This window comes from Lissotriton vulgaris, chromosome 8 (assembly GCF_964263255.1).
Source record: "Lissotriton vulgaris chromosome 8, aLisVul1.2, whole genome shotgun sequence".
Classification (NCBI taxonomy): Eukaryota; Metazoa; Chordata; class Amphibia; order Caudata; family Salamandridae; genus Lissotriton; species Lissotriton vulgaris.
The window spans coordinates 611,939,970-612,228,327 of record NC_141696.1 but is presented as its reverse complement, the minus strand read 5'-3'; the positions used below and the strand labels follow the sequence as shown (position 1 = coordinate 612,228,327).

General features: G+C 47.0%; 2 protein-coding genes across 4 annotated transcripts; one reads left to right on the top strand and one right to left on the bottom strand.

Annotated features, from left to right (window-relative positions):
• Positions 1–116,334: 116,334 nt before the first annotated feature.
• On the bottom strand, positions 116,335–241,100 carry LOC147697797 (putative protein ARB2BP). Of its 2 annotated transcripts, none has more exons than XM_086934473.1 (2): positions 240,869–240,980; positions 116,335–119,936 (listed from the first exon to the last, which is right to left on the bottom strand). In XM_086934473.1, the coding sequence occupies exon 2, from the start codon at positions 119,926–119,928 to the stop codon at positions 118,849–118,851; it is 1,080 nt and encodes a 359-aa protein (XP_086790599.1). In that variant the 5' UTR covers positions 119,929–119,936; positions 240,869–240,980; the 3' UTR covers positions 116,335–118,848. The 2 variants fall into 2 exon arrangements, with proteins under 2 accessions (XP_086790599.1, XP_086790600.1); XM_086934474.1 differs by lacking the exon at positions 240,869–240,980 and adding an exon at positions 241,018–241,100 and having other exon boundaries at positions 118,462–119,936.
• A 194-nt stretch (positions 241,101–241,294) lies between these two features.
• On the top strand, positions 241,295–283,648 carry TRMT10C (tRNA methyltransferase 10C, mitochondrial RNase P subunit). Of its 2 annotated transcripts, none has more exons than XM_086934471.1 (2): positions 241,295–241,424; positions 282,279–283,648. In XM_086934471.1, the coding sequence occupies exon 2, from the start codon at positions 282,309–282,311 to the stop codon at positions 283,611–283,613; it is 1,305 nt and encodes a 434-aa protein (XP_086790597.1). In that variant the 5' UTR covers positions 241,295–241,424; positions 282,279–282,308; the 3' UTR covers positions 283,614–283,648. The 2 variants fall into 2 exon arrangements, with proteins under 2 accessions (XP_086790597.1, XP_086790598.1); XM_086934472.1 differs by lacking the exon at positions 241,295–241,424 and adding an exon at positions 242,065–242,150.
• The last annotated feature ends 4,710 nt before the right edge of the window (positions 283,649–288,358 follow it).

Sequence of the window (288,358 nt, the reverse complement as noted above, 5' to 3'; positions counted from 1 at the left end):
AATATAAATCTCTCAGGAAGACGAAGAAGCACACATTCGCATTGTCCATGATTTGATTAAAGTGGGGATTGTGGAGGAGGTCCCTTACAATGTTTGTAGCAGTCCTGTTCTGCCCATTTTGAAAAAGGATACTGATACTAGGATTTACAGATTCATTATTGATTTGCGAGAAGTTAACAAGATTGTAGTACCACAATACCCAGTGGTTTCTGACATAACGACACTACTTACTTAGGTTCCCCCGACAGCGACTACATTTAGCGTGATTGATTTGAAGAATGCTTTCTTCTCGATCTCTATTCATCCTGATAGCAGATATTTGTTTGGTTTCACTTTAAATAATCGGTCATACAGATTTTGTAGAATTTCTCAAGGGTACACTGAGAGTCCTAGTATCTATGTCCAAGCACTGAAACGACAGCTTGATTCTTTCGTTTTGCCTAAAGGAGTGGCTCTCTTACAATACCTCGATGACATCTTGTTGGCAGCTGATATGCCTGAACTGTGTGAAGAGTGTAGTTTTTCTTTACTTTCTTTTCTTGATAAACACCATCATAAAGTGTCACGAAAGAAATTGCAATATTGTAGACCGAAGGTAACCTACTTAGGTCACCTTCTGTCCAAGGAGGGCCGTACACTGACACCAGATCGTATTCAAGCAATTTTAGACACACCAGTACCTTCCACTCAGAAAGATGTCCGTGCGTTCATTGGTCTGACCTCTTTTTGTAGGCAATGGATATTAGGGTTTTCATACATTGTTAAACCTCTGCTAGCACTTTTGACGAAAGACACTCCAGTGCCCCTCCCATGGACAGATGAATGTGAGAATGCTTTTCGACAGTTACGTCAAGCTCTTTGTTCTGCAGCAGTGTTAGGCACTCCAGATTACACAAAGCCTTTTACACTCTATGTACACGAAAAATATGGATGTGCATTGTCAGTTCTAGTACAGACACAGGGTGACAAGCAGCGTCCCGGTGCATATTTTTCAGCCGTCCTAGATCCTGTTGCTCGTGCATTGCCTGGGTGTTTTCGTTCAGTTGTAGCAACAGCTGTGTCAATACGTCAGAGTGAAGGGATAGTTTTGTCACACAAACTGTTGGTGCTAGTACCCCATACAGTAGATGCCCTTTTGAATCAGACCAAGACACAACACTTAACTAGTGCCCGTTTGACAGGATATGAATTGACACTGTTAGCACCTCATATTACCTTGAAGAGATGCGCTACATTGAACCCAGCCACTTTGTTGCTATATCCTGCGACTCAGTCTCAGTCAACGGAGCCTTACGATTGTGTATTCCTTACTGAGGAACAGACAAAGGGTCGTATCGATTTGCAAGATACCCCCCTTTCAGATGTAGATGGGGAACTGTGGGTTGATGGGTCCTGTTTGAAGTTACCAGATGGCACGACCTCAGCTGCATATGCAATCACAACACTTGAGACAGTAGTGGAAACAGCTCGCATACCACAGAAGTCGGCTCAAGCAGCTGAACTAATAGCTTTGACACGAGCGTGTGAACTTAGCACTGACTTGTGTGTATACATCTACACGGATAGCCGCTATGCTTTTGGAGTGGTTCATGATTTTGGCCTACTCTGGAAGGAAAGAGGCTTTCTTACATCCCACGGGATGCAGATAATGCATGGAGAATTAGTGCATAATCTCTTGACTGCACTTACATACCCAAAGCAAGTTGCTATTATGAAGTGTAGCGTACACAAGAAAATCATTGGCAAAATAGGACAAGGCAATGCCTTTGCAGACCGCGTAGCCCCTGAGACTGCGATGCAACGAAGCACTATATCCATGTACGTAGTGAAATCACAAGCTTAATAATAATAATAATACACATGTGTAAAGCGCCCACTCACCCGTAAGGGTCTCTAGGCGCTGGGGGCCGTCGGGAAGATTAAGCAAGCTATTGCCCAGAGTCACATGGTGCTGGACTAATCTGCCGACGGCACCATGTGACTCTGGGCAATAGCTTGGGCCATACAGCGAGGGTGGGCTCGGGCTGCCCCACCTCTAGTAGTTCAGAGGGGCCCCAGTGGAGAACTAGGTGGGGCACCTGATAGCTTATGCAGAGCTCATGCCAGTGATATTTTGGCTCTATGTGCCTTCAGCACTGAGGCACAGTGTAGAACAAGAGCACAGGATGATAGCATCCGGATCCTGTCCTGGAATCTGGATGGACTCAAGAATAAACTACCCTGCCCAGACTGGGGACGTTTTGTGGATAACCATGATATCTGCATATTCCAAGAGACATGGGCCAGGGAAGAATATCAGAGAGTAGGCTTTGCTTCTTTTAATATTCTGGCTACCACGATGGGGAGGGGGAGACCGTCAGGCGGTCTAACCATCTGGGTGGGTACACACCTTGGCGTTAAAGCAGAGCAGATTTCATCTTCCACTAATAATGTCCAATGTGTTCTGCCTACACTCTCCTCAAAGGTACAAATAGCCCTAATTAATGTCTACTCCAGACCTGTGAATAACAGACAGGAATCGGGTGCTATAGATCAGCTAGGACGTTTCATACCAACTTTGGACCCAGCAATTTTGTTGATCATAGGAGGCGATTTTAATTGCCAATTCAAGCCTCTTATTGATCCATCCCGAGGTGTGCCCACTGAGGATGACCAGCATTGGTCAATACCCAACCCACAGATTACACCGATTAAAGCCTGGACATCACTGGTCATGCAACTCTACTCGCTTACTTTGGCCCTCTCATTGAGGGCTTGAAATCGGAGGACCAAATGTGATCGGCCGGGCCAGTTCACTTTTAATAGAGAGGGGCAGGCTTCTTTGCTTGACTATATCTTGGTCAAGACTAGAACCTGGGATAGGGTCCTTGACTTTTACGTCCACCAGAGGCAGGATAGCGACCACAATTCCCTGATAATGACTCTGATAATAGGGAGTATGGGCATGTCCAACCGCCCCACCAGTGCCCATTAGAGATCTCAATGCACTAACGCTATCTAATAATAGGCGGAGAGTCAGATGGAGTCATATCCAGCAATCCCTGCCTGAATTAGCCAACATATACTAGCTAGCACTACCATTGCTAACCGAAATGTGGGAGGTAGGACGAGGTGAGTCTCAAGTAGGGTCACAGGACAGGCCACTAAAAATCCATGAGCAGCTAACGTAAAAATTGTTTGATGCATTCTATTCGGTGACAAAACCAAGGGAAAATAATTGCCCTAAATGGCCATGGTTTAGCGCAAGCTGTCACAAAGCCAAACAGGATATTTTAAACGCAGTTAAGGCAAAGGATAGGTCAGTAATCAAACAGCTTAGGGCAAAGTACAAGGGGATTACTCAAACAGCAAAGAAAAACTGGGAAGTGGAGAAGTGGGAAGCCCTTAGGATTGCCCTGAATGATAAGGACCTGAAATCATTTTGGGTAATAGTAAGTTCCGGGGATAGGGAAGGGCGACTTGCCCAGAACCCAACATAGCGCCCGCAGTTTGTAAAACACACTTTGGGGCCTGTATGATGAGCAGAATGCAGTGGGCGTTTGTACAGACTCTCCAAGACCTTCCCAGGAGTTTCAACTGGAAGAGTCGTGGAAGATTACCCTGGTCGAAGTGGAGCATGCCATTATTAAATTGCAGCCCAATAAAGCGCCAGGCCTAGATAAATTACCCGGGGATCTCTTCTGGACTGAACCAAAAATTTGGATCCCCTACCTGTGTGCTCTGTGTAACGCCATCTTGACGGGTATGGATCCCCCGGACACCTGGTGTGGGGCTGAGATAGTCCCCATACATAAAAAAGGTTGTATCAAACTATCAGTTGCTGCCTAGCAGTGAGAGGTAGCCGGACTAATTGTGTGTGGTAAGGAGAAGTATTTATTTTATATGTCTCCACCCAGCAAATCCAATAGCTGTGGTGGTTGGGCCCATGGGGAAGAGTAGCGCTCGGCAAATGAAGCTGGGATACACCACTGACACCCACCCTATCCACCTTTGCCTCACACTCGCACTGCCACCTCTCATCTCTCCCTTGCACACCCGACCATCGTCTCTCACTCGCAGTCCCACTGCCTCCTCTCATCTCTCCCTTGCACTTCCCCCCACCCTCACATCTCTTCCCCACTGCCTGTGATGCTATTAGGAACGGCATTCAACCAGTTCATCATTGACTCCATTGTGTGTAACTGACTCAATTTTCTGTGCCCTCACACAGTTGCAGGGTGGGGAGGGGATATTTTCGCTCTTAGCCATGCAGAGTAAGCTGGAACATGTTGAATATGAAAGGATAATGGTGTTATCAGGCAAGAAGCATGGGGCCAATTACATTTGGCATCCCAGAGTAAAGACCCCAAACTCTTTTGGAAAACTGTCAACGTAGAGTACTTTGATGACACAAAAAATGGTAACATCGATGCTACAATCATGCCTGAAATGTGGGTAAAACACTTTGAGGTCTCTACAGTAATAGCACTGAGACACAATGTGGTGCACATTTTCAATACTTGGCTTTCCCCCTTAGAACCCCCAACTCTAGACTAGGTAAATAGGGCACTGTAAAGGACAAGGCCCCTGGGCGGATGGTATACCTGCAGATTTATTTTGAGCAAATATCCCCTTGTGACAACCGTTACTAACAAACATATTAAGATGCTACGCACCCCAGGGTCCTCCGGAGACATGGAGATCAGTCATAATAGTCCCTATTTTTAACAAGCATTGGCATGGCCAATAGGTCTCGCCTTTGGGTCCTTATAAGTATTTAGCCAGAGTTATTGCCTTTGGCAATGTTTTTAAGCTATGTTGGCCGATGTTGGAACGGTAAAGTTCCCTGCATAGATTACCATCGCCTTCCCGTACCTTGAGTGTAAGGTGTACAGAAGCACCAGTGTGGCAAGCATGTCCCACAGTAATAAATTGCCTAAAGGAAATTGTGCAGCGTGATGTGTACTTGTTGATGCAACAGCAAATGTTGTGTAATTAAAATGATCCTTCCTAACACCCAAGATAAATAATTTTAATTTGCTGCTGGAAGCGAAAGGAAGATACATCTGTTGTCAAGTGTCTTTCCCAGCTACATCATGCGTTTACTGTAAAGACAGACGATTGGACAGCAACCCAGCTCTGACCTTCAGGCCGCTGTGGAGGAATACAAGGTTAAACTTAACACCAACTCACAGAATTTGTGTTATTTGTGTTGCACAGCAGAGCCAAGGCAGAACTAAGGCAGAGTCCAGCTCCCTCTGAAGCGGCCAGTTACGCTTTACGCTCACAGGTTTTGAAAGTAACATGTCCCCGTCGCATTCTGGTACATGTAGTCATCAAATGAGTAGTAGCACCGTTAACACAGTGATTGTGGATAATACAAGCCCAGCAGGAGGCCAGCTCTGTGAATCGATAGGCAATTAGGACATTACAGGTTTTAGGTTGTGTTCTAAGCTGTGTGAGCAGGCTGGAGGGGCCCTGCCAGGACAAAGCTGCAGGGGCATTTGAGGAAGGGACCCTTGGGCAAGAAGCACTCTAGGGGGAGGGGCTTCCCTTGCATGACTTTTAGATCACAAGCTGATTCTATGGCGTGACCAGGTGTCACGGATTTGTCAGGACAGTCCTGGATTTTTGCCAGGACTCTCCTGTCAAATCCAGTGGGTAAACTTGATTCATGTGCCGGTTGTCAGAGAGGTGTGACTGAACTCAGACTGAGACAAGTTTTCATATGTCCCAGTGCGAAATCAGTTAGTAGTCCCTATGGCAAGCAGTTTATTTAACACAAACAACGCTGTGTATAAATGTATAATCGAATTACCCTTATTATGTCATGGTTTCATCGTTGCATGCGTTGTATACGTTGGCGAGTGCTGCCATATGTTTCATTCCCATACATTTTACAACCGCAAAGTGGGAGATTTCGAAAACGAAAATCGGTGAATGTATTTTTTTCCATTCACGTATTTTGACGTAGATGGAGCTTAAGTGTGAGGAAGCCATGGGCGTCCGGGGGGCGCTTGCCACCCCCCCTGGAGCGACCCTCCTTGCCCCCCCCCTGCGGACGCCCATGAAAACTGTGACTTCAAGACGGGGTTCTCACTCTCTTTCCATCCTCTCCTTTCTTTTTTTTGCTTCCCTGTGAAAAGGATCCAAAAAAGAAAGACGCTTTTGCTGGAACTGTAGTATTTTTTTGACATTTTAACTTCAAAGTGCAGCATTGGGAATAAAAGGCTAAAAATATGAAAAATACATAAATAACTAAATAAAGTAAGACAGAGTGGTAGCAAACTGGCCAAACTGATTTTATTCACACTGAAACACATTAGCGCCACTTTTACTGAGTTTTCCAGTAAAGCGCTATTTTTGTTTTCTTGTCTTTGTTTTCCCTGGACTTGGAACTAGTCAGCAATCCTGGAGGTACCAAAATGTGTGGATTGGAACACAAAATGTGTGCTGTGGCTCTGCGTTCAGGGATGTGGTCTTTTTACCATACTGCTTACGTTTTGTAAGGATATAAGGAATGGCCATTGAGATAGGTCCATTCAGGGCCCTGTAGTCGTGTCCTTAACTTTTCAGGCAAAAGCACTCACTGATTTCTGAATAGTGAGTGTAAAAGCATTAAGGTAACCATGTTGTTCCTGTTTACATTTCCCATGGTTTGCTAAATTCTGCATTCCCTATAAGTGTTTGCTTCTTCCAGGATGTTGGTACTTTTTTTTTTGTAGTGCGCATATTGATCTTGTCTAGTGCGTAATTTAAATTGCGCATCCAGGTGTTTATAGCGGGCAACAATTGGGTTGTAGTTGAAAACAGTGAGTTTTTCTCAGTGGGGCAGTACTGTGTTCAGTTGGGGAGAGGTTGTGGCACTATGGTCAGAGCTGCTGAATTTGGAACTGGGAACCATGTTCAGTCTTAATAACCAGCCCACCAGACCACTCTCCTGAGAGAGCACATCACATGCTAGACCTTAGAAGGCTTCGCAACACCTTAGAAGTCCTGGTGTCTTCGCACCAGCAGGTGGACCCTAGCATGACAAGTATAGGTTACCTTCAAGGCTTGTCCACCACAATCCATACTGAAGTTCACCTCCAGTCTTGCGGGCAGGCCTATGAAGCAGCACACCCTAGAACAACAGTCACTGAGGTCACAGGACACTTGAGAAGGGCCAGCTCTAGGGCTGTGCAACCAGTGTGACCGCACCGGGTGTTGACTTTAGGTGAAGGCATCATGTTTGCAAGTATATTATGGTTTTAAAAACGCTTGCTGCCTCCTTCCTGGCTTTCAGCAATTTTCGGCAACAATAAAAATGTCATGATGACTCTGGTGATTAATGTTCTACCTAGAGAGCGATCAGAATTTTGTCTAGTGGAAGTTTTGACTCATGGAAAGGTAGCTCAGATGGTTAATGTACCGGCTGCAAAGAACATGCGCCATGCAGATCACAAAGTGCACATAATGTAAATAGGTCAGTGGGCTACTGCTTTTGTCAGAGATCCTTTTGTTACTTGCAGTTTATAAATTAAAATCCTAACTTAGACCAGTGAGCCATTAACTGTCATCTAAGAGCTGCATACAAACTGCAAGGTATAAATTCGAGCGTTATGTCCCCCACCCCCGTCCCCCAGTCTTTGATTATCCTAATGTTCCAAAAAGTGTTCTTTTTGACAGAAATCAATTCTGATTATTAAGGAGAACCCCCAACCATGGTATTACGTTTTAAATTCCGGGTATTGTGTTTCTCTAGACCAATCACTATAAAACTATACAGGCTACTAGTATGGTTTTGTAGTCCTTAGTCTTATGTAACATTTTCTATACAGTGATTTACACACATATTGATTGTCTTTGTGTAATGTGTGTGATGTAAAGTGCTCTGACACCCTACAATTGTATGAGTGGCGCTGTAAATCAAATTAAATGCATCTGAGAGAGAGTGGTTATGGAGACTTGGGGGGCACAGTTAAAGGGTGGTAGTGAGGGAATCCATGGCAGAGGTGGTCATTGGGGGGCACTAACAAACAATGCACAGGAAACCACCAGTGCTATGGCTGGGCCTGCCCTTGAGGCCAGTCTGCCTCACCCAAAGGTGCCTTGTTTCAGCAGCAGTAGCTGCAATTCACCAGGGATTGGCAATGCAGGATTTTCACACACCAAACTAAGTTCGCAAACTTCACAGTCTCCCTGCATCATTCACAGCCACTTTTAACATGTGCTGCCTGCTGTGGGGCTACTGGAATTAATTATGAAGCAAAGGATGACAACATTATGCCGTAGTGTTGACTAAATTATGCATTAAAAAAAGGCTGCAGCGTAATGCAGTATATTTTCAGATATTTTATTATTTTGATGTGTGTACACATGCTAACAGTCTCTGGAAAGATTTTGCCTTATTAGTACCAGTGTAACATACAAATGCAGCAGTGAGAAAGGTGACCAGTCAACCTTTACAATAGGCCATCCACTCCGCAGCAACACAAGTCACATTTTATATTAACTTTTGATATGTTTGAGCTACAAACAATTTATTAATTTAAATGGTCAGATCATGCAGCAGATTTTGCATTATGAGGCAAATATGGCAGAGCAATAATTTTAGAGAAAACATTTGCAAACTAGGATATTTTGCCATTCATGTTTGAACTGCTGTTGTTGAAAAAGGGTGAAGTGCTGATGACAGAAACTCCATGGCTCGGAGACAAAGTGTTTGTGTTTCCACATTTTATCATATTTGGTACATTCTGTGATTAGAAGCATATCCCACTTTGTGAATATATTTTAATGTCAATAACTCATTATAACCTTAAATAATCATGTGTATCCATTGGTTGATTAAACTGGGCAGTGAAATGCCAAACAAATACCAAATATTGGAATGTCTGGGCATTCTAGCCAGACCTCTGGCTGCACCCACAGATCCAATCCTTGGGTTAATCCCGCCCTCTGGTTCTCCGCCCACTGTTCCCCTACTTTATTTCCCCCACTTCGACCACTGTGTAAGACTCAGCATCCCTGGACCTGTGATGTGGCGCAGCTGCGGGCGCCGCATATGCCACACATTTACGGTGCTGGGCTTCCGCATAAGGGAGCTGGCCATTATTGTATCCCTAAATGTGCGCACGATGTCAGTTTTACATTGACTACACGTAGAGGGACTCTAAGTTTCTTTTCAAAAATATAGGTAACATTTGGACCTATACATTTTATTTTGTATAAATTAATTGAATGTGTGTAAAATATAGCAATGCCCGGGGAATTCTAGTAAAGGGAGCAGCCACTGTCAAATCACTAGCGTGTGTGATTGCTGCATTATTTATTACTAACTTTGACGTTGTGCTTTAATTTTGGATAAAAGTTATCATGAATTCTAGCACCAAGAAGGCAATATTGGTAAATATGTGTGCTACAAATAATCCCTAACATACACTGTGCATACAGTATATTTAATCTGGTGCTTTAATCATAGGCTGTTTTAAAGTATTCTGATAAAAATCGAATCGTGCTGAAGACAGCCTTGATTGGTGTTGGATCGAGGACCCAGTAGTCTACACACCTAGCAGACAGAGATAAAGCACCTTGTCAGAAAGTTTAGCGTTTTCCCTACAGGTGGTGTTTGTTGGCCCATGGCAGGGTCGGTCACATGTCCTGGATTCCTGGCATTTAATTAAGTCCATCCTAGTTTGCGCCCCAGTGTTTCGTGTGCCCCAGCTTGCACACATCATGTCTGAGGATGGTGAGGAGTTAACATTTTGCCCCCTCCTGGAAAAATTTCTGCGGACGCCCATGGAGGAAGCTAAAATAAAGCAATTATTTTACTTTAAAAACTCCGATCTCCAAATAGGTAACAAGTTAATAGTTTTCATATAGGGCCATCTGTACAGCATTCCGACCTACCTTACATTTAGTAATACATTTCTGTAATGATAGCGCTGACCGGACTAAAGCCCTTCTCCCGGCGGTTAAACTGTCAACTTGCAGAGATGATGATTTTCTCTGACAGTGAAGAAAGGTAGGTTTGCATAGCGCCCACCCTCAGAACTTTGACTTTGAACTTAATGAAGTTGCATTCTCCCATGCCATAATTGAACGTGGAAGCAGTGCGCATCCACCACAGTGGACACTTTACATTCCTATAATCATGGGCTTTATCTTCCATTTTTAAAAAAACCTGAAAAGTTTTTTCACTTGAACTTTATGTTCTGCAAAAAAAGTTGCTGGCTCCACAAAATGTCTATGAACAACCAAGCTTAAGATCTCAACCACTGGCCTGAAACCCGACACTTGCAAGGCAAGCGCATGATTGCATCTGTGCTACTAAGAAACATCTGGCCAGGATCCCAGATTTTAGACGTGCACAGTGTGATGTCGGGAATGAGGCGGCCAGCGTGGGGCAGAGAGGCAGCAGTTTGGGGGCTAAAAACAGCAAACTCAAATGGGCCATGATGATGCTAGCCATGTCCTTTTCATGACTCATACGCATTATGTCTCCTGGGTTATCAGCGTCGAGTCTGTGATCTGCTTGCACAGCGAGGCAAAAATTAACAAGCATTTTCAATGCAATGGTTTCGCCTTTGGAAAAGTTTGAGCTATTGGCATTGTTAATGACAACATTTTTATTTATGTGTTGGTTTTGAAAACAGATAAATAAATGGCATTGTCACTTACATTGTTATTAGCTTAATCTCTGGAGTCTCTAGAACTCCATAGCACTCCCTAGCACTGTGCACTTCCTAGCTTCCCTAGTCCCTCCGCACCTCTTAGCATTGTGCACTCCCTAGCTTCCCTAGTCCCTCCGCACCTCTTAGCATTGTGCACTCCCTAGCTTCCCTAGTCCCTCCGCGCCTCTTAGCATTGTGCACTCCCTAGCACTCTCTAGTCATTTCCTAGCACTCCTTAGTCACTCCCTAGTCACTCTGCACTCCCTAGTCACTCTGCACTCCCTAGTCACACATGCACACTTAGAGCCACACCCCCCCAAAGCCACACACTCCTCCCAGAGCTACACACACCTCCCCCCAGAGCCACACACACACCACCCCAGAGCCACACACACACCACCCCAGAGCCACACACCACCCCAGAGCCACACACACATACACACTTTGAGCTACACATATATAGCCAGAGCCACACACATACACACTGATTACAAACATACCCAGAGCCACACACAGAGCTACACATACATACCCAGAGTCACACACATATAGAGTTATACATACACCCAGAGTTACACACACATATACACACACATACAGAGCCACACACACATACACACCTAGAGCCACATACACACACCCAGAGCCACACAAAGACATACACACACAGAGCCACACGCACACACACACATCCTGAGCCACACACACTCAGATCCACACACACAGAGCTCCACACACACACACCTAGATACACACATACACCTAGAGCTACACGCCGCTTGCAAGCTGTCTAGGCTCGACCTAAAAATCAGAGTGGAGAAAATAAGAGTGGCAAAGTGTTTTGTTTCTAATAGATAGATTACTGTTGTGTGGCAAAGTTCGTAAACAAACTGGGGAATTTTCATCTGGCATTTGTATACACTAGGGTACTGCAATCTACAAGTCAATATGCTAAGCGTAATTACTGGCAAATGTAAAACATTGGCTTTATCAGTCATGTGACAGTACCAAAACTTATCCTAGTAGAAACCACCTTTCACAGAATGCAGAGTTAAAATGATTCATTTTGTACAAAACTGGTAGCGACAGAAGTACGATGTTGAGATTCAGCACCGTGTTGGTTGCAGCTACTGGGCACATGCATTAGTCGTAAAGCTAACATTAATTTAGAGGCTTTATACCTGCCAACAATTATGCCGACATCGCCGCAAAACAATGTCACTGAAGCCAAGCATGCATGCTTAGATAGCTGCAGTACCTTTTTTAGTACAGTAAATTGATCAAACATCCTGGCCATTTACAATTAAGAGTGGAAGTACGGATAGATAGATTTTTTTTTTTTTTAAAACAACGAGATAGAAACAATTACTTTCATATGTAATTATTGGATTTACGATATTAAGAGGCATGGGAAACATGCACAGATGGGCAAATGTTCTATATCTGTGATTTAAAAAACTCTTTCTTCAGCAACACCAAATCCCTGCATTTTTTAATATTAATTAAGAAGCCTCCTTTTCAAAAAAATGTGTGCCCCAAGGCCAAGGGATTCCTGAAACCCGTCCTTCACATCTGACTTGGGCATTTCAGACGAATAGGCCTCCAAGCCCCCCGAGGTCTGGCTCCTTTTACAAGATGTGCAGAAAACAGGGGCTAATGGGGCTTTGCTGAATGCACGGCTCTGCATGTCTCCTCCTGGGAGGCGGCCGAGCAGATGTGATATGGTAGGGAAGCAGCATTACTGATGGCGTGCAGCCCAAGGAAACTGCCAACCCCGTACACAGAAAGGACACGCCCCTGCAATGTGTTTGCCACCTACATCTACCACCAAAATAGAGGCCAGTTTAATATATCATTACCACAAAAAATGCATATGCAAATAATGTCTGCTGGATTCCAAGAGTCTTTGAAACATTCACTGGCACGCTGAAATATGAGTCAACTCACCTAGCTTTTAATGGAAAGGGTACAAGGCTGACTAAAATGTGTAACTGACCATGGTCAGGTGCATGACGGGAATATGACTATATGTATCCACTTGTAATAAGTGGGCACCAGACTTAAGCAGTGGCTACAATGATGTTGACTGTGCACGTCAGAAAAACATCCAAGGGTCGCAGTGCACACAAAGCGCCTTGCAGATGCCTGCAGTGTGTAACGCACGCGTTTCTCAAGTAACTCAATGCACAGGAGCTCGTGGAACACACAAGCCAAAGATTGTTGTAGAGACCGGATATGATGCCCTGAGCTCCTCATAGATGCTCTCTGTAATTACATTTACTTTGATAGAGTTTGCACAGCGCTGTGCATGGCAGATATAGCTGTTAATCAATAGGATTCGTTGTTGAGACTCGTGAAGGATGAAAGGCTGATTTAACCCGGGTTAAATGTGAAGACTTGACCTGGTGATTAAACACGGACCTCAACACTGATTAGTTCATTTTAATAAGTTATATTACAGAAGAGCTACAAGTTATCTTGCCAAATGCAAAATTATTTTTCAAAGGCGAGTTCAAAATTAATAAACCTACTGGTCAGTAATGCCAAAAAAAATGGAAAATGCATGTGAAGGGCAAGCTATAAATCAATGCACAACTGCTACAACATAATCCATATTTTACAGGTGTGCTCGTCTTTATGCAGACATACATAGCCATGGCCCTTTTAAAAGCGCATATGATATCCTCCCAGTGATGCTCGGCGTAAAAACACTACTCACAGTCGCTTCCACCCCCATGTTTTGGCAGCAGTCGCTTTTCCGTGATCTTCACGATGAGTACTTGAAAGTAACCACTCCACGCACAAAAAATACTCACTCGGCGCGAGAGAAGAGTGGTCGTGGTCAAATGAGGACAAATTTATGCTAATCTTTGATAAACATTCACAAACAAACATTTATTTCGCTTTCGACACGTTGGCCCCGTTTGAAAGCATGGAGGCGAAGCCAGGATGATGTGTGTGTGTGGGGGGGGAAAAAGGGGGGGGGGCTAACATAAAGATGCAAAGGACAGCTTAGAGGCTGCCACAGAGCATAAATATTCAGAGAGAAGATTATAGGATTTGTGTAAGGCGCTCTTAGATTTCACCAAAGTCCACGTAGAATACTGAAGAACAAAAGTGGTGGACGTGGAGCAGATGTCCGACAATGCTTCGAGTCCCCCCCCTTCCCGCTCTCACTCACTCCGCTGTACTTAGATGCTTTCAAGAGAGGGGGGGGGCCTCTCTTTGAAAGCACCCGCACTCACCGGCTGTCTTCTGGCGGGCGGGGCTAACCTCCTCACACGGGAGCCTTGCTCCCTGCAGCACTCCTCCGGCGGTCGCTTTGGGGCCGCGGGCGGGGTTCCTCTCCTCCTGGCCTCTCCTAGATGCAGCAGGGCTCCCTCGCATCACGGGAGCCCTGCAAACCGGCCGCCAGGCTTCTTCTTTCTTCCCCCCGGGCTGCGGGGGCGGGCACTTCCGGCCAACCACTTCCGGGTCGCTGCGGGCAGCGCAGCGGCCCTTCTCCTTAGGCAGGCAGGCGGGGGCTGATTTTATCGGGCAAATGCCGGGTGGGCGCCGGCTCTTTAAAGATAACTATCAATCGAGGTGGGCACTCGATCGGCCCACAAGTCCGCCACAAAATGGTCCAGATGCCGGGTGGGCGAGGGGGGGCGTGGTCGAATGACGAAAATAAACCCAGGGGGCGGGAAAGGGAAGAGGAGAGACGCAGAAGTGCCGGCAATGCCGGAACAGACTCGGGGGCGTTCCCGGCGTCGCGTGACGTCGCCAAAGCCAAAGAATCTCGGGAACGCCCCCGTGTCTCCTCCGGCCATGACGGACGCCTCTCTGTTCCAATGGCTAGCCTCCATTTATGGAGCTAGCCAATGAAACAGAGGGAGGGACTAAGAGTACACACTAAGAAACATAAGATTTCTCTGGAGGCGGAGCCTAACGGCTCCGTTCCCCAGCGAAACCTAAAAAGGACAGATATGTTGCAAGATACTCACGAGGCAGGAACACCAAGGCTGAGATGAACTATATGTAACCAACTGTAATGCAAACCAGGAATAAACACACCTGCGGATCATTAGCAGAAAATATTTAAGCGGGTAGAGAAGCAGCCAGTCGCACAAACGAGCACCATGACAGCGCGCGTGAGGCCGCCAGAGATTGATTGTATTACATTATTACAGATGTCACTGCAGCGAGGTGATTCACACATATTTTACATGAAAGTGCTGTAAAGTGATCGCGCTTCAGTCACCGCGGTCTCTGATGGGTTTATAATAGCGGAAGCATTTCAGCCCACAATAAAAGTCAATGGAGAACGCCGGGGATGATAGGTGCCCCGCAAAGTGTGCCAAAGCGCGCAGAAGTTGCAGAGACCAATTAAGCAATATTCTCCGGCAGCAAAGGTTAATCAGAGACATCCTGGCTCACAGTCCCTGGGAATTCGGAATTATGAGAATAAGCATTGGCCGGGTAGCTGTAAAAGTAACGTGGCGCTGCATTAAAAGAAACAAGCATTGGCCGCTTAAAAAAATAAACGCGAGTTATGCGCGCGATGAAAAAAAGTGTTGTGCAGGTCGCGCGCGTGCTTGTGTGCATAAAGGTAAGCTGGTCGCCGCTTTGGAAGCACTTCCAAAAGAGGCTTACTATATGTCTCGGCCGAGACCAGCGCATGCGCTGAATCAGGCCGAGACCTAAAAAGTGAGATAGGTCGGATCCTAAATGTTGTCGACCGATCTCTCTAATTGATAGTACTTGTAAGATTATGGGATGAGTAATATTGGAGACTTGGATTACAGATAATGGGAAGTTCTCCGCTGTCCAATATGGATTTAGGAAAGGCCTGGACACTCTAGAACAGTGCCTTAATCTGCACCTGGTCATTGGCAAATACACTATGGCTAGGTCAGGGTCCTTATACCTTGGGTTTATGGACCTAACGTCTGCCTTTGACTAGGTGCAGAGAGGGAAATTGTGGCAGAAAATGTTGCTCATGGGCATCGATCCATCCATTGTCCATTTTTTAGCCGCAATGCACCAGGAGTCACAGGCAGCGTACTGTATGGTGCTGTTGGCAAGCTTACCCCACCCATAAAGATGGATTGTGGGGTGTGACAAGGACGTGTTATCACCCCTTCCTATTCTGTTTATACATAAATGATTTAGAAAATCACATCAGAACTGGAACTGTAGATGCACCCACAATAGGCCGCAGGGCTTTACCAGCCCTGCTATATGCGGACGACTGTGTCCTCATGTCGAGAACTGGGGTGGGGACTACAAAGGCTTTTAACCAGTTTTAACGATTTTATGAGCGATCTCGGGTTAAAAACAAATGTTGCAAAATCACACATCATGGTAGCAGGAAAATCTCCATCTAAAATGAAACCTTCTATATCAAGAATGAAACATTGTCAGGTGTCAACCTTTTCATATTTAGGTATTCTTTTTAATGGAAAAAATTCTTGGTCCCACCTATTCAATGCTAGGATTGTGGGCTTTAATAAAAACATGGAGGCCATTTTTAGGTTTCCAAAAAAACTAGGCTTACGCCCCATAAAAGCAATTATTGAAATTTACAAAGCACGAACTTGAGCAGTCACTTTATATGGCGCCAGAGTCTGGGGCTGTACTAACACATTGGGCCTCCAGAGCGTTGAGAACACAATGCTAAAACGTGTGTTGACACTACCTTAAAGTACCCCCGCCACCATGTGTCCTAACGAATTAGGCGTAACACCATTATCCTTTCGTATTCAAAAAGTGCCTTCGATGCTTTGGAGAAGAATCTGGGTAAAAGAGGCACCCTCCTCACAGCCACACGACACCCAGCAGTGAAGGACAACCCTGTCCTCAAGAACACAAAGACAGCTCTTCTGAGCGTCGACAAACTACTGACAACAAGCATCAGGGGAGGCCAATTTGAATCCCTCTGGCACAACCCCATTTCAAGATACAGGGATAAGGTTCTAGACATGCATGAATGGTACAGACATGGTATATCCACGGCCCAAGACCTTCAGAGACAGGGCGCGAACACAACTTTCGACACACTCAAGGAAACGCACAACCTGCAAAACATAGAACTCTACAACTTCCTGAAAATCAAAGTAGCAATTAGGAAGGCAAACCTTAACAGCCGGACACCATCGCTCATACAACTTGCAGCCAGTCTCAACACATTAGGACACCAAGTAGCTCACCTATACAAAGCCCTCCACCCCAAAAACACCAAGCTCAATGATAAGGTCACAAACTTCTGGGGGACGTTAGCAGGGAAGGAACTAAGCGAGGCCGAGAAAGCAGAATTATGGAGATCGACCACTAGAAAAAAGATAACTGCATCGCTAAATCAGACCAAATACTGGTTAGTGCATAAGGCATACTGGACACCGGCCCGCCTGTCCACCCTGGGGATCCGAGAGAGTGACACATGCTGGAATTGTGACAAAGGAAGGGGAGATTTAGAACATCTTCTGCTCAGCTGTCCTCAGATCAAGGAATTCTGGGATCGAATTGGGAAGCTTATCAATGAAATCACTGGGGTAGCCATACACATAGATTTCCCGAGTCTAGTCCTGGGCTTTGCATCCCCGTCCATCACAACAACAGAAGACCGTGACCTCATTGACCTACTGCTGACGGCTGCAGTCAAAATAATCCTAAGCAACTGGAAAGACACCACGAAAGCTACACCACAGGCGTGGCTCAACTGGGTCACATTCCTAAGAGGGGCAGATAACATTACAGCGAAACACTCACCGGAAACACACAGGCAGTCAAACATATGGGGGCCCCTAGACCTTTACCTATCTTCACATAAACCCCCCTAGGCGCAGAATCTAGACACCCAGCAAGGGACACACTATGGGGACCCACACTCTAACAAAAAGAAACCAGCAAGAAAGAATCCTCTCCTATCTCTTCTCCGACCTCTATCCCTCTCTATCCTCTCTATCGTCCGGGGCGTGGACGAGTATACCCACCAGGCAGCGCAAAAGGGGAGACAGAAGACAACGCCAAGCAAGACTCGGAAAACAAACTTTTTTGAACTATTCGAACTATCCGACCTTTCGTACCATTGCAAAGACCGAACTATGGCGGCCAACACTCTATACCCCCCCCCCCCCCCCGTGGCACCTTTTTCATTCCTTTTTTTCTGTTCTCTCTCTCCTCTCTCTTTCCTCCACTCATGTATGCTCCATGTAAATATATATTTTTTACACAATAAAAAACTACAGAAAAAAAAGAGGAACCAGCACTGAATCGTGATATAATTTTAGATTGTTTGAAACTGGACCACGCAAAAAAAATTCCTGGCTCTCTTATTTGCAAGATCAGTTTTAGAAACTGGGATCGCAGAATTGTTTTATTAGTCCTGGAAAGATATCTGCAATTTCTAAAACTAAGCTTAAAAGCGATTTCCTTTTATTTTTGAAGCACGTAAGAGATAGCCAAGAGATGGCCAAAAAAAGGGTTGTTGAGCATTCATTGTTAATTAACTCTACACTAATTGAACCCTATCTCTCTTTTTATTTTAATCAAGCTAAAATGTTTTATCTGATTAGGTTTAGGATAGGTATTGCTCATTTGATGGTTTCGTACCCTCGTGATGTTTACTGTGATGCCAAATTAGACCTGTGTCCATGTAACTCAATTTTTTGCACAAAGCACTTTGTTTTTTTGTAAACTGTATCTAAATCCGAGACGGACCTTTTTAAAACCATTACTAAGATTTTTAAACATTATAAAGTGTCATCCTGCATTATGCCATCTACTTATTTTAAACAATGAATTCACTTGTCTTATGGTTTATAAGCATATCTCCTCTGCAGTCACACTACATAACATTGTTGGAAAATGAATTCCTGGGTAATAATTAGGTTGGTTGAAATGTTATCATGTATACCATTGTTAAATAATGTTTTATCTGATTTTATGGCTGTCATTAAGCTGAATAAAGATCTTTTGACTGACTGACTGAGGATGTGATAATACAGGGAGAAAGACAAGAACAAGTGCAGATTCAACTGGACAGGATTGTGGAACATTGGCAGAGCAAGGGGTATGAGATAAATTCTGTAAAGGTACAAGGACCCTCTCAAAGCGTAAGGTTTTTGGATATCCAATAGCATCAGGGACACAGAGAGGTGGTGCCACAAGTGAAACAAACAATTTAGGAATCTGTTGTGCTGCAAAATAGGAATGAAGTCCAAAGGTTCATTGGATTTTTTGTTTTTGGAGACAGCATTTCCCTCACTTAGGTCAAATTTTGGACCCTTTGTGCAAAGTCACTTGAAAGAAACATTAGTTTGAGTGGGTAGAGCACATAATGCATTTGAATCAGCAAAGGAGGCTATACAGCATGCTTTGGATTTGTGGCCAGTACGAGAAGGGGATATTTTGCTGAATGTAACAGTTCTTGTGCAGTATGCTAATTGGAGTTTGTGGTAGAAGCAAGTAAAGAAGCGGGTGCCCCTAGGAGTTTGGGCAAAGAAGTTACCAGATCCTGAAGAGCAGTACACTGCCTTTGACGAACAGTTGCTTGCATGTTATAGGACCCTGGTGGATACTGAGCAGTTGGCCCTAGGGCACAATGTGATTTTGAGACCTGAGATTCCTACAATGCAATTGGTAATGAGTTCACCCAAGACTCACAGAATAGGGCATGACCAAAAAGCCAGCATAATCAAGTGGAAATGGTACATACAGGACAGGGCCTGAGTACGTTTCAGCTGCACTGCAGTGTTGCACGAGCAGGTGGCGTAGCCCCAGGGGAAGATACAGAGGTGTTGCATGATGTACCCAAGATACACGAGTCCTCTGTGAAGTGGGGTGAGCAGTTTGTAGAATTGTCTTCAGAAGACAAGAGGCATGTGTGGGTTACTAATGGCCCAGCCTGGTATGTGGTGGCTAAGAGGCATTGAAAAACAGTGTCATACCATACAATCCTGTGACCAAGAAATTGTTGACTACTACTGAAGAGGGAAAGAGTAGCCAGTTCATGGAACTAAATGCTGTGTACCAAGCCTTGAAACACGAAGTGCCAGAAAAGTGTCATATATGCACTGATTCATGGTCCCCAGCCAATGGGTTAGCCCCTTGGCTTTCCACATGGCATGCCCATAACTGGATGATACATTCAAAAGAAGTGTGGGTTAAGGAGTTGTGGCAAGAGATCTGGGAAATGTTACCGTAGAGCACAGTTACTGTATACCAAGTAGATGCAAACTGTCCCCCGGACTCATTGGACCGCTGGTTTAATTCCCTAACAGATAAAAAGGCTAAAATCCTGGAGACTGAGGTGGAAAGACGGGATTCTGATTTGGAGGGAATGGCTAAATGGGCACACCAAAAATGTGGACACTTGGGAAGGAAAGCCACTAATAGGTGGGCAGAGAATAGAGGGATGAATATTCCCTTAGACCAATTCAAAATCATTATCATCCAAAGTCTCATTCATCTGCATTCACAGCACAGATCAGTCCGATAGGTGGTAAGGGGCCAGGGAGAAGAGGAAAATTACCAGCACAGATATGGCATATTGATTACATTGGCCCATATCAAATAGTTGAGGATGTCAATATGTGTGCAAGGCGGTGAACACATACTCTGGATATTTTATAGCATTTCCATGTAAATGTGCTACTCAGTTAAACACATTGAAAACGTTAGGCTTGTTGATTCTGTTCTTTAGAATTCCACTGCAGATCCAAAGTGATAACGCATCTCAGTTTAAAGGCAAATTGGTGCAGGATTATTGTGTACAACACACTATTGAGTGGGTATTTTACATTCTGTAAAACCCACTGGCTGCTGGTTTGGTAAAACGCATGAATGGACTATTGAAGAATCAATTGAGAAAGTTATCTGACGGGTCGTTGAAACATTGGAGAGACCATTTGATTGAAGCTTTGTAGATATTGAACAGCAGACCATTGGCAAATGTAGAGACCTCTTGATGCGGGTGCTAACCCCAGCTTTGCAGATTCAGCCTCATGTGGCCACTAATACTATTCTGTACAGGGAGATAACTCCCAGAGCATTGGCTCCCGACTGGGTGACACCAAAGGCTGCAAGTCGTGATTTGCATGCTTTGAAACTGTACACACTCAAACCAAGTTATATAGCCCTTATTGAGACAGGAGTGGTAATATAGAGTACCCCATAGCACTTTGGGTTGATCAGTCCTCCATCTGGGTTGACTCCCAAAGGCATTCAAGTACTGGGAAGGGTGATTGATGCAGACTATCAAGGTGAGATTAATTATTTTACTGAAAAGTAGAGACACTGATTTGATAATAAAAACTGGAGACAGAATTGCTCAAATAGTGATTATTCCAGTGTATGGAGGGATATTCAAGAAGAAGGCTGCCCCAGCCCTTCTCACCGTGCATGGGGAAGGAGGGTTTGGGTCCACCGACAAGAACTCAGGGGCCAAGGTGAGGGTAGAATCTCCAAATAGCACCCTGTATATGCAGAAATCATTGCAACAGGGAAAGACAATGTTCTGTTAATCATGAAATCAGGGCAAGAGGAATGAGAACATGTGCCTGCTGACAAATGCTATTTGTGAGAATGAATACTATTGGTTTGTTCTCTGTCCTTCTAGATCACAGCATGGCCTGTTTGTGCTCTGCTTGCGCTCGCTGGACTGTGTTTGGTTGTGTTTGATTGGGACTGGGAGCCCCTAGCCCGAAGTGACTAGCTGACAGCACAGACTGACATCTTTGCTGAATCGAACTGACAATGTGTGGGCGTACCTCACGCCCTCGCCACCGTACCACGCATCCGCAGAGCCACCGCCGGAGGAAGATCCTTCTCCTACCTGGCAGCCAAGACTTGGAACTCCCTCCCCACCCACCTTCGGCGAACCCAAGACCATCTCTCCTTCAGGAAGCAGCTCAAGACCTGGCTGTTCAAGCAGTAACTTACCCCTCTCCCCCAGCGCCTTGAGACCCTCCCGGGTGAGTAGCGCGCTTTACAAATGCCATGATTGATTGATTTATTGAAGCTGACATTTATCAACAGGTCATACTTTTGCATGCCAAACATAAAGAGCACCATGGATATTATTTCCACAACGCTAGTAGCTATACCTACCCCGGTCATTGTACTGCTGCAGTCATTTAATGCAACAAATGCAGACGGGCAGTGGAAGAAAATGATGAGAACTTGCATGTTACTTTATGAGTTCTGCCAGTTTTGTCCAGAAGCTACTGGTGATAGTTGGGATAATGTAACTCAAGTGATTATATACAATGTCACTGTAGGTGCTTCTGTTAGAACTTAACATTTTATCCAGCTAACGTTGGTAAATGTGCTCAAATGCAACTTGAAGAAATTGAGTCAAAGATTACTTGGGAACAACAAACCCTATGTAGAAGTCGAAATGAGAGTTTATGTGAAAATGTACACAATAGCATGTCAAGTAGGAATGTAATAACTGCTGCCAGTTGTATTAAGCATATTAAATTACCCTTAGGGTGGTTATTTTCTTCCGGTAAAGTTACATATATATACATCCCAGGGAATATAACAGGTGAAACGTGTGCTTTTACGCAGTTAGGACTTATAATGTTTCCACTAAATCCAGCATTGCATGTACGGACTATGAGGTAAACTGTTTAGCTCAATGAACATTGTGACTCTGAAGTTAATTTATTATCTAAGTCAGAATATATCAGGTTAGCTGCTTCAATAGTAAGATTTCCAGGCTTAACCATTTATAATTCTAGGATTGTTCATGAATGAGCATGGTTGATGGTCAAGAACCTCAATCACACTTCAGTTGCTTTAGCAGAATTATTATTAGATGTACAAGTGACAAGAAAAACTATCTTACAGAATAGAGCAGCGATCGATTATCTACTCTCAAAACATGATCATGGATATTTATATTCCGATGGAATGTGTTGCTTTAATGTTTTAGATCATTCTAAACCAATTCATTCTCACTGTGAAGCTTTAAACAAATTGATTAAAGATTTAAAACAAGACGTCGATAAAGCAGGTGGGATTAGTTGCTTGGGTGGCTGCCAGATTCTGGTAAACTTCGCTCTATTTTAGTGAGATAATAATGGCAATGTGCATTCTGATATCATTATGTTGCTGCATCCAGTGTGTACCTAATCTTCTATCTATGCTTTGACCTAAAACAATTCATTTCAGACCAATATGTTATGAGAGTCAATGGTCAAAGGGTGAAGTGTGGTGCTATTACGAGCGGTACATTGACCATAGACTCATGATCGACCCCATTATGTGTAACTGACTCCATTTTCTTTGCTTTCACGCAGTTGCAGGGTGGGGAGTGGATGTTTTAGCTCTTTACTTGTTTTTGCTCTTCATCCTGCAGAGTAAGCTGGAACATGTTAGGTGGGATGCGTGCTTGGTAAAGTTCATAGGGTAGAGATTGTTGTTGCCAGAGAAATGTGCGGAATGTACAGCTCTGTCTCGGAGTAAAAATACATAGGCCTGGCTAGCTTCTGTCTTGACCCTAACACAGACTGGTACGGTCAGCCTGGTTTTCGTAACAGAAGAGAGGGGGAGGAGTTTCTAGAAACTTCTCCTCAGGTTGAGTAAAAGGTATTAAAGGTGGGAAATTTGGCACTAAATCAGAAGCTCGTCCATGGGGAGGACGCATTGTCACAGGACATCTTCAGTATTTCCCAATAGGAACTGCTGGCTGACTGTCAAGGGCCGCCCGGTCGAGCTGGCCAGAATGATGAATGAATCTCACTGAATTAGGTGTTTCCTTTATTTACTTATGTACATATTTCATGAGTTTCTTTGCTCCATGTACATATTTCATATGTGTCATTGCTTTGTGCATATGCTATCCATATTTAACTCCTTTTGGTTGATATTTGGGAAACTGCATCAACCAATACATTTTGCCTTCCTTTTAAAAGCACTGAATTAATCAATGCACTTGTTTCCTTTTTAAATGCACCTGAATCTGTTTCCTTGCTTTATCTTGAGAGTGCCGAGTCCCTTTTCTATGTGTGTCATCTAAAGGTGCAGCAGTACATTTGCCTCATCTTGAGTGTGCTGAGTTTAATTCTTTCCTATTGTTTTCAAATCAGAAGCAATACACTGCCCCTCTCATTTCTCCCTCACACTCCTACTGCCCCCTCTCACCCCTCCCTCACACTCAGTCTCCTCTCTACACTGCTTGTTCACACATGCTGCCTTTCTGTACCTCCTCGAGTGTGGGCTTGTCCACCTCTCGCCCCCTCTCTGGGTACCCCACCCACTCATCTCGCTGCTGCTCTCACTTATACCCGGAAACTAAAAGATGTGTACAGCCCATCTCTTTCCTTGTTCTCTCTGTTGGCTCACACACTTCACTTGGTCTGGTGCCCAACCTCAGTGCCACGCCGTCAGCTGGTTGGTGGGCATTGCTTCTTTCAACACCAGCCTTATTTTAAGGTTAATAAGGTTTCTTTGGGAAGAGCAACCAGTCCCCTTCTCTCTCTAGTACTCTCTCTCAAGCCCTCTCTGTCGCTCTCTGACGCACTCTTCCCGCCTCTCTCATGTGGTTGAAGTCCGGTCTTCGAGCACAGTTTCTTTCTCATGCCTTTTCAAGGTTTCCATCCCTCAAACCTGTGCTCTCCTCCTCTTCTTGGGGCGTCTCCAGCGTACATAGGCGCTCCCTCTTTATGTGTCTGTCACCTGCTCTCCTCTTCCTTCACACACACTTTCTGCTCCTCTGTCTGGAGTTCATTCAACACTTTGTGCACAAACTACCTATCCCTTTCTGTCTTCTTGTCCTTCTATTCTGTGCAAATCTCACCCCTATCTATCCACCATGCCACATAATTCCATTACACAAATCCACTCCACATTTCCACCACACACTTCTACAACTAACAACTCCAATCCAACCCACATAATTCCACTCCACACACATCGACTCCAAACCAAAACACATGAGTAAAAGACATTGTCATTTACAACACCAATAACTCTTACTCTTGCAAATGTTCATACATGCCAACATTTTAGGATAGGGACATGGGAGATTTAAAATAAAAAAATCGGGAGAATGAAAATTCCCCATTGACGTCTATTGTAGAAATTGCAATTTCAGGCGGTAGACAGCTAAATCAGTAGTCTCCTGCCTGAATCGGGTCTATTGGCATGTATGAATGCGAGACCTATTGACATTGGCAAGGCTTGTTGTGTATTGACGACATGCAGTTATGTTCTAAAGCGATGGTTGTTGCAGATTTACATGCCAAATATTTTCAGGGCTTTGCCTGTGCATGGCCTCACCCACCTCTATTTAAAATCAAAGCCTTATTTATTTAGTATGTCACTCACTGCCTCTTACTGCAGTTCAACAGAGGCATAACACAGATGGAATACTGGCTCTACGTGCTGATATATCATTTGACAATGTAAATTGTAAATTGATACTTGTATAGCGCACTACTCACCCGCAAGAGTCTCAAGGCGCTTGTACGAATACCGCTGTGGAACCCATCCTGGCTTTTCCTGTGAGGCGTCCATTCCTGGGCACCCCCAAGGTGGAGGCCAGGCATCCTTAATGTTGTGGGGGCCGTTGTGGAGATTAAGCAAGCTATTGCCCAGAGTTGCAGAGTGGGACTCCATGATTGGAATAGGCACCGAGGCGAGAATTATCAGGTCCGTGGAATTTTGAGCCCAAGACCCACCGAGGCGGGGAATTGAACCCTGGTCCTGGGCTAGACCTCTGCATCAGGTTCTGCCGCTCTAACCATTGAGTCACACCTTTGAATAATGAAATCATTGTTTAACACAGTTCTTTATAGCGTTATCTAAACTACTGTACTTGTCATGGCAGAGCAGCTGTTAACTCAAAAGAATGAATCTATAAACAAAAATAAGATTTCTAACTTTCAAACAACAGTCCTGATTCTTTCAGGCAAATACTGCCTCACAGGAGAGTGTTTCACTTAATAAATCTCATATGACACCCTGCTCATCCATCCATGCATTTAAATATGATTTCAGACATACACACATAAACCCAGGTACACATACAAAAACATGTATACGTAGTCCCAGCACAAAGACGCATACAAAGTTGGAGATTTCAGACCATAAAATTTACCTGGTGTAATCTTCTTCAATAAGTGCTTGAAATTCATGCTCGTAGTCTGCAGGGCTCACGATTCTCGAGTGTCCCTTCTCCCACCTCTGGCAAGCAGAACACCACAGCCAGGTCTACAAGATTCTTACTTATCAGAAGCTGGAAGAGTTGGAGGTGGACCCTTTTCCTCTATTCCGACTTCCATTAGTGCTGAAGAGCGCGTGATTAACAAGTCCTTCATCTGACATGCTGCATTCAATGAGGTCAGTGCAGCATGGCAAAAATGTATTGTGACTGTGTGAGGCTGGGCTGAAAAATTCCTCGACTGACAGGCTGCATTCCGTGAGGCCAGTGCAGCATGGAAGAAATTTCTTGTGACTGTGAGGCGAGGCTGTAAAACCCCCCAGCGTGACATATTCGCAATAAAAGTCGTGGTGCCGTCTTATGGAGTCAATTTATCACAGCAGCTTTTACATGCAAAGAAATGATCCATGAGATAATTTGTTTTCAACTAAAAGCTGAAAAAGGAAAAGCAATTGGTGGCATAGCTGCCAAGGTTTTAGATTGCTACGTGTGACATTTTCCTATTTTTCTGTGTAATTATGAGTGACATTTCAAGGACTATGAGTGACACTCTCTAACTAGCAAACTCAAGCAAGGAAGATGAGGGAAATATATAAGTATCAGAAATGACTCCTATTTGAGGAATGGGATGGCTTTAGAATAATGTGTTCAAATACAAGTAGTTAAGCTAAACGGGCAGAGACCAGGCTGAAATGAAATGAAAAAAAGATTTGTAAAGCGCATGGCTACCCGGGGGCGTCCCAGCGCTGGAGTGTGCTAACCGGAACGATGAGGTTAGGGGAACAGCCAGGTTTTCAAGAGTCTTCGGACGGAAAGGAGGTTAGCTTCGCTACGGATGGCAAGTGGCAGGGAGTTCCAGAGCTTGGGGGGGATGTAAGAAAAGAGGCGACCCCCTGTGCGTACCTTCTTGATTCTGGGTGTGAAGGCTAAGTGTAAAAGGTCGGACCGGAGGTTTCTGTTGGATTTGTATGGTCTTATCATGTCTTTCAGAATAGGGGGGGGGGCCTTGCCATGAAGGATCTGGTGGGAGGTGCACAGAGATTTGAAATGGATTCTCTCCTGTATTGGTAGCCAGTGGAGCGATCTTAAGGCAGGTTTCGCTGAGCACCGATGTTTTGTGCCTGTCAGCAGCCTGGCTGCTGAGTTCTGAACGACCTGGAGTTTAGCAATGACGGTTTTGGGGGCACCCAGATATAAGGCATTGCCATAGTCCAGTCTGGATAGAATGAGACCCTGGATGAGAAGTTTCCTGGAGTCCGGGGAAAGGAGGGGAAGGATTTTGTGGGTTGTACGAAGGAGACCAAAACAGATACCCGCAGTTTTCCTAGCTTGGGTTTTAAACGTGAGGTCGTGGTCGCGCCATATTCCCAGACTTTTTATGTCGTCTTTAGGAATTTGTGCTGGTCCCATGCAAAATGGCCACATAGTCTCGGGTGAGAAGTATGATTGGTTGCCTTGTACCAAGATCTTCGTTTTTTCCACTGTTCAGTTTGAGGTGGGAGTTGGTCATCCAGACAGTGATGTCTTTAAGACAGGAGCATAGGTTTTCGGGGGAACGATCCAGATGATTTAGAGATACTGTAAGTAATTGTTTATTTGTTGAATATTTAAAATTATTAACCCCTTCGATGCTCATGACGAGCTCAGCTCGTCATGCAGTACACTGGTCGTGTGCTTATGACGAGCTGAGCTCGTCATGAACAATGGGAAATAAGGATCTGCAGCACAGAGGGAGAATTGCTGCAGCAGTCAAGGTGTTAAAGAAAAGAAAAAGTACATATCAAGCACAAAGTCTGATTGAACATATATGAATACAATGCCAAAAAATAATTTTGTCGACAATTGTTTAACCATTTTCCAGTTAGGGAATAAAATGCATGATGCTAGCAGCAAATATTATCCAATTTTTTTTTTTTTTTTTTTTTTTTAAACCTTTATTAACAAGTGCACAATACACAGCGTCTGCCTACAACCCCGCAGGGCCGGCCGCTATGACAAAAACTGGCTGAGCATAAAGTGCAATACGAGGCAGTACGTTGCTGAAGCAATCTTTCACATCAACATTATCGGCAAGAGCGTAATATCATACAAATAGGATAAGAAAGGTTTAATTTTATGTTTTTGTCGAAATGAACACAAACAAACAAACACATGGTATCATAGTGGCAAGGGTTGCTGGAGGTGGGAGGGGGGGAATGGATGTAGGAGAAAAAACGAGGGTGAGGGGGGGGTGGCGCGCATAAGAGAGCAAAGCATGTGGTAAGTAGAGGAGAGGAACGTAAATCACGGAGAGGAGGGGAGAGGGACTTCGTAGTCAAGTGGAGGAGAACAGATGTCCCCACGGTAAGTATTCCAGGGAGCCCAAACTCTGGACCACTTCCCTGGGCGCCCCCGGGCTTCATATACCGTCTTCTCTCGAAACATGGACCAGTCCATGTTCTCTTTCCAGGCACTGAGCACTGGCGGTCTCGGGGAGCCCCAGAGCTGTGCGATATCCCTCTTCGCAATCATATTGCCTAGGGTGACCCAAAGTGTCTGGGCAGCAGTGCAGTCAGTCGGTTCCCACACATTCAACAGACAACGACGCGCCTCAGGAAGCAATGGGACCCCCGTGACACGACTCATAACATCATGCACCCTCGACCAATACGCTACAATCACTGGACATTCCCACAAAACATGAAGAAAAGTACCATCCATCCCACACCCACGCTTACAGCGTCCGTCAGCAACCAGACCCATTCGCACCAGACGCGTTCCAGTAAGATACACGCGATGGAGGATTTTCAATTGGACAAAGCGAAGTCGTGCCGGAATAGCCACCTCCTTAGGGGAGGACACAGCGGACTGCCAGTCCTCGTCGTCCAATTCAAGTCCGTCAGCAGTCCAGGCAGCCCGGAGCTTCTCGAGCTGGTCAGCTCTGTTATGAATGAGCTTCTTATAAATTAAGGAGATGGTACTGTCTGGGACATGGCCATCTAGAACTCGATCCTCCAGAGGGGAGGACTGCGGAACGTCCGTACCGGAGGGGAAGACCGAGGACAAGGCATGTCTCACCTGCATAATCCGGAAGTGCTCCCTATCATCGAGCCGGTATTCCAGCTTTAGTGATTCAAAGGACTTAACCGCGCCACGTGTCCAAAGGTCTCCCACAGTACTAATCCCGATCATGTCCCATTTCTCAAACCCTTTCGTCTTCCACAGGTTGCCCAGTCGCTCCGAGTCATACAGTGGCGTCATACGTGTCAGTCTACCACCCCAGCCCGTGGCCACCGTAGCATCTCGCCATGCCCGCACTGCACATTTCGTTGGACCCGTAAGGAGTCGAAAGGGTGCCTTAGAGTATAGCGCCCTATTAAAGTTGCCGCCGGGCAACAACAGTTTATCTAAAGCAAAGGCAGGGGCTGGCTCCGGAGAGTATGTCGCATGGTTGATGGCGCTCAGGTGCGAGGCCCAGTAGTACCGTCTAATATCCGGCAGCGCAATACCTCCGTCATACCAGGAGAGCGTGAGCTTAGATAAGGCAATGCGGGCACGGCCATCCCAGATAAGTTGCCGCTGTAAACTTTCGACTTCATGGAAATAGCGGGCAGGAACGGGGTCAAAGAAATTTTGCAGGGCATAGAGGAAGCGGGGAAGCGACATCATCTTAAAGAGCGCCGCCCGGCCCAATGGAGATAAGGGCAGATCGCGCCATCGCCGAACATCCTGCTTCAGTCTGCGGAGCGGAGCATACAAGTTCCGCTCATAGCGGACCGAGGCGATCATGGATACATGGACCCCCAGATACTTAAAACCGTCAGTCGCTACCAGAATGGGAAATCTACGGGGGAGAGGCGGTAGAGTACCAGCTATAACGTAGACACAGGACTTGGTCCAGTTAATGACCAGTCCCGAGTTCTTACCGAAGGACGTGAGGACGTCGAAGAGGACATTGAGTGACTTCTGAGGGGAAGTAAGATAAAGGAGGATGTCATCCGCATACAAGGAGACACGATCCTCGAGGTCAGGGGACCATCGGATCCCTTTGATCGAGGGTTCCCACCGGAGCCACGCGGCAAGAGGTTCGAGTGCCAAAGCGAACAAAAGCGGAGAAAGGGGACATCCTTGTCGTGTGCCGCGGCCCAAAGGAAAGGGGTCCGAGCACCTCCCATTCACCGCAACCTGAGCTAGCGGCTGTTCATAAAGAAGCTTGACCCATGCGATGAAGTTGGGGCCAAAGCCAAATTTGGCGAGGGCTGCCCATAGGTAGGGCCATTCAATGGTGTCAAATGCCATCGTGGCGTCAAGGGAGGCGATCACTGCTGGCTCGGCGAGAATAGAAGCTCTCGCGAGGACACTGTGGAGCCTACGCAAATTAAGAGCAGTATTCCTGTGAGGGATGAAACCGGATTGATCCGGATGGATCAAATCACAAATGACCGCAAGCATCCGATTGGCCAGCACCTTAGCAAGGATTTTGGGTTCCGCATTAAGGAGGGAGATGGGGCGGTACGAGGCACAACGGTCACGAGGTTTGCCATCCTTATAAATGACCACTATGGTAGCAAGGCGCTGCTCAAGGGGGAGGCATCCAGCCTCAACCGCCTCGAGAAACATGTGACGCAGGTGGGCGGCCATCTTGTCGGGACAAAGTTTGTAGAGTTCAATGGGGAGCCCGTTAGGGCCCATTGCCTTACCCGAGCGAAGGGAACGGATTGCGAGGGCAATCTCGTCGACAGTAAAGGGGGCTTCCAGAGCAAGGTAGTCCGCCTCAGACACAGTAGGCAGAGCAATGTCACGCAGGAGGAACCTGGAGTCGGCCTCATCTCGATCACTAACAGGCGTATAAACCATACGAAAGTGGTCAACAAAGCACTCAACAACCTCACCCGGATCCGAGACAGTCACACCAGAATCACGAACAATGGAGGGAACAACACGACTCGCACGCTCAGTCTTGTCCAGCCACGCAAGAAGCTTGCTAGCCTTGTCACCCACATCATACAGTCGACCAAGTTGATTTGATCGCATCAATTTAGCAGCATCCGTGACACAGGCCTTATAATCTGCTTGTTTCAATTCCAATTCATGCAACAGTGCAGGCGTGTCATTCCCACCCAACTCACTTTCAAGCGCAGTGATGTCAGTTTCAAGAGCCACAACAGCCTCCCTCTTGACCCTACGCTCAGTGGCAATGAGTGACAGGGCGGAACCCCGAATAACCGTCTTGAAGGCCTCCCAGAGAACAGTGGGGGAAGTGACAGAGCCCAGATTCTCAGAAAAATAGCAATCTATTGCCTTAATCAGGTCTGAACGGAGCCGGGGGTTTTTAAGATGCCAGGGAGGGAGCGGGGGAACTCTGTTACCATGCGAACCACCCACAGAAATCGTGATCAGCAGGGGGGAGTGGTCCGAGATACCCCGGGGGAGATGTCGAATCTCACGAACAGTGGACAAAGTGGAGGCTAACATAAGAAAGTAATCAATACGGGAGAGGCTGCCGTGCGCGCCAGAGTGAAAAGTGTATTGTTGGAGCGCGGGATGTAGTGAGCGCCAGACATCTACTAAGCCAAAGGTGTCAGCCATTTCACTGAGCCACATCTGGGACTGTGGCAATACTCTAGGGGGTAGTCGGTCGCAGTCGCCGGACATGACAGAATTGAAGTCCCCGCCCAAGACCAACAAGCCGTCTGGCAGCCCAATAAGAGTCCTGCCTAAATCAGCATAAGTGGTAGCCTGCAGTCCCGGGGGGATATAGACAACAACAAACACGACCTGTTTACCCTCCCACCTCCCCGAAACAGCAGCATACCGCCCACGCCCATCAAGGATAACATCATCAATAGCTAGAGCAAGGGAAGACTTTACCATAATACCCACACCCCGGGAACCCGAGGTGAAACCCGCATGTGCAACCAGTCGATAACCCCGGCGGTCTAGGGCCTTGCAAGCATTACCAATCAAGTGGGTCTCCTGAAGGAACACAACATCAGGGGCGTGGCGCCTCAAAAATTGCAGTACAATGCCCCGCTTAATCCTGTCACCCAAACCATTTACGTTCCAAGAAAGAATCCGCATTTCACCCCCCCCCATTACGGCAAAAACATTCCACACCCACCCCCCAGCAGAACCCACTATAAACAATCATTGCAAGATATGAAATACCATGAAACAACGAACAGAACAAATTGAACGAAACACAAACCAGTCCCCAAACACCGACCCCAGAACCCAAACCCGTTACAACACCCCCCTCCCTGCACCCCTGCTGACTAAAAAGCCACCCCCAACTGCAGTGTGCCTGTCGCCCCATACTTCTACACAAAGAACCCCCCGAGGAGGAAGGGAGAAATCACCCGTTACCACACCGCCACGGGCAGAGTCATTAGGGAATAAGTCAATATGTACAGTACGTTGCATAGTCTCAATCGGAACCTCCAGGGCATCTGTTACTCCTGGGTCGCTGCACCACCTTCCGCACCACCAGGGCCTCCGCTCCCAAAGTCATCTGCCGGCAACGAGTCCAACCAGTCGGCTGCACGTTCAGGTTGATCAAAGAAATAGGCACGTTCCCGATATTCAATCCGGAGCCGGGCCGGAAACAGCATGGCATATTTCAGTCCCCGGTCCCTTAGGCGACGCTTCACTCCGAGGAAACCTGATCTTTGCCGCTGCACTTGAGGAGTGAAATCGGGATATATGGAGACAGAGTTATTGTCATACTTCAGGGGACCATGTTTACGGGCGGCCTGGAGGATAGCATCCCTGTCCCGGTAATGAAAAAGCTTGGCGATGATAGGCCTCGGCGGGTTCCCCGGCTTCACTTGACCTCCGGGGAAACGATAGGCGCGCTCCACGGCAAAGAACTTACTCAGTCCTGCCGGAGCCAGTTGGGCGACTATTAGTTCCTCGACCAGAAGATCGGTCGCTACCGAACCATCGCCTTCCGGAACTCCGACAAGGCGTATGTTGTTCCGCCTGGCCCTGTTATCATAGTCCTCCATCCGCTTGAGCAGTAAGTCGTGCGATGCGCGCAGATTGCCAATTTCGGATTGCGCCTCAGCCATGTCGTTCACCAGGCTCGACGTTTTAAGATCCAGTGCCTTCACCCGCTCATTTGTTTTGGCCAGGTCGGCTCGAATCAGAGTTACATCCACCGCCACCGTGTCTATTTTGATCACTACGGCTTCAAATTGTTGGCCCATGTCGGCCTTGAGTCCAGTGATGGCAGCCATTAGGTCTTGAAGCGACACTTCCGACGTAGACGATGTGTCCGTTTGAAGTCCTTCAGCACCCATGCATACGGCCCCGGGGGAGCCTCTCGGCTGGGTATAGCGTTCGATCATGTTCGTCTGGATCGATCCCCCCCGGGTCGCAGCCTTCCGGCGTCTTTCGGCCTCCACTTTCGTCGCCATCTCGCATTCAGAGTTGACCGGTTAGCCAGAGGAGGTGACGAGCAGGTAGAAAAGTCTCGAAACTCCGATGCGCCAGTGAGACAGAGGTGTAGCGGCCTCCTTGCCAGTCCAACGGAGGATCATGCAGATCAAGAGGCCAGCAGGCGAGGCAGAGTAGGAGGAGACAGGAACAAAGGAAAAGAAACCGAAAGTGAAAGCAATACACCTCCGGCGGGCCAGATGCCAGGCAGCCGTTGTTGTTCAATTACAGGTCGGCAACAGTGGGCAGCCAAGTCCCCGGTCGCGCCCGCGGGCAGGCCAGAAAGTTCCAAGTTGCAGAAAAATGGTCCCCAAGGTCCGATTTCGACCGGAAAAGGATCAGTAGCATCAGCGATGATAGCGCTGCAAAAGCCCGTCAAAATGACCAGGATAGGTAAAGGATAGATAAAGGAGGACGGCGCGGGTCTCGGGAGCTCTCTGCTCACGCGACCATCTTGGATGCCCGCGTAGCTCCTCCTCCTATTATCCAATTTTTGATAGCAGTCTACAAGGTCTAGATAAAGTGCAATGAGTTCACATAGCAAAAACGAAGGTGCAATGTGCTAGCAGCAAATATTCAATAAAAGTTAGCAGCAGAGTAAAAGAACAATTTTGCAGATTGTCTATAACTATTATCATCAAAAATGCAATAGTATTTCAAGATCACACTAAAGTGACTTATGCTACCAGCAGAAAAATGAAAAGTGCATTAGGTTTTTCACCAGCAAAGCTAAAGTGCCTTAAGCTAGCAGCAAAAAGTTATCATTATATAATACATAGCACCTTTCGGGGATAAAGTGCACATACTCGGGTCTTTAAAATCATAAAATAAGTGGATATGATGAGCCAAACATAGCTATAAAAGTTGCCTAACAACATACAAATATTACACAATTTCAAAATGAATTAAAAGTACCATAAAATAGCCCATCAACTCCCTAAAAACAGTAAAATCATTATTTTGCAGCCGTAACAGACTTAACATTTACTTTGGGTGTCAACCTTACATAGTTTCTTTTCCACTCTAAAAATGAATTGAACACATTGATGTATAATATAAACATTGACACCACTTAAGCAAAATATTAATGCCGATCTACAAGTTCTTACTCCTATTCCTTTAAAAATAGATTTTAAAATTGTCTTCCGTTCCAGCAACATTTTTGTGCATAGTGTTACCATGTGCAGCAAAGTTTCCTCATACTGTCCGCAAAGCCTACAAGTATTTGATGACCATTTGAACTCCCACTTAGGGGTTCCATCTTTAGTTGGATATATGCCAAACCTTAATAGCATAAATTTCTTTTTAATCGAGGGTTTTAGATGAAAAAGTAAATAAGGTTGGACAAACATTTTCTCAAAAGATTTTGCAATAGACCAGAAGTGTTTTTTTTTCTCAGCTCTTCTTTATCCATTATTTCTGACAACAGAGCAACGGTTGAATTAATAGATTTTTTATAAACCGCTTTGCCCCTCACTTCATCTACCAGGTTAGGGCATTCGAAATTTAAAAGACACTCAGATAAATAATCCTGCCAGCTTCTCGAATATTGGCCTTTGGAGATCTCGCACCAGCACACATTTGCTAGCGTGCCCTCATCGGCTCGAGATAGTACTGTCACGGTTTCCTAGGAGGAGGCTCTCTGAATAAGGTAGGCTATGCCGAGGACTTCTTTTAAGTGTTCATTTATTCAAGCTACACAAGCATTCAACAGATGTCCTTTGGGTCCAAATACAAACTAATCAAGTTTTCCACTGATATCCTCTGAGTTCAATCACACAGTACAACCAACAGAAAAGTGGGGGGGGTTGGTAGTCCGTTTTCACAGTCTCTTCGGTTTCCCAACGTCTTTACCCGGGCTCCGGATACTTCTCCAGGGGTCGGGCTCAGGAAGAAAAGAAAAGGAAAATAACCAAATTACTGGAAGGGTTCTGGGCCATATTTTTGGACGAAAAGGGCAGGGGGTGCGAGGAGATCACTGGGGAACCGTCACCCATCACAGACCATGCATCTTAGATCACACCGAGAGTGAATTGGGAGTGCAACAGAAACGAACAGGCCCCGTGATCACCCTCAACCACCCCTACCCCGTCCCACCCCGTGAGTCAAACAATCCCCTTAAACGGCCGCGTACCTTGTCCAGCCACACTTCTAAAGAAGTGCGGCGGGACGGCTCGCAGTAACGGTGGCCTCCTGGCGTGACGGTCTCTTCGGTCGGTTCCTCTTCCAAACACGGGCTCGTCTTCTGGAGTTCCGGTGCAGCAACGCCGTCCGTCTTCCTCGCTTCTGGGCTTCTCTCACCTCCGGCCTTCGCGGTCTCGTCTCCGGGTTGCTCTTCCTTAGCCGCCTCCGCCTCCTCGGATTGGTCCACCAGGAATGACGTCAGAGTGGAAGGTGGGTCCGCCGGGGAAATCCAGGCGGTATTAAAGGGGCCGTCTGTGTCCTGCGGACGGGGTGGAAAGGAACAGTTATTAAAGTCCACACCCCGTCCGTCAGTGTCACCGACCCCGTGACAAGTACCAATAATGTTTTTTTAAATGTAGCTTGGCGAACCAAGAGTTGATTCCTTAAACCATATTCCAGTCTTAAATTGGCACGAGGAATCTGTCTAGGAATCCTACAAACTGATTTATATGCCCTTACCACTATGCCCTCAAGCAATTTCGAATCCCTTCCCCTGAAAATTAATGACCCATAGTCCAGGGAGGGGATACGCTTTGCTCTCATGGCTTTGAGCAAGTGATCTTAATTGGGACATAATAACTTATCTCTCAGTTTTCGAAAAGCAAAGGCAAGTGAGGTACCTTTAGCCTCTAAGTTATTAAAATGCTGTCTAAATGTCAATCCATCATCAAATGTGATTCCCAAATATTTATATGATTTTACACCGTCTATAGTCAAACCATTAATATTCAAATCCTTTACCCCTAATTAGCCTTTCCCTATTGACATTATTTTTTTTTGTATTGATTGTTAAACCATTTTGAGTAACATCTATATTAAATGAATTTATTAGTCTTTTTAATCCTGTAATAGTTTGGCTAAGTAAAATGGTATCGTCTGCGTACTGTATGTATTTGATTTCTTTGCCCATCACAGCAGGGGAGTGCGAGATTACATCATTAAAATGGGCTGGGAGAGCGGACATAAATAAATTAAAAGGGCAAGGAGCAAGCACACAGCCTTGTTTTAAGCCGACATTTGTTTCAAGGCGACGGGTGGTGTGTCTTCCGTCGCCAATTTTGATCTGAACCCAAGTATTGGAGTACAATAACGTAATCATTTTTAAAAGTGTTTCTGATATACCCCAATTAATTAATTTAATCCAAAGAATATTTCTGGGGACAGAATCGAAAGCGGCTTTTAAGTCAATAAAACAGATGTACAATTTTTGTTTCCTACATTTTGCTCTTTTGCCTAGTAATGTAAATAAAATCAAATTAGTGAGAGTTGATTCACCCTTCCTAAAACCTGTTTGAAAAATTGGAATCAATTCTTCTCTTTGCGCCCAACACTCCAACTCCTCTAGCAGACAACTTGCAAATATTTTAGCCTCTACGTCTGTGAGGGTTATTAAGCGATAATTTGCAGGGTTGTCCTGGGGGCCACTTTTGTAAATCGGCTGTATAATGCTTCCCTGCCATGATTCCGGGATACAACCAGATTTAAGAATGACTTTAAAAAGGAGCGTTAACAACTCTGGCCATTTCGTAATTTTAGCTTTAAAAGTAGAATTGGGGATTCCATTAGGGCCAGGTGCTCCATTAGATCTGATCTTGAGTAAAGCTTTTTTAACTTTGTCCACCGACCGTGGCTCAATATCGTGGGAGCATAGTGAGTCACTGATACTAAGGGGAACACACCCTTCTACTGGCTCCAATATGCAGTGATGGTCAAGACGTTCAGCATCATCGATCGCTTGGCTTTGGGGAGCTGTTTTCACTTTATTAACATTTTTTATCCAACTCAATTCATCTATATTGGCACTATTGCTTCTAAAATTACCATTTTCTAAATTATTAATAATGCTCCAGAACAGTTGCAAGTTCTTAGATTTGCATGCGAAATTTAGTTTGGCCCAAGTTTCTTCATAATACAATTGTTTAGCCCTCCAGATTTCATTCTTATAACCCCTCTTTAAGTCTCTGATTTTAAGTGACATTAAAAAGTAGGAAGTCCCTTTTGCTTTTCTATAGAATGATCTTATTGTTTTATTAAGTGTTTGTTTCAAATACAATAAGCGATGAGAAACCAACCAGGGATCTTTGAGTTCAAAATAACACCCCCAGAGGATTCCCTGTTAGAACATTTGTCCAATAGGGAATCACATAGGGAGGGCCAAAGAGCAACCATCGAATTCCCTTCGGAGTAGGAAGCCTGGGCTTCAAGAATTAAATGTGAAAGAAATTCAATAATACCCTTCTCAGTTTTGTCGCTTCATATTAGCCTTTTGAGATTAAAAGCAGCAGGGGCAATTCTTAATATTCTGGTTTCTGGGAAATACTCATAGGGAAAACTAAAGGCAATAACTTGGGGATTGTGGTCACTCTCAATCCTTGGGACAACCTCATAACTTTGAACTAAATCGGAGAGTTTATCTGACAATATAGTGTGGGGACACATTTTCCTTGATACAGAGGCATACCTGACAACCTGCTGAGGACTTCGAGGGCAGAACCGGCCACACAGCTCGCCGCACCCGCTCCGCGGGTGCCGCTTCGCACAGGAGTGCGTTATCCTGTAACTACCGGCACCTGATCACCTAAGGCGGAGGTAAGGGCGAGAGGCTAGGCGTCCCTGCGAGACCACGGACATACCATCCGGTCCGCTCTCCCCGCCGGCCCGCCCCCCGCCCGCCTGTGGCAGTAAAAGGCGTCTCCTCTCACCACCAGTTGGGACACATTTTCCTTGACACAGAGGCATACCTGACAACCCGCTGAGGACTTCGAGGGCAGAACCGGCCACACAGCTCGCCGCACCCGCTCCGCGGGTGCCGCTTCGCACAGGAGTGCGTTATCCTGTAACTACCGGCACCTGATCACCTAAGGTGGAGGTAAGGGCAAGAGGCTAGGCGGGGCTGCGAGTGTGCAGGGACTCCAACAACCAGGAGTCCCTGCGAGACCACGGACATACCATCCGGTCCGCTCTCCCCGCCGGCCCGCCCCCCGCCCGCCTGTGGCAGTAAAAGGCGTCTCCTCTCACCACCAGTTGGGACACATTTTCCTTGATACAGAGGCATACCTGACAACCCGCTGAGGACTTCGAGGGCAGAACCGGCCACACAGCTCGCCGCACCCGCTCCGCGGGTGCCGCTTCGCACAGGAGTGCGTTATCCTGTAACTACCGGCACCTGATCACCTAAGGCGGAGGTAAGGGCGAGAGGCTAGGCGGAGCTGCGAGTGTGCAGGGACTCCAACAACCAGGAGTCCCTGCGAGACCACAGACATACCATCCGGTCCGCTCTCCCCGCCGGCCCGCCCCCCGCCCATCACGCCCACTATATCATAGCACTACACTCCCGCAGCGCGGGACGCAGCACGGGGCGAAGAGCGGGCTAAGAGCGGGCCGTTTGAGGCCGTTCGAGGACAGAGAGGACTGGACTGGCCCACCCTCTTTCGCTCGATATTCCCCAAATCCACTTTAACAACCGTGAGGCAAAGATCTATCTTCATCCCCGCGCACCAAGCGCAATGAATACAAGGGTAACCCGTAGTAAGACCTCTAAAGGTGGGTCACAAATTAGTGGCCCCATGGATGACTTCATTACCCGCACCAACATAGCCATTGACGAAGAGATATCTAAACTCCAAGCCCGGGTCTCGTTAGAATTAGATGCTGCCAGAAGAGTGTCCCAAGTTATTGCACTTTCCAAAAAATCCTCTTTAGGCCACATAGCTACTTCAGTTACCCCTGAACGACCTGTCCGCCCTCATTGTATAGTCTCTCAGGTCGATGTTCACCACTCCCCGATCCCTGCTACTTTCCAACCGACCCTAGAAAACAAAGACGAGGGAACCCCACCCACACCACTCAGTGTGTACAACTCTGTCCCTATTGTATCCCCTCAGACGAATTTGTTTAACATCAATACTAGTGGCAAGCAACCCAAGAGAAAACGCCATTCTCGCTCTGCCTATTTTCGCAAAAAAGCAAAAATTGCTGTTCCCAAAGACCTGTCAACGACTAATGCCACAACAACCAATGCTGGCGCAGAGCGTACTCTTAGCACACAACCACCTAGTGAGGGACAGAGAAAGGGTTCATCTGTTCCCCCTACTAATACCCCAGTGGATGAGGACCCAGAGGTAGATGGGCTAGGCAAAAACAACCAAGAATTTATAGAGGTGGTTTGGGAGACACTTAAAAAACTTCTATCACCCGTAGACCTCAGACTATCAAGGATAGAAAATAATCTGCTTGAAATGGAGAAGAGCATCATTGCTCTGGCCACTCTTGGGTTGAAAAGTCTTGAAAATCAGGGTATTATAGTAGCTGATCCAATGCCACAAGCTCCCGCATCCCAAACTAACCAAACCCCCCCCTCAGTATCACCCACTACAAAGCCTGTCCCTAAACCTAGGACTGTCACGGTGGAGAAAGCTCGCGCCAAACCAAAGGCCCCCCCGCGGGGCGCCACGCAACACCCAGGACACTCCAAATCTGAAATGCCCCATAGACCCATTTCCAGCGAAACCCAGGGCCCCCCAGCTAAAGATAACTTTAGAGGGGGTTATATTGACCTCCCCCCAGAGGCCAATGACTACGTGGTTGTGCTGACGGGTGTTCCTACGATCGGTAATGGCCAATTTGAGAATCATTGGTCGCTGAAAAACAAAATAATGCATTGGTTAAACGTAAACAGACCAATCCCTAATGGCAGAAGAAGTCGCGTACTGATGGTTCGTAGAACTCCTTGGGTAGGTCCAACGAAGAAATCCAGTCCCGGGGATTGTATAGTGGTGACCTTCGAGGACCCACACACGGCGCACCACATTTGCTCTTGGCCCGGTAATGATGACTCTGCAGTTATACCTCGACCACTGTCCTTCTTCTACCCTCCCCGACCAAGACGCAACCAGGTGGATAATTGGACATTGGTCCAACACCATCCATGGTTGAATAATTCCCGGAGTCATAAGGAAACCCTCCTACACTGGAATGGCCTCTCTACCTACAACAGATTTGGTAGCTTAGAGGAGGTGGATTGACTCCCTGCGCAACCGGCCAAACAACCCCGAAGGGATATAATGACATTGCAGGGGCATCGTCACAACGTATGTCCTGCTTTTGAACTTGCAACAAGCCGAGTAGGACGATTAACCAGCCCATTGCCTGATGGGGAGTCATCTATATCCAATGCAACAGAAAATTCTGGCAAGGAAGATTGGACACACTTACCCTGTATGACCCCTCCTTTACCTACCTCTACCGAATTATCAGGGTCTACCTGTTCTGGCCCCCATGCGACCTCTAATCACCAGCAAACTGAGCTACCTGCGAGGTCTTCTAACCCTGTGGCCACGACAGACTCTCCCTTGCTTACTGTCTCTCCCAAGGTTCCTCCGACCGGTGATCTTGTCCTAAAAATCCTATGTTGGAATACGGCTGGGCTTGGTCGTAACTTTGACATCCCCGAATGGAATGATTTTCTGGAACCTTATCACATTTGTCTTTTCCAGGAAACCTGGTGTCTGGAACGAAGACACAGAGTGGGGTTTTCTACCTTCTTCATCCCCGCCGTCCAGCAGCAAGGATCTAAAGGCCGCCCTTCTGGCGGCCTTATCATATGGGTCAGTATTGTACTAGGCTTCAGTGTAAAAGAAAGGACTACCCAGTCACCAGATCTTCAGTGGTTAACAATAAACCACAAAGGGGGAAGAAACATGGAAGTATTCAACATTTACCTAAGGGGTGCTAAAGGCGGTGTATCTCATCTACCCTCCACAGGCTTAAGCCGCAATCTAGCTGCCTGCAGTGCTGACTCCTAGGTACTTCTTCCAGGCGACTTTAATTGCTGTTTCGAGCCATTGGCTAGAGAAGACATTTTGGACACCTTTGAGGAGGACACCCGGAGAGGTATCCCGATTCTGAACCTTGACCCGATCCCTAAATGGTCACAAAACGCAATAGAGATCAATGCTCTTTGTATGGAGCACAATTTGAGATCAACAAACGGCCGATCCAAATCCGACTGTACGGGTGCTCACACATACAACAGACCAGGTCATTCCTCTAGAATCGACTTTATAATGCTCAACTACAACCTCTGGTCATACCACCAAGACATGGAGGTTATAGTATCGGGTGACAGTGATCATAACCCCCTTTCGCTAACCATTACCCCTCCTTGGCAGGTTGGAAGTCATAGTACATCTGATCACAAGTGGAAATCTTCCCATGAATTAGCCCCCACAAACTGTAGTAGGCGCCTGAAGTGGGCCAAAGTCTCAGCAGACGAAATAAGGATGGCCCAAGCCGGGACTATTTTGGCAGAAGTGGAGCCTCGGATGGACACCTCAAGTCCCACTGGTAAAATGGTTCTACCCCTATTCACCGAGACTATAGTGGCACTGAGTGACTTGTTTATTGTCCCCCAACCGACTCGCAGGGGTCCTTCGAAAAATCTCCTCAAACAAACAGATAAGTGGTACACTGCCAAATGTCGTGTAGCTAAGAGGGATCTTGTTGCCACATTAAAGTCTAAAGACACAGCTAACATTAGGGCCGCGAGAAAATTATATAAAAAAACCATATCTGAAGCCAAGCAGGACTATGATTCTAATTTTTGGGGAGACCTAGTAGAGGCAAGCAATAGGAAGGATGCTAAGAGGTTTTGGGACCTACTAAGAGCTAGGGAAAAGCCCATTGACCAGCAGTTAACTTGCAATATCCCTGGGGATGTATGGTTTGCCCACTTTTTGAAATTGTACTCCGCTCCTCCAGGTGCGTCTCAGCTAGCTTGCCCATCTTTGGGTTCACTGCCTAATCCTATAATTGACCTCCCATGTTATGATTGTCTATTCACCAGCCTGGAAGTAGAGAGAGCAATTCGATGTATAGTTCCAAATAAAGCGGCAGGTCCCGATGGTATTCCAGGAGACCTAATCAAGAATTACCCTCCTTTTTGGAGTAGGCTAATTGCCTCTCTTTTGAACGAGGTATTGTTGGGTGGGGTTTTTCCTGATTCATGGAGGGGCGCTGAAGTCGTACCTATTTTTAAAAAAGGCTCTAGGGACGACCCAGCGAATTATCGACCCATTAGTTTATTGGATTCATCCCAAAAGGTAGCAGGAAAGGTGGTACTGGGCAGGATTATTCAGTGGGCCGATGAAAATCTGATTCTGTCAGATCTCCAAGCAGGCTTCAGAACAGGAACAGGCACAATCGAGCAGACGTTCCGCCTTCTAATGATCTATTGGAAAGTGGTGGTGCTGGGAGGGGGCAGTTTGTACTTAGTCTTTATTGACTTGCGGACGGCCTTCGACCTGGTACCACGAACACTACTATGGAACGTCCTCGATGGGCTAGGCCTCCCCCCTTATTTGTTGTCCTTGCTTGTAAAATTCCATGACAGCAATTTTGCCCAGATTAGATGGGGTGCACAAGGAGAGAAAACACCTCGTATCCCCGTGGACAGGGGCGTCCGCCAAGGGTGTGTGCTTGCCCCCACTCTGTTTTCCCTCTATATTAACGGAGTGGTGGAGCACCTTCTTCAGCAGTCATCAGATGCACCCACCCTGGCTGGAAGGAAAATTCCAACGCTCCTGTTCGCGGACGATACCCTCCTAATTTCGAAATCACCCATGGGCATCCAATCATTGCTCTCCAGCTTCAAGGCATTCTGCGATGCAAGGGGCTTGGCTATAAACATAGGCAAAACTAAGTTCTTAGTCCTTAACCCGCCCAAAAAATCTGTTTTTCCACCGGTCCTAGATTCTGTTCCACTTGATCGAGTCAAAGAATTTGACTACCTGGGTATACGTATCAGTGATACCATGAGTTGGAAGGCACATCACCAAAAGGTGTTTCTGACTCACAAGAGGGTGGCAGGTGCACTGCTCAAGGAACAGCGCGCTTCATCCCTAAAACCAATCGGGGCTCCCTTAGATATTTATAGGGCAAGGGTTGTGAGCGCGGCACTATACGGTGCCGAACTGTGGGGCACTCATAGAGTTGATACTCTGACTCATCTTGAGAACAACTTCCACAAAGACCTTATGGGTTTGCCCCACAGTACACCAACAATTCCATTGCTTCTAGATGCAGGTACCCGGCCAATATGCGATCAAGCAAAATTACGCCCGCTCCTCTTATGGTCCAGAATCTGGAATGTGCAAGAACTTAGCAGTTATGCAGAAGCCTTAAGTGACATTATGTCCCTACCGGGCTCCCACAAGATCATTTGGCTCAGGGAGGTCAAAAAGCTGCTTTACAAATTAGGATTAGGAGAGGCTTGGGTTAACAAATCTGCACCTTCAAAACAACTGTTAAAGAAGGCCTATTGGTCATGGGCAGACAACGAGAGGGTTTGTAGCACAAATCATTGCAAATCCGTAGCCCTGTTTTTGCTAATCAAAGAGACCCCGTATAGGGAACCCTATTTAGACATTATCCAGAGCTCATGGGACAGATCATTGTACATTAAGTTTAGGGTGGGGGTGCTTCCATTGTGCGAGTTTACTTCTACCTGGAAACCGCCCGCCCAAACCGTACCTTACTGCCCCTTCTGTGATTAAGGGTAGAGTCTGTGTCCCACCTGTTGTTCGAGTGTAGTGTCTACGCAGCCCCTAGACGGAGGTGGTTGAGGCCCCTCTGCAGGAGTTTGGGAACTCGTTCTCATCTTGAAGCCCTACGTATATTACGTACAGATGCTAGACCCTTCTTTGCCTCCTGTATGGCTAAATTTTTAGGCTGGGCCTGGCGTTTAAGAACTGCAAAAAAGCTACTAATTCAGTGAATGAGTCCCCCTGCTCAATATGCTGCATTGTTTATAAAATGTTTTATCTTGATGATTGTTGATAAAATTGTTTTTAAGATGTAACAAGTGCTTTTATGATATGTTTTTATCGAATAAAGCTATTACTTACTTACTTAATATAGTGTAGTCAATTATAGAAAGACTGTCAGTTTTATTACATGTTAGAATATGCTCTCTATCATGCAAAATCGTTAGGTTATATTTAATAATCTCACAATTAGACCATTGGGCCAAAAGATCTGATTGAATTTCACGCTTTTTTTTACAGTACAAGATGAGTATGAAAATCCCCAGAAATGATCATCTGTGAGTCCATATGATCATAATATAGCAATTTCACCATTTCCCATAACTGGATAAGTTGTAACGATCTAACCTTTTTTTTCGAACTTAAATAAACATTTTACAAAATTAGCGATTGTCTAGCAATTAATTTGACGCACTGCATCCATTTGACCTGAAGGTCAATCTCATAGTGTTCAACATCAAGACTTAAAGAAACATATATAGAGAGACCACCACTTGGTCGACCAAAAGCGGCCTCCCTAGATGCCGCATTCAAATATTCATGCTAAGCGATCAGTGGTATGCTACACATATTCCATGTTTCTTGCAAAAGTAACATATCAAAAGATTTTAAAAAGCCTACAACATTTACATCCTCTATAAGTGAATTAAAACCATTTGTATTCCAAGAGCAAATTTGAAAAGAAGTTGGTGCATTAACTAGAGTACCCCAGCATCAATCTATCATTACTGTATTTTTTCTTGATAGTGTAAATGGGAGCCAGCTCCAATTTTCAACCGCCTCGGGTACCCTCTTTAACACGTGATACTGGCTGACAACTTTTAATTTTAATGCCACATAACCTGTTTAAGTCTGATGATGGGCCTGAGGCACCTTTCAACACTCTAAGTTGATCAACCTCAGTTAATTTTGGAGTATCCTTCTTCACTATTGGGCTGCATGACAATTTAATCTGTATTAATGGGGTCGGGTATTGCAGACTTTGGAGTCTCCATACCTTAATCCCCCAACTTTCAAAGTTGTTAACATTAGCTAATATTTTTCTAACAATGTCATCATTTAGCCAAGTCGTGATGGTAGTCTCCCTATTACCACCATCGACCTTAAACTCCACAGAATCCAGATCTTCAGATACTACATCCTTTAGATCTGGGGTTGCTTTTAGTAGTTTCAAAATGTTACCCCTATTCAAAATATCATGGGTTCCTAGAGTCGAATTTTGGGGACAAAAAGCCACTTTTCTCTTTTCAACCAACACATCGGGGGGGTTCTATATCACACCTGATTCAGAGATACGATCAGCTGGGTATCTTCTGCGTAGGTGACTAATTTGATCCCATAGGGGGTGACTATTTTCTCCAGGGGGGACATGTAAACATTAAAACGTGTAGGGCTCAGGGAGGAGCCCTGGGGAACGCAACAGTGCAGCGGAGTAGGTTGGGATTTGCTGTTGCCCTCGAGGACTTGAAAAGTTCTGTCCTGAAGGAAGGATTTTAGCCAGGACAGGGCCATGCCGGCGACTCCCAATTCCCTGAGCCGGTGAACCAAGGTGTTGTGGTTCACTGTGTCAAAGGCTGGGCTCAGATACAGGAGGATCACGGCTACGGATCCTCCTGAGTCTAGGATCTGTTGCCTCTTCCACGACTGCTATCAGCGCAGTTTCGGTGCTCTGGCAGGGGCAGAAGCCCGTCTGCGAGACGTGAAGTAAGTCACTGGGTTTGATAAAGGTGGAGAGCTAGCGGTTGACAATTTTTTCCGAGCCACGTTACTGATCCCCGGCAGTAGGGAAATGGGACGGTAGTTGCTTAGAACAGTTGGATCCAGGTGGGATTTTTTTTGTGCCTTTACTATGGCCATCTTCCAATTAAGGGAGCTGGATCAAGTGGGGAGCCGCTTGTGATAGATTGAAGAATGGGAAGAAGAGTGTCCTCCGATAATGGGGTGAATAATTCTAGGCTGGGGCCTTTGCGGTGAGGTGCAGAGGGGGAGGGTTCTGGAGGAGGATAGGAGTTGCTGGGTGGATATTATGCATTTTGTCGAAAAATTCTGCCAGTTCATTACAGCGATGACTGGAGGGGTCGAGGGGCCAGAGGAGGTGGGGAGGGAGGGGAGGGGGTTAGGGGGTCAGGGATTTTCAGAAGTGTTGTTACGATGCGAAAGGTTTCCCTAGAAGAGCTGGTGGAGAATCTGATTTTTTCTTCAAAGAAGGCAACCTGGGTGGTTTTGAGGTCCATTTTATTGGCTAAAATAGATTGTTGGTACTCTATTTTCTATGAGGCGGCATATTCTTTTCTCCAGGCTCTTTCTGAGATTTTACATTGTTTTTTTAGGAGACAAAGTTCATGGGTGAACCAGGGGTATTCGGTCTTTCTAACTTGTTTTTGAGCAGCTTTTCTGGGGAGGACTATGTCCAGCGAGTCCTCAATCCATGCAGAGAACTTCATATCAGCCACTGAGGGATCGGGTCGTGTGAACGAGGGTGCTGGAAGTAGGTCTGGGGAGGGGGGTGTCGGGGATGTGCCAGCTGAATGGAACTATCAAATGATCTGAACAGGGTATGGGTACCGGCTCTGACACGGTTAGTTCAGAGAGAGCCAAAAAGATAGGATCAAGGAGGTGTCCTTTCGTTTGAGTGGGTAGGGAGTTTATGAGATGAAGCTGGTATGCTGCGAGATTGAGTGCTAGTTCATTCGTCACTTTGTCTCCATGGTTATCAAAGTGGAGATTGAGGTCTCCCAAGATTGTGAAGTTGGGTAGGGAGCTGGCCAGAGAGAGGGCGGTTTCCATGAGTTTTGTACAGAATTGCCCTAGTGCTCCCGGGGGGCGGTATATAAGGAGCCCCGAGAGTGACCTCAGGGGAGAGAATTGGATAGTGTAAAGAGCATTTTCACAGTCTGAGGTGGGGCTAACAAGGATACGGCAGGTAAAGTGATTTTTATATATGATTGCTATTCCCCCCCTTGCCATAGGGTCTATCGAGGCGTTAAATCAGGTAGCCCGAGGGCAAGGCCTGAACAACGTCTGAGTCGACATCTGGGGAGAGCCAGGTTTCTGTTAGGAACAGAACTTCAAGGTAGGAGTCCTGTAGGAGCATGGAGATCTCCACAGCATGTTTAGGCAGGGACCTGCAGTTCAGCAGGGCCATGCGATTTGATTGCGTATTGGGTGACCCGAATCTGAGTGGAGAAATCTGAAGGGGCAGTGATGGCAGTGACTGTTGTTTCCCATTGGAAATTGACTGAGCGCATTGGGAATGAGGAGCCTGTCTGAATTGAAAAAGAGTTTCCCTAGAGTAGTGTAGGGGCGACAGGATAATAGGAGCAGAGGTTCCTGGCCCTGGGCCCGTTCTGGCGCAGACGGGCTTCCCTTTGGCGCACCCACTGCGTGCTCGTTTCATGCTGGTTTATGTATTACTCTGCCTGCCGCCTAGCCGAGGCGTCTGACGGGCCGTGTGTGCGCCCACCACTTAAGCAGCGTCAGCTGTGGTGGACCGGGATCGGAGCACACAAGCCTGGAGCAAGGTTTAGATGCAGGAGGCAAAGTAAGTTTCAAAGTACAATAGTTCCCAGATGCAGGGGGCAAAGTAAGTTTTAAAAGTACAATAGATCCCAGGAATAGTTAAAAGAAACACACACACACGTTCGCACTGGCAGCACTCACAAGACTGGTGACCAAAAACTCCATAAAATAATAACACAAGCAGTAGACCTTTTCCATCTATGTATCAAGGATCTACAAAAACATCCCTGTATCCATCAGGACTGCCTCAACACTGCTCCCATTTAGGAAAGAGTTGTAGATGCACCTTTTAAAGAACACAACAGAACAATGCACACGTCTCCTCCCAAATCCCAGGTACCTCTCCAATTACTCGCTGATTGTATTCCTGCTTTATTTCGACCATGTACGGCGTTCCTTTACCTAGGTTTGTGCTATTAAAACAGCACATACTTATGCAGACTAATCTCCCTTCACAGACATTGCACTTCAGAGTACACTACATGCACGGGTGCAAGAATGCAAACGTGTTGGGGTGTGGCCTGAGGCGTCAAGATGGCGGTCGCACTCCAAGAGTGCTCCAGACACCCCTCTATCATCCGCCTCCACCCACGCATTACCTGCTGTTTTTGCAGCCTTCCTTCGACCAGTGGTGACTCTGCGACCCTCTGGCCCCACTCCTCTGCTGCTTGAGGCCCCTGCGGGCGTGCTCTGGCCTTCCTCATCCCCGGGCCCGGCCCAGCTAAGATGGTGGCGCCCTAGTGGGGCATCTGACAGTCCGATACCCAATGATCCTTCTGGGCTCCCCGGGCCGCCTCACAGCTAGGAGTGCATTCGCCTGCATTCTCGTCGCGGCTTTTGATCTGACCGCACGTCTCGCAGGGTTGGCAGCGCTGAAGTGGTGAGATGATGGCGACGTGGGGCCCGCCTCCCGCGGGGTGCCGGGAGTGACCCAGCTGCTTGTTGACTCAGTCTGGCCGCCTGAGTCCACCAGCCGCTCAGTGGGGTGTCTGTGGCGCCTGGGGGGTGGCGCCTTGGAGACATACTCGGCTGCCATTGTCGGACAGCAGTGCACTACTGCTAGGCATCACCCCACCTCCCTCCCCCCCCGGGAGTCCCGGGTCCCTCCGACCCTGATTGCTGGGCCAGGTTCAGCGTTCCAGACTGCGCCACTTGATGAACCGCAGCCCGGCCTGGTGAGATCCGCCTGAGGCCCTGTGGAGCAGCGCCCTTCCGGGGGGCCCTGCCGCGATCTCCGGCTTCCCTCTGCCTTGCCCTCGAGCCCTACTGTAGCTGTGGACCGCTGTGGCACTGCAGCTCAGCCCAGGTCCTGTCCTGCTTGGCCAGGCCGGCTGCCGCTCCCAGGCGGCGGCGAGTGGGAGCAGGGCATCAGGACCGCCGGGACCTGGACTGCTCCCGCCCGCCCCCTGGGAGTGATTGGGCCTGCTGAGAACGTGAGCCGCCATCCCCTGGTGGGGCCTACACAGGCACAGCCCTGAGGGGCCTGCCCCCTGATTACTGCTGCTGTACAGCGGAGGCGGCCTCCGGACCGGCTGGGGCTGGTGTATCCAGGGATAGATGCCTGCTTTGGCCTAGCCTTTTCCTCTTTCAACACCCTGTGCCTGGTTGTGGCAGATGAGACTCGGCGACCTGGGGGCGTGTTGATCCCGCTACCAGATCGGGTGGCGGTGAGTGGGGCTTTGGCTGCTTTGGGAGAGAGACTGGACCTCTGGAGGTGGCGTGATTGTGGGGGTGATCCCCCTTGCCTCCCTGGTACTCGTGAGTGGGGCTGGGGTTCGACCACCACGTCCGGTGGTGGGGTGACCTGATGCTGCCACCCCTTCCTTCACCGTCCCCCTGAGCTCTTCCCCCCCCCCCCTGCTAATGCTGGGCCTGCTCCTCCAAGTCCCTGCTGGCCACTGACCTGTCCCCTGAGCTGCCGGGTGCCTGTGTGGAGCCTCCCTTGGCTCGATTGCCTGACTGCCCATGGCCAGATCCTACACGTCGCTACGGCCTGAGCGGGAGTGACGGGCGAGCTATCACTGCCAGGACGTTTGGGCCCGAAGACGTGCACGATTCCCTTGTTGCCCCCCCCACCCCCCGTGACAACCCTGGCAGCGCGAAGGCTAATTTCGGTGACTCCAGCCCCCCTTCCTTCTTGGTTGCAACAAGCTTGCTCCCTTCCGCGCCTGCTCCCCGCTGGGGGTGCTTCCCTGGATTCAGTGGGAGAATCAGTGGAGGCCCATCCGCTCAGGTCGGTCTGTGTCAGAGGCGGAGCACAGCACGGACCTTGGCTCCTCCCTGTCCCCCTCATTTGCTTCAAATGACTCTCTAGGGAGTGAGGTCACCCCAGCCGGACTTGAGGGCGCACTTGAGGACTGCTGCGGGGGCTGGCAATTGGCCTGGACGGGTCGCCGCCGCCAGGGCGCTCCACCCGGTTCTGGGAGTGGCCTGAGGCGCCAACTGGATCTGGCTTCTCCTGAGGGCCTCTGGGGTGGAGTTGGGCGACCGGACCTGAGCACTGACGGCCTGGGTGTCTGAAACTCCTCCTTCTCCAAACCGTTGCTCACCCCCTGCTGGTGCCGGACAGAATTATACTCCTGGTGGCGATGAGCAGAAATCGCACCCTGCAGAATCCTGCCCCCCCAACCCAAACCATGGATCAATTCACCACAACGGACCGGGACCCTGGTAATGGTACACCTAATGCACCTGGCGCCGCCGGAGGGGATCTCTCCACCATCCTTCAGGCGATCAGCACATCGCAGCCTCTGTAGAAAACAAAATTGGCGAGGTGAGGGTAGATGTGGCTCTCATTCGCCAGGACCTCCGCAATGCTGCGGTACGCATCACAGAGGCGGAATCCCGCATCTCCTCAGCAGAAGACATCGGCCAACGTAAGGCCCAAGTGGCCCACCTTCAGACCCGGATCTCGGAGCTCCATCGAAGGGCAGAAGACGCTGAAAACAGGTCGAGGAGAAACAACTTATGCCTCATAGGCTTTCCCAAAGGGGGTGGAGCAAGGACACGCTGACACATTAGTGGAAACTTGGGTGCGCTCCCGGATGCCCAAGGAGGCCCTATCGCCCTTGTTTGCTGTTAAACAAGTTCACCGCTCCTTGGCTCCCAAACCTCCGCTTGGGGCCCCTGCCCGACCCATAATCCTGAGGGTCCTTAACTTCTGGGACCGAGATGCCATCCTCGGGGCGGCCAGGGCACGGGGCCCACTGCAGTTTCAAAACAATCAGATCATGGTCTTCCCGGATTACACCAGGGAAGTGCAGGCCCAGCGCCGCACCTACGACGAGGTCAAACAGAAACTTCACCGCATGGGTCTCAGCTACAGTCTTCTCTTCCCGGCTTGGCTTAAGGTTATCATTCAGGTCAAGACTTTCTTCTTTGACAACCCACAGGTGGCATGGACCTGGCTCAGAGAGGAACGGCCACCCTTGAACCGGCCGGCTCCTTCCCCCAACCGGCGGGCCCCCCTGCAGCCGGCCCTCCCCAAGCCCCAGAGGCGCCGGACTGGATCCGGCAAGAAGAATGACCGTCGTGGGAGGCATCCCAGTCATCGGGCTTGGCAACCTAATGCCCGCCCTCCCATTCTTCAACTCAGAGGTCCGCCTCTCCCAGCCTGACTACCTCTTTGAGTGACTTGAGCGGTATTCCAGGGCCCTCTGACATCCTACGCCACGCCAAATCTGACTCTGACCTGTCTAGGAGTCCTGCGCTCTGTGGATCCGAAGAAGCCGAGGATACTTGAGCTGTGCCACACAGAAGGAACTCTTTACCACAGTCCCTGGAAGCTCCTACAATCAGACTGTTCTTGAAATTCCCACGAAGGGGGCAATCTGACTCTATTGCAGCCACTGGACATGTGAATTACTCCCTACTTCACTCTGGGGTTTTTATTTGCAGTCCTTGTTGCATATTTGTCCTAACTGTAATTGCAGCTGTTAACAAATCTTTTATCCGACTACATGGAGGGGGGTCCATCTCTGCCGTACTCATGTCCTGCTAACCTTTTTAGATTAGCGTTTAACCTCATTGTGGGGTTGCTGTTTTGAATTGAATTGAATTGTTTTTCTCTTTCAGGGCTACAGATGCTTCCTTTTCAGAAGTGTAGGGTTGGGGGGCGAGGGTGGAGGGGAAGACCATTGTCTCTCGACAGTTTGTTGTTTTTCGGCGCCTACGGGCCGCTGTTTTTTGTTTTTGTTGGTAGCTTTACACGCATGTCTTCCTTTGAAGATGACACGAGGTTCACCAGAGTGCACTCCTTCTGCCCAGTGGCCCTGGCCACGGAGCGCTGTTTCCCTTGAGACCCGGGCCTCCTCGCTCTTTCACTCCCTTTCCCACTCGTTACCCCACCTCGATGTCGTCCACTTTACTTAGGGCCCTCTATATCCTCGCCTGAAATGTCAACGGCCTCCTAGACCGTATAAAACGCACCGCCTTTCTGCACAGCGCCTAGCGACACGCACCAGACATCCTGTTCCAGTAGGAAACACACCTTCTGGGCTCACAATGTAACTGTTGCCCAGTATGGGTTTGGCACTGTCTGTCACTCTGATTTTACAAGAGGTTCCCAGGGGGGTTGCCATACTACTTCGTAGAGGGCTCCCCTTCACCCCGACACAGGCCAAAATAGACACACAAGGCCGCTACGTGGCCCTGACTGGTATGATTGAGGGACACTCCACATACATTCCACCCGCCACCATGGCTTCTGCCCTCCGTCGCCTCACTCTTGTACTCACCTCCTTTCCACAGGGCCTGACCGTTTTTGGGGGTGATTTCAAGCCGCCCTGCAGCCCTCGCGCAACACGACAGGTGTTCCATCGGCCTCCTGCCTTGCCTGTGAAAAACGCCTATCTGACTGGTCCTCTGCCTTGGGTCTCTGCGATGCCTGGAGGGTGTGGAACCCCTGCAAGTAACAATACACCCACACTTCAGCAGCCCACCACACCCTCTCTCATATCGATCTGTTCCCGTGGCCTGCCGTAGACTGTCACTTGATGTCCGGGGCCACCGTCTTACCCAGGGGCATCTCAGACCATTCCCCCCATCTCCCTCCATCTAGGGAACTCCCTTAGCGGTGCTCGTACGAGATGGCGGATGAACGCCTGGTTCCTACAAGAAAAGGGGGTGGTGATGAACAGAGTGTCTGAATTAAGCAGACCACTCTTACCCAGTCCAAAGATCAGGGCTTGATCCATCACCGTTATTTATCTCACTGCACCATCCCAGCTCAGAACCTGGCTAAATGCAAATCAGTCTGTCCCTGGCCCAGTGCATCATGGGAACAGGGCAGACTAAACTACCAAGCCAATTCTTCACCAGAAAGGAGACAAGCTACCGGGGACCGGTTTCTGGCATTTCAGCCTTCTTCGGCCCGGCTTGCTTCAATCCTGATGGTGCAGTGAGAAAGGGACTCATGTCTGAGTATACCCTGCCACACCTATAGTGGCCAAAAACGATTCAGAAAAGGGGGTGGTGATGAACAGAGTGTCTGAATTAAGCAGACCACTCTTACCCAGTCCAAAGATCAGGGCTTGATCCATCACCGTTATTTATCTCACTGCACCATCCCAGCTCAGAACCTGGCTATATGCAAATCAGTCTGTCCCTGGCAGAGTGCATCATGGGAACAGGGCAGACTAAACTACCAAGCCAATTCTTCACCAGAAAGGAGACAAGCTACTGGGGACCGGTTTCTGGCATTTCAGCCTTGTTTCCTTCCCAGTGTAAGAATTGGCTTGGTAGTTTGGTTTGCCCTGTTCCCATCATGCACTGGGACAGGAACAGACTAATTTGCATATAGCCAGGTTCTGAGCTGGGATGGTGCAGTGAGCTAAAAAACGGTGTTGGATCTAGCCCTGATCTGTTGACTGGGTGAGAGTATTCTGCTTAATTCAGAAACTCTGTCCATCACCACCCCTTGTTGTTAAATATTTTGTCCACCCTAAGCGTGGAAGGGTATACTCAGATGTGAGTCCCTTGCTCATTGCACCATCAGGATTCAAGCAAACCGGGCGGACGACGGCTGAAATGCCAGAAACCGGTCCCCGGGAGCTTGTTTCCTTCCCAGTGTAAGAATTGGCTTGGTAGTTTGGTTTGCCCTGTTCCCATCATGCACTGGGACAGGAACAGACTAATTTGCATATAGCCAGGTTCTAAGCTGGGATGGTGCAGTGAGCTAAAAAACGGTGTTGGATCTAGCCCTGATCTGTTGACTGGGTGAGAGTATTCTGCTTAATTCAGAAACTCTGTCCATCACCACCCCTTGTTGTTAAATATTTTGTCCACCCTAAGCGTGGAATGGTATACTCAGATGTGAGTCCCTTGCTCATTGCACCATCAGGATTCAAGCAAACCGGGCGGACGACGGCTGAAATGCCAGAAACCGGTCCCCGGGAGCTTGTTTCCTTCCCAGTGTAAGAATTGGCTTGGTAGTTTGGTTTGCCCTGTTCCCATCATGCACTGGGACAGGAACAGACTAATTTGCATATAGCCAGGTTCTGAGTTGGGATGGTGCAGTGAGCTAAAAAACGGTGTTGGATCTAGCCCTGATCTATTGACTGGGTGAGAGTATTCTTCTTAATTCAGAAACTCTGTCCATCACCACCCCTTGTTGTTAAATATTTTGTCCACCCTAAGCGTGGAAGGGTATACTCAGATGTGAGTCCCTTGCTCATTGCACCATCAGGATTCAAGCAAACCGGGCCGACGATGGCTGAAATTTCAGAAACCGGTCCCCGGGAGCTTGTTTCCTTTCCAGTGTAAGAATTGGCTTGGTAGTTTGGTTTGCCCTGTTCCCATCATGCAATGGGACAGGAACAGACTAATTTGCATATAGCCAGGTTCTGAGCTGGGATGGTGCAGTGAGCTAAAAAACGGTGTTGGATCTAGCCCTGATCTGTTGACTGGGTGAGAGTATTCTGCTTAATTCAGAAACTCTGTCCATCACCACCCCTTGTTGTTAAATATTTTGTCCACCCTAAGCGTGGAAGGGTATACTCAGATGTGAGTCCCTTGCTCATTGCACCATCAGGATTCAAGCAAACCGGGCCGACGACGGCTGAAATGCCAGAAACCGGTCCCCGGGAGCTTGTTTCCTTCCCAGTGTAAGAATTGGCTTGGTAGTTTGGTTTTCCCTGTTCCCATCATGCACTGGGACAGGAACAGACTAATTTGCATATAACCAGGTTCTGAGCTGGGATGGTGCAGTGAGCTAAAAAACGGTGTTGGATCTAGCCCTGATCTGTTGACTGGGTGAGAGTATTCTTCTTAATTCAGAAACTCTGTCCATCACCACCCCTTGTTGTTAAATATTTTGTCCACCCTAAGCGTGGAAGGGTATACTCAGATGTGAGTCCCTTGCTCATTGCACCATCAGGATTCAAGCAAACCGGGCCGACGACGGCTGAAATTTCAGAAACCGGTCCCCGGGAGCTTGTTTCCTTTCCAGTGTAAGAATTGGCTTGGTAGTTTGGTTTGCCCTGTTCCCATCATGCACTGGGACAGGAACAGACTAATTTGCATATAGCCAGGTTCTGAGCTGGGATGGTGCAGTTAGCTAAAAAACGGTGTTGGATCTAGCTCTGATCTGTTGACTGGGTGAGAGTATTCTGCTTAATTCAGAAACTCTGTCCATCACCACCCCTTGTTGTTAAATATTTTGTCCACCCTAAGCGTGGAAGGGTATACTCAGATGTGAGTCCCTTGCTCATTGCACCATCAGGATTCAAGCAAACCGGGCCGACGATGGCTGAAATTTCAGAAACCGGTCCCCGGGAGCTTGTTTCCTTTCCAGTGTAAGAATTGGCTTGGTAGTTTGGTTTGCCCTGTTCCCATCATGCAATGGGACAGGAACAGACTAATTTGCATATAGCCAGGTTCTGAGCTGGGATGGTGCAGTGAGCTAAAAAACGGTGTTGGATCTAGCCCTGATCTGTTGACTGGGTGAGAGTATTCTGCTTAATTCAGAAACTCTGTCCATCACCACCCCTTGTTGTTAAATATTTTGTCCACCCTAAGCGTGGAAGGGTATACTCAGATGTGAGTCCCTTGCTCATTGCACCATCAGGATTCAAGCAAACCGGGCCGACGACGGCTGAAATGCCAGAAACCGGTCCCCGGGAGCTTGTTTCCTTCCCAGTGTAAGAATTGGCTTGGTAGTTTGGTTTTCCCTGTTCCCATCATGCACTGGGACAGGAACAGACTAATTTGCATATAACCAGGTTCTGAGCTGGGATGGTGCAGTGAGCTAAAAAACGGTGTTGGATCTAGCCCTGATCTGTTGACTGGGTGAGAGTATTCTTCTTAATTCAGAAACTCTGTCCATCACCACCCCTTGTTGTTAAATATTTTGTCCACCCTAAGCGTGGAAGGGTATACTCAGATGTGAGTCCCTTGCTCATTGCACCATCAGGATTCAAGCAAACCGGGCCGACGACGGCTGAAATTTCAGAAACCGGTCCCCGGGAGCTTGTTTCCTTTCCAGTGTAAGAATTGGCTTGGTAGTTTGGTTTGCCCTGTTCCCATCATGCACTGGGACAGGAACAGACTAATTTGCATATAGCCAGGTTCTGAGCTGGGATGGTGCAGTTAGCTAAAAAACGGTGTTGGATCTAGCTCTGATCTGTTGACTGGGTGAGAGTATTCTGCTTAATTCAGAAACTCTGTCCATCACCACCCCTTGTTGTTAAATGGTTCCTACAAGATGCAGACTTTGTGGAATCCCTCGGGCAGGAATTGCAGAGTTACTTCTCAACTAATATGGGATCGGTCTCCTCGCCAGGAACTCTGTGGGAGGCCGGCAAGACTGTGATGCGAGGGGTGGCTAGAGGATTGGTTCAATCGAAACGCAAGGAACAGTCCACCCAACTTGTGCAGCTGGACGCCTAATCAACGCAGCTGGAAGGTGCCCAGGCCACCACTGATAACGACTCCGCTCGCCAGCTCGCACTGATTCAAGAGGAGATCTGCCAGATCTTGCTAAAGTCCGCTTAAATGCTTTTGCGCTCTTCTGTGGTGCGCGTGTACGGTTGGGGCGATAAAAATGGCAACCTACTCCACAACTTAGTGTCCTATCCCAGAGCCAATCACATAATTCCCGAGATTCTGGACGAAAATGGGACTCACCACTCCACTTCCCAAGCCATTGCCCAAACGTTTGAGGGCTATTATGCGGCCCTTTATACGGCCCAGCCCCCTCGGACCTCTCTGGCAGCGTTATTGGCTGAGACTGGGACTCAGCTGCCCTGCCTTTCCCATACGGATTTGGAGTCCCTTGATCTTCCCTTTACACCGGAGGAGATACATGGGGCAATTTCACTGTTGTACTCCGGCAAAACGCCCGGGCCCGATAGTTACCCCCAGGAGTATTACGCGACCTACTGGGACACATTGGTCACACACTTAACGGACTTGTTTAAGCATGTAGTGGACTGATGTGGCCACTATTGTAATCATCCCAAAGACACAACCTCCCTCCCTTGCATGTGCTGATTATCGGCCCATCAACCTTATCAATACGAAGGTCAAAATTTTCGCCACTGTACTGGCCCAATGACTCCGCCCCCATTTGCAAGAGCTGGTTCACCCAGATCAATGCGGTTTCATGCATGCCAGAGGTACCCGGCATTGCATACGCAGCCTCCATCTTTCCCTCACACATCGCCACCACCTCACCCCATATCTGGCCTTGCTATTCATAGATTTTAAAAAGGCATTTGATACGGTAGACTGGAGCTACCTTGAGGATATGTTGGAGAGCATGGGTTTCGGCCCCCCGTTCTGACACCTTATCGGGGTCCTCTACTCGGCTCCCAAGGCAAGGGTCCTCATTAATGGTGTGTTGTCGGGAACATTTCCTATCCAGAGGGGCACTCGCCAGGGCTGCCCACTCACCGCTTCTATTTGCATTAGCAATGGAGGCCCTTGCCTCCCTCATCCGCCAAGACCCCCTCATCCGCGGTTGGGCCTGGGATCCGACCCAGATCGACAAGATTGCCCTGCACGCTGACGTCCTCCTTTACCTGGCAGATCCAGAGAGCTCCAGCCCACGATGCTTGGATGTCCTCTCTGCCTTCGAGCAAGTTTCCGGCCTCAGACTCAAAAAGGCGAAATCCACATTGGTTGCCCTGCACCCGTCCTGGGCATGCTTCATCTGGCAGACAACCATTCCCTTGCGCAGGCAGTCATTTGAGTACTTGGGGGTGTGGGTCGCCCTTCTCCGGGAACTTGAGTGGGCCCTGAACCTCACACCCCTGGTCACTAGGGCCAAGGCGGAACTCAAGAAATGGCAATCTCTCCCTCTCAACCGCCTTGGCAGGAGTGCCTTTTTTAAAATGATGGTCCTTCCCCGTTTACTATAAATCTTACAAAACATTACCATCTATCTCCCGGGTGGTTGGTTTTGGGAACTGGACCGGGTCCTCACCCGTTTTTTGTGGGGAAGAGGGAGGCTGTGAATGTCTCTAGCATATTGCTGCATACCCTCCAACGATGGGGTGGGGGCATGGGGGTGGCCAATCTTCACCTCTAATACCTCATCACAAGAATAATTGTGATCCACGACTGGTTCACAGGCGGCTGGTCCGACCCGCCGTACCGGGTGGAAGTCAGGTCAATGGACTTTGCTCAGATCCAGGCCTACCTGTATGGGAGCCCTGTGTCACAGGCTCTTCCCCCCACCACTAGAGCTGTGCTTATGGCCTGGCGGGCTTACACCACATGAAGTGGGAACGGAAACTCACCAGACAGATGCCTCTGTGGTGTGGGGCTTGGCTGGAGGAGGTCTCAGGATCTCGCTATTAGGAGACGTCTGGGTGGGGGACCATGTCAGATCTTTTGCAGACTTATAACACTGTTATTCCCCCCCACTCCTCCCAGTTTTACAAATACTTACAGCTAAGACACGCCCTCCAGGCCCACATTCCATCCCCCACCTCCCTCCCGAAATGTAGCCCCCAGGAGGCCCAAGTGATGATAGGGAACCTGGGCAGAGGGGGGGTGTTGCGGATTTATCGCTCTCTGGTGAACAATGGCCCTGGACCTGCTTCATACCTGCTGGGAGGGGTGACTGGGTCCCCTGGAGGACGCGGATTGGAGGGATGCCCTTATGGCCCCAAGACCTTAACGACCTCCTCCAAGTTGCGTCTAATCCAACTCTATTATCTCCACACTGTGTACCTTACCCCAAAACGCTTGTATAGCACCCACATGCAGCTCTACCCATCCTGTACGCGCTGCAGCCACGCCCCGGACGATTTTTATCACATGGTATAGCAATGTCCCATCCTTGCGCCGTTCTGGGCGGGAGTGGAACGTGAGCTTACACAAACCCTAGGATGGGAGGTAACCCACAACCCGTTGCGCCTGCTCCTGGGGGTGTTTGACTGCCTTGATGGATCCCGGGCCGATAAGTGCTTCCTGGGAACGGCAATATCGGTGGCAAAGCGCGGTATCGCTGCACTCTGGGCCCAAGCCAAGCCACCTAATATGCGGAAATAGAGGCAGAGAGTGGATTGGTGTGGAACCCAGGAAGAGCCCCTCTTCGAGGACTGGAGATGCCCAAACTTTTTGGTAAAATATGGGGCAAATGGTTTAACTTACTGCCCGTTTGAGGGGTTCGGGTGAGTCAGGAACGTGAATATTTGCAAACATGTGCTGTACTCAATCCACCAGTGCCTTACGAGTCTCTGTCGCTTTTTATCGCCTGTACTGTATTTAAATAATGTGCCTGACACGCTACCAATGTATTGTTGTTCTTCAAAAACTCCAATAAACTTGATTATAAAAAAAAAATGCCAACGTGTTGATTAGTCATATACGGAGACTACTAGAATGTTATAGGCAGAGAAGAGATGTTAAATAGAATAGTCAGATAAAACGTTATCTTTTTATCTAAAAGTACCGCTGCATATCTGGATAACAATGTTGAAGTTATTTTATTATAGTACTATATCTAACTATTGAAGCATTGGCAATGCAGGTTCAAAGAAATGAAGAAAGTTAAAGTGCTCCTGTACCTTAAGGAATTTCAGCTTCCATACTGTCGAGGATTGGACCGACTACAGATATAGCCCTGCTTGTGGAATTTGTGGTGGTTTCTCTTTGTTATCTCTATTTCTATTATTGTTGTGCCTGAAATAGGCTCTACCAGTGCCCAGAAGCTCTAGATGCCCGTGCTCAGACTTAGCTCCAATAGTGTCTTGAAGCCCTCTGATGTAAATGTCCAGAAATATCCCGCTGCTCTGTTGACAAAGCACGGCTGGGATGGTGAATTATTTGAGGCTTCAGCTGCAGTGCTCTGGCGCCTTCAGCAGATTGATAGCGCCTCTATGATAGGAGATGGGCTGATGTGCCAGAAACAGAGGCTTTAGTAAAGTGTAAGGGGTGGGGGGAGGGAAGAAGGAGGGAATCACAGTTTTATTAATCTATTTATGTGCAAACATTATCCAAAGGTGCCAGAGCGCTGTATAGTACACATATGACATTAAATGGATGGTTACAGACAGTTACATAAGCGCTACAACTGCAATCCCCGCAATCAGATGACTCTCCATTTGCAATTTCACTGGCTATGAGTGTTGCACTGCTTAACACAGAAGTATATACCAACCACACACAAATTGGCCAGACCAGCATCAGACAGTTGCCCACCCACCACTTCTCCACTTAATAAACCATTACTTCAGCTCAACCAGGCTCGTGGCCTCTTCACCAAATGAAGCACTAAAGCCAGGGTCCTCCTTACAGAGACATTGATGAATGTTAGGTAGGTGTGAGCTGTGTAGGTTTCCATCAAGTCTGCTGAAAGAGGGACAGTGCCCTGCTTCAGAGTGCCTGGATGGACCTACAGGTAGCAGTGTAGCAGGGCTCTACAAAAAGAGGAATGGCACAGCTGAAAGCTATCCCTTAGCAACTATTAGAGGGTGCCAGAGAGGGCATGGACTACTCTGCACAAGTGACAGTGCCTGATGAAAAGGAGATAGTGTCTTTCAGTGCCAAGAGATGAGTGAGACTGTAATTCAACAGATCAGGTCTAGATAAAGCAGCAATCTGCTACTTAAAAGGTTGTCAGTGTGACACTTACTGTACTGCGGCGAGCACTGCAGCGCCGTCAAGCTACGGGCCAGCCTGTCTAAATTACTTACCCCTACAGCAGTGGCTGCGGTCCAGGCCTCGAGTCGAGGACTGGTGCCGGCGTGGTATTTGGATCATGGCCTCAGTGCTGCCGGGCTCGCTGCAGTGCCTGTTGCAGCACCATTACTTTGGTGGAAGACGGATCCCAGGTGAAGACGTTGTCACATTAACGCAGTCATTCAGGGCACACACAAGTTCAAGTCAACAACGTGCGAAAACTGTCTGTGCAGCCGCGCCGCAGGTGAATTAGCAACATTGTAACCTCACCTGCCTAAGCCCAGAGTGAGCTGAGCCGCCCCCAAGGCAGCCTGCAAGCAGCGTGGACCACACGCTGCCAGCTTTCTGTCATGGTGTTAATTTAGCAGCACTCCCGCTTGTTGACAACCCAGGAGGCTTTATAAATGTGACTTCACATTTCAGTGTGGTGAAGTGGACCACCACACTAAAATGTGTTAGCGAAAAGGGCGAGGAACTTACCGGTGGCACTCAGCAAGCCGTGAGGGCAACGGCCGGACACTGCAGCTTCCTTTTCCGAGCCGTGAGGGCAATGGCCAACAACAACTACACTACCCAGCAGCCCCGGGGACCACTGGCGCACTCGTGACGCTTCCGCCTGCACCCGGAGGTGCTAGAAAACAGCGACACGCCTCCTGCAACGCGGGACGTGCCGGGAGAAGCCCGGGACAAGGGCAGGGCCATCTGCGGCTGTCAAAAGCCGAAGGTGGCTGGGCTGGGCACCCCCATTTGGCTCTCTGCATAGGGGCTGAAGGGCTACGAAAGAGGAAGGTAATGTGTGAATTCTACAAACTCTCGTTTATAAGCGCATTGTTCCCAGAGTCTTAACTCACTTACCACCCTGCAAGAAGTCAACTGATCTCACTGTAAAAAAAGCGGAAAGGGGTAGTCGGAAACTTGGATGATTTCATCATAAGGGCCGAATCATTACTTTTACATGAGATACAGGCAACGGAGAGAAGATTGTCCCTGGATCCTGTCTCGCACCAATTGCGCTTGTCACTTGGGGGTACAGTTGAACCAATTCCATCTGACATTCTAAGATTGTCCCCTGTGCCATTAAGCCCAGGCATAGTAAATACACACACACACCACCCTTATCCCCCTCTGTTACCCAGAATCTAAGTGCTCCTGCTAGCAATACCCAAGGGAACTCTAGTAAGACTGTCAGAGGTCGGACTTTAGCTACCTCAACAATTAGGGGAAAGAAAAATGCAGTGAAATTAACTCAGTCTAAACCCAAGCAGAAAGCAAGAAATACTAATACAGGAGCCTCATGTGGTAGCGGTGCAACAGTTGAAGTCCTGATGACAAACTCAATTGCCACACAGACTGATGACACCCCGAAAAATGGACGCAATGCAGTAGACATGGGCATTGCAATTCTGGACACTTTGATGGAAGGATTTGAGTCAAGACTGGATGATTTAATGGAAATTTTTGTAAAAAACTTGATATATTATGGGCGAAAATGCCTAAAACCAATTCAGTCGCAGTTCAAGTTCAAGTTCAGAAATTTGTATAGCGCACTACTCACCCATAGGGTCTCAAGGCGCTTGTGGGAGGGGGTGCATTATTTATCAAATAGCCAGGTTTTAAGTTCCTTTCTGAAGGAAATGTGGTTCTGTGTGAGGCGGAGGTGAGTGGGGAGAGAGTTCCAGGTCTTGGCCGCCAGGTAGGAGAAGGTTCCTCCTCCCATGGTGGATCTGTGGATGCGCGGAACTGCGGCAAGCGCTTGGTTGGAGGATCTTAGTTGGTGGGTGGGTGTGTAGAAGGACAGTCGTGTGTTGAGGCATTCGGGTCCTAGTTTGTAGAGGGCCTTGTGAGCGTGGGTGAGGAGACGGAACGTTATTCTCTTGTTGACGGGAAGCCAGTGGAGGTCTTTCAGGTGGCCGGTAATGTGAGCTTGGCGAGGGATGTCCAATATGAGTCTGGCCGATGCATTTTGGATGCGTTGGAGTTTTTTCTGTAATTTGGCTGTGGTTCCAGCGTAGAAGGTGTTTCCATAGTCCAGTCGGCTAGTGACCAATGCGTGGGTGACCGTCTTTCTTGTTTCGGTGGGGATCCAACGGAAGATTTTTTTGAGCATACGGAGTACGTTGAAGCAAGAGGATGAGACGGCGTTAACTTGTCTGGTCATCGAGAGGGAGGAGCCTAGGATGAAGCCCAGGTTGCGTGTGTGGTCTTAAGTTGTACCATGTGCATCCTGTGGGAACAAGGGGGTATCCTCCATAACAATTGACGACCCCATTGATAGAAGCAGTAGGACAACAGGATTGGATGGTATAGGCAATCAGAAGGTGGGTATAAACCAAGATAGGTTGTCTAAGCAGGGTCCAGTGTTAGCTACTCGCACTAATGATACGAAGGTAGGCGTTAGTAACTTTGGTAAAAATCTCAATCCAGACGTTTTACATCTCCCACCAGCCTCTGCCCATTATGTGCTCGTCCTAGCTGGTGTTCCCACGCTTGGCGTGGGCCAGAGAGAGACTTGGTCCAATCTTCGAAATAAATCAGTAGACTGGCTCCACAAACATAAGAATTTTGATCCGTGCATGATGGAGGAAATAACCATGGTCAGGAGAGTGGGGTGGGTCGGACCATCAAATATGTGAATAGATACCACGCACTGTCTAGTTTGGACATACAGGACTGACCATTAGTCATGGCACATAACACGCAAGCCCCTGATAGGCCAATCCTAAATTTACCGTCTAGATCTAATGGCACCCTAGAGAGGAAAACTACATCTAGAAGCGGCAATGGAACAACCTTGAGTATCATAAGCTGGAATGTGGCAGGTTTACGTTCCAGACTTGATAATCAAGATTGGCTAAACATGAATAGGGATCATGACATTGTCATGTTCGAGGAAACCGGGGCCACAGAAGAGTTATACATCGAGGGGTTCCATTGTTTTAGCGTGACAGCCCAAATACCTAGGATGGGGAGACCATCAGGGGGGATTGTTCATCGGGATTAATGTGGCTGCCGGGGGACATTTTAAGGCAATCTCATCTTGTAGCCCAGAGTTCCAGGTAGTGATCTACAAAAGAGGGATCCATTTTCATCTGGTAAATCTTTATAATAATGACTTTCATTCAGTTCCAAACAAGAGTTTTATTAAACTCTTTGATTTTATTTCAAACCTGGATACCCAGTCTAATAATGGGGACCCCTTAGGTATTCTTCTGGGGGGTGACTTTAATGCCAAAATTCCCGGCACATACTCTGAAAGAGGGCTGGTCTATTATGGTCAATCCACACGCAGAGGCGGAGAACTTGGCCGGTTCATAATATCCTATAATCTGGCCAATGTTATGGACCTGGTAGCAGGGTCGACCTTGATTAACCATCCAACTTACAGGGGTAGGGGCTGTAGCTTCATAATAGATTTTATTTTCATATGTCCTCTGATAGAAAAACAGTTAGTATCAGCCGAAGTTATTCCTTCCAACTTCGGAGACCACAATCCTATTAAAATGTCAAGGAACACCGCCCCTAGGACGATTTTCCAGACAGAATGTGGGGCCACAAATCTAATGTTGTCAACTGACAATTTAAGATTACACTGGAAGGGGGTTGATAGTTCAGAAATATTTAGGAAATTGGCAAAGGACAAAATGCACCTTATTGACTCCTGTCTTTCATTGCAATCTTCATCTGTAATGATAATTTAGGATTTCGGTAAATTGTGTCAAACGATTAAAACCCTTTTTTTCCAGACCCACTTCTCAAATGGAAAGCACCCCAAGGTGGTTTAATCATGAATGCACACAAGCAAATAGGAATTTATGCAGGGCATTCTCAGCTACTCCGAGGTGTACAATAGAAGTTAAACTGTCCAGAAAGAAGATTGGAGACAGGGAGAGGGATCTCCTGAGCGAACGCTGGGAAAAACTTTCTGAGGCTGCCAATCAAAAAAAGGGTAATATCTTTTGGGCAGCAGTAAGGGACCTTTGATCCATGGGCCAGACATCCACCCGATTAGCTGTAATATATCTAGTGATGCATGGGTTGAACATTTTTCAGAAATGTATGCCACACCGTTACCAAGTGAGGCAACCCTTGCTCCAAGTAGCCCTGTACCTATAGAAATAAGTATTTTAGAAGTTGTAGAAGCCATGAATCAGAGCTTATTTTATTTTATTTTATTTTTTTATTTTTTTTACGCCAGGAAGTGAGACTGACCCGACTGACCCGGTCCCCTGGCTGCCGACGGATACCACCGAGTACCCCGGCAACTGCTGCCCGATTGTGGGCGGTCGCTTAACATCCGGCCTCTACCCTCTGAGGCAACTTGGCATTTAGAGGCTAAATCATTTACGGCTTTCATTGAAATTGTCCTGATGATATGCCCCGTGATTTACTAGGGGTCCGAAACGCCGTCGACCTTTTAAGCACCAAAACTGAAACGTGATTACTATGTGTTTTAAGGTGCTTAGTTGTGATACTCTGTACAATTGTATTTATGTCGGAGATACTTGCTTTGCCTTTTAAAGCCCTTCTTTTCTTTCCACATCCACCCTTTGTACCCGTTCTGTAAGTGCTGGGCACAGGCTTGTGTTCCACACTGGCTGACTTGTGGAAGGTACTCAGTGTGATTTAACTACTTGAAACTTGAGTAAAAACTCTGAAAGACCACTGTCCGGCTGGACATGTCTTTCTAAATATAGCTTGACTCTGTCTATATTTTATTTGTTCTCAAATCTCCTGTTTGCATGGGACCAATGTTGTTTAAAAAAAAAAAGAAAAAAAAAATCAATCAGAGCTTAGGCAATAAAGCGCCGGGGCCAGATGGGTTCCCTATTGATTTAATCAAGTGGAATCCGGATTTCTGGGCCCCTTTGCTTTTGAACGTTTTTAATAGTCTAACTGCGGCAAAATTACCCGACACTCGGGCCAGGAGTATAATAGTCCTGATTTTTAAGAAGGGAGATAGATCCCTCCCATGTAATTACAGACCTATTTCCCTAATAGACAATACCCTCAAAATTTTAGGAAGAGTCTTGTACAATAAAATGTTGGCATGGACGGAAGCGAATGCCATCTTAGATCCATGCCAGTTGGGCTTTAGGGGTAAGGTTTGAACAATCGAACAATGTCTCAACCTAAATCTAATTGTTGGGAAATATACCATTGCACGGAGGTCTCCCATTTATATGGGTTTTATGGATCTGTCCACAGCTTTTAACCTGGTGAATAGGGCAGAGCTGTGGACAATCCTTTTGGCAGGAGGGTTTAGCCATTAGTAATTTTATTGGGCGTATTTACATAAAGACCTCCAGGCTCAAGTAAGGCTTGGCATGGGAGGTGAGGTTTCGGGGACTATTGATGTAGTCAGGGGGGTCAGACAAGGTTGTGTCTTGGCCCCCCTACTTTTTAGCATATATATCAACGGGCTGAACAGCTCTTTGAAAACGGCCACTCAAGACGTCCCATACATAAATGAGAAGCCCATCCCGGTGCTCCTTTACGCAGATGATGCAGTCCTTATAGGCCGCACCCACCCCAAACTCTTTGCGTCTCCCGGTCCAAAATTTTCATAATTATATGAAAGAGTTGGATTTGCGGGTAAATTTTAAGAAATCTTTTTTAATGTGCAGTGGGCCAGGAAAGCGTGAGATAGACACTATCACGATAGATAGTCAAAAATTGACCTCTGTAAGATCTTTTGTTTATTTAGGGTTGGCCTTTGCTGCGAACGGCTCCTGGAGTGAGCATTTAGCTCACGCCTGGAGCAAGTTCTCATAGGCCACCAATTCGATCCTGAGCATGCCCCGTCCTAAGACTACTGGGGCTCTCCTAGCAGTTCAGAAAATGTATAAACTTCAGTGCACACCGGTGGCTACATATGGTGCCGAGATTTGGGGAACAGTTGAACCTTTAGGTATTCAACAGGAAGAAAATGGGTTTTGTAGGAAACTGCTGAGCACCCCAATCTCAACCCCTTAATATATATGTCATAAGGAGCTCAATATTAATTTTATAACTGATTTTATTCGTGCGCGACCTGCACTTTTTTGGATATCAGTGTGGAAGAACAAAGTGGCATCCCTGACACAGCAGATTATTATTGATTGTTTACATTGTGACAAAGGATTGGAAATTCCATGGCTAAGAGGCGTGCTTCAAAGTCTGCGCAGTGTTAAAAGAGAGAATATCTTCCTAGACCTCATATCAGCAGAATCCGCTCCAAAAAAGGAACTGCGGGATGCCTTATATTCCCATTATAACAGCCAGCGGGATGTTGTGGAGTCAGGGAAAATAATTGTGCGCAAATATATGGTTATCGAACAGCATTGTCATCTGCTTCATATGTATCTGACTTTAGCCATGAGCCGTTGGGAAAGGAGCCTACTGTTCAGATTAAGAGCAGGCACAATCAGATTTGCACTTTGTTTTCCATTGGGCTATAGCCCAAATCTTAACCAAAATGTGTGCCCCTGTGATGAGAGGAGTGAGCAATCTATTATGCACTTTATATTCTTCTGTAAATATTATTTTAAATACTCTAAGCAGTTTCTTCACGCGTATTTTAAAAAGAGAAGACCAATTATCCTGGATGTAGCATATCAGTGTATACTAGCTTTAGATGATGTTGAACTGATTATCCGTACTAGCACTTTTCTTAAAATTGCGATCAGAGCACGTAGGTCTATGATGGATCCCTGACCACATGTGACACAACTTGAGAATTGTTTTAACCATTTTATGTAAAAATTACGGCTTGTTTCTTGCACTATGCACTTTGGATATATGAATATGAATTGTTATACTTGTACGAACTGTTTGTGATGTATTTATGGTTTTGTGCTTTTATGGGTACTATTGTATCTGAATAAAGTTGAACTGAACTGAACTGTTAGTTGAACGCCTAAACTTGGCAGGACTGTAGTGGCTGAGTGAGATGGAGGGTTGACGACCTGGCGCTCTCTATGGAGAAGCCACCCCTGGTACCAGGTTCTCGAGACACCCACTGTTGTTTATTCCTGCTTGCAAAACATGTGATTCTTCTTGTCAAACATTTGGTAGGTGCTTTATGAAGACAGTACCTATTGTAATTAGTCTCCAATTGCTTGTTTTGTTGAGTTTGTTTATGGGCACAATTTTCAGAATTAATATCAATATCAATCTGTTATTTTTGATCCACTCAAGGGTTCTTCTCTTTTCCAACCAAATTGACAAAACACTGATCAGCAGTCTTGGTTCTTTTTTATATACATTGTACAGCTTGTTAAAGCAAACATTGTCACGACTGACCGCTTTAAGTTGTATTCTTAGTTTTTTTTGCCCTGAGCTGCACCCTCAGGGCAGCATTTTCTGCAAATCAAAATACTTCTTTTGAATCCATCCCTAAAAATACTTGGGGAGGTTATACCTATTCCCAAAATATTCCAGGACAGACATTTTGGTATAGGAGGATGAGGATGAGAAGGAAAGTAGAGACACAGGGGAAATCACCACATGAGAAAGAGACAGGAGCACACTGACCAGGAAACTGGATGGAGTGGCCAGCATCACCTAAGTAATGGGGTCCACCAGGGGCTTGTCATCTGATACGGATGCTAAAGAAGGGTATTTAAACGGGGGTCAAATCACCCCTAGAACCACTTCCAAGGAAAGGACCTCACACTGCTTCAAAAGTTTGTAGTTTATCATTCAGCTTAAATGGGGTTCTATTGTGGCGGGCTACTTGGTGGAGTTCGAATAGCCATTTGGATTGTGAGGGTATGACAGGATGTCATGAGTGACGAAGTGAACAGTTTGACCATGGCAAGCGAGATAGCCAATCATAGATGTGCATGTCATGTCAAGTCATGTCAGGGAGATAGGAAATATCATGGAGGAGAGCAAGGTCGCGGGAGGGAGTGATCAACCATGGCCCCCTAGTCGAAGTTAGCAACTCACTTTTACCCAGTAGGCAGTCAGAGCTCAGCAGGACCATAGGATGTGGAATAGGTCACAGTGATCCGCACAACACCTCCAACAGAGGTCATGGGGTAAAAGCTTAGTCCTTTTGAGTTTCTAAGGGGACCAATAACAATGATGCAGAATCTTAAATTACAAGAATTTCAACCTGGACTCCCAAAGGACTTTGTCATGGTCAAAAAGCAGCGATGCCCTGGTGTCTGGAGTGTAGGTTTTCCATAGGTGCAGGTGTCACAGGAGCCTAGTAGGTGTGAAAGTCTGGAGACAATGGAGAACCTTAATGAGAACCTTGCAAAGGCCACATACTTCACCCTTAGACTGGGTTCGTGTTTGCATATATTGGAGAAGAGGTGACCAGTGCAAGTCCACTGGGAATGCACCACAGATAGAGCGAAAGCAGTGGCTTAATTGGTATAACACCAGTGATCAGTAGTGAGGAGCCTAAATTCGGTCTTAGGGACAAGACTGGCTTAAGCCTCCCTTTAGCAAGTATGTGGTTGAGCTGTTGTAGGCAACACTCATTCCAGGACGTTCAATAGAACAACTGCTCACAGATATGGAGAGCTGCTTTATGCCATAATGGGGCCTTATGAAGCAGAAAGGGGGAAATGCCCACAAGCTTAAGGGCATAATTCCATACTGCTGCTATCGCAGGCTGAATTGAGTTGAAGGTATTGTTGGATTGGTAGTGAAGAGGCACGAGGATTTAAGAAGGTGATGCTCTAGAGGGACCCAGAGTGAAGCTGTATGTCTAGGATGTATAGGTGCGCTATCTGAGATAAGAGAAAGGTGCGGCTATAAGAGGTTAGGTGGGGGAGCCACAGGTCACCCGCCGCTGTGTCAACCCACAGTCGAAATGCATGAATCCTTGGTTTGCACCCACTCTAAATGTAGGATATGATGCCTGCTATACTTGCAAGAAGCTGTCTGAGTATCAGGAGGGGTAATATACAGAAAACATAGTGGATAGTCTTCTTCACCATTTCAACTTTCCCCCACAGTGACAAGTTGTGGTGCGACTGCTTTCAGGAAATCCTGCTTCGAGCGTTCATTTAAACAGAGGTAATTATCCTCTTCATGTTATAGCAATGTATGCAAGCATTAATGGTAGTTCCGGTCATGGGAAGAGCTTCACATTTCCTCCAAATTACTTTATATCTCAAGAGGGTAGAAAAAATGTCTATAATGGACATTACAGCAGCAAAAATAGGACCGGGGTGTGAGTGTGATAGAAGGAGCAAAATATCATCTACATAGAGCAGGGACTTAATCACTCCTATTTCAGGGGGAGGGCCCTTCAGCGTTGCATGCTCTGTGAAGAGCTCCAGCTAAATATTCGGTTGCATGGAGAAAGAGCAGTGGGGACAAGGAGCATCCCTGATGAGTACTGTGGTCTAATCAGGAGGGGGTCAGAAAGATACCTCTGCAGATTGGAGAGGGGTTTATATAATAGGCAAGCCCTACCAATGAAATTATCATCCATTCACATATGGGACATTACCTGGAATAGGTACAGCCACTCCACCAGCCATAAGCTTTTTCCACATCCAGGGAAACGCTAGCATCTCCAACAGGTCTCTACGCCTTTCGTTTATTGTTTCATCTGTCATTTCAGTTTCATAATAAATGTGTACTTATTTCTGGATTCATGTTTTTTTCTCGCTGATCTTTTTTTGCAACCTCATTGCTGCTTTTGTTAGAAATTGGGGAACTATTAGGACATTGATACTTCTTTTGTTTTCATGTACCTTTTCAAATTTCATCAGCAGCTATATTTCTTGTGACTAATGAATGAATGAATGAATGAATGAATGAATGAATGAATTTATTTGTTTGGTTACTAAAACCATTACATAAAACCAAAATACAAAGGTAAAAACATTACAAAAGTTAAAATCAAGGAAATTGCAAAGGTCCATAGGTGCAGAGCAAGCAGGGCAAGGCTTCATAGGCCGACCGAAGACTCTGGAGAGCGGCCTGTGGAAGCCATCAACCTAGCCCGAGCTTGAAAGATGAACTTTCCAAAGGCCGCCATGTGCTTTACCGTGGCAAGGGTATACAGATGAGTAATCCCTTCCTCTGCGGTGCGTAACCCCGATTGTCTTAATACTGGCCTGAGGGAAAGACTACGGGCCAGGCGTAGGGCCGGGCAGCAGAACAGAAGGTGGGCCAAGGACTCACGTTTATACTTGCAAAGCCTGCAAACCTGGACTTCAAAGCTGGCCTGACCGCAGGAATATAGTTCTTTAAGGGGCAGTGGGTGTAGTCTGTAAGCCAAAATCTTATGGAGGGCTGCACGGCCCACCGCCTGCGTGAGATGATGTTTGGGAGTATGCTGGGTGTGCGGAAGGCACAAGGTCTTATGCAAGTCTTTTCTACTCAGGGAGTCCAGATCCAGTTCCCGTGACCGCGCACGCACTTGTTTTTTTATTGCATTCTTGATGGCAAAATATTTGACATATTCAGGGTTCCATGAGTCCGTTGCAAGTTTGAGCTGGGTCACTTGGAGGGTGGCCGACCAGGGGTTCTCAAGCTCTGTGAAAATAAATTTCAAGACTGCCTTTAATGTGTTCTCCTGTGCCGCCGTTGTTAAAAAGTAGTATTTACTTAGAGCAGCCAACTCTTCCAGATTTTGTTGGTTGAGCGAGAACTCCAGGCGAACAAGGGTGTTTCTAGTACACCTTGGAAGATGGAAGACTTTCTTGTATGCTCTGCACTGAATTTTTTCCAATTCGTTGCTCAGTTTGCCCGGAAATGCCTGTAGAGCATAGTTGAGTGCCGGCATAAGTTTGGCTTTGAGAACTCTATTAATGGCCGTGGTGGACGGGCTATGTAAGGATGCTTGCAACTTGCAAATGGCATAGGTGATGGATTTACCTTTGGCTTGGATAGACTTAAGGTGGGCGCTTGCAAGCCCCGATTCCTGGAAACAAATGCCCAAATAGGTGTACCGCTGCGTGGAGTCCAGAAGGAGGTTGCCTAGTCTCCATTTTATTGCTTTCTTCCTAGGGTAGTGACCAAAAATAATTACTTTTGACTTGCTTGGGTTTGCTACAAGCCTGTTTTTGTCGTTATACTTGGCAAGAGCCGTCAGCACCTTCTGTAGCCCCATTCTCGTGTGGTCAAAAAGAACCAAGTCATCAGCATATTGCATGAAAAGAATTTTTTTTCCACCAATCTTTGGGGTGGCCAGGGCAGCCCCAGTCAGAGCCTTCTCCATGTCCGCTGTGTATAAATTGAACAATAGTGGGGCTAACACACACCCTTGTTTTAAGCCTCTGTCTGTGTTGATCTTAGCTGATGCATGGTCCCTCGAGAGTTTAATTCGCACCCATGTATTTTGATAAAGGGACTGTATCGCTCTTAGTAGTACCGGGTTGATGTTCCATTGGACCAGCTTGTTCCACAGAATTGCACGGTCTACCCCATCGAAAGCCGCCGAGTAATCAATGAAGCATGCGAAAAGGGGAAGGCTTTTGCTTTTCCGAGCGCGATGTGCCAGAAAAGAAAGAGCGATGATGTTGTCGACTGTGGCAGACCCTGGTCTGAAACCGGTTTGACAAAATGGAAGGATGCCTTCTGCGCTCATCCAGTCTACGAGGGCCCTCAAGATAGTACTGGCATAAGCTTTTCCCTCAATGTCGAGCAGGGCGATCAAGCGGTAGTTGGTAGGTTCAGTTTTTGGGCCTTTTTTGTGGATAGGTTGTTAAAGCGAGCCTCTCCAAGAGTCTGGTACTTCCCCCCGAAACCAGCATTCAGAGTACAAGTGGGTCAGATTAGTGGACCAAAAGTCGATATTTGCCTTGAATAGATGTCCAGGCACACAGGTACCATCTCTTGTGACTATGGTTTTCATGGTTTACTGAATCGAGAGAATAGTGTAATTTTGAAATCTTCAGTGTACATGTGTAGCATGTTGAGAGATTCCATTTTCTTTCGGCTATTCTCAAGTTATAGAACTAAACAGGAACTGTAACTCTCTTTCCTTTCATTTTTCTGTCTTTATATTTGGTATAGTCAGACCCCCCAGGATATAGCGGCATGGATTCGCAAATTTAGCGGCACAAATATGGAAATTCAGCGGCATTTTTGCGGCACTTTATTTGACTCATAATCATTCATTTTCAGCATTAAATCAATGGAAACTGGTTTAGCAGAGCATTCCACTTTGAATAGGCAACCTGGAATATGGAATAGAGGAAGCAGCCCACAGGTGAAGGCTGTTATCCCTTGAGAGGGGAGCAGGATGGAGTGGCTTTTTGACAATGGGGAGATGGAAAGAGGTCTGTGGTGATAGTATTGAGAGGGAAAATAGCATTTTTCTGTGCAGCTCAACGACTAAGAGAAGACGGGTAACTTTTGTGATAGGGCTTGGGAAGGAAGATGGGACTATTCACTGTTAGAGGTGAGATGGGGTAGTTTGTGGTGATACTAACAGCGGAGATAAAGCAGTTGGTTGACAAGCGGAGATTGGGGAGGTCAGCGGGGAAACCAAGTGAAAAGGGCAGACAGTTTGTTGACGGGAGTCGTCTATTTTATTTTTTTAGATGGGATGGGGCTGTCTAGAGTGCTAATGCTGCTTTGAAAGTAGTTGAGTAGGCGGGCTACGACGACAGGACGGCTGTCACAGACGGAGGTCATTCATTCAGCAATTTGGGAAACGTGGAGAAGGGGAAAAAAAACTACATTTGCCAAATTAATGTGTGAGTAAGTTCAAGACGGCCGGTGGGTGTTTAAATCTGCGGCACCATTAAAGTCAAGAGCCATTTATCTGGGATGATTGGGAAAAGACTGTTTGACAAACTGCAGATTCCTAATCAATAATAATAATAAACAGGGCAGCAGAGCGCGCAGTGGTGGGGGAAACATGCCTGCTCTACAGACATCAAGTGGCATGTAAGAGCTTCGCCAGCAATTGAAAATCGGCGCCGAGCCTTCGCTTTTAGAAAAGTGCAGGCTGATTTTACTGAATTCCTGTCACTGAAGAATGTAAACAAGGAACGTTAACCTGGAAAATTTAAGAAGTGCTGATGTCAATGAAACATTTCCAATGGAAATACACGCATAAATGCATCAGTATCAGCGCTATCTTTTTTAATTATTTACAGCACGTGTCAGCCCACACAGTGTGACATGCAAGCTAACTCATGCACTGACAAAGAAGGTCTGCGGAAACGGATACTAAACACATTTGCCAAACCATATCTTGGTCGCTTTAACTGTGTGGAGAAAGAGAAAATGGACTGAACTATCGAGCTTTGCCCTTGAGCTGCCCTTCACCCAGCGAGGCGCCCGTCGTGCCCCGTGGGAGCGCGGTGTGTGTGCTACCTACCAGGCCCTGTGTGACTCATCGCGGGGATGAAACGGCCGCTCGGGCCTCAGAAAGCTCCGTTCTCAGAGGAGCCCTTTAGTCCTTCCGGACGCCCCGCTGCGCAGCCCCTTTCAGACCCGAGCTCCTGCTGCTCCCCGATCCTCCGCTCTCTGCACGCACACACAGACTCGACACAAACACCCCGAGAGCCTTTCAATTCCTGATCACCCTTTTTGTTCCAACGTAAAGACTCTAGGAATGCGGAGTACGTCGTTCAAGAAGCACAAGAGACCTCCCATGGATATAGCGGCTTTTGTAAAAATGCCGCGATTTCTACAAAAGTGCCGATTTCGCGGGCACTTTTGTAAAAATCGCGGCATTTTTACGAAAGTGCCGATTTCGCGGCAAATTCGGGAAATCGCGATATCCTGGAGGGTCTGTATAGTGAAGTGCAATCTTGTGTAAATATGCTTCGTTGTCACATTTAACACAATACTTTTTTCAGCAGAATCCTTTGCGTTTACTAGAAAAGTAGAAAGACCAAAGCCCTCTGCACTTTGGTTCTCAAAAGACTTACATGACGCCTATTAGCCATTTTCCATGTGGTCCATCATGTCTGTGTTATACAAATATTGAGAGCAAAAATGGGCATCCAAAGTGTAGTTCTAATTCCCTTCCTATCTGTTAAACTGAGTTGAAGTAGGTAAAATACATAACTGTGTGTCTGTTAGTCTGCAACAAAGCGTTCCTCAAGCTCCCATTCTGTCTCCAACATTTTTCAATCTGTATTTAGTACCATTCCGTGCCATTCTCAGTTAGGTTTTCATCAAAGTGTCCTCATCATCAATCAACATCACACCTAGAGCCATTTAAAGATAGCATGTCTTAAATACATTTAATTACTCACTAGTACCTTGGAAAATGTCAAAAATGGATATCTTCAGCTTTAACTCAACCCTCAAAAATATAATTTTAGTTAATGTCTCCGAAGAAATAAAACGTTCCTGTACAACTGTAGATTGATTCCTCTAAACTACTTTATTGTAAACCGACTACTGTGGAGAATGCCAAAACCCTGGGGTTCTTCCTCAATGACAGACTTAACCATCAAGGACAAATTGCTGCTCTGGTCAAGAGGGTACAGTACCAACTTAGGTTCCTTTGGCATGTCAGGCAGTGTATTCCTGAAAAAGATCTTAAAATCTACGTTTAGATCCTTGTTCTTTCCAGACTGGCAGTTTGTTTCTTACTGGCATACAGAAAGTTCACGTAGCCCTCCCCCAGTAGCTGCTTGCTTTGTGTCTGACTGCAAGAAATTTGATCAAATCACTTTTTTGCCCTTAAATGCTACAGCGGCTCACTTCTACACAACAGCACAATCCAAGATCACATGCACCACCCATTCAAGTCGACACCCTCCTAAATAGCTGATGTTGCAGGAAAACTGAAATAAAGACTTGTCTTGGCAAGGCAAAAGTAGGATTGCTTGTGTTGGCCAGGAGAACAGCTGGCCTCGGAGAGGTTAAAGAGCTTAACTCAATTTATTGCTCACAGGCAGATGCTTAAATAATTGAAAAAGTAATGACCTAAACACAATCATCTAAAATAGCCAATAAAAGGTCAAGGAATACATTGATTATATATTTTTACATAAACATCGCATCACCTGTGTTCTTTCAACTTGTAACCTTCTCTTTACATTCTCTATCTTAAGTCTAACAAAGTGTAGTTCCTATATTCTCAATAGGCTCTGTGCATTGGAATAATACATCCTGTCGATATGACGTTTGACTTAGGTCAGTAGGTCTCTATTGAATATACAAAACTTAATTGTGAATGCCAGCTAGCTCAGAGGTCACAAGAAACTTTCTCGAATACACAAGAAGGGATTTGTTTCTGAAAACCGCATAAATATGACAACTTTGTTTCCCTAGGACTGGAATAACTATCTTCAGAGTCGTGGAAACAATAGATAAGTATTTCACTCAGTCAAATCATGCATGCTTCGTTTCTGCAGAGGGTGCACAGAAAATAGAGAGACTGGTGTTTCAATAAAAAGGGTTTATTGAACAGTCTTCTTTCTCATGCAAGAGAGGTGAACTGCTACAATCGTTAGACAGATTGCAATGTATAATGCATACATCGTAAACAGTAATATGAAATAATACTGTAAGAGCATTGTATGGTTTCTAAGCCATATAAAAATACATACATAAATAACACAGGCTTAAATACTCCACTGGTGCTTCTAAAATACGCCTACCCCAATGTACCTAACCTAAGTCTAGTACGAGGTAAGAAGTAAGTATGGTCTTTAGCACAAGTTTAGTTTTGCCAAGAATCTACCAAAGGTTTCTCTAGGTTCTAATCAGCTCCATACCTGAGAATGAAGGAGGTCTGGTATCTGTCTCGGGACTCAATTTCCCAACACCCCACAAGGGCAGTCAGAAACACTGGAGCTGGATTTCTCAGCAGAGGATGGGAGCTTCCTGATCAGTGCGTAAGCTTGAGAGTCTGCTTCCTTCGGCACTTGCTGTAGCGAGCTCCATCGGGCAAGTAGGTCGTCTAACTGCTCCGAACCACCGTACTTTGCCATAGCAAGTGAAGGTATATTTATACCTTGAAGGTGTTTAGGAATGCCATAGTTGATGTAAAGTCGGGCATATGAACGTCATGAAATTAACCCCTAGGGAATAGTTGTTCATTGTAAAGTAACTGAGTTCTTGGAGAAATCAATATCCAAGCAAGGGGAAGTCCCCAACGGCTTAAGCTGGTTTTCCAAGAAATTGTTGTGAGATTTGGTGAACGGATGGAAGTAGCCATGCCTGTATTTGGGTAGCATGGGCTATGTCTAAATTAGGGCTTGATTTCTATGCCTATATAAGGGCAACATGAATTTTACCTATATAAGGACATGAATCAGGAAAATCCATTCGGAATCTAAAACGGAATACAACATCCACTCCACTTTCTTATGTACGACATTACTAAAATACTAAGTTCTAAACATGTATACATGTATCTAAAAACCATCTATACAACACATGTTTAAAACCCACCCAAAACACATAGAAATGCATTGGTACTGGTTTGTACAAAAAGGAGCATTTGTGCTGTACACATTTAAAGCAATGTTCCATTCCAAGCATATAGTTGACATTTGTAAAATGCTATCTGAATAAATCACGAAAATACATTTATGACATGGCTAGTAAATACAGAAGAAAAAGGTGGCGAAACCATTTCAAGTCATGGAAAAATAACTGTTGGTATGAGGACAAGGTAAAATGTTGTCTCTGGAAGTATTTCAAAGAAGTCTAGTTCTCTATGAATAGTTCTACTTTGAGCAGATTACTTTGTGCCAAGAATCGAAAAATACAAATTTGAAAACATAATAATCATAGGAAAAAAAGAGTTCCAAAGTTAGAATTTTGTTTTGAAAAAATGAAGGTCGAATTCAAAGTCTTGCAGAACACCGTGTGCCAAATCAAAAGCCAGTGTTGGTATTGGGAGAAAACATAAAATCTTCTAAGTCTGTAAAAAATGTGTTTACCATTGCAGGGGAAAGTTGGATTACCTCGTTAAGAAGATCAACCGCACATAGATGTGAAGCATCGCTGTCAGCAGTGGTCGCATTAGCAATGTTCGAATCAGATGGTACCTGTGTGCCTGTCGTTTCTCGTACTTCAGCAGTAGCATTTTGCGTCTGTGAGATCTCAATGAATGTCGTCATCAGAATTGGTAGCCGCTGGGGACAACACAGTGCATGGGCCGTTACTGGTTCAAGCAAAGTGTCAACATTCGTTGGCATGACTGATGGGAGTGTCAGACAGGTATCTAGCACGCATTCTTCTCCGCATAGCAGGCATCGTAGAACAGGTAAGATGCAATCTTGCCAAATTGGTCTGAATGATAGAAACCATGTGGTATTCAATTCTCTTAGACAAGGTAGTCCCAAAATTTGGACGATGCATTCACGACACTTCATCGCCAGTAGAGTTGTATCCATGGTGAACTGGGTGTCGCTGGTGAATTGACTTGCCATATCGCAGCAGTAGGAGCAGAAATAGTATCCCTGCAGTGAGTCCCAAAAGGAGAGGCAATCCGTCAAACTCAGAGTGCACGAAGTTTGGAAATATTCCTAGGACTGCTTCAAAAGGTGCTAACAGTCCTGAAAATGCTGTCTTAAACACATGTACAATACAACTCGTATCAGACAGGTTTAAGATACGACTTAACATTTCTGAGAAATGTATAGGGCAATTTGTAGTTAAGAGGGCATGTATCTCTGCAGAAGTCCTTGCGACTTGCAGATCATACGTTTCTTTGGCTGCTGTCAATGGCACAGTTTTTTGCAAAAGAATGGCTTTCATTCTGCTCAAAGTATCAATTCGTATAGAAGAGATGTTCAGTGAAGGCCATGAAGGCGACTTCCGGTCTGTCTTGGTTTTTGGAAACAATACTTGCATACAGCAAGTGACCCTGGCTGACACGGTTTGCTAGATATGGTATTCCTGGCAACATGCCCCAGCAGCTGTGATTGTTCAACATAATGTAACTTTCATTTGAAAGTTGTCCAAAAAGTGAATCAATCACCGCAGCCTGAGAACCTTGCAGGTGGCAGGATAAGTTGTTAGAGGAACCATCACAGGCCCCGTGTAGGCTTATACCCTGACAAAGGAGGGAACCGCTTAGTGCGTTTTCACAGTTTTTCCCGCTAAGAAATTCTTCACGACCCCCACTCCAACATCTGTAAGTGTATGGTAATTCCCAGGATGCCATGATGTATTCTTTACCCAACCTTTCATATGTGCCTGCTGGTATGTGTTTTTTAAAAATCTTTTTATTCAGATAATAGGCTCGGTTGACAATGAAATAGTACGTAGCAATTGATGGCAGTTGAACATACAGGTGACAAATACACACAAGTCCGTGCGAACATCATGATTCTGCACAATCAATCTTAAATCCTAACATAATATTATGTCGGCATGGAAACAGTTTGGGTATCCATCACCTCTCCTCTATAGCTTCTCCACGCCCCCCATATCTTTTCCCATTTTCTGGGGCATCCCCTACTCCTATATATCACTCTTTCTGCTCTTTGGCACCAGTCCAGGTCCTGTACCCATTCTTCCACAGTCTGCAGGATGTCACTACCCCATAATCGGGCTATATTTCGCTTGGTGACCAGGCTTGCTAACGCCAACCAGATCTTATCACATTTAGGCCAAGTGGTGTCACTTGTCACTTTCAGGATAATCCATCGGGCCTCCTTCGGAACCTCCGCCCCAATCACCTCGGACATAATGGCTGCTAGGCTGGACCAGTAAGCTCGGATCCTGGCACAATCCCATAAAATGTGGAAGAAGGAGCCTTCTTCACCACAGCCTCGCAGACAAAACTGTCAATCAGCATATCCAAAACGGTATTGTGTTGTGCGGGGGGTGTAGGAGCGGTGCAGGATGCGCAACTGAACCAACCTAAACCTTGCATAGATTGCCACTTCCCGGGGGCTCTGTAGGGCCTCTCTCCAGTCATCCTCCTCTAGCAACCCAATATCAGACTCCCATTTTTCTCGGAGAGGCTCCAGGGGATCTGGGAGGTTGTTAAGTTTTTTATACGCGAGGGAGATAGCCTTGTCTATCATCAGGCCTAACCGCAAACTATCTTCTAACAGGGCATAATCCGGTGGCTGAGGACGGCATGTCAGACTTGCTGGTAGTGGAGAAATTCCTCCCCCCCTCCCCCCCCATCTGGAATTCCCCTTGCAAAGTAGAGAACTCTAGCACATCCCCTCTTTTCCATATGTCCCCCAGTACGTCAATGCCAATCAGACTCCACTTACTAAGGCCCTTCAGTTTCGTAACCTCAGGAAGGTAGTCCCTAGCCCACAGTGGGGTTTGAGCAGTGAGCTTCGCCTCCCAGCCCAACAATTTTGTCACCTTCCTCCAAGCTTCCACAACAGTTGCCGTCTGAGGCAGCAAAAGTGATCTACGTCTGCCCTTGCGATATAGCGCATCCAAGTAAGTGCCACTGCCTAGGATCATACGGTCTACTCTATAGGCTGGTTCATCCATCGGGGCGATTACCCACCCGTTCATGTTCACCAACTGTGCCGCCCAGTAGTAGAACCTAATATCATGGGCAGCTAGCCCCCCCTCGTACACCCCCCATTGAAGCTTCCTCAATGCGATTCTCTGACATCCCCCTCCCCAAAGCAATGCGCGAAGCTCCGAATCAATTATCCAGAAAATCCTCTCCGGGACCAGGAAGAGGGTGCTTTGCAAGACATAGAGGAGGCGGGAAAGGGCCATCATTTTGAATAGAACGGCGCGTCCCATCAAAGAGAGCGCAAGAGTCCTCCAATGCGTCGCGTCTCCATGTAGCCGCTCCAATTGGGCCTGTACATTCAAACGCATGAACTCCTCCTCTGACGCCGTAATCCAGATACCCAGGTATCGGATGGTCTCTTTCCATACCAGCCCTCTACAGTCCTCCACCAAATCCAGGGGAGGCCCTGACAACCGATGGCCCAGGGATTTATCCCAGTTGATGCGATATCCAAAGTATTCTCCAAACGACCGCAAAATCAGCATAAGTCGTGGAATGGACACCGTCGGTTCTTGTACATAGAGTAACACGTCATCAGCGTATAACGAGATACGCTCCTCCCAGCCGCCTCCCAAGTCAATGCCTCGGACTATGGGATCAGTCTGTACCCACGCTGCCAATGGCTCAAAAGCCAGGGCAAATATTGTCGGGGAAAGGCGACAGCCCTGCCTTGTCCCCTGCCCCAGCTTGAACTCTCTGGAGAGGGCGCCGTTTACGCGGATCCTCGCAAGCGGCGCAGTGTATAGTAGCTTTACCCATGCCCTTAAGGCAGTGGTTCCCAAACTTTTTTGACCCATGGCTCCCCTGACCCACCGGGCATAGGCTGTGGCTCCCCACTACATCACTTTTCCTTGACAGGTGGAGAGATGCAAGCCCGGCCCCAGGAACACCTCCATCCCTCTCCCCGAAAACAGCTGGGATGAAGCTGATGAAGGTATCACAACCCTACAGCGTCCCTCCCGCCCACAGCCCCCACAGTGCCAGCAGTGTGCACATTCATGGATGCAGGCTCCAGGCCCTACCCTCCAGTCCCCCCTGGACACTGCGTACTATCAGCGCTCCCACAGCATCTCACAGATGAGGCATCCACCCGTGGCTTCACTGCAGAACGTCTGCAGGGCACGTGGAGCAGCAGTCACCCTGGGCCCACTCTTGCTTCTCCACCAAAGCTAATTCCTCAAGCAGCAGCACCCACTCTTTATCCCAGTGCAGAGGGACCCCACCCCTTGTCCGGCACTTCCCTCAAGGCCCATCGATCAATCCAGGGAAGGAGGGGCCCATGTTGGAACTGCCGCCCCATGCACACTCCATTCCTCACACAGTGCCGGCAGCACTCCAATGCCGCAGCAAGAGGGGCTCACACAGTGCCCGCTGCCACCTCCTCTCCCTTGCAGGAGACTGCAAGAGCCCCAGGCAAACGATAGGAATCTGTGTCCAGCAGCCGAACCTGGAAAACAGAATCCAAGGGAGTCCAGTGGCACCAAAAATACACAATCACAAATACAAATGCGCGAAACATTCAGACAGGTCTGGGCCTGCGACCTGGACAAACACCAGCACTTCTCTGTCTTTGTTCTTGCCACCTCCCTGCTGTCCCTTACTCTGAGTTGATCTGATTCTAGGGGCAGTGATACTCGGAGCGAAATGGCCTGTGTGACAAGTTCACTATTGTATACTGTAGATGACGTTCTTTTTTTTAGGTCAGGTTTGCTCTCTAACATATCTATTGCTACCAATTTACCTGCAGTGGGCTTTGGATCCACCATTCTCCACCTTTGCCTTTTCGACAACCAGCTTCCTTCAGCCATTGGCTAGAAAGACTTTGTCATTCAAGGCTTTGCTAAGCCGGTGGAGTATTCATCTCTCACCTAATGGTATTTGCTGTTTCTGCCTCTACTTCAGTGTTTGCATTGCACTGCACAAGAGACGGTTTTACAACTACAGGCCTCTCTGTTGATTCCTGCTGGCTCCCACTCAAGTGCCTCGCTCCAATGTGCTGCATGCGTTAGACCTGTTGGATTTGCCAGTGCTTGTTTACACTTATTTTTACCTGCGCATATTTAACTTTGCTTGGAGCCAACGATATTAGTGTTTCTGTTGTTAATTAAATACATGTAATCCAGAGGCTTGACCTAAATCACACGTCTCACTTCTTTTTTCATGTCTGAGATCTGTTTAAACAGCTTAGTAAGATGCACCAGCTAAACTGGAGGGCTATAGAGTAGGATACAGGAAGTTATAATACAAAATGTAATCAACTCACGCTGACTACATTCTTGTATATTAATGCAAACTGGCCCAGAGGGTGGGGAATTATTACATTATGATGTCTGTTCATCATCAAAGCACTCTCACATCTGCAGTAAAAGGCCAGAAGCCCAATTGCTCTTTTTCACGACAGATATTTCTTCATTACAACTAATAGGAGTAGCCTATATCCAGATAAGAAGTGAGTACAAAAAGATTGCACATGCAAATATTTTAATGAAAAACATAACTTTTATATTCCACTTGTTAAGAAAACAGCTCTACATGTGTTTTGAGAGCTGGGAAATAGAATAGAAATCCCACCAAACCTCAGCAGAATGTTTAAAGAAAAAGAAAACACTACTTATTATTATACAAAGAATAACAGATACCAGATCTAAATTAAATGGAAACCCTTTTGGTGAGGCGAGCGTTGTCCACGCCCGCTGTGAGACAGGTCTGTGCCTGGGACGTGGACGAACACCAGCACTTATCTGTCTTTGTTCTTGCCACCTCCAGACCTCCCCAAGTGTCTCAACGATCGAGTGAAAATAATGCAGTGTGTATCCCAAACAACGAACAGCAACCTAATCTAGTGCTACATGGGGAAGCCGCCTAGCAGTCTGTTCACAACAAACAACTGGTGCATGAATACTGACCACAGAAAACCGATCAGACACAGCGGTTCCCAAAATGGTGCACATCTATTCGCGGCGCCCCAGACAAGTTTTGATGGCGCACTGGGGTGCCGCAGTGCACGGATTGGGAACCACTGCCTTAAAGTATCCCCGAAGCCCATTCTGGCCAAAACCGCAAATATATAGTGCCATTCCATACTGTCAAAGGCCATATGAGCATCTAATGACAGGAGAGCCGCTGGCACAGTAGGGCGTGTGGACACTGCCTGGAGCACCCCGAACAATCGCCGCAAATTGAGTCTGGTGTTTCTATGGGGCATAAAGCCCGACTGATCCAGGTGGATCAAGGACTAAATCACCGCCCCCAGTTTAGTGGCCAGAACCTTGCCCAGGACTTTGGTTTCAAAATTAAGAAGGGAGATGGGTCTGTAGGAGCTACATAGATCTTGTGGTTTGCCCGACTTATGTATTGCTACTATCGTGGCTGATCGAAGATCACTCGGAAGCATCCCTTCCCCCTTGGCTGTGTTAAACATTTTCTGCATATGCGGGGTGATCTGTCCCGATACACACTGAAACGCCTCCGCGGGGAACCCGTTGGAACCCATTGGAACCCGGTGCCTTTCCTGCCTGCAAATCACTCCTGGCCGCTTCCACCTCCTCCACTGTAATGTCGGAGTCCAAGAGGTCCCTATCATCTGGGGCCAATACCGAAAGGGGTATGTCACTTAGGAAATCAGCGCACTCCCACTCCCGCCTCTCAGTGTGCGGCTGATAGATTGTTTCATAGTATTGCGCAAACGCCTCAGCTATACCCGCACAGCCCCGTCTCCCAGACGGATACCCGGAACCCAGTTACGGTCCCTATCACGCTTCTCAAGACAGGCTATCATCCTATTAGCTTTATCCCCCAGATCGTAGACACGCCGCTGCGTGGCATGAGACCGTGCCTGGTCAGTCAACACATCCCTCAGTTCTTTTTCTTTAAGTCTTAGTTTGTGCCTGATATCCCGCTCCTGTTCCTGTGTTCCCTCCCTGGTGCACTCTAGGTCATGAATCTCGGTTTCTACACCATCAACTTGAGCCTGCTTTTCCTTCCTCCGCTTCCCGGTTTCTGCCTGCACAAAATCCCTAGCCACGGTCTTAAATGCCTCCCAAAGGGTACAATGAGATCTAACCGAACCCACATTCTCTTCAAAATAGAGATCCACACGGTCTCCAAACTGTTCCTGGAACTCCTGATCCTTGAACAGGAAAACATCCAACTTAGGAGGGGTGGACCAATCTCGAGCGGGACCTCTCAGCTGTACCCCCACCGGGGAATGGTCAGATATACCTCTGGCTTTATGACAACTGTTGTGGAAGAGCCCCATGTGCCCCACCTGCGTGAAGAGGTAGTCAATCCTGGACCCCGAACCATGTGCTGCAGATATGTGCGTGTACTGTCGAAGGTGGGGGTCATGTGCCCTCCATAGGTCCAATAAGCCCATCGCGTTTACAAAATCCTTAAGCTGGTGTGTCCCCCGCCCCGATCAGGTGGCACCCCTGACTTATCTACTTCCCTAATCATCACATCATTCATGTCTCCGCCCATTACCAGGACTCCAGCCGGCATCTCCAGGAGCAGTTTCCCCAGATCCAGGAGTATGGTGCCGTGCAGCCTTGGAGGGATGTAAACAAAGCAAAGATTAATCGTGTATCCCTCCCACCGCCCAGAGATAGCTACATAGCGCCCCAGCGGTTTGAGCCACTTACGGTTAACCACAAATGAGAGCGAGTTTCTCACAAGAATCCCAGCCCCCCTAGAGCCCATGGTGAAGCCCGCGTGGGCCTGTAGTGTGTATCCAAACCTGTTAAGAGCCTTATAATGATTGCCTATCAGGTGCGTCTCCTCTAGGAAGACTATATCTGGGGCATGTCTGTGGAGGTATTGAAGGACCATGGTGTGCTTGATTTTGTTTTGCAGACCATTGACGTTCCAATAATAAAATGTTAATCTTCTGTGTCGTCGAGGTATGTGCCATAGTTTACTAATAAAAGACTGCTAGAAAATATTCGCCCATCCCCACCACCACCCGCCACCCGCATGTCGGTCAACATTACTACTTGAGCCCCTCGAGCAAAGTTCTGTAGAAATCAAAGTACAAAGATCAAACTACCAACTACTCCCCCCCTACTCCCCGCTCCCACCCCCGCCCTGCTACCCTGCTTCTCAGGCCAACGTGACCCGATTTACCCCAACCAGCAGAGCGCCTGTCGCCCATGAAAATAAAAACTTTGGGGATGTGTGCTACAACCAATCAGGCCTCCTGGGGGTTACATTCAGCCCACCAACCATATAGATAGCTGCCATAGCATCCCATCCTGGGGGAGATCGGACAAACAATAGGGTTAGATCCAACCGAAGTAGGCCCGCTCTCCCTCTGCAGCACATGCCCGCTTCAAGAGTCAATTAAGGATCAAGTATCTCGCCTATCAGTCAGTTGGGAGAAGTGACTCCCTGTACAGCAAGTTCCCAGCAATGGAGTGTTTATACATTACGTGCGCTTCCACGCGACGCTCCAGTCTGTGGCTCTCTCTGCCGTCTCAGCCAAGGTCAGGTGAGGCAGACAGGCTCCGTGCCCTTGCATCTTGTGTGAAGTACTTGTATCACCAGGCCTTCGAGTCCCCCCACGTCACCGTCTCTCTCTCCGCCGACCCCGTGGAGGAGGTTGGAGAACGCACCGCCGTGTCCCTCCAACCATCTCCTGGCCGTTGACTGTCGGTATGTTGCGCATGCTCCTCCAACCATGCGTAGACTTCCTGCAGGGACGTGAAAAAGAAGGATTTTCCATGTAGAAGAAACTTAAGATGCGCAGGAAAGAACATCATATACTTAATGCCACGGGTTCGCAGCTCCCTCTTGACGGCGTCAAACGATCTACGCTCCTGCTGGACCTTGATGGTAAAGTCCGGAAAGAATCGAATGGTGGCATTATCGATCCGCAGGTCCCCATGCTGTCGAGCGGCTTGCAAGATGGCGTTGCGGTCCCTATAATTCAGGATCCGGGCAATAATCGTTCTGGGAGGAGCACCGGGGCGAGGCGGAGGGATCGTGGCCCTATGTGCTCGTTCAATAACAAAGAACTTAGAGAGCCTCTTGGGCTTTAGGTGATTCAGGATAATGTCCTCCAGGAATAAATCGACACTCGGCCCTTCCATGGAACCCCTACCACTCATATGTTGTTCTTTCAGGCCCTCCCTACCTGGTCCTCCAGGCGGGCCTCCGCTTGCTTCTGTTGATGAGTTAATCGCTGGACCTGTCCCTTCAGTTTTTTGGTGGCTTGTTGGAGGTCAGCAATCGCCACAGCGTTCTGAGTAGCCTTCTCAGAGGTTTTATTCAGATCAGCCCACTGGAGGGCCATTTCTATTGTGACGGCGTCTATTTTGGCTTCCAACGTCGCCCCTAGTGATTGAATTGCCTGCATAAGAGAGGTCAGGGACGGCTCTGTATTTCCGGAGACACCAGGGGGGCCAGCCTCCACCCCCCCGGTCAATACCGTATAATTATCCATGGTATTGGTTTGCGTGGTGGTGGATTTTTTGGGCCTCATTGCGGTCCCAGCGGTGGTTCCCTTCACAGGCACTCACAGCGGCTCCCCAGCCGATTACAACTGTCAGAGGTGAGGGCCCGTGATGCGTGCGATCTCACCCACAAAGTTCGGTCCCACCACAGAAGCGCCTGATTCACCAGGTCCCAGGCTCCGCTCCCCAACTGTCCGCGACCTCTCTCAGCAGGGTCTCACGCCCTGCACTCCACCTTCTCAAAATTATCCAGTGCCAAGTTAGCCACTCGCAGGGCCGCCTCCCTCTATCATGCGCATGTCTCACCACACGGGACCCCGGATCTGGGATCTGTCGGGATATTCCAACCTTCACCGGTCCCGTCCACTACCCGCAGACGGTCTCTGTTGGATGCAGGCCAGCTCCTGGTCGGTGCGGGCCCTCTCCCACAGCCGCCACGTGGGTCTGCGGCCTTCAACAGCGTGTGCTCTCCGCCCGAGCAGCTTGGGCCACCAGCGATGTTGGAGCCAATCAGCTCGATGCAGCTTCTCCGGGGGTAGTCAGCAGCTGGGCGGGTCTCCCTACACCCTCCGCTGGCGCACCGCGCTTTCAGAAGTGCCGGTGCGCCCCTCCCATAGCCGGCCCGCGCTGAAACGTGAGGCCGGTGCTCCTCACCGAATGCAGGCCCTGCAGGACTCAGAACTTCTGGGCGTCGTTGCGAGGTCGTCCGGTGACTGGGAGAGAATTGAAGCGTACCTCCCGACTCCGGAACACTCCCTATTTCAGGGGTCGCTGACGAGCTACGGCTGCAGCAGGATTTTTGGGCGGATTTTTGGGGCTTTCAGTGCGTCCCCAGCCGCACTGCAGTGTTATAAGGCCATCTTGGTTGCCGCCAGGCCACGCCCCCGCTGGTATGTGTTTTAGGCAATATTGAAAATGGAAAATTGTAACAGGCAGAGTGATTGTTCTGCGTATAATCCATTCTGTAGCTGGTTTCTCAGCTACAGTAAATGGCAATCTTTCCAGTTTTTTAATGCCCAGCACCATATAGTCTGCTCCTCTTTGTGCCAATTTGATCTGTTTATCAGTGCGATTAAATAATGAAAACAGTGACGTGGTATTGATTAAACGCCAAGGCACATAGCCTGAACGAAAGTTTTGTAACATCCAGCCTAATAGCATGATAGAAAGTAAATGCAACTGACCATGTTGCAACATGACCAAGTCCAGTTCCATGATGTCTATGGCAGAAGATACTATGCTGTCCAAAGAGTATATCCTGGACGACAGAGTGGTTAATCCATTGTCAACCACAGAGAGAGATTTCTCTAAGTTAATACGATCAATTTCTTGTATCTTTTCTGCAGTCTCTGATTGCGTAATCTTCCACATTTCATTATATGCAGCATATATATCGGCATATATAAAACGTTTACGACGTGGTGTTCTTGGTCCTAGCAAGAATTCTCTAAGATCAGCGCCATCTTTAAGTAAAGATAAGTGTTGTTTAACATCCTTTTTTTTTTTTGAAAGACCTTTATTAACAGCAAAGCCATTGTCGTCACTGATTCTCTTACAATTTGACATTGCATGGGTGTACACATCTCAAGGACATTGTAGTCAAAGACAAATAAATACTGTACACAGCCATAGTAGCCGGCATCCCGGGGGCCCGGCGGCGTGATGTAGTGGCCTAGTCCAGTATAACCAAGAGTGTTACCTCTCTGTTGTTAGCATGTTGTGCAGTGCGACTACCGGCCATCCCAAAATGTAAACTCGGTTGCAAGGTCTTATGGTGAGGAAAGGTCAAAGAAAAACTACCCGAACTCCCATCCCAACTCCCCCCTCCCTCCCGTGAGTGTGATTGTGGAACTACTACCGTCTTCCAATCGTGAGTGAATTATGGTGTGTCTGCAGTGTGCCCCGTACCAACCCCCGCGTCAGTGTGATAGTCCCCCCAGTTGCCACCCCTTCCCGCCCCCTTGGGAACATGGTCTTCAAGTCTACACCCTCCCACCCCTCCATCTCCTCCATCCCTCGCCCCACGGGGAGAGAACCATATCTGTCCAACCCACTATTCCAACACTTGGTCCTGGAGATCCACCACCTCCGAGGTTTCCGAGCCGTCGTCCTCCCCCTTTTGCAGGTGTTCTTTGTAAAGGTCCCAGAAGTTTTTCGTCCTGCTCCTAGGCGGAAGCAATTCGCTGTACAGTTCTGTTTGAGTACAGCAGTATTGTAGATCCCTCAGCCATCTTGTCTTGGTAGGGAGAGGCCCACGCATCCAACAGGCTGCTACTACTCTCCTGGCTATCAACAACGCCATATCAACCAGTCGGCGCAGAGATGGGGTGAGCGGTTTAGAGTAACCTAGGAGCGCCAGTGCTGGTGTTTGAGGCAGCGACTCCCCTAAAATCTGATCGAGTTCAGTAAATACCGCCCCCAAAAAGCATGTACCCCAGGGCAGAGCCACGCCATGTGGAAAAAGTCAGCAACCGGTGTTCGGCAACGCTCACACTCCGCCGAGGGGCGGAGGCCATATCGATGTAATCGTTCGGGGGTGTAATACACCCGCTGAAGGAACTTGAAATGCACCAGCCTGTGCCTGCCATTAAGGGAGATCTTGCGCGTGCTGGAACAGCAGTATCGACACATGTTGTCATCTATGGGCGATTGCAGATCGTCCTGCCATGCCGCTCTAGCCTTAGAGTGCTGTAAGCGCTGATGCGTCACCCCCAACTTGTTGGCTTGAGAGATTAATTTAGCAGGTGATTTGGATTTAATGATATATGTCATTTCAGGGACCTCCTCAGGCTCCTCCATGGTAGAGCCCAGAACCTTCCGGAACGCCGAGCGGAGCCTGTGAAATTGGAATTTCTGCAGCAAGGAGGGGCCCGACGCCGTGGGAGTGAGCTGATCCCAGGTCTTCAGTGTACCCTCGGAGAACAAATCCTCCATTTTCACGATGCCGAGAAAGCGAAGAGCCTCGACAACGCCCTTTTCGCCCAAGGGGTCCAGCCAGAGAGCCCAGTCTACCGGCATCAGTGGGGAGTACAACATATCACAGCCGCGGGCCCGCGTCAGGGCATGCCATGCATGGTTGGTCGCCTTAAGGGAATCCATCCGTCCGACTGAGCGATCCACCGGGAGGCAGATCGTGGCAGGCAAGGGGAGCGGGTCCTCAAACTGTTTTTCCAGAATGAGATGCGGCGTGCGTGCGTGCGTCGCCGTGGACCCATGAGTGCAGATGAGCAGCTTGCGCAACTCGGTAGTAGCGCTCCAAGTCCGGGGCCCCCAAACCCCCCATCTCGCAGGGGAGAGTCAGAGTCGTCCATTGTACTCTAGGTTGCTTGCCGCCCCAGGCCAGTCGGATCAAGACTTGTGTGAGTTGCCTAAAAAACATCTTCGACAGCACCACGGGGATGTTTATAAAAAGGAACAGGAACCGGGGTAGCACTATCATTTTCATGATGGCGATCCTGCCTCGGAGGGATAGCGGGAGTTTACTCCAAGCGTCGACATCATCGACTAATTTATTGAATGCTACGCCATAGTTGTCCGGAACCAGGACCTCCGGGCCAGTGTGCAGTCGAATGCCCAAGTACCTGACCGAGTCTGTGGACCACTTCAGAGGGTACTCCATGTCAAAGGGATGTGTCACCGGGGTGGGTTCCGGACGTACAGCAAGGTGTCATCAGCGTACGTCGAAATCCCTATTTTGTAGGTGGGAAAGCTTATCCCCTCCAGACTGTGGTACTCCCTTATAGCACAAGCTAGGGGTTCCGCCACCAGCGCATAGAGCAACGGCGATAGAGGGCAGCCCTGTCTGGTTCCCCTGCCAATATAGATCGGTTCCGACACTCTATCTCCCAACCGCAGCCTGGCCGACGGGCGATGGTACAGCGGCCCGATCTTCTGCAGAAACGGTTCGCCTAAGCCCAACTTCCGTAGTACTCTGATCATGAAAGGCCATTCGACAGAGTCGAACGCCTTCTCCATGTCCAGGAATATCGCTAGCACCCGGTTCTCCTGCCTGGCATGTTGCATCGTGCCCAGCACCGTGCGTATATTGTAGGTTAGATTTCTACACGGAACGAATCCAGACTGTTCCGGCGCAACCAGCTCTGGCACCAATAGAGCCAGTCGGTTGGCAAGGACTTTGGCGTAAATCTTTGCGTCCACGTTTAGCAGGCTAAGAGGCCTGTATGAACTGCAGAGATCCGGGGGTTTTCCTGGCTTCGGTATAGTGACCAGCAACGCCTCTCTCATGGTGAGGGGCATCTCACCGTCCTCGCAGATTGTGTCAAAGAGGGTGACTAGGTGCGGAAGCAAGATGTCTTTGTAGGCTTTATAGAAGCCTACCGTAAGCCCGTCGGAACCTGGTGCACTGCCCGCTCTCATGCCCGCCAGGGCCTCCAGAATTTCGTCCTCATGAAAGGGGGCCATCAAAAACTCCCTATCCGAATTCCGCAGGAATGGCATGGCAATATGGTCCAGATAATCGTCCATTTCGCTCTCCACGCCCTGTGTTTTGGACTGGTAAAGTCCAGCATAATAGTATCTGAAGGTCGCCAGGATTTGTTCCTCATCGCGACCGTATCGCCCTCCGGGGATCTCAATTCATCTATGACCAGAGGCCTCCGAGAGCCCCTAACCATGCGCGCCAGCAGGGCGCCCGGCCTATCTCCCTCCCCGTAGACACGGGCCGTGGCGTATTTACCCATATAGAGAATTTCTCTGTCCGCCAGTGCCTGATACTCCGACAGTAACGAGGCGAGCGCCGGGCCATTGTCAGTGCTAGGATCCAGTATTTGGCGGCTCTCCAGGTCCACCAGCGTAGCTTCTAAAGCGGTAAGCTCCCGCCTAATGGTGCGTGGCACACTGGAGTGCTTTGACATAGCCATGCCTCTAATAAACACCTTGAAAGCCTCCCAGACCGTGAAAAAGTCATCAACTGTGCCTAAATTAGTAGCAAAGTATTTTTCAATGTCTACCGCCAGTTCACCCCGAAAGACATCATCAAGCAGAGCGAAGGGGGGAAACCTCCAGGTAAAGGCCGGTATACCCTTCCTAGCAGTGGAAAGGTGCAACAGAATGGGGGAGTGGTCCAAGAGGGTGCACGGGAGAACCTCGCACGCGCCAACACTACTCAGGACCGGAGGAGACGCCAACCAATAATCTATTCTAGTGTGAACGTTGTGGTAGGCCGAATAGTGTGTAAAGCTGCCCTTCGTGGGGTGTTTGTCCCTCCAGACATCTATTAGTATTATTATTATTATTATTATTATTATTATTATTTATTTTTATAGAGCGCGTAGTCACCCGGAGGTATCCCAGTGCTAAAAGATCCTATCTCTTCAGGTCAGTGGGACAAGGGGGAAGAAAGGGGGGGGGAGAACAGAAAATCGGAGTTACGGACAAGCATGATTCATTGGGGAAAAAGGTGGGTTTTGAGCCGCTTCCTGAAGCGAAGATAATGTGGTTCGAGTCTCAGGTCGCGGGGGAGTGAGTTCCAGAGGCGTGCGGTGTGGACTGAGAAACGTCTTCCTCCTGCACGAGCTTTCTTAAATCTGGGGGTAATGATGAAGTTTTCCGTGTCCGAGCGTAGGGGTCTTGAGGATTTGTAGGGTTTGACGAGTTTCCTGAGAACAGGGGGGCCTTGGTTTTGTAGCAGTTTGTGGGCTAGGCATAGGGCCTTGAATTTGACCCGCTCCCTTATTGGAAGCCAGTGGAGGAGTTTTAGTGCAGGTTTGGCCGAATCTCTCGCAGGGGTATTTGTGAGAATCCGGGCCGCGATGTTCTGAATTCTAGTCTAGGTCTAGGTCTAGTTTGATCAGCTCGGCTCTCATGTAGGCGGCGGAGGCCACCGGTCGCCCAGCAGGGCCCGCGGAGCGGTCCCTCTCAGGGTCAAAGACAAAATTAAAATCCCCCCCCCCCCATAACATCCCAGGCTGTGCATGAGACCTACAGTGGGCGGACAGGGCAGCATAGAATTCAGGGTTATCATAATTGGGACCGTAAACGTTAACTATCAGCAGGTCAAGTCCCTTACCCACACACCTAGCCAGGACATATCGACCCTCCGTATCTGCCTTTACCGGGATCAATTTCAATTGTGAGGAAGGGTTGGCCCAGGTTAACACACCCCGAGAATGTGTTGTGAAGCCAGCCGCTACTATATGTCCCGCCAACCCACGGGATTGTAACATCCTGCTGTTGATAGGCAAATGGGTTTCCTGCAGTAGGGCCAAATCAACATGGTGTCTGTGTAGGTAGCTGAGGACCTTCCTCAACTTGCGGTAATCGTTCAGGCCTCGCACGTTCCAGGTCATCAGTTTCAGCGTGTGTGGGGCATGTGTGGGAACATTCATTGCAGTATTCGACATAGCAAGGACATGTGAACCATGATATCACCAGGGATGGAGAGAACAAAACACAGCAGTACACTCTTCCCCATTGTAGCCAGCCGGCATTGCCATTCAATCAATCAATCAATCAATCAGTGACACTTATAAAGCGCGCTACATACCCGTAGGGTCTCAAGGCGCTGGGGGGGGGAGGGTGCCGCTACTGCTCGAACAGCCAGGTCTTCAGCTTCTTCCTGAAGGAGAGGTGGTCTTGGGTCAGGCGCAGGTCGGACGGGAGGGAGTTCCAGGTCTTGGCGGCCAGGTAGTAGAAGGACCTTCCTCCTGTAGTCGCTCTTCGGATGCGGGGGACGGCGGCGAGGGCGTGGTTGGCTGATCGGAGGTGGCGTTTGGGAGCGTAGAAGTTGACTCGGCTGTTGAGGTAGCTCGGGCCTTGGTCGTGTAGGGCTTTGTGTGCGTGGGTGAGGAGGCGGAAGGTGATTCTCTTGTTGATGGGGAGCCAGTGAAGGTCTCTCAGATGTCCGGAGATGTGGCTGGATCGTGGGATGTCGAGGATGAGTCTGGCTGAGGCGTTTTGGATCCGCTGGAGTCTCTTCTGGAGCTTGGCGGTGGTCCCGGCGTAGAGGGCGTTGCCGTAGTCCAGTCGGCTGGTGACGAGGGCCTGGGTGACGGTCTTCCTGGTCTCTGTGGGGATCCACCAGAAGATCTTCCGTAGCATGCGTAGGATGTTGAAGCACGCCGAGGAGACGCTGTTGACTTGCCTGGTCATGGAGAGGGAGGAGTCCAGGATGAAGCCCAGGTTTCGTGCATGGTCTGTCGGTTTGGGTGCGGTGCCCAGGGCGGGAGGCCACCAGGAGTCGTCCCAGGCGGAGGGTGAGGAGCCCAGGATGAGGACCTCCGTCTTGTCTGAGTTCAGTTTCAGGTGGCTGGTCGTCATCCACTCGGCTACCTCTTTCATCCCTTCGTGCAGGTTGGCTCTGGCGGCGGCAGGGTCGTTGGTCAGGGAGAGGATCAGCTGGGTGTCGTCGGCGTAGGAGATGATGCTGAGGTGGTGTTTGCGTACGATGGCCGCGAGGGGGCTCATGTAGACGTTGAAGAGGGTGGGGCTCAGGGATGACCCTTGGGGGACGCCGCAGATGACTTCGGAGGCCTCTGACTTGTACGGTGGTAGGCGGACTCGCTGTGTTCTACCGTCGAGGAAGGAGATGATCCATTCCAGCGCCTTGTCCTGGATTCCGATGTTGCTGAGGCGCCGTGTTAGGGTGCGGTGGCAGACCGTGTCGAATGCCGCGGAGAGGTCTAGGAGGATGAGGGCCGCTGTTTCTCCATTGTCCATCAGGGCTCGGATGTCATCGGTGGCGGCGATGAGGGCGGTCTCGGTGCTGTGTTTGGCTCGGAAGCCGGACTGTGAGGGGTCGAGGGATCCGTTCGTCTCGAGGAAGGCGGCCATCTGCTTGTTGACGGTCTTCTCGATGACTTTGGCTGGAAACGGGAGAAGCGAGATGGGGCGGTAATACTTGAGGTCGGTGGGGTGCGCTGTTGGTTTCTTGAGTAGAGCGCTGAGTTCGGTACAGTTCCAGTTCCACAGATCAGACCAATCAAAGCAATCACAAACCCCCCAAACTCATCGAAGCAGGAACCCCCAACAGCACTGTCCCCAAACCCCACCCCCCGCTTCCCCACCCACCCACAGCCGACCACCCCCAACCAGGTCAGACAGGCCCAAGAACTACCCCCATCAACCCAAAAATAGCAGAACGTAAGTCGTTTCGAAACTCAACTCCCTAGGGAGTGTCACAACCAAAGGCACCGGGGCGAAGCACGCCTGTAAAGTACCACACCACCAACTGTTCTATCGTATTTAGTCAGTTTGGCACTCCATCCCAGCCCCGCTATTCTTCCAGTGTCCATAGTAAATCACACCAATGTGCCCCCCAACCCCACCAACCCCCGACCAAGGTATATTGACCAGATCGTACCCCCCAGCAGCGTTAACCTTCCCCTCCTTCAGCAACCATTATAGTGCGAGTCCAGTCAATTTGTACGCCGCACCTTCATTCAGTACTGACAGTCACAGTGAAATCCAGACTTACCGCCCCCAGGGGGTTGGTGCAGCTCCTCCATTTTGAGGAATAGTGTCCCCTCCTCGTTAGGGAGAGCTAAATATTCCGGTAGGACCCATCTAGTCCTGTTCGTCCATGTTCGAGCCTGAACCTGCGTCGTCTTCTTGGTTCTTCCGAGCCTCCTTGCGCTCCCGGGTCCATTCCTTCAAGGACTTCTGTAGATCTCTGGGATCCGTGAAAAAGTAGGAATGCCCCCCTGTGTTGATGCGAAGCTTGGCGGGGTACAGCATCGCGTAGTCCAGGCCCAGCGTACGTAGTTGCTTTTTGTACGGCGCAAACTGTCTCCGCTCCTCCTGTACTTTGGCCGTAAAATCCGGGTAGAGGGAGATGTCCATGCCCTCATGTTGGAGCTTACCCTTGTCCCTCGCCAAGCGCAAAGCAGTGTCCCTGTCGCGGTAATTGAGGAGCTTCGCGATGATGGGACGAGGAGGCGCGCCCGGCTGCGGTTGTGGGCCCAACGTGCGGTGTGCCCGTTCCACGATAAACATGGGGGAAAAAGCCTCCTCCCCGAGCAGAAGTTTTAACAGTTTCTCTACATAGAGTTCCATTTTGCCGGTCTGAGTTGTCTCCGCAACTCCCGTTATGCGGATGTTGGACCTGCGTGAGCGCGCCTCCAAATCCTCTGTCTTATCACGGATTACCTGCAGGAGTCTACCGAATTGTTTTCTGTCCTTGTCCCATTCGGTCTGCGCCTCCTCAGCCTCCGTGAGACGACGTTCCGCCATATCCAGGCGCTCCGCATGCTTGTCTACTCGTTCCGCCATGCGGTCCATTCGGTACGACAGTGCGTCTATTTTTGAGCCCACAGACGCGATACTGTCCTGTATGCCCTTTTCCATGACGGCCAACATGTCCCGTAGCTCTGTGGGCGCCGGGCCAGTCGCAGTGGCCCCCTTCGGGGATGCCTCCGGGGCCGTTGCGTCCGTTCCCTTCGGTCGACGCCGGTCGAAGGAGAGCTTTGCCTGCGTGGCGTCGTTCTTCCCCATGTTCTTCTCTCGCAGCAGGGGAACACAGAGACGATGGGCACCTCGCTGCCTCCAGTCGGCAAGGGTAGTGTAGGAGTCTCACCCGGCGGCGATCTGCTGCCGCCAGACACTAGGCCTGTGTCGTGGGCGCGATGCACCCAAGATAGCGCCCGTTATGTAGGTCCAACAGTCTCCGATCACTCTAGCGATGTCCGCACTCGACACTGGGCGATGTCAGTACAAAAGTCTCAGCACCGGATCTACCGTTCAGGTGTAGTGGAGGGCCGTAGGGACTTCGGGACACACCGGGGTTGACTTGCACCCGCGTTCACTCCAATGCTGCGGCGGCTCCACCACGTAGATCAAGTGCACAGCGTCCGCACCACCGAAGACCCACTACGTGTGGAGGCAGATGGTCTCGAGGTGGGGTGGCAGCCAAGAAGGGGGGGGGACGCTCCGATCAAGGAAAAGCCTGATGACGGTCCGGCCAGTAGTCACACCGCCTCTGCCGGGTTCCGGGGCCGCACGTCAGGTGACGTCGCTCGGCCTTCTTTCCAGGATAGTCCGCGGCGTCAGGCCCAGTCCGCCGCCGCCAGATCGCAAAAGAACTTTGCTTCAATCCACTCGGAGGAACTCGCCAGCCAGGGTCTGAAAGTCACCCATCGTTGCCTTGGGGTGTCAGTGAGTGTAGTAGAGCCAGATACGGAAGATTGGACACTTCGAAGGATAAATTACCAGGATTTTTCCGGGGCTAAGGCGAGGAGCCGAAAGCTCACGCGTCCGCCATCGACGCTGGCTAACTCCCCCCCCCCCCGTTGTTTAACATCCTTAAGTGTAGATTTCTGTAGCCATTCAAGGCATAACCTCTCTACACTGTATGCTGTTACTATTCCTTGATGCTGTCTCAGAACATATCTTGGATCTGGCCTATTAAAATTTGAAAGCCCGTGTTTTATTCAGGCATCTATCTTGACAGGTGTTTGTGGGCCAGATTAACCATTTATTCCAATCTGGATCTGTTGTGTTGTGATGCAAAATAGTAGGTACGTCGAGCTTCCCCTCTGAAGTGTTAACACTAACTTGTATAGGTGCAGGTATGGGCGGTTTGTATAGGTCTTTTACCTTGGGTAACCCAAGACAAGACGTCCGTTGGACAGGGTCATTCAAAAACAATTTGCTATGGGATGATGCAGGCTCTAGATAAAGCTTCTATCCCCTGCACTTGCCAACCTTTTGTGCCCCAGACAGATTTCGTCTCAATGTTGTCTTTTCAAAAGTCAAAACCTAATGTAGACAGCTGAGCATAAAAGGCTGCAGAATAAATTTGTTTTGTATTTGTTAACATACTTTTCAATCCTGTATTATTTACATTTTTAAAGTAAAACGATTCTGGATCTGATACATTGAAACCTGAAAAGTATGAAAACTTTCCATTAAATGTTTTTTGAGCTACCCTTTGGTGGCATAGGACAATTTTCCCATTGGTATACATTAATATATTTCTAGGGTTTGCAGATTTGTGCAAGAAATGATGACCATAGTGATAATAACAATACATTTGTTCACAGTCAGATGAACCTTCTAAATATTCGGGATTAAAAAATACTGTAGACATTTCTAAGTCTGACATCATATTATTAACATATTGTTACAAGGAACAAGGGAGCCCAAAAGAAGCAATCGGTCTGGGACCTTTGGGAGTGTATAATGTTTCTAAAGACAATGGTCCCAAACATTAGCAATAATGGGAAAAGCCAAATGAATATAGACCAAGATTGAAATCTATATTTGCTGTCCAGCCGGACAGGTTTTAATAGCATAAATAGTTATATGTATCCAAGTTGTTAAGCAATTACCAAGCGGGACACAACCTGTGTCCAACTATCACATATGTGAAAACATATGACATACATATAAGTGAGAGGCAAGTGAGGGCAGTCTGCGAGTTCTTCAAAATTACAACAGACAATTAGTATAAAAATACACTTTTTGTGATTTTTGCAATACAGTATATAAATCATCAAGTGTATACTGTCGACGACGTTTCGATCCCTATTTAATATGGGATCATCAGGACTTATTAATACATGCCTAAAATGATAATGATAGTTGCCCAACACATAAAGAAATAAAATAAATTACATATACACAACATTGGGAAATAAACGGGGAGGGTGGGGGAAAAAAGAGGAAAATACATACATGTTAGAAATAATCATATTGCACATTTAGAATGTCTCACTTAGCTCCAAGGAAAAAATAGGAACAACTACAAAGCCCAAGTAATTCAAAGGGATAGCGACGCAATAGCGTGAAACCTATTAATAAAGAAGCTGTGAACTGTGATCAGTACAACCAGTCCAACGGATAGAAACATGGTGGTGTTGAGATAAAGTGAAGGCGGCGATCTGTTAGGGTGCTACAGGTGTTGCAACCCATACCAAGAGTTTAAAAACTATGCAGACGTGAGTTAGTGAAAAGAGTTAAGAAATGTGTGGTGAAAAGAATTTGTACCAAACACCCAATGCTACAAAAGGGACAGCGTGGGTATGATTAATCTGATGGAGGATTATCCCTTTGATCCTACATCTGAGGTACTCTGTACCTTAGATGTGGAATCACTTTATACTAATATTCCCCAAAGAAATTCCCTGTTGGTCATTGAAAAAATCTTAGATACCAGACCACGCCTGCATGCAGTACCCACTGTATTTATTCTGCAGTTATTGGAGATTTGCCTTACCAGGAATTTCTTTATATTTGATGATCAGTTCTATGGGCAAGTGAGAGGCACGTCTATGGGAGCAATTTTTGCTCCCAACTTGGCTATTCTCTATATGGACTACTTGGAGTGTCATCGTATTCTTTCACCTGTGAATCCCTTCCACAGTGGTATATCACTGTGGAAGAGATACATAGATGACATCTTCCTGATATGGCGTTAATCCAATGATCTCCTTTTACAATTTCAGCATTGGCTTAATAACAATTCCAATAGCCTGCAATTTTCCTTAACTACTAATAACCAAGAAATCCCCTTCCTCAATTTAAACATTATCCACAATGAAGGGAGACTGGTCACAAGCCTCTATCGCAAACCTACGGAACAGAATACACTACTTAGTTACCAAAGTCATCACCCCCGTGCTTTGCGAGATTCCCTCCCATTTTCGCAGTTCCTTAGTCTCAGAAGGAATTGCTTTTACAAGGAAGACTACTTTAGGGAAGCTAACATCTTGACTAACAAACTGTCAGCTAGAGGTTACCCTAAGAAACTGATTCGACGTTCTCTTAAAAGGGCTTGGTACTGTCCTAGGGAAACACTTCTTGAACCCAAAGAAAAAAAGACACAAAATCGCATTGTATGCGCTACTACAGTCTCACCAATCTCAAATGCTCAAAAAAAAAAGCATCAATAAGCATTGGCATGCTATTAATGAAAGCGTTCTTGATCTTGAACGCCCCTTATTCGCCTTTAAGAAGTCTAAAAACATTTAGTGAGAGCAGCTCTACCAGCAGCAAATGCCAGAAACACTCTTAATGACTTATGGGGGCTCCCACAAGTAGTTGGGCATGTTAAATGTGGTCCTTGCAGTGTTTGTACACAATTGAAGGAAAAGATTTCTTGTTTGAACAGATCATTTTTCACAGACATTTCACAAATTGTAATAGCTCTAATGTAATCTATGCAATTTTCTGTCTGTATGAATTAATATACATAGGACAAACGACTCAAAAGGCCAGATTACGAATTGGACAACACAAGAGCAGAATTTGGTCTAGGACTCCTAACGCACCTCTTGTGGATCACTTCGTTGAAAAAAATCTCAATGAATCTGAATTAAAATGGACAATCATTGATGCAATAAAAAGCCCTCCAAGAGGAGGCGATTTGGGTATTCTGCTCAACAAAGAGGAACTCAAATGGATCCTGAGAACTAAGAGTATCCATACTGGCCTGAATCGCATGGAGGATTGGACCACTCTGCTATGAGGACACTCTGTTACTTCAATAGGATTGCTCTGCTATCCTTGCATTTTGGACTTCATTTTTTTATCTTTTCTTTCTTTATAGAGGTTAGAACTTCTGGAGTTTATATAAACCCTTGATTGTAGCTCTATACAGGCAAATTTGTACATCCGCTTGTTCATAATAATATGTAAGCATAACAAATGGGTGTAAATTGTGCATACGATTTTTGTACATGCCTTGAACTGTGTACTAATCCTTTCTCAATCAATATGTTCTGAAATATTTGCAAGTTTCCTGTTAATGGTTGGCACTTTTTGATCTGTACTCATACTATATCATTTTAATATTATCGATTCTCATATGCTTCTTATCACTTCTTGTCATTTTTTTAATTTTTTAACCTTCACCCTTTGTTTTCACCTACATTTGGTCATATAATTGCTTATCCCATAGGTTATCACTTCCCGGTCTTTGTATTCCCCACTTATCACCTCTTTAATATGGCCGCCCCGTTTACTTCCGAACCAGATTGTAAATTCAGCCCGCACTAGATTCCTAGAACCTATATATCGCTCATGTAGAATCACGACGGTGAGAGAACTTATAACTCTTTGCAAACAACCTCCGAACGAATTCGTTTGTTATAACTTGTATAAATTTTTGAAATCGTTTTTATCTCTGTATTGATAAAATTGAATCTTTTTATATATGTAACTTGTATAATATATTTTGTGGTCCTCTGTTGAGTACCAGTACAAATAAACTTTTTGACTTTGACTTTTGACTATTCACACATATTACTTGGGATTGTTGTTATGCTATGAGCAACCCGTTCGGAGCATTCACCCGCTTACCCTCCGTTTTGAAATTATGCGGTCCACAAGTCTCTGGTACCCCTCCAAACCTTTTAATTCGAACATACACTTTTTTGTTTATAATAATTGCCTCTTTCAAAATGGCCGTCTCCTAAACCCATAGTTATCACGTGCCTAACAGTCACATGACCGTGGCACTCTGCCTTCGGTTGTTCTCATTAACCCCTTAAGTGCTGCGCACGTTCACCTGCAGATGGCACCACTACCTCCGTAGTGCTGCCGTCGGCCGTTGAACGTTCGAACTGCACCTGCACAATGGAACGTCCAGCACTGGAGCTGGACGTTCCATAGCAGTTAAGGCGTTAAGGAAAGTTTACCGACTGCCCCCACGGAACGAGAACCGTCTCGCCCGCCTTGCAGACTCCCATTAAGAAGAACTTCTGTTGTACCGCCAGTAAGCATTACGACTGCAACAATTCGGTTCTCCAAACCGACAATTGTGCCACTATTTAGTACCTGTTTTATCCTTTTAGGTACCATCAGTTAACCCGACCGGCTACAGACCGGAATGCGGGTGTTTGCCCCGAAAATTGTTTTCATTACATTTTCTTCCAATAAGATTATTTGACTGATAGTTCCTTCTTTAATTTTAGGAGTTTTACTGCTCTTGATATGTTCCTTATCCTCGGAACGCTTTAGTGGTAAGCCTCACCATTGGTATTTTTTGCGATTAAGCCACTTTTAAGGACGGGATCTAATCACCATTTTTTACATTAGGTCTTTATATGCAAAAGCTTTCGTGCCATGTACTCTTAGACGACATTGTCTCCCTGCTTAACATTGAGGTATGTTCCTCGTATTTTGAGACAACTTCACTTAATAACTAGTAGATTTCAGTTCTAATTGCTGATCACTGGGCACTCATGTTGAATTCGTTTTTTTACCACACGTTTCTTAACTCTTTTCACTAACTCACGTCTGCATAGTTTTTAAACTCTTGGTATGGGTTACAATACCTGTAGCACCCTAACAGATCGCCGCCTTCACTTTATCTCAACACCACCATGTTTCTACTTGGGCTTTGTAGTTGTTCCTATTTTTTCCTTGGAGCCAAGTCAGACATTCTAAATGTGCAATATGATTATTTCTAACATGTATGCATTTTCCTTTTTTTTCCCAATATTGTGTATATGTAATTTATTTTGTTACTTTATATGTTGGGCAACTGTCATTATCATTTTAGGCATGTATTAATAAGTCCTGATGATGATCCCATATTAAATAGGGATCGAAACGTCGTCGACAGTATACACTTGATGATAAGTCCTGATGTTGATCACATATTAAATGGGGATCGAAACGTCGTCGACAGTATACACTTGATGATTTATATACTGTATTGCAAAAATCACAAAAAGTGTATTTTTATACTAATTGTCTGTTGTAATTTTGAAGAACTCGCAGACTGCCCTCCCTTGCCTCTCACTTATATGTATGTCATATGTTTTCACATATGTGATAGTTGGACACAGGTTGTGTCCCGCTTGGTAATTGCTTAACAACTTTGATACATATAACTATTTATGCTATTAAAACCTGTCCGCCTGGACAGCAAATATAGATTTAAATCTTGGTCTATATTCATTTGGCTGTTCCTATTTTTGCTAATGTTTGGAACCATTGTCTTTAGAAACATCATATTATTAACAGTCTTGAAGTCCCAATCATCAGAAAAGGTACTAGATGAAACAAAGTCATTCAAGGAAATCTTGAACTGGTGTGGAATCTTCAACAGCTCCGTATGGCCAAAAATGTCATAATCAGTTCTGCCCAAGCTATACCCCCTGGTATAGGAACGGCTGTGATGTTCACTGATGACAAGTCTCTTTGTTCACGATGAGATGATTTGTGTGGCTTGAGGAGTAAGTTGATGTTCTTACTTGCTGTGTCCTTTTGTACATATCTTCCATTTATCAGCATTCCCAAAGTTATTACCAGAGTCAACCAAAGTAGAAGAAAAAGCACACCCAACACAATCCAAAGTTCAATCCATGGTGAAACCGGATTAGTTTTTTTTCCAGGTGATGAAAAACTTCTGTTGCTTGTTCTTAAAAAGTTCTTTTCACTGGTGTTGTTTCAGTCTCGCTGGGATCCTCAGAAAACATATCAAAGTTAATGAAATAGCCAGAGGCAGTTCTGTCAATTGTTGGGATTGCATCAGGATTCGTTGAAATCGCTGGAACCACTTGATCACTTGTTACATTTGTGTAGGCAGATGCTACTTCATTGTGGACAGGCGATATTGACAAACTGTTGTTTGGGTTTCAAGAGGTACAAGTTCTATAGCTTTGTTGCTTAGTCCTTCATTTCGCACTGCAGATTCTTCAAAGCTGATGAGTCTTTCATTTTGAACCTCTTGGATAGTAGCCAGATTCGGGCATCTGCTACATTGGTGGAGTCCACTTGTCCTACTGCTCATGATTGGCCACATGATGTGGTTTGATCAGGTCGATGGACACGAACCTGTTCTCCTTTTTACCAGCAAGGGGCGGCTGTAATACGGTTCTTGATCTGTGGATTGTTAGGACAGGTACTGGTTGTCTGTAGGAAGGCCCAAATTCCTTCTTGTCCGAGATCTTCTCTCTGACTAGATCCCCAAGCTTTGGGATCCAGACAGGCCTTGCTGGGACGGTCGGTTTCTCTTCAGTGGCGGTTGGCTTCAGGAACACGTTACTTTGTTTTGTTCTTATTTCAAGCTGGCCATGGCCTCCTTGTAAGCCCTAGAGCTAAACGCAAAAGCCTGGTCAGAATGTAGCGTGCCGATTGCGTATGTGCTGATAAAGGCTTGCAAATCTTTTATAACAGTTCGAGCGTCAGCTGAGCGCTGAGGCCACATTCAAATGAATCTCGAGCACAAATCCACTGCGACCATGATATATTTATAGTTGCCATCCCTTTGTAAGAGAGCACAGTGGTCCAGGTAAACACACCCTAGTGGTTTATCTGAAATCAGAAGGGGCGTCTGCGCCGGGAGTTTCACCGTAGAAACTTTCATTTTCTGGCAGATTTCACATTCCGAAACATAGTTTCTGGTTTGTTTCCTCATGCGCGGCCACCAGTATCGTTGTATTAATAATGAAACTGTGGCAGAAACACCTGCCTGTGCAGAGGCAAGACCTTCGTGTGCTGCTAAGATTAGCAGAAACACCTACGTGTGCAGAGGCAAGACCTTTGTGTGCTGCTAAGATTAGTCCTAACCTGTGTTCCATGTTTGAGATTACCCAATCCCCCACTCCAGGGATTCAAGCAAAAGGAACATTATTCACATCAGTTATATAGGAGTACTTGAGTGGAAAGCCCTTCGGTAGTGTTTTACCACTGTCTTTTATTGAAGCAGTGACTGCTTGCATTATTTCGCTATTTTCGTTTTTGAACGAGTGATTGCAGCTACGGAAGCAGTTTGCACAGCTACCTTCGCGGCCTCATCAGCCAATGAATTCCCTTCAACGTGAACACCATCACGCTGATGACTCAGTGTATGAATCACATGAGTCTTTTGTAGTTCTTTCTGAAAAAGAACTACTTGTTCCCAAAGAATTTTATGCTTGATTGTGCCACCTTTTGAGTCTTTAAAGCCATTTTGAACCCAGGTCTGCAGATATTCATTGTAAGACTGGACACATTAATACGAATCGCATACTATGAGTGAGGGGAATTCGCGATCGGTATTTTCAAGCGGCATCTTGAATGCCTGTAGTTCAGCTCACTGAGCTGTACAGTCTCCGAGAGATTGAGTTTTTGTGACCATAGGTCTGAATTTACCATCGTGCCAGTGACCTTTAACAATCGCGCACGCAGCACTGTGAGCTTGGATGCCCCCCAATCGCGGGCTGTGCTGATCGGTCTGTATGTATTATACAGCCGTAATGTTCTAGAGGTAGAATTTCAGTAGGCAGAGGACATTCTTGTTCGTATTGGAGAAATTCTTGTGTCTTCAAGTAATGGTCAAAAACGTATTCAACGGCTGTTGCAGCAAGAGAATTAACCCATTGTATCCATCTTGGATGTAGAGCTTTTGCATTTGGAATTCTTGCCTTTGTCACTGCCTCTAAGGCAGGTACAGGTGTAACGATTTTAATGTGTTTACCCTGTACTAGGGCTCTCTCCTTTGCTACAGTAGTCTGAACCGCTGTCAGAATTTTTTCTGTTGAAGTGATTTTCATTTCAGCTTGTGTGTATAAGTGTGATTTGTAAGCTATTGGTACCTTTTGACCTTCGTTAAAGGTTAGGTATGTGAATCCGCATCTCCCTGGGATGATTCGGATAACAAGGTTGCGTACATTGTCGCGTGTTTGTAAATGTGTTGTTGCCAACATGTCTGTTTGTACTGAACGCAAAATTTCTGTGTGTTTTGAGTCCAATTAGTTGGTTTGGAATCAGGTTTGATTAGTTCGGTAGAGAAGTTTAACCCTTTCTGAGTAATTCAGAATGTAAGTTCTTCCGAAGTTTAGGAATCCTAGAATTAACGAAGTTTTTCAGCGTTTTTGGAGTTTGGAGCAGCGCACATTTTTCTAAAAAGTTTGCTGCCAGGCATTTGCCTTCACTTGAAAGTTCGTATCCTAGGAAAAGGATGTAGAGGTGGGCAATTCTTGATTTTTTAAAGTTGAATTTGTACCCTTCAGAAGCAAACCTAAGTTTTATGGTGTTCACTCTTTTCAAGTGCCTGTCCAAATTATCATCTGTAAGATAGATGTCATCAACATAAGATAATGCCTCATCATCAAACATTTGTAGTAACTCTGTTACTCTGGCTGAAATTAATCCTGGACTATTCTTGAATCCCTGGGGGAGACAGCAAAATTGAAGCTGTGTCCCCATTATTGAGAAAGCGGTCAAGTACCTGCTTTCTGGTGCAATGTTTTGACAGAAGAAACCCTTTGAAATGTCTAGTCTCGTTTTGTATTTTTTTGCGCACAATGTTATTCATCGGTGCTGCACTGTTTGCATTTTGTACGGCAAATGTTTTGCTGTAAGAGTTTAAATGCCTGTAGTCCAAAACTAGACGATATGTATTGTCTGGTTTGGAGACAGGAAACAAAGGATTGTTCATTGACGAGGTGCATGTTTCAATCACCCCCTGGTATTCAAGTTGATCTAAGATCTTTCTGACTTGCTTTTTAGCTTCCTGCTTTACAGGATACTGCCTCTGAGCAGTAGGTTGATTTTTTAACTGGATTTTGTGGTGAGGAGATTCCTCATCCCATTCCACATGATTTTTATATAATGCTGGAGCCTGGGCAACAGCCCATTTTCTGGCATAGGTGTATTGTCTATGAATAGGATTAGAGAAGGCTGGCATAATCTCTTCGCCATGTGGGCACTCCCTGACAAATTCAGGTGGCCAGTCTTTTTCAGCTAGAAGGAGGTCATAACCCTTAGATAGTTTTTCCCAAAGGAGTTCTTTTATTTTTCTAGTTATATCCCCCTCTATTCAGAGTGTTACTTTATATAACCTATGGGGTACACTAACCCCGGTGTCTGCAGTTTCAACCTGAATGTATTGATTCAGATCCACTGTCGGCAGATGATATTTCAGGATCCTGCGAGCTATGGTGACCTCTGCTGCACTGTCCAGCATTGTCTGGGCCCACTCCCCGTTCTTGAGTTGTGTCCTCAAGATACTCGGCATGTCTGCTTTAAAAACGTGCTACCTTCTTTTTGGAGAATTGTTTTTTCTTATTTTTTGGAACATGTTGTTCATCTTCGGACTTCACGCGTTCTTTTTGTTCTGATCGTCCTCTTCTTTCGGATTTCTGCGAGGAAGTCTGAAATGTCCGTGAGGATCATGTATCAGTATCTTGACATCTATCAGGTTTTCTCAAATTATCCCTATTTCTCAGGTTATATCTCTTTTCAGAGTGCTCCTTTTGAGGAGATCTACCTCTGGATTGAGAACGCTTCTCTTTACGAAGTGACTGTCTACTATTTTCCCATTTCTTTTTAGGAGTAGTTAGATTGTTTTTGATAAAAACTTTTTCAGGATTTTCTGTTAGTTCAGGATTTACAGGTTTCCCTCCCAAACTCTCTCTTCCTAGTTCTTCATAGGATTTTTCAATGATTCTGGCAAGTTCATACGGTTGCTCAGTAATATCAAGTTCTTTTAATTTTTGGCGGATTACCAATGATGCTGCTTCACCTTTAATGTTTGCTAATAAGATAGCTGAGACCTGTTTGAAATCTTTCAGTAATTTCATACCTATATTCAGGGCCGGCTCTAGACCGTATTTATTTTGAATCTGTCTCAGAACGTCTGGTATTACCGCCATAGACAGGACACCATGTGTTTTTGTGTAGATTGAAGCAAAGACTGTACCCCACGTGTCATAGTCCTGTACGTGTGGTGCAATTCCTATTGGTAAACAGATTGTTAGAATCCTGAGTTTCTCATGAGGTGTACTATCGCAAGGCCTTAAAAACCTGTTTTTTCTCTGAGACATATCTGTAAGTTTGCCCCTACTGTTCCTGAGTTGGCTGTACCGTTCTAGCGCCTTGATGCCCTTTGGCTAAGTTTGTGCTTTATAAGACCACATTCATTCATTCAAAGGGGTCTCTGTGAAAAGCACAACTAGTATCTAGCATTAAATTAGTGCCTTACCAAACGTTGGGCACCATTTAGTGTAGTTCCTATATTCCAAATAGGCTCTGCGCATTGGAACCGTATATCCTATAGATTAGACGTAGGACTGAGGTCGACTAGGTCTCTATCGAATATACTAGACTTAATTGTGTGTGCCAGCTAGCTCAGAGGTCACTAGAAACTTTCTCGAATTCACAAGAAGGGATTAGTCTCTGACAACTGCATAAACATGACAACTTTGTTTCCCCAAGATAAAACGTATCTTCAGAGTCGTGGAAACAATAGATAGATATTTCACTCAGTAAATCACGCATGCTTCGTTTCACTAGAGGTGCAGAGAAAGTAGAAAGACGTGGCGTTTTCAATAAAAGGATTTATTGAACAGTCTTCTTTCTCAAGCATAAGAAATGAACTGCTAAAATCGTAAAACTGTTTGTAAAATATAATGCGTACAGTATAAATAGAATAAAATAATACTGTAAGAGCATTATATGGTTCCTAAACCATATATAAATACATACATAAATAACAGAGGCTAAAAGTAAGAAGTAAGTGAGGTGTAGCTTAAGTTTTATTATTCTTTTGCCAAGAATCTGCTCAAGATATATCTATGGGTCTAATCAGCTCCGTACCTTAGTTTAGAATGAAGGTCGGTCTCGAGACTCGATTTCCCAACAACCCGCAAGGGTAGCTTGGAAACACTGGCAATGGATTCTCGGCAGGAGAAAAGACAGCGTCTCTCTCAGTGCGTCTGCTGGAGGGTCGGCTTCCTTTGGCACTTGCTGTAGCAGGGCGCGTCGGGCAAGTAGATAGTCTACTGCTCCAAACCACAGTGTATTTGCTAAGGCAAGTGTGGGCATATTTATACCTAGAAGTTGCCAAGTTTGACGTAAAGGTGGACATAATAACGTCACCAAAGAGTCTGTTCTTTGAAAACTCCATGAGTTCTTGGACAAATCAATATTCAAGCAAGGGGAAGTTCCAAGCTGCTGAAGCTGAGTTTTCCAAGAAATCGTTGTGGATTTTCGGAACTAGTGGAAGTAGCCCTGCCGTATTTGGACTGCATGAGCTATGCCTAAATATGGTTATGATTCGTATGCCTATATAAGGATATGGTGATTTATACCTATATAAGGGCATGAATTGGGAAATTTACAATAGTGTCCTAAAATGGTTTACAACAACGGATGCTGCTTCACCTTTAATATTAGATCATATTATTGTTGAGACCTGTTTGAAATCTTTCAGTAGTTTCCAACCTAAATTTAAAGCAGGCTCTGCCCCATACTCATTTTGAATTTGTTTTAGGACATCTGGTATTACCGCCATATATGGAACACCATGTGTTTTAGTGTAGATTGCAGCAAAGACTGTATCACAAGTGTCACAGTCCCCCAGATGTGGTGCAATCCCCATCGGTAAACAGATTGTTAAAATTCTGTGTTTCTCATGAGGTGTAGTATTAGGAAATACTGCTTCGATATGAGTAATGTTTTGAGCTATCCAGAATGGAATTTGTTCCAATTTTGCGGGTAATTTACCAACGACTGTGGTGTCATTTTATGTGTGTTCCCCTGATGACAGGGATGTTGTGGAATCATTATTGCCGGTTGGACTGTAAAAGTCGGTATGACATACAGAATCAATGGTCTAAAGATTTTGATTAGCTCTTTGAATTGAGTTCGTAGTTTCACATCTGTCTTTTCATTAATTTCAGGATGTGGTGTATAGTTGGCTAATACCGGACATGTTGCTCCTGGTATACCTAGTCGACCGAGCCAGGTAATGTGATTAAATGTCTTAGGGCGCCTTTAAACCAGAGCGCATGCTCTTGGTATGTTAGTGGAATTTCAATATCCTCTACAGGAATGTACTCCTCTGGTGGTTCATCTTCCTTATAGAAGTGAAACAATTGTGTTACTGGATTTGCTTCAGGGAAGACTGTCCATTAATAGAACACCTCTGTCTGATGATATACATGTGCCTCTATCACAAAAACTATCCTACCACCTCTTGCTGATAGGCCATTTTTTATAAGTTTTATAGTGACGGCTTTCCTTAAATTTAGAGGTATGCTTATAGCATCATCGTCAGTTTCTTGGAAACCTGTGAAGTTAAAAGCTGCAACGACCGGATCAGCTGCAGCTCCACCGGTTTCGGTGTTGTTGCAGTTATTTGACATTGTTTAATGAAAGTTTGCAGAGCAAGTTTCAAGGAAACAAAGATAAAGTGCACAATATTTTGGAACACTGTATACTTGAACAAACCAAAAAGCTAATACATGGGATCTTTCGTCCTACTCAGCTATGGCGGATATTATCCCTTACCCACTCCAGACGTCTATTGGAGTATTACAGAAAAAGGGGTCTCTGAGAAAAGCACGACTGAGTTACTCTAGTATCTAGCGTTATTAGTGCCTTACCAAACGTTGGGCACAATGTAGTGTGGTTCCTATATTCCCAATAGGCTCTGCGCATTGGAATAATATATCCTATAGATAGGATGTAGGACTTAGGTCAGTAGGTCTCTATCGAATATACTAAACTTAATTGTGAGTGCCAGCTAGCTCAGAGGTCACTAGAAACTTTCTCGAATACACAAGAAGGGATTTGTTTCAGACAACCGCATAAACATGATAACTTTGTTTCCCTAGGACTGGAATAACTATCTTGAAAGTCATGGAGACAACAGATAAGTATTTCACCCAGTCAATCGTGCATGCTTCGTTTCTGCAGAGTGTGCACAAAAAATAGAGAGACGGGCATTTCAATAAAAAGGGTTTATTGAATAGTCTTCTTTCTCATGCAAGAAAGGTGAACTGCTACAATCGTTAGATTGCAAAGTATAATGCGTACAGCGTAAACAGTAATATGAAATAATACTGTAAAAACATTGTATGGTTTCTAAGCCATATAAAAATACATACATAAATAATACAGGCTAAAATACTCAACTGGTGCTTCTAAAATACGCCTACCCCAATGTACCTAACCTAAGTCTAGTATGAGGTAAGAAGTAAGTATGGTCTTTAGCATAGGTTTAGTTTTGCCAAGAATCTACCAAAGCTTTCTCTAGGTTCTAATCAGCTCCATACCTTAGAATGAAGGAGGTCTGGTATCTCTGTCTCGGGACGCGATTTCCCAACACCCCACAAGGGGAGTCAGAAACACTGGAGCTGGATTTCTCAGCAGAGGAGGGCAGCTTCCTGATCAGAGCGTCATCTGGAGAGTCGGCTTTCTTCGGCACTTGCTGTAGCGAGCAGCGTCGGGCAAGTAGGTCGTTGAACTGCTCCGAACCACCGTGCTTTGCCATAGCAAGTGAAGGTATATGTATACCTTGAAGTGGTTTAGGAATGCCATCGTTGACTTAAAGTCGGGCATATGAACGTCATAAAATGAACCCATAGGGAATAGTTGTTCATTGTAAAGTAACTGAGTTCTTGGAGAAATCAATATCCAAGCAAGGGGAAGTCCCTAACTGCTTAAGCTGGTTTCCCAAGAAATCGTTGTGACGTTTGGTGAACAGATGGAAGTAGCCATGCCTGTTTTTGGGTAGCATGGGCTATGCCTATATAAGGACATGAATCGGGAAAATCCATTCGGAATCTAAAACGCCATACAACACTTTGATGAAATATGAACTTCCCTTTGAGCGTGTGTGAATGTTTACTACTATGCTCCAAAGGTTACTTATCTGATACTGTGAACATCTAACTGACATTATCTTTCACCCATATTCTCCAGGTCACTTTTCCATTAACTAGGACAATGAGACGTGCTTGTGTGCTGTGATCATAAACTCTTCCAAGGCTTGTTTGAAAGTGTTTTATTTAGCTGAAACGTGCTGCTTGTGCTCCCTTATTTCTAATGAACGCTAACATATTTTGTATCACTGTGAAGCTTAGGCCTGAACTGTTCTTTAACCACGTATAGTTCAGCCATACTCTTTACTGGTGTCTGCAGTAGAGAGATTTCTTTGTATTTCATTTTCTCCTTAACATTCTCCCCCTTTAGTTGAGATTTCAACTACTTTCTTTAATCCTGGATCTGCACTTGGTATCAAATTATATGCATTACCATACATATACCTTTGAACTGTTACAACAATCTATAACTAATTGATTACCACAAAATAAAAGCAATAGCACATGAAATTACAATAAAGCCTTAAACAGTCCAGACATCCAGGATGGTAGCCAATTAAACAACACTTGGAACCATTCATTTGGGGGCACCAACTTCATCCACCATTTCCTTTTGTAGATTGTGCAGTTTGTATAGCTTACAACAATGTTCCATTGCCACATTGTTTGATTTCCTGTCCCACTCCTTTCATTAGCGATCGTGGTTATTCCTCATTCACTACTGGTAACATCCAAGGTATGAATCGCAAGTAGTCGGAATCTCAAGAGTTCACAACAACTCTGATTTAAAGTCAATCGTGTTCCAACGCATAGGAGCCAATTTCAGCAAGTCTCCTCCCACAAGGGTTGGTAAGCCAGAATCAAGTCTTACCCACTGTCCTAGAGTATGCTCAGTCCACGAGCGCTTGCAGTAGCTCCAGTCCAAGTCAGGTGAGTTGCTTGCACCCTGACTCAGCACATGGACAAAGTGGCCTCATGCTCTCTCCCTCGCAGTTGTGCTCCTGCCTTGATCAGAAGTTTCCTGCAGTGTTCTCCTGTGGCAGAAGTACTTACATACTCCTGATTTAGAGCGGGGGAGGCAACGACAATCTTCTTATAGATTCCACATGGGTGACAGTGCTCCCATGGCGTGTTCTTTCATCCAACAGAGGTCGAACAAGTTGCAGTCTTTGTTGCTCCCATTGGCATACGAGTCACCACCGGTCACTGTCTACAGGCTCCTGCCTGATCCTCGAAGACAAAGATATCCAAGAAGCCCCCTTTGGAATACAGGGTTGCCGTCCAAGGCTTTGGCCTTACTGCATGCCTGTTTTTCTCCCCATGCCAGCCCCCTCCTGTCATATGGGGTTACTGCACCCCTACCATGCAAGACTACAGCCATTCCCGCACAGCAGTCTTTACCAAGGCTGCCCCTCCTGGCATACAAGGTCACCGCACCGATTCCTTGCTAGGCTTCGGCCCATACCACACAACATTTTTTTTTACCACAACTATGTTCCCAACGGCCCTCTCCTGGCATACTGGGGTTGCAGACCAAGTCCTGCGCAAAGGCAGCAACCCAATCAGTGCAGCAGCCATCTCCTCAAACAGCGAGTCTGGTTGAAAGGGATTACCACTGGACCTTCTCCTTTCAACACTCTCCTCTTCCTCAAGAGGCACATTGGTCTTGAAAAGTAGGCAGGCACTGGTGCTCCAGGGAAGGTGGTCTTGGAATCCATGTAGACTAGCAGGCCCTGGCCAAAGTCACTGGCTGACATCTTACAGAGCTTCCCCTTCTCATGAAGCCTGTCTGGCTGCTTAGCAGATACCAATTTTTGGGATCTCAACCTCCCATTCTTATAGTTCATTTCCCTACACTAAATGTGATTAAGGGTCTGAGTCTTTGAAGTTTTCTGTTAGAGTTCAGTTTCTTTTGAAGTGCATACTCCTCTGCTTCCCTTACCTCTTGAAGAGCAGTCTGTTATAGCAGGGACTTCTCGGAAGGTGATAATCCCACAAAAGAGGCCATAGGAGTGACCAGATTTCATATTTGGATGTCTGCCACAGTTATATGTAGATTAAAATGTTACCCCAGGGCTCCCAGCCTTACTCTTTTTTATTCTTTTATCAGCCCCATTTCCTTCATGAAATGTGCCCCAGTCCCTTTCGTGTGACCTCTCACTGTATCAAAGAGCATCCTTTCAAGTGAACAGAGGAGACCAGACCCAGTGACCCAACTTACAGGAATGTAGCAATTCACATATCTGTCTTAACCTCTTTACCTCCACTCCATGTTTCACCATAAAGGCCTAGGCATACCGAAATGAAACCCAGGGCCCTCCATGTATTGTACCATCCACAGGCACATATACACCCAGTGCATGTATACAGCATACAGAATACACCGTACTGTATTTTCCATGTAAGGTACCATTCAGAGGCACACATACATCAAGCACTTGCAATTATCATGCATGCACTGCCCAACACTGTATCTTTTATCTATTGTATCACTCACATGTACACATACACCCAGCACATGCACTTATCCTGCAGCACTGTACAGCACTACATCCTTCAGGTACTATACTACTCTCAAGCACATGCACATACAGCACATGTAAACACTGCTCAGTACTGCATTGTCTCTGTATGGCGCCCTCATCAGGCACACATACACAAGCACAAATACGCTACTCCAGCTTGCTTACTGCCCACTTAATGTTTCATACTATCTCAACTCTGTGTACCCTTTTTACTTCACCTCATGACTCTTCCTTTTTCCCCACATTTAGTATTTTGCCTTTCTGGTATGAAACTGACCTGCTTTAGTTCGCTGGTTTTGGTTAGTTTCTATACTATGTGGGACCGTTTTTTGATTTTATCATTTGTAGTGTATTTTGTATTCCTTTCCAAAACCCTTCACTGTGGTTAGGCCATATACGTGCTAAAGAAAATAACAAGTATAATAAAATAGTTGAATTAACTGCAGTCTGTTCATTTTTTCACAGCTTCCCCCCCTAAGAGAGAAAAAATACATGGGAGGACTCTATTGAACTTGAATGGTGGTCAATGCTTGATGTCATTTGAGGTGTACACATTCTGCTTCAGATTAGAAAGCTCAGACAGGGGGCACCAACTGAATCCTACACTGAAACGCTCATTGAAGATTTAACTATTTCAAATCACATTTTTTTTAAAAGATCTACATGTTTGCTATGCTTCAGGATGAACACCCTTGCCACCATTGGTATGCCAGATCGGATTATCAGTGATACTCAATTTACCATAGAAGCCAGAGTATGCATTTTTGCATAATTAACCACGACATTGTATGGCAAGCAATGCAAAGATCCACACTTCACTTTGGGGAAACACCAATCAATTTGTGGATTATACAGTTTTAAACTATGGTGTTTCAAAAGAGACCCTAAAATATGCAGCATCAATCAAGAAGAACAAACTTATTTCCATGTGAGCTTAACCTTATTAATTTCTTGCAGTTCCACTCGCACCATTTAATGGTTTCCATAGAACCTTCAATAAATAAACGTTTGATATATATTAGTTCTCAACGATGTTGGGTGGCACACTGGGTCTATACACATGACAACCTCAATTTCCGGTTACAGAAGAACATGCGATTTTGTCCATGCAAAGGTGTGAAACACAGCTTTCAGCCTGGTGCCAGCGATATGGCATTGAACAGTATGACACCCCAGAATCTTTTGGCTTGATTCGCTATTCCTATACAAAATGCCACTTTTTCACCTTTCCTCTTGGAATCTCTCCTATCTGCTTAGTTTCAGATATGCCTTGAATTTCACTGAGGAATTTGGCAACCGCAATCTGCCTTCTTTCCGTTAGCAAGAAGTCTTTGAAACAATTAAAAAAATCAAAAGTGGGGCAAACTGATGAGGCCTGTAAATGACCTTTTCTGTAGCCCCAGGTGAAAAAGTGTAGTAATCTAGTTTCCATCTTTTATGCCTATTGTATATCAGAACATTACCATGTCATGATCATTTCTATGGATACAGAATGTTAGGCTTTGAATACTGTTCCTGGGACTCCTTGTTGTCAGTTCCAGGGAGCTCTTGTGACTAATGGACAATAAATGACATCTGACCCATCATATGGTGTTGTGTGGGCTTACTTCAAATTGGCGACTAGGACTGAGCTATCAGTCACTTTACCCACTTGTGTGTTGGAGCTTCTGATTCGACTACATTGGGAGGAAAATGTTGAAATATTTTCAATTTCAAAGTTTGACGCTGATGGGATCAGGGATCAGGGATCTCAGCGTAGTTCAGAAGCTATGTACAATTTGATTACTTCAAGCGTATGATTCGTTTTGGTTGGCTGAAGTATTTCGAAGACTTATTGGCGTAAAAGTGGTGAAATATGTCTAGTGGGAAAATTCTAGCGGAATTGGTGGAAATTCCTTAAGGGAACTGTGAGTAAAAATAAACTGTTTGTGAATCCTAAGAGAAGAAATTGGCAAGTTCTGAATTTCTCACTCTATTAGCACATCCCAGCTGAGAAACAACCTTCTGAGGCAGTTTATACACACGAGCAAGATTCCACCAGTTTTTGCCATTAACTCTCACTGCAAATTTCGTAACAGCATCAACTTGAACTGGTGAACCAAATTTAGACAAACCCTTAGAAACATTATGTGGTGACTTGATTTTAACCCCGCCACCTACCTTTATGTTGGACACAAAATCTCTGAGTGTTTGTTTTTTGTGACTTTTAATAACCTGTCCTCCTTGATAGCTATTTACATCCACATGAGTTCGAGATAGATTATTAGTCAAGACACACTCCTGTGTTGACCCATTCTGCACGAATGAACCCCATTTTCTCATCCAAGCAGGACAGAGTTGGAATGAAGCTTCTCTTCCTCTTAAAAGTTTGAAGGGACTTGAACCAGTAGTTGCATTTGGAGTACCCATCATATGGTGTTGTGTGAGCTTACTTCAAAGAGTTTACCGTTGAGGAGATCGCCATAATATACCCATAACGGAGGAGCACTTCTCACCAAGCTACAAAGCCTTGAGCAACCACCTGTTAACATCAACCAGAATATTTCAGATCCACCATTTTTTATTTATGCTATCTTTATTCCTGAACTTGGTATTTGACAGATAGTACAAAATACATATATATAGTCTAGCTGCACGGTAATACATAGTTTATTTGCACCAAAGGAATTACACAGGATAATACATAGCCCACTAAAGTGAAGGGCATCGTCATCTGGGGTAAGGAGTAGACCAAAGAAGTCCTAACAGATGCACCTATAGTGAGTGGGTTAAGGAATAGACTACAAGAGTCATAACAGGTACAGCTGTAGTTGGTTTATTAGTGTATCTCTCAGGCGGGTTAATGTGAGGTGCATCACATTATTTACACATGGACATAAAGACAAACTAGCCTTTAAGAGAACAGCACAGACATCCGTGGTCCAAAACTTGAAACATTGAATAGAACTTGGTCCTGTTTAAATCGAGAAGGTAAATGCATCTATCTATTTGTTTTCTATTAATTCTCTATCAGCACGATATGCCTCCATAAACCATATATCCAGCTAGTCACAATGAATTGATCATGTGTACTATGATTATTAGTGTTAATTCAATCCAATAGTCACATTAAGGTACATATTTTTAATATGAATTCTTACTCTTGTTCATCACAAGTACTAAATCAACCTAGCAAAGACAGTATTCATAAAGAAAGGAACTCATTCAGAGAGGTGTTTAAGGCTCATTCTAAGCCCTGCACAATTTACTTACAACCACGCTTGTGATAAAATGAAATGCGGGATTTAGGAGGAGCTCCATTGCAACACCATTCGAGAATAGAAATAACATGGCAGCTGCATGTGTTCCCTTCATTCTGCGGTGTACAAAATCAAAATGTGCTCTCTTGACTGCACAACACCTCTCCCTCAAGAACCCTAGAGCCCAGGAAGAAAGACAAGACGGGCAGCATATATGTCAACAACAACAACACAGAAAAGCAATACAAGCGCTAGACTAATCCAAGCTTCATGGGGGATTCATGGGACGGGCCAAAATGCATTAATGTCACACCTAACGTGTGACAGCTGGCAAGCCCATCACCACATTGTTCATCAACCATGACTCTTTGCCATCTAGGATAGGGCAATGCCCTTTAATGAAAACAGGCAACTAAGATCTCAGACACCTTTCAACTTGTTAAGAACTTCCATAAAACATAGTGAAACCAAGCAGAAGACATTGTAGCCTCCGGTGTATCACTATGGCTGAAATTACCTCACAATTCCCATCTGCCTGAGACTGATCATATCCAGCAAAGCTACACACTTATGAGCTACACTCTAATTGTGTATATATTAGACTTTGAGAAAACCGCCAAACTGCTAAATGATGTTGGGTGTGCACATTTCAACACAGCTGGCAATAGAACAGGCAGAAAACGAGGGGTGGGATAGATAGTGAACAGCTCCTCAAATGCACAGAAAGGAGAGACTCTAGACCAACTGGAAACCGCCAACCAATATGGTATTAGTCTAACATATTTAAAAATATTCATCTGACTTAAAGAAGACCCTGAACAGTAACAAAATTGTTACTGCAACCAAATGTGCCTGGTCCCACGGTAAGTGGCACCCAGATTGATGTAGGAACTGTAAGGCACAATGAAAGCTAAATTAGAACAACAAGAATGGACACTTGCTTATGGTATGCAATCTGTGGGTCAGACTGGGTGTTTGTGAAAAGTGCTTTTATCATACATTGTTTACATGAGAACGTCTGAGAGTGGGATTTCAAAAAGCATCATCACTGGCTGGGCCAATCAATTCCTGATAAACATTGTAATAGATTGCATAAGAAACTGGTTATGAAGATAACTTCCTTTCTTTGGTGAATCTGTGAGCAGCATATTACCTCACTTTAAAGCTGTAGGCGGATTCTCTCTAAATGCATGGACCAAATGATCCAGAAAATATGTCTCTCTGCGAGCGAGAAGCAACAGAATGATATCAAGGATTCAAAAACTCCGCCAACCTACCCTGGACAGTGGTGGGTCTTAATATACTTAATTGAAGTTGGAGAGGATGGTGAATTTTTGAATAAAATAAACAAGCTTGTTTTTGGTCCAGAGTACTTTCCAAGGAGCTAAATATTAGTGTTCCAGACAAATCTTCAACATCCTAAACAAACGATAGCAATTACAAATTAGACACAAAAAAAATGGCCAACAGCTGCAGTCTATACTCGAAGAAATTGTGAGAAATTAGAATGAAGGTCGAGAATAATCATAACAAAGTTGTTTACTTAACAAAAATTCACCTTAGATATATTATGGCTTTCATTGACAATTTGCATTGACCCCCAGATTGGTCAGTTGATCCAGTTTAACACATACCTGTCAGGTGTTTTGATATAGTAACATAATCTTTGCTGCTGGGTTCTGTGCCTAACCCTTATACCATCCCCTCTTACAGTACCCTAGACTGGAGACTGCATTTACTATTTTAATGGTATGCTTACTTTGCTGATATTTGCGACATGCGTGTCAAAAGAAATACAAACGAGTACATTTTCGGTGGCAATTACACAGCAATTTTAAACCTTCGCTTCTTAGCTGGAGTTTAGTTCTATAACAAAGGACTTCCTGTAACTCTGCAAGCACGAGACTGCTTACTTAGAGACAGTTCTTCTGGAGGCGCTCCTAGTTTGAATAGGCGTCGGCGAGAAAACTACTTTCGTTTTTGTCCTTAAAGATCGTGCGAAAAACCGAAAGATGGAGTTGAGGCTGAACGAGGGTACCAACTCGTGATTCTCTGTGCCAGCCGATACTCTGGGACAATCTAGTTTTAACAAAGAGCTTACTGGCTTATCCAAAGGTAGAGAACTTGAAATCCAGCCTCTAGCATGTTTCAGAATCCATCCCTGCACTTCAGGGTCATCCCTGCCCTGGTGCTGCACATGATGCAAGGAGTCGATGAAAGCCACCGCAAATACTTTAGACATGATCTCTAGCTTCCTGTGTAATAACAAGTCAACAAAAACTAAACCCCCGTACCCATGGGCAATGAATGCAACATTAGTGGCTGCACTTTTGGAAATGAAGTAGTCCCAGACATACATAGTGTGCTCCATTGGAGTACTGCTCCCTCTCTTGGGAATCTCTGGGTCTTCTCGAATATCAAATGAAGAGTGTGGAACATTTTCTTTGAGCGGAGACTCTTCTTTTTTAATAACAGACTCAGACTCTTCTTCAATCTTCATTGTAGTGAAATTGTCATTGGGGTTTAATACAATGACACCCCTATATTCTTGGAGGGCCCTTTCAATGAATGGTATTTGAGTTCCATGTTGAAGTGAATGATGGATGATGGCCTTCTGCCCCCACTGGCCAGCTCTTACAACTCCACGGTCTTGAAGTAAGATAATGAGGCTTGATGGGTTGGTTAATGCTTCGTCAGTCATGAAAAAGAAACTTAAAGGTTCATTGGCATGAGCATCAATTGGGAAATAGATTTTCTGCAGACTGCAGGCTTTGTCCAAAAGTTCATAAACATATTGTGTGATCATGTGTCCCAATACTTGGTAGCGCTTGTGGTTCCTCTTGTGATCGCCTTTAAAACAGTTATACTCAAAATGTTCATTTGTATCCAAGTGCCTCAGTTCCCCTTGATTATTGAAATGGTATTTCAAGTCTTTCAAGATCTTTGAACTTTCAGGATGTAAGAACTTCAGAAATTTCTCCATTTGCATCCCGAGATCTAAAAGTAACAAAAAAAGTTTGAGAAACTGGGTCTCTGATTAGCAACATACTAGGAACATTGGCAGACCCAAACAGTATTTTAAAGGATTCCACACATTTTATAAGTCCTCATTTAAGGGACAGGATTGCTATCTACTGTGATAGCATTGAGTCTCTGAAAAAATAGATCAATTTTAGAAACCAATATTGGTGATTTAATAGGCAAGTTACACCACTTTATTATAACCTAAGAGTACACTTTACCAGGCAAAAGAGACAGCTAATGGAAGAGTAAAGTTCAACAATCAATGTGCAATCGTAATGTAAGATAGATCTTCACAGGGGCAGAACAAGAAAAGAAGGATATAGAATTTTCTCCAATCTCAACAAAAAGTATTTATCAATTATTTAGCAGTGTCAATTGTATTTGATTTCATGATACCACTCTAAGCGTGAGAGCAAATTATCAAAATATATATATATATTGTTTCCAGGTTTGCCATTTGCTTGGAAGCGCACACGAGGAACAACCCAGGACACCGTTACTTTCAAGAGCGTCCTTTATTCCCTTATGAAAAATCGGCATTCTGCTTCCACAATGTTCATTGCGGGTCCTACGCGTTTCGAGGGTCCTGCCTCTTGATCACGGACCACAGTGCTTGATGGAAGCAACGTCTTTGGAAGTCCAGCGTTGGATATACAGTGCCTGCCCCCAGGTGGGCTGGCTCCAGTGTCAGACTGCAGGTATGCTGGGACTTGTAGGATTAGGTTTTCCCCTCCAATTCACAAAGAACGGCTGTCAAGAGACTGTTCTTTTACTTGATGGTTTCGCTCTCCAGTGTTTGCTTCCAAGCAAATGGCAAACCTGGAAACAATATTACAGCCGGCCACGGTCGTGGAATGCGCACCGCCACTAAAATTAAGTGGACTGCTGTGAGGTACCAGAATCTCGAGGTGCGGGAGGACAACACCCGCTTAAAAAAGAAAATTGGATTCCCTTTCACAATCGCTCACTGGAGAGCGAAACCATTAAGTAAAAGAACAGTCTCTTGACAGCCGTTCTTTGTGAATTGGAGGGGAAAACCTAATCCTTCAAGTCCCAGAATGCCTGCAGTCTGACACTGGAGCCAGCCCACCTGGGGCAGGCACTGTATATCCAACGCGGGACTTCCAAAGATGTTGCTACCATTAAGCACTGTGGTCCGTGATCAAGAGGCAGGAGCCTCGAAACGCGTAGGACCCGCAATGAACATTGTGGAAGCAGAATGCCGATAGTCATAAGGGAATAAAGGACGCTCTTGAAAGTAACGGTGTCCTGGGTTGTTCCTCGTGTGCGCTTCCAAGCAAATGGCAAACCTGGAAACAATATACATATATATATATATACACATACATACATATATATATATATATTCACTGAAAAAAACATAGGTTATAGACCATATATAGTTAGGAATTCGCATTTACAAAACCTTATTTTACTCACACAAAACCATTGAAATTCCATATATAGTTAGTTGCACTAACTATATATCGCGCACCCGCAATCCACTGCTGATGATGTCACATATTACATCATTCATGACATGGTCAGTGACATCACTGATGACATCACTGATGACATCTCAAATGACATCACTGATGACATCACTGATGACATTACTGATCACATCACTGATGATATCATTCATGTGATAATACGATGAACCTCTTCAGACTCTAATATAACCTTAGATACAATCAGTGTAAACAGACACTCACAGACTGTCACTGATCCATGGAGTTACTCACACACGTAGTCAGTCATGCAAAGAATCAATCACACCTCCATTTCCTCAACTATACAGTTATACAAACTTTACTTATTCAAACATATACTAACACATATTTACTCTCTTATACAATCCCTGATACAAGTTCACAATGATCCATACAGCCACTCACACATTCACTGGCTCTTATGCACAGTTATTTATATATGTCAACTCTCACATGTACTGTGTTTTACATATGTACTTACTTTGACATGTAGCACTGAGATATCCATTCACTCACCAATACACTCATGCACACAGTCAACCGCCCATACAGCTGTTTCCACATGCACTTTTGAAACCATACATCTAGTGAATCAACTGCTCACACATCTATGCACAGAGTCATACACCTCCCAGCCACCCACACACACACTCACTCAGTCTCCCATACAAATACTTGGGCAACCAATCAATAACCCATATAGTTACTCATATAGCTACTTATCAACACATGCAACAGTTTACAGAACAACAGACATAATGATGCACAAATTAAGACAGTTTAGTCACTAACCCATGCACTCAGTGAGACACATTTAATCACTCACTCATACAGTCAGTCATGCACCTACTAAATCCTTCATCCAGACACTTATACATCCACTCATTCTTCAATATGTAAGACATATTTTAACTTTACAGAAACATACAGTCACTGGATGTTGTCATCAAGGATGTCATCAATGATGTCATTTGAGATGTCATCAGTGATGTCATCAGTGATGTCACTGACCATGTCATGAATGATGTAATATGTGACATCATCAGCAGTGGATTGCGGGTGCGCGATATATAGTTAGTGCAACTAACTATATATGGAATTTCAATGGTTTTGTGTGAGTAAAATAAGGTTTTGTAAATGGGAATTCCTAACTATATATGGTCTATAACCTATGGTTTTTTCAGTGAATTTTCAAGGTTTTGTAAATGCTAATTCCTAACTATATATGGTCTATAACCTATGGTTTTTTCAGTGAATTTTCAAGGTTTTGTAAATGCTAATTCCTAACTATATATGGTCTATAGCCTATGGTTTTTTCAATGAATATATATATATACATACATATATAAACATATATCATCTGTATATCTATATAAATACAAACATAAATGCATGCATACATATACTTATATGCATACAGATGCATGTTATTTACATGAAAGTTGAAAAAACACTAATAAAAGCAGAGCTAAAAAGCCACCTCATTACAAACAGAATGGCTTTAACTTAAACGCGGGCGAGATCTATTGCATTTTCAATGCTTGTTTACTTTGGTTCCATCAAGAAGGCATTCAGATGTGTCACACATTTGCCATAAATTCTGAATGTTAGCACTCTAGTTGCACATTAGATCACTGTAGTAAAGCTACTGCTCACCAGGGACGTCTGCTGCTGGTATTCAAAGTGCATGTTTCAGTCTGCATGTCAGAATTTTTTTAATGAAATAGAAGAGGATTTGAGAAGTCACTCAAAATGATCCCTAATTTTTCTTTCTGAAGCACTAATCATACTTTCTATGGCAAAATTAACCCCCTCATGTTGTTCCTTTTTAAATTGAGTGTTTTCAGACTTACCACTTCATTCCAATCAAGATGGCTTCTGGTGTGCCATACTTTTGTCATAAGTAAGACTGTTAGCGCTCTAGTTGTTCTTTAGAACACTCTGGGACATTCTGTCATTGGGCTATACTTGGGGTACATCTGGGTGATATTTGGGCTACATTTAGGCTCTTTTGTCTCTGGTGGCCATCTTGGGAGACTGTATGTCAGAATTTTTTAATGAAATTGAAGAGGGTTTGAGAAGTCACTCAAAATGTGCCCTAATTTTTCTTTCTGCAGCACTAATCATAATTCATATGGCAAAATATACCCCCTCATTTTGTTCCTTTTTAAATTAAATGTTTTAAGAGTTACCACTTTATTCCAATCAAGATGGCTTCAGGTGTGCCATACCTTTGTAATAAGTAGGACTGTTAGCGCTCTAGTTGTTCTTTAGAACACTCTGGGACATTCTGTCATTGGGCTATACTTGGGCTACATCTGGGTGATATTTGGGCTACATTTGGGCTCTTTTGTCTCTGGTGGCCATTTTGGGAGACTGCATGTCAGAATGTTTTAATGAAATAGAAAAGGATTTGAGAAGTCACTCAAAATGTGCCCTAATTTTTCTTTCTGCAGCACTAATAATACCTTCTATTGCATAATATACCCCCTCATTTTGTTCCTTTTTAAATTAAATGTTTTAAGAGTTACCACTTTATTCCCATCACGATGGCTCCAGGTGTGCTATACCTTTGTAATAAGTAGGACTGTTAGCGCTCTAGTTGTTCTTTAGAACACTCTGGGACATTCTGTCATTGGGCTATACTTGGGCTACATCTGGGTGATATTTGGGCTACATTTGGGCTCTTTTGTCTCTGGTGGCCATTTTGGGAGACTGCATGTCAGAATGTTTTAATGAAATAGAAAAGGATTTGAGAAGTCACTCAAAATGTGCCCTAATTTTTCATTCTGCAGCACTAATCATACTTTCTATGGCAAAATATACCCCCTCATGTTGTTTCTTTTTAAATTAAATGTTTTAAGAGTTACCACTTTATTCCAATCAAGATGGCTTCAGGTGTGCCATACCTTTGTAATAAGTAGGACTGTTAGCGCTCTAGTTGTTCTTTAGAACACTCTAGGAGGCTGCAGTAGAACACAAAGGAATCAACTGACAGTCTCTGTCCTTGTTGGATGTACATGTTTTACTGAGAATGTCAGACTTCATTTTCACATGACTGAGAAAGATAATGTGAATTTACAGAAAATATGCTTTCAGTTTAGCTTATAGATCCCCTTCCAAACCACTGTGGGAAAATCATGAGATATTAGTTTTCTTTCAAACAATATTCATGATATCACAGCAGAAGGTTTTTTCACATGGTAAAATCACCTTAGAACCCACCACAAGTCCTAAAACGAGTATGGTACCATCAACAAATGATTTATAATGTAACTAAAGTCCTAAAACCCTCTATTAACTACAATGCTTTTTAATGAGGTGCTATCATGTATATTGGTCCCAAGATGGCTGCCAACACTTCTTGGATGAAGTGCTGACAGCCAATCAGATCAGATGTGTGGTTAGGCTCCGCCCAGATATATATCTTTTTTTGAACCTAAATAACTCAAAATCCACTGGAGCACATATATTGAGACCTAGCAAAGGCACATCGGGCTAACAGTCCCTACAATTTTGCCAAGTTTCGTGCAAATCCATTCAGCCGTTCGAGCTAAAAGTGAGGCCAACCGCCCTATGGAAATTAACATGGGAAAAACGCGTTTTGGGACCCCCCTTTTTTCTCGGCCCCCCCTTGATGAAACCCCCCCAAATTGTCAGGGGCTGCTCAGAAACAAAATGTTCCATTTTCCTGAAAATTTCAGCCAATTCCGTCCACAAACGCCAAAGTTATTAGACATAGAATTTTCAAAAATCCCATAGAGAAAAAATCCTAACTATATATACCTACTGGCGACCGCCAGTAGGTAATATATATATACATACATACACACACATATATATATATATATATATATATATATATATATATATATATGGGAAACTCAAAAATACGAACACTGACATCTGCCGCCAGAGGTCTTTATTTCACCATCTCTGAGGGTGCTTTTAATGGTCAAACTGATCCACTGATGGAAATGTCTGGCTTTCACTTACAATTGGATTGCAACAGAGGCATATCCAGGCCCCAGTGTTTGGACATTCTGTTGACGTCCTTAGCACACTACAGGCAGAGGCAGAGGTTGAGGGTGTGTCACCACCTCCTTAGCACCAATGTTGTTAAAGTATTGGTGTGAAGTCCTTTTAAATATTGTAAGATCTTTTGCATTATATTGGGTATGTGTCATGGTTCGTATGACAAGTGAGTAAAGCTTACCATAAGTGGGGAAATTTGGGGGATTTTTAAATTCTAATTTGTTAACGATTACTGGAATTTAACTGTGTTTATTAAGTTGAGCAGCAGTTATATAAACATAAATTAAGGGCTTACCACTAAAGCTAACCATAACTTTATATACACTTTGTTTTTTATATTAGATTGAACGGTGTTTTACTTGTCTTGTGGGCACGTGGTAGGTAGGGGTAGTGGTGAATGATAAGATATCTTTATCACACCGAAGTCTGAATCCATTCAGCAAGGCCTTCGTCTGTGAGCAGTGTCCCGGCCCTGCACCAACCCACTTTCCAACTAACTACAGCTGCACATATCCTTTGGTTGCAAACAATTGTGGTTTACCGTAAGAACCCAATCTCCCATACAGCCAACTGGGCAAGCAGTTTTCAAGGTAAGCCAAATAGTTGCATCTCAATTTTCATTCAAACCTATAACAAGTGCCAAAGATTTTAGTAAATTAAAGCTGTTTTACCCCCCCCCCCTTTATCATGGCCCCCTTCTTGTCAATCAGCATAAAATCTGGGACCCCTACACTGGGCATAACTTGATATACCAACAGAAAACTGAATATGTAAATTCCGGACTAATTTTGTGGACATTTGTCAAAGGGTACCAAGTTATTAGTGTATTAAGACTTGATCTTCATGAAATTAAACGTGTTACAAGTAAGTGAAACATACCAAGTGTCTACCTAATTTTGAGCAACTCTATGAAACATCAACAAAATTATTAGCATATCAATGATTTTTCGACCCTACCTTTTTCACTTTGCTCTTCTTTATAGCATCACCTTGCAAAAGGTCTGTAAATTGTAATGCATTTTCATGAAACAGCATAAACGGTATTAGCACATGGACACTTTTTGACCCCCCCCCCACACACTTACTGTGCTCCCCCTTGACAAATAAACTTGAAACTCAAAATATCAAGAGTAAGCTAAACATGCTACGTGCCGGCTAAGTATTGTGCATATCTCTAAATCTGCATCAAAGTTATAGGCAAATCACAGATTTTTGACCTGTTCCTTTCACTTTGCCCATCTGCATGAAATTTGTGAATCCAGAAGTAGGCTTAACCAGCTCAAAACTAGACAGATTTCATACACACTCATTAAACAACACTCACGTTTTTTTTTTTAATGTTTCAAAAACCTTTATTGTACATTACTGGTAGCATACACAGCTCGCAGCCTACAACCCGGGGGCCGGCAGCAGTGAAATCGAGAGTCTGGAACATATACATTTTATGATTTACACAGCCTTGTGGCAGACAACCCTGGGGTCCGGCGGCGTATTATCACAATCATTAATTCCTCTGAGCCGGTTTGATCTGTTCATAATGCGACCTATTACCCCACCCTAGGGGAGGTAACATTGCCCTTGCGCTCAATCTACGGCTCTGCGCTACCATGCTCTTCCTAGCTGTGGACTCTTTCTCCTACTTCTAAAAACCTATTTAAAGAACAAACCCAACCCGCCCCTCCCTCCAGTCTCTGTGCACACCTATCCTACCCAGTCTCCCACCTAGCAATTACTGACGCTCGTTGGGACCCCCTACCTCTTCTGAGATTCCCAGTGTCCGGGCCAACTGCCTGTTGCGGTTTGCTTTTTCCCTTCTCAGTGTACCTCAGTCTGCGACTCCCTAGTAAAGCCCCTGGCTCGCCTCATTATCTACCTACCAAGCTGTCTCTTTGCCCTTCCACCATAGCGCTCCCCTCTCCGGGCGCATCCAGATCCACCTCCTCTCTATCAGCGTTGTCTGTGTCCCTAGTTCTTAGGTGTGTTTGGTATAAGCCCCAGAAATTCTTTGGCCGGCTTGTGGGGGGTAGCAGCTCGCTATAATGTTCGGATTGCGTGCAGCAGTACAGCATATCTTGTGCCCATCTCTTGGCCGTAGGTAGTGGGCCTCTCATCCAGCAATGTGCTATTACACGCCTAGCTAGTAGCAAACCCTGCTCGTTATAATGTTCGGATTGCGTGCAGCAGTACAGCATATCTTGTGCCCATCTCTTGGCCGTAGGTAGTGGGCCTCTCATCCAGCAATGGGCTATTACACGCCTAGCTAGTAGCAATCCCATGTCAGCTAATCGCCTCACCACAGCCGGCAACCCTCTGGAGTAGCCTATTAGTGTCAGCGCCGGATCTGGAGCCATCTCCAACTCCAGCATCTTGCCTAGCTCTTCAAATATGCTGCCCCAGTATTTCTGGACCCCCGGGTACCACCAAGCCAGATGCATGAAGTCCGCCGTTGGTTCGTGACACCTCTCACATTCTGCCGACTGCCTAAGTCCATACCTGTGCAGCCTCTCTGGTGTGTAGTATACTCTGTGGAGGAACTTGAAGTGTACTAACCTGTGCCTCCCGTACAGTGAGATCTTTTTAGTGCTAGCACAACAGCATCTCCACATGCAGTCATCTACTGTGACCTGTATGTCTCTCTGCCATGCTAGTCTGGCTTTCACAAGCTGGTGCTCTCTATGCCCTATTGCTGTCTTATATAAGTTCGTAATCAAGCTGCGCAGGCTTTCTGTTTTCACAACATACGTGAGTTCCGGTACTTCCGGCAGTTCGGCCAGATCCGGGCCCAAAAGGTCCCGCATGGCACTTTGTATTCTATGATATTGGAATCGGAGTAGTGGCGATGTTTCATCACGCTCCTCCGACACCTGGTCCCACGACTTCGCTTGCCCGTCCTTGAATAAATCACCCGCATTGTCAATTCCCAGTGTGCGTAGTGCTTGTATCACTCCTTTTTCTGCCACTGGTGCCAACCATATGGCCCACTTCAGCAGCATTATGGGGGAATATAGGGGTGTGCAATGTTGCGCTTGTAGTAACGAGTGCCATGCGTGATTCGTGGCCGTTATAGAATCTAATATACCCACTCTACGATCTATTGGTCTGAATACCGTAGTCGGCAGCGGGAGAGGGTCCGTGAAGACTCGCTCCATGCGGACATGGGGGATGTGCTCATCTTCGTGCACCCAAGTGTGCAGATGTGCTGCTTGTGCAACCCTTAAGTACAGCTCCAGGTCTGGAGCTCCCAGTCCTCCCATATCATACGGCAATGTAAGGAGAGACCACTTCGCTCTGGATCGTTTGCCGCCCCACGTCAGCTTAATCATGAGCTGCACCATAGATCTAAAGAAAACTTTCGATAAGACCATCGGTATAGCCCTAAACAGAAACAGGAATCTGGGCAACACCACCATTTTCATGATGGCTATGCGCCCCATAAGGGACAGCGGCACCTTACACCACTTCTCCATATAGTCTTCCAGCTTGCTGTATGCTACTCCATAGTTTTCCCTTAGGAGCTCTTCCGAGTCTGTGTGAAGTTGTACCCCCAAATATCTGACAGATTCCTGTGTCAATTGTAGTGGGAATTCCAATTCGAACCTGCTGGTCGCTGGGGTCAAGGGGAAGGCCACGGATTACGACCAGTTCACTCTTAAACCAGAAAATGCCCCAAAATGCACCACTTCCCTGAGCATTAACAAGTTGTTCTCTGGATCGAGGGAATATAGGAGTGTGTCGTTCGCGTACGTCGACACCACAATTTTGTATGTTGTAAAATTGATACCTTCATTGCCGTGGTATTCGCGCAGCGCGCAGGCTAGTGGCTCTGCCACGAGCGCATAAAGTAGTGGCGATAATGGGCAGCCCTGCCTAGTCCCATTTGCGTAGTTTCTGGCAGGCCCGTAATGCGAAGGTTGCAGGGTCGCGAGCGGGCTTCCAAATCCTCCGTCTTGTCCTGCAGAGCTTGCATGATCTTATCCAGCTTCTTATGTCCTGTGTCAAGCTCCGTCTGTGCTTCCTCTACCACTGAAATTCTCCTCTCCGACATGTCAAGTCTCTCAGCGTGCTTATCGAGGCGTTCTACCGTTCGATCCATCCGGTATGTAAACGCATCTATCTTCGAGCCCAGCGATAATATACCATTAGGCAGGCCCTTTTCCATAGATACAAGCATGTTCTTTATATCCATTCCTACAGTCTGGTCCTCCTCTGAATGCGCCTGCGGGCCGTCAGCCGCAGGGGCCCCCTGCAGCAATGAGCGCCTCTGCGCAAAAGGCAATTTGCTCTGCGTTTTGTCGCCTTTCACCATGGTGGCTTTCCGAACTCAGCGCAAATGGGAGGTTGCGCCACCAACTACAACCCAGCGGTGACACCCAGCTGCCCGTCACCACGGCTCCTCAGTCCACGGCCCAGCTACGTCTGGTGTGCAAGGCGCCTCCACTTCCTTCCTCAGGGCCCTGTCGACCACCACGTGGCTCTAGCTGCCGTCCGGCCACCACCAGGACTCCCAGCCATTGTGCGCTTCTTACTGTGTCCCCTGTTGGCCTGTGCGTCTCTTATCTCCACGTAATCGTCAGCACTCTCTTTGCAGTCGGGGAGGGGGGAGACACAATCCACACGTCTCCACTGCCTGCGTCCCACCGTCTCTCTACCACTCCTCACTGTGCGCTAGCCGCCTCCGAGGATCTGTGCAGCCGACAGGCACTGTGCTCCATCAATTCGGGGAGTGGGGGGGCACAGTGGTCACTCTCCAGCAGCCTGTCACCCGGGCTCACGTCCCCCCCCCCCCCCGGGCTCTGTTCTTCCCGTATTGCCACCTACGTGGGAGTCAAATGGGCCCAGGTCGCAGGGTAAGGCAGCCCCATCCCCCCTCCGTCACATGTCCGTTGCCCTCGCTGTTTGGGCGGCCAGTGCCCAGGGCCTGTCTGCACGCTTAGGGTTGTAGATTGTTCCGGCGTTCCCCGCTCCGCAAACGACTCACCCTGGGGCAACCTCGCTGCTATGCGGCGCTCAGCCGCTGGGTCCAAGAGAAGGGGGGCCAGCGGAGCAGTTATGGACCCCGCGCAGTATCCCTCCGTCGCTCCCGGCACCTCAGCTTTGTCGGGGTCCTCAGTAGGCTTCGCCACTGCGCCTTCACGCCCCCAGCTATGTCGCGCACTCTCCCCGCACGTCGCGTGACGCACTCCGGCCTCCCGTTATAATTGAGGTTGCGGCGGCTGGGCCCTCTCGGCTGCTGACCGGCGCTGCGTGATTACCGGTCCAGGCGCCTCAGGATCGCGGGGAAAAGGACTCCGCTGCTCATGTCTTTGGCTCACAGGTGCGGTGGGGGGCCGGGGGCTGGTTCCAATGCGTTCCAGTGCAGGATTAGATTAGCGGCGCGGGGGAGCTACAGGTTCAGGCAGCCATCGTGGTTGCCGGCAAGCTCCGCCCCCAAACACTCAAGTTATTAGCACATCAAAACCTTTTGAGGTAGACTGGCACAAAACTGCCATACCCACAGAAGACTACAAATTATAACATATGCAAAAAGTTCAGGATTTGTCTAATAATGCCACAGATATTAGCAAATTAACACTTGTTTGCCACACCCTTTCAACTGTGTTTCCCAATGACAGATCTGCACAATTATAAAATTAAAATATAAAAAGTAAGATAATTATTCTACGGATCTGGCAAATGTTGTATCAAATATGTCAAACAGCACAAAAGTTATATACTAATAAAAAACTCATTTTTCAACTGCCAAGCTGCCTCCTTTAGTGCAACCCTTTCAAGCCCACCCAACATACTACTCTAATGCGAATTTCTGAAAAACTACGGATCAGATTTACACCACACCAAGCACAGCCACTCATCTGAGTAAAATTTTTATTCATTGCCAAGTTTAGTGAAATTCCATTTATCGTTTTTTCTTTTGGGGGAGCAGTATGTTACCGGTTATACGTCACCGCCGTGCATGCAATGAACAACGGACTACTCCCGAACCGTACTGTTTACTAGACGCCACCGAGGACGCCATGATGTAATATTACTGAGCCAGTGAAGGCTCTATACTAACTATACCGAGTCTTAGTGAAAACATATTTTCATGGAGTCTAAATAATATTCCTTTCCTGCCTTTGCTGAAATAAAGTGCTCCGCTGAGCAATAATCTTAAAAAAAAATAAAAAAAAAAAAAATTGCGTAACGTTGATGCGCTGATAAATAATATTTTTGCGCAATGTCAAAATGATGTTTAAATGTCAGCCTGATCCTAGGACCAAGAGTACATTCAAATAAACCTACGGGAACGACCCGTGAAAACTGACAGCGATCTAATTAATATGAGTCAAAGGGGGAATTAAAGGGGAATTGTTTTTGAAGTGCTTATGAGCAACATATAAACATGTAGTGCTATGTACTGAACTCCCTTGTGTGTAGGGTTTAAAACTATGTCAGCGGTGTACCTACAATGATCATGCCATAAGCTGTTGTGTAGTGCCTTACAGTTAAACTTCATGTTATACAAACTTCATACTGCGGTACATTAAAAAAGCCAATTACAGTAGAATATTTCAAATTGTTGTTACAATTAAACACTGCATTATGAAAGCATGACTGAGAGATATTCACTCTCTATAATTCATCCTATAAAACCGGATTATAGATAAAATGATAAATCATATCTGTCGTTGAGCCCTATGGGGGACATTGTTTTCAATGTTTTGATCCGATATAACTCTCGTTGGAGTCATTTCTGTCGATTATCTGTTCCTTGTCGAGGCATGACTTTCTCTATAATGATGAAACGTAACTGAGAAATTGAGTGTTTTAAGTCCTTCCAGTATACTGCTAGTGGTGATACCAACGACTGGCTCCTAATTTTGCTTTTATGTTCTGTGATTCCGATTTTCAGCTTTCGTTCCGTTTTGCCCACGTACATCATGCCACATGGACATTTAATGCCGTAAACCACATTCTGGGTGTTGCAGTTGCTCGTGTGTCTTAATTTTACTGGTTTGCCAGTTGTTGGATGAGTGAATGTGTTACCAGTAATAACATTATTGCAATGGATGCAATTCTGTGCCTTTGTGTGTAGTCTCATTGCTACCAATGTTGGGCAGTTTCAATAGCTCCTTCAAATTCTTGCCTCTTGTATATCCATGTATTGGTTCCTCCTGAAATAAGCCTTTGAAATCAGGTTTGGTAGATAATAGTTCCCATCTCTGGTTGATTATTCTCCTGTCTATTGATCTTCATGACTCTGTCCTTGCTTTGTTTCAATACCTCTTGTGGATATCCTCTGTCTTTGTATTTAAGCAGATGATCCTCAATGTTCGTCAGACAAGTTTGCGGTTCAGAACAAATCCGCTTTATGCGTATTAGTTGTGAGAAAGGTACATTTCTAATTAGGCTCCTCAGATGAAAACTAGTATAAATGTAAATGTGTAAATGTAAATGTAAAAAGCCAATGCATTATTCCGATCCGTTGGTTTTGAGAACAATTCAGTTTGGAAGCCCATGTCGGTTTTGATAATCCTCACATACAAAAAAATCCATTACTCGGTTGTCAATTTTGTATGTGAATTGTATTCTTGGATTCACTGTATTGAGATCTTTTATCATTTGTTCCAACTCTTCTTTGGACTCCTTCCAAACTAGAAATATATCATCGATGAAACGACAATACATCCTGATTTTAGTCCCAACGATCTGTGGTTATTAAGTGCTCCGCCTCAAATTGGGCCATGAATATATTCGCATATGCGGGTGCCCCCGAAAAGCCCATGGATGTCCCCGTTAATTGAGCATAGTGGTGGTTGTTCCACATGAAATAACTGCCCGTCCAATCCTGAAAACACAAGAATCTGCCGTTAGATAGTCTCTCTACCAGAAAGAGTGCTACCAAAGCAGAGTCACAACTTCTAATAGAGACTTCTAAATGCAGATTCCACACATGTTGTTTACTTGCCAAAGCAGCACTTATCCTAAGGTGGGTCTACGAATGAACTCAAACCGAAAAGTCCTGCAGCACAGAGCAAGCAAATGCACCTCCCCACGGACCCTACTGTCCAGACACTAGTGCTTCATAAATGTATGGATGGATGCCCATGTACCCACTTGGTAAATGTCCAGTACAGGTACTCTGTGTGTAAGTATAGTGGTAACAGTTTTCAATCAATCAATCACAGAACTTGTAAAGCGCACTACTTACCCGTGAGGGTCTCAAGGCGCTGCGGGGGGGGGGGGGTGTTGGCTGCTGCTACTGCTCGCAGAGGCAGGTCTTGAGGAGGTTCCTGAAGGTGAGCAGGTCCTGGGTCTGCCGCAGGTGGGTGGGGAGGGTGTTCCAGCGAGGAAGGAGAAGGATCTGGCTCCAGAGGTGGTACGCTGGATTCATGGGACGTCGGCGAGGGCGAGGTTGGCGGAGCGGAGCTGGCGGGCGGGGGTGTAGAAGTCGAGTCTGTTGTTCAGGTACACTTGGCTCCGGTAGAACCAGCATGCAGTCTTTCCGGAGGCTGTTTTTTGTTAATGTATAGCAGATCTTCTGCAAAGCACGGTCCAGCGCGAGATGTTCTCTTCTGCACAGCCATGCTTTTCTTCGCTACAGAGAACCAGTGTTCTTTGGTACGATCAATTAAAAAACTTAGAGCTCTTATGGGGTCATCTCTGCTCCTACTTGGAGGGGTGAAGCAGAGCATAGAACACTGGAAAGGTGGTGTTTTGACCGACGTGGAACTACATCTCAACTTTAGGCAAGAAGGATGCCAGTGTCTGCAAAACAAATTTGTCTGGGAAGGTGGTGGTGTGCGTCAGGTTGCCACACAGAGTTTGAAGCAAACTCATACAATGGCAAAGAACACTGCCTTGAGGGTGAGAAGCTACAACAGACAAATGTGAAGTGAGCTGATCTGCAATCTCCAGCTGGAAAAGTGAGAACGCCATGGGAGCACATGCACATAATCACCAAGGCAAGGGACTCGCAACAGTATGATTGTAGCCACCTTCCACCAGGAGACGAACCGGACATGTACCTAGCAGGAGGAGCAGCAGAGAACCTCTTATCGATTCGGGAGCCCAAATGCGAGTGAGGGACTCTGCACCCGCTAGGTGCAGTCACCTGGGTCTGGAGCTGCACTCACCCGAGCTCAGCTGTAAGCGCTTCAAGAATTTAAAGACTGGGCACGCTCAGGATTTTTAGATGCTTCACACCTGCTGCAGTGAATAAGGCTGACTTAGGGCCTGTCTGCAGCATGGTGTACTTGCCGCTAGTAGTGACTTTGACTTGGACTGCTAGTGGGGCATACCCTGTAGGTTACTAATAGGCAATCGAGAACACTCAATATTGCTAATGCAAGAAAAGAGTGGAGCAGATGGTTGCCAAAGAAATACTAGAGTCCCAACCTCAGGGGGAATTGTGTAACTGTTTGTGAATGTTGCGTTTTTCATTTGTGTTGCTAGAAGTAGTAAATAAAATACCTCTTTTTTCATAAAAGAGAGTATTTGCCCGGACAACTTATTGCTGTTGTGAACATTTTGAGTTGTGAGGCAGTATTCACTATCCTGTATCAACACCTCCCCCTCAAGTGAACCTTGAACTGCTCGGACAACGCAACCCCGAAAGTCAAGTGTAGAAGGGTACTTGACTCAGTTACTCAGAATCCATTGCAAGTCAGGCCCTGGGACATAAGGAGTAAAACGCCTCAACCCCCACAGCTTGGCCCAGTAGCCGCTGGTTGCCCCCAAGGCCCTCTGGAAGGGGTTTTGACAGCACCCTTCTTAGGAGACAGTTTCAGAGAACTGTTCAGCTTTTAGTAAAGTTCATCTTGTTAACCAACCTCAAACAGTGACTTCATCTGAAACCAAATCTATAACTCTCCTATTAATAACATAAATCACTCAAACCTAAGGACAGAGCTGAGAAACCCATGGCAAGCCCACCTCTGTTCTTTTATAATTCCAGCATTACAATTTCCCCAGGGAATAATCCTTGTCTAAATATATGTGGTCGATTCTGTTCGAAAATTTAAGTGGGGGGCTAAATCTACTTTGCCATATTTCCCTTGTTCACTACACCCACTCTTCTGAGATAAACATTTCGGAGACCTGCTCTACATCTAGCAAGTTCATCTAATTTACACACCCAATGCATTGACCCCCACCTGCCACTGAAACTCAGCACTTTGCGGCTAATGTCACAAATCACAGGAGAAAAGAATAATGTTGACTAAACTTGGGCAGTATTATTCCAGTTCAAGTTAACCCACCTTAAGCACTGTCCCCATTTAGTTACCCCACGTAAACCATTGACCCCATCTGACACCCAAACTCATCATTCTCCTGTATGAAGTCAAAATTGGGGCAATCCCATCCCAGTTTGTTTAACAGCATTAAATCGGGCTGCCTAAAATCAAATACTAGTGGATTTGTGATTGACTATAAAATGGAAGGTCTTCCTCACAATGACGTGCCGAGGGGCATTTCTTTTAACACCATCAGTGCTGCAGCAATTCCCCCTGTGTGCTACTTCTGATTTATTCCCATTGTTCATGAGGAGCTCAGCTCGTCATGAGCACACGACCAGTGTACTGCATGACGAGCTCGTCATGAGCATCGAAGGGGTTAAGTTAATTTGTACATTATATTTATTGAGAATACCTGAAACCCTGTTAAAATCTTTACATCTGACATCGGTAAAGTTACTGCATCATCAGTAGATGCAGTAGGATTCAGTGAAGCAAAGATTTTCAAAATGGAAACACTTGCGTTAGGTTTTTATCACCACCAATACCAATTAAGGCACCCAAGGCTGAAACTTTCTAGAGATTAGAATTCAAAACTGAAAAAGAAAAAGGTAACTCAGCCTTATTATGCACCTAGGAAAGAATTAGGAGCTACTAAAATTAGTCCATACCATAGGAATGTAAGCACTTGGCACTCTTTGAAGAGAAGTTGGGAGATTTCTAAAGAAACCTACAGGTAATTCACACTGCAGTTAATAGAAATGGACAAAATTCCATAGGCAAGAATTTTATATGGACAACAGAAGGACTACAAAAGCCAAACAGTTGAAACTAGTGAGTAGAACAGACTTTTTTTTGTTTAAACTAAAGCGAACTGGACAATCAACAACTATCTTGGCGATGGGCTATGTGGGTTTAGAAATGGAACCTGAGATAAAGACCATTAACGTTGTATCTGCTAGAAAGTTGCAGCACTTGTAAGGTGATTGACAAAAGAAAAACTAGTGCTTTTTTTTCTTCTTAATGCGAGGCATGGAATTCAGCTAAATGTTAATTAAATGGCTCAATCGAAACTGATCTGCTGAATGTTGGATGTCCCAGCACTCTTAATTGTGAGTTCCCATGCCGTAGCCACTTGCTGCCACTTATCAGGCATATTGGTAGGGTTTCCTCCACAACTGTGCACCACAGGAGTCTTGATTCCCACTTTGGATATTTGTTGCACTACTTTGCTGCATGTTGAGGCTGCGCAGTAATATGATAGAGTTCCAAATCAGGGAGACCCACCCACCTTGTTCTCTCTTTTTAACACATTCAGTCTAACTCTATCCCTCTTTCCAGCCCACACCAGCAAGACAAGTAGGCTGTCCATTTCACAGAAGACTGTTTCTTAATGGTGCACATGGCATTTTCTAGTATATATAAAGAATGAGGCAATAGCGCAATTTTTGTTGTAGCCTCTCTTTCCATAATGGGGAGTGGGAGGGTGTTCCAGAACTTAATGGAGTCTCTAAGCCCCAACAGGACCACGCCAAGCTTATGTTGGAAATAAAATTCAGCATTGAGGGTTACCCAGACACCCAAGTACCGGAAAGCTGTAAGTTTCCACTGCATCTACAGATCAGGCAAATCCATTTGAGTTTTCTCTCCCAGACCCACCAGTGGGTACAGGATTGTCTTCTGCCTATTAATGTGTAGCCCTGAGACCTCTACAATATTGTCAACTTCCTGCATGCGGTTGGGGACAGACAGCGAAGGTGTCCTTCGCAATACATTTAAACAATAATTAACATCCCCTGCTCTTATTTTCCAGCGCTGCATCGTCAATCCCCGCCATATCACCAGTGGTTCAATCTCCAGAGCAAAAAACAACAAGGACAGGGAACACTCGTCTGGTTCCTTTCTCTACATTCTAGATACTCTGCCACCCAATCTAACTCGTGTGGTTGAGTCCTTCAATCGGAGTCTTATCCAACGCACTAAAATGAGACTTGGCCCCTATGTCCTACGGACCTTAAACATGCACTATTGAATAAGGGAGTCCATTGTCTTTTGATGTCAAGTGGCACCAAGATTAGCCCCCCCCCCCCCTACTCTAAGACCTTCCTTGGGGAAAGGCTGCATATTGCAGCAATCACTTCCTCCCTAGTAATTTCGGACTCTCAGGTCTTTATCCTGGAGGCACCCATGGGAGCTTAAGGTACTTTGAAAGCTCAGTGATGCTAAACACTTCACGTATTGGAGCATATTTAAACAGGCAGGCCAGACATTTTGATACAAGCTCATTGATGCTAGCCTGCATAAACGCCTCGGTCCCATTGGTTTATTCAAGGTTAAGATCAATGGGGTTGATGACTCTTAAGTATCCAGGGTAAAAGTCAGCCTGTATTATCCCTCTCCCTGAGAAGTTGTTGCCTGTAATCTTTCAAAGTTTGTTTATCTAATGTACTCTAGGTTTCTACTATTTTCTGAATTCCAGTCTGGCCTGCTCAAAGGCTATATTGTTAGTTTTTAACACTTGAACTGGTGCTAGCCTAGTTTCTTGTCAGGACAAAGGATGCTGTAAGTGTGTTTTAATACTAGAACATACAGTCATCCTTAGGTACATTCACCATTTAGTGCTGGTTTAGGGCCTCCGACTCATTGCACAGGTATTTGTGGATCCCCAAATATTATCCAGATATCCTTCTAAGGCCACTCTAATTTCAACACAGAACATTGCATCGCTAAGGGTGTCTGGGTTCAATCTGAATGCTGACATCAGCCCTTGTGGTTTACCCCCACCGTAGCTCATCATAAGTGGAAATGGTCAGGGAGAAGCGTATTTAAATATGGCTCTGATGTTTCATGGCACTGAAGTATCTGGAAACAAAAATGCAATCTAGCTTGCTACAGGTATTATGAGTTAATGAATGGCATGAGTATTGTTAACCTGCTAGATACATGGTTCACCAATCATCAAAGTCAACCAATTTTGCCATTAACTCAGATAGTGCAGTAGTCATCCCCACTGTTCCCTGTAATGTACGCGGATGGGCGTCCGCGCACCTAAGTCTCCCAGAGCGTGCAGTGTAATATGCTAAGCGCACACTCAGCTGAGGACCGTTTGCGCCGCTGCTTTTAAAATGCGTGCGGCGCGAAAGGCAGAGGATGAACTGAAGTTAGTCAGCAAGTGGCTCCTACTGCATTTATTTTGCTTAACCCCTTCGGTGCTCATGACGAGCTCAGCTCGTCATGAGGCACAGTGCTTGTGTGCTCATGACTAGCTCAGCTCGTCATGACCACACCCATTCTCATTATGGTCCAGCACAGCAGGGGAATAATTCAAGCAGCCAAGGTGTTAAAAAGGACTCAGCTGAGGGGCAGATAGTATACTTTTTTGAAAGTACTCATGTTAATCACAGCACCTGTGTGCGCTGCAATTAACATGAATACTTTCACAAAGGCATACAATCTGCCCCGCAGCTGTGCCCTAATAACAAATGAAAGGCAGCAAGTCTACCAGCAGGACGTGTGCTTTCAGGTGTTTCTAAAGGCACATGTCCTACCTGTAGACTTGCTGCATCTCTTTTGATAATAAAGCGGGCAGATTGTGTGCCATGCTCTATTAACAAACGAAATGCAGCAAGTCTACAAGCCTGAAAAATGCTTTTAGAAACACCTGAAAGAATAAGTCAGGCTTATATAATTCAGAGAGGTTTTTAAGGCATGGACGTTGGGGGGGGGGGGGGCAGAGACACCCTTAAACATACCCAGGAAATCACAGGCTTTGAAGCCACCTTCATATAAATGTTAAGTCAAACCTTAGGGTTTTAAGACTGAACTAACAAGGGTGCCTTCAAGAAAGCAAGAAACAAAAGCCTCTTACAGTTGAAGTTTGGTAGCAAAAGGAAGCCATACTTGGGTGAGGTGGGTCTTTCAAGGTCTCGTGCCCAGTGCAGCTGCACCTGCTGCTCTATCAACAGCTCCACCCTGCATTCAGTTCGGGGAATATTTTCTCAATGCCACACACATTTCCTCACAATAGCTAAATGATATTAATGTCTATATTGAAAACCTAGCTGCTTTCTACATTATTTTGAATGTGCTGCATTATAACCACTTACGACCATCTCACGCTTGACAATAGCATGTTCTATGGAGTAAGGTAAAATGTAGTGGATAATTGGTTCACCCAACATGGGCAGAAGGATCACATGCACAGCACTAACTTCCTAGATGGACATGTGTTGTATAAAAACGGTGTAACATAACTTATACCTCTCAACATAGCCAGTCCATGCATGTCCATAAAGTACTGGGGCTCCTCCACTAGGGTGAACTCGAGCTCAAACATTCCCATTAATGGGAATTTGAGTTCTGCTGGTCGAGCCACCAGATAGTGCCATTCAGCCAGGATTTTAGAATATCCACAATGAAAACATCTGAGAAAAATGTACCTTGCATAGGTATCATTGGAAATAAAGTTGCATATTGTATAGCTATCCCAAAGTCGGATTCGCTGGATCAAGAAAACGACCAGTGCTTAAGTTAATTTGTTAACAACAAAAAAAAAAGTTTTTAAATGCCAGGGTTCTTGTCAGGAGGCCATTGCAGCTTCACCATACATTGCTGCAACCATGCTGCCAATTATAGTAACAACACAACTACTAACCATCACACTCCTCCTCCAAGAGTGACAATTCGGACTATTACAGGCCCTTAAAGTTTTAAGAATGACTTGGGCTACAGGTAATAATAGTTTACAAAGTATATTGAATTAATAATTAACTGTTGTTGTGGTCATCTCTAAATTAGCGAGACACTGCCACCTTGTGGCATACTGTCACAAGTGATGGTGCTGACAAGTAAGTGCAGGTACCAACACTGGAAAACACCAGCTCAAATTAGGCACCAAACCCACGCTAATAAGACGGCAAGCCAAGACTCTCCGTTTGGACACGCGGACAAGCGTCACACTGTCAGGGATCCAATATGGCTGCCTGGTTTCGAGGAGACCGCAAGGAATTTAGCGTGCCCAACAAACCACTAAGGAGAGCTTTGGAAAAACCCACAACAGCATGCAAATAAATAAACACAGAAGCACAGATGATCCCACAATCTATGAGAATGGTACTGTTTCACTTAGATCCCTCCTCCTTGCATCTGGATCTACACCTTTGTTTGAAAGATCATTAAGCTCTCATATGTGTTGTATCATATGTCACAATTGCTTTACTTTTCAGCGGACCCTACAGAGGAGGGTGGCGGATGCACAGAAAAGTAGGTATTTAATGCACAAAAAGCCCGCCTAGTATAAATCTACAGACCTTGCTTTCTCGCAAGATCTGGGATTGTTTGGGTCTCGCCTACCACACAGCTCAATCTGTCTAGTTGTAAAAAGACCTATGGTAAACTTGCCGTGGTCTTAGACGCTGCCCACTGATTGGCTTTATTTTTACTGTCAGCTTGCTCATTATTAATTTCCTTGTGTGGGCTTACCTTCCTTTCCTGTTTTCCCTCCCCCTGGAACATAGCATCTTTACTTCCTTTTTGTAAAACATTTTTATTGGGTTATCATCAACATAACTCTTCATACATATAAATGACATCTTCAATCATAAGTCTTCGCATTCCCAAAAGTATGCTCAAGATACACCATCCTTTCCCGCCAGAAAGTCCATTGATCCACTTGTTTGCAGTGCTGCTTCCCAGGATCAGTGTAATCTTTTGTGACCGCTGTATCAGGATTTATTAACCAAGTACTCCCCACCTCCCCCCTTCCCAACCAACTTCAAACACCCCCAACCATCCCCCAACCCCCTCCCCCCTCCAGACGTGTCATGAGAGGTATTACCTAGAACACAAGTGGGCCCATGCCCCTGATCTTATCTAGCAACGGGACCAAATACTATGTTGCGAATTGCAGTGCCCCACCCATGGGCAGGGGTAGCAGTGCACCAACAGCCCATGAGGAAGCCCCAGAAGCAGTGTAGTATACTATAGTGGGCGGGCCTCAGGGTCATCAGCCGGTGCCTCAGCATCCTCATTCTCAGTGGGCGCAAGTTCCATGACCAGCCTTCCCCAAGCTCTCACCCTCTCCATCGCTTTCTCGCAACCCGTTCTGTGAGCAATTTGAAGTCGGATAGTACCTTTACGGTCGGCCCATTTACAAAATTCAGCCCTCCATTTATCTAGGCTGGGACCCTTTTTTGCTTTTCTCTTAGCTAGAAGGAACCCCAGGTCTATAAATGTACTAGTGATCTTGTTCTTCTAGGTGTGGGGAAACCAGTGTAGTATACAGTGAGCCATGGAGGGTTGTAGGTCCCTTTCTGTTACATCCATCAACAAGGTCGTCACCCCCTCCCAAAAAGAGTCAAGAGCCAGGCACTCCCATAACATGTTTGAAGTCAGCCTAAGGCAGGACGCTGACTCGGCCGGAAAGTACTTCTGTAATCGGACTGGTGTTAAATATGCCCTGTGCAGAAGGTGAAAGTGTACTAGCTGGAAGCGCGCATTTCTCGTACTTTTCCAGGCCCTTTCCACTAAGCAACTCCATGCCGTGTCCGGTATGTCCTCTCCTATGTCAGTTTCCCATTTCGTCTTTAGGGCAGTCAGAGGGATCAAGGCGTCCTGTGTCATGTGCCTGTATAAGCATGTTACTGCCTTAACGGTGCCCGCGGCTACCACAACATATTGGCAACCCATGGAAGTAGGTGGTTCTGCGAGGCCTGCTTTCCAGTGTTTTCGGACCGCCGCCGTGAGCGCAGTATGTAGCAAAAAGTCACCACCCGGTAGTTCATAGCGTTCTCGGAGGTCAGTAAACGGTATTGGCGCGCCTTCCTCAGAGGTCACCGATCGTCCCTACCGCCTGCTGTTCCAAGTCCTCCAACCTCCGCCAGGTGCCCCCATGCGGTAGTGCCCTGCACATCTTCAATGGTATATCAGGTGCTTAAGGGGCCCCTATGGACCCTCTCTGCAGATATCTATTCCAGCACTTGCGGGCTGTGGCAAATTCCCGGGTAAGATGCAAGTCACCAAGCGGGAGACGCAAAACTATGCGAGATAATGCCAACAGGGGACCCGACAATTCGCCCGATTCCCCCTCCCACCTGGTGGCCCTCGCTACCCACTGAGTGAGCCATTGGAGCTGTGCTGCTATGGAATACATTTTATAATCAGGGACCGCTAGTACTCCCTCCGCTCGAGATCTCATCAGCGTACCAAGAGCCACTCTTCGTCTGCCCGTCCCCCATAGAAGGGAGCTGATCATTCCCTTAAGCCTCCTAAAATACGCTGCCGGGATCCAGATCGGGAGGGCTCGGAAGTAATATAGTAATCTCGGAAGGGTCACCATTTGGAGTAGAGCCACCTGACCAGCGACTGACAATGGTAAGGTACCCCATAACTCAAAGTTAGCTCTGGCTCCCCTGATCGCCTTCCCGACGTTCCCTTCAAGTACATCTTCCTGTTCATGGTAGATCAACGTGCCCAGGTAGGGGAGGCATCTCTCCTCCCAGTTCACCCAGTCAGCATTTTGGGGGCAAGGCCTTCCTCTGCACACTGGAAAGAGGCACGACTTCGTCCAGTTAACTTTCAATCCAGTTACTGCGCTCAGGGCTCGCAACAAGGATTTCGCCCCCTGCAGAGCCTCGCCAGTATCCGCCAAAAACAGTAAGAGGTCATATGCATAAAGAGCAATATGGTGAACTTGCCCATAAACATCTAGACCCTGATGCTCCCGTCCCGATCCAGCATGCACCGCCAGAGGCTCCACTGCTATAGCGAATAATAAAGGGTAGAGGGGGCACCCCTGCCGCGTGCCCCTCCCCACCTTGCATGCTTCTGAAATCACTCCTCCCGTCCTGACTCTGGCGGTTGAATCCGCGTATAGCAACGCCGTCCATTGCAAAAAGCCAGGGCCAAGTCCCATCTGTTTCATTACATGATTTAGGTATTCCCATTCTAGACTGTTGAAAGCTTTTTCGATGTCAACTGCAAACACCGCCGCAGTATCCACCTCATATGAGTCGGCTTCCAAAATGTGAAGGAGCCAGCGTATATTAAGTGCTGTATTGCCGGCTGGGATGAACCCAGATTGATCAGCATGGATCAGCATGGGCATGTGGGGAAGCAATCAAGTTGCCAGTATTTTACTCAGGATTTTGTAGTCTAAATTAAGCATGGATAGTGGGCGGTAAGCCGTTCTATCCCAAGGTTGTTTGCCCGGTTTTAGTAAAGGGATAATGATCGCCTCTCTGGTGGAGTCTGGCAATCTACCTATCTTTTTGGCTTCATTTTATAGGTTCGCGAGGCGAGGGGCAAGAAGGTCAACGTAGGTTAGATAAAATTTCACGGGAGGCCTTCCGAGCCTGGAGTTTTATTGCGGGCCATACTTTTGATGGCCACTCGCACCTCCCTCACCTCAATATCCCGCCCCAGCAGTTTTGCGTCCTCCTCATCCAGTTACGGCAGGCCCAGTCCCTCCGTGAATCTCAGTAAGTCTTCCTCTGATGGTATAACACGGCTGCGATAAAGCTCCGTGTAATAGTTAAAAAAACAATTCATTAATCCCTTGCTGATCAAAGCAAGCCCCCCCCAGACTGGTCCCTCAGCTCCCGAATAACCAAACCGCGACGGGCCGGATTGGCAAACCATGCTAGAAGGGTCCCCGACTTGTCTCTCTCAGAGTGCGCTCGTGTGACATATTTTTTGTAGTCGAAGCATCTCAGACGCTCCACATTCGCTGCTACTGCCTCTTTGGCTTTTAGCAAGTCAGCTTGTCTGGCCGGATTTTCAGGGCGCTCCTTCTCTAGGGCGCGCAAGCGATCATCTTCCCTCAGGATGTCTTGTAGGAGAGCCTTCCAAGACCCATCCACCGCCGAAATGCACCTCCCACGCACAACTGTTTTACAGGCGTCCCACTCCACAGTCACAGCCCCCGCAGTCCTCTCATTAAACTGAAAGTATTCTGTAATAGCCGTGGCAATGGTGGCTCGAAAGACCTGGTCATCGAGCGCCTCTGGCCCTAGTCTCCAGGTGGGGATTCTGGGTCGCACTCGCGACCAATCCAGCTGGGCCATCAAGGGATTATGGTCCGATATGGTTCTAGTGAGATACTCGCTATTACAAATCTCTCTGTGCACCTCTGGGGAGCATAAGAAGGCATCCAGGCGGACGTGCAATTTGTGCAGGGCAGAGAAAAAGGAGTAATCCCCAACCAAGTGTCCACCAAACCCCAAGTCCGCTGCCAGGTAGTACGCGCCAATGCTAGTTTGTGTGCAGGTGCATTTGGGAGGAGAGGATGTGAACGATCCAAGTCAATGTCCGTGACACAGTTAGTCAACCCCGAATAACAGCGGCCCTGCAAGGACAGTCGCTAGTCTATTAGACAGATGAGAGAAAAAGGCAGGTTGGTCCACATTCGGTGCATAGAGACATCACAGCGTTAAATCCCTCCCATCTGGTCTCCCCTGGATCACTACATATCTGCCCTCCAGATCAATCAGCTGTGTCGTACATTGGAAGGGAACCCCCGCTCTGAACCAGATTAAGACCCCCCTCGCGTATGCAGAGTATGTCGTGTAATAGACCTGACCCCTCCAGCTGCATTGTAAGGCTTTCCCTTCTTTCGCAATGAGGTGGGTTTCTTGGAGGAATGCGATGTGTACGCCCCTGAGAATTAAGAACGAGGGTATCTTGTGGAGCCTATGCATAGTGTGCATACCCCGTACATTCCAAGTGAGACATGCGTAACCTAATGCGGGTCCCATTGTTGACAATGATATATCCAATAGTCCATTACCCCTAACCCCCTGACACACCTGGTTTCCCTGAACAAAATCTCGTAAGAAATACAACCCCAACTCCCCTTCCCCAGGACAGGCAAACAACGAGGCAACCCCATCCAAACAACACAATTGTGCTTACAAAATCTACCCAGTGGAAGCTGCTTGATCCGCTAATTCGATGACTCCAGAAACTCTCCCTACGACCCCCCCACAGTCTAGCATCTTCACCCAGGCCCCCCTCATGTCTCTTATGGTTCATTCAGTCAGCCCGCACTAACACAGCTAAGAGAGCACAAGGTCCAACAGGCAACGCAGATACCTTGAATAATCAACCTCCCTATTCCCGGTACTTCTTCATCCGAACAACCAATCCGCCGTTTGCGGGGTGACCACTGGCAGGTCTGTGTCCGAAAGCCCATGGGCACTGCTCAAACCAGGGCTCTTTGCTACACTCTTCGTGTGCTCAGAGGTATTACTGGCTGAGCTAAGAGTTCCTTGGCTGATGGCAGCCACTGCCTCTGGACCGGCAAAGTGGCAGGGTAACAATTGAGAGGAGAGGCCGCAGGCAGCGACCGCACGCCAGGCCCCACCCCGGGTCTCCAGCCAGTCCCAGGCGGCCTGCGGCGAGAGGAAAAAGAGCGTGCCCTCGTCAGCAGTCACTCGTAGCCGGGCCGGGAACAGCATTGCATAAGGGAGATTTAGTTGACGCAATTTCCGTTTGACTGCTAAAAAGGAGGCTCTTTGACGTTGCACCTCCCTGGTGTAGTCCGGAAAGATCATTACTGCTGTTCCCAACACGCAAATTCTGTAGCTTTCTCGCCCTCCGCAGGATATGGTCCCAAGCCCGGTAGTGGAGGAGTTTCACCACCAGCGGTCGAGGTGGGGCCCCAGGTCTTGGTGGGCACTCTGGCACCCGATGTGCACGTTCCAGCGCGTAAAAGGGAAATAGACCCTCCGGCGCCACTTCCGTTTTTATCCAGGACTCCAAGAATTGGACCGCTTCAGACCCCTCTTCCCGCTCCGGCATTCCCACTATGCGGAGGTTATTTCTCCGGGAGTGTCCCTCGCTGGCTTCCGCCCATATCTCCAGCACACGGACCCTCTGCACCACCTAGTTCAATGTCTTTTGTAGGGCATTAACCGTGTCTGGGACGTCTTTCAAGGCGGTCTCGTTAGTCACTACTCGCTCCTTGAGCTTCCGATGGTCATCTTTTAGTAGAGAAAGGTCGGAACCTATGGCATCCATCCTCTTTTCCAAAGCCTCTCTCGAGGCTATGATGGCTTGCATAATTTCCCCCAATGAAGGGTCTCGGGTTGTATGGTTGCGCTACCCCCAGGTGTAGACTCCTCGTCGTCCATGTTATGGCCCGGTTCTTCAACCTGTAACACCTCAAACCCCTTTCTTTTGGTCACCCTACCCATTTTGAGGACCACAACTGTCAGTAGTTGGCCATCCCAGCAAAGTCCGTGCACACTCTTCTCTTCGGGCGGGGAATCCTGGAGACCTTCCGCCAGTCCCAGCAGTCCTGCGGCGGTTCTCTCCTGATTGCTCCCCTCCGGTTCTCAGCGCAGGCGAAACAGGGGCAAGCCAGTGGTCAGCGGCCTGTGAACACTCCCCCACTTGGAGTCACTACGTCTCTCAGCTTCCGCACGTCAGGAAAGCCTGCTATTGGTCTCTTGTCCCTCTTCATATAGCTTTCCGCAGGGGAGGTTCCTGCACCCCCATCTAGGGCACCTCTGCGGGTTTCCGCCCTCAATCTCCTCTCTTCACCATGGCACTTAGGCGGTTGCTTTGGCACCATGCTGCTTCGGGGCTGCGCAATCTGCCCCCTGGGCCACTCTCCGGAACTCAGGTTAGCTCTGCCACGAGGCCCAACCAGGAGAAGCCCACAGGCGGTGTGAAGGCACAGGGCCAGACAGCCGTCAATCCTCTCAAGCCGCAGGGAACACCTGCCCTCTCCCCCCGTTCCAGGCATAAAACTGGGGGTTACTGCTCTCCAGGTGCTTTATTTCCAGTGAAATGGGCGCCACTTCACATCGCAGGCGCCGCCATTTTGAAGTCAGTCAAGGCTTGCCCGGGCATCATAGACAGCCAAACGCCCAAGTTCGATGTTCCCCTCCGCTAGGAAGCGTCAGAGCCTACCTCCCTTCATCTGGATCTCGTGGGCACTAGTGGGGCGCTCCCAGGAGATCCCTCACCGCAGCACCCGACTCAGAGTCAGGCAGTTCCCTCGACGCCGCCGGCCGCCATTTTGCGCGCTTACAGCGAGAGCCTTAGCTCTCGTGAAAAAGTTATTTTTTGCCCTTGAAAGCGCTCGTTCGCGCTATCTGCACCAGCTGCCATGCTCCCCAGGCTATCCCCTCTGCAGGCCGGGGTCGGGGGCCCGGAAATAATGCCAGTATCACTTCGGGAGAAGGGTGATCGCGGAGGAGCTCCGGAGCCCGCCGCCGCCTACATCAGAGCCCAAGCCACGCCCTCTTTACTTCCTTCAATCACTTACTTTTTGGGAACTTAATTTTTCTTTTTGGTTCAGCACTCCATGAGAGTGCATGTGTTTTCCAGCTGCCTCCCGTGTGTACTTCTCTTCCATATTCTGCTATTTCCATGTTGCCCTCTCTTGCCCATGTGTTTCCTCCCCCTCTATATGTTTCACGCATCTTCGTGTGCTACTCCACCACTTTGCTTCTACACTTCTGCCACAAGTGATATCTTCCACAACAACTCCCCATTACTTCCCTCCACACCCCTGCTCCCCCAGGCTATCTCCTCCCCCCCTACAACTTAAAAGCACTTAAGAGTTACTTCTATTCTATTTTTTTTTTATCCCCTATTCCATTTGAGTTCCGTAAACATAACATTCTGTAGGCATGCATGCGCAATGCAGCGTACTCGTGCCTACAAAATAGCATGGCTGCATAATAACACCTTCCATTTTTTAGCTTTCCATTATGCTGCACAGCATCTTGATGCTGCTGAATAGCATAGATAAAAGGTTTTGACAAAGAGGCTGTAAAAACAAGACATTGTCTTTGCCAATGCTTGTTATTATTTTGCTACAAAGACATTCCAGGCATTTGCTACACATTCGGAGCTACTCCTCAACAAATCCTGATCTATACAAATGCTTCCTCTTGTATAAGATTGTCTCTTCAACTGTATTTGTACCGTTGGATATTTTACAATCTCTCTCATCTCACTCCTTGCCTCCACAAAATATGTATCAATTTTATGTCTGAACGGGTCCTCCAAAAATGGAAGAAAACGTGAAAAGCAGTGCCGTGCGTTACATAGTAATAGGAAAGTGAACCCATTTTAGTTCACGTGGAGACTAGGGAGCAATTCGGAGTGTACGATTGAAGGAGAGAGTTAAGTGGGACAGAGTTTCTTCATAGTTGGGCTCATAGACAGAGGAGCTCAGAGGTCCTTATCGATGCCAGATGAGGTGATCACAGAAGAGAAAAGACTTTAGTTCCTTTGTGAACGTCGAGAGTGATGTAGTGAACCTGAAATCCAGAAGGGGTTTTCTTGGAGGTCCTGGTGCGTACACTGTCTCCAGTTCTCATTCTTGCATTTCTCGATCTGAAGTCTTCCAATGGCATCATTTTCAAGCCAGTGAATCAGTGGACCTGGTGTTACTGATTTGTAGGTTTAAGTCTTAAATAAGGTGGAATCAATATCGTCCAGGACCACCTTCCAGTAATCTCCAAGTATCGGACAAACCCATAGGAGGTGGGTTAGAGTGCACTTTTCCCCACATCCCCTCCAGCAAAGCTCGCTGCGTGCCGGGTTCCCCTTGTGTAGGCGGGCTGGGGTGAGGTGCCAGTACATAGCCAATTTCACTGCTGCCTCTCTCGCCTTTGTATTGCGTGTGGTGCGTGTAGCCCTATAGTAGACGTAACCCCATTCTTTAGATGACAAGGCCCTACCCAGTTCAGCCTCCCAGCGCTTCTGACTTGGTGTTTTATCCGAAGTGTGTGTTGGTGTGAGCATTTTGTAGAGTTCTGATATAAGGTGTTTGTCCGAGTCCTTAGTAAGTAACCATTTTTCAAAGGTCGACATGGGGCGACCCACCAGTGCAGCGGTGTCCGGGTCAGTGAGCCAATGTCTTAGTTGAGGATATTGGAAAAGGTGAGGGTTCTTTATGTCGTACCCCTGTTTGATATCTGTGAAAGGAAGAAATCCCCGCGGATCAAAAAGGTCGCCCGCGGCACGACATGCCGTGCCCCGCCATTGGAGGAATGTGCCTGCGCCATTGCCTGGAGGGAAATCCGGATTATCCAATATGGGAGTGAAGGGGGAGGGAAAGGTTGTTAAACCATGTTTGAGTGCCACCCTGTTCCATATCTGTATGGTCGTGCGTGTGATAGGAGACCTTACCATGTATCGTGGTCTGTGTTGCCGGGCGAGGAATGGAATCCTCAAAAGTGGCGTCTGTGCCATAGCCCTGTCCTGGAAGAGCCATCTTTTCTCCGACTCCGGTCTGTACCATTCTACTAGGTAACGGAGTTGAGATGCCTGAAAATAGCGTACCAGGTTGGGGACGCCAAGGCCGCCCTCGTCCATGCTCTTGTTAGCCAGCTGTTTGTGGATGCGTGCTCGTTTCCCCTCCCAGACAAAATTAAGCAGGGTGTCCTGTAAATCCTTCAAAGTGCCAGCGGGGGGCATAACTGGGATGGTCTGGAAGAGATATAGGATACGAGGCAGTATAGACATTTTTACTGCTGCTACCCTCCCCAGCAGGGAAAGGGGCTGTTTGGACCATCGCGCCAGATCCGTCCGGATCTGGGTGGTGAGAGCCTTATAATTGGTCGATACTGTTAAGTCCGTTGAGGAGGTTAGGGTAATGCCCAAGTACACTACCTGTGTAGCTAGCTGAAGACCGCTCCCTTGACCAATGGCATGGGCTCGTGGGCATGCATTTTTACCCAGCGGCAGTATCAAGGATTTATCTATGTTAATTCGGAACATTGAAATGGAGCCGAATGAGGCAAGTTCCTCCATAAAGGCGGGTATAGAGCTATTAGGCTGGTCCAGGGTCACTATGATGTCATCCGCATATAAACTGATGGTATGGGGTTCGTGCCCGAAGTTAACACCCTTAATTCTTGGGTTATCTCGGACCTTCTGCGCCAACGGTTCTATATACATGGCAAAAAGAAGGGGGGAAGGGGACACCCCTGTCTGGTGCCGCGTTGAATTTCGAATGGATTCGAGCGCAAGCCTCCCAGGCGGACCCTAGCCTGCGGATGATGGTAACAGCTTGCTATTCGAGAGCAGAAGCGGTCGCCTAGGCCAAAGCGACGCAGGACTTGTTGTAAGTAAGTCCAATTCACGCAATCGAACGCCTTCTCCGCATCGATAGCAAGCAACGCGGAGTCCGAGGCTTGAAAATGCGACTTTTAGATGCGATGGAGTACCCTTTTGGTGTTGTCGCTACACTGCCGGTGGGGCACAAAGCCTGATCGGTCGAGTTCCAAAAGTCCAGGAGTGCAAGTGCCAAGGCGCGCGGCAAGAATGCCCGTAAAGAGCTTTAAGTCAAGATTCAATAATGAGATAGGGCGGAAGGCCGAGCAGTGTGTGGGTTTCTTACCGGGTTTTGGCAGCACCACCACCTCTGCGGCCAGCATGTCCGGAGGGATGGCACCTAGTCCCTCGAAAGAATTAAAAAGGCGGGTGAGCACTGGAGCCACCTGTCGGCTAAAGATTTTATAAAATCCCGCCGAGAAGCCATCAGGCCCGGGGACTTGAGTGGACGCAGACGGGATATAGCTCCCAGAACTTCATCCTGGCGGATAGGGGCATCTAGGGCTTCCGCGTTATCCTTGGAGATTTCGGTGAGAGTTGTTGTGGCCAAGTAGGCCCCAATGTCCTCAGAGGAAGTCTCCTCTTTACCATACAGCGAAGCATAGTAGGAACGGAACGCTTCTGCCACCTGGGTATCGTCAGCGAGTACCGCCCCATTGTCGCCCACGAGACCATTGATCTTAGCACGCTGGGTCTTGGCCTTCAGAGGACTGGCGAGTAAGCGGCCTGTTCTATTGCCTCCGACATAATAAGTATGTCGAAGACGGAGAGCCGCAAATTCCGCCCTATCTGTATCAAGGCTAGCTAGCTGGGCCCGTGCTGCTTTTAGCTGCCTCCAAACGGGTGGAGCGCAAGTGTGGCTGTGGACCCGTACCAACTCTGCCACGCGTGCCGTGAGGTCGTCCCTTTTACTCTTGCGGTCTTTGGCCTCAGCTGCAGCTATGGTAATGAGTTCACCTTGAGCGACCGATTTCAGGGCGCCCCAGAGAGCGGTCATGGATATTCCCGGCGTGTCGTTGGTAGCTATTCATCTAGTGACGTCTGGTCGTTGCAGTAGAGTTTCGCGTAGGCGCCACGCGCCCCGGGGCCGGTGGGCCGCGCGAAGTGTGAGTGACAGTTCCACTGCATCATGGTCAGAGATGGCTGCCGGCACTATGGTAACCTCCTCAAGATTTTTAAGTAATTCAGAAGAACCTACGAAGTGATGAAGTCTGGCATATGTGTGGTGCACGTGTGAATAAAATGAGAACTGCGATGTGTTTGGGTGTTTAGCCCTCCAGAGATCCACCAAATCCCTATCTTTCAGCCATTCATGACCATTGGGCGAGAGAGCACCAGTCCCTCCGTAATGGTGTCCCGATCGGTCAGCATGCGCGTCCATGACAATGTTGAAATCCCCGCCCAAGAGTAGGGGTGCGTGTGGAGTCTGAAGCGCCTCCGAGATCGCGCCTTTTAGGAAGGCTTATTGTCCTGTGTTTGGGGCATAGAGGGAGCCAATCGTAAGGTGTGTGTCACCTAGCTGAAATGTATGCACCAAGAGGCGACCCTTGATCTCCCCGACCCTAGTTCCCACCTTTCCCTGGAAACTTCTAGATATCAAAATCGCAACCCCAGCAGTTTTCGTTGAGAGAGAGAACTGCTGTGGGAAGGCGCGGGAACGCATTCTATGCCAGTCTTTCTGCAAGAGGTGAGTCTCCTGTAGTAAGCAGATATCTGCCCCAGAGTGTTCCAAGTAGGAAATAATAGTTGGTCGCTTAATGGGGTTATTTAGCCCTTTCACGTTGAGGGTCAGTACCTTAAGGGTCACGTCAGGCATAGTGCAGTGGGTTTATGGCACATCTCAAAGTAGGCGTCCCGTATGTTACAGAGCAGCAGCGTAGCCAATCTCAAGCTTTGACCCTCCCGGCAACCCTGCAGACCTATCATCAGACCTTGTACACAAGTTTATTTATTTATTTATTTATTTAAAATCTTATATAGCGCGCAGCTACCCTAGGGCATCCCGGCGCTTCAAGACAACATCGGATGGTAAAGGGAACAGCATCGAGGCGTTATGCCGGAAACAGGAAGGTTTTAAGACCCTTGCGGAAACGCAGTGTGCAGGGCTCAGCTCGGAGTTTTTGGGGAAGCGAGTTCCAAAGCTTTGCCGTGTTAAATGAGAATCTTCTCCCACCAGTGCGGGCCTTTTTGACTCTAGGCACCATCAAGAGATGTTTCGTGTCTGACCGCAGCGTTCTGCCAGCTTTGTAGGGAGTCACTAGATTTTTTAAAATAAGGGGACCTTTGCCTGCAAGAATTTTATGAGCGGTACAGAGTGCTTTAAAAGTCACTCTCTCCCGCACGGGGAGCCAATGCAGTGCCTTCAATGCTGGTTTCGCAGATTGCGTCCTCGGAATGTCCGTGAGCAGCCTTGCCGCTGCATTTTGGACCTGTTGAAGAGTCTTAAAGGTTGATTCCGGGGCGCCCAAAAAGATGGCGTTGCAATAATCGAGTCTAGATGTTATGAGACCCTGAATCAGCAGCTTCCTCGATGTTACCGGAAGTAGGGGGAAGATTTTCCGAGCCGACCTGAGCAGGGCATAGCATACTCCTGCTGTTTTCTTGGCTTGGGTGCGGAAAGACAAGTCTGGTTCCAGCCAGACTCCAAGGCTTTTGATCGCATCTTTGGGGGCCGGGGGATCGCCCATACATCCCGGCCAACTAAGCGGCGGGAGAAGGGTAGTTTTACTCCCCAGCAGCAGTATTTCCGTCTTTGAGCCGTTTAACTTAAGGGAGGAATCTCCCATCCAAGTGTGAACATCTGCCAGGCAGGAGTTCAAGATGTCAGGATTGTCGGCCAGATGTGATAAGGAAACCACTAGCTGCGTATCGTCAGCGTAGCTGACGATTTTGATGTCATATGGGGATACTACGTCCTCCAGGGGGGCCATATATACATTAAATAATGTAGGGCTCAATGACGAGCCCTGTGGCACTCCACACTGGAGGGGAATGGATTTGGATCTCTCAGGGCCATCCCACACCTGGTAGGAACGATTCGAAAGAAAAGATCTCAGCCACTGTAGGGCCGCCCCAGAGACCCCTACCTCAGCCAGCCGTCGGATCAACACCTGATGGTTCACAGTGTTGAACGCCGCGCTGAGGTCCAGGAGGATCACCGCCACTGACCCTCCTGAGTCAAGGAGGCATCTTGCCTCCTCGACTACTGCCAAGAGGGCCGTGTCTGTGCCCTGACCTGGGCGGAATCCAGTTTGTGATGGTCGAAGGAGTCCATTCGACTCCAAAAAGGCTGACAACTGCCTGTTGACCAATCGTTCAGCAACTTTGCCGAGGCCCGGCAAGAGCGAGATAGGTCTAAAGTTCGCCAGATCGTTGGGGTCCAAATTGGTCTTTTTTTAAAAGAGCCTTAACAACAGCCATTTTCCAAGTGGGTGGCACCACACCCTGAGCAAAAGAGGCGTTCATAAGGTCTGTTATGGGAGCTACAATGGACGCTATTACCTGCTTGAGAAACTTCATGGGGACCGGGTCCATGGGAGAACCACTTTTAATCGACGATAGAGTTTTGGCAACGTCGCTCACTAATACTGGACCAAAGGTGTCAATGTGGAAAACGTTCTCTCTGGCCCGAAGTCCCACGTCCTGCTTGGCAATGTCCTGAGATGGATTCGGCTGGGGCAGAGAGATTAAGATCTTCTCAATTTTTGTGTGGAAGAACTCAGCCAGTTGTGTGCTTTTTTGTTTATCATGCACCACATCCGGCTCCGGAACTTTGAGCAGTTCTTTGACCACTTTGAAACTCTCCCTGGAAGAGCTTGAAGCAGATTTAATGCGATCATCGAAGAATAGGGCTTTCGCGCTTCGCAGGGCGGACTTATAGCCCCTGATTGCAGCCCTATATTCTTCTCTCCTAGAGACTTCCCAGTTCATCCTCCATAACCTCTCCAACCTTTTACATCCCTTCCTGAGGGTGCGAAGTTCTCCGGAGTACCACGGAGCCGAGCCAACTCGTTTGTCCCTCTTAGGAACTCTCTTTTTAGGGATCAGAGCGTCCAAAGAGGCGGAAAACCAGCTGTTGATATTGGCATCGGCCTTAACGGGATCCGACTCAGGAGGGGGAGGCGAATTTTCCAGTATAGAGGTCCAGTTATCGACTGATAGTCTGGCCCAGGCTCTATCCACTAGGAAGGCCTGTTTGGTCCTTGTGGGTGGTAGGTCGATTTGCCACATAGCTGATACCAGAAAATGGTCTGACGATGGGAGGGGAAGGGCCGGCTTAGCTGTAAGTCCTGTAAGTCGCTCTGGAGGTCCTGCGCCGTTTGGTCAGTGGGCTCATTGAAGTGAAGATTGAGATCACCCAACACCATGAAGTTGGCCGTCACTGCGGCCAGGGCCGTCACTGATTCTACCAGGGAGCTCACAAAATTACCCAGTGCGCCCGGGGGCCGGTAAATCAGCAGACCCGATATTGATGTTGTCGGGGATATCCTGAGGGCGAAGTGACAACTCTCACAATCCGAGAGTTGGCCACTATACGTCCTGCAAACAAACAGGCTCCTGTATACAATGGCGAGGCCGCCCCCTCGTCCCTCTGGTCTGTCCACCTGACAGATAAGGTAGCCCGGTGGAAGAGCTTCCACGATATCCGCATCGGAACTGGGAGTTAGCCATGTTTCCATTAGAAACAAGATATCTAATGCCAGATCCTGGATGAGTAGGTTGATTCCTATAGCATGGCGTGGGAGGGATCTACAATTCAGTAGCCCTACAACCAGGTCATTCTTCCCTTTAGTAGCGGAGTGAATCCTCTCAGCTCCCTCAGCTAGGAGGGGGGAATGGAAATGTATAGGCGGATCAGCTCTCTGAGGCAAAACATGCCGAAGGGCCAAGAGTTCGTCGCGCTCATAAGCGCGCCTCAGGGTAGTAGATTTCGGCAGAGTGTCACGCCCTGGGCCCGTCTGGGCCCGGACGGGCACAGACGGGCTTGTCTTTGACGCGGCGCGGGATCGGCGCGTTCGCTGCGCGTCATCGCTGCGCGTGAAAGACAAACCTCTAGATCGACACAACAGTGACGTATCGTCCCCGCCAATGATAGAACCGAACTGGCACACTGGTCCCCACCCTGGAACCCCCCACAGCCCAACAAGTCCCCCCCAAAACAACCCAAAACCAACCCTTTACTGCATCGTTGCTTATGTAAGCGAAATTCATTGTGAGCGGAGGCCTTACAACTACCCCCACGACCCAAACTCCCCCCTCCCAGCCCCAACTCCCTAGAAATACATAGTCCCAGTCCTGTTAGTCCACACAGGACCGTGGTAAGAAATACTGAAGGGGTCATCTCCGACGGCGGCTTCTCCGGTCCTCCCGCCCGACCCACCCACCGCGTGGGCAGAGCAAATGCAATCTGGAATCTCCCTTGCAGAAGTGTCTAACTCTCTGGAGAAGAAGTTTCTTTGGCTACTTCTGCCAATGCAGTCTCGCGCTCTCGGGAGATGACAGAGACATCTGGTTTAAGTCGCTGGGGGGTGGTTCGTTTGTAATTCACAGTCTGCCAGCTCCCTCTAGATGTTCCTTGTGAGCTTCTGAACACAGGTTCAGTATCGAACTGGTCAAAGCCCAAGAGTGCACAGGTGTCCTTGAGTGACCGCAGCTGATGTAGCCGTCCATTCTATTTAAATATGATCCGAAATGGGTGACCCCATGAGTAAGGGATCTCTTTCTGCCGTAGGAAGTCCGTCGCGGGTTTGAATTCCTTCCTCTTTTGGAGAGTGATGGAAGAGAGATCCTGGTACAGTGCGATGGGGTGGCCTTGAAATTGAAGGGGCTGGGCTCTTCGAGCCTCTCGGAGAATCCTCTCTTTAAGGGGGAAATCCGGGAGCAACGCCAAAATGTCCGGTGGTGGGGCTGGAGCACAACGAGGCAATCCAACCCTATGGGCCCTGTCGATTCGAATGGTAAAGTCAGCAGATTCCCCCAATACGCTCCTGAAGAGGGACTGCAGGTAGCCAGTGACATCAGCCCCCTCTTCCTCTTGAGGGACCCCCTGAACCCGTATGTTATTGCGGCTGGAACGGTTCTCAAGGTCCTCCGCGTGGGCCTGGAGGTCCAGCTGCTGGTCAGTGAGGCGCAGGACTTCCTGCTGGAGTTGCTCAATTTCGCTACTTCTGGTCTGGTCTGCCTCCTCGATGGCGACCACACGTTCCCCAAGGCCCTCCACATCGCGCCGGAGCTCTCGGACCTCCCCGGCCACCTCTTGCTTCAAGGATCGGAAGTCCTCCCTGAGTGAGTTAAATAAAGTTTCTAGGAAAGACCTGGTGATTGGTACCTGGTCTTCTGTTGAGGCTGGCGGCGATTTTGTGGTCACCGGGGAGGGGGGGGGGGGGGGGGGGGGGTCTTTGTTAGTTTTGGGCTGTGACTTGGCCAGCATTTCAGGAAGCGTTTGGGATCCCCTCTTCCCCCTCTGCGCCGCCATGTCGTGGGCCGCCCCTGTATAAAGCGGATGGTAAGTCACTGGGGCCCCGGGGGGGTGGTGCAGTTCTATAGTGTGCCTCCGGGGGGGTCGTCCTGCAGGCGTAGGGTACCTCACCCCCTGCGTTTCTTATGTCCAGGTTGTAGGCACCATCAACTGCCCGCAGGCCCGCGAGAAGCGTGGCAAGGTCGATTCTGCTGGCGCAGACCCACATGTCCCAGCTAGGTAACGTGTTGCGGGGCCTAAGGCCGCGGTCCCCAGTGCCCCACTGCAAGCAATTCTCCAGTGGCACCTCGGGCCCGAAGTGCGACCTCCGCTCAAGGCTTTCCGCGGCCCCACACCGGGGGCTCGACTATGCCCCCCGAGCTGTCCAGCGCCTCCACTTCCACCCCAATACTCCTCACCTCCGTCTTTTGGGCACAAGGAGCGGCCTCCTGCGGCAGGTCCGGGCCGTCTGCTCAGCGGAAGCTGTACCGCCAGACCGGTTCGGTGTTGCTTGGTCGCAGGGCCGCCTCGGAGCTCGGCGGCGCCCTGAGCGCCACCAGGCGCGGATCTCCACAGTGGTGGGGCAGTGCCGTCCTCCGCTCCCCGAGCCGGATCTCCTGCAGGTCTGTTGTGATGGTTAGGGCGGCCGCGCTAGGCGCCGCGGATGTCCGTGCCGCAGGCCCGAAGCCGGGGCCTCAATTTTGCAATCCCCTGCCTGGGTCCACTCGATCCCGGCTGGGTCACACAGGCTGTGCGTTGCTGCAATGGGGTTTGCGGTGCTGGAACCGTAGCAGGGGCTTGTCCTCCAGCTCCGTCCTCCGAGCCTTCCGCCGGATGGGTTGTTCTCGCCTGTTACTTGCAGCGGGCGCTAGCTCGGCAGCGCGGCCGCCATTACAGGCGACAGTGCAGCGTCTTTTCCGGATTTACGCCTCCACAGGGCGAGCAGACCAATGGAGCGTTTTCGGGGCCCCCTCTGTCGTCGAGCACCTCTCCCAGCGCTTTTGGCTTCTTTTTGGGAGAGATACGGGCGTTAAGTGCGGCAATCAGCGGGATCGGGCAGGGAGACTCGGAAACCTGCGTCAGATCACGCCGCCATCTTGGACACGCGCCCCACTATGATGTGATTTTACAGATTTTATACAGCCTACTGTCCATTTGAAACTTCGTCAATTCAGATTTCAATATGTGAACCTTTTTGACGCTGCATGAAGAAGGCAGGCATAGGTAGCAAACTGTAAGTAATGGGGTTAATGGTTAAGTGGGTGGAAGCCCTACTCAAGCAACAACCACAATCCGGGTCAGTGTGATCTACAAAACTTCACTAAATTAACCAGTGCTTTTCTCTGGTAGCTTGACATAAAAGCTGTCGGTGTCCACTTAGAGGCAATGTGTAAAGTGTTTGTCACACACAGTCAAAGTGAAAACAGCTGCAAGAAAATTCCCAAACCAATTTAGAAACATAGCGTAAATGTTACTAAATAAAATGATACGAGAACTACAAAAATTCCATTGGTAGAACAAAAAGATATTTAATTTCAAAGTGTTTAGTGAAAGTTGGCCACCCGAAGTGCCTTTGTAAGAGTTCTGTGGTTTTGTGGCATCCCGGGTGGTTAGACAAGATGTGATCATGACACATGAACAACGCATGTTGTTGGTGAGTCAAAGGCAGGAAGTACTTGTCGTTCTTGTACAGGAACACGTTCCATCTGGTTATCCCGTTTTGGTTCACTATTACAGCGGCTGGATCGGTCAGGTTTATATCCTTCTGTAGCCGAGTAAGGAACTCGGAAGACAGAACCACCCCCTGAAAACGGTGTGCAGGAATAATGGACACCGGGTCTGGGTTGGTGAAGTTTTCTGTGGTTTCCTCCAGACGGGATAGCGCGTCCTCCTTACCAGGCCTGTATGTGATGCTGAAGTCATATTCGTTAAAGAACAGTGTCCAGCGCAGTTGTCTCGACGTCAGGGCGCGGGCCGTGCGAAGGAATTGCAGATTCCTGTGATCCGTGTAAATGATCACAGAATGTTTGGCATCTTTGAGATAATGGCGCCATTCCATAAATGCTGTTTTTATAGCCAGGAGCTCTCGGTCCGATACGGTATAGTTACGTTCAGCGGTTTGCAGTTTCCTTGAGTAGAACGCCAAGGGATGAAGGAGACCTGATTTGGCGTCCCTTTGAGACAGCACACATTCAAGGGCGTATTGTGAGGCATCAGCTTCCACAATGAACGGAAGCTCTGGGTCGGGGTGTCTTAGGATGGGAGCCGTGGTAAACTTTTTCAGTTCCCGAAAGGCATGTTCGGCTTATGCATCCCAACAATAAAGGACACCTTTATGCAGCAGCCGAGTAATAGGGGTAACGATCCTAGAAAACCCTGTGATAAAGCAGCTGTAATAATCGGAAAATCCCAGGAACCTCTGGACTCTTTTCACAGGGGTTGGAGAAGGCCACTGTAGTGGCTTCCACCTTTTTGTTGTCCATTTGGATCCCGGCAGGAGTGATGATGTGTCCTAGAAACTCGACTGCAGTGGTGTGGAACACGCTCTTCTCCCAATTTGATGTACAGGCGATGGCGTTCCAGTTGCTGGAGGATGGTACGTACGTGCTGGATGTGTTCCGTGATGTTACCTGAGTATATCAGTATATCATCAATATACACTATACAGAAGACGTCAATGAAATCCCTTAGTAACTCACGCTGTGGGGCGTTACAGAGTCCGAAGGGCATGACCTGATACTCGAAGACGCCAAACCTGGTCCTGAAGGCGGTCTTCCATTCGTCACCCCTTCGGACTCGAACAAGATGGTATGCCCCCCATAGGTCCAACTTGGTGTATATGGAAGCGTTCTTTACTTGGTCCAACAGGTTGGAAATTAAAGGCAGTTGGTATCTGTTCTTCGCGGTGATGGCGTTCATCGCCCTAAAATCTATGCAAGTCCTCAGATCCCCCGGTTTCTACAACACAAAAAAAAGAGGAGAGGATACCAGAGACCTGGAATGGCGTATAAATCCATTACTCAGGTATTCATCCAAGAAGGAGCGTAGGTGTTCATTCTCCTTTTCAGTGAGGGAATATATCCGACTGCAAGGAAGTGTGGAAACAGGGATGAGGTCTATCCTGCAGTCAAATGAGCGATGAGGGGGAAGGGTATTGGCACCCTTCTTGTCGAACACAGCCGCCAAATCGAGGTACACACTTCGGGGACATTGTCCTGGATCACCACACCCATTCCTGTCAATGGTAGCGAGTGGGCCTGTACAGATCCATCACCGAAGCGTTCAGTCTGGGGGTAGCAGGAATGGCGACAATGCTCCGACTCCAGGTCAATGGTCTGAGAAGCCCAATCGATCCGTGGGTTGTGGTTCACAAGCCATGGAAGGCCCAATATGACTCTGAACTGAGGTGCATCGATGACGTCTAAGTCAATGGTTTCCATGTGGTCGTTCACAAACGTCATCACCATGTTCTCTGTTTGATACCGGATTAGACCAGAGGTAAGATCAGTGCCATCTACTGCTTTGACTGTTTCTGGTTTCTCCTTGGGTATGATGGCCATACCCAGGCCCTTCGAGTACTGGGTGTCGATGAAATTGCTGGTGGCTCCTAAGTCGAGAAGAGCCGTCACCTGCCATACCTGGCAGGGGCTAGCAGTTCCACATCAACACCCAGATGACGGTTACCGCCCAAGAAGGCAGGGGTCGGGGTCTTGCAGGCCGATGAACCCAGTAGCCGGACCCCGCGGTCTACTGGGTTTCTCCGTTTCTCGACTTCTCTCCTTTGGATCACGGCAATGCAAATGGTTTCCTTCCCCTAGTTTGCGTGGGCTTCACTGGGCATTCCCTAACAAAGTGGCCGTTCTTGCCACAGTATAAACACTGGTTCTGTCTCCTTCGCTTCTCTCTTTCCTCACTGGTGAGGGGCCCCCGGATGCCCCCTATTTGCATAGGTTCAGGTACGTCACTGGCCGGAGCTGGTTCGTCCTTTGCTCTTTCCCTAAAGGACAGGATTCGAGAATCACCTCCTTTGGTCTTCTCATTTTTTCGCTCCTGTATCCAGAAGTTCACCTTAACCACCATATCAATGAACGGCCCTATGTCCTCTGGGGAGTCTGGCATCTGTTAAATCAGGTCCTTTAGCTCGTCTCGTAAGCCCCTATAAAAGACTGATACTTTCTTGGATTCAGGCCAACGTGCCTCGATGACGAGCCTACTGAACGTTGTGATATAGTGGAGCAGGTCACTGTTACCCTGCTTCAGGTTGAGCAGTTCGTTATCAGCTGCTTGCACAAAGGTGTGGCGAGCGAACATCCGTTGCATTGTCTCCTTTAACACGCAGAGATTATACAGCATCAGGCCGTCGTTTTCCACCAAGGATATAGACCATTGGGCGGCATCGCCACCCATGTAGGAGAGGGTGAATGCGATTTTGGAAGCATCGTCAGGGAAAGCTGTTGCTCTGGCCATGAAGTGCAGGTGGCATTGGTGTAGGAACACGCTGTATTTGGTACTGTCACCATAAAAGCGTTCTGGAGGCGCCAGTTGCACAGGATGGGGTGCTATCACCTGTATGGCATGGTCTTGGCTGGAAGCGGAGGAAGGCCCCCAAACGTAAATAAGGGAGGTCGTAGAACCCCTTCCTGTCTAGCCCTGTACGTAGGAGTGGGACCCCAAGGACCTGATGCCCCAGCCGCCATCTGACCTTGTAAGGCCGTAATGTCCTGGCGTAGGCTAAGGTTTTCCGCTTGCATACTAGCAAGCATGGTCGCTATGTCCTGCAACGTTATCTAGGGATCACTCATGTCGTTCAGGCAAGAAGAAACACTTGGGCTTCTGATTCTGTCAGGTACCCCACAAGGCTTACCTGCTGCTTATGAAGTTTTCTCGCGGAGATGACAGGAGCTATCGCCTCCGTATCCACCATACCCCTGTTTATGGAGTGTACACCAACTGGGATGAAGATGGGACCGGGGATGGAAGCTAGAGATGACGGGAATGGTGCTCGGAAGACCAGAAGAGGACCACCCTTGGTGATGAGGAAGGACAGTCAACTCCGGCTGTAGGGAAGATAGAAGGACCCAGTTGTATCTGGCTCAGGTAACACCCTCTCTAGGTTCTACCTCCTGCGCCCATGCGGATCAGCTCTTACCTCAGGAATGGTAGGACCCTTCGTGGAGATGTCATCAGGGAAAACAGACAAAAGGTAGCGCTCCTCAGCTACGAATAGGGTAAGTACAAACAGCTCCAAAGGTCATGAACCTCAGCTCTGTGAGGTTCACAGGAAACTAGGCAAAGTAATAGCTGGCGCAAGATGTAGTCATCGGGACTGCAATTAGCTCTTCAGCACAAGTAACAAGAAAGGAAATAGGCGTTCCTGCGCAAAGTAGAAATAAACAAACAAGCGCTCCTGCGCGGGGAGATCGGATCCCAAACTGAATACAAATAAAAGTAAATCCCAAACAAGCGCTCCAGCCGGGTGTATGCAGGTAACAGGATAGCGCTCCAGTGCGGGGTATACAGGCAACAAGATAGAGCTCCAGCGCAGGGTGTGCAGGCAACAAGATAGAGCTCTATCACGGTGTCTGTAGGCAACATGTAAGCGCTCCAGCGCGGCGTTACAGGGCAGCTTGCAAGCGTTCAGCGCGACCTCAGGGATTACCTGTGAGGAGGTCCAGCACGGAAGCGAGCATGCAGGTTTAGGAACAGAAGCAGGCAAAGCGGCATGTCTTTGGCGTCAATCAGAAGCGCTGGACCGGGGGGGACTGCTGTGGTTTATGTGGTTCCCCCGGAAGGGCTGAAGTGCACTGGCGGCGTCCGGTCTCAGCAACTAGACCATAACCTGCCTGACCGTGGAAGGAGGAGAGGAAGCCTGATCACGCATGCGCGCAAAAGGGAAACGCGCTGCGGAGATCGGACCCCGGGAACCATGACACATAACCTCTTTACTGCCGAGATTGTTTAGGAGTTTTACTTCAGTTTTATCTTTATTTAGTTTATATCCGGACACCTTTGAGAAGCTGTCTAATGTAGACATGAGTGCAGGGATGGCCTGATCAGCCTCTTCAGAGACAACTAAGACATCATCGGCGTAGGCCGTAATCTTGACCGTGTAGTCATTAAAATGGACCCCAGAGATATGTTCATTGTTCCTGATGTGAAATAAGAAAGGTTCAATGGCAAGTAGGAATAGTGAGGGGGGAAAGGGGACAGCCTTGTCTAGTACCTTGCTGGAGTTGGGAGGTGCGATAGATCAATCCTCCTGCACGGACCCTGGGAGAGGGACTGAAATATAATGACATGACCATACGCGTGAAAGTCCCGCCTAACCCTTATTCAATGCCGCTTCTAGGTAAGTCCAGTCAACTTTGTTGAATGCCTTTTCAGCATAGAGCGTGATGGCTACTGTGGGTGAAGTGGTAAGTTTAGCCTTTTCCAGAACATGTGCTAAAACCCTGGTATTGTCGCTAGACATTCTATTCTTTAAGAAACCAACCTGTGATGGATGAATAAGTTTTGGTAAGACTTTCTGTAGGCAGTTACCTAAAATCATCGCGTAAAGCTTACAGCCTAAGTTCATAAGGGAAATCGGCCTATAATTTTTGGGGAGTGTTGTATCTTTCCAGTCTTTGGGTATCACTGCAATAGCAGCTTCGGCCAGTGTCCCTGTGACTTTACCGGTCTCTCTAAATTCTGAAATAGCTTTCCCACATTTGAGCGATTTAATTGATTTTTCAATTTCCAGGGCGGTAATTGGGCTGTTGAGTTCTAATCGTTCTAAATATGTCAGGGCTGGAAGGTCACATTCATTAAGATATTCCGGAATTTTAGTTTCGTCAACATCTACGTTCTTAGAATAGAAGGTATTATAGAATTTTTTTAAAATATCAGCGATCTTATCTGGATCTGAATGAACTATGCCTTTATTGTCCTTTAGACTATTTATCGTATTTATCTGCACTTTAAACTTTAGGTACGCTGCGAGGCTTTTACCAGCCTTACTGGATTCACGCAACCTGAACTTCTTCTGTTTATTAAGCCAAACTCCAGCTCTATTACTTATTATTTCATTATGTTCATACTTTTTGCTTAATAGTAACAATGGGGGGAGGTAGAGTATAGAAATAGGATTCTCACTCCACGGGCACTGATAATTAAACAAAAAGAATCCTACTCCGAGTGCACACCTCAGGGATGGGGGACACTCAGTGTTGTGAAAAATACCCCTCACACACCAACAGGCCCCTTGGTGTCATGCTTCATCATCGGGGTCTTCGCATCCCACTAGAGGGATGCGGCGTGCTGCGACCAGCGACTACGCGGGAGCACTGTCAAGGTTGACTATGTGTGGTGTGTGTAAAGTGCAAGTGATGGGGTATTGGAGGATGCGAGTGAAGGGTGTCGTGAGAAATTAAAAAGTACCTGGCTAGTGGGTTCTATGAAAAAACTTTATTCGAGACCCCTAGCTGGTGCTGCTAAAAGAAGTGCAAAGTGAGGTTAATTGTCTTTATTACGGACATTACCTCTGGTGTGCGTCGACATGTTTCGGAACTGGTGTTCCTTCTTCAGCACGGGGGCACAACTTCCCAACCCTACTCACGTATTTTTATTTAAAAAAATTTTTGTCTAAAAGTTAAAAGAAAAGTGAAGCTATTTACAGTGAAGAAATGAGGCTATAGTGTGCCTACAGCGGTATTGGTTCATGCAGTTGCATGACCTAAAAAGAAAAAGAAATAGCGAGTCAATTTGGTTGTCACAAAAGGCTGGCTCAGACAGGTGCAATCACCTGGAGCCCCAAATGGTTAAATAAACCTGTAAAAAAGAAAGACAGACATAACACACAACATAGATGACACACTGTAGTTTGTATTGGTTCTGTGAAACATACTCATTGTGACTGTTTTGTCCTGCCTCATGAGCATATCCAGAACGTCAGGGTGGGTTGATGGATTTGTAATCTGTGTGGGTAAAGAATTGGTTTCAATATCCTTTACTCACTGTTTGGGTTGTGCTTTGTTGGTCTACTTTTTGCTTACCAGATCATTCAATACTGATGCATCTCTAGATGCTATGGGCTGACTTTCAAGGGTTAAGATTTCCTTCTCTAACTCGACAAGTGTTTTATTATAATCCTTATTTATGGCTGATCTAGTTTTAATGATTTCAGCCCTGATTGTACTTTTCAGAGCCTCCCAGCAGGTTAGGTCAGACGTGTCATTCTGTTTATTATGCAAAAGGTAACTCTAAATTGCATGTTCTATGGCTTTCCTATGTTGTTCTTTCTCCAGTACTTCATTATTTAGCCTCCAAAGGGATTGGCGGGTTGTCGGTTTAATATTAGATATGGACAAGGAGATGCAGGAATGGTCTGAAACAACCCTGGGTTCGATTGACGTTTCAACTATTCTAGCAGTGGCGTTACTGGTAATAAATAGGTAGTCTCCATGAATCCAGCAAGTTAAATCGGGAACAGAGGTTAGTAGATGGCTCATGAGAATTATTACTGCGATAAGCACAGCGAGAGTCCCTGTCCAGGGCAGGATCTAAGGGTAGAATAAAATCTCCCGCCAAGATATGCATACTAGAGTCTGGGATAGTTTCAATCTGTTCAGAGAGATCATTCCAAAAGTCTAACTCACTAGTATTGGGTGCATAGACATTGGTAATAAAGAATTCTGTAATGTCTTTTATCAATTTGGTTGTGACCCATCTCCCATGAGCATCTGCTGTGTGAGACGCTAATTCAATGTTTTATTTTTTCGCTACGAGGATAAGGACACCATTTTTCTTACCCACCGCTTCAGAGCCAACAACTTCATTGTAAAATCTATTTTTAAATCGTGTTGAATTTTTTGCATCGATTTTTGTCTGCTGTAAAACATCTCCTTTTTGCCTCTGGATGTAGTCTAAGATCTTCTTCCGCTTAACCGGATGAGTAAGTCCTTTAACGTTAAGCGAAAGTATTTTTAGATTATTCAAGGTGGAGGTCCCCGAAGGGATGTTGGGTGTAGTTCTCGACATTATAGTGAGTTATAAGAGTGATCCAAAAGGTGGGAGTGAGTTTGAGCCGCCACAGCGGAGGAATGGGAAAATAGGGCACTGGGACCGGGTACAGGGCCCCCTATTGTGCTTGCGGCATAATGTGTACTCAAAGGGATGCACAAACGAGGTGGACTGTGTTGTTGAGAACAGACAGTGTGTGATGCATATTGGGACACCGTGATAGTCGGGTTGACACCGGAGTTTACAAACAAATATCGGAAGGTGGCACTTGAGAATCGGAGATTGGTGTTTGAGCAAAGAATGGCATTTGAGCAATGAAAATAATAACATACATGATAAAGCAAACAAAATAAACTAGCAAAGCATAAACACCTCCCCTCCCCTCCCCCTCTCCCACACCCTCCCACCCTATCCAAAGAGAAACTAGTAAGCATGGTGACCAGGGGAAGATAGCTCCTCTCCCATGGCGTTTACTAAAACCATGTTAGACTAATGAAAATGTATACATTCTCAGAACAGGGAGAGTTAACTGCGTAACTGACATTAACTAAATGTGGGGCAGCCAATGACTTGGACCAGTGGAGTGGCCGTAAGCACACTGTGTGTTGTCGCTAAATCCCAGGCTGCAAGGACTATCAAATACGGGTATTTGAATAACACTGTAGGAATAAAGATAGGTAAACGTTGGTGAGGTTACCACCAAATTAAGTTCCGAACATGCTCAAGAGCGAGCCAGCGGTACGTTAGATCAGGCATGAAACACATTTATGAAATACATAACTGAACGTTGACCGCTTACACACATGTAAGTGGGAAGTCAGTGGGTACTAATCAGTAATGCCCCCATCATTCAATAAAACTAGCATACCCTGACCTGAATGATACCGTGTTAGAACGCTAAGTACAAAGAAAAGTCAGTTAACAACTTTACGAATAACTGATCTATCTGAAGCTCAAGTAGGACTGCTAACACCGGACAAAGTTCATTACACAATCTAGCCTAGTGAACCTATAACATGCATGAATGAGAAACCACTTACACACTTATAAGCATTCATCTTTACGTATGGGACCAAAGACTAGCTATCAATAATGTCCCATTATACGATTAAACGGGAAACAGTGATGTATCTGAGGTCTTAAGACGTTGTTTGCTGGTAAGTGGTGGAACGAAATATTATAGGTAAGTAACCTGGATTTTAACACAGATTAGACATTTAAGGCATTGAAATTCTATTACAGTCTGATACGGGCATTAACACAATCCGAAGAAGTGAGCCAACAGCAATGTAATAAAGTATGTCAGAGGAGTACTCATGTGCCAGCAGTAAAAGGGCCAGGTGCAGAATGACCAGGCGTTGTGTCCACGGAGAGCTCCTCCGGACCATCGAGGAGCCGTTTGAGGCTTTGGGGGTCCGCGAAGATTTGGGGAACTCCTTGGATGACCACACGAAACCTTGCTGGACCTGTTAAGCCAAACTTGTTATTTAAGGAGCGCAATCTGGGTCGAAGAGCAAGAAAACCTTCCCGAATGTCCACCGTCTCTTTGCTGTAGTCTTGAGAAATGTAGATTCTATTGGATTTCCATAAAATGTGATTGTTTTTGCGCATGAAGGCCAAGATCTGTTCAACATGTTGGTAACGAAGAGGCTTACATACAATTGGTCTCGGGCCTTTTTGGTTTGGAAATATCCTAGAACGAACCCTATGGGCCCTGTCAAATAAGAGTGGGTGGAGAAAGGTTAGATTGGTGACTTGTGAGAACCAGGACTCTAGAAAGGAGATGCAAGAGCCAGAAGTATCCTCCGAGCCCTCCGGTATTCCGAAAATGCGAAGGTTCCCTCTACGATTCCTGTCTTCAAGCTCAGATAATCTCCTGGTCAGTGAGTCCGTGGTGATTGATACATTTTTGAGGGATTTACACATTTTTGTTTCTGCGTCTTCAAGGTGGCTTATCCTATTCTCAGTTTCAGCCAGCCTCGCATTTATTTCTCTAATATCTTGCCTGATCGCTGAAGTCTCTTCCTTCGTTGATTTAGGCAGGTTGTGTACTTCTGTGAGTTTGTTCAGTATAGTGTCCATAGTGGCATTTAAGTCTTTCTTGCCTTTGGTGGGTGAGTCCGGGTTCGGCGGATCAGCCTTATGTCTTTTGAGATTTTTAGTTTCCTTGTCGCCCATGTTGATTAGAATGTAGAAAGGGTATTGCGGTCAGAACCAGTGAGTCCACGTTGGTCTTGCTACCTCTGAGTTCCAGGAAAAAGCATGCAAGTTAAAATGCTGTCCCTTCCGGTCTTGGTGTCACAAAAAGAAAAAGAAACAAGCATTTGCTTCTAAATCGCTGCAACCTGCCTGGGGGTGCGAGTGTGTTCCACGCATACCTGCCTTGCCGCATTCTGGTTTCCTCCCTGCCGCCGCTCGAGTCTCCCTCGCGGCCGCTGGTTGAAGGGAACCACAACTCCCAGCCTGCCTGCAACCTGACCCGGAACACCTTCCCTGGGGTCACCGCGCCCGGAGGCGCTTGAAATTCCCGCCGTCCTCGGTGGAGCGGGTGTCTTGCTTCTAAATCGCTGCAACCTGCCTGGGGGTGCGAGTGTGTTCCACGCATACCTGCCTTGCCGCATTCTGGTTTCCTCCCTGCCGCCGCTCGAGTCTCCCTCGCGGCCGCTGGTTGAAGGGAACCACAACTCCCAGCCTGCCTGCAACCTGACCCGGAACACCTTCCCTGGGGTCACCGCGCCCGGAGGCGCTTGAAATTCCCGCCGTCCTCCGCGTCGCGGGACGCCCGGACGAAGGGCGGACAGTCTAAGACAGTCCAAGACTGGCCACGACTGGACTGGACCAGGACACTAACATCTGTTGCACCGTGAGTTACTTGCCCTACTTGCCGTAGTGTCTACTTGCTTATGACTGTGTACACGTAAGGGGCTATTATTCTACCCTACTTTGCCTCTTTGAATAACCATGTCAAAGCAGAAAGCATCTGCCACCCCTGCCAACACTATGGAGAACTACCTAGTGCACAGAGTGACTAAAATAATCAATGATCGGCGGTCCTCCCTAGGGCTTAATGATTCCCCTCCCTGTGCTCAAACAGAGGTGTCTTGCCTAATCGACTTGGACATAGAAGCCATGAATCTAAGTGACGCTGATAATGTGGAAAATGTTGTTTGTTCTGCACTAAACACTTCTATAAATGTTCCACAACCTGTTATAAATACCGAATCACTAGTGGTTGATGAACCCAACCTACACTGTATTGATCTAGTGCTAGTTGATGGCAGCGTCACCCCGCCAACACCAGTCCCTGCTCCAAGAGCAGCTAAGAGGCCCACCAAAGTTCCCTCTAGAAGGCCAGGACTACGATCAAATAGTAAAAAACCGTCAGCTCTACCTAACACTGAATACAAAAATGTAATTGACGACATAGTAGAGGAAGGGAGTAGCACTATAGATTGGGATGACTTGTTGTCGAATAAATTCATGGGCATGTTAGAATCTAGGATGGTACGAATAATTAAACCACTTATATCCAAAATAGATCACTTGTCCGATAAAGTACATAAATTAGAGTCCTTACTAAAAACAGCAAACGAGAACTTGGGGGACATCCCTAACTCAATCATAAATAAAATAGATGAGCATCAGGAAAATATGATTGAGAACGTAAAAGCTACATTTGCATCAGTGCAGACTGGTGCTCTTAGTGCCACAAGTGACCTTACCAACCCTACTGTTGTAGTTCCCCCACCAACAATAGAGAATGGTTTTATATCTGATTCCCACCTTGATTCAAATCCTGTCGAGTTGATAGTGGAAGCGTCACCTCTAGTGTTAGTACTTGCCAATGTCCCAGTATTGAGAAAAGACCAGATTGAGACCCCAGACTCCCTCCTAAATAAATCATTGCAGTGGCTAGGTAATAATATCCAAGCGACTCCTTGGGGCAAAGAAAAGTTGACAGGGGATTTGCTATCAGCAAGAAGAGTTAAGTGGATAGGGTCTAAACCCAAGAAATTTGCCGGGGATTGTGTGGTATTAAATTTGAAGGGTCCAGATGTATTGCCAGACATCCTACAAAACATTCTCCCACCCCAACGAAGAACGGCAGAAATAGTCCCGCTAACGTTAGACTTCTTCTATAGTAGAAGAGGTCTACTAGCAAAACCAACTATCCTTAGAACCAAGTGGTCAGTGGTTGGATCTAGAAGGGATAGGGGTGGTACTAGCGGTGACTGGGGGTTAAATTTGGAAAATTGCTTTTCGGCTCTATCTGATCTAAACGAATGCGATTGACTCGAAACCCACGATCTAGCCTCTCATATTGGGCCGGTGCAGCAAAAACATGTAGGAGAAGGAAACACAAATAGCTCTAATCTGGGTAATCCGATCATAGAGGAAAATAACTCATCGCACTTGACATGTAACAACCCAGCTCTAAAAGGGCTAAAGTTAGCAACTGAAGTTTACATATGTGCAGCAGGGGCTAGAGAGACCGAGATTAGTCCAAGGGATGGAAAAACATCTTTATTAGAAGTGCCATTCAATGCAAGCGATCAGAAAGTAGATCAGCCACTAGACCAATGCATAACTAATATACTATCCCTTGTATCATGGAATATTGCAGGCATAGCAAGCAAGATAAACACTCTGGAATGGGCTGAATATATTAATCAGCACGATATTATTATGCTGCAAGAAACCTGGTCACTTACCCCAACATTCAAAGTGGGATATTTAAATTATCACATCCCGGCAATTAGAAACCGCCTCGGACGCCCCTCCGGAGGCTTGTTAATCTGGGTACGACAATCTCTAAATGTCATTATAACACAACTATCAATACCATCAAATGACATTATGGCCCTTACCGTCAGATGGGATAATGGCCAAGAGCTCAGCATCTTTAACGTTTATGCTAGGGGTGTGTCTAGGGGACAATCTTCTAACACTTTAGCAGTTTTAGAGCAGAACATAGAAATACTACCACCACAAAACCAACTAATAGTAGGTGGTGATTTTAATGTAACCTATGAGCCCCTGGGTGAAGAGGACAGGATTCTGTCCGAGGAAGAGGATGCCAAGTGGGGAATTCCCCAGTTGGATTTGCCTGCTATTAAAAAATGGAGTAATGTGGCAATCCAGTTAAAAAGTCTCTGCTTAGCCAGAGGCTTGAGAGCGGCAAATGGGCGCACGCCTTCCGATTTACTAGGTAAAAATACGTTTGACAATGGGCGCTCATCTAGCAGAATCGACTATATATTAATAGATGTAAAATTTTGGAGCAAAATGCTAGACATGGTTGTAGAACCTAGACTAGAAAGTGATCATAATCCCTTAAAACTAATCTTCTTTTTCCACTGCAAGCCTTCATCGCACCCTAATGACAATGGAATGGTGACGCAGGATGTAGTATGTTCCAACAACCAGCGCCACCTCAAATGGGGAATGATGATAAAAGATAATACAAAATTAGAGGCACTTAAAGTGCTAGTGGTAAATGAAGTAAACAATATTAAGTCTAAACAAGGGATGTCAAGCTTCCAAGATTATATGATGGAGGCCCACGAAAAACTTTTTTCTGATTTACAAAGTTTTTTTATCAAAAGAGTAGACCCTAGTAAGGAGGGTAAAACCCAACAGAGACAAGGCTGGTACGACAAAAGTTGCAGGTTGGCACGACTTAATTTGAGTTTAGAACTAAAAACTGGCAATGCAATAGGAATTAGGAGAGCAAGAGATGCATACAGACAAGCCCAAAAAAAGGCCAAGAAACGCTGGGATGAAGAAGGGTGGCAGGAATTGAAGGAAGCTTGTGCTGCCAAGGACTCCAAGCGCTTTTGGGCTATTGTAAAATGGGAGAGGGGAGGAATAGCTGCCCAGCCACAAAATAATGTCCCTATTAACAAATGGACTGAGTTTTTTAGACCACAGTACGCCCGCAATCTGGTCCATGCTTCTGTCCAACCTCCGCCATCTATCTTTTTCAAAAATCAAATATTTGATGAGAATGATGTAACTAAAGCACTGGATGGTATAGCAGGAGGAAAAGCGCCAGGCATGGATGGCATCCCGGCCGACGTATTTTTGTCGGACCGGAATGCGTGGTGCTCATATTTTAAAATGCTGGCTAATGCTGTGGCAATGGGTGGGGAAGTGCCCCACTCATGGAAGGGAGCAGAAATAATCCCCATTTTCAAAAAAGGAGACAGAACACTAGCCCAAAACTACAGACCAATAAGTCTCATAGACACAGCGCAAAAAGTGATGGGTCGTCTAGTTCAGAATAAATTACAACAATGGATTGACGACAAAAATATACTATCCCCTTATCAGGCAGGGTTCCGCCCACTGACTAGCAGTGTTGACCAAGTTCTCTATTTCCTAACAATTTACTGGAGAAATGTCACACTCAAAAAGGGTTCGTTGTACGCTGTCTTTGTAGACCTCAAAGCAGCCTTCGACCTAGTCCCCAGAGAAAAATTGTGGCAGACCCTGGCTGATGTAGGTCTAAGCCAGGAACTTATTACCCTCCTTGTCCGCCTCCATGACAATAACTTTGCCAAAATTAGATGGGGCAAGCAAGGTGAAACCACAGATTCCTTCCCAGTAGAACGAGGAGTTAGGCAAGGCTGTGTGCTAGCTCCAACACTATTTTCAATTTATATTAACGGAATTGTTGACCACCTAATGAAATCCCCAAGCGACGCCCCAATTATAGCAGGTCGCCACGTCCCAGTTCTAATGTTCGCGGACGATACGCTCCTACTCTCACGCACTCCGAGCGGTCTCCAGAAAGTGGTTGATGCCTTTGGGGAATTCTGTGATAGTAGAGGACTTGAATTGAATACCACTAAAACTAAATTCATGTGCCTAAACTATCAGTCCTCCTTCAAAGGAGTAATTAAATATAAAGGCATCCCTCTAGAGAAAGTGGACTCCTTCACCTATCTAGGCATCACCATGCAAGGAAACATGAAGTGGCAATCGCATATTGACAATACTCTATTAAAGTTTAACCAGCTTGCTGGTGCAGTAGCACTGAAACATCGCAAATCATTAACAAAGCCGGTTAAATCTGCACTAGAGATATACAATATGAAAGTGTTAGGTGCCTGCTTGTATGGGTCTGAACTGTGGGGGTTTTCAAATCTGAGAGAATTGAGTTGTGCAGAAAACAGGTTTTTGCGAGGGCTAGTCATGGTCCCACAAAGCACACCAATGCTCACTCTGAAATTAGACCTTGGCAAGAAAAATATTGAGGATATAGCTAGACTACGGCCACTCCTATATTGGAGGCGCTTGATGGTGACCCCAGAGCTGGGCCATTATGCTGAAGCTTTGAAGGATGTCATTGAGTTTGACCGATTCCACTGTATCAAATGGTTAAAAGAACTCAAGGGGCTTCTTGTATTGTTAAAATTGGATCATCTATGGGGAAATTACGATGTGGCTAGCTTCCCATCGAAAGCAAAATTGAAAGAACTGTACTGGGAAATGGTGTACACAGTAATGTTCTGTAAAGGTTCCAATTCAGCACTGACAACCCGCTTCTGGGATATTAAAATGTATCCGTCATGCGAAATATATTGGGACATCATAGAACGCCCTTACGACAGGAAATTGTATTTCCAGTTCCGCATTGGGACCTTACCAGTAAATGCTTTTAAAAAACATTGGTCCCCCATGTGGGATGATCATTGTTATTTCTGTAAGGACCAAATTGAACATATTTCCCACCTGCTGTTTTGTTGTCCACAATATGCTACCCCTAGACGTAAATGGCTGAAGCCAGTGTGCCAAAATATTGGCACACGTAGTCAATCAACAGCCTTGAGAATACTTGAAACGGACTGCTCCACACTTTTTGTAGTTGCCGTAGCTAAATTTCTTGCCTGGGCATGGTCAATACGCACACGCATTTTAAAGACAAATGTGAATATATTATGAACTAGTGTTGTCTATAAATTATCCTATTGCATTGTATGAATTGTTCTTTTTTAGAAATTATTTGAATTTTAACCGTATAGTATTTATCATGCAACATTCGGCTGTCAAAATGTTTAATATGTGTTTTAAAACTATTTTTAAATTTAGTATTTATTGTATTAGGGATAGGAAGGATGCTTTTATGACAAATGTCGAATAAAGCTTTATAAATTGAAAAAAAAATTGCAATAGGTCTCGGATTAGGAAAGTTTGAGCTATTGGTATTGTAAATGACAAACTTTTTATTTATGTGTTGGTTTTGAAAATAGCGAAATGAATAGCTTTGTCATTTACAATGCCAATAGTTATAACTTTCGCAAATGTGACACTTAAAGCATTTGTAATGCAATATGGGTTTTATTTACGTGACTTACATATATTGATATTACAAATAACAATGGCTTTTAATTTTTTTTAAATAATTAATACTTAAATAAAAGTTATTGTTATTTATAATGGCAATAGCTTAAACTTTTGTAAATAACTTTTGTGAAGATTATGTTCAGTGTATTTTATGGTGACGAAAATCCAAGAACAGAAGTGAAATATTAACATTTTTGTGACATTTGTAATAAAGCTTGAAACATTGAGAGAGCATATTTGAACCAGTTGTTGAATGGTTGAACAGATTGATGCTGTGGTGGCGCTGAGTGATGTTGTGGTGGCGCTGAGTGATGTTGTGGTGGCACTGAGTGATGTTGTGGCGTTCAGTGATGCTGTGGCGTTCAGTGATGCTGTGGTAGCGCCTAGAGATGCTGTGGTGGTTTGGAGTGATGCTGTATGCTACGCTATGTTTTGTTTTGTTTTGCTATCCTGTGTTTTCTTTTGCTATGCTATGTTTTGCTATCCTATGCTTTGATTTGTTATGCAATGCTATGCTGTGTTTTGTTATGCTATGTTTTGCTATGCTAGGTTTTGTTATGCTATGCTATGTTTTGTGTTTTTTATTTTGCTATGCTTTGTTTTGCTATGCTATTTTTTGTTGTGCTTTTTTTGCTATGTTTTGTTATGCTATGTGTTGTGTTTTGTTATGCTATGTTTAGTTATGCTATGCTGTGTTTAGTTATGCTATGCTATGTTTTGCTATCCTTTGCTTTGTTTTGTTATGCTATGCTATGCTTTGCTATCCTATGCTGTGTTTAGTTATGCTATGCTGTGTTTAGTTATGCTATGCTGTGTTTAGTTATGCTATGATCAATCAATCAATCAATGACATTTATAGAGCGCACTACATACCCGTAGGGTCTCAAGGCGCTGGGGGTGGGGGGGGTGCCGCTACTGCTCGAACAGCCAGGTCTTCAGCTTCTTCCTGAAGGAGAGGTGGTCTTGGGTCAGGCGCAGGTCGGTCGGGAGGGAGTTCCAGGTCTTGGCGGCCAGGTAGGAGAAAGACCTTCCTCCTGTAGTGGCTCTTCGGATGCGGGGGACGGCGGCGAGGGCGTGGTTGGCTGATCGGAGGTGGCGTTTGGGAGCGTAGAAGTTGATTCGGCTGTTGAGGTAGCTCGGGCCTTGGTCGTGTAGGGCTTTGTGTGCGTGGGTGAGGAGGCGGAAGGTGAATCTTTTGTTGACGGGGAGCCAGTGAAGGTCTCTCAGATGTCCGGAGATGTGGCTGGTACGTGGGATGTCGAGAATGAGTCTGGCTGAGGCGTTCTGGATCCGCTGGAGTCTCTTCTGGAGCTTGGCGGTGGTACCGGCGTAGAGGGCGTTGCCGTAGTCCAGTCGGCTAGTGACGAGGGCCTGGGTGACGGTCTTCCTGGTCTCGGTGGGGATCCACCAGAAGATCTTCCGTAGCATGCGTAGGATGTTGAAGCACGCCGAGGAGACGTTGTTGACTTGCCTGGTCATGGAGAGGGAGGAGTCCAGGATGAAGCCCAGGTTGCGTGCATGGTCTGTCGGTTTGGGTGCGGTGCCCAGGGCGGGAGGCCACCAGGAGTCGTCCCAGGCGGAGGGTGAAGAGCCCAGGATGAGGACCTCCGTCTTGTCCGAGTTCAGTTTCAGGCGGCTGGTCGTCATCCACTCGGCTACCTCTTTCATCCCTTCGTGCAAGTTGGCTCTGGCGGCGGCGGGGTCGTTGGTCAGGGAGAGGATCAGCTGGGTGTCGTCGGCGTAGGAGATTATGCTGAGGTTGTGTTGGCGTGCGATGGCCGCGAGGGGGCTCATGTAGACGTTGAAGAGGGTGGGGCTCAGTGAGGATCCTTGAGGGACGCCGCAGATGACTTCGGTGGCCTCTGACTTGTACGGTGGTAGGCGGACTCTCTGTGTTCTTCCGTCGAGGAAGGAGATGATCCATTCCAGCGCCTTGTCCAGGATTCCGACGTTGCTGAGGCGCTGTACTAGGGTGCGGTGGCAGACAGTGTCGAATGCCGCGGAGAGGTCTAGGAGGATGAGGGCCGCTGTTTCTCCGTTGTCCATCAGGGCTCGGATGTCATCGGTGGCGGCGATGAGGGCGGTCTCGGTGCTGTGATTGGCTCCGAAGCCGGACTGTGAGGGGTCGAGGGATCCATTCGTCTCGAGGAAGGCGGCCATCTGCTTGTTGACGGTCTTCTCGATGACTTTGGCTGGAAACGGGAGGAGCGAGATGGGGCGGTAATTCTTGAGTTCGGTAGGGTCCGCTGTGGGTTTCTTGAGTAGAGCGCTGAGTTCGGCGTGCTTCCAGCTCTCAGGGAAGGTGGCGGTGTCGAAGGATGTGTTGATGATGTCTCGCAGGTGGGGTGCGATGACAGCGTCGGCCTTGTTGAAGACGTGGTGAGGGCAGGGGTCGGTCGGTGATCCGGAGTGGATGGAGTTCATCGTGCGGATGGTGGTTGTTCGGTCTTGGTGTGCGTTGGTTGGTTGTTGAAGCTGTTGTGTATGTCTGCGATCTTGTTGTGGAAGTATGAGGCGAGGGAGTTGCAGAGGTCTTGCGATGGGGTGATGTCGTTGTTTCCTGCGCTGGGGTTGGATAGCTCTTTCACGATGTTGAAGAGTTCCTTGCAGTTGTGTGCGTTGTTGTCCAGCCGGTCCTTGAATGCAGTTTTCTTGGCGGCGCGGATCAGCTGGTGGTGCTTCCAGGTGGCCAGCTTGAGGGTGGTCCTGTTGTCCGGTGTAGGTTCCCTTCTCCAGACTTTCTCGAGGGCTCGGCAGTTCTTCTTGGAGCTCTTGAGTTCGTCGGTGAACCACGGGGCTTTCTTGCTGCCGGGTCTGCTGGGCGGGGTCCTCAGCGGGGCGAGCTCGTCCGCGCAGATGCTGATCCACTTCGTGAGGTTGTCGGCGGCCTGGCTGGGGTTTGCTGAGCTGGCAGGAGGGTGCTGGCTCAGGGAGGTGGCGAGCTGGTCTGCTGTGATCTTGTTCCAGCTTCTGCGGGCGGCCTGTTGCTGGTGGTGGTGGGTCGTCGTTCTCTTGAAGGTGAAGTGGACGCAGCTGTGGTCCGTCCACTGAAGCTCTGTGGCGTGGCTGAAGTCGATGTCTGTGCTGGAAGAGAAGACTGCGTCGAGTGTGTGTCCGTCGAGGTGGGTGGGGGTGGACACCAGCTGCTTGAGTCCAAGATTGGCGAGGTTGTCGAGCAGGGTGCTGGTGTTGCGGTCGTTGTTGTTCTCCAGGTGGAAGTTGAGGTCCCCCAGGAGGATGTAGTCAGCTGTGTTTAGTTATGCTATGCTGTGTTTAGTTATGCTATGCTATGTTTTGTGTTTTTTATTTTGCTATGCTTTGTTTTACTATGCTATGTTTTGTTGTGTTTGATATGCTTTGCTATGTTTTACTATGCTATGATAGGTTTCGTTTTGTTTTGCTATGCTATTTTTTGTTGTGCTTTGTTAAGCTATGCTATGTTTTGCTATGTTTTGTTATGCTATGTGTTGTGTTGTGTTATGCTATGTTTTGTTATGTTATGTTTTGTTATGCTATGCTATGTTTTGTTTTGCTATCCTTTGCTTTGTTTTGTTATGCTATGCAATGTTTTGCTATCCTATGCTTTGATGCTGTGTTTAGTTATGCAATGCTGTGTTTAGTTATGCTATGCTGTGTTTAGTTATGCAATGCTGTGTTTAGTTATGCAATGCTGTGTTTAGTTATGCAATGCTGTGTTTAGTTATGCTATGCTGTGTTTAGTTATGCTATGCTGTGTTTAGTTATGCTATGCTGTGTTTAGTTATGCTATGCTGTGTTTATTTATGCTATGCTTTGTTATGCTATGCTATGTTTTGTTATGCTATGCTGTTTTGCTATGCTATGCTTTGTTATACTATGCTGTTTTGCTATCCTATGCTTTGATTTGTTATGCTAGGTTTTGTTATGCTAGGTTTTGTTATGCTATGTGTTGTGTTTTGTTATACTATGTTTTGTTATGTTATGCTTTGTTATGCTATCCTATGTTTTGTTTTGCTATCCTTTGCTTTGTTTTGTTATGCTATGCTGTGCTTTGTTATGCTATGCTGTGCTTTGTTATGCTATGCTATGTTTTGTTATGCTATGCTGTGTTTTGTTGTGCTATGCTGTGTTTTGTTGTGCTATGCTGTTTTGTTATGCTATGCTGTTTGGCTATGCTGTTTTGCTATGCTATGCTTTGCTATGCTATGCTATGTTTTGTTATGCTATGCTGTTTTGCTATGCTTTGTTATGCTATGCTATGTTTTGCTATCCTATGCTTTGATATGCTATGTTTTGTTATGCTATGCTTTGTTATGCTATGCTATGCCATGCTTTGTGATTCTATGCTATTTTATGTTTTGTTATACTATGCTATGTTTTGTTATGCTAGGCTTGGTTTTGTTATGCTATGTTTTATTATGCTGTGCTATGCTTTGTTATGCTATGCTGTGGTTTTTGTGCTTTGATATGCTATGCTATGTTGTGTTGTGTTGTGTTTTGCTATGTTATGTTTTGTTATGCAATGCTATGTTTTGTTATGCTCTGCTATGCTGTGTTTTATGCTATGCTTTGTTGTGTTTTGCTATGTTTTGTTAACCCGTTCCGCGCTGATGACAGAACCGCTCCATCATCAGCCTTGGTAGCGATGTGCTGATGACGGAGCGGTTCCATCATGGCCCGCTCGCGCGCCTGCACGGCGCTGATTTCGCGCCTGTGCGTTCTATTGAGCGGGCGGGGCCTTGACGGAACCGCTCCGTCATAAGCACAGCGCTACCGAGGCTGATGACGGAGCGGTTCCGTCACCAGCAGGAGAGCGCCGCGTGCCCCCGCCCCCCGCGCTGCGGCGGAATTGCCGCCGCAGCGAAGGGGTTAAGCTATGCTATATTTTGTTATGCTAAGATTTGTTTTGCTATGCTAGGTTTTGTTATGCTCTGCTTTGTTATGCTATGCTATGTTTTGTTGTGTCATGCTGTGCTTTGCTTTATTTTGTTATGCTATGCTGTTTTGCTATGCAGTGCTATGTATTATGCTATGTTTTGTTATGCTATGTTTTGTTGTGTTATGCTATACTTTGTTGTGTTATGCTATGTTTTGTTATGCTATGCTATGTTTTGTTATGCTATGCTAAGCTATGTTGTGTTATGATATGCCATGCTATGCTTTGTTTTGCTATGTTTTGTTGTGTTTTGTTATGCTATGCTTTGTTTTGCTATGCTATGTTATGCTATGCTATGTTTTGTTGCGATATGCTATGCTTTATTATGCTATGCTATGTTTTGTTATGTTGTGTTTTGTTATGATATGCCATGTTATGCTTTATTTTGCTATGTTTTGTTTTGCTATGTATTGTTGTGTTTTTTATGCTATGCTCTGTTTTGTTGTGTTTTGCTATACTATGCTTTATCACCTTAGCTGCTTCGCAAATATCCCTCCCCAGTGCTGCGCTGTCCATTGGAACTAGTGCTGAATGGACGTCCAATGGTCGTGCGCAGCACTGGGGAGGTAGCGCTCGTGACGACCGTTGGCCGTCAGCAGTGCTTAAGAGGTTAATCTATGCTACGGTTTGTTTTGTTATGCTATGTTATGCTATGCATTGTTTTGTTATATGATATGCTATGTTTTGTTATGCCATGCTATATTTGTAATGCTATGCTTTGTTGTGTTTTGTTATGCTATGTTGTTTTGTGATGCTATGCTGTTTTGTTGTGTTTTGTTATGCTATATTAAACCCTTAAGTGCTTCGAACGTTCAGCGGCCGACGGCACCACTACCTCGGGAGTGCTGCCGTCGGCCGTTGAATGTTCCAACTGCACCTGCGCAATGGAACGTCCAGCACTGGAGCTGGACGTTCCATAGCTGCTAAGGTGCTATGTTTTGTTATGCTATGCTATGTTTTGTTTTGCTCTCCTGGTGTGTGGTTGTGTGTGTGTGGGGTTGTGTGTGTGTGGGGTTGTGTGGGTGTTATGGGTTGCGTGTGTGTGGGGTTGCGTGTGGGTGTGTGTGGGGTTGCGTGTGTGTGTTTGGGGTTGCGTGTGTGTGTGTGGGGTTGCGTATGTATTTGTGGGGGGTTGCGTGTGTGTGTGTGGGGTTGCGTGTGTGTGTGGGGTTGTGTGTGGGGCTGTGTGTGTGTGTGTGTGTGTGTGTAGGGGGTTGTGTGAGTGAGGGTTGTGTGTGTTTGTGTGTGGGGTTGTGTGTGGGTGTGTGGGGGGTTGTGGTTGTGTGCGTGGGGGGTTGTGGGGTGTGGGGTTGTGTGTCGGGGTTGTGGTTGCTATGCTTTGTTGTGTTTTCTTATGCTATGCTGTTTTGTTATGCTTTGCTTTGTTATGCTATGCTGTTTTGTGATGCTATGTTTTGTTATGCTATGCTATGTTTTGTTTTGCTATGCTATGTTTTGCTATCCTGGTGTGTGGTTGTGTGTGGGGTTGTTTGTGTGGGGGGTTGTGTGGGGTTGCGTGGGTGTGTGTGGGAGTTGTGTGTGTGTGGGGGTTGTGTGTTTGTGTGTGGGGTTGTGGTTGTGCATGTGTGGGGGGTTGTGGTTTTGTGTGGGGGGTTGTGGTTGTGTGTGTGGGGGGGTTGTGTGTGTGTGTGGGGGGGTTATGTGTGGGGTTGTGTGTGTGGGGGGGTTGTGTGTATGTGTGTTTGTGTGTGGGGGAGGGTTGTGTGTGTGTGGGGTTGTGTGTCTGGGAGTTGTGTGTGGGGGGTTGTGTGTGGGGGGGGGGTAGCATAGAAAGCACAGCAAAAGTGGGCCTGGCAGAGTGTAAATTAGACCGTGAGCGGTAAAGTTTTGGTTACACTTGAAACCCCATCAGCGGCGACAATTAAGCATTATTAAACTGAACCGAAAGTGTGGGAGAGAAGGGATGTGAGAAGCAGGGGCACAGAACAAAGATCTAGGGCGAGAAGAGGAGGAGGAACAGAGGAGCAGAGAAGTGACAGAATGAGACCAAGGGATAAAGTAGAAAATGCAATGACACGGCGAATGAAGGAGAGAGGGGAGCATGTAAACGGGTCTAAAGGGACGTTAGTAAGAGAGGCAGAGAACAGAAGTGAGTGGAAGGCAGAATGTTGAGAGGAGGAGAGAAAATAGAGAAATATGAGGTGGTAGTGGGAGAAGAAGGGAGGGGACAGCAAGGCAGAAAGAAGGAAAGAGGAATAACAAGAAGCATTGCGTTTTTGTTCAATAGAAAATCACACATAGAACCAGATATATAGTCTAGCGCTGTGGGAGAGCCAGGCGCTTTACAACCCACATAGGGAGGGTTTGAGCAGGGTGGAAGGTAAGTAGCACATGGCATATTGAAGACAATTTCTCTAAACACTTAGTATCGAGAAATACTAAAAGAAGAGACGTGCGGCGTCATAGTGTGGCCAGTGCGTTTCAGAAGCTTGTTGGGGCATCGCACGTCATACATCTACCTTCTCAAACCACCCCATCCCATCCCTTTTACAAAAATATATCCGCCCAAACAAGCAAGTGCCATGTGGTGCCAGTCTCTCTGCAAGATTCGGTGCCCATGGGCAAAGAGTTACTGTAGACTGAGTGCGCGTGAAAGAAACACCAGCGGCACAGTGAAGCGATGTTTGCTTTTCCAATTTATTGCCATGGCGCGATTGCATGGATGTATTACAAACACAATGGACACAGCAAACAGGGGCAAATCGTCTGTCCGAGTGGGGTGAACTTAGAGACGGGTGCGGGCCACTGGTCTGCCAACTGCAGAGGGTTTGCGGAACGCCACCATCAGAGGAAATGTGTAGGAAAAGTTTATTGCAGACTGCAAAGCAGTGGCAGTTAATTTCTTCAACGGTTAATCATCTTTACAGAAGAATGAACTTCTGCGTATTTTATTTGCATCTCATTAGAGCGCATTAGCATGGGTCCCTTGAAGCCTGTCCAGGAGGAGTGCAAAGTGTGGGGGGGGGGGGGGGGACGAGGTAATAAGCTCGCAGCACCAATGAGTCACACACTGCAGAGCCGCAGCCTGGGTGAAAGATCGCTCATTTACTTGGGCAAGGATCTCCAGCTTTGAAAACCCTGAAAGTGGTGGTCCGGCGCCGAAAGCTACTAATTTCAGAGAAGGTTAAATGAGCGACGAGCTGTGAAAGGAGCATACAAGAAGACTCTTTGGTATTTTGTGAACGCTAGGATCAACAAGCTCAAAGCATTGCTGTGGCAGGGGCGGGGCTGGGGAGAGGCAGCCTTTGAAGTCTGATGCCGAGGCACAGACAAATGGTGGTGTATTATGTGGCTGGCGTGCAAGCGTACGGATCACATGAACTGTATGCGATCCGCAACCGTTTTGGTACACTTTTCTTTTCCCCTTACTATAATCTCGCAAGAGCAATGCGCAAGCGCATTGGCTCAGGCGAGACCTAAAAAGGAGAGTACGCTATCAGACTCAGTTCTGTAGTTGTGGTTATTAGTCCTACCAGATGAGGTGTGGATATTTCAGTGATTCCCACTTGTTAGCAGGGAGTAGAAAGGTAGCAAGATCTGATAAAGCACAGTTTTTTTATTTAGGCAGCCATCTTGAGGTCAGCAAAAAGAGGGACTAGACATACTCCAGAGGCAGCCATTTTAAGGTCAGGCAGCAGCGGTAATGGTGGCAAAGTACAGCAGTGGTTACAACACATTCACCATAGTGCAATCAACCCAAAACGATCACTGCATCATACTTGGGACATAGACTATGAGTGGAGCGTGACCGGGATGAGTAGTAGTCTAGCATTACATTCAGTGACATACAGCACTAGCTCATACAGCACTAGCTCCAATGAAACCTACATCCAATGAAAGCTACATCGATGGATGTTCTCGGGTTTTGACTCTTGAGGTATTGAGAATGCATTTATAGCCCGTCCTGGCGCAGGGGAAGCGCAGGCTGGGTGCAGTCCATCAGAGATCACTAAGCCACGCCGCACCGGGAGCGTCCGCCATTTTGGGACTGCTTACACATCACGCATCAGGATCTTAAAAATGTTGTAGGCTATTCGTGAAGCCAAGAAACATAATGTTGTCCATGACAGAACTGGGACCCAGCAATATGTGTCAATGTTAGAGGAATTGCCTTGGATCGCGCGATCACCGGTCTTCTTTAACTTCCCTTATCCCAACAGCATGAGCGGCGGCGCGCACTTACTTAGACGCTGCATTTTTGTCTCCAAGGCTCAGTCGGTCACGGAATTCCAAACCACTTACTTATTCGATCGTGGTCATGAGTCTTAGGATGTTGTTACGGTGGGATTTCTTGTGTGGAGCTCTCCCGCGGCCATACCCCCGGGGAGGGCGGGGAGACCAGACCAGGACCGCGCTGCTGTTCCTCGTCCGGATCTTCCTCGAAGCGTGCAAGATATTCTATCAAACTAGGACCAGAGAATGCTCCTCACATTCCGACACATAAATATGCAAAAAAAATATGTTGCCTTTGCACAATATCACTGGAAAAAGGCAATGAAAAGCCACGCCACAGGAGGAGGTGAACGCTTATGCCGCCATCTTCTCCAGCGTCCAAACCACGCCAATGTTACAATGTTTTAGGGATAGAGACCATAAGCCCTTTACTACTAGTTAGCAGTGGTAAAGTGCACAGTCGCAAAAATAACATAAATGAATTTAGAAAAACAGGACGAATGAGTCAAAAGCCTTCTGGCACGCCTTCATCCAGATCACCTTCTTGTGCTGCTTCTTATAAGTCATATCTGAAATGGGGCAACAATAGTGACATACCCTTGACAAATCACCTGTAGGAGCAGATGAGGCCCAGAAAGGATCTCACCAGAGCTTGGGTCTTGGTTGGTTCCTAACCCAAGATGGTCTTAATTTTGACCTGGAGGGGCTGGACCTTGCCCCCACCCAACTGGTGGCCCAAGTAAACCACCAGTCTCTGCACTATCTGGCACTTACTGGCTTTGATAGTCAGGCCAGCCTTCTACAAGGCTGGAAGCACTTCCTAGGTGGTTGAAGAGGTAGTGTTTTGAGTTGAAGAGGTAGTGTTGAAGAGGTAGAAGAGTTGAAAAGGTATCGTTCTAATCCACACAGAACCGGAGCTCTGGTGTAATGCCAGGTGGGGGAGCTCTGGGTACCAGAACCACAGGAGTGGACAAGGGTCACTGGAGTACTCAATTAGCATCTTCGACACATCATCCTTGATACTGGCCCCCAATTTGTCAGTCAGCCTGTACAATTTTGTTTTTGACAGGCATGCTGTTCCCTATGTGAATAGCGTGGGGCAACAAGTGCGGAGCCCTGGAGTAAGCGAGAAAAGAGAAGCTAAGTGCCCCAGAAAATGGTGGCAGTTCCTCTGTTGCTCAGGAGTCAGGGTAGGGCAGAGGACTAATCCTACTGACCCATCCTGCTCCTTGTAAGATAGGAGGTTGTGGGGATGTACATTCTCCTTCTCCACCCCATCGAAAAGGAGCATAGTTCCCTCGGACCTCTAAGTAGGGACTTGAAGCTAATGATATGCAGGACCCTTAAGGGGTTCCTGGTTATCTTTAGATCTACGAGGTAAGTAACCTCCCCCCCATTCTGCTCCTTCACCTCATAGGGGGCCGGTCCACTGGTCCTGCAAGGATCAGGGTTCCTCTGGCTTCATCTCCCACACTTTCTGACCAGGATGAAACTCAACCAGATTTGCCTTCTGTTCATGCCAATATCATGCCTTCCTGTCTTCCAGGTTCTCAGTGGATTTCTTTCAAAAGCACTTCATCGGAGTCCAGACAACCAACAACTAGCTAACTATATCTTGAGTGGGCGGTTTCTTGGGAGTTTGCTCCCACTCAGCATTCACATGGCTGAGAGGTCCTCTAACGTGTTGGCAATACAGAAACTAAGGGACTGGACATTACCCCCTTGTGCAAAACCTCCCTTTAAGCAAACAAGCATGGCAAGAGGACGTCCTACTTCCATCTCAAGGGCTCGGACAAGCCCATAATTATGCCTGTGAGGGTCTTTTTGAATCGTTCTATAATGCAAGTGGCCTGTGGATGATAGGGTGTGCAGGCATTTTACTTTACTCCACACTTGAACGACAAGGGCTTCATATGCGCTGGTATGAGTTTGTGCCCTGGTCAGACACTGCCTCTTTGGGAAAACCTACCCAGGAACCGATCTTTCAGAGCTCTGGCCACTGAGGGTATTGTCATTGTCCTTAGAGGTATGGCCTCCAGATATCAAGTGGCATATTTCACCAAGACAAGGATTAACCTGTTGCCTAGGGCAGTCGGGGAGCCCTGGGGCCCAACAATGTTGATATCCACCCCTTTAAATGGGGTGCCTACATCAGGAAGGGGAACCAGGTGAGCCTTTTGCTTTCCCAGGGACACCCTACTGGCAGGTAGGAAAAGACCTGCAAAATGCATCCAAGGTCACTCACAACCAGGGCAAGTAGAATTGGGTGACAAGCTTGGCAAATGACTTGTCTTGCAACAGATGTCGTGCTAGGGATATATCATGAGCCAAACTCCGTAAGAAGGCTCTATAGCATTGTGAACCACCAACACATGGGTTGCACCAGGCTCAGGAACCTTATGCTCATTGTACATGGGATCATTATCCCAATTATTTTATTATGATTTGGAATTCCAAGGAATTCCACATAAAATTTCAAAAAAACAACATTTCATACAAATCACAATATTTAAAATACAAGAAGGTACAAATTCAATTTCCTAGATTACACCCAAGGATACGTAATCACTTTTCTTCATTTAGACTCTGTACTATTAAGAACAACAGAGGTCACTGACCAAAATACAGAAAGTTACAAGTTCAGTTTCTTAATTGCATCCTTCAGGAGATGGAAATCTTTTTACTTCATTAAGTTCATCACTTCCAGTGGGCATCAATGTTCTAATAGAGTACACTTCCGGCCAATAACGATCATTTCAGGTGGATAAAACTTTAACTATCACCCTAGTTTTATAAAATAATCTAAGTTTAGTTGGCACATATTTTAAAAAGAGTACAATTATCGTCCAATATACACATAACAATTTGGAAGAATAACATGGAATAGCAATAGCAGCAAATATTTTGTTAAGTGCTAATGCATAGAATACCCTATTCTCTGGCATTGCGTTTAGAAAATAATCTCTCTTACAGGAATACTAATCCACAATTAAAAATAGATTATTAAATATCATGTATAGTGACTGATTGAAGTGCATAGAGTACTTAAATATAGGTAGTGCATCAAATCACATCATTCAATACTATAAAAACCTAAGGATCACCCTCACCCACTGATTTTTCTAATAGACATTCAAAAATTCTTTAAAAAAACGAAAACATTTAAAACAAATCAATTCAGATGGGGGAACAGGAGAAAGTTGTGCTGTGGAAATTTTATACTGTAAAAAACCATGCCTTAAGTATTTGCGGCGTATTGAAAGAAGCGCTGAGCACACAATCGGAACATGATTGAGATCTTGTATGCCACCATTGTATAACTCCATGCGCGCTAGCGGAATTCCGCTCCTGCGCTGAGTTTTCGTAAATCGCATGTTACGTGACGAGCTGGGCTCGTCATCAGCATGCGAGCGGGCTACGCCATGACGAGCCCAGCTCGTCATCAGCGTCGATGGGGTTAAATCACAGTATCTTTCGTTTTTGGGGATACCCTCCCAAGCACCTGTTACAATCCTTAAAGGCAACTGGTTCAATCTTAATAATAAAATCACTCTGCGAACTCCATGATTCAAGTTCCAAAGAACATACGGCTGAGGATTTTTACCTGTAGAGCTCTCCACGATACCGTCCAACCTTCCATTCACACAGCCTATTTTCAAGTCTCTTTCCCGTGAAATCACATATATTCTTGATGAATCCTGCTGAGCGACTATGGCTTTCCTGTTGGGATTTGCCTCGGACCAGCTGCGAGCGGTCTGTGCTTCTGTGGGGGCTTTTTCTCCTGTTTAAACGCTTGGGCGTTTGTGACGGCAAGGCTCCCAGGCTCCCCCAGCGTCTGCAGTGGATTTCCTGCTACGGGTTCAGACGGTGCCCGCGCAGGTGAGGAGAAGGAAGTTGCTTCGAGCGGCGGCGGCCGCTTTGATATGAGAGCTTAAATGCCGAGTGCTGGGCGCAAAGCTGTGAGTCCCCGCTGGCACTGACGGTGAGAACCCCCTTAAAGGCTGAGAAGAGATAAGGGGAGGGGAAATAGAAAAAAACGACCTGCACAACCTGTTGCTATCGGAGAGCAGGATAGACCTTAATTTCCTTCTCTCTTCTCCACATGGTGTCTCCTCCGTGTCTCCTCGTTGTGTGTATTTCAACTCCACACAGGCGTAATTGACTATCTGTTGCTGCCCATCGCCGGGCTCTGCTCCGTTGTTGTTTTCGGCCGGGCTTGGCTCCGCCATACTTGGTCTCTTGCTGTGGGTGCTCCTGGCCGGGGTTGGCTCCGCCGGGGGACGCTTGCAACTACATCCCCCAGCAGCCCCTTTGCGGCAAGGACGCCGTCGCCATACTCGCAGTCCGGAAGCGCCGGGAGGCGCATAAAGGAGAGCACGCCCCTTCGTCCCGCGGGACGGGGAGAAGCTCGGGACAAGGGGCAGGAGGAGGCAGGGCAGGGCCACGTCCCTTGGCAGTTCGGACTTTGGACTCAATCCTCTTGTAGGGAGTGCCTAACATCTTGTATATTCAATTTTTATATTGACTCTGTCTACCAAGTAAATGGCAAAATTGCGCTCTGCTAAAACTCCAGCCCTAGTCGGGACATTGGACAATTACATGGTCAAGATGGTCACAAAGATTAACTCTGATCGTCGTCGGTCGCTCAGCCGGATCAGCCCACCGGCCTCACCTACAGTTGACCTCCCTGTCTTAGATAACATTGAGAATGGGAATGAGAATGAGGGAGCTCTATCTGTTCCTCCCCTTGTAGTGTCAGATTTTGAAACCGCTTCTACTTCAGCGGATATTCTTGTTAGCAATGATGTATTGTCGTCTTCTCCCACTGCTGTTCCATCCTTGACCCGCCGCCCAGTTAGGGCTTGTAGAAGACTGAATAACAAGCGTGGGGGGCAACGTAAATTCAAGAAAATTGCAACCGCTCAGCCTGTTCGGGCGGAGGTAACGAATGACAATAGTATTGAGGGGGGTAACGAAGCTGTTAATAGCGACCATCTTCAGCTATTTGCAGACATGTTGACCACTAAATTGGAGTTAATGATTAAACCCCTAATGGCAAAAGTAGATATGGTGACAAAAGAGGTAGCCAGATTAAGTACACTCCTATCCCCCCCAGCTCAAGTAACCACTAAAAATAGCATAAATGTACATCAGAGTGCTACTTCTGATGGCGCTGTAGTAAATGGGCAGGGGGTTGATTACAAATTAGATCAAGTATCAAAGGAGGTTTCTAGACTTGGGTGCCTCTTGTCCACACACTTGTCACGGACTAAACAACCTCAGATTATTGGACCAGACATAGCTGCTACGGCCTCTGGCTCAAATAGCAGTAAGGGGGTTAAAGGTGCATCCACGGGGCCACCTGTTATCTCTGTAAGTTCTGCCCAACCTCTGTCTAAGCCTGATACCATAGCTCCTACCCTACAGAAGAAAACAGTCGTTAATAAATCAGGCGATAATAACCTGGGGGGTTAATAGGGAGGAGAAAACCTGTAGTCAATTTACCCCCTGAGTGTGCACCATACATAGTGGTCCTAACAAATGTCCCGACAGTTGACCCAAACTCTTTTGAAGCCCGGGAAGAGGTGACCAGTTCTCTAGGCAATAAAGTTATTGCTCGGCTAAACAAATACTGTGGGTTTCCCATCGCTTTCTGTAACGACGGTGTCAGTGTGCAGGGTTGTCTGGATTGGCACCTCAAGAAAATCATGCAGAGGCAACTGTGTTATTGTAAATTTAAGACACCCGCAGCACGTCGCAACTGTATTGTTAAGGGCGTCCTCCTTACCTGTCACCGAGGACAATATAAGTGTGCGCCCGTTGAGGTATTTTTATAACCATCGGAGTATGACTCCCACTCCTACTCCTAATTCTCATGTTGGTCATCAGACTCCTACCTACCCCTCAAACAGGCAGGCCTTTTTTCCTGGGATGTCCCAAGATCATCAACCGCTTGTGAATATGGACTCATATTGTTATAATCTGTGTAGGCCTAACCCACAATCACTTCCAATTTTGCCCTTGTTTAACCGGTTCGGCCCTCTATCATCTTTAAGTGAAAATGATTGACTGTCCACCAACGAGGGTTCCTCAAATGAACATTGTCGAATAAGGACCTGGAACATTGCCGGTATTAGGGCCAAAGTAGGGATTGATGAATGGATTAAACTACTGAAGACCTTAGACTTTCTTGCATTCCAGGAAACCTGGGACTTAACGAACAGTTTCTCTTTGGATGGTTACACACATTTTTCCGTACCTGCTACTAGAGGTGGGGCAGGCAGACCAAGGGGGGGTCTGTTAATTTTGTTTAAATTGTCTTTAAAAGGGGTGTTAACACAACACAATTCCGGTTCCCAAAACTGTTTGATTGTTGAACTTAATCCTCCCTCTTTTTCAAACATTTTGTTTATTAATTTTTATAATTCTAGTCCAAATGATGACACTAGGCAGAATTTGGATATCATTGAATCTTTCTTGTCTGTCTATAGAACCAAGGTAAAAGAGTTCGAAGTTATTTTATTAGGTGATTTTAATATTCATCCCTGCAATCAGTCATGCACAGGTCCCTCAGAAGAGGGGCCTCCGTACTCATTATTAACACACTTTGAGCATTCTATTAGGGGGGAGACCCTTGAATCCTACTTGAATGCTTGGAATCTGTATGAATCTAGTTGTGGGGAATTTGATAGCAGAACTCCTACCTTTAAAGGTAATGGCAACGGTACTGTAATTGACTATATATTTATGTCTTGTCAGATTGTGGAGAGGGTGGTTCACTATGGTACTATGGTCTCAGTATTTAGTGACCATAACCCTGTAGTAGTGGAGGTGTTGTCTACTGTCTTTTTGAATCAGTGCAGGTCAGGTGGGAATAGAAGTCAAGATGTGGTGTTAAAGGACCAGGGTCGCAGATCGAAGTGGTCTTCTGTCGTCCCCGAGGATGTTCTTCATGCCATCCTTGATAGTACTGAAAACGATTTGTTAACATGTTTGGATACAAGGGCATCAAATCTCCAAGTAATGTCTGCCTTTGGTAATATCTGTAAAACCATTGACATCAGTCTGACAAATAAGAAAAAAAAATCTAAGCATAGGGAGAAAAAATGGTTTGATCATGCATGTTCCAAAGCACACACTGTTCTGCTTAAGGCCCTTAAAACTGTTCCTAAAGACCGTCCACTAATAACTACATTAAGATCTTTATATAAAAAAGCCTTAGAAAATAGGAAGAAGGAGATCAGGGAATCTGCTTGGTCAGAACTGTCTGACCCTGAGATTGTCAAAAATAGTGCTGACTTTTGGAGAATAGTCAATCAGCCCTTCTTTTCATATAAGGATCAAGCTTCCCTTGAACTAAATATCCCGGATGGTGTTTGGATTGATCATTTTGAGGCAATATATTCGAGCAATTTAGTGGATGATTTGTCATATGGTCTCTCCTTTTCTCTGGAGGTGCAGGGTGTTGTTTTTGAGGCCTCTGAAGTGGAAAAGGCCATCGATCAGACCTTAAAAAATAAGGCCCCTGGGCCGGATGGAGTCTCTGCGGACTTCTTTAAAACGGACCCAAAGCTTTGGTCGAGGGTGTTGTGCAGTGTTTTTAATGCCGTAACTAGATATAGTATTCCAGCATCTTGGAAGGAGTCTGTAATTATCCCCGTCTTTAAGAAGGGAAGTAGGGTAGACCCAGCATGTTATCGCCCGATATCTTATTGATTCATCAGTAAAAATTATGGGCAGGGTCATCCTACTTACACTCCAGGCATGGCTTGATGATAGAGGGGTCTTATCCAACCTGCAGTACGGTTTTAGAACTAAACGGGGTACTATGGACCAGTGCCTTAATCTGCAGATGTTAGTGGATAAATACACCAGGGCAAAAGATGGGTCGTTATATCTAGGGTTCATGGACCTATCTTCGGCCTTTGACCTCGTGAACCGCACTAAATTGTGGTACATCCTTGCCGAGTTGGGTCTTGAACGGGCACTTATAAATCTTTTAGCCGATCTCCACTCAGACCTCCAGGCATCTGTCAGGGTTGATTCAGGGGGGCGACGTACTAGTCGTTTTAAGTCCAAAAGAGGGGTGAGACAGGGGTGCATTTTGGCACCCCTGCTCTTCACAGTTTATATCAATGCCCTTGAATCCGAGTTAAAGACAGCAACACCGGACATACCGCGTATAGGAGAGACCTGTGTTCCTGTCCTCCTGTACGCGGATGACGCGGTGCTTTTGTCCCGCACAGGGCTGGGACTTCAGCGGTTACTAGATGCCTTTGACTCTTTTATGACTTCATTAGACCTTAAAATAAATGCCAAAAAGTCACAAATTATGATGGCGGGTAAAGGCTCACGCTGCAAGAAAGTTAAAACTTTCTATTGTAGTAAAGCAGAAATGCAAAGAGTATCGACATTCCCGTATTTAGGAGTCACGTTTGAAGATAAGGGGAGTTGGGGCCCCCAAATAAGAAACAGAAATAGCGCCCTAGTAAGAACATCTTCTGCCATTTTGAGTTTCAGCAGAAGGCTGGGGGCTAGGCCAGTCCCAGCCCTTATGACCATCTATAACGCTAAGTGCGTGTCTGTTGCAACCTATGGCTGTTTATTATGGGGATATGGATCGATAGACTCTTCAGGTTTCTGAAAACAAATTTTTTAGATCAGTCTTGTCTGTACCTCAATGTACACCATCTTATTCGGTTCATTCTAAACTGGGGGCCGATTTTATAACAGACAAAATTCGAGTGGCCCCTTTAATTATGTGGCTTAAAATTTGGCTTAATAATGAACTATCTTTAAATAAGGCCATTTTGAAAGACTGTCTTTAACTTGACAATGCCCACAAAATCAAGTGGTTAACCTATGTTAAAAATGGTTTTAGCGCTCTGGGACGACCTAACCTCTTCTCTTCACCGGAGACTATATTGCGGACTGATATTGTTAGAACTAAAAGTGATATGCTCATGAGGCTGTCCCTCTTAAAAGAGAGGAAAAGGAGCTGATAAAACCTTTGGTTAGAGCACACCTTTTGGTCTCAACCCCTCCAGGCCCTGAATTTTATCTCACTCTGGTTAACCGCCCCTTTCATAGGTTTTTATTAACTCGTTTCCTCCTAAATATGATTCACCTGATATTAGGTCAATACACAACTTGGTGTAAACCTGATGAATTTCCACCTTGTTCTTGTGATAGTTTTTCTATCCAAGATACTATACATTTCACCATGTTCTGTGGGCACTTTACAGTGGAAAGGAGGAAGTATCTTGTGCCAATCTTAAAAAAGGCAGGGTTTCTGCAAGTCAGACCAGCACTTCTCTATTTGCAGCTGTTAAATCATTCCAGCACTGTCTTTCACGTAGCCAATTATTTGGTGTGTGCGGTACGCACCAAGAAAAAACTTATGGAGAATGAGAGATTGGCCATATTGTTGTGAAGCTTTGCACCTTGCACTTTAGTAGTTAAATAGTACCATATATCAGGAACTAGGTTGATGGCGGTATGATGATTTTTAAATATTTTATGATATAGCTTTTATGAATTTAGTGATGTTTTTTAAAAAATGTTTGCTTTCTTGTTTTGTCTTTTAGTAAACTATGATATGGTTTTTTAAATCCAAAGATGTATATTTTTAACATTGTATAATGTGTTTTTTTTTTCCTTTATGTACCGTGCCCTTTTTTGATATTAATTTATCGAAATAAAGATTTTTGACTGACTGACTGACATATATTCTTCTTTTAATTATGTGCTTTAGTGTGATTTTGTCCAAACCTGCTGCCCCTTCACAGTCTAAACCAAAACTGCTTAAAGACTTTAAATAATTTCTAAAAATTACACTTCAACAGCATATTGGTGAAAATTTCCTTATGCAATGCCAACCTTAATAGATTCTCCTGACAACTTATCAATGCATTTCCCCACCTTAAACAAGCTGCCATTGTTAAAACATATGTCGAAAGAAATCCAAATTCAAGTGTAAGGGCGGCAATTGACGCAGCATGACTCAGATTACATAATTTTCGCCAAATTTTTCCTTCCACTTTTTCATCCTTTACCCAATCGCATTCATCTATCGTTTCATTTGCATAATTCAAAGTGGGGGGAATCTTTATTTTATACACTGCAATAGTATGCAAAAATGTCTTTTACCACATTGCAGGTACAAGTGATTAATTGCAGAGGCTTGTGAAATCGCTTTACTTTTGCAGTGGTCCATATGTCTGTTAGCAGAACACCTATTAGTGAAGAATTTTCCTAGATAAGGGTAAAATTTTACTATTTCATCTCCTAAAAACCATTTTAGCTTTGCTCTAACCTTACAGCCATTGTAACTAAAAATCATCACTTTACTCTTTGAGACGTTTATTTTTAAAAAGTATTCCTTAGTGTACCTAACCAATTCCGTCAGTCGTCTCTGCAGTCCAATTGGGGTTAAATACATTTGTATAGCGACATCTGCATACAGCAAACAACTTATTTTTAGGTCACCCAATTGAGGAGGATCCCCTTTACTTTCCCCAATCCGTCTCGGTAAGTCATTTATGTAGATTGAGAAAAGTAAAGGAGCCAATAAACACCCCTGCTTCAAACCGTTGTTAGTTGAAATTCTCTTTGAGAGACCTTGAGTCCCCCCCTAACAAAACTGGAGTCCATTTTGAAGAGTGGAGAGCAATTAATACTCTTAGCAGGTTCCCCGGGATCCCCATAGTGATCAATTTCCTGCACAGCGTCCCCAGATTCCCCCTGTCGAACGCTGTGGAGAAAATCGATAAATGCTGCGTACAATGGTATCTTCCGACCAACCGGATATTTATCAATTAAGGTTTGCAGAGCAGAAATATTATCTAAAGTGCCCCTATTTTTCCTGAACCCTGATTGTTCAAGGGGAATTAATTTATTTCCAAATACCCACTCTTGTAGATAAACCAGGATACTTTTCGCAAACAGTTTTCCCGTTGCATCTAACAGGCAGATTTGCCTAAAACTTGCCGGGGAATTTTTGGGGCCCTTCTTATATAGCGGGACTATTATGCTTCCTTTCCAGGAGTAAGGGATGTCCCCGAAATTGTAGCAATGGACAAATAAGGGTTGTAGTACTTTTGCCCAATCGCCGCAGTCCTTTTTTATTATGGCAACAGGGACATTATCCGGACCCATTGCACCAGAGTATCTCGAACGCCTTAATATATCCTTCAATTTCCCTCTCTCATGGCGTTTCTACATCACCCGCCAATGCTATGGAATTAACAGACCCCTCAACCTCTGCATCTAATGGATTAGGGGCATACAGTAAGGAGATATAAATAGACCACTCTGTTTCTGGAATTACCATGGGTTGAGACTTTTCTCTACTATCACAGAATTTAGCTATTAAGGCCCAGTACTTTCTAGTATTCCCTGAGCGTGCCACCTCCCTTAATTTGACCCATTTTTCATCTTCAGAGGCCCTACAGACTGCTGCTAGTTTTCTTTTCCCGACCGGTTTTAATCTATATATCTCTTTTTGTCTTACTGGGCTAGGATCTATAAATTGGGATCTAATCAGTCCATTTATCTTATTATTAAGCTTTTTAATTTCAGTAGGGAGTATTACTTTAGAGGCGATTCGTTCAACTTGCTTCTTCCTACCCAGATTTCCTATGGCGGCCATTATTCTTTCGTAATTCATAATCGGACTCTCCCAGATTGAACTAGGCACAATATTTTTAAACACCCACTGGAGGTTCGGAACGTTCTGAAATGACCAGCAGGTGCGACCATTATTTCGAGAATAACTTACATTGTCATGCCTCTGATTCCAGAGTTCAGGTTTCTGCTAAATTTACAGCCAAGATGTTATGGTCACTCAATTTAGTGGGAAGCACTTTAAACTGTGAACATGCCCCAAATAATTGAAAAGACACTGCCATATAATCAAGAAGGGATTAGCCAAATGTCCCGTGAAAGGTGAGTGCTGCGGGAGAATCCTCTGGGAATCTACCATATAATAATACTAAGTCAAGATTCCTAAGATTCTGCAACAATGAAAAGGCCACGTTCGTCAGATTTTAAATTGGCCGGGAATATTGACTCTGGTATAAACCAAACCTCCTCCAATTCCACATTGGAAAAGGACGAGATGGAGCTGTTGCTTATTTTAGCGTTAAAGTCCCTTACCATCAATATGCATACTCTTTCTCCATCACTACATAAATCTTGCACAAAAGAGCAAATGGAGACCACTAATGGAGTAAATGCTTTCCCAGGTGGAATATACACGTTTACCAAAAGCAGAAAGGTTGCATGTCCCAAGATATCTTTTTCCATTTTTAACTTAGCGCAGATACAGCAATTTGATGAATGTTTATATATCACAGGGTCCCATGCTAACTCACAACTTAACAAAATGGCTAGACCCTCACTAGCATGCCCCTTTGTAGATTTTTTTGCCTCACTACAGAACACATAGTAGTTCTCTAACTGAAACTCTTCCCTTGCCCACGTCTCCTGGAGGAAAATTATCTTGGGTGCTAGGTATTCTAAGGATTTGAGCTTATGTTTTTCTTTTCTTAGCCCCGCAATGTTCCACAACACAATTGTCCCCAAAAGGCTACCCCCGCTCTATGGGTTTTATGCTAGTTGTTTTTACCCCATTCAAAGTGAATGCGATCCAGCTCCATTTAGACACCTCATCTCCCCCATCTATACTAAGGACCTCTTGGACCTCGGGAGCCGAAAACGTAATTTCTCTTGAACCCCATACCCTTCCTACTGTTATTTCCAAGACTTCAAATTTTGTGGGTATATTCCCTCCCTCAGGTTTAATAAATCCTTTCCCCTGCCGATGATTAGGTATTTTGGGTTTTTTGGGCGGGACACCATCAGGGGCCATAAAATTTAGAACGTCTATTCCTCTTTTCCTGAATCCGTCCACATTTGCTAAAACAAGTGAGTACACTACTGCAGATGTAAAAATAACTTTAGTTACATATATATGGTTTATACCTCCAGTCTAGATGAACCAATTCTATATCATTACTAGTAATTAGCTTTAAATCATCTATTTCAGATATAATTCTAAGGAGAGAGCTTCTATTCAATGTTATTAACTCAGCATCAAAGAGTGAAGTAAAAATTAAAGTCTTATTCACTTGCTGAGCTCCTAATTCAGGAAGCCTGATTAAATTAATTTCTTGCTGGCTTCTACAGAGATCGTCATTTCAATTCACCCCTTTATTTTTATTATCCGCTATAATCATTCTCCGACTAACTCCCCCGCTATTACTAGATTCTGGGATTGTTGAAGACACTACGGGACCAGTTAACTCCTGTGCGGCACCACTTAGTTCTACTCTCAGGAATGTTACGGAGCTTTTTAAATTAGCCTCTTTAAAACCTAGGCTACTGTGCTGATTATAGCCCCTTCTTAACCTGCCTTCACCTTCCCCATCATTATTGTGATTGGTATTCGGCCTAATAGGCGGACTATTCTGCTGAAGGGCAAGATCCTGTTCATGATTCGGTGTCATACTTATTTTCGGTTGCCCCACAGAAAACATAGTATTCTTTTCGTCCACAGGGGCTATGTAAGAGTTTTCCTTTTTATTTGCTGGTTGAAACCGTAACTTTCTCTGCTTGCGTTTTGGGAACCAGCGATTTTTCAACTTCTTTTTTTTCCTATGACCGTTGTTAATTGCACCCTTTCTTACTATAGAAACTTCCCCAACAGCAGAACTCTCTAGGATAGTAATTATTTCATCTGGTTGTTGAGGTTTAAGTTTTTTTAACTTACACATATTAAAAATAGGAAAAACACGCACTGTGTCTGGTACGGGAGAGACTCTTACATTTAACCTTTCCCCCAATATGGGGACCTTTACAGAATCCTTAATGTTAACATGGGACGGACTTGAGATTGTATTTCTTGGAGGAGTCAAGCTATCAAAGTCTGCCAGCAAATCTTTTGGGTCCCCTATCCCATACACTTTATCAGCATTATTTATTACATTATGCGTTTGACATGATTTACTAACTGTAGAAGAAGCAAAATTCACACAAGATTGTCTATGATGTTTAAGATCTAAAACCCCTCCTAAAATGGGCGTGAGAACATGATCGGTGTTAGAAGTACTTTTCTCCAGCAAAGACAGGATTGCGGATAGGATGGTTTCCAATTTAAAAGCGTGTTCATTAGCCCCTCTGCCCCTGTATTCTCATTCACGACCAGTGAATACAGGGAATTCCTTATCCTTTTATCATATAACATTGATGGCTCTTCTCCAGAAAAATCATGTAAGTCTGGTACAAAAGATAATTTAGAAGGAATACTACTATACATAATAGGCAAGTGTGTATGAACTCCTTCTCGAGATGTCAATCCTTCTTTGTTAGGATAAGATTCTGAGACCAAACCTTGAGCATCCAGTTTTTCTAGCTGCTTCATTCGATCTGCATTCTTTACTAATGGAATGGCAATGTCCGGAAGAGTAAAATCCTCTATTTTCGCCTGCCCAATAAGTAAGCTGCATTCTTTCTGCCGATTCATTTTTGGAGTAAGATCACTTACTTTTACTAATGGGGAGTTCGATATGAGCCTCTGAGACACACAAACGTTGTCTTTTGCCTTTTCAAAAAGGGATATCAGATCGGACTGGCTTCCTTTCTTTCACTGCCCTTGTCTTGAGGAGAGCCCACTGTCTCAAGCCTGGATAGGGCAGTCTCCATCTCTATTTCCGAATTATTATCCTCCCCAGCAGCTTGCTGCAGATCTGCTCTTCTTACAGATAGAGGGGGTCCTACATTGCGTTCATCCCCATTCATCTTTACAATAGTTACAACGGGGAAAAGCACCTCTGGTCCTATTATATGACTCTCCATTCCATTCTTGGCAGTTATTTCGGAGTCCATTGAAACCTCTGATATATTCCCCTCTTTCCCTTCATCTCCATTTTTTTGACCAGTTCCATACTTAAAACGTCTTCCCTTTTTAGTAAACATTGACCTTACTGATGGGTAAGATTTCAACAATGTTAAATGCGCACCACTTCTGCGTCTACGAATCGTTTTTTGAGGTTTTAAAGGACTCAGAAGGCTCTTGGCACTCTGATCAATGGTTACTATAGTTTCTGTTGATTTTGCTTTAGACTGTGAGCGCAATCGCCTAACAGACATTACCATTGCCCCAGAGATTTAACGCCACTGAGACCTATTATTCCTCCAGCTGTTAATAAGATGGCAAAATTAACACTGCTTCAAAGATTCCCCAATTGCCTCATAGATATTCCACTACTATTCACTATTATTCTCGTACCACCTTGCCCTAGCCCTGGACGATTCAGCAGTGGCCCAATCATAATCCAATCTAATTCACACTCCGACCCCCATCTGGCACTGGAATATGGTGGCGTGACAAACGTAGTAACCGTAGTAGACTCTGCGAATTGATGGAAAAGGATTATGGCAAAGTTTGTGGCAGAATGGGATACTAGGTGAGTACTATAATTGTGTGCATGCCACGATGCTCTTAGCAGTTCGTATTGTTCTCGCTGTACATACTGCATGCACTGGCCAAGGGACTGTTCAGTGCCTATATCAGGATTTATTCTTGATTTAACCAGATCCAACTTACTTAAGGGTTAGTTGACAAGAGGCAAGGCACAGCATAAATCCACATGAATTCCCGGACCAGGACCCACCACAGTGTACCACTAAAGATCACAGGGTACCACAAAAGGTGTACTGGGGTCCCTAAGGTCCCTGAGGTCCAAGCAAGTCAAGCGAGTCACACGGAATGAATGTTCGTTCGGCGGCAGGCAGACAATGAGGTGCTCTCCAACAGGGGCAGACAGAGGGGTGCACTCCAACAGCTCCCCCACCCCCACCGCCTCCCCTCGTTCACCTCGCCCTCCAAACACTCCTCAGACGCTGCCACCCCACTATCGATGCCGCGGTCGCCTGACTGTCTGCCTCCTCCTCCTCCACTGCCTCTTACTTCTTCTGCTGATGCATTAATGAGTGACCAGATTCAAAACACGGGCACCGGAGATTAGCCCCGATCCTCAGCTCTTATCTCCTTGTCTCTGAGCCTCCTTCTTGCCACCTCTAGCCTCCGCACCTCACTGATGGACTCTGGCGGTGCTCGGGCAGGGCAGGGCTCGCAAACGAGTGTGCCTCGCGGGGGTGTAGGCGTGCCGTCTGCACACGCTGGATACCAGTCTCCGACCAGCCTCCAACCTCTGACCGGACCAAAACGGGACCGACGGGACCAACGAGTCCCAGGGCACAACGCGGACTCCGGGCGAGATCTGCAGCGAGATCCGCAGCGAGAATGCCACTCTCTGAGCACCACGCGCACCACGCCACACAGCAGCAGCAGCTCGAGCTAGCTCCTCCTCCTCCGGATCATTCTCCCAATAAATCTGGGGATCATCAGAGGTGCGCCACCTGCTTGGGCCTCAGCCTGCCGCTATAGGCTCTCCAGTGTAGGGGACTCATTTGGGGCTTTGCAGAACTCCACCCGGGATAGTTACCCTTCAGCTTACCTACAAGCAAGCTTGAATAGGTCTCCCAGGGCAGCAATGTCCCCCCAGTAGGCTCCAGGGTGTCCTGCTCTCCTTCCTCCCTGACCATGGGAATGTTAGCAGAGAGTTTTCATGTCTTCTTAACTTCCCTCTCAGGCTGCTATGGACTCTGATCAGGCACATCTCCTCAGGTAACCCTAACATTTCTAGGTGGGACTGGAGCGCTACCTTCTTCCAGATGGTGTGCTCCATGTCTTTACCAATCCACAAGCATTGATTGACCCTTCAATTCAAAGGGAACCAGATCCACTGGATAGCTACTCTCATTGTTGTTAGCTACTACCCCCTGCTGAAATACATTAGGAAGCACCTGCTCAGAGGACACCAGATGACACAAAAGAAGTCATACTGGTTCCAGTATCCCCTCCCTCTACCCACTGAGGGTGACCCACAACCAGTATGTTTTGGTATTACTAGGTATGTGGCCCATTGGCACCACCTTTCTGTCACCGAGGGACACCAGGGATAACTTTGTACTCCCCACCACCTCCCCCCATTACTAACTGGGGCAACCTCCTCCTCTGTCACTACTCTGGCAATGTCTAGTGCCCGGCCACTGGGGGGCGGGGGCTGCTGCCTTTTAGGACAGTGGGGGCCCCATAGACCGGTCTTTACCTATAGCACTTGTAGCATTAAGAAGAAAAACATTTAAGGCTCTCTCAGGATAACCACTTTTCTTTTGGTCAGGTTGGGGCTGGGAATACTTCTTCTCAGAACAGTTTTCAGGGCATCATGAGAACTCATTACTTTTATCTCCCCCTTTTCTTTCTCCTGGTGGGGACCCTGTCAACTCTTTTGGCAATTCCCACCCTCCTCTCCAGATACCTTCTTGAACACTCTAGGGTTGACCTAGAGGTCCGCCTCCTCTGCAAACTCTAGGGGTGAAGTGAGCTTACTGTCAATCAGGTGTTAAAACAACTCTGTCAAATAAGTATTAAAGCATGTGTTCCCTCAAGGTCAAGCTAAACCACCCATCAGCATCATTCACATTACCATCCTTCACCCAACTGTTCAGTGCCTTGCAGGAGTAATCCACAAACTCTACCCAAGACTGGTTAGGCAATTTATGACGATTCTTAACCTGAGCCTCTGGGGTAGGACTAACATTGGTGAAAAGGGCAGCTTTCATAGGAGCATAGGCAATCTTGTTAGCTACCTCTAGGGTCAGTAGGGTATCCCTGAACAGGGGGCATGTACTTCCATAGGCTAGCCCCTCCCCTCCCCAGGGACCCTATGCATACGGAGGGCTACCTCATAGGCCTCAAACCACTTATCAATATCATCCCCCACCACATAATTTAACAGCAGCTCTTTCAAGAATGCAGACCGTTCTGTCTCCACTGGACATTCCATTTTCGCTGCCACCCTTGCTCGTAAACGCTGAGATTTGGTTGGCTTTCAAGTCCAGCTCATTCAGACTCAATTCATGAGCCAACTGACATTTCTTCTCCTTAAAGGCCCTGTCAGACTCCTTTACAGCCCGCTGCAACTTGGCTAGCTGAAGTTGAAACGCCACTCTCTGCCCTCCAGTCCTCCAGTTCCCCAGGGAACCGGTTGTGGGAGGACACACTGCGCCCAGCGTTAGATCCAGCAGGGACTCTCACGCCTGTGAGCCCTTCCCTTAGGCAATAGTCAGGTTTTTTGTATCCTCCTCCTGCTCCTCTTCCTCCTAATTCCCCACTCGGTAAGGTAAGGTAATGTTTATTTGTACATGATTAATTAAAATCTTTACAAAAATATAAAAACACCAATAGGAACATTAAAAGCCATTTGTACTTAAACTTAAAAAAAAATTAAAAAAAGAATACGAGATTTTCTGGAATCAGTTCAAGGTTATCCTCAGGGCCTAATAATGTTCGTCAAACGCTATTAAGTCTTTTTCCTGTTAAGTCAAAGAACTTCACAACCTGGCACTCATTTCCTACTCACTCCTGTTCTGTCGTTAGCAGCTGGTGAGCCTCTTCCTAGGCCCTGAGTGCTTTCTAAAGAGTCTGTCTCTTGGAGCTTGTGTTTACTGGTAACCTCTTCTCCCTGCAGAATCATTTCAACTTTGCCACAGTTTAGCTCTCTCGGTAGTTGAAATTCAACTCCATCTTTGTAGGCAAGAGTCACAGATGCACAAATGAGAACGGAATTAAATTTAAAGGAAAAGGAAAACTAGTGATCCAAGGATAATTTAAGAAGAGGTAGAATCCAATGTCAGATTATTAATATGGGATTTTAGTTTTGCACACAATCACTCAGTGGTACTGCACAAACACAAGTACCAGATTCCACCACTAAACACTAAATGTAAGACATTGGGTTATTAATTAAAGGGGAAGGAAGCCCTACTCCAGCAACAATCACAATCCTTATCAGGATTTAAAAAAAAAACAGACAAAAAAACATTTACCTGTGCTTAACCCTCTCGTATCTTGGCACCAAAGAAGTCAAGCTTAACTTAGAGTCAATGTGTAAAGTATTTATGCAGTACACAAACAGTAATAACGTGAAAACGACACAAGAAAGATCCCAAATGAATTTAGAAAAATACAGTAAATTGTAATAAACAAGCATTTACAATGCAACGGTCTCGGCAATATTATAGGTAGAGCTATTGGAATTGCTCATTATTTTTTTATCTTTTTTTGTATCCCTAAATAAATGGCATTGTTAGTTGTATTGGCATTAGCTTTATTTTTTGCATATGTGATACCTATTGCATTAGCAGAGAGAGAGTGAGGTAGTGAGATAGAGAGAGCGAGTGAGGTATTGAAATAGAGAGAGAGTGCTCCATGGAAATTCCACCATATCAGCAGAATTTCCTTCACAGCAAATTCAAGTTAGAAGAGTAAACTCCCACCATTCGTGATTCTATAAATCAAGAATTAAATGTTGCTCCTACAAATTACTTTATTTGAGTTTCTAAAATGAACTAACGTTCGTAAATAGCATTGTGAATCAGGGCCAGCGTAATTAGGGGCGTGTACTATTGCCAACGACGTTTTGTGAAGCATGACTGATATTACTACTTTAAAAAGTTTGCAACTTCATAAACATCTCTCATAGGTGGAACTTCATGCAAAACAGTTTGCACCTAACATATATGCCATCAAAGTGTTTTTTTCCATTTTCCCCCAAAATTAAGTGGTCATGTTTTTCTCGCAGAAAAGCTAGCTTGCGGAGAGCGTCATCCAGTTTTTTTTTTTTTTAAACTTCCCAAGTTGCAAAATCTTGGGGAAAAAACCCGAAGTTTGCTAAAGTCAACTTTGCAAATGTTGCACACCCCTAGCCATAACCCCTTCATAATAAAAGCATTATTGAGTGGATGGCCGGTCAACAGCGCTTAAGTCCCATCTCCTGAGTAACAGGAGGTAAGGACACCTTAAGGGGCGCTAAGGACAGAGCTGCAGGTTCGAAACAGTGAGCAAGGTCGGAGCCTCGGCGTCGGCTCACCATCCTGTGATTCTGGGCACATCACAATCTCCCCGTGACTAAAAAAACCATGAATGTGTCCTTGTGTAATGTAACTGGAGCTCATGTAAAGCGCCCTACTACCTTGGGGTCAAGTTGCGCTTCATAAAACTGGGAAAAAATGGGGTTTTATGGGACACTCGTGACTGGTTGGCTCCAAGACCCGTAACGCTTAGCACAATGCCTAGAAAGGGCTAGAACTATACAGCGCTATTTATGTGTGGCAGTGCCACACATAGATAGCCACAGTGGCACATCCCTCCATCAGCACGTCCGTTTGCCAGCATCACCACCCCTCTCACCTCACTTCTTCCCTCATTTCCAATGCTTTGAGCGTGCTGCTCCCTGACATCCCGACTAAGTCCTAAACCTGCACTCTGGCTGTCCCGCTCACCACACTGAAACGGAAGTGCTAATTCACGCGCTTACAGCCGGTCCTTTGTTGCAGGGATTCTGCACACATGAAAACTTCACACTGTGAAGAATAGGCCTGTGATGTCAGGCCGGTCGCTGGACTGGAAGCCGCTGGCCACCATATCAGCAGAATTTCCATCACAGCAAATTCACGTTGGAAGAGTAAACTCCCACCATTCGTGATTCTATAAATCAAGAATTAAATGTTGCTCCTACAAATTACTTTATTTGAGTTTCTAAAATGAACTAACGTTCGTAAATAGCATTGTGAATCAGGGCCAGTGTAATTAGGGGCGTGTACTATTGCCAACGACGTTTTGTGAAGCATGACTGATATTACTACTTTAAAAAGTTTGCAACTTCATAAACATCTCTCATAGGTGGAACTTCATGCAAAACAGTTTGCACCTAACATATATGCCATCAAAGTGGTTTTTGCCATTTTCCCCCAAAATTAAGTGGTCATGTTTTTCTCGCAGAAAACCTAGCTTGCGGAGAGCGTCATCCAGTTTTTTTTAAACTTCCCAAGTTGCAAAATCTTGGGGAAAAAACCCGAAGTTTGCTAAAGTCAACTTTGCAAATGTTGCACACCCCTAGCCATAACCCCTTCATAATAAAAGCATTGTTGAGTGGATGGCCGGTCAACAGCGCTTAAGTCCCATCTCCTGAGTAACAGGAGGTAAGGACACCTTAAGGGGCGCTAAGGACAGAGCTGCAGGTTCGAAACAGTGAGCAAGGTCGGAGCCTCGGCGTCGACTCACCATCCTGTGATTCTGGGCACATCACAATCTCCCCGTGACTAAAAAAAACCATGAATGTGTCCTTGTGTAATGTAACTGGAGCTCATGTAAAGCGCCCTACTACCTTGGGGTCGAGTTGCGCTTCATAAAACTGGGAAAAAATGGGGTTTTATGGGACACTCGTGACTGGTTGGCTCCAAGACCCGTAACGCTTAGCACAACGCCTAGAAAGGGCTAGAACTATACAGCGCTATTTATGTGTGGCAGTGCCACACATTGATAGCCACAGTGGCACATCCCTCCATCAGCACGTCAGTTTGCCAGCATCACCACCCCTCTCACCTCACTTCTTCCCTCATTTCCAATGCTTTGAGCGTGCTGCTCCCTGACATCCCGACTAAGTCCTAAACCTGCACTCTGGCTGTCCCGCTCACCACACTGAAACGGAAGTGCTAATTCACGCGCTTACAGACGGTCCTTTGTTGCAGGGATTCTGCACACATGAAAACTTCACACTGTGAAGAATAGGCCTGTGATGTCAGGCCGGCAGCTGGACTGGAAGCCGCTGGCCAGCATCACCGGTTCCTCCCCGGCCAGAGATGCCGCTGCCAGGGGATTTGAGTGCTGTAATTTTAGAAGCGGTTCGGAGGCAGGCAGCAAGACAAAGGCCGCCGTGCAGGCCGTTCCGGCTGCACCGTCAGTAGTGCGAGCTAAAAGGGACCAAACAAGCCGGATAAAGGACATGCTGTCCTTCCTATGCAATTCACACCACTCGAGCCCTTAACACCACCCAGAGAGGCCTTCTCTCAAAGCTAAAGCTCTCAGAGCTGGCCCCCCTGCCTACCCCAAAAACTGCCCTCTTGCCTGCACTGGCACCCTTGCCTTAGAACCGACTACATGCCTGCACCGAAAGCCCATATCTGGCATGCCCCGCTGACAATATGCTTTATATTGGATATAGCGCCCACCACTCCCACAGGAAAGGCAGCCAAACGCTTGACAATGCATAGGAAAAGTAAAGAGGGAGTCTAATGTGATCTGGGCAGAAGGACAGAGATCCTGATATGTAAGGGAGGGGGGAGCGGGACAGAGGAGAGCAGCGGGCGGAGGAAGGGGGGAGAACGGGACAGAGGAGAGCAGCGGGCGGAGGGAGGGGGGAGAACGGGACAGTGGAGAGCAGCGGGCGGAGGGGGGGGACAACGGGACAGAGGAGAGCAGCGGGCGGAGGGAGGGGGGAGAACGAGACAGAGGAAAGCAGCGGGCGGAGGGAGGGGGAGAACGGGACAGAGGAGAGCAGAAAGGCGGAGGGGGGGGGACAACGGGACAGAGGAGAGCAGCGGGCGGAGGGGGGGGACGACAACGGGACAGAGGAGAGCAGCGGGCGGAGGGAGGGGGGAGAACGGGGCAGAGGAGAGCAGCGGGCGGAGGGAGGGGGAGAACGGGAAAGGTGTAGCGAGGCGAGGCAGAGGAGGTTTGTAAGCGTGAGCAGTGCGAGGAGAGCGGCTGCGCCCGAAGCAGAAGCGCAGAAGAGACCCGGAGAGAGACAGAACAAGGAGTAAATAACCCCGTTCCTGTAGGATTATTTCCGGGTACGTCTTCTCAAAAGGTTGCTTGGCATTGTTGTCTTAGAGACCGTCTGCTGAGTCACACTCTAGAAAACGGCACTTTTGACCTGGATATTTGACGAGTCAGAAAGCGGTCGGAGATCCTCTTATCGAGACACTCAGAATACCGGTGGCTCCCGGGCAGCCATTCTAGCCCCAGTCCCCTCCGTATGCACTCTCCGGCGGCTTGCTCTGTGTATCAGCTGATCCAAGCGACTCCTGCCTGTTTACGGTAGTCGTTCGTGAGTGGTTGCACAGGAATCCCAGCTCTGCGCCTGCATTCAGGGAGTGAGTCACAGCCCAGTCAGTCACTCCAACACGGACTCTTTTGCTGAGCAATGGCAAAAACGAGAGTGAGAGTTCACAACTGCAAACCCGATGGAATGGCGCGCAGTGCTAGCGAGGCTCACCTTCATTAAATGGCGGCCGGCAAGCTCCGTCTTTTCAGATTTGGGGGCGTGTTCGGTGGGCGTGGCTAAAAAGTGGAAAGAAGCACACCGAACACACCTCCAAATCCGAAAAGGACGGAGCCTATTTGGAGTGATGGCTCTCTCCTGCAATGGCTGGCCTCCATTTAGGAAGCCAGCCAATGGGAGGGAGCCAAAATGAGAGGCGGGATGAAGAAGCCCTACTAAGGAACATAAGACTCGCTACTTCCGGTTCTGACGAACCGGATAGTACCTCGCCCTAATAAAAATGATATAAGCTTGAAAAAATCCCAATCAGTAGAGCAGGAGATATTCAATTTCAATTTTTGTGTGTGAAAATGGCACCTAAAAGCACAAAGCGTCACTTGCGGTCATCTAGTTGCACTAGATCGGGGGAAGTCACAAGTTCAGGTTGCCCGCTATGGAATCTAGGTTGGATGCAGGGACCAGGTTAGCTCTGATGAAAAGTTATCTTGTAAGTCCGGCACAAAGAGTTGTGTTCACGTTGGGGGCAGCCGCAAGGAGCAGGCAGAGCATTGAGGGCTGTTGTCACTGTAGCACAAACAGCCGGACGGTTGCTGCTGTAGCTTTGCATTGGTGGTAACCACAGGGTATTGTTGTTTGGGAGCGAAGTGCATCTATTACATTACCGGTCATCACTGGCGCATGCTGTAGCGCAAAGAGCAGGTCTCACCGGAGCATTGTGTTACTGGTTATCTCGAGCAGCAGAGTGTTAGTGCGAACATGCCCATTCCCTGTCAAGAGAAGCCCAAAGTTCACGACGAAGTACACGCTGAGGCCAGTCGAGGGTACAAGACCTGTGAGGCACCTCCTAGGGAGTAGCGACACACTTCAGCAGAGGTCAGCATGGTTCAGGCAGGTCCAGTTGCAGCAGGTCAGTTGGGCAATTGCAAGAAGGCCTCTGAAGATGGTGGGGTTTCTGCAGCTCACACAAGAACTCAACCAACTGACCCTTCACTCTGGGTTAGCCTGGCATGAAGGCAAGCCGGTCCAATCGTTCTTCTTGGACAGCAAAGCAGTCTTCAAGCAGCAGGGTAGTCCTTCTACAAACTTCACATGTCCAGAAGTGTCTAGAAGAGAGGCTCTGGAGGTCCACATTTATATCTGATTCCAGCCTTTGTGTGTAGGATAGGGGGGCTCCCTGCCCTACCCCCAGATCTGGTTCTGGAAAGTTTTTCCCCTGTCAAGACTCCAAACTGTCTAGCAGTGACAAAAGGCAGGCAGGCCTTGTGTCAAATTCCTTTGTGTTAGACCAAGGAAATTGGCAAAAGGCACCGTGAGTTGGAAGAAGAAAATGCCAACTTTCTACAAGAACTGAGATTTAAAATACAACTAACAATTAAAAATCATTTAAAATAATCTATTTAAGTCTTCACAGCATATCACCATCTGCTCACAACCAAAGCACTTATAAAATGTAATAAAGTATCCCAGTGTTAGTCAAAGGGAGGGATAGGCCTCAGAACAGAAAAGAACAACTGTATTAGTTTTTCCCTTCTTGGTCATGAAAAATGTAACACCACATGTCCTACTTTTAAAATACTATGCACCCTACCTTCTTGGTGGTTAGGGCCTACTATAAGGGTATCTTATACGTATTAACAGACATTAGTACATGCAATAGGTTTCCCCTGTGTGATTAATAATAGGCTGTTTTTTGTTGCAAGCGTAAGCTTGGTGTGTAGCTGTGCAGTATAAGTTACTGAAACTCAATTAAAGTGTTATGTCTTGTATAGCGAGAAAGGCCTTCTAGTGTGCTCTTACTGTTGATTTTATAAAGTAGGGAGATTAGGTAAATATGGGGAGGGGGCGGGGGGGACAAAAAGAAAAAAAACATCCCCAATAAGTACAGTGTGCATGCAGATGAGGCCTGTGGATGGGATTAGGTGAGACTGCACCGTGTGTCACTGGCTGTGCCTTGCTCCGACTAGAAAGACATTTCGCATCGATAAATGCAGAGTCACGCCACAAGGTCCCTTGTGTTCCTCAGCACAGAGGACTTCAAGTTCATCCCTGTAGTCTGAAGAGAAACTATTTAAAAGACAGATTAGTTTATTGAATGGAGCGAATGATGTCAAAAATTTGGGAGCTGTATCGATGGAAACCGAGTGTTGGACCCGGCCCATTGGGCAGGTTCACCCCTAGACTTTTTGCTTTTTCCTAGCCTGTTTATGGAACCTGGTGTTGGTGATTTTAGGCCTCTGCGCACTTTTTCACTGTGGTACAGTGTAAAGTGCTGGAGCTCTCTGTGTATGTATGGTGAGTGACCTGCCCTCCCATAGGAATGAATGGGGAATATGTATGCCCATGGTAGTTCCTGATGTGTGGGGAGTGCAGGGGCGAGTTTGGTATGTATGAACTCGTGAGAATGAATGCTGCAAAATGATATATGCGGCATGACTGTGTCTAGTCTAGAAGTACTACTTTTGGAAGTTGGCATGTTTGTGTAAGTTCGTGCTGGTGTGTGATTGGCTGGTGAGCCTGGCCCAGAGTGCCTGGGCCTGCTTGTGGATTAACTGTCTGGTTTGAGGGTGACAGGGGCTGGAGAGCCCAGGAGGTTGTCTGAGTCAGCCCATGGATGAAAGGCAGCACCTGCTGCCAGGGAAGTGGGAGGAGATGGCACCTGATAGTGAAGGGCTGTGCCTGCCTAACTACAAAGCTGGCTCCACCTCCCGCTGGGCGACTGTCACCTCTGTCCCGGATACTGAAGGGACTTCCCTATAACCAGTTCTAGCTGGTTCTCACACTGCCTGCTTCAAAGGACTTCAAAGACTTTTCTGTGTATAAGAAGGGGCTGTGTCCCCATCCAAAATGTTCTTGTTTCTAACTTGAATCTGCCAGGGGCATGCTGCTGCTAGGGCCCAGGGGAATCCCTGGGCCCTGCCCAGCTCCTGGACATTTGATGGACTGCTGGGGGACTCTTCCTGGCTGTCCCCCTGCCTGCAGCATTTCCTAGAGGGCTGATGGATTTTCCTGCAGAGAACGCTTTCTGTGGACCCTTCTTGCTGTAGGGGTCTGCTCTGGGGACCTTTGGCGCCTGGGAGCGCTGTGCTGTGATCCTAGCGCTTGAGAACGCTCCTGGCTGAATTTCGAGCGTTTTCGTTGCACGCATTTTGCGTGAGGATTGGCGGGTGCCACCCCGCTTATTTGATTATTTACTGGCGAGTGCCCACCTCGCTTATTTTTAATTTTATTTAACTTCGGCTGCCCACGCCGATATTTTTGATGCCTGCCCGCCTGCCTGAATCGGGCCGCCGCGCTGCCCGCGGCGACCCGGAAGTGCTCGGCCGGCCGGCCAATTGCATCGCGGCCGGCCGGAAGTCCCCCCCCGCAGCCTGTGAGGCAGAGAGAAGATGGAGGACGCATGGCGACGGGTCGGCCGGGCTCCCGTGAGCTGAGGGAGCCCGGCGGCATCTGAGGAGAGAGAAGAGGTCTGGCGCTTGTCATGAGAGCCCCGGTTTGCCTGGAAGAAGCGCCGGCAAAGGAGAGCCCAGCAGAGGAAGCCGTGTGTAAGGCAGAGCCCCCCCGCCCTCGAACAGCCGGGTGAGTGTTTGAAGGGCTGGGGGTAGGCGGGGAGCTCCGCAAATGGCAGTGCCTGATCGAGGCAGCGTTCGAGCAGCTCCATGGCAGCGGGCCGCTCTTCTCTTCTTCCCGTGGTGTGTGCTGAGTCAGGGCGGCCCCGGATGGCAGTGGGCCGCCCCACCAATTTTGCAAACGAGAGGGAGGGGCGCCAGAACACATTGTCGGTGTCCGCCGCGCCCCCCCCCCCCCAGTAGCGCGAGCTCGCGCTCCTTGTTCGTGGGAAGCCACGAAGGCTTCAAGGGCGGCCCCAGCTGGCAGTGGGTCGCCCCAACATGTGTGAGCTCAGAGAGGCTCAGAGGGGCCCTAATTTGTTTAAGAGGCCGTTTGGCTCCAGAGAGGGCCATATTAGCTAGAGGGGGCGTCGGGGCACATTGCCGGTGCCCGCCCCCTCCTGCTTCCAAGTGTGAGGGTTAGAGTCCGGTGAGGCTCATGGGGGCACCATTGTTTTTAGAGCCTGAGAGCTCCAACGTCTAGGGCATGTGTGATATGCCCAGAGCCTGTGTGGCTCCAGCAGTGGCGCAGTTGGCGCCTAAGGGCCAGTGAGGGCCCTGGCGCAGTTTTGTTGTTCCCCAGCTGCCCAGCACTTTGTGGGCAGCTGCCACGTTTAGGCTTTTGTACTTTTGGACTGGCGCTGCATGGCAGCGCGCCCTAATATTGGACACAGGGCATCTGAGCCCCAACAAGGCCAGTTGGCCTAGGGACTGCCACATGTGGTGGCTTATGTAAGTCATGCGCAATGTGATTTCTATGGTTTTAATAGTAATTGCCTACTGTGTGTTTTGTTTGCGCTATTGACTTCTGTTCTGGCACCTCTGAATGTGTAGGTTTATGCATTATGTGTCTTTGTTTCCATGCGCTGCACCTCTGAATGCTTAGTCATCATGTGTCTTCTTGCGCTGCACCCCTGAATGTATTTTATTGCATCATGTGCTTTATTCTTAACACCTCTGAATGCTTTAGGCATCATGTGTTCTCTTTATTACTCCTCTGAATGTGTTTCAGGCATCATGGGTAATGTGTTTTGGTATACCCCTAAATGTATTTTATTCTTAGGTGGTTGTCCTTTTTAGTACAGGTGGTCTTAGTGAGGCCCTAGTCCCCTGCGTGGTATGCTCCTAAGGTGTTTAGGGTTGCGTAGGTGGTACTTACCTGTTACCAGTAGGTACTGGTTGTGATTTCTAACTGTTACTGTGTGCTACAGTGATTTTATATCCTTTTATTCTAACTTCTGACAAGTATTTCTATTTCTGAAAGTGTTGATTATGACAGTGGCCCATGTGGCCCTGTCTTGTAAATAATCCCATGTGAATATTACCCGTGCCAGTTGGCACCCTGTATATGTGTGATTTTATCTGATGTGTTTTTACAATACAAAAGTTATTTTTATAATAACCTTGTGTGGAGTCTCTTTTGTGGTGTGCCTAGTATGTTGTTGCTGTTGTGCGCTGGCGCAAATGCTTTACACATTGCCTCCGAGTTTAGCCTTACTGCTTGTGCCAAGCTACCAAGGGGGTGAGCAGGGGTTATCTTGGCGTGTGACTTCCGTGCCCTGACTAGAATGGTGGTTTCTGCCTGGCTTTGGCGTCAGCCTTAGCCTACCAGAAATAGCCAGTTCTAACATTGTTGGTCAGCGGTGCAGATTTGGACTTGTGTTTGCGCAGTGCCATAGCGACAACTGGCTACATTACAAAACTCTTCAATTATTTTTTTCAGATAGTCACATGTTTGGGATTATTGTTTTTGATTTTTTTCCTCAAGAGTGTCATTTTCAAATGTGTTCCTGCGCTTTATGTTTAGTGGCAGATGAGAGAAAGTGACAGGGCAGGACGCCAGTAGAGGGGGAGGTTCCCATAGATTAGGAATCCCTTGCTGGGTCCAGTGTCCAATCCAAAATCCTGTCCCTGTGTGGGTAGATGGAAGAAAGGGAGTGTGAGGAGAAATGACTAGCTCAGGAGGGTGGTTGTTCCCTGAGTGTAGTGGGTGTGTCTGGATTCCCCAGTGTGGTAGGATCCAGTGGTGGCAGCTTTAATGTGTCCAGTGTGTTAATTCTCATTCCCCGCTCCCAGAGTTTGGTACCTGTGTCACGTGTGGTCAGGTTGAGTGATCAGGGGTGGTAGAAACTGCCTTACCAGTCCGAGGGAAGGGGGGGGGGGGGGAGTGTGCGAATGAGTGATGTGCTAAACTGGAGGAGTTGGTGTGAGTTTTCTTTTTGTTAAAGAGCTTGCATGAGAGGTGTACCTCTGGTGGTGTGCAGGAGGTCCTGCAGAGGCACTGGACAAGAAGGTGGATGTCTGGCGGTGTGCTAGATGTCTTGCAGAGGCATTAGGGTGTGATTCTAAAAGGAGTGGCTTTTGTATCTGATGATCCTGTGAAGGGGAAGAGGTTTATGTGTAACCCAGCTAGGTCCCAGTAGTATGGTAGGGGTGTATGGGCTCACGCCCTGTCTCAGTGGAGGCGGAGTGAGTGTGGGACGGTGCGTCCCACGTTGGCCTGAAACCCTATGTCAGGGCCTGGAGGGTTCCCTAAGGGAGCGCCAGGTCAGGGGCCTAAGCTGTACATAGGTCATTTGAGGAGGATCTTCCTGTGTCTAGAGGACGGGGAGTGTCTGTAACCAGAACTCCGGCGGTCCTAGTGTTGGGCAGTACCGCTCCTAAGTGGAGAGTGCAGAAGTCCTGGCTCGCTGAGCATTTGACCGTCTAGAGTGCTTGACCATTTGTGGGGCCTCTGGAGGTCATTCCCCGAGGAGGGGGGAAAGCTGGGTTGGGGTTGTGGCCTGACCTGGAAGCAGTACTGGAGGAGAGTGTGTCGCTGATACGCCGCTGGCGTGTGCTCTGTCTAGCCTGAGACATACTGGAACTGGAAGGGGGTGCAGAGGGACGGTGTCCTTACTTCTGACCCCGGTGTAACCTGAGGGTTTAGATCTTAGGTTGGGAGATTAGGAAACTTCTAGGTCAAGAGGAATCTCTACCAAAGTGGATCAGCTGAAGAGACTGAGGGGGCTGCCCTTGCTGTGTGTTCTGGGGCTCACCTGCAGTTTGTTGTTTTCACTAAGGTAGAGGAAAGGGGACTTTGCTGTGTGCTGTGTCCCCCCACCTGCTTGGAGAGGAACTGTGCTGTGTGCTTTGTACCTCAGAAGTGAAATAGTTTCCAGGTGGTAGACCAGTGATGGAGTAAGGTCCTGATCTGGTAGGAGAATTGTGTTCTGGTGAGTGCTTCTCTGTGAGGGTGCGGAAACCCAGAAGTAGAGGTAGGGTGGGGCATTCTTGCCCGTGACCTCTGGTCAGCCTGGGGGTGTGGACCCTAGGTTGTTGGATCAGTGGTAGTTGTAGCTACACTGAGAGAGAGTGGAGAATGGCTATTGTATGCCAGGGGTTACTACCCCCCGCTCTGTGGATTGGTTAGGACCTGTGATATTTGGATGGTCTTGGCTGTGGATGACTAGTGAGTACCAGTGGGGTATCCTACTTGTGTCAGAGAGTTATTGTTTGGAGGAAATCATGTAGGTTCAGAGTGGCGAAAAACCGGAGGGTGTCCCTGCCATGCGGGTCCGTGTCCGTGTTTTGTCGCCCAAAGCAAGGAAGCCCATCTGTGGAGTGATTGGTCTACCCTGCGTTTTGGCTGGAAGGGGGTTGTGTTGGACCCGGCCCATTGGGCAGGTTCACCCCTAGACTTTTTGCTTTTTCCTAGCCTGTTTAGGGAACCTGGTGTTGGTGATTTTAGGCCTCTGCGCACTTTTTCACTGTGGTAAAGTGCTGGAGCTCTCTGTGTATGTATGGTGAGTGACCTGCCCTCCCATAGGAATGAATGGGGAATATGTATGCCCATGGTAGTTCCTGATGTGTGGGGAGTGCAGGGGCGAGTTTGGTATGTATGAACTCGTGAGAATGAATGCTGTAAAATGATATATGCAGCATGACTGTGTCTAGTCTAGAAGTACTACTTTTGGAAGTTGGCATGTTTGTGTAAGTTGGTGCTGGCGTGCGATTGGCTGGTGAGCCTGGCCCAGAGTGCCTGGGCCTATTTGTGGATTAACTGTCTGGTTTGAGGGTGACAGGGGCTGGAGAGCCCAGGAGGTTGTCTGAGTCAGCCCATGGATGAAAGGCAGCATCTGCTGCCAGGGAAGTGTGAGGAGATGGCACCTGATAGTGAAGGGCTGTGCCTGCCTAACTACAAAGCTGGCTCCACCTCCCGCTGGGCGCCTGTCACCTCTGTCCCTGATACTGAAGGGACTTCCCTATAACCAGTTCTAGCTGGTTCTCACACTGCCTGCTTCAAAGGACTTCAAAGACTTTTCTGTGTATAAGAAGGGGCTGTGTCCCCATCCAAAATGTTCTTGTTTCTAACTTGAATCTGCCAGGGGCATGCTGCTGCTGGGGCCCAGGGGAATCCCTGGGCCCTGCCCAGCTCCTAGACATTTGATGGACTGCTGGGGGACTCTTCCTGGCTGTCTGCCTGCTGCATTTCCTAGAGGGCTGATGGATTTTCCTGCAGAGAGCGCTTTCTGTGGACCCTTCTTGCTGTAGGGGTCTGCTCTGGGGACCTTTGGGGCCTGGGAGCGCTGTGCTGTGATCCTAGCGCTTGAGAGCGCTCCTGGCTGCATTTCGAGCGTTTTCGTTGCACGCATTTTGCGTGAGGATTGGCGGGTGCCACCCCGCTTATTTGATTTACTGGCGAGTGCCCACCTTGCTTATTTTTAATTTTATTTAACTTCGGCTGCCCACGCCGATATTTTTAATGCCTGCCCGCCTGCCTGAATCGGGTGCTCCGCCGGCCGGCCAATTGCATCGCGGCCGGCCGGAAGTCCCGCCCCGCAGCCTGTGAGGCGGAGAGAAGATGGAGGACGCATGGCGCGGGTCGGCCGGGCTCCCGTGAGCTGAGGGAGCCCGGCGGCATCTGAGGAGAGAGAAGAGGTCTGGCGCTTGTCATGAGAGCCCCGGTTTGCCTGGAAGAAGCGCCGGCAAAGGAGAGCCCAGCAGAGGAAGCCGCGTGTGAGGCAGAGCCCCCCCGCCCCCGAACAGCCGGGTGAGTGTTTGAAGGGCTGGGGGTAGGCGGGGAGCTCCGCGAATGGCAGTGCCTGATCGAGGCAGCGTTCGAGCGGCCCCATGGCAGCGGGCCGCTCCTCTCTTCTTCCCGTGGTGTGTGCTGAGTCAGGGTGGCCCCGGATGGCAGTGGGCCGCCCCACCAATTTTGCAAACGAGAGGGAGGGGCGCCGGGACACATTGTCGGTGTCCACCCCCCCCAGTAGCGCGAGCTCGCGCTCCTGGTTCGTGGGAAGCCACGAAGGCTTCAAGGGCGGCCCCAGCTGGTAGTGGGTCGCCCCAACATGTGTGAGCCCAGAGAGGCTCAGAGGGGCCCTAATTTGTTTAAGAGGCTGTTTGGCTCTAGAGAGGGCCATATTAGCTAGAGGGGGCGTCGGGGCACATTGCCGGTACCCGCCCCCTCCTGCCTCCGAGTGTGAGGGTTAGAGTCCGGTGAGGCTCATGGGGGCACCATTGTTTTTAGAGCCTGAGAGCTCCAACGTCTGGGGCATGTGTGATATGCCCAGAGCCTGTGTGGCTCCAGCAGTGGCGCAGTTGGCGCCTAAGGGCCAGTGAGGGCCCTGGCGCAGTTTTGTTGTTCCCCAGCTGCCCAGCACTTTGTGGGCAGCTGCCACGTTTAGGCTTTTGTACTTTTGGACTGGCGCTGCATGGCAGCGCGCCCTGATATTGGACACCGGGCATCTGAGCCCCAACAAGGCCAGTTGGCCTAGGGACTGCCACAGGTGGTGGCTTATGTAAGTCATGCGCAATGTGATTTCTATGGTTTTAATAGTAATTGCCTACTGTGTGTTTTGTTTGCGCTATTGACTTCTGTTCTGGCACCTCTGAATGTGTAGGTTTATGCATTATGTGTCTTTCTTTCCATGCGCTGCACCTCTGAATGCTTAGTCATCATGCGTCTTCTTGCGCTGCACCCCTGAATGTATTTTATTGCATCATGTGCTTTATTCTTAACACCTCTGAATGCTTTAGGCATCATGTGTTCTCTTTATTACTCCTCTGAATGTGTTTCAGGCATCATGGGTAATGTGTTTTGGTATACCCCTAAATGTATTTTATTCTTAGGTGGTTGTCCTTTTTAGTACAGGTGGTCCTAGTGAGGCCCTAGTCCCCTGCGTGGCATGCTCCTAAGGTGTTTAGGGTTGCGTAGGTGGTACTTACCTGTTACCAGTAGGTACTGGTTGTGATTTCTAACTGTTACTTTGTGCTACAGTGATTTTATATCCTTTTATTCTAACTTCTGACAAGTATTTCTATTTCTGAAAGTGTGGATTATGACAGTGGCCCATGTGGCCCTGTCTTGTAAATAATCCCATGTGAATATTACCCGTGCCAGTTGGCACCCTGTATATGTGTGATTTTATCTGATGTGTTTTTACAATACAAAAGTTATTTTTATAATAACCTTGTGTGGAGTCTCTTTTGTGGTGTGCCTAGTATGTTGTTGCTGTTGTGCGCTGGCGCAAATGCTTTACACCCTGCCTCCGAGTTTAGCCTTACTGCTTGTGCCAAGCTACCAAGGGGGTGAGCAGGGGTTATCTTGGCGTGTGACTTCCTTGCCCTGACTAGAATGGTGGTTTCTGCCTGGCTTTGGCGTCAGCCTTAGCCTACCAGAAATAGCCAGTTCTAAAACAGAGTAAATAAAACGAGAGGGGAAGCAACAAGGTAGGGCCCAGGAGAAGTCTGCAAGACACAGGGAGGAGAGAGACGGCCTGCAGATGCACTCAAAGAGTGCTTGCTAGGAAATGCAAACAAGCAGCACAAGTGAACAGGTTCTGTGCTAGGTGAGCTTCTGGAGGAAATTCTGACCTCTTGGCTTTGTCCCAGAAAAAAACATACTAAAGAGACGAGAAGAGGATGTGGTGTAGCAGTCAGAGTTGCCGACTTTGGACCTGGGAACGTCGGTTCAACATCCTGGGATTCTGGGTAAATCATTTAATCTTGTTGCAACAACAAAAAATGAATGTATGATGTAACTGGTGCTCATGTAAAGTGCAAAGTACATTTTACTAAACTGTAAGCATGAGACTTTATCTAATTATAAACGTACAACAATTACTCCTCCCTCACACGACAGCCCACAGAAATCGCGGTGAAATCAAACTACTTGCTGCAGGCTGTGAGTTTTTTTTTTTTTTAAACAGCAGGCTGTTTATGGAGTTTTTCAGCAGTCGGTATTGTTTTAAGCGCTGTGTAATAGCTCCGGTGGGCTGGGTAAACAGTTTAAAAGAGGTGTGATGGGGGGGGGGGAATCGCTAGCAGCCAGCGGAGATGGCGCACTGTAAGCTAGTTGCAGTGGCCAGCCAACTAAAACATCAATTATCCGGACAAATATCCACTTGCCACACTTTGCAGAGACCTAGGAGTGTCCTGGAGCTGCTTCGACTGGGCTCTTGCCTCCAGGGTAGGAAGATTACCGGGCATGGATGCAGCTGCCTGGTGTGGCCTACAGAGGGGGGGGGTGGGGGGGGGGGGTGGGGGGGGGAGCGCTCTGTTTCCATGGTAAACACCCACTCGGAGGGTTGGAGGCCCGGGCGCCTGCAAGATAAAGGGAGGCGCAGACAAGAGAGAGGCCCCCCAAACCGTTGGGAGCTGTAGAAGTTGACACCAGGGCCCCGGTCCCCTGGGGCAAGAAGTAGGTTGAAGACGCTGAGGCACAGTGGGCATCCGCTGAGTGCTCCACAGCTGATGGGAGGAGTTAACTTGCTGCCCGCCAGAAAAGAACGCTGGCAGGGACCGATGACAGTAGTGCAGGACAGTCTACCTTCTGGAGACAGCTGCTGAGGTGTGGTGGGGCCGTACTGCTGCAGGGAGCTGAGCCATGCCACATTCAGTTTTACGACAGGCCCTGGAGGTTCCGAGGCCCATCCTACAGGTGAAACAACTGACTGAGGAGGTGGGGGGTGGAGATGCGGCACCCCCCACGGCGAGGCTACTGAAAATCTGAGACATTAGAGGGACCACCAATCCCACACTCCGATATAACAAATGACACCAGACTCCCCCAAACACAAAGCACAGGGTGAGGACAGAAAGGCTAGAGACTACCTTTGAGTGGGAGTATGCAGAACTGGGGAATTCATATTAGAGACAATTAAACACAAAGCTGTAAGAGATAAGCAGCGTGTGGACTGAACCCTTTCAGCCTAAATCGTTATTCAGGACCCTTGGTAGGTGATGGTGAAATGAATGACGATTCATAGCTCCAGCCACCACTTGACCCAGGGGGACAGACGTGAGTGAACTATCAACAGGAGGTAGCAGTAGTGATATACAAGCCTGGACAAGAAGGTTGCGGGACACAAGGGATACCGAGCAACGCATCAAACAAAGCTTGATAAATTAGCGCAGCCCAAGTCAGATGCCCCAGCGACCGGGGAGGATGGGCAACAGCACATACCAACCATAGAGGTGGAGGCCCTCACATTGCAATACATAATGGTGGAGATTCAGGGTGTCTGCTCAGCCCTGGAAATAAAACTGACACTGTAGCTTCAGACGTTTCGCTGATGCATGCAGACTTTTGCAGTCTTGGCATCCGAGTCAGAGCCACGGAGAGCTATATCGTTACACTCCAGACTACCACTAAAACTCTTGTAGACTAGTAAGAGAGCTAAATGCAACTACTACTACTCTAGAGGTGAAACTTCAAGATTTCGAAGGACGCGCACGCAGAAACCACCATTGTAGTGAGGCGGGGGGAAGAGGACCGTTACTTAAAATGTTCTTCTGTGTTTTATATGTTGTGTAGATTGATGACAATTGCTAGCAAGTACTTTGACATACTGGGAAAAACAATTCAAAACGTCTCCCAGGTAGTCTTGCCAGCAGATGAAACGGGCTTCCCTGCTGTTTCCAAATATTCCTTGTTAATACAAAAGAACTCTCTCCAAGAGCAATCATGCTCTTGTCTGAAACATTAAAATGCTATATAAGCAGGACAGCAAGAATACAATCCAAACTCCCTACAGCTTTAAAATCTTTTCTTGGAATGTAAATGGTCAGGGAGACAAAATTAAAAGAGGAGTAGTGTTACAATACTTAAAGCCTCATACACCGGATATAGCCCTGCTACAAGAAACGCACCTGCAGGGAACTACTTATGGTGCGCTCAATACATGGGGCTGCAAACTAGTAGCGCATGCAGGTTAAACAAGAGGGTTGAGAGGAGTGGGAATTCTTTTGCGCAACTCCTTCCCATTCACCATACAAAATATTAGGCATGCCCCCAAAGGCGATAGGTAGGTCTATCGGGACATTTGGAAGGTCGACTAATAGTATTTCCCTCAACACCTCTCTCCCCCCATCGGAGACGTCGTACTCCTACACTTGCAGACCTGGATTCACTCAGTGTCCGCTTACCACAGGGTGAGATGCTTATTGGGAGAAGACTGCAATGCAGCACTTAGTGGTGATCCAGACCATTGGCTGGCAAGAAAACGAGACCCAGCCGGAAAGACACTAGCTGACTTTTTGTCCACAAAGGGCCTGGCAGATGTGTGTGGGGTGCGCAACCCACTACTCTGGCAGTATTCCTTTCACTATGGTGCACGTGGCAGTTTATCTCAAATAGACTATCTGTTTAGATTGGCTGGCTAGCTTCTGACATTCGGTGAGGTGAGATACCTCCCGAGAGGAATCTCGGATAATTTCCTGTTCTATGCAATTTTCAGTAGAAAACCTCTCTCTGGGAATTGCGTGATGCCACTCAATCCATGGTACTTTAAAGTGCCAAACATTCGAGTGGGCATGCAAAAAGCCACGACCCATTCATTTAAAGAAAATGAGGGCTGGTAAAGTCAACCCAGATCCTATGGGAGGCCTACAAAGCAGTGATAAGGAGCAAGTGAGTTTCACTGAGAGCGGGCCATAGACGGGAGAAATTAAAGCAGCTAGAGACGTTGGATAGATCCAGGAATTAAGAGTCGGAGCTGCTATCGTCAGATCACAAAATAACCAGACATAGACTGCAGGTTAAACAGAAAGAAAATATAGATATGGCTGAAGAGGCAGCTAGAGCTAGGAATCAGGTGACACTACATCACATTTATGAGGTAGGCGACAGAGCGGGAAAGCTCCTTGCAGGGTTGGATAGGAGAGAGACGGCTTCTAGATGGGTATTTGAGATCATCACGGACAATAGGGAGATGGTTAGAGATAGACAGAGAATAGCATACACTTATGCAGCATACTATAACACACGGTTGTCAAGAACCATAGTGAATGAGACAGGGGAGCTATTGGCCACGTTGCTGATGTCCTCCTTAGAGGCTGCCGACAGAACTGGTCTGGAAACAGTCCTTACAGAGAGTGAAGTGATACAGGCCATTAGAGCATTGAAAGCAGGGAAATCTATGGGTCCAAATAGCCTCCCAATAGAACTGCATAAGATAACCGCCTCCAAGACCGCCCCTCATTTATTGAGAATGTATTGAGAAAGTCTCAAACATGGGAAATTAACAGATAGTAAGAGATTGGCTAACATTGTGGCAATAAATAAAAGTGGGAAACCTCCGGAAAATAGCCCCTCTTATAGACCAATTTTCTTGCTAAATGCGGAGGTCAAGATTCTGGCTAGAGTGTTAGCAACTCTATTAGCTCCAATGCTCCGTACGTTAATTCACCCTGATCCATCAGGATTTATGCCTAGACGGAATACTACGCTCAACCCAATAAGTCTGCATGGAGTGTTGGGAAGGGCAAAATATATTTAGGAGGAGGCTTTAGTGGTGTTGTTGGATGCTAAGATGGCCTTCGGTAAGAGAGTAGCCTTTCCTGTTTGTGGTCCTTGAGAGAATGGGGTTCAGCCCTAAATTTTGGGCGTGAATACGCCTACTATATACAGAGCCCTTGGCGCAGGTAACGGTAAACGGAGGGCGTTCGACAGTCTTTACAGTACAGAGAGGCATTAGACAGGGATGCCCCCTTTCCTCACTGATTTTCACCTTGGTTCTGGAGCCCTTGGTAGTTTGGATATGGGGAACCCCGTTAATTATGGGACTTAAATGGTCTGAGACTTGGGAAGATCGGATCTCCCTATATGGAGACAATATCCTCTATGTGGGAAACTCCTATTCCTCCCTGCATAGGATATTTCATATTTCCCCCTTATATCAAATCTATTCAGGATACACAAATTGGGATTAGTTGTTATTTGATCTCTGTGGCCTGGAACCATGACTACCATGGTCTTGTACGGCAAGGGTGGTGACAGAGGGCTCTCGAAACCTGTGTATGTATATTGCTAGCAACTCTGCGACGTTTCATGAGCGTGGCCGACGAAATGATGTGCAGCACTGGAGGACTTTACCCTTGTCGCTGCTGGGGAAAGCTTCCTTATATAAAATGCTGGCAGTTCCTCGTTTTCTGTATACTTTACAAAATACACCATATCTAGTTTCCCAAGCATATTTTTGAGCAGAACAGGCAGAGGTGCGGAAGCTCCTTTGAGATTGGGGGACACCAAGGATAGCCTTACAAAAATTGACATAGGCCAGGTACGACGGAGGGATTGCTCCTCCAGTGCTTTAATACTAATACTGGGAGGCGCAGCTCACGGTGGTCAATCCGAGGATTCAATTAGCACAGGTTAAACCAGCCTATAGGATGGACAGAAATAATAAGCCAACAGGAAGCTTTCTTAGGGCCATCTATGGGGGAAAACAGAAACTCCAAAAGCCACCTCAACTACAGAGACTGAGAATATGGCATGCTACAATGGCAGCATTGGGGTGGTGAGATAAAATCACCCAGTCCACTCTGTTATGGGACTCGGGCAGTTGGGTCTTTTTGGCCAAAAACCCAGGTTTTGATAAATGGGTTCTTATTGATCTTTCGAAGATAGGCGATTTCTGGGCAAATAGGAAAGTTAAATTGTTTGCTGAACTCCAGAAGGAATACGATCTGTAGTTGACAGAAACCTTTTGGTACCTACAGATCCGACATGCACTACAACATGCTACACCACAGGGATGGATCTACCAGTTAGTTCCCCTCTAGAAGATAGGTTGCTAGATGAATATTTGCAGAAAAGGCCATATCCTTAATATATCGAAAAATACAATACAATTCCCCTGACACCCTGGAGAATCCACGTATTAAATGGATGGAAGACCTGGGACAACTGGATGGTGAAGAGTGGCAGGAGGCACTTGCATCTCCCAGGGAAGTAGTAATATGGTCACACTTTAGGCTAGTCCAGCTGAAAATACTACATAGGACATATTACACAAGCACAACACTGGTTAAGATGGGCAAACTTGACTCGCCATACTGTCCCAGAGGTTGCGGTCAGATGGGCACGTTTTTGCATATTTGGTGGGATTGCCCGGGGATTCAAGTGTACTGGACGGCGGTCATAGCATGTATAAGGACACTGTGTGGGAAAAATATAGAGACCTTGCCTCAATGGTGTTTATTAAACATATGGGGTACAACAGACTTAACGACAGGGGAATAACTGAGTTACCTTAGGTCTCATGGTGGCCAAGCGCAACATTGCAAGAAAAGGCAAGGCGGCTTCAAGTCTCACATTGAGTGAATGGAAAGCTGATATTGATTGGTACACGCGGGGAGAGAAGATTTACGAGGGGAGAGTTTGCCCACAAAAATAGACGCAGATTTGTGGGCGTTGGATTGAAAGCATGGGGAGGCTTTGCTTACCTGTTAGTGATACTCCTTGGCCAGAAGATAACTGAGGATAAGAGAAGGATATTTTTGCCACCGAGACTTAGAAGTTGGGAGAGGAATAAATAGAGTGATGAAATTACAGGACATGCCCTGCCATTTTTGTGGTAATGTAATCTGCTATCTGTTATTGAATGTGATGATTGTCGCTGTCATATCTTTATTATTGCAATAAAAAGATTTTTCTTTTTTTAAGTGATTTGGGTCGAAGGAGCGCTGCATAATAAAGGTGTAAAGCAGCCTTCCTTGGCACTCGCAGCGAGATCCTGCCGCTGCTGAAAGCAGATCTGGTAAACGGGTCGAGTTCCGTCTTGAAAGGAGGGGGAGCGAAGGCCATGGAGGGGTCAGGGTGAGAGGAGTGCAAGCACAAACAATGAGGAAAAAAAGACCCGGGGGAGCAAGAAAAAAAAGCCATTCCTGATGGATGCTGCTCGCACAAAGTGCATTTTGAAAGGGGACAAAGCTGTAAACTAATTTTCCCAAATTCACAGGATGCCAAAACTCTGTGTAGTTTTCAAGTTCCCGAAAGTAGTCAGCTGTAGCCTTTGTAGACGTCTTGTCTTGGGGATAGATGTTATAAACACCTTAGTGTAACTGAAAATAAAATAATGTTGATTTATTAGGTAATTGGATTGGTAATTTGCAAATCCACTGAAATGAATGAGCATCCCATGATGCAGTTGAATGGAGTGTATTTAGGGCATACAACATCCTTGCTATGCCTCTGCTTGATTTCCTTAAAGTGCCTGTCATTCAGACGGCTGAAGAAAGCAAGGCTCGACAAGAAGATGTTGTGCTGCAGCAGAGCTGCCGTCTTTGGAGCTCGGGAACCAGGTTTGAATCTCAGCATTGGCTCAACATCCTGTAAGCAAATCGCTTAACTTTCCTGCGCCTACAAATATAAAAATATGTGAATAACTTGCACCGAATAAAAGAACTGTTACATTTAAATTTCGTAAGAAGCACCAAGATGTAGGTAAAAAAAAAAGAGGCATTCTCGTTTGTAATTAAAATATGAAAGACTTTCAAGCAGATGGAAAGGAGCACATCAAGCCTTGGGACACTGATAAGAAGAAGACATGGAGAACAACGGGAAATAGTATGCTGGAGACAATAGAAATGGAGGAAAAGTAAGTGGGAAGAACACAAATGAATGAAAAGGAAAGGCGAGATGCAAGCCCCTTTTATAATTTATATTGAATACAATAGATTTCACAAGCACATGGTCTAGGCCTGACAAATGATTTATTCTGGCAGGTCGAAAATGGCAGTTTAAAAATGCACTACTGGCTGCAGTGGCAGGCCTGAGACATGTTCTACAGTGCTACTTTAATGGGTGGCACAAGTTGCAATTAACAGGCCCTGGGGTACATGTAGTACCACTTACTAGAGAATTACAAGTAAATTAAATGTGCCAATTAGGGGTAGGCTAATTGTACCCTGTTTTAGGGAGAGAGCACAACCAGATTAGCAGTGGTAAAGTGCACAAAGTTTGAAAGCCAACAAAAACAAAAACAAATAAAGAGAAGGTGTTAAGGCAAAAAGTTTGGTTGGGGGTGAGCATAAGAGTACCAATCCAAGGATGTCCGACCTAACAAAAACCATACACAAGTGCTCTCTTTTAGAAGCTTTTGGGTATTTAAGAGAGTTCAGATTTTATAGGATCCGCACATTACATAATGAAGTGATATTGTTCAATAGGTACTAAAAACAAAGGCACTCAGTTTGCCAGGCCGGATACTCATCCACAAATGGGACTCATATTCTGTTCGCACCACTGCGTGTGTACTGTATCTTAGTACGCGTAAAAATGCTGATAGATACTTCGAAACAAATGTGACCGGTATCCTTTCAGTCAAAGTCAAGGCCCCAAATTTGCAGACATCACTTCATAATGGTGTGTTATGGTGGTACATCAAGCAGCTACAGTGGAGACTAAGCTTGCACCGTCTTTTAATTTCACACTTATAGATAAGAAAATATTATTTTCTCTTCTATGAATGAAAACTAGACCGATGACTTGGACTGTATGTTTGTGCTTGGCACTCATTTTTTATTTTGAGCCGGTTAGAAAGTTCTCACATGATGCAAAAAGAGGACAAAGTTCCAGCAAGAGGGTGTTTTGTCCACGATCAGAATATGTGGTCAAGCAGAACTTAAATTGCAATACATGACTGCTTGTTTCAAGGTCCATACGGCTCCCACTTTACCCGATTTCAGAAAGAATACAATGGGATTTGGTGCTTTTTTCACCCGGAGGAAAAAAAACATTTATACCAGTATTTTACTTGCTTTCTTTAAAGGATTCCTATTACTGCAAGCAAACACAGAGAGGAATAACTTCAAAAAAGGATTGCCCATGTGCACACAATTTGCAGACATTAAGATGTCAAGATTAAAAACCACGAAGTCATGTTCCACCGTTCCCCACTTGCTCATTAAACCAGAAACGCGCTACTTACCCGTGCGGGTCTCAAGGTGCTGGGGGGGGGGGGGGGGGGGGGGGGCCTCCTGATACTGCTCGAACAGCCAGGTCTTTGTGTGCGTCAGTGAGGAGCTTGAAGGTGATCCTCTTGTTGACGGGAAGCCAGTGCAGGTCACTCAGGTGGGGTGTGATGTGGCTGTGGCGAAGGATGTCGAGGATCAGGCGTGCAGAGGCGTTCTGTATGCGTTGCAGTCGTTTCAGCAGTTTGGCCGGGGCTACCGCGTAGAGGGTGTTTCCGTAGTCCAGTCTGCTGCTGACAAGGGCTGGGTGACCGTTCTTCTAGTGTCGGTGGGGATCCACCTGTAGATCTTTCGGAGCATGCGGAGGGTGTTGAAACAGGAGGATGAGATGGTGTTGACTTGCTTGGTCATGGAGAGTGTTGAATCGAGGATAAATCCCAGGTTGCGTGCCTGGTCGGTGGGTGTTGGTGCTGCTCCCAGGGCGGTCAGCCACCAGTAGTCGTCCCAGGCAGAGGGGGTGAAGGCGACAATAAGGACCTCCGTCCTGTCCCGAGTTCAGCCTCAGGCGGCTGTTCTTTTTTTCTTTTTTTTTTTTGGTAAACCTTTATTAGCATTTCAAAGTTACATTCAAAGGCTACCAACCGTCACGGTTGAGCAAAGTTACAGAGGTAGTGCAATCAAACAATAAGGAACAGGATCAATGCTAAAGTACACCTCACAGTATCTATGCGTAACTCAGGAGAGTTTAGTAGAACATAGTCACAGGATTATTGAAGGTTTTTTTTTTTTTAAATAAGTAGAAAGCAGGATCTGATACCGCACAATTAAACCTCGCCAATGCTAGGGTTACAACTGAAAAAGGATATTCACGGCAGGACCATTATAGGCAGGATATTCGTATCAGGACGTAAAATCAGGATTTTCGACAAACATTACATATCCCCACCCAAATAGTACCTGTCCGCCTCGACATAGAGCATTAAAAACATAAACCCTTTACTGGACTAGGAAAACGCACAGAGAATTACCTCTAATCAGACCCACTGAAAAGGGAAAGGGATAAGAGAAGAAAGGAAAGAGGAACCAAAATAAAACATGAAAAATAAGGCCATAGAACTAAAAAATGAAGCAAGAAAAAATAATACCCCATCCCCAGCCCCCCACTCTGCACCCCTGCATACGGCTACGGCCTACCCCCCTAGAAGTGTGCCTGTCGCCCAGTATCTAAACCCGAAAAATAGGAAGAAAGAGACGAAGAGGAAAGAAAGAGACAATATTAACACGAAGTAAGAGAAAGAAAGGAAAAAGAAATGAACAAAAACCCCACGAAAGGGGAAAGGAAACATGGGGGGTCCCCAGTACAGGCACCCGCCCCCCCCGCCGCCCCCACCCCTGCAATAATGCCGTAGTGGATGGTGGAATATCAGAGACATAAGCAGGTTCAAAAAACAATTACAGCCCAGCCCCGCAAACCCCCCAGGTAAGATGGAAACCTCCCCGCGCCAGAACAAGGAGCCAAACGTCGTTGGTGTGCATATACTACGATGTCCCGAGTCAGGAGCATACCACAAAACAGTATAAGCGGGAGAAGGCAATTAGAGCGAACACAGTGATCGGGCAGAACAAGTCAAAAGGAATTGGAAGCCTTGCAATGTTCCAGGTAGCTGCATCATCAGGAGCATCCGCCGCCATTTTAACCATCTGTAATCCAAAGCGCCATGCATAGAAGAAGCAGGGCAGCCATTTCGTAGCCTCAAAGCTCGACACCAGGAAGGGCAAGCGAGAAGAAAAACAATCAGACAAAGCCGGTAAACGTTCCAATTGGATGAGTATCCGTGAAATCAGCAATTAAAAGCATACAAGGAATTGTACTTTGCCGAACAGTCTTCCACGCCGCCAAGAAATACTGGGCAGGGTCCCACCACAATACCTGTTCCACGAAGACCGAGCAGGGGCCACATGAACAAAGTCTCGCAACCAAAATGCCCACAGCAATGCGTTCTCTCCATTGTAATGGCACCAGGCCCCCTCTGTAGCAGTTTGTTACAAGCCCATCCTCTCAGCACATGGGGGGCATCCGCTCCACTCCCCTCGATCCACTGTGCGCGCCTCCAACACCATCTGTATATTCACCCTAGTAAGCACTACTCACAGGGGGGACACCCATTCCAGTCGCCGCTGAAACAAATGCCAGGGCCGCCCGCCCCGAGTCCGATAGAGAGGGAATGGCGTCACCAGCACCCCAACGTTACTACCCAGTAGTATCTTCGTCCCACTGCGTGGCGGAGAAGCACATTCGGGCCCCCACAGTCCAAAAGGCGCCACGGTGGAACTGCGCCGCAGCCAGCCCCACGTATCTGAATTGCGGGGAGGAGGCAGTGCACTTCAGGCCGGTCGGCGCTCCATCCGAGTAGCCAGCGGCGGGTAGTGGACGAGTAAGCCCATCAAAGGGAGAAGGGGGGGGGGGGGGGGGAGACAACAGACCAGCGCTGGAAAATGGCACGTATTTCTGCCCTCCCGATATACGGGGTAGCGCTGGAGCCAAGGTTTAGGGGCGGGCTGACCTACTTGCCGGTGGGCGGGTGTCACCTGGATCCCCGTGGCCGCTGTTGTGGTTCTTGCTGGCGGCGGCGCAATCACGCTAGGTCCCGGTTGCAGGCATCACGCAGGCCAAGATCGCGGAGGTCCGTAACTCCGCTGCCCGGGCACGGAAAGCGCTCGGGATCGAACGCATCTGTTCAGCGCCCCTTCCGGCCCACGGGAGCCCCGGAGCCGTGCGGGCGGGCAAAGATGGTAGGCGGCGGGAGAGGAGAGCCGGCAGAGCCGGGAACCCGAGCGACCATCTTGGCCGCCGGCCCGGCCCCACCCCCTCAGGCGGCTGTTCTTCATCCATTCTGCGACTGCTTACATTCCTTGGTGGAGGTTGGTTTTGGCGATGAGAGGGTCCTTGATGAGTGAGAGGATCAGCTGTGTGTGGCGTCTGTGTACGAGATGATGTTGAGGTTGTGCAGTCTGGCGACGTGTGCGAGCGGAGCCATGTAGATGTTGAACGTCGGGCTGAGGGAGGATCCTTGGGGTACGCCACAGATGATCTTGGTGGCTGCGGATCAGAAGGGGGGGGGGAGGCGGACGCACTGTGTTCTGCCGGAGAGGAAGGAGGTGGTGGTCCAGCCCAGTGCTTTGCTTTAGATTCCTGCGTCATGGAGGCGAGTGCGTAGGGTGTGGTGGCAGACTGTCGAAAGCAGCGGAAAGGTCCAGGAGGATGAGGGACGCAGTCTCATCGTTGTCCAGCAGGGCCCGGATGTCATTGGTGGCGGCGATGAGGGCAGTTTCGGTGCTGTAGTTGCTGCAGAATCCAGACTTGGGCAGGTCCATGGTGTTCTCCTCGAGGTAGAAGGTCAGCTGTTTGTTGACAGTTTTCTCAATTACCTTCACCGGGAACGGGAGCAGGGAGATGGGCTGGAAGTTCTTGAGGTCCATGGGGTCTGCTTTGGGTTTCTTGAGCAGGGTGTTGATCTCGGCGTGCTTCCAGCTCTCCGTGAAGGTCGCAGTCTCGAAGGAGATGTTGATGGTTTTGCAGAGGTGGGGTGTGATGGTGGCGATGGCTTTGTTGAAGATGTGGGGAGGGCACGGTTCTGATGGGGACCGGGAGTTGATGGTTGTAAGAAATGGGGTTACCAAATCGCCAAGGGGGTAGCATGAAACCAAGTGGGCAGGCCAAACTTCGGAGGACATGTGAAGCACTCACGCAGTACCCACAGTCAACACACCAGGCACACCACAAAAGAGGCAGGATACCAGTTTGAGTTGGAAAATTAAGAAGTTTAGTATCTCCAACCTGAGAGGCAAAAATGCATCAGCAGTGGTATCAGAACACGGCGCCAACTGGCACCAGAGCCAAGTGTATCAAGGGGGGATTATTTACATGGTAAGTAATGGCTGAGTCTGTAAGTCCAAAGCTGAAAATAAAGATATGTGAATCAATTAACATTGAACCTGGGGCCAATATGGCGGGCCAACTCGGGCTCTCATCCTTGGCAGTTTAACGCCAACCCCACCCCTGTAAAGGAAAACTTCAGGGTATCACAGTAAATCCAAACAGACAGGAACACCTGTAACAAATCAGCAATGGGATATAACCAGGGGCCTGGAATGACACGTCAGGCCAGCACCGGGGCAGAACACCTGCAGTAAAAGGGCACATTAACATTAGATATCGGTCTCATCACCTTAGGCCAGGGAGATGACCATCTCATCAGGGTAGTAGGCACCTTGTATGCAATTGAACCTTAGGCATACCCATTACGCTGTGACATTAGGTATTTAACCATAAGCATTTCAACACTGGCGCATTATTCCTAAGCAATACCCTGGCTACTAACACATTGTGCACCTCACCAGTGCGTACATTAGGCTCACTTAGGCAGGTAAATAACATCTGCAGGGGCCCACAACCTTAGTGTTTCAGTTTCAACAACTTTTATTCGGTTATAAAATTCAATAACCATAAAAAGTACAGTTTGTTTTTAAAAAGTTACAGATACAGAAAATACAGAATCATGCGAGGGTTTAGATCATTATAGGTAGGGAAAAGAAAAAAAAACATTTTTAAAACAGTGAAAACATTCTTATAGTTATAGCTTTATCAATTTAACTGGGGATGTTACGGCGTGTAGTTATAACTGATTTAAGAAAGGTCGCTGTACATTTGGCTTCATGTGGCGTTTTTAAGGATTGTAAATAGGAGAGTGCTGGGTAGGAATGCCTTAGTCCACTGGAACGAAGAATCGGAATGATCCATGTCTTTCTTGCTGATTTATAATATTTACAGAAGAGAACGACGTGAATCGTATTTTGTGTCGAGACTCCGTCGCAGGGACACCTCATCATGTTAAGGGACCAGTTCTGCGTCTCCGGAAAAGACACCAGCCGAAAAAATACATCAAAGCGTAGTCTTGTAAGAAGGTACTTTTCATAATTGGATAGAAAGTATGTCAAATAGGGCTGTATGGTTTTTCCCTGCTGTTGAACACATATTTTTTCATTTTGCGATTTGGTGATCTCTGCCTGGTTGCGGAGGTCTCTCAGATGGCCCAAGCACATTTGCTTTAATTTTTTCCTGGAGATATCTTCGACTGAAGGTGGCTCGTCGAAGTACTGTTCGCACTCCATATCTTTAAAGAAATTGCATACGTAATTTAGCCACGGGATTTTCCGCCAGTTTGTCAGGCCTAGACAGTCAGTAATGAGGGAGCGGGTTAAATGGCATTCAGGATTGCACCAGATCCGGTGCCACAGTAAGATTGGCTGGCACCGTATGGTGTCGACGATGTAGTCCATGCCAAGCTCCCGATGTGAGGCAAATATCGGGGAGCTTCGTGGGAGGGCTAAAATATATTTTATGAAGGCATTTTCGGTGACCTGGAGCTGGTCGATGCGTCCGTAGCCCCAGATTCCAGCTCCATACGTGGCCACACTGTGGCATTTTGCGTAATATATAGTTAAAAGTTCAGAAGGTGCCGGTTTCCCCATTTTCCTCGAGAAGGAGGTTAGTGCAGATGATGCTCGACGAAAATGTAGGTTTCTGGCTTCAATTGCCTTTTGCCAGTTCATTTCATCGTCCACTAGGATGCCCAGGTATGGATATATCGAGGTTTTTTCAAGTCTGTTATTATTGACCATTATGGGTTTAGTCATTTTTGTCCTTGGGCCAATTGACATTGTCAATGTCTTTTTGATGTTGATTTTAAGATCAAGTGAGTCCATGAATGAAATATATTTATCAAGTTGTGACTGAAGTTGATTTGGGGTACGCGCTAAAATTACTGAGTCGTCGGCGTATAAGAGGGTGGGTATCGGCCGGCGGTTTATCTGTGGGAGGTCCTGGCACCCTTCCAGCATTGCCTGCTCGAGCCCATTTGTATATAGGTTGAACAGGAATGGGGCCAGTACGCATCCCTGTCTTACTCCCTTCCTTATTTGAAAGGGTCGTGACAGTTCTCCACTGGTGCCAAATCGAACTCGACCCTCCGCCGTAGAATAAAGTTCTCTTAGGAAAGTTAGTATGGGAGGGTCCACGCCAAGATCTGATAATAATTGCCAAAGCTTCGCATGCTGGACACAGTCAAATGCCGCGCTTAGGTCGACATAAACAAGGAAAATATTTCCTCCTTTGGCGCGGGCATATTTTCCAGCCAGGAGGACAAGGTTGAGGGCCTGCTCCACGGTTCCAAGCCCCTTCTGGAAGCCATATTGCAGGTCGGTTATGATGTTATTCTCCCGGGCCCAAGATTGCAATCGGTCCAGGAGTAGTCGACCTGCAATCTTACCCATGGAGTCCAGAAGGGAAATTGGTCGGTAGCATGCGGGATCATTGCGGTCGCCTTTTTTAAAAATTGGTAATAGAATTGAGGTAGACCAGGATTGGAAGAGGCCAATTGAGGCTGCTGCTGACATGACCCGTAAGATTATTTTCGACCAAAAGTCCACGTCGTAAAGGAACAGGTCCATTGGGACCCCGTCGGGTCCTGGGGCCTTTCCGGTTTTTGAGGCCTTGATTGCTTTTGTAATTTCGTTGAGGGAAAAACGTATGTTGATCGGGTAAGTATCGTTTTGCTCCGCACGGAAGTCATTGATTGGTATGCTTGATGATGCATCGTGAGAGTTTCCGAAAATTTTGGAAAAATGGAGAACCCATTCGGCCTCCGTTATTGCCACATCAAGATGGTCATGATCGGTACTGTTGGCCATAAATGGGGATCTCACGACTTCCCAAAATGTAGTGCTGTCTTTCCTTTGGGCACTGTCGTGTAAGCGCAGCCAAAGGTCTCGTTTAATCTGGTTTTTCCGGTCTTTCCGAGCAGAATTATAGTTTTTCCTCAATTGAGAGATTTCGTCCACGTCTCTCGTGGGCTTGTGCAAGGCTTCTTTTAGGGCTGTGAGTGCCTTTCGACAGGTGGAATCAAACCACCTCGTGGTCGGGAGCTTAGTCTTGTTTTTTAAGTTAACAAATAACTTGTCCCTTATTGTTTCTTGGATATTTTGAAAGCAGCTGACAATCATTTCTGGCGGCTCTTCTGGTGACATACATTTGGATAGCCAGTGATGGGTTTTTTCACAGATCCTCTGCGTCATCTCTGCAGGGTCGATTTTTGCCCATTTGATTGTGTACCCGTTCAGTTTCTTCACGGACACTAGGTGTTGTTCAAGGGAGCTGGGCTTTGCGGAATGTACTCCTACTTGCATCATGTTGATTGTCACGCTAAGCGGGTAATGATCACTTATTGGATTAGTCCCAATTTCATAGTTTGTTAGTTGACCTTTTAGTGAGTTTGATGCTATTATATAATCAATAGTTGTGGCACCGCCTCGCCCGTGGAAGGTGGGCAGATAGTCACACTGCGGATCAACTAATTCATTTACGAAGTCCAAATCTAGAGAGAAGAGGATTTCGTTAAGTTTGTTTCCGCATAACGAATGTGCAAAGTGAGGAATGGGATTGCCGAGTTCGTTCTGGAGACCGCAATTACCGTTTTTGTGGTTCATGCACATAGAAGAATTAAAATCACCGCCCCAGATATAATGAGTAGGAGTAGTTTTATTGTCACGTTGTAAGGAGATTAGGAATGCGACTATCTCAACTAAATTAGACCAACATTCCAAAGAGGGTAAATTATTGTAATAGTTTATGAGAATGAATTTACTGACTGCAAGTGCTGCTGTCTGCGTGTCCTGCGTAATTTGGATAATTTGGAAGGTGGATGACTCCTTTAGCAGTTTCACTCTAAGTGGGAGGGTGTTGGCGATATGGATTGCAAGTCCTCCTTTTGGTCTGCCCATATTTCCGGGTACTGCCTGGGTGAAGATGGTTTTATAACCTATAAGATGCAGTGGAGTTGTGCACCAGGTTTCTTGCAGACACAGTATATGGTGTTGCTTTGCTGTGTCGAGCCATAAAGATGATGTTATTTTTGAGGTCAAACCTGCGATATTCCAATATGCGATTGAAGCACCCAGTTTCGCAGTTGCCGTTAGAGTGCTTGATATGGTTGGCAAAGTATTTGCAGGCATAGTTTCTAGTGATTCTCGTGGAATAGCCTGGTGGAGTTCGGCTGTGGCCCTAGAGGCTACTAGTGGCTGATGACACGAGCCAGGAATGGTTTCGCCTTTTCGTGGAGAGTTTGCTTGAGCGGCTTTTATCAGAGCATTCCTGCTAGTGGTTAGTGTTTTCTGTAATGAATTGTTATTATATTCAGAAGGGGGTTCTGGAGGTATTAAATATTGTACTGAATTTACTAGTTGAGTTGGGGAGTGGGGTTTCACATAGCTGGGTCCCTCCCTGGGTGGTCAATCGACCATCTCCAAACAGTCAAAGCGATTTTGAGTCGGAAAGCCCTGCCAGCCTTCATAGGGTTGATAGGGTCTTTCTTGCCAATATTGCCTCGGCCGTTCTCTCGGCCCGTTTCTACCACCATGTTCATGGGTGTACTCCAGGTGATCCCATGGCTCTTGGTTCCATGGTTCCCTGGGAGTTTGGTGCCAAGACCAGGGCGGGGTGTTACGGTGCTGCCTCGCTGGGGGGTAGAAGAACGAGAGATGACGGGCGTCAATCCCTCCCTTTTTTTCAAGAGATGGCCAGGAGCAAATGTAATCCACTGCGGAGGGATCTCTGCATGTTACTATGATGCAGTCTCCGCGGATTGTTTTCATAGTTTTTCCTACCCAGGTTACCCTACGGACTGTGGAAATTCCTCCCGAGATGTGGGACTCTAAGGGCCTGTTAATACTTAGCCACTGCATGACCTTGTTCTTTAATGACCATGCAGTTTCAGGAGTGTCATCAGTTTTCTCAGGTACGCCTGTGAGAACTATAGTATAAGGGGTAGCTCCTGGGGGCAAATGGGCTGGGCGTCTTGTTGCTGGTGGTTTTTTCGTGATGTTCCCTGGGGACGGCTGGGAGGCTGCTGGTTTTAGTGGGAGGGAAGCTGGCTCTTTACCAGATCGGACCTTGTTTGTATTATTGTTATTAACCGCTGTTCCTGGGGTGTCTAAGATAGCTGAATCTGTGTTTTTCGATTGGTGATTTGATGCAACCGGGGTGTTACTCCGTTGTGGTTTGGGCATTAGGGGTGGCGGGTTTTGATTTACGGAGTTTTGGTGATGGCTTTTTTGGGGTATAGTGATTGGATTTGGACAGTTAGCTGTTTTACGTGGTTGCGCTTGGGTTTGTATTTTGGGTAGCTGCGGTGGATTTCGCTTGCCCTTTACTTCTATGCGCGTATTAGTGTCAAGGAGTGTTGCAGAAATTATGTTCAGCTGTGCTTCTACATTTCTAATACTGAGTTGGATGGGTTTTAGGTGCTGGAAAAGGAGGTCTTTTATTGTCGTCAGAACTTGCGCCGTGACTTTGCACGTTTTGCAGGAGTTTTCAGGGACCTCAATTGGGGTTTTCAAGAGTGGTAAATTTGTTACGGGGGGAGGCAGTACGTTTAATTGGGTTGTGGAATGTACATAAGTTGAAACATGATCTAGACAAGGGGCGGTGGTAACAGTATTGCTGGATGGGGTTATATTACTTTGTTTTGGGATAGCTCCTTCCCTTACTTCTTGGGGGTAGAGGTTCATATTTTCACTTGTTTCCCCCTGGGTTTGGCAAATCGCCAAATCTGGAGTTGCTTCCAGGTCGTCAGTGTATTGCGAGGGGTCTGACTCAGATTGTGTTACAGACAGATCCACTGTTGATGGCACGGTGTTTATATCAGGAACTGACAGAGGCACGGGAAGGGAACAATTTTGTGAATTAAGATATATTGGAGAAGTGGCATTTGCTATGGCGCCTAAGGAGGAACGTTTTGCATTTGCATTCATGAGGTCTAATGACACTCTTTTCTCCATCAGGGCGATACTCTTGTTTATTACCTCGTGGGTCCGTGTTATGAAAAGATCGATGGGACCCGTGATTTGAGCGACCTCTTGTGCGTGTTTAGATTTGGTCTTTGTAGAACTCCTGGTTTTCGGTGACATACTGATGCCTATTTGCTGCGATATCAAAGTTGGAAGGGGGGTAGCCCGGTCCGGTCTCTGCCGGTCACTAACGGGCAACAACGGGCCCGCCCTTGGCCCGGGCTTCGCCCCGGGCTTCGGCCCGCGCGCGTCCCGTGGTCTAACAGCCTGGAATCAATGTAGGATCACGTAACAGGCGTGAAACATTAATATGCATTGGCATCAGTAACATTAACAACAGGGGGTACCCTTAAACATCTCCTTCCCCAGGTTTCCGTAATAACTGGGGGACCTCAGGGCAACCCATACAGCAGGGATCTATATCTTCAAAGGGGGGGGAATGATACTCTCCACCCCAATAATATTCAATGAGGGCAATCCAGAGTTATCTGGTGGGGCAGTTAAGCGCAGGAGAGTCAGGACAGTTCAATCCTTCTGGAGCCCAAGTTGCAGGTGCCCTCTGCCAGACGGGGCGCCTGATAAGGCAAAACAGTCCCCGGGGGCGGGCACCAGCTATGTACCCTGTTGCCCCCCCTCCACCAACTTGAGACATGCCCCACTCACCGGCTGCACTTGATGCTCCCTATGGGGCTCAGCTCCTCAATCCTGCGTAGGCCACTCTGGGCCCGCAAGGCCTCACTCAGGCCTCTGCTGCACAACCGGGGCTCCCTCTCCACTATGGGGGCCCCGCGAAATGCCTCCAGCTGGCTTCGGCCCTCCGCCGGGCTCCTCTCCTTTCTCAGGGACCCGGGGCTCTCCACAACAGAACGCAGGGCTCCTTTCCATGGGAGGGGGCAGGTACCTGCAATGTGCCTCGAGGCCCCCCCCTTCTCTCGGCATCACCCGGGCCACTCCTCCTCACGGGGGCCCGGGGGGTTCAATGCGGCCAGCTTGGGTGCGCGGGGCTCTCTACAGCTCAGGAGAGCCCCACCAGCAGCAGCGCTTCACCGGACTTCTGAGGCCGGGGATGGGGCAGGCACCGAACCCGTGCCTCGATGCCCCCTCCTCACGACAGCCGGTCTCCCTCTTCACCCGGGCCCCTCGTTCCTCACAGGGACCGGGGGCTTCCTTAGTCCAGGGCGGGCTCTCTTTGGGGCACACACCGGCGGAGTAGGCACTATCGGGGCTCCCTCTTCACCACGGGAGCCCCGCAACACTAGCTTCTTCCGGCCTCCCTCCGGTTTACCGACTCAATCGGGGCTCCCTCTTCACCACGGGAGCCCCACCACACCTCCGTCGGCTTCGCCCGGGTTCCCTTGGCCTCACGGGAACCCGGTGATTTTCGTCAGCTTCCGCTGGCTTCTTCCTGGCTTCCCGGGTGGGCAGCCAATCTGTGCGCGCCCAATGACGCGGACGGACGCCCCCGTCACGTGACGCGGGCCCTGACTGCTTCAGGGCCTAGCGCGGCCCTGACTTCACTCCGGCGGCCCTCTCCTCACTCCGGGGGCCGCCGCAACAGCGCTAGCAGCAGCAGGGGTCCCTCTAAGGTGGCGCCGGGCCGCAGCGGTGATTTTCAACTATCTATCCCCGGTGCAGGGCAGCGCCAACACTCCTCGGGCTGCGGCGGTGAGGACGGCAGCAATAAGGGGTAGGCTCCCTTTTATTACTTAATAATAATGCAGCAAGCGCTACACAACGAGGGTAGGCACCTCCAGCGCTATTTCTCCTCACAGTCTTTTCAGCAAACGGCGCTATTCACAGCGCACCGCTCCTCCCTCGGCCCACACAACTTCCAGGGCCAACAGCACTCCGGGGGCCACACCAGCCCCAGCGCTTCTCTCCCCACAGCGCATGTTAGGCAGTCCAGGGGCAGGTTAACTGAGGCAGGTCAGCGAGAGACAGTTCCTCGGGGGCACAATCCTCCCCGGGCAGCTCCTCCCAGTCCAGCGCTTCCACTGGGGGCCACAACTTCCATGGGGGCATCAACCTCCCGAGAATAGCGCTTGCCAGGCAGTACCTCAAAAGGGGCAACAGTTCCTCCAGGCAGCTCCTCACGACCCAGCACTTCCCCAGGGTCACAGCTTCACAAGAGGGGGGTAGACAGTCCCACTCCTCACCTCCTGGGTGCTTCTCCCACGCAGCGCTGGTGTGGTACCTGGATCAAACAGCGTCAGTGACCTGGATAGGGGCCCTCCCTTGTCAGGGGCCCAGGGGACAGCAGAGGGGGGGGGGGTTTAGGGGTGCAGGGCCCAGCTCACAGGCCCATGTGGCAGTAGCACCTCACAGCAGGTCCCCTCTCTTCCTTGTCCCAGCTCTGACTGACTCTCTGGTGGCACTTCCCCTTACTTATACTCTCCTCCCAGGCAGTGCCAGAACCTTCTAGAATGTTGGCAAAGCTGGCCTAAACTGGCTCAAGGGGAGGGGGTGAGCACCCTGGGTGCCAGGCTTTCCCTCCAAAAGCTAGGGGTAGCTGGGTAATATTATCTAGACCGCTGACCTATGGCAGTCCAGTGGCAAAAGCCATGGCATTCATTTTAAACACAGTACATTTTAGTCGGGTGCATTTTTAAAATGGGGAAATTTACAAGTGCTCACACCATTACATAGCATTACAATTTTAACAAGGATGTCTCACACCACTCATGGCGTATACAGGTTTAATCCCATGGGGGAGACATCCTAAACAAGGGGGTCAAAAGCGAAAAATTTGGGGGGAAAAGGCCAAGTCCAACAATGGTGCTCATGATTTTGATAGGGTCGTAGTTGATGTTGGTCAAGGTGAGTAGGGGGTCACCGTGGGTGGTGCTCATGGCTGAGGAGTCGTAGGTTGCAGTGGTAGACTGGTTGTTGAAGCGGTCGTGAATGTCTGCGATCTTGCGGTGGAAGAAGGAGGCCATGAAGTTGCAGAGGTCTTGCGAGGGTGGGATGGCATTGGTGCTAGAGCTGGGTTTGGAGAGTTCCTTCACAATGTTGAAGAGCTCTTTGCTGTTGTGTGCGTTGTTGTCGAGGCGGTCATTGGAGGAGGTCTTTTTGGCGAATCTGATGAGGTGGTGATGTTGGCGCATGGCGTTCTTGTGGGCTGCTTGGTTCTCTGGGGTCTGTTCTTGGAGCCATTTCTTCTCCAGCTTTCTGCAGTTTTGCTTGGAGGTCTGTAGTGAACCCGCTAGCAGTCTTGTTAGTGAGTGACTGATGGAAATGCTGGTGGACTACTATTACAGGACAAAGCTGCAGGGGTGGGGGCTTGCCGAGAATATTACTACAATGCTTATCACCAGCATATTTTGGTGATGTGGCAAAGCCAGAATTAGATGTAAAGTCCTTTATTTCCACGCCGTCTACTGGGGTTAGTGTTTGCCTAGTCTTGTGGACTCTGCTCACGCCAGTGAATTATCCAGCTTGTTGGCATTACAGGCTTACCCAAGAGGTTGCAAATGGACTGAGACTCAGATACAGAAATACACAAGTAATCAAACTTGATAAACTCAATGTCCAATGAAAGCTATATTGTTTAAAACGTCTAGGGGTATGATTCGGAGTGGTGTGACTTTTGAGCGCAAAAAAACTTGTCCAGCGATTCACAGTCCATTTGAATAAAAGTCTCCAATGGCTGCATGCACACAAGGAGTCCTCTGAAGTGAAAAAGTTGGGAGATCAATATTGCAGGATCATGGTTAGCGTGTAACATGGGGTTCAGTTCAGACTGAGCATCTGGAAGACTAAAAGGTTCAGAAGAAGAGGCTGAAGAAAGAAAAAAAAAAGTGGCGCCCTAAGAAAAGCAAAGGAACGGGAAAGGTCCATGAAAACTGGTGTTAGGAAGAATGAAGAGAGATAAAGGCGGGAAAGCCTGAATGGGATATGGGGGGGGGGGGGGGGGTAGTAAAAAGCAAAGTGGAAAAAAAAGAAGAGAGACCAGAGATAAAAGGTAAAAATCGAAAAAGGGTAAATAGGCTGATTGTGAGGTAAGAGGTGAATGGTGAAAGTGGGAGGAGTAAGAAATGACTGATGCATGAATGGAGGAGAAGAAGGTATCTGGACGGAGCTGGAAGAGGAAGCCGGGGGGGAAAGAAGCTGGCGGGCCTGTGATGAGGATAATAGGGAAAGGTGAAGAATAGCAAAATAAATTAAAACACCAAACGGAGGAAGGACAGGAGATTAAAGAGGGAAACAGACTGGACTCGAGGAACGACAAGGTAAGGGGAGAAAAGGACGGCGAAGATAAAAGGGAGGAATGAAAAAATGATTGGAGAAACAGACAACTGGAGCTAGGGTGAGAGGGCTAGGAAGTGGGATAAAAAATGCAAACTGCTGAGAAAAAAGGATGAAAGGCTTACTGGGTAAAGATCTTTTCTCCTACTACATATTCAGCCTCTAATAGCCCCAGCTAATTACCAATTGTTTCCGAAAGGTAGTGATGCGTAATTTGGGCCACTCCACTGAATGGGTGTGCGGGCTTATTTTTGGTTCCAAGCCAAGGTGAATGCCCAACCCTTTCCCCCAATGATCTGTTGGGACAGTCATGAATTGGGATATCCTTCGCAGCATCCCCACCCTTTCATTTAATTAAAATACATTTTCCAGTTTCGAGAGAGCGAGAACGTCAGATGAGTACACTAAATGTCTTGTTACAACCTATTCTCCTATGAGATATTCGACCAGACTCGCAGAGCTCGCGAGTTAATTTTAAACAAATCGTTTGTTTTTTGGCATAACCTTATTTCATAGACACTCGTGTAGCGTACAGCAAGTGGGTGCGCTTGGCAGACTCAACAGCACAGGCTCTGAGTTGTAAGCGCCACCTGTATTGTTAGAATTCCGCCACCCAATCCACGCCTACTATTAAAGCAAAATATGCAAATCTACAATGAATGGCGAAGCTGTTATGTAATTTTATCTGGGGGGCGCTACAAAAAAGCGTCTCCTATGGCTTCATATGAAAGGTCGTCAGAAATAAAAATAAATTCAGCCACCGACTTTCCACTATCAACCTGGGGGATATATGCTTGGTTTCACTTCAATTTCATTAATTCCTCAGATTTCTAAAAAGATAACCTAGCATTGAATAAAGGTGTCCATAATGTCATCGGACATAAGCTAACCTTATAAAACATGGCACTAAAGTCTTACCGCGCCAGGGGGCTCCCTTACTAAAGTACCACGTTGTGGCCATTTCACTTGTTTGTTTTTTCAAAACTGTGCTCTTTTGCCAATTTAGACCTGTTCTCAGAAAAACAAAACGCCCACTGTTGACACTGACCCGCTCACAGGTACTAGCTGCCCCTACTATGTCGTTTGCCTCTTCCGACCTCCACTCTCCAATTAGAACGTATCGGAGACCGTAAGCTACACTTATGACAGTCGGCAAAGTCAACACTCAAAGGACAATCAACAGCAACGACGACTTACAGTGCGACTTGGGCAATACTTTTTCCGGGATCAGTGACACATTATCTTCCGGTTGGCAAGGTAGTGTGACGAGACAAAGTCGGTTCAACTGTGGCTGGGCTGCATTATGAGTTAAAAAAAAAGGGTTCACTTCCGGTGCATAAGTAGTTCTGGTCTCTTCGAACTAGCAAGCGTTCTTCTGCTATAGGTCGGCTAACCCTTTTAGGGGCGGGTCCTTTATTTTCTAACCAATTGAAACGCATACTGGGAAGTTCGGCCTCTAAATGCCCCTTTTGTTCCGCCCTATGGTTGTCAATCAAGTTTTTCCAACATGCTGTCGGATAAACTTCTCTTGTCTTCTGAAATGATTTAAAATAGAATGGAAAAAGGCAATTGAATGAGTAAAATCTGGTGTCTGGAAACGGAAGGTAAGGGGAATATTCTGGAAACACTATCTTGGTGAGGGATGGTTAACGTCTGTTCGGTTACTTACGTATACATGGGCGAACAACGGTTCATTTTTTTTTTATCTTCTGAGCTTTTTGAATGTTTTTTGGAAAGTGCCCAAACGTTTGGGCCAAAGTAGCATAAAGTCTTGGTAAGGGTTGTGCTTCGTTTCGGTAGTGAGATCTCTACGTAAGCCTTGGGTTTTTGTGTGTGAAGAAGTTACGTTCAATGATGAGTCTGTTGTGAAAACGGCTGTATGAAATGAAGATTTCCAAATGAAGAGTATTGCAAAGAAATATACAAGCACACTGGGCTTGTAAGCTAGTTGCTCTTAACGTTTTGATTTCTGTGGACCCCCACTCCACTGAATCACTACTGTAAGTTTGGGGCTCCGAAAGCTATTGCTGCTATTTGATTGTCAAAACAATGCCAAAAATACAGAAGCAAGTTAAAACGGTATGCACCCTGCGTGGTTCAACAGTAATGTTCTCTGCTCTCCTTGCTTAACTGGTCTCCTGTTTTTGTTTCATTCTTGACCACAACATCTTGCTAATCTAGTGCAGGGATACTACAAGTACGGCCCGAGGGCTTTTTCCAGCGCCCTGACCTTCACATTCGGTTCATGGAGAATAGCAGCAGCAGTGGACTAATGCAGACTGGACTGAACACTAACTTCCAGAAACCAATTTATTTACACTTTAACAGAGGTAAAGGAGAAGAATCGAAGGTGTCGCGCACCTCATATTTTAAGAAACACATTCATTTTAAAGATTTTGTGCTACAAATATGTAAAAATATATTTGTCTGGTCAAAATAAAAAAGCAGATTAACAAGCAAAAAATGGCAACTTGCTAATGTCATATTATATCACTGCATTGAGAGGCATTTATTGAAAGGGATAGATTTCAAACATGAACTTAGAAATGTTCCTGCTCCCTGCCTTGCCAACAATGCCCTTAGTGAAACAAGAGCCAAGTCACTTGTCTTGTTCAAATGCAAAAAGAACAATTGATGGAGGGAATGCTGAACTATGTCATGTAGTTTCTCACCCCTGAGTCGGAGATCTGGGTCTAAATCCATCATTTTTGTGATCACCACACTATTCCAGTTTGGACAAAGCCATATGAAAATCCGCCTGGCAGAGCTCCTTCATTTTCGCTTCCACGTGTCCAGGGCTTGAGTGGCATTACTTTGGGAGTAGGACTTGCAACAGACCAGGTCCGGGTGATGTCAAGGTGGTTGGAGCCTTTTCTCCCTGTGAGTCTCTGATCTGGAGGCCAGCCAACTGGCCCTTGGAGTTACTCTGTCCTGGGTTTAAGATGTAGGTCCAGTCCATCTCACTCAAGCAGCCAGACAACCGAGTAGCAGTCCGTCTTGTGGAGCAGCACAGCAGTCCTTCCGAGTCTTACACAGGTCCAATAGGTGTACAGAAGAGTTGTATCCGAGGGTCAAATATTTATACTTGGTGCCAGCTTTGAAGTTGGAGAAAGGTTCTGAAGTTTTCCGCCCCAGAGGTGTTTGGAATTTCTTGGCTTTTTCACTACCAGGACATGTAAAACCTAAAGTACAAGTCAACATTTTTAAATACACTGCACCCTGTCCTAAGGGCTTTTTAGTGCCTACCCTAGGTGTGACCTATGTATTAAAAGGGAAGGTTTGGGCCCGGCAAAAGGTTTATTTAGCCCAGTCAAAATGGCAGTTCAAAACTGCACACTCAGTATGCAATGGAATGCCTGCACCTTAAACGCTACTTAAGTGAGCGACACAATAGTTGCTGCAGGCCCACTAGTAGCATTAACTTACGGTCCCTTGGTACAAGTAGTACCACTTTAGCAGGTTCTTAAAAGAAATATAAATATGCCAATTGGGTGGGAGTCAATTTTATCGTGTTTAAAGGAGAGAGCACAATCCCTTTACTGCTGGTTAGCAGTGGGAAAGTGCCCAGAGTCCTAAGGACCAACAAAAAAGCTGGTTCATAAAGCAGGAGGGTGAAGGCAAAGAGTTTGGGGACGACCCTGAAGAAAGGGCCAAGTTCAACACTGCGTCTTTTCCCCATGGGTAAAATCAAATTATTGTCACTGTATTGTGGAACCTACCCCGGCCTAAAATACAAAGTTCACAAGCAGTATATTTTGGCAAAGGGATAGAGCTAGGATTAAAACCTTCCCACTGTCTAGCAGTAGAACTTGTCTGTTCGTGTGCTAGCACCTCAGTGAATTGCAAACCTTATTTGGGACTTTATCAAGGATTTTTTGTATAGCACTCTCTACCTTTCTAAGCACTTCTAATGTTTACAGAAAAGAGAATAAAAGCTTGAGATTGTGAGGCCTAAGATTATTTTTCCTTCAGTTTCAGTATTAGTTACTTCCTTGGTACACTTGACTTGCTACAGGTAGCTATAGCAAGCAGAGAAGGCTTATCCCAAGGTGAGGTAGAGGGATGGCAAATCATTTACAGAATAACACAGTATTGTCAAATTTGTGACTCTTCTAGACACTAGTGGCTCAATTTAGAGGGCAGTATGGAATTAAACCTTCCAAATAACTCCACGACTCACTGTCCACACTATGTACATGCCTCAATTCCTCTATGAGCCTGTCCCCGGGCCTTTACTCTGCTGTTGTCAATGCGGCCCTCAGTAACCACAGAGACCATACTTTTAGACCCTTGGAAACATGTTAATGACTGCTGATGCTCTGGTATTATGTGCAAAGGCATAGATCTGTTCCTTGACATGCGTAAGTTCTTGTACCTGCCTTGTGGCATGGATGGGCGCACCAAACACACTGATTGAAACACAATGGGGTACGGTCTTTGTCTTGGTTTTAGCACATAGAGTAATGGGGGGCAATGTATTGTGTTTTGTGAATCTGTAGTTGAGGCCAGAACTTTTTAGGTCCTGCTTAGGCAGCCTTGCACTGTCTCTTTGAGACATTCAGGATATGGGCATGAAGCTCCGCCCACTTTCTGCCCATCTTTTTAATTGGCTCCTGTCACTGTCTTTTGCAAATGGTGGCTTTTCATTGGTCAATAGGATTAGTAGTCCCTCCTTAGTACCACCTTTTCTCTTCTTGTAAACTCCTATGCGGACAACCCCTGTTACATATGTTGCTACTCATTACGTTTTAATTGCAAACCTCCCTAAAGGACAAGCTTTCCCTGAACGCGTTCTTGTTTTTAATTCACTCAGTGCGGCAGCTCGGTAGCAATAACTGCGTCCGCGCCTTTGTTTTGTTAATTGTGATCACCGAAGCGGGTGCATGCCTTTTTGTTTTCTGGTACAAAAATTACGGAACAGATGACCTGACCAAGGTTCAGCACAACCATAACATAAATATATATAATAAGTGTAAATCCGGTGCAGCACACTACCCGTGCCCGTCGCCACAAGGCACAAAAAAGGCCAACAAGTTTCTTCAGATGATGGAAGGCGCACTCATTCAAATATAAGAGAATAATCTTCTTTAGTCCAAAGTGTTAAATTCTTTATTGTAGCAATTATGCCAAACAAGTTGCACAGCCATACACACATAATAACTGGGAAACGACAAACTGTTCGTCGTTTCCCAGTTATTATGCCGGGAGCCGCTGTCGTAATTTGAGTGTACATCGTGTCAAGTGGCTGCTGAATAGAAGTGCCCCCTGTACTTTTCTTTATCCTTACTGCCTGGATCTACTTATTTGAGCCTTGAATTTATACTTGTGCCAGGGGCACACTACTGTGTGTGACCGAACTCCTTTCACCCAGGGTTGGATTCACCTGATGAAGAGTTAATCCTCATCCTTTGTGGGATACTTTAGGACGACGTTGTTCTTGCCCCGGGATCCAGGTTTCATCTGACTAACTGTGTGATTACTTTTGCTGGATTGTACACTTTCGGGATACGTTTCTGTTAATTCTGAATTGCCCTGACGAAGTTCCGCCCAGGAACGAAACGCGTTGGCTGTGCAACTTGTTTGGCATAATTGCTACCATAAAGAATTTAACACTTTGGACTAAAGAAGATTCTTCTCTTATATTTGAATGAGTGAGCCTTTTGTTTTCTGTTTATTTACTTTTCTGCAGCAATGGTGGCACCCTCTCTCTAGCTTTAAACATTTTAAGCAAAGGCACAGGTGCAGCGATTGCTTCAAAAGTAAAGAAATAGCATGGGAGACAGCGAGCTACATGTCTGGGCAAGTCCCAGCTTGTACACTATAGCAACTCCACAAACGAAACACACAGCCATGGTCATTATTCTTCACACATTAACAAGGTCATTTAACTCTGCTTCATATATATATATTTTTTTTATTTCAAAATATTTTATTGAGAATACATTTTTCCATATACAAAAGTCGTCTTACTTTGTGCTGTTCTTACAATGTTGCGGCCTGGTGGGGGCCTAGAGAGAGAGAAGAAAGGAAAAGAAGAGAAAGAAGGGGGGAGGGGGGGGGGGGGTCACTGCTCCAGATAGGCGTCGAGGGCTTCCCACATGTGGTCTTTGGCAGTGTGATTCGCCGTCATTTGCTTGGCAGTGATGTTGTCTGCCCCCCGGAGGAAGGTTACCCAGTTGAACCAGCGTTTGAAGGTGGCTTTGCTGGTGTCCTTCCAGTTACCCAAGATAGCTTTCACCGCAGCCGTCCGGAGTACATCGACCAGGTCTCGTACTTCTTTGGACTGAAGTTCTGTTGCTAGGAAGGCAGTGGCTATCCCCGCTAGTCCTCTTTGTGTCTTGCTTCCCGTGACTGTGTCTATGACGTTATAGACCTTGTTCCAGAAGGTTTTGACTCTGGGGCATTCGTATATCATGTGGGATAGATCTCCTGTTGCCTCCTGGCAATTCCAGCATGTGTTGCTCTCGCTAGCTCCCACTTTCCCTAGTTTCGCTGGTGTCCAGTGCAGCCTGTGGAGTAACCAGTATTTGGTTTGTGCTAGCTATGGCGTGATTTTGTTTTTGGACGCTGATGTCCATAGTCTGGCCCTATCTTCCTCATTTAGCGGTCTTTGTATGGTCTCCTCCCAAAAGGCCAGTGTCTTATTGTTTAGAGTTGTGGTGCGTGGTGTGATTAACTTGTAAATTTGCGCTGTTTGGTGGCCTGTCTTGTTTAAGTTTTGTGCGTACTGTATGATGGTGGGTTTAAGTTTCGAGAGGCTCGCTTTGGTAATTGCTGCTTTGATTTTTAGGAATTCATAGAACTCCTTGTCTGGTAGGGAGGTTGTCTGCTGTAGTGCCTTGTAGGTGAGTGGGTTGTTCCCTGCTTCTAGTTGTGACGGTGTTGTGATGCCTCTGCTATACCATTCCTTGCTGTCTAGCGTTTTGCCCTTGTATGTGACTTTGGTATTGTGCCACAGTGACTCCCATTTGGTGCCTTTGATACTTACTGCCATTTCCTTGTCTACTCTCAGCAGCGCTGTCTTTGTGTTGCGGATAATTGCGTTTCTGTCCTCTGGGTGTTTGTGCGCCGTGAGTACCATAATTGGGTCTGCTCCTCCTAGAATACCCCTTTACAGATCCAGCCATACCGGCATGTACTCTGGTATGGGGGCTATCCAGTGTATTCCCTGTTTGGCAAGGCATGCCGTTTGGAAGGCCTTGTAGTTTGTGAGGTTCAGTCCGCCCTGTTCTTTCTTGAGTCTGAGTTTCGCTAAGCTGATTCTTGGTTTTTTACCTCCCCAGAGGAACATGTTGATGGTTTTGTCTATGTGTTTGTGGAAATCGGTTGTGAGTGTGAGAGGCAGCATGGAGAGCAGGTAGTTTAGCATGGGGGTGACCATCATCTTTATTGTCTCAATTCTTCCCCACCAGCTTATGAATTTGGGGCCCCACGTGTCTAGCTTGGACTTAATTTTTTTTAACATCGCTTCCTCATTGTGGTCTAGCGTTGATCTTAGGTCCCTTCCGAAGAGGAGGCCTAGGTATTTCAGGGGTTTCGTTTGCCATGCCAGGCCGGACGTGCCCAGGACAGCTTTGGTGGTGTGGCAGTTCATAGGTTTGCATTCGGATTTCTCCCTATTGAGTTTATAGCCTGAGACATGTGCGTATTCCTCTATTGTTTGCACGAGTGCCTCAATTGACTCTTGTGGGTTGTTTGTGGTGATCAGAATGTCATCCGCGTATGCAGCTAGCTTGAATGCTTGACCTTCTATCTGCTCCCCCGTGATCCGGGGGTTTGACCTAATCATGTGGAGGAGTGGTTCTAGGGCCAGCAAAAATAACCCCGGTGAGAGGGGGCAGCCCTGCCTTGTCCCTCTGCCTAGTGTGAGTGTATCCGATGTAGCTGCGTTTACCACCACTCGAGCCCGGGGGGTTTTGTACAGGGACATGACCATGCCTCTGTACTTCTCGCCAAGTCCGAACTTGAGCATGCATTGGTTTAGGAAGGGCCATGAGACTCTATCGAAGGCTTTTTCTGCATCCAATGCGATCATGACAGCCTTTTCCGCGCTGTTGGCCGTGCGGTATATTAAGTGGCATAGCAGTCTGGTGTTATCTTGCGAGAGTCTATTTTTCAGGTAGCCCACTTGAGTTTTGTGTATGAGAGAGGGGAGATATGCATTTAGTCTCGCTGCCATGATTTTAGCGTAGATTTTGCAGTCCACATTTTATTAAGGAAATTGGCCTGTAGTTGTGTGGGAACTGGGGGTCTTTCCCTTCTTTGGGGATAACAATAATGTTTGCCTCTGCCATTGAGTCTGTCATATTGCCTTTTTCTGCACACGCTTGGAATACTCTGACTAGCGTGTCTTTGAGTAGCGGTTGGAATTGTTTATAGAAGGTGGCTGTGAAGCCGTCCGGTCCTGGGGCCTTGTTCGGTTTTAGTGAGTCTATGGCCATCCCTACTTCCGCTTTGGTTATGTTTTGATCTAGGGCTTCTCTTTGTTCGTCGCTTAGTCTGGGTAGATCGAGCTTCTCTAGCAGGCTTGCCCCGCCGTCTGCCTCCAGCGATGTGTCCGCAGTGTATAGGTCTTTGTAGAACTTCCTGAATGTTTCGAGGATTTGTTTATTCGCTGTGTGTGTCTTTTTATCTGCGTCTGTGATTGCCGCGACTGAGTGCTGCCTTTGCTTGGCTTTCAGGTACCCTGCTAAGGCTTTCCCTGCTTTATTTGCTGAGCATTAGTTTATGGATTTATATTTGGTGATCCATGTGGAGGCTCTCTCACTTAGGATTCTGTTTAGCTCGTATTTTTTCTTTGTGAGTGTTGTGAGTGTATTCCTGTCCTTTAAGTTGGCCGTGTGGTTCCTTTGTAACTCCTTAATCTGCTCCTCCAGCTCTTTAATCTTTTTGTTCCTGCCCCTGTTCATATGTGCTTTAATACACAGGAGTTTCCCTCTTATTGTTGCCTTGAGCGCGTCCCATAGTGTTGCTGCCTCTGTGTCTGCTGTGTCGTTATACTGGAGATATTCTTTGATTGCTACCTCTATTTCGGTAATGTTGGCGGGGTTCTCGAGTATGTCACTGTTGAGGCGCCATATTCTGCTTGGTGTTTCGTTATGTTTGCCACTTAAGGAGAGGGATATGTGTGCATGGTCCGAGACTGTTATGGGTCCTATTTCAGTTGTGTCTGTCAGTTGTGTGTGTGTGTCGGACATGAGTATGTAAACTATCCTGCTAAATGAGTTGTGGGGGTTCGAGTAGAAAGTGTATTCTCTGGCGCTAGGGTTTTGTATCCTCCACGGGTCCGCTAGTGCGAGTTTGGTGCAAAGGTTTTTGAGTGTGTTCTGTTCTTGTGAGGTGTGGCTGGGTCTGTGCGGATGTCTATCTATGGCATTGTCCATCGCCTGGTTCATGTCTCCTGCGGTGATTAGTAGTTCGCCCAGTGGGATCCTGCTTAGCTCACTCTCTATCTCCTCCCAGAATTTTTTGTCCACCGCGTTTGGCCCATAGATGTTTGCTATGTGTATTGTTTCGTCGCCTCTTTTGATGGATGTAAGCATCCTTCTACCTTTTGTGTCTGCAACATTGTTGTGAACCTGGAACTTCCCTTTCTTACTGATTATGGTGATGACTCCTCCCTTTTTGTTGACTGCAGGTGAGCATAACACCTCGCTTATCCAGTTGGCCTTAAGCCTGTTAGCGTCTTCTAAGGACATTCTAGTGTCTTGGAGGACGTATACATCTGCCTTCAGTCTGTTTAGGTAGTCTAGTGTTTTCCGTCGCTTGACGGGGTGGTTGAGGCCCTTGACGTTAAGTAACACGATTTTAATGTCCGAGGCTATCTGTGCTTGGCCCTTAGTGTCAAGTGTAGTCATGGTGTGATAGTTCTATCGCTGTGCCTTAGGGTGGGATCTGTGTTGCTTCTCTTTGTTATATGCTTGTTTGCTAACCGCCACCAGTCATTGGTGCCCCCCTGGGCTGTGGATTGGGATGAGGGGGTGTGTGTGGATATAGGAAAGAAGAGAAAAGAAAATGAGTGGTTCCACCAGGCTAAGATTGTCCGTGCTACATGGCCTCCCCACCCGGCCCTCTCTCCCCCCCCCCCCCCCGCCCCCCTGTCAACGTACTGTAAAGGCGCGACAGCAACGGTTCCCGCCCTCCGCCCCCCCCCCGGGTACATTAAAGCAAAAGAAAAGACCATCTCTCCCTCCCTCCCGTGCTGCGCATTTTAGACAAAGGATATTGCCGATCAAAGGGACCAGTTCTTGACTGTACGTGTCCTGAGTGCGAAACACTTGTCTGTGATCTTAAAGTGTCCAAAGTTCCTATGTTCCCATTGTTGAGGTAGTTCCTTCTTCCGATGAGGTAGGTGTTGTCTTGCGAGGTAGGAAAGTTCCTTTGTGAACTACTGATCGGGTCATTCTATCTGCGGCCTGCTGCAGCGTTTTCTCCTGTGTCCGAGCCGTCCGATGACGCTCTTCTCTTTGCTGTGCCTGGGCAGTTGTGCTCCATCTCTTCCTGGACCAGCTCTTGCAGGTATCTTCGTAGATCTGCTGGATCATTGAACAGGCGTGTTCCTCTCTTGTCTGTTATTTTCATCTTGGCCTGTCCCGCAAAGGTGCCTGTTATCCCGGCTTTCTTCAGGTTGTCTTTCAGTGCCAGGAAGCCTTTCCTTGTTTCCACTGTGCCTTTAGAGAAGTCTTGGGTTATGATTATTTTCTTGCCTTTCCAGCTGAGTGTTTGGCTCTTTTGCGCGAAAGCGAAAATCGCATCGGTGTGGTTTGCTCTCAGGGGTTTGCATATGATTGTTCTAGGCCCCTTCATGTGCTGTTGTCTTATGGCCGGCACTCTATAGGCCTTGTCGATCTCGAAGGTTCTTTCAAAGTTTAGACCAGTTAGTTTGGGTATCAGTGCCTCAAGCAGTGCTGCGCAGGAGCCTGCCTCCTCTTCCTCCTCCTCCGGTACTCCCAGGATCCTGATGTTGCCTTTACGGTTCTTGTCTTCCTGTTCAGCAAGCAGTCTTTGCATATCACTAGAGATTTTTGAGATATATCGTACGTCCTTGTCCATGGTGTCAGATTTGTCTTCTATGTCGCTGATTCTTCTTTCAGCTTCCCCTACTCTGCTTGTTATCTTGTTCTGATCCGCCCGTATGGCTGTGAGCTCTAGCTGCACATTGTCCATGGATTTCCTGGTCGCTTTGGCGAGGTCGTTGGATTCAGTTATTTTTTTTAAGAGCAGGTCCATTGCTGTCTCCGTGTTTTGCAAGCCTTTCAGTTTCACAGGTGAGTCCAGATCTTTCCTGATTTTTTTTGTGTCGCTGTTTGACATTCTATCGAAACCTCTTCTTTCTTGCTATATTGACAGCCTATCTTTCTTTTGCTGGTCTGCCTGTTGTGTCTCTTGTGATAGGCTGTTACTTGTGTCGATCGTGACTTTGTCTGCCTTTGTGGCTCCGAAGGCAAACCTGCTTATATTATTATTATTATTCTGAGTTTTGTATAGCGCCTGGTTACCAATAGGCATCCCAGCGCTTATCAGAACATAACACTACTAAAAGACTGAAGGAATTAAACGGAGAACAAAAAAGTTTACGGAACCTGAGAAGACTGGCTTCCGAGCGCAGTTGTAGGGGCAATGAGTTCCACAAGGAGGCCACATTTATTTAAAACCTTCTGCCACCAGTTCTTGCCTTTTTCACCCTGCCAACCTGAAGAAGATGTTGGTGGTCAGAGCGAAGAGAACGAGAGGCCTTGTAGGGCTGGACCATCTCCTCCAGAATAGGTGGACCTACCCCGTGCAGAACTTTGTGGGCGATACAGAGTGACTTGAATTTCACCCTGTCCCTCACAGGGAGCCAGTGCAGTGCCCTCAACGCCGGGCGGGCAGATTGACGTCTGGGGAGACCCGTCAAAAGCCTGGCAGCCGCGTTCTGCACTTGCTGCAGTCTGTTCAGGGTAGATTCGGGTGCGCCCAGGAATAGCGCATTGCTGAAATCCAGCCGCGAGATAATAAGTCCCTGGATGAGAAGCCTTCGAGTGGCCGCTGGGAGCAAGGGCAGAATCTTCTGGGCCGAACGGAGCAGGCCAAAGCACACGCCAGCAGTCTTTTTGGCGTGGGTTTTGAACGATAGGTCCTGCTCCAGCCATACCCCCAAGCTCTTGATCTCCTGCTTGGGGGGGGGGGCATCGGTCCCAGACAGTCTGGCCAGCTGCTGGGGGACAAAGATGGAGAGGAGTTCCCCAGCAGCATCAGTTCCATTTTGGAGCCATTTAACTTTAGGGCTGAGCTGCACATCCACGTGTAGATCTTTTCAAGACACGAGTGCAGCCGGTCGGGATGGTGCGCTGACTGGGAAAGGCCTACCACCAGCTGAGTATCATCAGCATAACTGATGATTTTAATACCCAGCGGCCGTACCACACTCTCCAGGGGGGCCATGTAAACATTAAATAAGGTAGGGCTCAATGAGGAGCCCTGTGGCACACCACATTGGAGAGGGGTAGAGGATGATTTTTCCTGGCCTTCCCACACCTCAAATGTACGACCTTCCAAAAAGGAGGCGAACCATTTGAGGGCCAAACCCGTGACCCCCACCCCCGACAGCCGTTGGAGAAGCACCTGATGGTCCACGGTGTCAAAAGCAGCGCTGAGGTCCAGGAGGATCACTGCCACTGATCCTCCCGAATCTAGCATGCTCCTCGCATTCTCCACGACCGCCAGCAGGGCGGTGTCAGTCCCCTGACCGGGGCGAAAACCCGTTTGGGAGTCGCCCAGGAGGGAATTGGCTTCCAGGAAGTTGGAAAGGCGGCCATTCACCAGCTTCTCAGCCACCTTACTGATACCCGGCAGCAAAGAGATAGGCCGAAAGTTGGCGAGATCGGCAGGATCGAGGTTAGGCTTTTTCAAAAGAGCCTTAACCACCGCCCCTTTCCAACTGGGGGGGACCACCCCATGGGCGAGAGACAGGTTTATCAAGTCCGTCGCAGGGCTAACGATAGTGGATGACACCTGTTTAAGATATTTAATAGGTGCTGGGTCTTTCGGGGAGCCGCTCTTCATAGATCTCAGCACCGACAAGACTTCCTCCTTAGTGACTGGACCGAGGGAGGCCAGCTCCACCAATTGTAAGTCAAGTTGAGAGCTGGGATTATCCTCCAAAGGGGAGACCTCACCTAGCCGGGGAAGGGAAGCCAATATGTTGTCGATTTTGCTTTTAAAAAACGAGGCCAGTTCTGTGCATTTTTTGCGAGGGTCTTCGTGGAAAACCTGAGGGTCGGGGGCATTGAGTAGCTCCTTAATGACCCTAAATGACTCTTTAGAAGAGTTGGCCGCAGAGCCAATGAGCTCTTCAAAGAATCCTGATTTTGCCACCCGAATAGCGGATTTATACCTGCTCAGGGCCGCACGGTATTCTTTACGACTTGCCTCGCTCCAATCTCTCCTCCAGGACCGCTCTAGCCTCTTGCATCCTTTCCTCAGGGTTCTTAATTCTGATGAATACCAAGGTGCCGAGCCCACTCTCTTCCCCCTCGTAAGTTGTTTCTTTTTGGGTAGGAGAGTGTCCAGAGAATCCACGAGCCAGGTATGGAAATTCGCGTCAGCGACTATCGGGTTAGCTCCCTGAGGGGGCTGCGTGGCCTCCAAGTGTGCCGCCCAGGTGTCAACTGGGAGCCTCGACCAGGCTCTCTCCAGGGTATGAACCCGTGGGACCACCGCAGCTCGGCTATCGAATTGCCATACCGCGGACACCAAATAATGGTCTGTCCAAGGAAGGGCAAGAGCCGGAGATGGAGTAAGATGGTCCAAGTTAGAAAGTAAGGGATCAAGCAGGTGGCCCTTCTCATGGGTCGCGCCCGAGTTGGCCAAATTGATTCCAAAAGATTTGAGATCATCGAGCAAATCGACTCCTGTGGCATTAGCGGGGTCCTCAAGATGGATATTAAAATCTCCGAGAACAACAAAGTTGGCAGTTGAAGAGGCAAGAAGTGCAGTAATTTCCAAGAGAGAGTTAGGGAAACTACCAAAGGGTCCGGGAGGGCGATAGATCAACAAGCCTACCAAAGACACTGTAGGTGACAACCGAAGGGAGAACTGTAAGCTCTCACAGTCAGTCACCCCTCCATTCTGAATCTTACAAGCGAGCGTGTCTCTGTAGAGAACTGCAATTCCTCCTCCCCTCCCTTTAGGTCTATCAAGGTGGAGTATGTGAAAGCCTGGGGGGAGAGCTCTGACCATGTCAGGGCCAGAGCTGGGGGAGAGCCAGGTCTCAGTGAGAAACAACACATCGAGCTCGTGGTCTAGGATAAGGGAATTAATTTCAATGGCATGGCTCGGCAGTTTAGTAAAGCCATGGAAAGAACGGATTTCACAGCCACTGAGTTGTGGCCGGAGGAGCAAGCTCTACACGGTAAGACAGGAATGGTCCCCATCTGTGCAAAGCTACAACTAGTAGGGTGGGGCTGACGTAAGGCGATGAGAGCGTCTCTACCATAATGGAACCTGGTGGTAAAAGGCGTTAATGAGTCGGGCATGGTGGCAGGCCCTAGGCCCGCCTGGGCACGGACGGGCGCAGACGGGCAGGACTCTGGCACGACTCCGGCGCGTCCGCTGATCGCGTCCGCTGCGCGGAGCCATTATTGCCTGTTTTTATAGCGTTTGTCTATGGCCTCCCCAACCCAGCCCGACCCAAGATGGCCGCCAAAACCGGCGCCCAGCCCTCGGCGTCAACACTCAGCCGAGGGTGGGACCGGAGCTGCAGGGAGGGGGGAAAGATGATTTTTAAAGCGCTGCTGAGCGCTGGGGGGTCTCTACACACTGCCACAGCCTAAATCCTGCAATTAGCAAGCACAAGTATCGAACAGATGCTTGGCCACCTTATGGTCCTTGTCCTGCTTGGTCGTCTAGTGTCCCCTCTGTGTGTCGCTGCTGGCAGTCGCGCTTGTGTATTGGTGCAGGTGGGGTTGCGTGTCCTTCGCAGGGCTGCCTGTTTGCCTGCCGGCGGGTTTTGTTGGATTTGCCCGCACTTGACTGTGCCTTGCCTTCTCTCTGTGCAGCCCGTGTGGGGGGGGTCTTTTTGGTGCCCTCCTGGCTCTTCTCTCGTCTTCCTTCAGACCTGAGTGGCTTGTGCCGCTACTTTGTTTACTGGCGGTGTTGTGCTCGTGTTCCCCGCTCTTCTGATGCTATTCGTGGGATAGGGTAGTTGTTCTCCCCTTTAAGATGGCCGCCACAGCTGTCTGCTCCCCCCCCCCCCTTCCCCGGCAGGTCCACGCTTCCTCTTTGTTCTTTTAGGGGTGGTGCTGCCAGCTGGCTGCTTCTTGCTTACGTCTTCCCCTCTCTACGTCGCTCTGTAGTGCCTGTTGGGTATATGTCGCTGGGTATGGTGGGGTCACCCTCTGAGATGGCCCGCCTGTTATGTTGTAGAGTGGTTGTTTCTCCCCTCTAAGATGGCCGCCACCGATATCCCCCTTATTCGGCAGGACGGCGCTTGCTCTTTAGGCCCCCAGCTACTTGCTTCTTTACTGCTTCTCCCTATGTCCCTATGTCCTATATGCGCCGGAGTTGGTTGGGGCCGGGCGGGGCCCATGTGTTGTGGTCGATTGACTTGGCGGTATGCTGGCTGTTGTTGTGCCCCCACTAAGATGGCCGCCGTATGTTCTACCCTGCTCCGGAGATTCCCGTTTCGCCTCCTGCCTCAGCTGCGCTTTTTTATTTTATTTTTTGCCTGCGGGGGTGAAGCGGACTTACTTCTGTTCGCCGCCGTGTCCACAGTCGGCTGCCGTGGAGCTCACCGCACACGCTTCCCACAGCTGCTCAGCGCCTGCGACTGAGTGTGCAAGATGGCCGCTGCGGGATCTGTTATCGGTACCGTTTCTTCTCGTTGTGCTCCGGCTCCTTACTTGCACTTGGCTTGCCTTCCGCATAACCCTGCTTGTCTTGGCTTCGCTATTGCTCGGCGTTTCCTCCTTGTGCCGGGCTCGTTCAGTGACAGTTACAGAGTGATCGGTGAGCTTCTGGCTTCGTCCTGCTTACTGCTCCGCCATTTGCTCCGCCCCCCTTCTGCTCGCTGCCTTGAGGGAATCGGCTTGTTATCTGCCTCATACAAGTGTTCCGCTCCTCCACGCTTCCTCTCCTGCTGCTCCTTATGTTCCTACACCTATTACAACCACAAAGTGGTAGTTGTAGGTCTTTTCGCCATTCCTTATCGCAGTTCTTTCCCCGGGGTCACGGAGCTCATGAACTTAGGCAACCGCCTGCGTTGCCATCCAAGCCACGCCCCCCCATATTTTTTATTTTTAAATGTGTTTTATTCAAATATGTTGCCAGCCTTCCAAACACAGAAACCAATTTCAGTTCATTCTTCACTGCTGCATTCTGAATTTAGGCTGGATGTCGACAAGCCCTTTCCATTTAAAATAGCATTCAGAATAAAATATTAAATCATCTTTTACATATACTCGTTACAAACTGACCAACCAGTAGAGCATTTTTTTCCTGTCAACCAAAAGGTGCCCAACTCCCTGGGCGTCCCTTTCCCATGGAGAAAGCTTGAAACCAGCAGCTTTAGTCAAAGGCATGCTGGAAACATTCTCATTAAGCTTTGTTCTCATCCCAGGTGCTCGGAAGTAAGAGTTTGTTTGAACTGTATTTTGTAGCATTAATCTGCTTTAATATTCTGCTGTATTATATAAGTATGTTAATAACACATGCTCTTACAATAAAAAAAACAAGCATTTGCAATGCAATAAGTGTTGCATTTGCAAGAGTTTGAGCTATTGGCATTGTAAATGGCAATGACTTTTATTTGTGTCTTAAAAACTCGCAAGCGGTGTTTAAGCACACACTTTGTACTTCTATTCGTTGCTTACGAGAAGCAAGGCTAGTAATAAAAGAGGCGCAGTTACTGCCAGCCTATTGCATTGCAAATGCTTTTTTTCTGTGTCACTGGAGTAGAGGCTTTCTGGCCCACTTATATAAAGTTCAATTTCTAAGTGCATACCTAACGTCTTGTGCGAACATCCCCAAGTGTATGCTGTGTTTGTGTAACTTGTGTGGTACATGTATGTGGGTATCAATGAGTGAATACGAGTAATTGAGGCCTGTAGGGTCCATTCTTGCAGAGCGAAAGCTGCTTATGAGCATTCATGAAGCACTGCTATTGTGCATGATGAAGGGGATCCTTTAGATGATGCCCAGCCTTTTGTCTTTCCGTGATCACACTTTTCACTTGACTAATGACAGCCATGTGCAAAAATCGCAGCCTCTTTGTGCAAATATCGTGGGTGCTTCAGGCTCGGACAGCCTTGCTATGGGACACATCAATGTACACAAAGTTTGCATCTAGAGAGAAGTCTGGAAAAGACATTTGAAAGGAGAACCACCCCATACTGATTTTGAAAGTGCAGACAGTGCATACACATCTCCTGTCTACTGTTACTGGGTAAAAGTGGGCCCCACTTCTTGTTAGAGTTCAAGTTCCCTATAACTAATTACTTAGAGGACTGCTGTGCAAACAGAATTGGTGTTTGCCTGCAGCTAGTTTCCTAAAGTGGGGAACATCACCTAAGGCCACCCCAAGCTGGAAGCACTGTTTACCTGACCACAAGCGCCTTGAAGCCAGCCTGGCAGAGGATTGGAGCCTTGAACTCTGCAGGAGGAGTAACTGTCCAGGAGGAGCAAGGTGCAGCAAGACCTTAGTGCTGGTGGTCTTGCATGAAGAGCGATTTGTGTAGCTCAGTTCTGGCGAGTAACGGACTTTCCTCCTGTGGTTCATATAACTCACCGGGCAATGCTACTAGAAGATTGCCAACGCCCAATCGGGGCTTGGATCTGATTAATTGTGGTATGTACCTCTGTTGTGTCCGGAGAAGAAGGGTGTTCTCCAGGCCCAGAAGAAATGTTAACATCTTTGCTAGAAGAAAGTGTGATTTGACCATAGCCACCATGCCAGAAGAAATTGTGGCTTGACTATAGCTGTTGTGCCAGAAGTAATCCCGGCCTGAGCAGAGTCTCTCTGCTTGAGTGAAGTGAGCCTGGTAAGTGCCCTCGTTACCTAGCTGAGTTCGCCTTGTGTATGGCTGTGCTACTCTTGAAGACTGTCTGGCTTGTATATAGCCAAGTTGAGATGGGCCTGAGCAGCACTACCTTGATCGCAGACCACCTGCCCATCTGTTTCTTGTGTGATACAGATTTCTACAGAGACTGCCTTCTAAAGGCATCAGAGATGTGAAGCAGCAACCTCACCAAAACCACATCTGCTGTGTGGACACCCGCAACCTCAGAGGAGGCCCTGCTGGAGCTGAGGTTTGCACATTTTCCCAAATGTGGAAGAAAGGACCTGCATAGATTAAGCTGCCCGATTGCACTGAATCCGTTAGAGACTGAGCAAATAACATTCAACTGGTGAGAACTACAAACATGATGTGTGAAAGTCTAAGCACACATTTCAAAAGACAGGATGAACGGTACCTGAACCTAATCGTGTTAATACTTTGACCCTAGATCAAATGGAAGTACCTGAGGGAAGTAGCGGGTATGGGCGCCATCCAACCTCTGTGCCTGGGACACTAAACTATGTCTTCCCTATGTTGTATGTGTGAAGCAGTTACATTATAGAGGGCCACATTCATTTTTTTTAAAAAAAAGCATACAGGGGATTGTGATTTGCCCAGAAACACAGAATGTTGAGGCAAAGCCGACACTCAAACATGGTTCCTCAGTTCCAAATTCAACAGCTCTAGCCGTAATGCCGATCTTTTCTGCTTCTGTGTGCATTAAAGTACTTTCCTTTTTGAAAGTTAAGCACTGGTTTTGGAAATCATTTATTTCTCTGCTGTATGTCGAGTCCTGACCTGGAGTACTCCACACTACCTCCCTGAGAAGCCTATCCTGCTCGCTATTGCTACCGCTGAGATTCAAGTCCTGAATGATTGTACTTGTCCCAAATTGGAGGCTCGTAGTTGGAGCAACCCAGGGACATCAGAGACAACGATGTCAACCCCCCATGGTCAAGTCCCAGTAGTCTCTAATTGCCCCAATGGCCCCCTTAACCAGGTCTGACAAATATATCTCGAAAAAATACACCAATTATAAAATATTTTATTTAATTCATAACCATATACAAAAATCAAAATGTAAATTTTAATGGGATAGTGGGAAACTTTAGATTTTTGTTTTAAAAGAAAAAGCCACACAGTAAACTGTGACATATCAGTTTGTGTGTTTGGCTTCTAATGCTTGCTCTCTTTTTCTCGGAGCATGCCAGTGCTTCACTTGAGGCATTAGTCTCCCATAATAGATTATCTTAGGTTAATTCATGCAAGCATAGCAACGTATAGCAACTTAATTTTTAATTTCTAGAGTCACATTCTTTCTCGTTTACGTGATGTTATAAAAATGTGTATTTTGTTTTTTTGGTAGATATTCATACTTTATCAATTTGCTAACATTATATACATTTCTTAACAGTTATGGACTTCCTGAGTAGGTATAGGGACCTCCGGTTAAGAACAGATATAGGGCAAGCTAGTGTTGGTACATGAGGATTTGGATAGTATTGTCCAATTATCTGTTTCTTGCTTGCATAACTAGATGTGGCTCTATTTATTTATATATATATATATATATATATATATATATATATATATATATATATTGCTTTTATCAGAACTAAGAATGACTTGGAAGAGTCTGCTATTAAAGTATTTACATGTCAGGGTGAGTTTTGCTTGTGGTAGGGTGTTCATAAAGGTGCACAATTGTGTGCTCTGTAACTGAGACTGAAAGTAGTGCAATTCAGTGGCCATAAAATTGTTCAGATTACACGCTCCTCCAATCCTTGGCCTCTCCAGTGCACTTCTAGTGATGGTCACATATGTACCATCTGCAATTACCAATTTTAAAATTTCGTAACAAAATAATTGTTTGTACTCATTTATATCAAACTGCTAACAAGATTGAGCAAAGTCAATAGGTTTGACTTGCTTTAGGCATATGTTGTTGTGTGGTATGTCTGAATGCAACAGCAGAAAACTCCTAAAGAGGCCCCTAAATGCTGGTTCGGCAGAATTCCCCTTTTAGAAAAACACAGCTTTTCATCCCTCTGAAAGTACTGTGTTTCACAATAGGTTTCTTCCTACAGATAGTTAAAAGCTGCCTCGTTGGCGAGAACTAAACATTGTGACGTGTAAAACTGTGAAGTCCTGGGTGTCAGATCTAATGCTTGTGTAGGTGCAGAAACAAGGAGCAACTACTTTTCTCCTCTGAGGCACTCACTCAAAAGCGTCCCTGGAGGGCAGATGTATATCTTTTGTTGTGTCGGAGGGAGTGAGGCGTGTAGTGCACTTCAGTGAAAAAAAGTTAAGGGCCTGACCTCCTCCACTGACACTAGAGACCCTGATTGTAGTTCCTACAGCCTTTGGTTCCATCGCACCCCTATAGAAGTGGAGCTGCAATATTTTTTTCCACTGTGAAGTTGATCCAAAAGTCGTGCAGCCATTTGCTCCCTTGGGCAGCAGATCCAGCTATCTTCCACTTCTCTGGGAATTAAGCGAAAATGGGGGAACAAGGGTGAGAGACGGCAACATCGAGTGCGGTGGGGGGCGTTAGCAGTACAGAGGGTAGGGCAACGAAATAACAGAGCTTGTGGGAAGCAACAGAAGGGCAGTGGGGGGTGCAGGGCAAGTAACACAGAGGGTGTGGGTGAGGGAAGCTACAGTGAGCAATGTGGAGCACGGGAATTAAACAGAAAGCAATGGGAGTTGAATGGGAGAATCACATGGACCATAGAGAGCGCAACACAGCGCAATGGGGAAAGCAAAACACATTAGGGAGTCAGCTTTAAAGCATGCACTCTTGTGGAGTGCATTACAAAGAAAAATTGAAGGCCTAATAAATGAGCCGTGAAAAGACACAAGTAATGTCAGCTTACATCAGTCCGCCCATTGCTTACCATTCTTTGGCTTCTCACTCTCATTTGCTTGCTTTTAATATATCACCTTATGTCGGCTTTCCTTCGTTTTTATGCGTTTCTGCTCCTATTCCTGAAGCATGGACACAATATCTCTTGCGACAGGCTGTGCAGGCCGTGTCTAGTAGGTGAGACATACAAATGGACCATTATCACTTTGGCACAGTTGATTCCTTCACTTATTTATCAGCAATGCACAGAATATGTTTTCAAAGAATCATTGTATCTACCTGTATCCTTTATCTACCTGTACTCTTTTTGGTCATCTTAGAGCCATTCAGTGGTGCTTTGTATCTAACGTCTCTAGATATTTTTTAACATCTCTTCCTTGTAGACAGTAATTTTTTCACTATGAGCTCCCGCAGGAGATGGTGTATGGTTGGTAGTCTACGAGCTTGAGCTCTAACTTTTGAGCATCTGTGGAGTTTTACTGTCTCCACCTCTGTGAATCAGGAAATTGCATACACTTCCACTGGCAGATGGCATTCCACAATGGTACTGCAGGAGTGTGGGCTCACCTTTTCCCATGTTTTTTTTTTCAGTTGACCAGGCATTTTGCTTGGGGCTGTTTTTACTCCTAGTTGTGTGACCTGCCACAGAGGATACCAAATAACTTTTTCCTCAGTTTGCCTGACATTAGATTTGGAATTCACTACACCTTAACACCATCGCCGCTGCACCCATTCCCCCCCAGTGCTGAACTTTTCAGATTTACATCATTTCATGACGAGCTGGGCTCGTCATCAGTGTGCGAGGAGGCTACTCCATGACGAGCCCAGCTCGTCATGAGTGTGGAAGGGGTTAAAGACTTACTTTAAAAGTGTTTTGCAAGGGATACAAAACTGCATACTCCAGAAATTAACAATAAAAATCGACTCACCAGGCCATAAAACTGGCCCACAAACTACCCAAAAAAATGCTCCACACACTGACCTGTAAACCCGCTCATAGACAACTGCCTGATTACACTATAGGCCAGTCCAACCATAGTTTTACACATTTAACCTTTCTAGTTGGTTGAACGATTTCTTTCAGTTTTATAGTTAACTGCTGTGGCATTTCCCTTTCTATAATTAGTTGTACTTTTACCTGCTTTTCTACTAGCTTTCTCACCATGAGTAGGGGTGGCCGGATGGGGATAATGTGGTATACAGTCATGTGGGTTGTCTGCTACATAACCATGTTTAAATAAACTTATACTCATACAGCTGTATGGTTAACTCAATGATTTTCAGTGGAGGTTTAAGTTGAACTATTGGAATAGTACTAGTGGCTTATGATCCTAGATTACTTTGAAGACCGGGTCCGTACACATTGAATAGAAGAAGACAACACTTAAACCCATGGCACAATTTTTATCACTCTCTGAGTACTTGTTCGAGAAATTTTCCCTTTCTGCAGGATCACCTTGGATTTTTGCCTTTTGCTAGAATATATATATATATATATATATATATATATATATATATATATATGTTTCCTTTTTTTTTAAACTCATTTTTGCAACATATACAAACAATAACATCCCCCTAATTGGCATCAAAACAGCATATACACACATCGACTGACTCATTAAGGCACTGTTTGTTGACCTGAGGCCACACCACAACACATAGCTACCTAGAAAACATAGCAGAATAACATACAGAAGCTAGCATCCTGTGAGTACTGGGCCAGTCTCCACACTACACCCCACCTCTGCTATGCCTCAGGGGCGTCCCCGGCCCCTCCTCAGATCCCGAACCCAACGGCGAGAATAACTCTTCAGTCGTCCCTTCTGATTCACTATGGGAAGCGTGACCCTGGACCCCTATCGTGACACACATGGCTCGCCAGGCCAGCAGGTCCTCCTGCAGTTTCTCGTCCCTCCTACAGCTCTGCATATGTGTATCCACCACTAGGGACCATTCCCGCACATCCCTAAGCCACTTGGGAATCTCTGGGGCCCTCTGGCCCATCCAAGTGATAGCCACCCTACGTCTGGCCAGCACCAGCATCAATTGCATCAATCTGGAAGACCATTTTTAAGTTTCTTTGGCCTAGGTACCAGCACCAACAGGCAGTGCAGAGGTGTCCATGTAATACGGAGTCCAGTTGTGGCAAGTATATGTTCCACTACACCCCCCAAAAACTCTGGATTAGTGGGCAGGCAAGTGCAGGAACCCCCCCTGACCCCCCCCTCCTCCCCCCCCCACGCCACATCTGGGACAGTACATCCTGTCTGGGGAGTAATGCTTCAGTAAGATTGGAGTGAGATAGGTGTGGTGCAGGAAATTGAAATGTATCAATTTAAAGCGCGCATTACAAGAAACCTTCTTTGTAAGGGCCCCTATTCGCTTGCGCTGTCCCTGGTCCATTGGGGCGACCAAATCCACTTCCCAGGCCACCCATGCCGGTGGAACCGGCGGGGCAGAGTCCCTACGCATGGCCGTATACAGCAGGGCAATAAGTCTACGTCCTCTGCCACAAGACAGTAAAATATCCAAGGTATGAGTCATTGGGGGAACCTCTGGATACTGCGTCCAAAGCGACCGCACTACATCCCACAGCCCCTGGTAATGCAGGTACTGTCCTCTACAGAGGCCAAAAGCTTCCTCCGCTTGTTCATATGTCAAAAAGGTCTCGGTGGGATATAGGTCAGCCAGGGACACACAGCCCCTCTCCCGCCTTGCCTGAAAGGACATATTTTGTTCCATCGTCATCATGGGTGCCAGGATCCAAAGCGGCAGGTCCCTGTGGAAGGGTGCCGTCCGCAGCACCCTCTCAACGAAGCGGTGCCAACCATTAGCCGTATGTCTCACGACGTAGGGCAAAGTCTCGCTTGCCCCCCTACCCCGCATCAATGCCACTCGAAGCTCCTGCAGTGTCGCTCTACCCACCAATAGCTGCGTTTCCCAAACGTCCGCATCTGCGAACCATCTGGCAGCCGGTAGCAGCTGCGCGGCATAATAGTACAGGTCAAAGCGTGGGGCCTCCTGGCCTCCCTCTTCGTAGGATCGCACCACTGTGTGAAGGGCAACTCTACTACACCGGTCCGCCCAGATTAGGGACGTGAGGAGCGTGTTTAGAGTCCGAAAGACCCTAGAGGGAAGGAGGCATAGCGAATTCTGCAGTATATAAAGTGTTCTAGGCAGCATCACCATCTTAGCGACGGCTAGTCGGCATATAAAGAGACAACGGGAGGGTGTTCCAAAAGGACACAGAGCGCTGCAGAGACTTAAGTATTATATCAATATTGCAGGTCAGGGAACGCGCCTCCGGCGCCACCTGAATCCCTAAATAGTGAAAAATATCCGTCTCCCATCGAAGCCCGAGCTCCGGCAGATCCTCCCGGGGCACCATCCCCAGCCCTGACAACGGATAAATCAGAGACTTCTGTGGAGACTCAGTCCCGACGCCTCCCCAGACCAATCCAATTGATGGAGCAACACAGGAAGCGCCTCCCTCGGGGCCTTCAGATAAAACAAGGCATCATCTGCATACAAGGAGACAATATTACATGTGTCTTCCACTTGTATGCCCCATTGCGACATCTCCAGTCGGACCCGGACGGCTAAAGGCTCTATTGCTAGAGCAAAAAGTAGTGGCGAGAGGGGACAACCCTGTCGTGTACCCCGCCCCAACTGCAACTCCTCCGATCTGGCTGTTTCCAGTTTCACCCGAGCCCGGGGGAGTTATATAAAATACTGATCCAATGGCAAAAGTTTGGGCCCAGACCCACTACCCGGAGAACTTCCTGCAAATAACCCCAGTCTACTGTATCAAAAGCCTTGGCAAGGTCAATTGACACAAGCACCATCCGATCATCCAACCCCTGGACCTCATATATAATGTGATTCAAGCGCCTTGGGTTCATGGCAGTGTTACGCCCTGGAATAAAGCTGCATTGGTCTGGATGGACCAACTGCGTCAAATGCGGGGCCAACTGGGTGGCCAATAAATTTTCACGTCTGTATTGATCATGGTGATTGGGCGATATGAGGAAGGGTCAAGCTTGTCCCCCCCCCCCCCCCCCCCCCCCCCCCCCAACAGGTTTAAGGATCATGCAAATTTCCCCACTGGACATGCTCAGCGGGAGAGACCCAGTCTCAAAGACTTCGCTGTAGACCTGCACCAGGAGACGCGACAACGTGTCTCCAGACTCATGATGAAACTCCAGCGGGAATCCGTCACTACCCGGTGACTTGGCACGCGGCAGGCGGGCCAGGGCTGCCCGCACCTCGCCCACCGTCAGTGCCACATCTAGTTCCTTCTGGTCCGCTGTGGATATGGATGGGAGGGTCAGTCCCTGCAAATAAGGGGAATAAGAAGCCTCGGAGATGCCTGGGTCCGCAGTGTATACCTGCTGGGAGGTGGGATCAAGGGAGTCTCAAGAATCGCGTCAAGAATCGCGTGTTCCGAGTGGACCACAGCCCCATGGGCCTCCCGTAGAGCCACAATACGTATGGAGGATCCAGGCCAACAGCCGCCCCGATTTGTCTCCTTCTCTGTGGAGCCGCTGCCTATACTGGCCCAGGGTATACTTGTCAAGTCGGTCCAAAATATCATGAACCTTCCCAAGGGCCGCTTGCTCTTCTGCCCGCTGCAGGTCGTCGGAAGACTCAGCAGACTGGGCATTTAAGAGCCCCCTCCTCTGTCGCCTGCAAGTCCTGGAGAAGCTGCTTCCGGACTCCATATGTCAGTCCCATACAGGCTCCCCTCACCACCGCCTTTAGGGCCTCCCATTTAGAGGCCAGCGACTGGTCTCCTACCTCCCAATTAAGGTCTACATAGTCCTTTAGGGCCGTCTCAACATGTCCACTGGGAACCTCCAAGTACGTGGACGGGAAACCGGGGCTCCCCATCGCACCAGGCATGCCACTGGGGAGTAGTCGGATAGAAAGCGCGCCTGATCTGTCACTTCCATGGACATGTTAATGTACGCGTTAGCGACCAATACTCTATGAAGTCGACTGTGTGTATTATGAGTGGGAGAAAAACGTGTATAAACCTGCAGCGTCGGGTTGGCCTGTCGCCAGATATCCACAGGTCCTATGTTCTCCATGACCTCCTGAAGCTGTGCATTCATTCAGTGTTTTGTGCCCTCCCGCGGAGGAGACCTATCAAGGACCGGATCCAGAACACAATTAAAGTCCCCCAGCCAGAAAATTGGCGCCCCCAGGTCATCGATCAGAACGTTCTGTAGAGCCCGAAAAAAGCCCGGATCATCCACATTTGGTGCATATGTATTCAAGAGGACAATATCCCTTCTACATACTGGACTGCGAACAGGACCCCAGGCGCTACCCAAATCAGCACCCCTCTAGCATACGAAGAGTAAGAGGAGTGGAACACCTGGCCCGCAATTTCCTACCCAGCTTCTGCATCCCTTCATCAGTAAGATGGGTCTCCTGAAGGCATGCACAATCGAGACCCCATGCCTACGAAGCCAAGACAGTACTCTGTATCGTTTAGTGCAAGTACCTAGCCACCTCACATTCCAGCTCAAAAACTCGTACCCCATTGTCAACTATGTGTCCTGCCTCCCCCACAAACTCCACCCACAGTGTCCCTCAAGTCCCGTGCCCGACGTGTCATACATGCGATGCCTACAACATTCCCTTCCAACAACCCCCTCCCAACCCCATCCACGAGCAATATACTAGCAACAACCAAACCCGCCGGCCGATATGCCCTTCCCATGCTGGTGCCAGGACGTGCACAGCTTCACCATCCGCCACCCTAGCTAATCCTACCCACAGAAAAAAAAGAAACCTCCCGGAGCTTTTCTTTGAGTGCCAGAAAGGACTTCCGCTGCTCCTGGACCAATTGTGTATAGTCCGGAAAGATGGACCCCTTCGCAGTCTCAAAAGTGAGATCTGTAGACTCCCTTGCCGCTCTAAGGATGCAGTCTCTCTCACAGAAGTTTAGGATTTGGGCAATGAAGGCCCGTGGGGAAACACCAGGCCTCGGCGGTGGGACCAACGCTCTGTGGGCTCGTTCAATCACAAAGACGTCTGACAGGCCTTCAGTGCACAATACCGTACGAATCCAGTGCTCAAGGAAGCGTTCCGGTCTACCCGCCTCCGCCCGTTTTGGAATACCCAGCACTCGTATGTTACTGCGGCGTGCTCTCCCTTCCGCATCCTCTGCTCTCCTCTCGAGGGCCTCCGTCGTGGCAGAAAGTTGCAAGACTGTTTTTTTTTAGGGACGCCACCTCCCCATGCAGTTGGGTGATATTCCCCTCCGCATCCGTGACCTTGTCGGCCACTTTACGCAGGTCAGTCTGTAGGAGATTCACGTCGATGGACACCGTCTCGATTTGACGCTCCAAGGCCGAGTGGGAGCCCTGTATCGCTTTTAACAATCCCGCACGAGAGGGCTCCTCAGGCGTTGGGTCCCCCTCATCCTGTCCCAACTGACGCATGATTCTCTGCAAGGGGAGTCGCTGCGTAGTGTATTGCGTTATGGTGTTTGGCTGCGAAGCCCTGGGCGTTTTGTCCTTTCGCATCGTGGACATCGAAAAAGTCCCTTTCGGGCTTCCCTGACGACAAAGGAAACCCCCCTAGCTTCACGTCCCAAGCAGAGCAGATAAATGTCCCACACGTACAGGTCGCCATACTCCGACTCACCCTCAATCCGCCTCCAGGCTACCTCCGCGGGCCCCTTGCGACTCCGATGTCCGTCTTGGGATGTTCCTAACGACGGGGCCCCTCACCAACGCCACACCTGGTCAGGTCCGCTTCAGACGCACTCCGGTCAACCAGAGGACCCAAGAGATCTCCTTGGCAATCCACGGTATGCGGCAGGAGCCCCTGCACCCACTCTTCAGCTTACTCTGGACCTCACCCCATTCGGCCGGCCCTCAAGACCTCCCTCACCGTAACCACACTGGCAGGAGCTGTACAACAGGCCACCCGGGGCGTCACACCAACGGATCACAGCTGTATCTTCCTGATTACAGGCTACTCGAAGAGTCTCCTCCAGTTGTCCACCTCTCACATAGTCCCGCACTTCAGGGTCACAGGGCACACCCCGTGCCAGCTACCAGGATTCTCTGCCTCTGCATACAGTTCCAAGGTCTGGGCCCCCCACTGTCCAAGATCGTTGCAGCCCCAACGCCAGCTGGCGTCTCCTTGGAGAAATCGCCTCAGAAGGGCAGGCCCGCGGGGCCCCGGTCACCGACCCAGCCTCTCCACTTCACGTGTGGACCGGCTCTGAGGACAGCTTTGGCCCACGTCCCAGGCTCCAGAAGGTCTCAGGAGATGTCCTCCACGCCGAGGCCCCGACCAACAGTGGGCTCCGGGGCACCATGCACCAGCCTCTGGGGGTCCTGATGGCAGCAAGCCCCCCGCGTCAGACCACCTCTGTCTCATATGGGGCGGCTGCGAACCCTAGCCGCAGGCACTGCCCCCAGCAGGCTGCTCTCACCTCTACGGGGCCCCTGCCAGCGCAGGCCCCAATCCGCTCAAGTTCACCTGAGTTGGCAGTAGGCCCCGATGCCAGTGGCCCCCCGTTACTCTTCCACCGTCTTCTGCAGATGCAGGCTCATTCCCCGGTCACAGCTCCCGGAGGCTCAGTCTTTAGAATGGTGCAAAATTCACCCTCCTCCGCCAGGCACAGCTCGATCAGGGCCCGATCCGTCACCTCCTTCACTCAGGGGGGGCCCGATGTCAGAGGGCCTCCCGGTGCCTATCCGCCTGCAACTCGTGGCTACAGGCCCAGTCCCCAGCCTCAATTAGGAGCGGCCCTGTCCCTGACCGGACAGGCCGTCCCCTCTGCTCCGGCCCAGGCGACCAGTTGCCAGGATGTTCACCTCGGGCCTCCAGAGGCCCAGGCACCACTCCGGCGCCCCAGTCACCGCGGGAGGCCCTGATGGCAGTGGGTCCTCCCGCGCTAAGAGAGCTCCGTCGCTCGGGGCTAGATCTCAGCCCCCGGTATATGCAGGTTCGCCTCCGGGCAGTCTAGGCCAAGTTCTCCGCCGATCCGCCTCAGATCGGGACGGGGAGAGCCCAGTGTGAGGTGCCGGGTTTTTAGGAACCCGGTGGTGCCAGGGGATAACACCCGAAGACCTCGGAGTTCTCCCTGTTCCGGACCACAGAAACCAAGAGTCTTCTAGGTGAAGTCAGAGATCGAGTTTTATTGGCTGCAACCAAGTAACAAGCGTCCTAGAATTACAACAGTACGGGTCGTAAGTTCTCAGGAGACTGTTCGTTTTTACAGAACCAGCCTTCTCCTTATATACAGAAATAACAGCTGCAGGCAAGATTTCTTCAGTTTACAATACGGTCATATACATATTTCCAAAATAAGGCAAAAAGCACAGTCATGTCGGCCAACCCATATTTTAGATGTCCAGTTTGTGATGGATTACCCAGCCAGGCCCAGAACTCCCATCAGATATCGATGAAACCCCAATAAAATCAGGCACCTCCTCATCGTAAAACTGGCCATAAACAAGAAACATGGACAGGTGTATGTTTGTAGAAAACATGGTCTGTATGTAGTGAATGGTTTATGGCATGTTGTGCATTGATGCTATCTTACTCGGCCACTGGGCGAGGAGCTGCCCAAACAGGTTTGGCTGGAGGCAATGGAGTCAGTTTGGCCAGGTCACGGGGAAGTCAGCTAAGGTGGACGTGTCCTTTTAGATCAAGCTCGACCTCAATCAATTGACTATATGAGGGCAAGCCATAAGATGGATGCCTGTTCACAAAATGGAGTCCGAGGGTTCAGAACGGAAACCATGATTTAAGGGAGTTAGCATCGCTCAATCACGACGCAAATGCATAGGGATAATGTCCTAATCATTACCGGTCTGCCGATACCACATTCGTCATGGTACAATGATATTTTGTGACACGAGTGTCGGGCCTCAATACCATATTATAGGAGGGTCCAGAATTTCAGAACCACAAGTGCAGTTCGTGGACAACACAATTACTAGCCGATGGGCGCGTTAAGGATCTGAATTTCAGGATTAATGCAGTGGCCAGCAGGGAGCCGAAGGAGCTCACGTCCTGTCGCCATGCTGCTTGGCCACGACCCTCGCTGGACTCTATATTTATGCTGGCTGTAGAACTCTGGGCACTTTACCCTTGTGAACCAGTGCTCTTCCTTTTTAACATGGTGAAATTGGCATTCCCCTGACTGGCATATTTAACTTGCCCATAAGTCCCTAGTATATGGTACAAACGGTATCTAGGGTTTCGTTAAATGCCAGAATTGGACTGCAGCACCCATTCTGCAATCCACCACACGGACCGTGCCATTAGTAGCCTGGCTGTTGGAAGTTTTAAACTGCAGATTCAACTTGTAAAACAACCCCTTTTGACTGGTCCAAACCTTCTATTTAAATATTTATTAGTGACCCCTCTTAATGCCTTGTTGTCCATAATACAGAGTGCATGGCATCTAAAAGATGGGCACATAGGAATTTAATGTAAAACAAGTCCCTACAGTGAAAAAAGCCCCAAAAACTACATTCAGTGTAGCAAGGCTGGCTGTTCCATAGGAAAACACTAGTTTCTATAAATTTTGGTTGGGAAACAGAAAAATTATTAACCTTCTATATTTAATACTTATAAAAAAAATTGAATTCAATGGTGAAGGTGGATTCAAAAAAAAGATTAAGGAAAAGTTACTTTTAGAAAGTAACCCTTTCCCTTTCTAAGGCTTCTGTAGATCTTTTTCTAACTCGGTGTTGGATGTCTAGATTCAAGAATTGCATGACCCAATATGGGTGACGTCCCCTAGTCACAGCTTGGTCCCATGTAGGGTTGTAAGAGTACAAAAACAGAAAGTTCAATTTCAATGATCCAAGATTTTCTTTATTTTTCAATCTTATTCAATATTATTTAATGGTTTCAAAATTCATATCTTGCATTTTCAAAGCAAATTATTATGCATCCAGCTTTGTGTCCAAGAACATATTCATATCCAATGCATTTTGGCTGTTGAAGCCTCCATCAGGGATATAGATTCTACAACCAAAATAGATAAATCATGCATGAGGGTATTTAGGAAAAATACATCATTTTAATGGTTAAAGCAAAAAGAATAGTAATCATTGTATCAAGTTATATATCTACAACCAATAAATGTGAATGTTTAGATAGTGCAAGAATGAAAGTGAAAAGTACAGGTGATATAAAGGCACCACGGGTAATTCAATTGAGTTCTCCAAGTAAAAAACAAAAGATACGTCACATTGCAATCACCAAAATAATAATCAAGTGTGTCAGATGGTGCCAGAATAAAGGTGAAGAGCTTAGGTATGTAAAATTTCAACAGATCTATGCTATTCAATCGTCGTGGTAAGAAGGACATGAATATCTAATTGTGATCACAAAATCAATAATCAAGTGTGTGCCCAGATAGAGGAAAAAGAACATGTGTGTTCTCGATAAAGTTGCAGTGGAACGAATGTTCCATCTTCCGTTCGGTGCATATACTGCAATTAATTAAAAAACGGTCTAACTCTCCTACGTGTTATGGGAAGGAAAATAACTTACATGCAAGTGAACTTCAATCCTCGCTACGAAACGCCGTTCATCCGAGTAAACCGGCAGCCTGCATAGTCGCGTTATCTATTCTAGTGCTAAAATCGAGGTAGGACTTAGCCTTAAATCTCAGTGGGTGAATCGAACCTTTTCCTGGCGGCCATCTTATAATGGGGTCATAGTGAAGATCTACAGTATCAGTAACCGTGAGTTATTCGCGCTCTAAATGTATATAAAATGGAATAGCGACGATTTAGAATGACTAAGAGAATATCAATGATGTTCAAAATGAAACGAAGGGGGATTGCAGATTACGGTGAATTACGGCAGCCATCTTGGAACGGGTCATATCCCTCACTCTTAATGTGATATCCCTCAAACATAAAGATATATCAAAACGTGTTGTGTATCATGTACCTACAGTACGACTGTGGAATAATAATTAACAATTAGTATCTAGTGGAAAAAAGAATGAAAAAGATTGAAATGTGCAAAAGTTACACAAGTATACATTGGTGCAGATATGGTCAGGGCGAAAAAAGAGGATTAGCAAGCAATGTATCGTTTCATGTGGGTATATCATAAATCTATCAAAAAAACTACTGTTTCCAGTCCGGTCATTCATTCCAACTGGCTTCAATGTATCTAATTTGTAAATCCAGAAATTTTCACGTTGTAACAACTTCTTGTTGTTGTCCACACCTTCTCTTTTTGCTACATCTTCTAAGATTGTGTATCTTAGTTGACTTATGTTGTGTGATGCCTCATTGAAATGAGCTGCAATTGTCGATTTCATCTGTTTATTACGGATATTAGATTTATGCTCATTCAACCTTGTTTTTATCTTCCTCTCAGTTTTCCCTACGTAGCCTTGACCGCAGGGACATTTCAGTAAATAAATGACATTCATTGTATCACATGTAGCTGATACATGTAGTTTGATTTTATGTCCTTTACTTGGATGTGTTATAGAATTTGTTCTGATAATACTATTGCAGTGACTGCAATTATGGCAAGGTAATGTTCCATGAGATGTTTCTGTGGGGTTGTGTTCCTTAGGTTTTAATAAGCTTCCCAAATTTTTGGCCCTTTGATAGGCGAACAGAGGCATTTCACTGAAGATATTGTTGAAATCAGGCATCACACAACATAAGTCAACTAAGATACACAATCTTAGAAGTTGTAGCAAAAAGAGAAGGTGTGGACAACAACAAGAAGTTGTTACAACGTGAACATTTCTGGATTTACAAATTAGATACATTGAAGCCAGTTGGAATGAATGACCGGACTGAATACAGCTGTTTTTTTTTATAGATTTCTGATATACCCACATGAATCGATACATTGCTTGCTAATTCTCTTTTTTCGCCCTGACCATATCTACACCAATGTATACTTGTGTAACTTTTGCACATTTCAATCTTTTTCATTCTTTTTTTCACTAGATACTAATTGTTAATTATTATTCCACAGTCGTACTGTAGGTACATGATACACATAACATGTTTTGATATATCTTTATGTTTGAGGGATATCACATTAAGAGTAAGGGATATGACCCGTTCCAAGATGGCCGCCGTAATTCACCGTAATCTGCAATCTCTCTTCGTTTCATTTTGAATATCATTGATATTCTTAGTCCTTCTAAATCGTCGCTATTACATTTTATATACATTTAGTCTGCGAATAACTCACTGTTACTGATATTGTAGATCTTCACTATGGCTGTCAAGGGTCCTCCCCTGTAGAGGAGGATGGATGCCCACAGGAGCAAAGATGAATGTCCCACACACTTCCAAACAGCAACGACCCAAGTGAGAAGAGATAACTCACTCAAAGTCAGTTGCTCCCAAAAAGTGTGGGGACATTTCCCAGGGAGTATACCACTCTCCCCCAGCAGGGACGATGTAGCTGCAGTCTCGATGGCAGGAGATGGCTGGAATCAAACATACAACAGTACTAAACTCACTAGTAATTTACAGGACTAATACACAAGTGTTCAACATAGAATTCCACTTACCTCACCAGGTGAGCGTCAGGGCTTAAGCAAGCAGTCAAGTCATGAACCAGGAGGTAATGAAGGGAACCTGGATGACTACTCAGCAAGGGATACCTCCAAGTAAGAAGGTACACTATTCCAGTCCTGCTCCTAAACTGAAGACAGAGCAAGACTGGGCCACCAGAGCAGCAGATGACCAGCTCTTATCACTTATGGAGCTAAGGACAAAGTGACACGGCAATAACTCCCACTTCCGACTCATAAACTAAAGACAGAGCGGAGTGGGTAACATAGAACACACACCACGTCCCACTCTTGAAACTTATGGCGGAGCGGAGCGGGTGTACACACAACGAGACAATCCACGGCTTACGCACAACGCGTCCAACTCGTAAGCTGAAGACAGAGTGGCGCGCATAGACAATTACAAACACAACAACTCTAATGCACAAGGAAAGCCTCCGTCCACTCAATAACAAAAGCCCGAGTGGAACGGAGGGGAAAGAATGGCTCGAATACGAACCAAACAACGAAAACTGGGCGTGAGGGACAGAAAGTCGAAAATGCGGAAAAGTGTGTAAGGCACCGGGGGAAAAAAAGGAGAAGCGGGACGGGAGTAGGGAGACTGAGTATCGAGAACAGGATGGATCGGGAAAAGTCGGGTAAAGGGAAGGGATACCGGGAATCCAGGACAAATGCCACGGGCTCAGGAATCAGAGGAACAAGCGGGAACATGAAGGCAGACAGGAACCAAGAACGCTACGGGAACCTCACCAAGCAGGACGCTGAGTAAAGGGGGCGTGGTCACTAACCAAGCAGTAAGCCAAGCAATGATTCGCGGGTGAGACTCCCTTTTCAGTTAGTTAGGGAGCGTCTCAAAGTTCGGAAACACAATGCAGCATGCTACTTAGGGAATGTCACAAAAGACCTCATGGAGTTCAATAGGTAATGCGGAAAGGAGAACTCCGATTTAGCTCTGGGGAATCTACGTTGAACACTCATTTATGTGGTCAAATCCGACCACCCCTAACAGTTCTCCCCCTCAAACCCCTCCCCCCCCCCTCCCCCGGGGCCGGGTTTCAGAGGATGCAATCGGTGGAACCTCCTTATCAATCTAGGAGCATGTACATCCTCAGCAGGTTCCCAAGTCCTGTCTTCTGGGGGATACCCAACCCAGTCTACCAGATATTGGAGTTTTCCTCTCTGTCTTCTAGAATCTAGGATCTGTTGTACTTCGAATTCTTCCTCACCTTCTATCATTACAGGAGGAGGAGGTTGTTCGGGTTTCAGTGGGGGAATGTATTTCTTGAGTAGGGAACAATGGAAAACAGGAAGGATCTTAATTTGTGAGGGCAACTGCAATTTGAGAGTAACTGGGGTTATGACTTTGTTAATTGGATAGGGACCAATGAAGCGAGGCTGTAATTTCTTTGATCCAGGAAGTCTGAGGTTTTTGGTGGATAACCATACTTTTTCACCTACATCATAGTGTGGTTCCTCTCTACGATGTTTGTCTGCCTGATGTTTCATGTTTTCTTTGGCCTTGTTCAATTCTTAAATGGCGTTTTCCCAAACCATCTTTATGTGTTGATGATGTTCTTTTAATGCAGGGATCTTGTCAAGATCATTTGGGAAAGGGATAGGGAGGAACCCTGGATGTTGTCCATTGTTGAAATAAAAAGGGGACACCCTATAGATGAATGTGTTGCGTTGTTGTACGCGAATTCGGCCAATGGTAGAGCTTCCAACCAAGTGGAAGGTAAACTGGTCAGGAGCTAACGTAAATATTGCTCCAGTGTCTGATTGGTCCTCTCAGTTTGTCCATCAGTCTGGGGATGATAGGCTGTGGACAATCTGTGATCCATTTGCAACACTGAACACACTCCTCTCCAGAATTTGGAAACAAATTGAGGGCCCCTGTCCGAAAAAATAACTGCTGGAGTACCATGTAAGCGGATTACCTGAGCTAGGAAGATATGTACCAATTCTTGTGACAATGGTATCTTTTTTAAAGGGACGAAATGGGCCATCTTGGACAACATGTCAACTACTACCAGTATGGTATTGTATCCCTTACTACTAGGCAGTTCGGTTATGAAATCCATACTTATTGTATGCCAAGGTTTAGGAGTAGCTGGTATGACCTTTAGCAGTCCTGTGGGGGCGCAATGGGAAGCCTTTTGCCTAGCACACACTGAACAAGCTTTAACATTAGCCGTTGTGTCTTTGATTATGTGATCCCACCAGAACCATCTCGGACATAAACTAACCGTCTTGGCTGTTCCTGGATGTCCTGCAAGCACACTGTTGTGACCCCATTCTAGGACTTGTGTTTGTAAGGGGGGAAAGGGTATGTACAATCGGTTGTCATGGAAATATAATCCTTCTTTGATGGTATTCAGTGAATTCTTCATCCAGTCTTGTTCATTGATCAATGCATATTGTTCTCTTAAGATTTCCAAAAAGGACTTGGAGTGATGTTCTTCGGCTCCAATGATTTTATGTTCTGGAATAATAGGAAGTGCATTGTTTGTGTGCTCTATGCTAGGGCTGTTTATTCTTGAGAGAGCATCGGCCTTGCCATGTTGGGCTGCAGGTTTTTAAGTGATTATAAAATCATATTCACTAAAGAAGGACACCCAACGCATCTGTCTTGGTGTAAGGGCTTTGGCAAATTTGAAGAACTGTAAATTCCGATGGTCAGAAAAAATAGTGATGACGTGTGGAGATCCTAACAGGTAGTGTCTCCATTCCTGAAAGGATAGCTTGATGGCAAGGAGTTCTCTTTCGCCTATGGTATAATTTTGCTCGGCAGGAAGCAGAGTCTTAGAGAAGTACGCCACAGGATGTAGTTGCCCAGTTCCCGGGTCTCTTTGTGATAAGATAGCTCCAACGGCTGATTGTGAAGCATCAGCTTCCAGGAAAAACGGTAAAGTCTTGTCGGCATGACGAATAATGGGGGCAGACATGAATTTATTTTTGAGGTTGCGAAATGCCTGTTCCGCTTCTTCATTCCAAGAGAACTTGGTACCCTTCCTGAGTAATTTAGTTATAGGGACGATGGTGTCCGAGAAGTGATCTATGAATCTTCTATAGAAGTTGGAGAATCCTAGAAAGGACTGCACTTCCTTGATTGTGGTTGGACTGGGCCAATCCATCAACGCCTTCGTCTTCTTAGGATCCATATGGATCCCTTGGGGTGATATTACATAACCCAAAAAATCGATGGTATCAGTGTGAAAAGTGGTTTTGTCCAACTTGGCGAACAAGGAATTTTCTTGCAGTTTTCTCAGCACTCTTTTGACATGTACCACAAGTTCTTCTTCAGTTTGTGAATATATTAAAATATCACCAATGTACACAATGACTAAGACATCAAGACATTCTCGTAGTACTTCGTTGATGAAGTATTGAAACGCTGCTCGCGCGTTACATAATCCGAAGGGCATGACACAGTACTCATATAATCCAAATTTAGTGCGAAACGCAGTTTTCCATTCGTCGCCCGATTTAATCCGAATTAAATGATAGCCTCCTCTTAAGTCTATCTTTGTGAACATTTTTGCTCCTCGCACTTGGTCCAACAGGACAGGGATGAGTGGCAATGGATATTTATTCTTTATGGTAATCTTGTTTAAAGCCCGGTAATCAAGGCATGCTCTTAAGCCGCCCTCCCGTTTCGGGATGAAAAACAAAGGCGAGGACACCGGGGATGTTGAATGTCTGATGAACCCTTTTTGCAACATGTCATCCAGATAGTTTTTTAAGTATTAAGTTTCGGCTGAGGTCAGAGCGTATATCCTACTGTTAAGAAGTTCCGCCCCAGGTATCAAGTCAATGCGACTATCGTATGTATGATGTGGGGGTAATTTAGTGGCTTCTTCCTCATTGAACACTGCGTTGAATTCTGCATAGATTTCTGGTATCACAGATGCTACCGCTAAGGACTGGACGGTGCAACACAAAGGGTGTAAACTGTCACTGGCTTCTTGATAGCAATGAGTCATGCAGTAGGGCGACTTCAGCATCACTGTTCTTTCTATCCAATCAATCGTGGGATTATGGGTTTGCAACCACGGCACTCCTAATATAGCTCCAAAATTAGGAGTGTCTATCAAGTCAAAGGTTATCTGTTCGGAATGCCCATTACCACATACCAAGAGAAGGGGAGGTATCTGGTGACTGATCAACCCCGATGATAGTTCAGAACCATCCACTGACTTAACGGGTTCAGGCCTATTTTTTGTCACGAAGGGTATGTTCATCTTATGGGCTAACTGTATGTCAAGGAAATTTCCAGTCGCTCCTGAGTCTAGGAGTATAGACATGTTATGTCTGTCTTGATTGCTGATCACGAGGGTAATATTCAATAAGAAATGTTTCACTGGTCTAATCAATGTCTTTTGGTTTTGAGAGATCTGAAAAAGGGATGTACTTGAAGAATCGATCCCCTCATTCTTCAAGCTTGGTAGTTTTCCTGAACACTGGCTATCTTCTTGGAAGAAGTAGAAGGACGATTGGGACCGTCTCTAGCGTAATGGCCACTCTTGCCACAGTATAAACACAAGTTGTTCTTCCTTCTTCTGCATTTTTCTTCCTCTGAGATAGGGCCTCTCACCCCACCAATTTGCATGGGTTCAGGCATGTCCTTAATCTCCTTCTTGTCGGGTCTCTGTACCACCATCTTGGGAAATCCGATGTGAGTTTTTTCTCCTTCTCTCTCGTAGTCTATAATTCAGCTTCACGGTAAGCTCAATAAATGAGGGACAATCTTCAGGCGGATTTACTATTTGCGCCAGTATGTCTTTCAATTCATCAGATAATCCTCTGTAAAATAACGATGTTCTTTTCTCTTCTGGCCAATATGTTTCGGCCAATAACCGGTTAAACTGTGTTATATATGTGAGGATCTTTGGACTCCTGTTTTAGATCAAGCAGGGCATTGTCACTGGCTTGTATATATGCGTGTTTGGAAAAAAGACTTCTAAACTTGAGCTGAAAATCATTGTAGTTGTATAACAAGGGATCGTCAGTTTCCACCAGAGGGACTGCCCATTCTAAAGCGTTTCCTCCTAGATAAGAAATAATAAATGCTACTTTTGAGTCATCGTCTGGGGAGGCAGCCGGCTTACACTTAAATTGGAGATGACACTGGGTCATAAAACTATTGAACTATGCACTGTCTCCTGTGAATCTTTCTGGCATAGCCAAGGGAACGGTACTAGGTGTATGGACGGTGACTTGGACAGGAGGGACTACGTTTGATGCATCAACAGGGGGACTGACCATGGTTGTTTGCGCAGAAAAAACGGGCTGGTTAAATATACTTTCTCCTGGGAACTGCACCTGTCCCACCCACAGCCCTTGTCTCTTGTGCTTGTAAGTGGGTTACTTCTGCCTGTAACTTCATATTTTCTGTTCGTAACATGGCCACTTCCTGTTGTAATCCTGTTACTACTGTATTGATCTCTTCCATTGAAGGGGTGTGTTCAGAGATACCCGTACTCAGGTCTGTATTCATCTTTGCTCAGGTGGAATATATACGTGGGCTTGGCTTTCTGTCAAGGGTCCTCCCCTGTAGAGGAGGATGGATGCCCACAGGAGCAAAGATGAATGTCCCACACACTTCCAAACAGCAACGACCCAAGTGAGAAGAGATGACTCACTCAAAGTCAGTTGCTCCCAAAAAGTGTGGGGGGAATTTCACAGGGAGTATACCAATCTCCCCCAGCAGGGACGATGTAGCTGCAGTCTCGATGGCAGGAGATGGCTGGAATCAAACATACAACAGTACTAAACTCACTAGAAGTTTACAGGACTAATACACAAGTGTTCAACATAGAATTCCACTTACCTCACCAGGTGAGCGTCAGGGCTTAAGCAAGCAGTCAAGTCATGAACCAGGAGGTAATGAAGGGAACCTGGATGACTACTCAGCAAGGGATACCTCCAAGTAAGAAGGTACACAATTCCAGTCCTGCTCCTAAACTGAAGACAGAGCAACGCTGGGCCACCAGAGCAGCAGATGACAAGCTTGTATCACTTATGGAGCTAAGGGCAAAGTGACACGGCAATACCTCCCACTTCCGACTCATAAACTAAACACAGAGCGGAGTTGGTAACATAGAACACACAACACACACGAATACACACACCACGTCCGACTCTTGAAACTTATGACGGAGCGGAGCCGGTGTACACACAACGAGACAATCCACGGCTTACGCACAACACGTCCAACTCGTAAGCTGAAGACAGAGTGGAGCGCATAGACAATTACAAACATAACAACTCTAATGCACAAGGAAAGCCTCCATCCACTCAATAACAAAAGCCCGAGTGGAACGGAGCGGAAAGAATGGCTCGAATACGAACCAAACAACGAAAGCGGGGCGTGAGGGACAGAAAGTCGAAAATGCGGAAAAGTGTGTAAGGCACCGGGGGAAAAAAGGAGAAGCGGGACGGGAGTAGGGAGACTGAGTATCGAGAACAGGATAGATCGGGAAAAGTCGGGTAAAGGGAAGGGATACCGGGAATCCAACGGGGAATCAAGGACAAATACCACGGGCTCAGGAATCAGAGGAACAAACGGGAACACTAAGGCAGACCGGAACCAAGAACGCTACGGGAACCTCACCAAGCAGGACGCTGAGTAAAGGGGGCGTGGTCACTAACCAAGCAGTAAGCCAAGCAATGATTCGCGGGTGAGACTCCCTTTTCAGTTAGTTAGGGAGCGTCTCAAAGTTCGGAAACACAATGCAGCATGCTACTTAGGGAATGTCACAAAAGACCTCATGGAGTTCAATAGGTAATGCGGAAAGGAGAACTCCGATTTAGCCCTGGGGAATCTATGTTGAACACTCATTTATGTGGTCAAATCCAACCACCCCTAACAATGACCCCATTATAAGATGGCCGCCAGGAAAAGGTTTGATTCACCCACTGAGATTTTAGGCTAAGTCCTACCTCTATTTTAGCGCTAGAATAGATAACGCGGCTATGCAGGCTGCCGGTTTATTCGGATGAAAGGCGTTTCGTAGCGAGGATTGAAGTTCACCTGCATGTAAGTTATTTTCCTTCCCATAACACATAGGAGAGTTAGACCGTTTTTTAATTAATTGCAGTATATGCACCGAACGGAAGATGGAACATTCGTTCCACTGCAACTTTATCGAGAACACACATGTTCTTTTTCCTCTATCTGGGCACACACTTGATTAATGATTTTGTGATCACAATTAGATATTTGTTTCCTTCTTACCACGACGATTGAATAGCATAGATCTGTTGAAATTTTACTCACCCAAGCTCTTCACCTTTGTTCTGGCACCATCTGACACACTTGGTTATTATTTTTGGTGATTGCAATGTGACGTATCTTTTGTTTTTGTTTGAAACAGTGAACCGGCTTTAACAAAATAATTGTCAATAGTACCTTTGGGAACTCCAACTGCGGCCAATGCAGATTTGCTTTGTGTTTTCCTGGTGGTCATCATGGATTCCCGGTGGGCAACGTCCGTCGGAAGTAAGTTGGTGGTATTGGCCCGGCCAGAAGGGGTGGCCCGGTCCCGGTCTTTCCGGTCCTCGAACGGCCTCAAACGGCCCGCTCTTCGCCCCGTGCTGCGTCCCGCGGGAAGGTGCGGGGTTAAATAGAGAGTGTTGGGGGCGGGTAGAGACACCAGCTGCGCTGTGGTCGTCAAAGCGCTGGGAATGCTGGGTCTCGCAGTCCCGCCCCGGTCCCCGCAGGCAGTAGTCTCTGCTCCGGTGCTCCTGTGGAACAGAACTCCTCCGGTAGGCAGGCAAGTAAGGCGGAAAAGCAGTGGCAGTGAACGGCTATGCAGGCGGTACCCGTGGAGCGGGGGCCGCGAGCCGCTTTTAGCCTGCGGGAGTGCTGGGGGTGGGAAGAGACACCAGCTGCGCTGTGGTCATCAAAGCGCTGGGAATGCTGGGTCTCGCAGTCCCGTCCCGGTCCCCGCCTTTTTGTGACACAATGGATAACTAACCCCACGCCCACGGTAGCCAGATGGCTTCGGGACCTGTTGGAGTGGGCATTAGCAGAGGAACTGTGTCTTAAAAAAGCCCGAACTGATGAGAAGATCAAGGAGGACTGTAGAGACTGGGTGGACATGATGCACCAGGTAGCAAGTGACACACAGATGGCCGAGGGCGATCGGTCGCAAGGGACAACTGGGCAATGGGAGCGAGGAACCTAAGCGAGCTACTAAGTGACATATAGAGAGTTCTGTACTGGTGGGGGAAGTGGTGCCCAGGGTTGTGGTGGTGTTGTCGTTGGTACTATACTTGACTTAACTGCTGTCTCTTTAAGGGGTGGCAAATCTGACTGTGTGCACGAGGGAATTGGTTTGTTTCCACTTTCCACTGTATGTTACTTGTGCAAAAACCTAAAGTACACATGTAAAATGTTAAAAAACTATGCACCTCCCTCCTTTTTGTTACCTATGTGTCATTAGGATTTACTACATTCATCATGCTATTTAATATATTTTCATCTGAGTTGAATAAAGATCTTCCCTCTGCTTTTAAAATATGTGTTGTCATTAGGTAACTGGCAAATGGTGAAAATCCATTCCGCTCATCCTCACCACTCACTGAATTTAGAGTGTTTTGACCAACACATGATCGGTTCGGGGGAAAATAATTTTAGAATTATTGTTTAGGGACATTTAATGAACTAACCATGTAGTAAATGTTGTTACTGTGTTGATGAAGTCTAACTTGGAAACCATTTTCTTGCCGATGGCTAAAGTGCTAGAGCTATGGTAAAGTCTTTGCATGTCTTTTTATCTTGACCACCGTAACCTACGTGTTGCAACGTACAAAAATAGTACAGTGTTACCTAATCCTTTGAGAAATGGGACACTGACCATTACAGTAAAAGTTTCCCTCTTGTTAGCTTGAGTGAATTGTAGTTAACACATTGTAAGAATGTGATTTTAATTTTTTCACATTTTTTGAGAGCTTCGAGTACTAATTTATTTCCTGTTCTTTGCTTTTTTGATTTTGGCAGGAATCTTTACGTGCCATATTGCCTTTCACAATGACACTCTTGAGCACACTTTTGAGGACAATAATTCGCAGGGCTGCTCTATTTCCCACGATGCAAGAAGCAACAAGGAAGGGTTTTCTTGGTAAACGGACTTATCAACAAACCACAGGTCGAAATTTGTGTTTGTCACTTAACCTAATGAAAGAAGAAACCAAATCACACCTCCCTCAGGAGATGGACCTCGATGAATGGAAAACTTTGGCGAAATCTGACCCTTCAGATGACGATGGCGAAATACATTTAGATCAGAAAGATGACCCTTTGACCACTATGAGAGAGTTGGTAGAGATGTGGAGGCTAGCAGGCAAAATGGTCCCAGAAAATATCAGTGAAGAGCAGTTGAGAATACTTATGGAACTGCCCACAAAATCATCCAGGAAGAAATTTTTAAAACACTTATCAATCAAGGAAGGTCATAAGAAATCCAGGAAAGAAAAGAAGGAAAAGTTGAAGGAAATAAGGAAAGAGGAATCTGAACAGACAGTAGAAAAAGAAGATGAAACTGACAACCGGAACGCGTATTTCTTGCAGTTCTGGCGTAAGAATATAGATAACCAGTACAGTAGCAGGGCAGCTCAGGCTATGGTGTTTGGCCAGCCATTAATATTTGACATGTCCTACAGTAGCTACATGTCACAAAGGGAACTGGAGAACACCGTGAATCAGTTAATGGAAAGTGAAGGCTGGAACAGGAAATCACCTGACCCTTTCCATATTCACTTCTGCAATCTTCAGAGAGAAGGATCTTATCATAAAGAATTAGAAAAACGCTACCAAGGTGCTTGGGAAAGATTGTTTTTGACCAGTACAGAGAAATCTTACATCGATATTTTTCCCACACATGAACTTGTTTATTTGACTGCTGACTCTCCCAATGTAATGAAGACATTTGAGCATGATAAAGTTTACATAATTGGCTCTTTGGTGGACAAGAATCAGCAGACTGGACTATCTTTGGCAAATGCAAAGCGTTTAAAACTTGCAACTCTTAGACTTCCGCTTGAAAAGTACCTGCAGTGGGAAATTGGTGCTAAAAACCTCACCCTGGACCAAATGATTCGCATTTTGTTGACTCTAAAAGACACTGGGGACTGGAAAAAGGCTTTGGATTTTGTCCCAAAAAGAAAACATGATGGTTTTGTAGATCCTTCACAGTACCAAGGCAAAAACACTGTTCTAAAAAAAAAGAAAGGTTATGACTTTGGTACTAGTAGCAAAAAGGTTTTAAAGACTTCTCCAAAGGATGCAACTTTGAAGCCTACACAAAAGAAATGGTGGGAAGAAGACGACAATTAGATCTATTTAAATTCATTAAATGTATTCAAACGAAACATTTCTAAAGGTATCATCATTGATCTTAGAGGAAGTACATATGAAAACAAACGTGTGTATATATGTGTGTGTGTATATATATATATATATATATATATATATATATATATATATATATATATATATATATATATATATATACACAGAAAAAACGTAGGTTTCAGGCCTTATATAGTTAGGAATTAGCATTTTAAAAACCTTTAAAATTCACTCAAAAAACTATACGTTTTAGGGGTGTTATAGTTAGCTGGACATTTCACTCATACAAAACCATTGAAATTGCTCCTATATAGTTAGTTGTACTAACTATATTTCGCGCATCCGCAATCCACTGCTGATGATGTCACATATTACATCATTCATGACAAGGTCAGTGACATCACTGATGACATCTCAAATGACATCACTGATGACATCATCCAGTGAATGTGGTTTGCTTCGTTATTTAAATATGCATTATATATATAGCAATTTGCATTGAAGAATGAGTGGATATATTAAAATAAATATTTGGATGGAGGATTTAGTAGCAGTGTAATTGACTGTTTACTTGACCAATTTATAGTGTCTCACTAAATATAGTGGATAGTGACTAAACTGTTTGAATATCTGTATCACTTTGTCAGTTGTTGTGTAAGGAGTGGTTTCTGTCCTGTAACTCCAGTTCTGTAGTAGGGGTATCTCTGTTATAGTCCTAATCTAGTGAATAGTCCCGCCCATGTGCGCGGACCCCGGAGCAATCAAAACTAATCTCTTAAGTTGTCTAAACATGCAGACCTGCACAGACACTTAAGAGAGAATTTAAAGACAGATAATGCAGCCTATATCCACAGGCTACACTGTCCAGTACTTCAACTAGAAATTCCACCAAAATCCACAAACAGCACAGCCTGTCCAGGGTTTTCCACAGAGAAAACCTTGCCTTTTACAGCAAAACCCTCTGGAATGATAGAGAGGAAGAAGTGGACAGACAAGCCCCATAGGCTGCCATTATGTGGCTCAAAACAGGATACTGTGCCTTTAAGAGAACTTTCCAGAAGCCTCACAGTATCCCAGAATGCAGTGCAGGTCCCTTTTACCTTCAGTTCTTTTTGAAGGCGTAACACGCAAGACCTGTAGCATTTCTTACATGAATATCTCTCTCCACCGGGGAGGAGGGTGGGTGCTTATGTCTATAACAGAGATACCCCTACTACAGAACTGGAGTTACAGGACAGAAACTACTCCTTCTGTAGTAGGGGATCTCTGTGTATAGTCATAATCTAGTGAATAGAATGGCAAGCCCATCCCCACACCAAAGCGGCGGTGGAGAACCGAGAAATAACACCACTACTGTGCGAACAGATTTTGAAGCGAAGCCTGCCCAACCTGAGCATCTGCCCTGGCATCAGTGTCCAGACAGTAAAGCTTAACAAAGGTATGGACCGACTTCCAAGTGGCCGCCTTGCAGATTTCTACAATTGGAACATTACGGAGCAAAGCAGTTGCGGCAGCTTTGCCCCTGGTGGAATGAGCCTTAGGTTTACCGCCTAAGGTCTTATCAGCCTTTTGGCAACACAATTGTATCCAGGACACAATCCACCAGAGATGGACTGTTTCGAGGTAGCAAGACCGGTCCTGACTGATCCACAATTGATAAACAATTGGTCTGACCTATGAATATCTTTGGTTTTATCCAAATAAAACTTCAACACCCTCCTAACATCCAGGGAATGCAGAGACCTATCCGCTGGAGATGAAGGATTCCGAAAAAACGTAGGTAAAGTTATAGTCTGGTTACCATGGAAATCAGACATAACCTTTGGACGAAATATAGGGAGAGTATGCATAACAACCTTAGCAGCATGAAATACAGTATAAGGTTCTTGGCAACACAACGCCTGAATTTCCCTCACCCTGCGGGCCGATGTAATGACCACGAGGAACGCCGCCTTCCAGGACAGGCGCTGCAACGAAGCCTTAAGAAAAGGTTCAAAAGGCTCCTTCATCAATCTGGCCAGCACCACGTTCAATTCCCATGAAGGCGAAGGAAGCTGGACAGGAGGGAACACTTTCTTTGAGCCTTCCAAAAAACCTTTGATCACAGGGATCTGAAAGAAGGAAGTCTGCGAAGGTCATTTCCTGTAGGCAGTCAGCGCAGCAAGATGAACCTTAATTCATTGGACATTAAGGCCAGACTGCACCAGGTGTAGAAGATACGGAAGGATGACATCTTCCTTGCACGTCGTCAGGTCATGGTCCTTGGACTTGCACCAGATGCAAAACCTCTTCCACTTGTAAGCATAAGAAGTCCTAGTGGAAGGTTGCTTAGGCTCCTTCAGTATGTCCATACAAACTTCTGGTAGATTCAAATGGCCATATTGCACTATCTCAGGAGCCATGCAGCCAAACTCAAAGACGAGAGGTTGGGGTGCAACATTTGCCCCCTGAACTTTGTGAGAAGGTCCGGCCTGCACGGCCGCCGTATGTGAGGAAGGAGAGACCGGTGAAGCAGGTCCGTGAACCCCCACTGTCTTGGCCATTCCGGGGCAATCAGGATCATCCGCGCCCTGGACTGGGACAGCTTGATGAGCACCCCCGGAATCAGGGGAAAGGGTGGAAAAGCGTACAGAAAGCTGTTCGACCAGTTAATCCATAACGCATTCCCCAGCGTCCCCTGCTGGTAGTACCTGGAGGCTAAGTCTCGGCATTTGCTGTTTTCGGCGGTGGAGAACAGATCTACATCTGGTGTCCCCCACCTTGCGAAGACTTTTCCTAGTACTTAGTCGTTTATGACCCATTCGTGGTTTTCCTGAATCAGTCTGCTCAGCACGTCTGCCTGACCATTCTGCACACCTGGCAGATGGGTAGCCGTTATCGTCAGTCCTCTGGCTAGAAACCAGCACCAGATTGCCCGCGCCTCCTGCGACAGAGTGCGAGATCTCAACCCCCCCCTGCTTGTTGAGGTAATACATTGTGGTCCTATTGTCCGTCTGTACAAGCAGAGAGTTGGTCTGGAAGGTCGGAAGAAACGCCTTCAGTGCCAAGTGAACAGCTCTGAGTTCCCGGAAAATTATGTGATACGTGGACTCCATCGGGGACCACGTTCCTAGTATCTGCAAGTCTCCGGAAAGCGCCCCCCAGCCGTGGGGAGACGCATCCGTCACAATAGTCTGTGTGGAAATGTCCTAGTGAAAGGGAACCCCTCTGAGGAGATTCTCCGCTGAACACTACCACTTCAGAGACTGAAGAGCACGCAGAGACAGTCGTATCTTGTCGCCCCAATATCCTTTCCTCTAATCCCACTGATCCTCCAAGCACTCCTGCAAAGGTCTCATGAGCAGCCATGTGTGTGGCGTGAGGAAGATACAAGAGGCCATCGACCCCAGTAGAGAAGACACCGTCCTCACTGTTGTAGATGGAGCGGTCACAAGAGCTTGAGCCTTCCTAAGGAGTGATAATCGTCTCTCCTCCGAAGGAGACACGCTTGCTGACCGCCTATTGATGGAGGCTCCCAAGTACTGTATGCACTGGACCGGAATCGGGACAGACTTAGACATGTTGATGTGCAACCTCAGCTTGTTCAAGAGAACGCCCGTCCTCTGGAAGTGTGCCTGAGCTTCCGAGAAGGAGGAGGCCTTGATCAACCAATCGTCCAGGTACGGGTAGAGAAAACACCTCGTTTTTTCCTCAGGCGTGCAGCTACCACTGCCATGCACTTCGAGAATGTTCTGGGCGCAGACTTCAGCCCGACTGGCAGTACTGTGTACTGATGATGGGCGCCGACTTGGAATCGAAGGAACTTTCTGTGTTTGTGTGCAATGAGCACATGGAAGTACGCATCCTGTAGATCTATGGCACAGAGCCAATCTCCCTGTTGCAGCGGAGTATAAACCTGATGCAACAACAGCATGCGAAATTCCTCTCTGCGAATCCACTTGTTTGCTTGTCGCAAATCCAGAATGGGCCCGAACTCGTTCTTGTCCTGTTTGCGAACCAGAAAGAACCGGGAGTACAGACCTCTTCCCCTTTGAGACAGAGGCACGTCCTCTATCGCCCTTTTCCTTAACAGGATATTGGCCTCTGCTTGGAGCTCGCACAGCTGAAACCGCGAGCTGACAGGAGGAATTGCTGGAGGAGGGCCGATGAACCGAAGACTGACTTAGACCCGGCCGGCCTTTGTTCGCCGAGGAGCAACAAGCTCTCCCGCGTATGTGCACAATATACTTGTAAAGCATTAAATGGTGGCCCGGGACCACAGGCAAATCCTGGGAGGTAAAACACCGCTAGAAAGGGCAGAAGGTATCAAGCCGTTCTCCACGCCCCAAACCTACAGCCATCCAAAGTCTCCGATTCAGACATCATGCGAGCCACTCACTACTCTCATGGCAGCCCAAGGGTTGCCCAAAGAACGGGAGAGTAGAAGCACACTGCTGAGCCGCAGGCTGCAGAGACGTCAGACGAATAAAAGTATGGCAACGTAGGACAAACCCACAATACCTGGGGGTCGGCAGGAGAGAAAACTCCGCTCCGACACCGATGCTTAGATCCGAAACTATCAGGCCCATTAGACCATCTCTTGTAAGGCTTCCCTCCTGTCTCTCGACAGGGGAACCCCAAATCGGTGAAGAAAACACCCCCACAGAGGGATCTTACCACCACGGTCCAGCAACAGCGGGCTACAGCATGATGTCTACATGCCGCCACCCCTGCGACCAAGTCAAGAGCAC

What these genes read in the sequence shown, in the direction of transcription:
- LOC147697797 (XM_086934474.1), bottom strand. Translation starts at nt 119,928, where the DNA reads ATGCAAATGGAGAAATTTCTGAAGTTCTTACATCCTGAAAGTTCAAAG.
- TRMT10C (XM_086934471.1), top strand. Translation starts at nt 282,309, where the DNA reads ATGACACTCTTGAGCACACTTTTGAGGACAATAATTCGCAGGGCTGCT.